The sequence below is a fragment of the Corella eumyota genome, chromosome 2 (assembly GCF_963082875.1).
Source record: "Corella eumyota chromosome 2, kaCorEumy4.1, whole genome shotgun sequence".
Classification (NCBI taxonomy): domain Eukaryota; kingdom Metazoa; phylum Chordata; class Ascidiacea; order Phlebobranchia; family Corellidae; genus Corella; species Corella eumyota.
The window spans coordinates 2,040,982-2,252,039 of record NC_137491.1 but is presented as its reverse complement, the minus strand read 5'-3'; the positions used below and the strand labels follow the sequence as shown (position 1 = coordinate 2,252,039).

At 28.3% G+C, this 211,058-nt stretch overlaps 20 protein-coding genes and 1 long non-coding RNA gene across 25 annotated transcripts in view; 14 read left to right on the top strand and 7 right to left on the bottom strand.

Moving 5' to 3' along the window:
* The window catches only part of LOC145743008 (uncharacterized), a 1,012-nt gene extending 732 nt beyond the window's left edge, over positions 1-280 (bottom strand). The window contains exon 1 of the long non-coding RNA XR_014280978.1: positions 102-280. This is a non-coding gene — a long non-coding RNA (uncharacterized LOC145743008). The remainder of the gene's footprint in view (positions 1-101) is intronic.
* Positions 281-14,169: 13,889 nt separating this feature from the next.
* On the bottom strand, positions 14,170-16,750 carry LOC145743500 (uncharacterized). The gene is made up of 8 exons (XM_082561480.1): positions 16,654-16,750; positions 16,509-16,538; positions 16,276-16,428; positions 16,036-16,191; positions 15,585-15,641; positions 15,375-15,506; positions 14,881-14,988; positions 14,170-14,518 (listed from the first exon to the last, which is right to left on the bottom strand). The coding sequence occupies exons 1-8, from the start codon at positions 16,700-16,702 to the stop codon at positions 14,397-14,399; spliced, it is 807 nt and encodes a 268-aa protein (XP_082417606.1). The 5' UTR covers positions 16,703-16,750; the 3' UTR covers positions 14,170-14,396.
* A 172-nt stretch (positions 16,751-16,922) lies between these two features.
* Positions 16,923-23,654, top strand: LOC145742961 (putative tubulin polyglutamylase ttll-15). The gene is made up of 11 exons (XM_082560808.1): positions 16,923-17,055; positions 17,804-17,951; positions 18,310-18,472; positions 19,052-19,116; positions 19,564-19,694; positions 19,930-20,083; positions 20,355-20,439; positions 21,088-21,473; positions 21,923-22,013; positions 22,665-22,778; positions 23,176-23,654. The coding sequence occupies exons 1-11, from the start codon at positions 16,959-16,961 to the stop codon at positions 23,287-23,289; spliced, it is 1,548 nt and encodes a 515-aa protein (XP_082416934.1). The 5' UTR covers positions 16,923-16,958; the 3' UTR covers positions 23,290-23,654.
* Positions 23,655-24,334: 680 nt separating this feature from the next.
* Positions 24,335-30,313, top strand: LOC145743136 (nuclear envelope integral membrane protein 1-like). The gene is made up of 11 exons (XM_082561042.1): positions 24,335-24,665; positions 25,047-25,168; positions 25,564-25,686; positions 26,146-26,290; positions 26,594-26,760; positions 27,289-27,421; positions 27,646-27,773; positions 27,875-27,984; positions 28,617-28,793; positions 29,407-29,589; positions 30,095-30,313. Coding segments are annotated over exons 1-11 (1,359 nt in total). The 5' UTR covers positions 24,335-24,595; the 3' UTR covers positions 30,096-30,313.
* Positions 30,314-30,946: 633 nt separating this feature from the next.
* On the top strand, positions 30,947-41,584 carry LOC145741558 (FHF complex subunit HOOK interacting protein 2A-like). Its single transcript, XM_082559158.1, has 14 exons — positions 30,947-31,324; positions 31,682-31,792; positions 32,289-32,425; positions 33,278-33,467; positions 34,361-34,575; positions 34,976-35,168; positions 35,690-35,896; positions 36,822-36,999; positions 37,384-37,503; positions 38,059-38,173; positions 38,469-38,608; positions 39,319-39,506; positions 39,892-40,009; positions 40,659-41,584. The coding sequence occupies exons 1-14, from the start codon at positions 31,187-31,189 to the stop codon at positions 40,826-40,828; spliced, it is 2,220 nt and encodes a 739-aa protein (XP_082415284.1). The 5' UTR covers positions 30,947-31,186; the 3' UTR covers positions 40,829-41,584.
* A 2,639-nt stretch (positions 41,585-44,223) lies between these two features.
* LOC145743399 (uncharacterized) lies at positions 44,224-47,830 on the bottom strand. The gene is made up of 3 exons (XM_082561349.1): positions 47,128-47,830; positions 45,369-45,493; positions 44,224-44,929 (listed from the first exon to the last, which is right to left on the bottom strand). The coding sequence occupies exons 1-3, from the start codon at positions 47,180-47,182 to the stop codon at positions 44,549-44,551; spliced, it is 561 nt and encodes a 186-aa protein (XP_082417475.1). The 5' UTR covers positions 47,183-47,830; the 3' UTR covers positions 44,224-44,548.
* A 4,973-nt stretch (positions 47,831-52,803) lies between these two features.
* On the top strand, positions 52,804-57,826 carry LOC145741523 (nascent polypeptide-associated complex subunit alpha-like). Its single transcript, XM_082559120.1, has 9 exons — positions 52,804-52,922; positions 53,007-53,028; positions 53,602-53,631; positions 54,421-54,569; positions 55,036-55,113; positions 55,712-55,858; positions 56,290-56,412; positions 56,808-56,930; positions 57,580-57,826. The coding sequence occupies exons 1-9, from the start codon at positions 52,881-52,883 to the stop codon at positions 57,595-57,597; spliced, it is 732 nt and encodes a 243-aa protein (XP_082415246.1). The 5' UTR covers positions 52,804-52,880; the 3' UTR covers positions 57,598-57,826.
* A 2,872-nt stretch (positions 57,827-60,698) lies between these two features.
* LOC145741244 (U3 small nucleolar RNA-associated protein 14 homolog A-like) lies at positions 60,699-63,307 on the top strand. The gene has a single exon (XM_082558797.1). It carries the CDS (start codon positions 60,699-60,701, stop codon positions 62,766-62,768), a length of 2,070 nt encoding a protein of 689 aa, XP_082414923.1. The 3' UTR covers positions 62,769-63,307.
* A 188-nt stretch (positions 63,308-63,495) lies between these two features.
* LOC145743213 (2',5'-phosphodiesterase 12-like) lies at positions 63,496-71,012 on the top strand. Its single transcript, XM_082561130.1, has 13 exons — positions 63,496-63,633; positions 64,319-64,415; positions 65,020-65,187; positions 65,666-65,853; positions 66,387-66,495; positions 67,077-67,258; positions 67,680-67,819; positions 68,247-68,406; positions 68,975-69,107; positions 69,197-69,298; positions 69,441-69,615; positions 70,129-70,292; positions 70,694-71,012. The coding sequence occupies exons 1-13, from the start codon at positions 63,503-63,505 to the stop codon at positions 70,802-70,804; spliced, it is 1,860 nt and encodes a 619-aa protein (XP_082417256.1). The 5' UTR covers positions 63,496-63,502; the 3' UTR covers positions 70,805-71,012.
* A 7,766-nt stretch (positions 71,013-78,778) lies between these two features.
* LOC145743613 (peptidyl-prolyl cis-trans isomerase FKBP10-like) lies at positions 78,779-85,967 on the top strand. The gene is made up of 12 exons (XM_082561616.1): positions 78,779-78,874; positions 79,321-79,436; positions 79,898-80,043; positions 80,507-80,589; positions 80,853-80,962; positions 81,388-81,533; positions 82,208-82,397; positions 82,775-82,920; positions 83,317-83,524; positions 84,173-84,318; positions 84,709-84,878; positions 85,480-85,967. The coding sequence occupies exons 1-12, from the start codon at positions 78,803-78,805 to the stop codon at positions 85,666-85,668; spliced, it is 1,722 nt and encodes a 573-aa protein (XP_082417742.1). The 5' UTR covers positions 78,779-78,802; the 3' UTR covers positions 85,669-85,967.
* Positions 85,704-108,075, top strand: LOC145743611 (voltage-gated inwardly rectifying potassium channel KCNH6-like). 3 transcript variants are annotated; one of them, XM_082561614.1, is made up of 23 exons: positions 85,704-85,723; positions 86,173-86,264; positions 91,506-91,606; positions 92,304-92,436; positions 92,775-92,960; positions 93,610-93,734; positions 94,286-94,456; positions 96,715-96,832; positions 98,098-98,258; positions 98,619-98,832; positions 99,469-99,663; positions 100,224-100,341; positions 100,693-100,774; positions 101,611-101,706; positions 102,350-102,503; positions 103,092-103,266; positions 103,816-103,880; positions 104,144-104,392; positions 104,835-105,029; positions 105,341-105,461; positions 105,905-106,024; positions 106,295-106,844; positions 107,099-108,075. In XM_082561614.1, the coding sequence occupies exons 4-23, from the start codon at positions 92,307-92,309 to the stop codon at positions 107,786-107,788; spliced, it is 3,915 nt and encodes a 1,304-aa protein (XP_082417740.1). In that variant the 5' UTR covers positions 85,704-85,723; positions 86,173-86,264; positions 91,506-91,606; positions 92,304-92,306; the 3' UTR covers positions 107,789-108,075. The 3 variants fall into 3 exon arrangements, with proteins under 3 accessions (XP_082417740.1, XP_082417741.1, XP_082417739.1); XM_082561615.1 differs by lacking the exon at positions 86,173-86,264 and having other exon boundaries at positions 85,713-85,723; XM_082561613.1 differs by lacking the exons at positions 85,704-85,723; positions 86,173-86,264 and adding an exon at positions 88,584-88,701.
* Positions 108,076-108,261: 186 nt separating this feature from the next.
* LOC145741239 (adenosine receptor A3-like) lies at positions 108,262-113,665 on the bottom strand. The gene is made up of 9 exons (XM_082558791.1): positions 113,564-113,665; positions 113,253-113,399; positions 112,353-112,590; positions 111,873-112,054; positions 111,099-111,190; positions 110,149-110,364; positions 109,597-109,773; positions 109,153-109,261; positions 108,262-108,639 (listed from the first exon to the last, which is right to left on the bottom strand). The coding sequence occupies exons 1-9, from the start codon at positions 113,619-113,621 to the stop codon at positions 108,434-108,436; spliced, it is 1,425 nt and encodes a 474-aa protein (XP_082414917.1). The 5' UTR covers positions 113,622-113,665; the 3' UTR covers positions 108,262-108,433.
* A 2,443-nt stretch (positions 113,666-116,108) lies between these two features.
* Positions 116,109-124,205, top strand: LOC145741320 (cytosolic beta-glucosidase-like). The gene is made up of 9 exons (XM_082558892.1): positions 116,109-116,190; positions 117,441-117,580; positions 118,240-118,415; positions 119,001-119,176; positions 119,740-119,930; positions 120,362-120,512; positions 121,264-121,398; positions 121,497-121,700; positions 123,207-124,205. The coding sequence occupies exons 1-9, from the start codon at positions 116,109-116,111 to the stop codon at positions 123,398-123,400; spliced, it is 1,449 nt and encodes a 482-aa protein (XP_082415018.1). The 3' UTR covers positions 123,401-124,205.
* LOC145741322 (uncharacterized) lies at positions 123,939-128,688 on the bottom strand. 2 transcript variants are annotated; one of them, XM_082558893.1, is made up of 7 exons: positions 128,338-128,688; positions 127,709-127,909; positions 127,547-127,632; positions 127,060-127,293; positions 125,215-125,281; positions 124,585-125,117; positions 123,939-124,504 (listed from the first exon to the last, which is right to left on the bottom strand). In XM_082558893.1, exons 1-7 carry the CDS (start codon positions 128,489-128,491, stop codon positions 124,436-124,438), a joined length of 1,344 nt encoding a protein of 447 aa, XP_082415019.1. In that variant the 5' UTR covers positions 128,492-128,688; the 3' UTR covers positions 123,939-124,435. The 2 variants fall into 2 exon arrangements, with proteins under 2 accessions (XP_082415019.1, XP_082415020.1); XM_082558894.1 differs by lacking the exon at positions 127,060-127,293 and having other exon boundaries at positions 123,940-124,504; positions 128,338-128,666.
* LOC145741323 (uncharacterized) lies at positions 125,297-126,787 on the bottom strand (the record flags this gene model as incomplete). Its single annotated transcript, XM_082558895.1, has 1 exon — positions 125,297-126,787. A coding segment is annotated over one exon (1,293 nt), but the record flags the coding sequence as incomplete, so codon positions are not given.
* A 2,971-nt stretch (positions 128,689-131,659) lies between the features above and the next one.
* LOC145742728 (neural cell adhesion molecule 1-like) lies at positions 131,660-145,801 on the top strand. 2 transcript variants are annotated; one of them, XM_082560516.1, is made up of 16 exons: positions 131,660-131,677; positions 135,362-135,475; positions 136,493-136,566; positions 137,322-137,413; positions 137,886-138,022; positions 138,427-138,541; positions 138,876-139,078; positions 139,335-139,370; positions 140,916-141,043; positions 141,599-141,731; positions 142,829-142,942; positions 143,195-143,386; positions 143,649-143,868; positions 144,564-144,679; positions 144,819-144,984; positions 145,155-145,801. In XM_082560516.1, the coding sequence occupies exons 2-16, from the start codon at positions 135,427-135,429 to the stop codon at positions 145,294-145,296; spliced, it is 1,917 nt and encodes a 638-aa protein (XP_082416642.1). In that variant the 5' UTR covers positions 131,660-131,677; positions 135,362-135,426; the 3' UTR covers positions 145,297-145,801. The 2 variants fall into 2 exon arrangements, with proteins under 2 accessions (XP_082416642.1, XP_082416643.1); XM_082560517.1 differs by lacking the exon at positions 139,335-139,370.
* Positions 145,802-146,184: 383 nt separating this feature from the next.
* On the top strand, positions 146,185-148,438 carry LOC145741155 (ubiquitin-ribosomal protein eL40 fusion protein). Its single transcript, XM_082558685.1, has 5 exons — positions 146,185-146,235; positions 146,563-146,671; positions 146,913-146,999; positions 147,623-147,725; positions 148,302-148,438. Exons 2-5 carry the CDS (start codon positions 146,569-146,571, stop codon positions 148,393-148,395), a joined length of 387 nt encoding a protein of 128 aa, XP_082414811.1. The 5' UTR covers positions 146,185-146,235; positions 146,563-146,568; the 3' UTR covers positions 148,396-148,438.
* Positions 148,439-150,356: 1,918 nt separating this feature from the next.
* LOC145743387 (uncharacterized) lies at positions 150,357-152,717 on the bottom strand. The gene is made up of 6 exons (XM_082561332.1): positions 152,552-152,717; positions 152,242-152,336; positions 151,713-151,820; positions 151,152-151,381; positions 150,788-150,854; positions 150,357-150,654 (listed from the first exon to the last, which is right to left on the bottom strand). The coding sequence occupies exons 1-6, from the start codon at positions 152,649-152,651 to the stop codon at positions 150,556-150,558; spliced, it is 699 nt and encodes a 232-aa protein (XP_082417458.1). The 5' UTR covers positions 152,652-152,717; the 3' UTR covers positions 150,357-150,555.
* Positions 152,718-153,583: 866 nt separating this feature from the next.
* LOC145743531 (uncharacterized) lies at positions 153,584-155,998 on the top strand. The gene is made up of 6 exons (XM_082561515.1): positions 153,584-153,744; positions 154,229-154,377; positions 154,752-154,884; positions 155,043-155,214; positions 155,291-155,441; positions 155,716-155,998. Exons 1-6 carry the CDS (start codon positions 153,667-153,669, stop codon positions 155,735-155,737), a joined length of 705 nt encoding a protein of 234 aa, XP_082417641.1. The 5' UTR covers positions 153,584-153,666; the 3' UTR covers positions 155,738-155,998.
* A 4,149-nt stretch (positions 155,999-160,147) lies between these two features.
* LOC145741904 (uncharacterized) lies at positions 160,148-163,049 on the top strand. The gene is made up of 6 exons (XM_082559583.1): positions 160,148-160,310; positions 160,387-160,535; positions 161,371-161,473; positions 161,843-162,038; positions 162,159-162,297; positions 162,433-163,049. Exons 1-6 carry the CDS (start codon positions 160,206-160,208, stop codon positions 162,497-162,499), a joined length of 759 nt encoding a protein of 252 aa, XP_082415709.1. The 5' UTR covers positions 160,148-160,205; the 3' UTR covers positions 162,500-163,049.
* Positions 163,050-163,752: 703 nt separating this feature from the next.
* Positions 163,753-177,459, top strand: LOC145742046 (kinase D-interacting substrate of 220 kDa B-like). The gene is made up of 20 exons (XM_082559789.1): positions 163,753-163,894; positions 164,614-164,770; positions 165,601-165,795; positions 166,146-166,244; positions 167,024-167,122; positions 167,486-167,618; positions 168,091-168,356; positions 168,564-168,761; positions 169,490-169,667; positions 170,096-170,254; positions 170,420-170,605; positions 171,394-171,541; positions 171,983-172,108; positions 172,721-173,230; positions 173,615-173,710; positions 173,810-173,866; positions 174,751-175,026; positions 175,770-176,044; positions 176,462-176,761; positions 177,037-177,459. The coding sequence occupies exons 2-20, from the start codon at positions 164,615-164,617 to the stop codon at positions 177,318-177,320; spliced, it is 3,741 nt and encodes a 1,246-aa protein (XP_082415915.1). The 5' UTR covers positions 163,753-163,894; position 164,614; the 3' UTR covers positions 177,321-177,459.
* Positions 177,460-211,058: the final 33,599 nt, after the last annotated feature.

Genomic DNA, 211,058 nt, shown 5'->3' with positions numbered 1-211,058 from the left:
AACTAAACTTTGTTAATTAACGATCAATTTTGTGCCCACCTTTGCATGTTATAAATTAATTAAAAAAGTAAGGTTTTGTTAAAAACTTGAAATATTCTTACCAACGCTACCTTTTTACAGTAATTTAATATTGGTGGAAATGTCTACTTTTTCTTGCTAGAACAATTATTCAAATGGTTTTATTTAAACCTTCCGTTTAAACTTACTAAAAGTAAAACATTATTAACAAAAATTCAATATATATTTTAGTTATACTTGTTTCTAGGTATCACATATATTATTCAATGATTTTATTTTTCAAAAAATAAATGTATCTCTTATTTTAATTGATATTGTAGTTTAACAGCTATAAACCTCACCTATTTCTATAGTTTAAAGCTTAGGCTAATTCAATTTCAAAAAACAAGATCTAAAAAAAGAAATTGTGCTTGTAACGCTCTATTGTTTTAATATAATACAAAAGATGGTGTAACTAAAAACAAAAGAGTACAGACTCGCGTTTCACTTTAAAGCTAAAGGTGCGTTTCTCACTTGTGGCAATGTGTAAGGTACTGTACCGATTATACCCAATACCTGTAAAACAAATTTGCAATTGGCACTACTAAAATATAACTTTGTTAATATTGTTGCTCATCTTATTTGTGTCTTAAGCAATTAAAAGCGCGTTAAGTTAATCTACGTTTAAAAACTGAACTGCTTTGTTATTTATATAATTTAATATTTTGCTACTTAAAATACCTGTGACATAAAAAAAAGAATTTTTTTCATTTATTATATGCACTATATTTAAAACTATACGACTTAACAATTTATTCTTAAATTAGGAATTTAATAAAAAAAATTAAAACAAAATATAATAAAAAGAAATTTGAAACAAATTAACTATATTAGCCGATTTTCTAAATAAACTTAAATAATTAAGTTTTATTGTATGTTATATTACACAAAATTAAACAATATTTAAGGTAAATATACGAGTAAAATGATCAAAATTATAATTCTTATAGTAAAGTGTAAATTTTGTTTTTATCAAATTAAAGTTTCCACTGTAGCTTTAAAAAAAACAATAATATTGTTATTTGTCCACTTTTGCTTTAAATAAATATGTAGTGGCCTGGCGTGAGGTAGTGATTAAAACACTAGGCTTAACAATATGAGATTAAAAGTTTGATCACCACTTTGATGTCGTAGCTTCTTGACTAAGGTGTTACAAACGTTACGTTATGCTTCCGAGACTAAAATATATCGTTTTATTAATAATGTCCCAAACTGCCTATAAGTCAATATAAAACTTGGTCGAGGTAACAAGTGTAACCTTATGTTAAGGGCCTAGGATCTACCCTCCGACATTGAGGATAAAGGCCTGTTAACACGACAGGGTAACGTTGCGTTAAGTACTTTACGAGTTCTAGAAATTTTTTTTAATTTTTATATAAAATATTTAATAAAAGTTTACCGCTTACGAAATCTTGCGTAAATTTTGCTCTAGCCACAAAACTTTACGAAATCTTACGTAACTTTTGCAAAATTTCGTACGTGTGAACGAGTCTGTTCATTTTAAATGGTTGCGCAAGTTTGCATTTGGTTACGTTGCGTACGCAGTGTGAACGGGCGTTAAATTGTACAAAAATGCATACATAGCCTACTAGAGTTTCTTTTATTTTTTTATTGATGCCTTAACTTGTTTTAAAAATGTAAAACTAATTTCTTTTTATGTACATTTGCCCACCATTAGTTTTCTGCATTATTTATTTTAAATCTTATTTAAAAAATGTTATAATTTTCATCGTTGTCTGCAGAACGAAGCAAGTAAATATAGGACGTTTAAATACTGGCAAAATACTAACGTATATTTGTAATATGATGTCACAAGGTTTTTTGTTTGATAGTAATTTAAATATATCTTTGAATAACAACCGATGATAAAATAATCTGCTTTACGAAATTTTGAATTCACTGGCAATTGAAATTATGTACATGGGCCACAAAGTTTGTTTTGTAAAGTTTTATTTGATTATGAATACGCGATTATAAAATTTTCTGCGGTGATTAAAGTGCAAATGGCCCGCTGTTTTGAAAAGAATCTTCGGGCCGAGGTGTCTGTGCCGAGAGGTCCACAGGCCAAAATGTCTGGATACCTATTTAAGTTATTTTCTTTTTTTATTTATATGGTTTTGATTGTGAAATTTAATTAGTTTGGTTGCATTTAACAACCTATTTTTATATATTAATTAGTAGTCCAATAGTTTGCATTTGTTGCACTAACACTAATAAAACAACAGGCAGCCAGGAAGGATGGTAACATTAATCTGTTCATACATTTATTGTAGTATGGCAAAACACTTATTTCAATTTGCAAAGCGATAAAAAATCATTTAATTGCAAGTTAAGTTTCAAGATCAGCTTAATTGATGTAATAATAAACATTTTGTTTTAAATATTAGCGCTATGCTGTAATGACTAATCAGTTTACTATAGCGATAATGAAGAATGCCAGACACTTCGGCCCCCAGACACTTCGGCCAAGACACTTCGGCCAAAATTTTTTTTTCAAAACAGCGGGGATTTGGCATTTTAATTACCGCGAGAAATTTTATTTTCGCGTAGTTATATACAGTTTTTTAGACAGTATTTGAAACAAAATAAGCAGTAAATTAATATTTTTTGTTTAATAATAATGTGCAAGAACATGTTATCTTTCTTTTGCCGTGTCAATTTTTAAATTTTACAAACTAAAACCTATAAAAAACTAATTTTGAAAGCGCGCGCTTTTAGGTGACGGAGGACAATGCATAATGATATCTCGTATTTTGCCAAATAATGCCGCCTTTCCAAACAATATTTAAAGAAAATAGAGCGTTAATTTTTTATTTTTTACACTGAGGATTATGCATAAATATGTTATCTTTCTTTTCCCGTGTCAATTTTTTAATTTTACGAACTAAAACTTATAAAAAACTTATTTTGAAAGCGCGCGCTTTTAGGTGACACAAGACGATGATGCATTATGATATCACGTGTTTTGCGAAATAGGGCCGTCTTTCTAAACGATATTTGAAGAAAATAGATCATTAATTAATCATTTTTTACACTGAGGAATGTGCATAAATATGTTATTAGTTATTGTCCGTGTTAATGTATATAAATTTATATACTAAAACACAAAGAATAAAACGTTTAAAGAGTTGCCAAAAGATTTGTCCTGCAAAAAAACGGCGGTAAGTCGGCGATGAAATTCCCGTGTATAAAGTCAGCGTAAGACCATATTTTACCGATATTCAAAATAAAATTTTGCATAAAGTACAGTATATATAAAAGTTTTTATTGGTTGTTACGTTAATAACATATGTTGGTTTTTGAAATATTTATTTTTTTAAAGATTTTTGTTTCAAAAACCTTTTTTTAAAACGAAAGAAAGATGGGTGCTTTTGGCCTGCAAAATTTTATGACTAACATATGTCATTAACGTAACAACCAATAAAAACTTTTATATATACTGTACTTTATGCAAAATTTTATTTTGAATATCGGTAAAATATGGTCTTACGCTGACTTTATACACGGGAATTTCATCGCCGACTTACCGCCGTTTTTTTGCAGGACAAATCTTTTGGCAACTCTTTAAACGTTTTATTCTTTGTGTTTTAGTATATAAATTTATATACATTAACACGGACAATAACTAATAACATATTTATGCACATTCCTCAGTGTAAAAAATGATTAATTAATGATCTATTTTCTTCAAATATCGTTTAGAAAGACGGCCCTATTTCGCAAAACACGTGATATCATAATGCATCATCGTCTTGTGTCACCTAAAAGCGCGCGCTTTCAAAATAAGTTTTTTATAAGTTTTAGTTTGTAAAATTAAAAAATTGACACGGGAAAAGAAAGATAACATATTTATGCATAATCCTCAGTGTAAAAAATAAAAAATTAACGCTCTATTTTCTTCAAATATTGTTTGGAAAGGCGGCATTAATTGGCAAAATACGAGATATCATTATGCATTGTCCTCCGTCACCTAAAAGCGCGCGCTTTCAAAATTAGTTTTTTATAGGTTTTAGTTTGTAAAATTTAAAAATTGACACGGCAAAAGAAAGATAACATGTTCTTGCACATTATTATTAAACAAAATATATTAATTTACTGCTTATTTTGTTTCAAATACTGTCTAAAAAACTGTATATAACTACGCGAAAATAAAATTTCTCGCGGTAATTAAAATGCCAAATCCCCGCTGTTTTGAAAAAAAAAATTGGGCCGAAGTGTCCGGGGGCCGAAGTGTCTGGTTACCGATAATGAATGTACAAATTGTTTTTTGTTTGTTGCAAAGCCTTCTATGTACAGGTTATGTGGCGATTTCTGGTTAAGTTAGTAATATGGTGCCCATAGGAATAGGGGTTATATGTACCCGATCAATGAATTTTAAACTTTTATTAACTGTAAATAATCATTAAAAAGTATATCATTGCAATAAATGCATATTGTTATGCATAAGGCTTTTTCAATTGTTAACAATTTCTCTCATGTTAATAGTTTTTGTTACTAAGGAAAATGTTGATTAAGCAAAAAATCTCTTATTGTCTGTAGTTTTCAATCGGCTCAAAGGAAGTGGTAGATTTAAATGGTGTCAAAATTTTCATTTTTTCAATGATATTCACCACATGATGCTTTATTTCCACATCACCTTGTCTGGCAAGCTCTGTGTCAATTTGATCTCTTATGTCGATCATCTTGGGACGAGATTTCGGATCTTGATTCCAACACTTTTGCATTTGATCTTAAAGGAATGTGACAAGTTTGCCATCTTGGGGGGAAACTGACTTTTCCAAATTTGCGATCTCTTGCAAATTTGGGCGTTTTCTCCTTTTCACCAAACCAACATGTTCTTCCCTTTCAATGTTTTCACCTTTTATCCACGAAGGCTGGCGAGCAAGAATCATGAAGAGCATCATGGCAAAGCTGTACACATCCATTGCTGTCGTAACTTTTAACCCCATGTTTTTTAATTATTCTGGAGCTGTATAGAGCCAAGTATGCTCTTCCCTTCTTTTTGCTGGGACAACACTACATTGACTAGGATCAGTAATGGTTACAAAGTTAGCCCCACCAAAATCTGAGATTTTGCATCTTCTGACCGAATCTTTTTACGGCCGAATCTTCAGGTCCCGCTCTCGATACCCTACTTTTTACATCTAATTATAAACTAGAATGATTTATTAAAAAAACTATTAAAAACAATTAATCTTATGTTTAAACATTTGTGTTCCATAAAGCCTACAGCTAATGGAAAAACTGTCTGACTGTATATTTTGCTATCAATTTTCTAATTTAATAAATTTTTGCCAGACTTATACCAAACAATACAAATAAATGTTCTTGGCTGATGTTTTAGCAGGCGATCTTGCTTTGATGATAGAAGTAATCTAGCTTTCTTCTTTTAAATCTAGTTTACACAAAGTTTTCTTCTTTATATTATAGAAAATTATATTCTAAAATCAAAAGTATTTTGTCAAATCATTTTTTATTTACAATGGTTAACATAACTAGTTGATTTTTTTTGTAATATTTTTATACGTATTTTAATTTGCAAAGCGATAAAAAATAATTTGATTACAAGTTAGATTACAAAATCAGCTTGATAGCTAGATTAATGCAACACCACATATTTTGTTAGATTAAGAGCGCCATGCTGCAATTAACAACTAATTCTTAATTAGTATCTTAAAGTGGCGAATGTCTTTTTAATCAGGTCAATAAAAAGTGTATAGATTATTTTTTTTTTGTGGCAAAGTCGCTGTTCTACTATGTACAGGTTATGCAAGGAATTCTGGTTAAGTGTGATGTTGGTAATGTGCTTCCCATTACTATAAAAATAGGGGTTAAATGTAGTCGATCATTAGATTTTAACATTTTTGCACTGTTAATATTCAACAAAAAGTATATAATTGCAATAAAAACAGACTGTTATGCATGAAGCTTTATCTACAGTTAATAGTTTCCCTCTTGTTAATAGTTCTTGTTAATAAGAAACATGTTGATAAAGCAAAAAGTCTCCGGGAATATTAAAGTCTGTAGTTTTCAATTGGCTCAAAGGAGGTGGTAGATTTAAACGGTGTCGAAATTTTTATTTCCTTGATTATGTTTAAGACATGTTGTTTTATTTCCACATCACTTTGCTGTGCAAGCTCTGTGTCAATTTGATCTCTTATGTCGATCATTTTGGGACGAGATTTTGGATATTTATTCCAACACTTTTGCATTTGATCTTGGAGGAATGTGACAAGTTTGCCATCTTGGGGGAAAACTGAGTTTTCCAAATTTGTGATCTCTTGCAAATTTGGGCGTTCTCCCCTTTTCACCGAACTAACATGTTCTTCCCTTTTAATGTTTTCACCTTTTATCCACGAAGGCCGGCGGGCAAGAATCATGAAGAGCATCATGGCAAAGCTGTACACATCCATAGCTGTTGTAACTTTTAACCCCATGTCTTCTAATCTCTCTGGAGCTGTATAGAGCCAAGTATGCTCTCCCCTTCTTTCTGCTGGGACAACACTAGATTGACCAAGATCAGTAACAGTTGCAAAGTCAGCTCCGCCGAAATCTGAGATTTTGCATCGTAGATCACTTGTAAGAAGAATATTTTCGATCTTCAAGTCTCCATGTGTCATTCTTTGATCATTTTCCTAATTGTGGAGAAAGGAAAGTCCACATGCAATGTCAAAAGCAAATTGTAGCCTTACAACTATTGGTATATTAATGGTATTTGCTTTTGTCACCATTAAAGTTTTAAGGTCACCACACTGCATGTACTCAATGATAATTCCAGTTGTTTGTGGATATGGCCCCCATTCTGTATAGCCAATGTAACTGACTATACCAGAGTGACTGGCTCGTAGACACATATCAATTTCGTGCATAATTCTTATAAAAAAATTGTTTTGTGTTATTAATTCAATAAAAATTAAGGTTATGTTTATATTATGCCTATTAAATTAACAAATTTTGAGAAAATTTGAATTTATGATTGAGAAAACTTGAATTATGATTGAATCAAATATCGAACAAGTTACATTGCTTTTTTATGTTTAATTTCGTCATTAGAGCCCGTTAATGAGATAGCTTTAATGGTAACAACTCCACAATGTTTAAGAAAACCAAGACGCACACAACCAAAACCTCCTTTTCCAAGAAAACCTTTTTCTTCAAGGTTGATTTTAATCTCATTTGAGTTGTAATACTGTAAACATATTATTTATACTTGCTTTCAGGCATTAACCAAATATATTTATATTCTAGAATAATTGAAATAACAGCAATTATAAAAGTAAAATATCACAATTGCCTTTATTAAATAAATAGATTTAAGTTACATGCATTTATTTACTTTTCGATTTTTTTGGGTAATGCCTCGAATATTGCTCTGTAATGTTTGAATTTCATCTTCAAGTTTTTTGGTTTCCTAAATAGTATTGCAATAATTTTATTTAAATAAAAAATTGAAGAATTTAACTCATTACCATAAAGTTATTACAGTTTACCTGGACTTGGTTTGTTAACTGATCTTGAGTTTGTTTTAGTTTTGATTCTGTTTGAGAATAATTTTCTTTCCATGTTTGTAGTTCGGTTGCAAGGTCTTTTTTGCTCTGTTAAAAAAATTAGGAAATGTATATACTTTTTGTTGTTATATTCAACTACATTTGTTAATAAAATGTTTTTAAATGCGCAATAGTTGTTGCTATGAAAATATTTAAATGAATGATAAATTCATGATTTACCAAATTAGTTTTTAAACAAGATTTAATAAAAAATGTTTAACTTTATTACAGTTTATTTTGTTAATATCGGCCGTTATTCAGTTAACAGGATACTATGCCTAGCCCAAATAGTAAAATTAATTTTTTTATTTTGTTTCTAATTAGTTTTTGTTAAAAAATTATTAAATTAGTTTTATACATTCTCTGTTTGTTTTAGTTGGTCTTCTTTTTGTTGTAACTTTCGAGAAATTGTTTTATTTTTTTCTGATAATTCTTCAACTTGTTTTGTCAAGTTTTCAATTGTCTAAAAGTTTTATTTGAAAATTAATTAAAACATTAAATTGTAAAAGCTTAAATGTAATGCAGACTTTTCCGAAAATGCACTTACCTGTGTTTTTTTTGTTAAGTTTCTTTGACTGATTCCTAAATTTAGTTCCAGTTCATTGCTCTTGTTTGCAACTTCTTTTAAGTCTTTTTTAAGAATTTTGTTCATCTAAATATAGTTTTAAAATGCATAAAGAACTTTTAATTGTTGTTGTTTAACCTAACATGTTTTTATTTATATTCTATAAAATTTTTGCTGTATAATTAATGAAAGAAGAGTGACCTTACAGCCTAATTTATAAAATAAATTTTGTTACATTGTTATGCTCTTTAATCAAGGATAAAATGTGTGAAAATCAACCAAAAATGTTAGACTGTATAACTAAGTTTAATACTGCGACACACTTATTTAACATACCTGCCAATTTCTTGTGTTATCTTTAATAAATTGATTTTTGGTTATTCGCACAAAGTCTTGTAAGTTCAAGTTGTCAAAAAGATCAGGGTTAAGCAATTTTTTAACAATATTTATTATTTTGTCATGTTGGGTTTCTAATTCTTCTTCATTTAAAGAATGGTTATTGCAAATCTAAATAGTTACCTAATTTTTTATAAATTTGTTAATTCTTTAAAATTGTGTTTGCCAATTAGTTAAAAAAGTTTTTAATTGCAAAAGAGCCTTCGCTGTTACCTTACAATTTTTAAAGTATAAAAAAATTAAAAAGAGATTTTGAACAATTCTTAGCTATTTACAATACTTAAATTTTTGTTATTATTTTTGAATGCCAACAACAGACTTTATATGACAAATTAAATGTTAAAAAAAGGTTAAATAAAAAAATTAACTTAGTTTTGTTAACTATACCTTTTCTACCATTTTTAAATTTGAAATTAAAAATGTATTAAAAAAATTGTTTATTTTTATTTAAGAGAGGTAATCTACCTTATCCATTTCTTCTTTGTATTTACTTTGCGCTTTAAATATTTTCTAAAAAAATTTTAGAAATAAAACATTTTGCTAAAAACAATTTTACTCTAGGATAAATTAATAATCCATAAAGAAATATAATATAACTTAAACTTTTACAATTCTTACGTTGTTGTTTTCCTTGTTGTGGGTTTCAAGTTTACAACGCAAATCCTTTATAAAATTTAAAAACCCAGTGTTCCTAGAAAGGCCAGAAGGGAGTAATTTTAGGGCTTCTTCTAATGCTTTTTGATGTTGGTTTTCAAACTCTTCTTGCTTTAAAGCCTGATCTGTACATAGCTATTAAAAAATATAAGTTTGTTATCCACATGTTTGTTCAAACAAAATTGTTTCTTAGTGATAATGTTTTAAATTTATTACCTAAATATTTGCATAAAATTTAAGTTTAAAATTGAATTTTAAATCAATACATTGATATTTGTATATTATATTTTTCTTAATTAAAAACATTTTTTTTTAAATTTTGCTTAAAGTAAGATAATTGCACATTTAAATGATACTTGCTTTTAATATGATTTCTTCATATTTGTTTTTAGCTTGACTGGTCGCCTTTAATATAATTATTGTTATTTATTAAACTACCATATTCACAATGTAATTAGAGAATAACTTACATAACAAAAAAACTAATATTTAAAAATACATCATTTTTTAATGAAGAAAATAATTGTTTAAAAATTTCTTATATAAAACACTGTGTTATGTTAAATGTACCTTTAAATTTCTTGCATTATTGTCTTGAAATTCCATTTTCTTTAATTGAACAAATTCTTGAAAGTTTTTGTTTTCAAAAAGATTAGGATGAAGCTTTTCTTTAACAATATTTATTACTTTTTCATGTTGGTTCTCAAATTCTTGTTCATTGAAAGCACGGTTTTCACATAGCTACCAATAAAATATGTTATTTCTACAAGACCAATTTTGTTATTTGTTATATTGTAATACTTATTTGTACTAACATGATTTTAAAAAGATTTTTGTTAAAATTTATGTAGCAAACAAATTACAGTTTTACCTCTTTGTTTAAATTAGAACATGTTTTGTAAATTAACAGTTTCTTAATAAAAATTTTTTTTTTTTTTTAACACAGAGTTGATTTTTTGGTGACACATTTAAGTTAGTTGACATTTTAACTAATGAAAACTACCTTTTTCATTTCTTTTTTGTATTCACTTTGTGCTTCAAGTATTTTCTTTAAACAAAAATTAAGATATTTAAATAAAAAATTACTAATTAATTATCCATAAAAATTACTTAAATTTTTTAACCTTATTGTTTTTGTCATTGGTGGTTTTATATTCTTCTTTTAAATTCTCCGTAAAATCTTTAAATTGTTGGTTATAAGTATCAAAATAAAGATATTGCTTTTCAGCTTGGAATGCTTTTTGATGTTGGTTTTCAAACTCTTCATCAGTTAAAGCTCGGTTTATACAAAACTTTTAAAAATAATTTAACATTAAATATATATCTGTTTATCCAGTGTAAATTATCATGCAATTATTTAATTTTTCGTAGTTTATGAACATATAAGAATTTCAGGGTTAACAAATAATTAAATAGTAAAATATATTACAATTGGAATACATTAAATATAGTCCTTAACAAAAACAAATTTAATTAATTTATTTTAAATTTGTAAGTTATTGATGCTCACGTTGTTCATGTTGGCATCATATTTAAATTTTGCCCTGTCTAGTGGCTAATAAAACAAAAATTAAAGTTTTTTTGTTTAGGTTTATATTGTTAATATTTATAAATTATTATTCAGTTTTTTAATTTAGATTTAAAATCTTTTTTTTTGCTTGTTATTATTTTTTTTAATAAAAAGTTTTTATAAAAAGATTAATAAATATTTATTTAGATTTGTGTTATTTATACATTGTTACCAAAATATTAAACATAGGCTTAACATTACAATATATATCATAACTTTACCACATTACAGTAATATTTTAATTAAAACAAAGCTATGTTATGTTATGTTATAAAAAATTATATAGTGAAAAAATATTTTTAAAAAAACTAAAAATTTTAACTTTAACTTTGTTTTCTTAATTTTGTTTTATACTTACTAACTGGTTGTTCTATAAACATAAAAATGTAAATCATTAAAATTACCCGTTTTAAACATGAAATTTGCTATTTAAACATTAAAATTAAATTTTAAACTGATAAACAATTTTTTTTTTAGAACAAAAAAAATTATTTTCAAATGTTAAAATAATTTTGTTTAATCCTTACAATCTGTTGTTCAAAAAACATAAAAATGTAAATTATTAAAAAATGATATAATTTAGCTTAGGAATATTAATTTAAAGAGTAATATTAAACTCTAGATTGAAAAACAAATCTTATTTTATTTATATAAAAACAATAATATTTTGAAAATGTTAAAATAACTTTGTTTAATACTTACAATCTAGTTGTTCCATAAACATAAAAATGTAAATTAATAATAAATTCAATATTTATATAACACAATTGATAATTTTTAAAAAATGATAAAATAATTTTGTTTAATACTTACAAGCTGTTGTTCCACAAACATAAAAATGTAAATTAAAAAAAACTGATATAAGTTAACTTGAAAATACTAATTTAAAAAGTAATATTAAACTCTAAATTAAAAAAATTTAATATTTATATAACACAAATGATAATTTTAAAAATGTTTAAATATTTTTTGTTTAATACTTACAAACTGTTGTTCCATGAACATAAAAACAAAAATGTAAATCATGACAACTTTAATATTTTATCTTAAAATTAGTAATTTAAACAGTTATATTTTAATTAATAATAAATTCAATATTTATATAACACAATTGATAATTTTTAAAAAATGATAAAATAATTTTGTTTAATACTTACAGCCTGTTGTTCCACAAACATAAAAATGTAAATTAAAAAAAACTGATATAAATTAACTTGAAAAAACTAATTTAAAAAGTAATATTAAACTCTAGATTAAAAAACAAATCTTATTCTATTTATATAAAAACAATAATAATTTTGAAAATGTTAAAATATTTTTGTTTAATACTTACAGCCTGTTGTCCCAAAAACATAAAAAAAATTAAAAATTGTAATAAGGGTAAACCATTAACATTTTAAAGTATTAAGTAAGTCAGTTGTATTTAATATTTAAATTAAACAAAGCTTTCTGTATTTACATAAAGTAAATAATCTTAATGCAAAAGAACTTTATATACAATTTTGTTTAGAAACAGTTATATAAACTTTGTTGTTGTTTTAAGATATTTAAAAATTAAAATTTTGGTTCTTACCCGAGATGGTCCTAAAAAATAAAGATATTACGAAATTAAATGTAAACATTTATTTTAAATTTAAATTTTAATATTTGTTCAAAACATAAAAAAACATCAACTTGAAAAGGTATTTATTAAAACAATTATTTTATTTACCTTCGTCGGACATTTTTGGTCTTCAGGTCTTGTGATATATGTGTTTCCTAAGAAAAACATTTAAACAATTTATATTTTGTAAAGTGCATGTTGTATACATATTATTATAGGTGGGCACAGTTAACCGAAAAAGTATCTTCGTAAAATGGTAATTCGTTACACAATATATTAACTTTGTTAACGTTTATAATTTAAATTAAACCAAATGTAACCGAAGTTATCGATAACCGTTGACAGTAAAATTTTATTTAAACAAACAAAAAAATGGCCTATTTAAAATAAAAAGATAAATTTAATCTTAGTTGATAATTTAACTAAAAGAACGTAAGTTTGTAAAAAGTTTTTTTTAAATGAAAAAAACTGGCCAAATAACAGCGACCCGCTAGTAGCTACAAACCTCGGTTAAAATTGCAATGTTTAAACTCGATAAACGGCCATATTAAACACATATATATCTCTATATTACCTCGAATTTACTTGTAAAATATTGAATTAACGGACTTAACGTAACGAAAGCACAAATTAACAAAAGTTAACTGGTTCGATATCGAAAAAAAGTTAAATTTTAACGAAAAATTTAAACTTCCGTAATGAACGATCAACGCATTAACAGTTTAGTGCCCACCTTTGCATATTATAAATTAATAAAAAAATTAAGGTTTTGTTATAAATTTAAAATATTCTTACCAACGTTACCTTTTTACTTTAATTTAATGTTGATGGAAGTGTGTACTTTATCTTGCTAGAACAATTATTCAAATGGTTTTATTAAAATGTTTTAAAATGTAGCAACCTTTTAAACCTACTAAAAATATATCAATATTAACAGCGATTATAACAATTTGTTAAATATTTTAGTTTCACTTGTATCTGTCCCAAATGTTAATTAATGATTTTATTTTATCCATACCTAAAGCTATTTATTTTTTAATTGCCGTTCTTATACGATAGGGCTAGTTTGTAACTTGCTTTAAATAAAAAGAACAACTATTTGATTTAATTCAAAACCGACAATTTTTTGTTTAGTATCCCGTTAACATTTTTAACAAACTAAATCCGTTTTTTCATTGATATATAACGTTACGACACATTAAACGTATGTGCATACATACTTTATGTATTTTGGCAATAACTTTGTTAACTATTAACGTTAAGTAAACTAATAAAATGTAGGTTGTCAAACAGGTATAAGTATATAGTTTAAGCTGGGTATTATACACGTCTAATGTAAAGTTTGTAATGTGTTAGTGCAAACCTTTTAAGCAAAAAATAAAATCGTTTAGTAAAAACAAAAAAAATTTCGTTAACTTTTAATATACCTTAAAATATTTTTATATGTGGATAACAACATTAAAAATTAAATAGTTTTTTTTTTAAATGACACATAAATGTTTTAAAAACGAATCTTTTTGTTGATCTACATTTCTTTTTTTTATATATCTCACCTAGCAAAAAGTTGCTTAAAAACCATCATAATGTGATTTAAATGTTTTAAATAACACATTTACTTTATTTAAATAAGCTTACCCTAAGTTAAGATAAAAAACATGAAATAAAAAAGACGAATTGTGGCTTTAACTTTTATATAACCAACAAATCAAATAAAGACAATAAACAACTTGAAGTTAAAGTTTCAGTGTTTATACTCGTAGCGCTATGTAACGCAGGTAAAAAAGACATTATTAAACAAATATTAAATCAAGCAAATAAAGGGACGTTTAATGATCTACATTTAAAAACCAAACTGTGTCGTTATCAATATTTATTTAAATATTTTGTTATAATTATTCTTCATGTAATACCGAAAATTTTTTTGTTTGATCCTGTAGCTTATCAACAAACTACTCTTGAATTGGGAACAAAATATATATTCATAAAAAATAATTTGAAAAACCCTTATATAACAACATTTAACAATAATTGAGAAAAATTCGCGATTAAAATGCTCAAAATTATAATTTTTATAAGTGAGCTATTAATCGTGTTTCCACAAGATTGAAAGTTTCCATTGCAGCCATCTTAAAAAAAACAATAATATCGTTATTGGTCCTTGTTTGCCTTAAATTAATGTAATAAATAAATATGTAGAGGCGGGTAGTGTTTAAAACACCTGGCTTTACAAAAATATAAGATCAGAAGTTTGATCCCCACTGCTTTCATGTCGTAGCGCCCTAAATTAAGGTGCTTAAAACATTATGTACCTTTTCTAAGATCAGAATTTATCGTTTTTTATACGATAATAATACCTTAAGCTGCCTAAAAGTTGACTTAAAACTGGCCAAGGTAACAAGTGTTGCCTTATGATAAGGCTTTAGAGTCGACCCTTTCACATTTAGAGTAAATTGTTTAAAAATACACGGGTAAAAATTATTCACTGTACCTGTATTACAAGAAGTGGTATACGATCTTAAGTTAAAATCTTCCAGAATTGTTTTAGAAAATATTTCAACATCGACACAATCTCTCGTAGTATGAGTAACATTGTTTTCTTTAATTTGGAAATCACAATACATAATGTACAAGGTGAAGTTAGTTTATTATAAAAAAATGGCTAACAAATTGCTTAACTTACCCGGCAGCGTGGTGTAGTGGTAAGAACACTTGCTACACCACACATGGGGTCGTGGGTTCAATCCCCACTGATCTCATGCTGTAGCGCCCTTGAGTAAGGCGCTATAAACGGTATGAACTCCTGCTGAGCCAGCAATTAATCAGCAGCATAATTTTCGGACCATTAAAATCTATAATATCCCAAACTGCCACAGGCAACTCGAGACTGGGTCGGAGTAACTGATGTTACTCTATGTTTAAGTCGCGCATTCAACTTTTCCACATCGAGGATAAAGATATATACAAAAAAAAAGAAAAACTTACCCAAGTCCATATTTACTGTTTTTATGCAATATTTCTTTTCAATTGGACATTCTTTCAAATAACTTCTATTTAATAGACAATCGTTACAGCTTTGATTTTTGTATGTCGAACAAGTAAAACATCGACGTGTAACTGAAATATAATATATATAATTTAAAAACAGACTAATGAAAGTTAAATGTTGTATATAAATGTTGTTATAGTACTTACCATTCTCGCTTTTGTTCTTTAAATTTGTAGATAATGGTTGGTTTAATTGGCACGTTTCTATAAATGTTACATACTAAAATTATTACCAGCTTATATTTAAATTAGATTTTTTTTGTATATATCATTATCCTCGATGTGGAAAAGTCGAATGCGCGACTTAAACATAGAGTAACATCAGTTACTCCGATCCAGTCTCGAGTTGCCTGTAACAGTTTGGGATATTATAAATTATAATTGCTCGAAAATTACGCTGCTGATTATAATTGCCCGATAATTACGCTGCTGTGCTGGCTCAGCAGGAATTCATACCGTTTATAGCGTCTTATTTAAGAGCGCTACAGCATGAGATGGGGATTAAACCCACGATCTCATGTGGTGTAGCAAGTGTTTTTATCACTACACCACGCTGCCAGATAATAAGCAAATTTCAAGTTTAAAGGGTTAAGCATACCTTTATAATCATTACTTTGGGTAAATTGAAATTCACATAAATCAAGATTGCATTTGTCTGTTTTACAAGTTTTAAAACAAGATTTGTTATCTCCAATACTTATTATCATTGTTGAATATAAAGATTCGCTACACCCTCTACTTATATAACGAACGTCTGAAAAGCATAAATGTACTACTGAATTATATGCAACTTACACGAATATATAACATAAAAAGTTTGCATTGATATAATAAATACCATCAAAAGTGCGCATTGTAACTGAACAAGAACTTTGTTTAGATTCACATTTTGTAAGGGGAATACTTATATTGCTGAGAGGATTGAAACAATCAGTATTTAAATTATTTGAAGCTGTTGAATTAGAGCTGCATTTATAGCAAAATAAATGATCTAAAACAAACAAAACATGTATTATTCATTTAAAAGTTTCTTTAAATTGTAAAAATAAAATATAAACGCTTAATACAAACCTGTTACATTAAATTCACTTTCTAAAGTTTCTAAAAATAAATAAAACGTAAATTTCAAGGCCTAAAAAGTGGATGTCAGCTAATATACGATAAGTTCTATTTTGTTTAATTAGTAAGTTTTTTTGTAGAGTAAACTGTATTCTACCTGAAAAAAATACTGATGTTACGATGCTGGCAAAAAATATAAAATACATAATTTCCTATCTAAAGTTATCGTACAAAATAAATACATATTCTACTGCATAGCCAGTACTAAGATTAGTTTAATCGTTGATACAATTTATCTTAAATGACCTTAGGCAGTTTGTCGAATAGCTAAAAATAAATATTCGTGACGTAAAAAAATTATTAGTCATTTTCCGTAGAATATCACAAATTAGTTATAACTTCTGTAATTGCATGGGTATCGTGTTTATTAATTATTTTGTTTTAAGAGGGAATTTTTATAAAATGAGATTAAATGTTTATTTTCATTGGTTAAAGTTCCAAGCAAGAAAAATGGGATTGCCAAGAATTCAGTTACTTTTTTATGGACTAATTTTAATAGGTGCAATATTGTTTATGTATTTTCTGACTTTTATTTACAAATTTTTTTTCATTATTTTTATTTTTTTTTATTTTGTTTTTTCGCACATTGATAAAAGAATATAATAAATATGATTTACAATTAATATTACAACAATGCGACAGGAAAAAATGACAAAATCAATTTAATGATTTTACCGGCAGCATGGTGTAGTGGTAAGAACACTTGCTACACCACACATGAGGTCGCGAGTTCAATCCCCACAGATCTCATGCTGTAGCGCCGTTGAGTAAGGCACTTATGAACGGTACAAACTCCTGCTAAGCCAATACTGAATCAGCAGTATAATTATTGGGCAATTATAATCTATAATATCCCAAACTGCTAAAGGCAACTCGAGACTGGGTCGGAGTAACTGATGTTACTCTATGTTTAAGTCGCGCATTCGACTTCCCACATCGAGGATAAAGATATATAAACAAAAAGAAAAATTTATAAATTTTTTTTCATTATTTATACTAATGTAACAACAAAGATATATTTTTATTAAGTGTTTACAGTTTTTGTTGTCAAAAAGGAAATATGCTTTAGTATTTTGCCTTATCTATTGATGCTATAACATTGCACAAGTCACTCTCAGTGGAAATTAAACTTTGAGTCATAAGACAATGATTCAGTTTCAAAAAGTTATTGGACTTTAACTTTTTCTTTAAAATTTTATTTAAATAATAAAAAAGTGCCAAAAATTTACGAAAATTGTTTTTTTTAGTTGGATTAATTATTTTGTCTAATGTCATGCACCTTAAAGAACTACACAGAGAACAACTCAAAATAGCTTCTAGTGTACAATCAATCAGTAATAATAACGAAATTATCAAATCAGGAAGAAAACCACTTTACTATTTATGGGCAAAAAGGTAAGTTTATAATTACCCTTATACAAATTATAATCAAGGTGTAGTGGTAAGAACACTTGGTTATACTATGTGAGGTCCTGGGTTTAATCCCCACTGCTATTGTGCTGTAGCACCTTTGAGTAAGGCACAATAAATTGTATGATCTTCTGCTGAACAACAGTTAATCAGCATCTTAATGATCAGGTAGTAATGATTCATAATATCCCAAACTGCCAAATGCAACTTGGGACTGGGTCAGGGTAACATAAGTTACTCTATGTTAAGGTCATGAAATCAACCTTTACACTCAGAGAAAAAAATTTTTTTTTTTATTTAACTGAAAAGTATTTTGTTTTAAAAAATTGTTAAATTATTTTAGTGCAGATAGTCCTCATATGCTTCATGTGAGGAATGTTTTTAAGGAACTTGGGTATGAGAGGTGGAATGAAAATATGAAGGAACCGTGGGATGTAATGTGGGGTTATGAATATCCCTTTTCTAAAGTTATTGGAAAACCAAACGACATAACTCAAAAACAATTGGTAATCATGTTATGCATCTTTTACATTTAAATTGTGAAAAAGGCTTAAGTAACAACAAAAACATATATATTCTAGTATGTTTCCTTATGTATTATGTGAAAAGGCTTAAGTAACAACAAAACTACAGTATAACTTGACATATATATTCTAGTATATGTTTCCTTATGTATTGTTATAATTGTCGGTAAAGTTTAAATGGACAGGTTTACATCCACAAGTTTGGGTTTTATTGTCAGTGTTGTATACTGTATGATAATAAATATATAGTTTTTGTTAGCCTAAAAAGTAGGGCAGTTTTTAACCAGATATTGTGCATGCAAATAAAAAAATGGCAAGGCTGTGGCACTAATCTATATTTTTTTTGGTCAAATTAACTAATATTTGGCCATGTAGAAGTAGGCCTTTATTTAAAGCCTTAAAAGATTAAAATCCTATTTTTAAATAATGTTAAAATTAACAAACAATGTGTCATAAATTTTTTAAATTTTTTTTTTAAAAAAAGGTTTAATTGCATATATATTTTTTTATGAAAATAATTATTGTAGACTTAAAAATTAAAAGTTATTTTCAATATTTTAGATCAATCATTTTCCTGGCTTTGGGTTTATAACTAGCAAAGTATTTTTAGCCAGATCAAAATTCAGGTAGGTTAAAGATATTGTAAAAACAAAGGTAATGTTAGTGTTTGTATCAGGAAGTTAATAAGATACTTCCTCTTATACTTATACCTAAGTTGTGTAAATTGTGTTTGTGGGACTGTTACAACATTGAATTTTAAATTTAAGTATATATATTGTGTGGTTTTATTAATATACCATAACATAACTATATTATATAGCCATGATAAATATTCTGTCTAGTTTTTAAGTATTTAACCATGTTTATAAAGCTATATTACTAGATCAATAGTTTGGGATTTCAATCTATTTTCATAGTATTGTAGAGAATGTGAATTAAACAAATAATCAAATGGGTTGCGATGTAAATTTTTAATTGGCTTAATATGTAATTGAGTTTGGCATTATATATACTTGTGAAAATTAAATAAAAAATGAATTATTTATTTTTATAAATTATTTAATAAATTTTAGGCACATTCCAACGGCGTTTAGTTTGCCCAAAGAAAAAGAAGAATTTATTAAATATGCGAATCAAAATCCAAGTAAACTTTGGGTCCAAAAGAATAATCAGCATCGTGGTATTACAATCAAATCCATGAAAGGTAAGACTAAACATTAAACATAAAAGTTTTGCAGTTTTTTAAGTGGAACAAATAGCATATTATTTTTTTGTGCATGCAGTTTATAAAATCCTGAAAACAAATAGGCCAATAAAAACATTAGAAAAAATTGAATTATTTTTATGGTTATCGAAAAAACAATTTTATATTTTTAAATTGCGTTTTAACGAAACATTTTGATTTTTTATGATATTAAAATTAATTTTTTCTCTTGTAGATATTGACCTAACTGCCTCTGATTCTTTTGTTCAAGAATTTATTAGTGATCCATTCTTAGTGGATGGTAGAAAATTTGATATTGGAATTTATACGATAATAACTTCAGTTAACCCATTAAGAATTTATGTGTTTGATGGGGAATGGCTTATAAGGTAAACCAAAATTTTATTTGTTATTTTATTCATTTTTATTAAAATTGCTTTACATTTTTGTATACTTTAATATATATGTATATATTATTTGTGTACAAAATCTCTAACCAAAATGGTTCTGGTAATAAACTATTAAAACATATTTTGGTCGAGATACAAAATTAGTTCGCAGTTTAGTAAGCAAACATTATCAATTGGTTAATAAAATAACATGCTGTAGAAAATCTTTTACTCCAAGAATAACACTAATTTAATAAAATTGTTTATTTAGGTATTGTCCTGAAGACTACAACCCATTTGATGTCCATAACACAAACAAATATGTAGTTGCTGATGATTACACCCCAACCTGGGAGGTATTGGGTTAAACTGTTATTTATTTTTTTGTATATATCTTTATCCTCGATGTGGGAAAGTCGAATGCGCGACTTAAACATAGAGTAACATCAGTTACTCCGACCCAGTCTCGAGTTGCCTGTGGCAGTTTGGGATATTATAGATTATAATTGCCCGATAATTAAGCTGCTGATTAAGTGCTGGCTGAGCAGGAGTTTATACCGTTTATAGCGCCTTACTTAAGGGTGTTGCAGCATGAGAGCAGTGGGGATTAAACCCACGACCTTGTGGTGGGGTGGCAAGTGTTCTTACCATTACACCACGCTGCCGGTTTTTGTAAAGTTAAACTTTTTAATGTTATAAGGGTTTACCTTCGGTTATGGTGTGATAGTTTAAACACTTGACTTTTCTGCAAAGTTAATTTTTGGTCAATATGTTTAATTAAATTCTAATCTGTCAAAAACATTTTAGACTTGGTTAAGATTATGGTAGATACTTTATATTAGGGTCAAAAGACGGGTTAAACTAGAATAGTTTTTGTTTACTTTTTATCTAAACCACCATAACAATTTAAACAATGACTAATTATTATTTTTTTTTGAAGGGATGAAATTTTAAACTTATTTGTTGTGTGGCCTTTAAATAAGTTAAAAATATTAATTTTTTAGATGCCTTCTTTACGAGACCTTTACCTTCGTTTACAAATGTCACATAAGAATTCGTTATTTACATTCATAAAAAAACAAAACTTTGATGCTGATAAACTACAAAGAAATGTTTACCAAGCTATAGCAGATATGATTAAACTTAAACAAACTGACATTATTAGCGCAGTATCAAAATACCCGTTTGGAACATCGTCATTTTTTGAGATGGTTCGGTTTGATTTTGTGTTAGATTCGAAACTAAATGTTTATCTTATGGAGGTAAATATGTCCCCTAACTTATCAAGTGCACATTTTACTGATAATGGGATAATGTACGAGAAAGTTGTTTTTAATACTTTAAGTTTGGCTGGAGTTGCGACAATGACTTCGAGAATCGGAAATACAAAGTAAGTTTTAATTGAAATTAATTAGTTTTGATAACTTTTAATTTTAAATTTTCTTAGTGTGATATAATAAATAGCTAATATTTTTTTTTTGTATATGTCTTTATCCTCGATGTAGGAAAGTCGAATGCGCGACTTAAACATAGAGTAACATTAGTTACTCCGACCCAGTCTCGAGTTGCCTTTGGCAGTTTGGGATATTATAGATTATAATTGCCCGATAATTATGCTGCTAATTAAGTGCTGGCCCAGTAGGAGTGTGTACCGTTTTAAGCGCCTTACTCAAGGGCGCTACAGCATGAGATCAGTGGGGACTGAACCCACGACCCCATGTGTGGTGTAGCAAGTGTTCCTACCACTACACCACGCTGCCGGGTAATTTATAAAGTTTCACTGTATCATATCTTCCAATTTCAATATCAAAAAAAATTTAACTTGCTTTTTTTGTTTAGCTTAAAAGAAAGTGATCACATGATTTGTAGTGATCGTGATATTCAAGTTTATGATGAGGAATGCCAAACTTGCACAGATTGCAAGACAGAGGTTAGTTTTTGTATAAATGTTTATTTTTGATGTTAAAAGGCCAAAACATAGGGCCTGTCTTCTGACCTAGTATTAAGTAGACTTTGGCAATTCTAGATATTTTTGTTAATTATACCAAATAAATAGCGTGGTGTAGTGGTAAAAACACTTGCTACACCACACATGAGGTCATGGGTTCAATCACCACTGATATCATGCTGTAGCGCTTTTAAGTAAGGCGCTATAAATGGTATAAACTCCTGCTGAGCCAGCACTTAATCAGCAGCATAATTACCGGGGAATAATAATCTATAATATCCCAAACTGCCACAGGCAACTCGAGACTGGGTCGGAGTAACTAATGTTACTCTATGTTTAAGTCACGCATTCGACTTTTCCACATCGAGGATAAAGATATATACAAAAAAAATAAGCTGCTGGTTGATTTATAGCTTGGCAGGAGTTTAAACTGTTAAGGCTGCTATACATAATGCGATGACATTGATGCAGTGAGAATTAAACAACTAACCTTATGTTGTTAGGCTGAGTGTTTTAACTATTTTTACCCACAACTCCCAAGGTTATTAGTTAAATGTTTTAGGTTAAAAATTTTACCCTGAAAATTAATTGTTAGGTGCATAGGAAATTTAAAAATGAAATATTTTGTTTTAGATTTGTCAGCTATGTTCTCCATGTTGGAGTGATGATATTAAGGGAATATTAAAAGCTTCATATTTTGAACATATTAACAGAATTCGTGCTAAAAGAGTTTACCCTCCACCATTGGTGAGTACTTTAACATAACTTTATTTTTAAAATTTATGTAGTGCCAAAAAGAGGCAAATATTATAAATAGGTAAAAAAGTGAGATTCGTAAAATGCTACAAATTCGTAAAATGTAAAATGCTATAAATCCATTCGTAAAATGCTATAAACGTAATATACTATCGCTAAGCAAATAACCAATCAGCAGATTCATTATCGAGCAATTTTACTCAATAAGATATTAAACAGTCAACTCCAGACTGGGTCAGGATAACAAACGCTACTCTATATTTAGGCTGTTAAGTCGACTTTTTTACATCAAGGATAAATAAATAATAAAGTGTAATACATTAAAATTAACAAAACTACAGTTGTTATCATAAAATGAATCTTAAATAATTTTTTTAATTTTTTGCAGTTGTCACAAAATCAAGCTAAAAATTTAGATTTAAGTAATTTACCTGATAAAGATAAATTACAAACTTTATGGTTTGCGGGAATGTGTAGGAAAAATATAGCATGGTGTTCTTAACATTTTTTTATTTAATTTATTCTGTATACCAAACTTTATTGTTATAATATACCTTATTCAACCTAGACAACATGTTTTTATTTTTTCACGACTTTTATTATTTAACATACATATTAATATTTACACTTAAACTAAACCAATCATTATTTTAAATCAAAAATTGTAATATTAACTTAATATTTAGCCTATTATTGATTAATTTTTTTTATTTACAATAAAATTTTATTAAATGTTTTTGCAATAATTTTTTTTAATCATTTTATAATCATTATTACACTACATCAGAAAATTTACTATTTTTGTTGTTTTTTTTGCGTTACTAGTTAATTTAACTTGTTTATATAATGCATGAAATTTGCACTAGAACCCAGGGTATTTTTGTTTTTTCCTAATACTTTATTATAAATTAAAAACATTTTAAAATGTAATTTTACTTTCTATAATGCCATGAGATTTTTGATTAATAATAATGTTTAAAACTGTGTTTTTAAATTAATTTGTATTGTTTATATTGCATAACTAAAAACTGTATTTTTCTGCACTTTCTGCTGAATTTTTATTTTATATTAAACAGATTACATACTTAGTTTAACATTTAATAAACGTTGATTATTTTAAATTTATGTATTATTTATAAAATTTTAATTTTCTTTTTTGGTTTTTGTTAGTAAGTATGTTATAAAAATATAAAAATAATTAATAGCTTCCTAGCGTTTCGGTAGTTTCTAGCTTTTCGAAAAACTTCATTTAGTTTAAAAGTTAAGGTTTTAGTTAATTTATTTTAAAGTCAAAATTTTTAAATTTTGTAATAGGTATATTTTTGTTAATTAAAAAAATTGGAAAAAACGTAATTAATTTCTTTTAATTTGGCAACTCTGTAAATAAATAACTTGCGCGAAACTCACAACAATATGAAATCAGGTTATTTATTTTTTTAATAATATTTTTAAACTAAAAATTCAGGTTGATTAAAAAGGCAAACAACTAAAGTTATAGTCTATAAATTATAATTACTCTTTTATTCCAAACTACAGTAACGAAAATTTTTCTATAAAATTGGCAAAAAATTTCTAAAGTTTACGTAAAGTGCAAAACCTAACTATTTTCTAAATATTTAAATTCTAAAAACCATCATCAGTTAATGTCTGATAGTTTCCTATGTGAAAAAGCCGTTTTAAATACAAAAAGGCAACATTTTTATTTATTTTTTAAAGAAGTTTGTTATTTAAAATGTAGCAATTTTTCTATTTATTGTATATATATTCTGTAAGATTTTTAGCCAACTTGGATCACAAACCAAGTTATTATGCAAATGGGTTTAATACTTGGAACAATATTTACTTTTTTACTTTGTCACAATGTGTTGGGATCAAGTGGTAAGTTTTAACTAATTTTTTGAAACTTTTTTTCTATATTTATTTTTTCCTAATATCTGAATGTGGGAAGGTTGACTTTACAACTTAAACATCCAGTCTGGAAAGTAGGACAGTTTTCAACGAGATCTTGTGCATGCAAGTGTAGAAAATGCGTGACCGCGCATGCAGGCGTACCACGTTTTTCGGTCAATGCACACATGATTTATGTTGGCATGTTTTACCTAAATTTGGCTTAAATATACAAGGCCTCAGTATTGCGCCAATACACGACACTGTCTATTTTACACAATTCAAAAAATGTTGTGCTGATCAGTTTAAATTTGTTTGTTTTTTTATTTTAAGCTTGTATCTTATATACTTGAATTTTGCATCAAATTGTAGGTAAATACCACAAACATATGGAAAATATAATCGAGTTAGAATGGGGTGACAACAACAATTATCAAACAGATCTTACTTCAAGTTTGCTATTTCATCTTAATCCTTCACAAAATATCGCGTTTGTAAGTAAAAAATAATGCGATAAAAAATATACTTAAGATCAAGTGCTTTCAATATTTATGACTATCTTTTTTTTTTTTTGTATATATCTTTATCCTCGATGTAGGAAATTTTAAATGTGCAACTTAAACATAGAGTAACATCAGTTACTCCGACCCAGTCTCGAGTTGCCTGTGGCAGTTTAGGATATTATAGATTATAATTGCCCGGTAATTATACTGCTGATTAAGTGCCGGCTCAGCAGGAGTTCATACTGTTTATAGCGCCTTACTCAAGGGTGCTACAGCATGATATCAGTGAGGATTGAACCGACGACCTCATGTGTGGTGTAGCAATAGTTCTTACCACTGCACCACGCTGCCGGTGTTAATACCATCCTTATGTTATTTTTTTAAAGATGTTAAGTTGTGTGGAAGTAAAAATAAATTCCAGTGATGAAGACTTTGAAATGATTTATGCTGATACTGACATTAGTTTAAATGAGGAGAATTGGTACCAAACTGCATCTGATACTTTATCAGTAAGATTTTAAAATTTTTTTTTTAGGAAATTTTAGAAGGGTTTAATTACTTTGGGTCTGGCTAATTTTACTTGTCTATTATTTCTGTTTATTATTATAATAGGTAATTAACTTTAGTTTTTGCTAACAACTTCTTTTGTTAAAGAAAAAGCTATTTTAATCGAAGTTCTACTTTTTACCACACAGGGCTACACAGACCATATGGGACAATACATTTACCACACAGAAAAAAATAAAACGCAGAAATAGTGTAGCCTATTTTTTGTAATCAGGGCAACTAGGGGGTTTTCCCAGAAAAGGGGTTATGGCGGAGGTTATGGTACTTAATTTTTAGCAAAAGACAGGAAAAACAGTCAACGTAACTTGTGTAGTCCTGTGTGGTAAATAGTCACCTCCTGTGTGGTCCAGTGTGATCTGTGTGGTAGTTAGTAGGACCCTTTTATTATTTTAATTGTTCAGAAAATGTCGCGTTGGTTTGCTGGAAAATCTGGCAATGGATCGGAAAAAGTAAAAGGATATTGCTCATCACCTTATAAGGAGTTATATATTCTTATTAAACCACGTTTAAGCGGACAAAATTTTCAAGTTGAAACCAGGATTATAAGTATAACAAAATGAATGTTATTTCTTTACTTTTTTAATGTTAATTTAATTTTTGCATAATATATACAAGTAGCTTGCCCACAAATGCTTTGCATTAAAATTGTCGTAATATGGTCACAACTCTTATTTTAAATTTTGCAACTATAATTACGTTTTTTTTTGGATTTTGTTAAAATATAAAATACTGCTTTTTATGTAATTTTGTATTTAAAAAAAAAAATATTTAGTAAAATTGTGATGTTAAGTCAGAATTGAACTCAAGATATAACATACAATTTTTAACTTAAATATAATTTTTTTTTAGTTTTTGACCTGTCATGCTGCCTTTGCTTAATATCTGGTCTTCTTTTATTTTATATGGCTGAAAAATTATCCAAATCTTCAACTTTTTATTATACAAGTGGTACTAGTGTTGGTGTTCTGGCTTCAATTCTTTTATTGGTGTTTATGTTAAGTAGAATGTTACCGAAGGTAATTTATGAAGTTAAAAATTCGTTAAAACTGTTTTTAATTTTATAATATTTTTATAATTTATCGTTTTGGTAATAAAAAAAATTTATTTTTTTTGTGTTGAAGTATTGAATTTAAATATAGTCTTAAATTTTAACATTGTCTTATTGTTTTGCAAAATTTGAAATTTAAATTAAAGCAATAACTATTTCTATGGTAATATATCCGGCAGCGTGGTGTAGTGGTAAGAACACTTGCTACACCACACATAAGGCTGTGGGTTCAATCCCCACTGATCTCATGCTGTAGCGCCCTTGAGTAATGCACGCCAGCACTTAATCAGCAGCATAATTATCGGGCAATTATAATTTGTAATATCCCAAACTGCCACAGGCAACTCAAGACTGGGTCGGAGTAACTAATGTTACTCTATGTTTAAGTCGCGCATTGACTTTCCCACATCGAGGATAAATTATATATATACAAAAAAAATATATAGCGAAAAATCTTAATATTATAAAAATTAACTTATTTTATTTTTTCATGCAGAAAAAATTAGCATATACTTTACTGTTTGGTGGTTGGACAATTTGTGCATGGATTTTAACAAAAATTTGGGGCAATTTAAGTGAGATGTTAACAGAACATTATTATTTGCTTGCTGGATATATCCTTATTTCAGGTTTGCAATTTTTGTGTTTCATTTTTTAGAAAAAAAATTTGATTTTATTCTTATTTTTGGTAAGTTGTAATGTGTTGTGTATATTTTTTTAACTCAAACTGATATATTTTTTTTTTATTTTAAATATTGTATATAAACTTTTAAAAATAAGATTACGTTTTTTTTGTTAAGGGTTTTTATTCGAAAATTAAACTTTTTTCGTAAAATTCCTAAAATTTTTTTAGGGTTCTTAAGTTTTATATTCTTATACCGATATGGGCCAGTTATTGACCCCCGATCTAATAATATTATACAATGGTCAATTCAAGTTCTATCTGTTTTACTTATATATAATGGAACACAACTGCCTAAGGTATTAGGTGTTATCATAATTACATTTAACACTTGGATGTATGTATTTGTTTATAAATTATATGATTTTTTTTACCTTTTTTGGTTGTTTTCTTTTTCTAGTTTTCTTTGACAATTATTTTTGGAATATTTATTCAACAACTGCTAACAAATTCAAAAACTAAAGAAAATTTTGGGGAAATTATTTTAACGTTAAAAAGATTTAAGCTAATGTAAGTTTTGTTTAAAAATATATTAAAATGTTGGTATACAAAAGAAAAATTAATCAGTAAAAAAAAAAATTTTTTTAAATTTAGACATTTTATTATAAACAACTAGTATATGTATTGAATTAAAAATAACTAAATTAACTTAAAAGTAGTAAATATGCATAATTAAAGCGCTCATATAATGCAGGTTATTGGCTGCATTTTAAGTGTTGTAATGTTGTTGTTTACTAATAAATAAAATTTAACGGCTAATAAAATAGTACTACAACATGTATATATGTATATATCTTTATCCTCGATGTGAGAAAGTCGAATGCGCCACTTAAACATAGAGTAACATCAGTTATTCCGACCCAGTCTCGAGTTGCCTGTGGCAGTTTGGGATATTATATAGATTAAAATTGCTCGATAATTATGCTGCTGATTAAGTGCTGGCTCAGCAGGAGTTCATACCGTTTATAGCGCCTTATTCAAGAGCGCTACAGCATGAGATCAGTGGGAATTAAACCTACGACCTCATGTGTGGTGTAGCAAGTGTTCTTACCACTACACCACGCTGCTGGTATATGTATATATATATATATATATGTAAATTATGTTTACTAAATATCAGTATAAATAGATTTTTTTTAAAGAAACAAATTATTGGGAAAATATGGAGATCCAAAACCCAGAAAATTGTTAACTGAAGATCAATATCGGATTGAAGCTGAGATTGAGACTAAAAAAGCTTTGGAAGAACTACGACAATTTTGTCAGAGTCCTAAATGTTCACCGTGGAAAACTTTGCTACGAATTGAAACACCTAAAAAGTAAAACTCAATTTTTTGTTTAATTATATTTAACTTATACTGGTTAGGAGTTTTTCTAGTGGTTTTATAAACATACAAAACCCTAAATTTAAAACTAAAGTTTTATCTTAAAGGTTTACCCAAAACTTCTGTTTAATAACAATAACCGGCAGCGTGGTGTAGTGGTAAGAACACTTGCTCTCCACACATGAGGTCGTGGGTTCAATCCCCACTGATCTCATGCTGTAGTGCCCTTGAGTAATGCGCTATAAACGTTATGAACTCCTGCTGAGCCAGCACTTAATCAGCAACATAAGTATCGGGCAATTATAATCTATAATATCCCAAACTGTCACAGGCAACTCAAGACTGGGTCGGAGTAACTGATGTTACTCTATGTTCAAGTCGCGCATTCGACTTTCCTACATCGAGGATAAAGATATATACAAAAAAAAAAACAATAATTTAAGACCAGTTAAAAGTTTACCAATGACTTAAATATGGCTTGAAACTTAAATACTTAGTTAAATTTGCATTGTTATAAGGCTAAGTTATATTTTTAAAGGTAAGTGAGGCAAATTAAATGTGAAAAAAAAAAGTTTTTCATAAATTAAATTTTTTTTTTAAATTTAAGGTTTGCCAAATTCATCGAAGGCGACCACCATCTTTCAGAAGCGGAGATGAGTTGCTATGACAACGACATGGACATTACAGTGGAGGAAATAAAAGAAGAAGACGGTTTCATATCGGATGATGAAGAAGAAGAAAGTTTTAAGTTGACAAATCTGGATGTCTCTTCAGACGAAGAAATTTACTGGTAACTCAAAATTTTGAACATACAAGTTTAGTTATATTTCACTTTTTTAACTTCTACTTATAAGAATGGAGGGGGAGTTTTCTTGGGGTTTAAACTAGAAAAGTTTGGGGGCAGTGTTTTTCCTTAATGTTAAAGTGAGTCTGTATATTTGCCCGATAATTATGCTGCTGATTAAGTACTGGCTCAGCAGGAGTTCATACCATTTATAGTGCCTTACTCAAGGGTGCTACAGCATTAGATCACTGAGGATCAAACCCAAGACCTCATGTAGTGTAGAAATTGTTCTGACCACAACCACACGCTGCCAGTTTTAATGGGGGATTCTGCTGGTAATTGCAATTGGTTAAGGGGATAAATGTAAAAGTGCATCTGTTTTTGCCTAATATCTATATAATTTTATGTCCTTTTACCAAATTTATCGAAGCCATTGACAGTTTAGTTTATAGCCTTTTCAGGAAATGATTTTAAAAATTTTTAAATAAAAATAATATTTTTTTTTTTTTAGATTTGTAAGTTGCTTGAAGTTAAATTTAAAAGTTCTGCAAATAAAAGTTTTCACTGTGTAAAACATTATCTCAAAAATCTCATATCCCGTTGAGTTTCAATTTTTTATTGTTTTTGTACCACTGACTGCCTTGTTTTTCTGTAACCCCAAAGGTTCTTTAAATGTTTTCCTTAATAAAACAATATTTGTGGTAATAAATAATAGTTCAAAGTTTTTTTAGCCAGCTCGTTAAAATAAATTTTTCTAATTTATTTATTTTTTTGGAATAAAAATAAATGTTTTTTATATGAAGCTTTTTAAACAGATTAAGGTGAGGTGGCATAAAAATATTTAAACCTAAATATACTTAATAATTTGCACCTTTAATTCGAATTAAAAACTGAATATAAAGGGTTTCAGATAAAGGGGTACAAATTTGTGGGGTTTTAGCTGTAAGGGTTCAAATGTAAGGCGTTTAAAAGTCTGACTACTATATTTAACTGCTGGTTGTTTTTCAATATTTGGGTAAAAATATATTTTTTAGTTATTCAAATAGTTTTATTTATTTAAACAATTTTAAAACCATTTTTCATAACTTTTGCCCACCCAATTTGATTTAGGACTATTTAGAGCGCCTATGAGTAATTATTTTAAAATGTATTTTTTTAAGTATTAGATAATTTTTTGACATTAAAAACACTTTTAATCTTTATAAAATATTTGTAATTGGTAAATAACCTGGAGAAGCTAATCATTAGGTGAGTCAAATTTTTAATTAAAAATTTAAAATATTATATACTTGATTTAAATAAAATTGTAAACACCTGTGATGTTTACAAATTTTTTATTTTACGCAAAAGTTTTTGTTAAGTTTTCGCGAGTTGGCATTTCTAAAAGTAGCAAACTTTTTGCCCCCAGAATTTTTTTGATTGATAAAAACAAGGCTATTCTAATACGCTTTAGTGTATGCCTTAAACATTAGATTTTTTGTCCAGTTTATGATATTTTATGCAAGTTAACAAAAAATCAGAAGGTTCTAATAATAACTGCAGCGGCTGAAAATTTAAACATCGTAAAAACTGTTTAAGTAAAGAAAAAAAGACATCATCGAATATGTTTAATAAGTTCACGACGATTATACAGCAAGCAGTTGATGCTCTAGCACCAGATACTCCCTTACATGAAGATTTTGTTTATCATTGGAAGTCAATCACGAACTTTTATATTGAAAACACAGATGACAAAACACCAGTAAGTTTTTATTCGTATAACTTGTTTTATTTAATTTTTAATTAAAGGACAAATGTTGTTTGGTTATGTTTAATTTCCTTTTTTTTTAAAAGAGTCATAACAGTTTCAAGAACCGTTAAAGTAACAAGAACAAAAATTTTTTTTTTTGTATATATATTTATCCTTGATGTGGGAAAATCGAATGCGCGACTTAAACATATGGTAACATCAGTTACTCCGACCCAGTCTCGAGTTGCCTGTAGCAGTTTGGGATATTATATACATTATAATTGCCCGATAATTATGCTGCTGATTAAGTGCTGGCTTAGCAGGTGTTTTTATTTTATTTTTATTTTATTTATTTAACCAAACTTTCAGGTGACAGACAGCAACATTCCTTCCCACTTGAAACAAATGCTTCAAATCTTGATTCAAGAGGAAGATGAAAAAGGAGGAGACACTGGACCTTGTATGGAGTATTTATTACAGGTAGAATATATGTTTTTGTACTACCTGAGTTGCCTCGTAAAATAACCTGGGTTTGGTGACCATTTTTTACTGCTATAATATATTATAAGGTATATATATATATTCTTTAAAGTCATATATTAGCGATATTTTTATATCCAAAAAATAATAAAGTTGGTGTCACTGAACACAAAAATGATTTTTTTAAACTTCAAATAATTTTCCCTACTAATTAAAATTTATAAAAAAAAAGGAAAGCCCTGTTTGTGATGAAAAAAATATGGTAACCTGGTTTTTTATGTTAATCATTTTCCAGTATTTTTGAAAAATAAATTGTAAGTACCACAGCCATTTTTTAAAGGTTTTAAAGCCATTTTGTGATTCATTGTCAACCATACTAACGTGCTATATACATCACTTAAAAAATTGTAAAACTCTGTAACATAACCCTTCAAAATGTTTAAATATGTAGCGCATGTTCTGAACTTAGTATTACTTTATGTTTTTGTGTTTTTAGCATAAAATTTTGGAAACCCTGCACACATTGGGACGAGCGGATTGTCCACCAGGAATGAAACAACAAATTTTAATCTTTTTTAAAAATTTGCTCGGAAAAATACGGCAGCCCCTTCTTCCCCATGTTAACGTTCACAGGTTAATTTACCTAAAACTTATAAGTATAGAAGTATATATATAAAATGCATAAATAAAAATTTTTATTACCTGCTTAACTTGTTTATTAAATGTTTAGAAACGAACACTTATAGTCATAAAAGTTAATAAAAGGCAAAATGACAATTTATAGCTAAGCTTATTTAGTTTAAATTTAGAAAATCAAAATGTTTTTGTCACATAATAATATTATAAAATAAAATATAATGTATTTTACTTTTATACGCAGGGTACGAATTAACGTTTAAAAAACGATTCGCTAAAATTGAGGTCACGAGTAATTATTAGGTTCAAGTCATAATCTTCGTTTTTTTGTAACACTTGACGCATTGCGTGGCATTTTTAAAATGTAACCTATTGTTAAACAATCGTTAAGAATATTTTGCACGAAAAACGAAACATATTTAATTCTTTTAAGGCTGTGTTATGCATTTAAAAAATTGCGCAACAACTCATCGATCTCGGGAGCGAAATTTACGCATTGCCAAAACATGGAAAGTTATTGTTATTAAATGCCCTATAGTAACCTACATTTCCGCAGGATTATGATGATGTAATTAAATTAGTGTGAAACCGGTTGTAAAATAGATCGTAAAAATATACACGAGAGTTTTATCACTGCATGGACCTTTTTTGGTTGATTCGCTATTTCTAATATATTTGTAAAAAAACGATTCGCCAATTTTAAAAAAACGATTCGCTTTTAGCGAATAGCGACCCGTTATTTCGTTCCCTGATACCTATTTAAAAATCATTCTTTCTTATGTTTCACAGTGCTCAGGCTAATATTAAATTCACATTAACATTTTAACAGTAGTGTTTTTTAACTTTCAGACCTGTTGCGAGGCTTGTTAAAATTTGTGGGGAAGTTCAAGCTGCTCCCACTGAGACTGAAGAAATATCATTTCTATGTACGGTGTGTGCCAGGCTAAAAAGAGAACCACATTTGGTCCATTTGTTTCTACAAGGAAGTTTGGAGAATCCCGTTGTGGGGAATGATGTAAACAAAACTAATGCAAATGAGGTATGTTGTTTTTTTTTAAATAATTAAAGGGTACTATAATAATAAATGTTAGTTACTGATTACTAAAAAATTAGGGATGGGCCAATTGAATCCGAGTCCGAGTACTTGACCCGAGTATTAAGAATATTTTAATACTCATGTTTGTTGAGCATTTTTTAGTACTCGGATGCCGAGTATAATTTGTCATTTAAGATCGTATACGATTTACTAAACATAAAAAAACACGAGGTTTGCCTTTTTCTAATAATTTATAACCTACTCGCAATTATATTACGTTATTTAAGCAACAATTGCGCAACTAATACACTTTTTACTACACTTTTTTTACTAAATTTTACGCATAATAAATTTGAGACTTAAACATTTTTGTTTGGACTTAAAATGATATTGCTATCAGCAGTAAGTTTTGCCAACGTTAAACCTTTTATAATCCATAAATACGTGTTTTTTGGCAAATTTTGCAGTTTTAAAATTATGCGGGAAAGATTCTCGTGAACAGTTATATACGTTTAAATGACGTCATAACCGAGTACTCGGACTCGGCCGAGTATCGCGACAAAATACTCGGGCTCGTCGAATCCGAGTAATTTGGATTTCAGTCCATCCCTAGTAAGTAGTTTTGCCAACGTTAAACACTTTATAATCCATAAACACGTGTTTTTTGGCAAATTATGGGGAAAGATTCTCGTGAGCAGTTATATACGTTTAAATGATGTCATAACCGAGTACTCGGCCGAGTATCGCAACAAAATACTCGGGCTCGTCGAATTCGAGTAATTTGGATTTCAGCCCATCCCTACTAAATATGTTAACTTTTTTTGTGGTTACAATACCTATAAGTAAGTTACAAATTTTATTACAAATTTTCAATTATTTTTTTAAATTCACCACAGAATTCGACAAAACTATCAACTGGAGACACCCCTACAAGCTCAAACAAAGAGAAATACGATCTTGTCGATTCATTGTTAAACTTATCGCGATCAGAAGATGGTAGGGTAGCAGTAAAAGCATGTGAAGGATTATTATTATTGGTTTCTATACCACATCCTGATGCTGCAAATGCAACTGTTAGAGGAACAAAGTTATGTCCGCTTCTGAATACAAGGTATTTATTAGTTAGATAGTAGATAATGTGAAAATTTTTGCAATTGTTACCTTGCTTTAAACAGTGTTATATTTAAATGTTTTTAGATGGACGTATGTGTAAAAAATGTTTAGTGTTTGGCTGCTATCTCATTAAAAATTTTGTTAATCCTACCTTAAAAACTGACATTTATTTAGAAATATATATATATATATATATACAGTATTTTTTTCCTAGTTAAACTAAAAGGCAGTGACCTAATTTTGTAATCACAAGTTAAATATTTGCTATCATTTTTGTCTTTTTTTGTAAAAACAAATCACTACTGAATAAACAAACAATATTTTTTTTGTGTTCAATCACTTTCAATAAAAATTTTGTACTAAAACATACAATATTTTATTTTTAAATTTTTTTTCAGGCTTATTTCTTTATTCAAACTCCTTCCCAATACCCTTGATCCCAGTGATGTAGAGTTAATAACAGCTAAATGGGGACTGGATAGTCATAGTTACTCGTGTTCTGATAGTAGAAACTTCACTGGAAAGAGAGCTCTTGTTTCTTTCTTATCATGGTTTGATTATTGTGATCAACTTGTTATGGATGCTTACCAGGTATTTTAAATCTATATTTAATAAACCTTAGTGGACAAAATACATTTAAATATATGTTCAATTCAAAAGCTTTAAAATTTAAAAAATCTGCCATTTGTGGTGTGCGGGTAAATTATTTTGAGCAAATGTTGGTTGAAGTTGCAACTGTATTACAAAAATTAAAATGTAGCCTATTTTATTTGAGTTGGTCATTTTAAAGTTGGTTATGTAGTGTAATGGATAAGTAATTAATATTCTTTGGGAAAGTACTACCTATAGAAATGTAAAACTATTATAAACAAAGCGCATTTATTATTTATAATACTTTTAATCTTGTTTAACATATTTTAAGATTGGATAGAAAAAAATTACATTACGCTTATGTGAAGTATTAAGTAAACTTACTTTGAATTTTAAAGTACAACTACATTATGCTTAACAAAATTATTGTCATAACATATATATTTTAGCTTATGTTCAAAACTATAAAGGATAGGACTACAGAAACTTCACATAAATTTATTGTGTTGTTTTTTGAACAGGATTGTGGCCAGTTTATAGCCTCATCAATCGCTCAACATTTTTTCAAAGAAGTTTTACTTGAGCCTTTATTACAAGCTGACGAACGAGCTTCCCTAACCACCACTGCTGTGTTATCTAAACTATTTGGAATGGTTCGATCTAAACATTTAATTCGGGAAATGGTCAACTTTATTGTTCCTGAAAAAAGTACGGATCAAACTAAACAGGTAAGATGGATTACTGTATTTTTTTGCCAATAATCCAACCAAATCTTAAGTTTAATGTAAGTATTTTAAATCTCAAGTTAATAAATGTTAATAATAAATGTTTATTGGTATTTTTGACTTGGACGAACGGGATTTCTGTTTCTGCTTTAAATAATTTTGTCTTGCCAACAGTAAAAATTAACTTAGTTCACATCTTTTGTATGTGTATTATGAACGTTATTTGTTGTTTAGTGAGGGGCAACCAATTGATAATATTTAAACTATACAATTTATTTATTTAATATATGTTTTCAGTAGCATGACTAATTGATTGTAGTACTTAGTTACTGTTGTTGTAGTCATGTAAAAAAAACTTTTTAGTTTTTGTAAGATTAAATTTATATAAAAACTCATTTTGTCATGACAATTTAAATTTTAATTTTTTTTAATTTTTTTACAATTGAGTTTTTTCTGGTTACTTAACAAAAAATATTTTTGATTAAAGTCATATATGAGCGCTATTTTCATACTCAAAAATTAATAAAGTTGGTGTCACTGAACTCAAAAATGATTAACTTTAAATATTTTCACTTATTTTTTAAGTTATACAACTTTAAAAAAAAAATCAAAATTAATTAAAAAAAAGGAAAGCCCTGTATGTACTAGCTTGTATACATTCACTATGCTACTTGGTATTTCTACGTTACACATAAAATATGGTAACCTGGTTTTTTATGTTAATCATTTTCCAGTATTTTTGAAAATTAAATTGTAAGTACCACAGACATTTTTTAAAGGTTTTAAAGGTATTTTGTAATTTCGCGACAAACATACTAACGTACTATATACATCACAAAATTCCAAAACTCTGTAACATAACACTTTTTTTTTTATATTTATTTTATTTTTATTTAACAGGATTTAACAGGAATTTTTTATTTAACAGGAATCTGAGCCAAATTTATTGGGAAGATTATTAGAAAGATGCGACCACTTCACTGATGAAATATCAGTCGTAACTTTGGGTTTATTTGAAACTATATTGAACAAAAAAGATCCAGTTATATTGGATCGACTCGTGTTACAATACCTTAAAGATAGAGGATATCATGCCAAAAATCCAGGTTCGAATAAAATGCAAAATATAATAATTTGGGTTTTAAAATTCTGTGTGTTTTTAACAGTATTTTAAATTCCTTATTTTTTAAACATTGCTTATTAATTTGCAAAGCCTTTAAATAAAAACAGATAAAACGCCAGTCCAACTATTTATTTTATTAAATTTCTGGCTTTAAAATTTGTTTTTTTTAATACACTGTGAATTGTTAAGTAAATTAAGATAAATTTAACAGTAATATTACTTGGCTTGTTTATATTTGAGTGTATTTATACTAGTCTTTAAATTATCTCTAAAAAATCTTCTCTAAAAATATTTGTATTCTCTATAGGTACGCAAACTAAAAAAAAAAAAATTTAAGAGAGAAAATTTAAGTTTGTTGTTCTTTTAGGTAATGTTGTGATCCAGAGTGACTCGGAAGAATTGGAATGGGATCTTGAGCCAGGTTTGGAGTCAAATACTCCCAACAGTCCAAAGAGAACAAAACATCATTCCAACTCCGAACTGCTAGGTTAGATTGTAAAAGTGTCGAAAGTTAATATTTAAATGTTATCATAAAAAATTTTAAACTTATTATTGCTTTTATCATTTAAAGCATTAGCAAAGCAGTTTTTTTTTTAGTTTTATATAAACAAAAGTTATGATTTATATTTTATCTATAAATTATAACATGGCTGCAACTTTTAACTAATATTTCCCCCCGATAATCAACGCACCACAAAAAGCAGTTTCATTTATTTTGCGGCCTTTAAAGTGGACATACCATATTTGTTTATATAAAAATATATAGCCTATATAAATCTTGTTCACCGAGCTCAATTAAAAACAGTTTTTCCTTTTTTAAGTAGTATGGTTAAGAGTTCATGGCATCAATTTATGAGCCAAAAGGTATTGGGTTCAAGATGCACCAATGCCACACTATTTGCCCTTAAGCCCGGCATTTACAGATAGCTTAAACATGTCCCAACTGCACACACCTTTCCCCCCAAAAAATACAAAACCTATCATCTTAGAGTAATATAAATTAAAAAAAAACAGAAAAAAAACAGTTTTTTAACTTTTATAGATGGTGGAGGAGATGCCAGTAATCCTCGAGTTCACATTCAAAGAACAGTGAACAAATATTTAACAGCTATGCCTGACTCAGCAAAGTCTACCCAACCTAATGATGATGACTCAGGGTAAAAAAAAACATTTGTCATATAATTAAATCCCCCTTAAATTTTGTAGGGTTTATATGCAATATGCCTGTTATTTAATTGCTAATTCTGCCCTATATATAAACATTAGTTGTAATGTAACAATTATATAATTAAAAGGAACAAGTAAATTTTATATTTTCTTGATTTTTGCACTTCATTTTTTTACTTTATATTTTGGTTGGTTACAAATTTATCATAACTCCTACTAATATATTAATCAATAGTAGCTTACGATCTCAATTTTTACTAAACCACTAACTAAAATGTCTTCCAGTTATGATGGGTATTTAAGAGAAGCCCACAGAATGTACAAGGAGGTTTGTAATACTTGTAAGTTGTTCAACTGGCCACCTTTTAACACTGATTGTATTGAATCACCTGAAAGATGCAGCCCTGTAGCTAACTATGATGAAGGTAAGTTAATGGATAAATTTTTAAACTGTTAATTTTAGAGCTTTAAAAATAGATGTCTTTTTAGATTATATGTATTTTAGTTTTATATATTTATTGGTATATTATCAAAAATAACCGGCAGCGTGGTGTAGTGGTAAGAACACTTGCTACACCACGCATGAGGTCGTGGGTTCAATCCCCATTGATCTCATGCTTTAGCGCCCTTAAGTAAGGCGCTATAAATGGTGTAAACTCCTACTAAGCCAGCACTGAATCAGCAGCATAATTCCGGGCAATTATAATCTATAATATCCCAAACTGCCACAGGCAACTCGAGACTGGGTCGGAGTAACTGATGTTACTCTGTTTAAGTCGCGCATTCGACTTTCCCACATCAAGGATAAAGATATATACAAAAAAAAAACTAAGTGCTAGTATTTAACTATTAGCTAACCATTTTTTATTCTAAATTTTGTTTAAATTATTCAAAAAATTTTAAATTGCTGTTTTTCAAGTCAAAATAATTTTAAAATTATGTGTTAAAAACAATAATTTTTCTATTTATTATTGAATATTACTTACAAATTTATATGCCTGACTACAAGTTTTTTATTAAGAATTTTCAAGTTTTAAACTTTTCATTTTATTTATTTTTAATAATGGATTACTTAAATTATTAAACAGCATACATAATTTATAAAATCACTTTTAAAACCTATACAATATTTTAGGTCCTTTTCTTCGGATGCTTTTTAATAAACTAAAGAATGTGTTGTCACAACCTTATGCAGTAAACCTAGTAGTTACTTCAATTGCATCCAAATTTACTTTATTACCCCATCCTTTATTGCACGAACTTTTGCTGGACCCCCTTACACCAATAAGACCTAAAGCTACTTCTGTATATTCAGTTATACAGGTATATATGTTAAATATGCCGTTCAGATTACAAATATTTGGTAAATTAATGTTAGAGAAAGACTAAAATGTTTCTGGGTTAGAATAGGTAAAAATTTTTTGTATAATTGTAGGGTTTTATTATAACAAATCAGGGCTTATGCTAAGACTCCGATAAGTCCAGGGCCTTTATTAAGACAACTTAATTTACTTGTAATTTAATTAGGTCAATTATATCTTAACCTAAGACTCAAACTTTTTTTAATACCATAAATATATAGCAGTAAATTTTACTTAATAAAATATGTACATTAACCATTATTTTAACATCATGTATTTATAAAAAAATACATTCCAATAAAAACCCAAACTTTAATATATATATTATTTTTTTCGTTGAAATCAAGGGTGTAGTTGAACAAGTCACTCACAGAATGTCTCATGTTACTAACTTCAAAGCTAGGTTAATGTCAGCTCGGAAAAACCTGGCAAGCAGTAGTGAGGATTCCCCTACACACCAAAAAGGTAAGGGGTTTGTTATTAAACCAATTGTGTGGTATACTGGTCAAAACATTGGTCAACAAGTCGAAAGGCTTCAGTTTTAAGTAGCACAAATGCAACACTATTTGCCCTTAAGCCCGATGTTTACATATAGCCTAAACTTTTTTTTTGTATTTATCTTTATCCTCAATGTGGGAAAGTCGAATGCGCTACTTAACCATAGAGTAACAACTTTTACTCCGACCCAGTCTCGAGTTGCCTTTGCAGTTTGGGATATTATAGATTATAATTGCCCAGTAATTATGCTGCTGATTATGTGCTGGCTCAGCAGAAGTTCATAACGTTTATAGCCTTACTCAAGGGCGCTACAGCATGAGATCAATGGGGATTAAACCCACGACCTCATGTGTGGTGTAGCAAGTGTTCTAACCACTACACCACGATGCTGGTACTTGTAACAGCACACATCAGTTTCCAATATTTTATAAAACCTATTGCTATAGGGTGAAATAGAAAGAAATAATATTTCGATTTATGTAAACATTTTACGAAATCAATTTTTTTTTTGGGGGCTTTTAATGCAAAATTGAATTGAAACTGCAGACAGCATTCATTAGGGTTTATTATATATAGATTTCTTTATAATTTTTTTCTTTATTTAATATTATTACAGGGACTGCAATGGCCCAGAACCTTAGCAGTGGGGGTGGAATATCATTAATTGGTACAAACGACGATCATCGAACATTTTTAGAGGGTTCCATCGTTTTAGAGGAATTCTGTAAAGAATTGGCCGCAATTGCTTTCGTCAAACACCATGCTATGACAATCAGAGGTCTCTAGTTATATAGGTATAAACATAAGTTACACTTTCAAATATATTTAATTTTATATTGGGTTAACTGAAGTGCTAATATAACAATGTTATGTTATGTTTGCTAGGTTTGAATAAGGGGTATTGTTTTATTATTTTAAATATATGGTTAAATTTGAAGAAAAATGCTGTAAATTTTTACTTTTTTATTTGAAAAAATTTTTTTTCACAAAAAAGGGTATATTATTTTTATAGTTTTTATAGGGAATGTACATATGAAATCCCCTACTTTTATTATATTAATAGCATCTTGATCTTAACCTTAAAACCCAAGTTTAAATAGGGTAATAAAGAGATGTTGTAGTGTTAAGCCAACATAATTTTAACATTTTTTAACATTAAACTGGAATAAAATAATATTTGTTGCCCTGTAATTTTTTGGGGGCTTAAATTAATATAAATGATCCAGTTTGTGTAATATTAAAGAAGTAGTGTTTTTAAAATACCCAATATATTTTTATTGCCAACTAGCTTTTACATTAAGCAATTTTATTCATTGTGTGCAATGCCTTATTTTCAAGTTAACGTAATACTTGTTTATTTATTTTATCTGTTTTTATATTGGGTGTCAAAGGGTTATGTATGTTTAATTGAGAAGCATAAATTTCAGGATTTTTTTGGATTGAGAATATTATTTGGCTAAAAAATTTACACTTTTTTGTTTTTGATTGGTTTAAAAATTTTGCTGGTATTTATATTTACTATATTTTAAATAAAAGTACAATATTTAATTTTTAATGTTAAATAATTAAAAAACCTTGGTTTGAAATTGTGTTTGTTAGTTAAAACTGATTTTTGGTTTCATGTTTTAAACCAAAAATACTTAATCATACCATTTTATAAAGTCAAAAGAATACATTACAAAAACTAATAAAAAACATAATTAAATCTAATAAGATTATACAATTAAACAATTAAATTACAAAAAAAACTAAATCAATTTACTTAATATGACATAAATAAACAGGTTGGCATTTATTTACTAATTTTTACAACTCAAATATTAAAATATTTTATTCCTGTTTTGCTACAACTTCTGTTAAATTTTTCAAGGTAAGTTTAATGCAATTATTTTTCTGCGTTACATTTTTCCAATCAGTAGCTTTATAATAAATCTCATTGCTCTTAAGAAAACAATTTTCAGCCTCGTTAAAAAGATTTAAATTCTGATATGCAGCACCCAAATCGTGGTAGCAAACGCCAATTACATGATATAAGAATAAATCCTTATTTGGGACTAGCGATATCGCTTCTTTGTTAACTAACACACAGTTGCTATAGTCGCCAATTATGTTATAGCAGTACCCAATGTATTTTAAACACCAGGCTTCATCAATAATTGTATTTACATTTTTGGAACACGAGGTTTGAATTATTCCGCGGATTTCGTGAAGAAGCGGAATGCCGTGTTTTTTAAACTCCGCCTCATTCGGTTTTCCCATCGACTTAGCAACGCTTTGTAAAGCGTGAGCTATTACAGATAAACGGTTATTCTTAGTCTTAGTGTCTGTGATACATTGACACAAGTTAACACCGCATCTAATTAAGGTTATAGCAGTTCGATTTTCGCTTTTTACAGCTAACTTTTCAGCTAAAATCTTAATATGGTCAAGCAGATAATAACAATCTTTTGGATCTGGTTGAATAGATGCAACTATGGCAACGAACTCACTGCAAATTTCTTTCGTTTCTTCCATTTTGTTCAATTTGATTGAACATTCCGCCATTTTGAGCATGACCTTGAGCTTTTCAACATCAGTGACCTTGTACATTACGTTGCTAAGGACTGATTTTGCCTCGGCAAATTTATTAGATTGCATAGCTGTTTCAGCAAGTTCTAGAAATCGAATTTTTGTGTTTCGCGTATTTAAAAATGATTTATTTTTAAGTATTTTTAAGTAATCTTAGGCTTATAAAATTAGTTTTTACTAGCTTATAAGAAACGTTTTATATACTTTAATCGAAAACCAACCTAATGATTGCTCAACTTCAAGATTTTTTTGTTGTTTCTTGAGAGCTTGATCAACTTTTGCAGTTTCTTTATTGGCCGATTTTGTGTTGTCATCTAACTGTAACATAATTATATTTATATATTTATTGATGTTGTATATTTTGAGTCTGTAGGTCTACTTTATTGTAGCATAGTGGTTAGGTCATCACTACATAAGAGCCTAGGTTTAATCCCCACTGCTACCATGTTATAGCGCCATTGTATAAGAAAAAGGGACCAACATTACTTAACCAAATAGATAGGCTAATAGCATTATAATATACTGTAACGTACATTAACTCTTTTTTAAATTTTACTACAATATAAAAGATGTAAATAACTTTATGCTATCTTACTTTTGATTGGTCCATTTGATCAATGACGTTTTCCAAGGTTCTATTTCGGGGGAGTCCCTCGTTTCCCGTCTTAAAAGTTTTTCGGCAACTGGGGCAGCTAAAAAAGAAGAGTTTAGGATAAACGTTTTATAAAATTTTAAGTTAAGGTAATTAGTTATTTATTGCCAGAAAGTCAAACTTACAAGCACAGCTATTATACAAAAAAAGAAACTTTTGTTATGCAGAATTAATCTTGAATTGCTTTAAACAATTTAATAACTTTTGAACAGGTTTTATTGTCTTTTAATTGCCTGCTAGTTAGTTTTTTTAATTGGTAAGTCAATATTAAATCATTTTTAAAAATATCACAACATGAAAACAAGGGGAATCGAACCCAGGACCTTTTTTGGTGATGCTTAGCCCTGCCTATAGAAAAATACAAACCTTACCTTTTTTTAGTAATAACATCGCCCGGTAATTGATCCAAACAAATCTTGCATAAATTATGTCCACATGGTAAAATTATTATCGGTTTTTTAAACGTTTCCAAGCAAATCGGACAATCCAATTCGGCCCTAATCTGTTTTTCCATATTTTAAATTCGTTTGGTTGTTTCTAACTTAAATATTTCAACAACTTTAAATCCTTTGCTTCAGTACTTTAATATTAAAACTTAAACTCTATGTTAAGATAACAATTTAGCCTTTGAATTTTATCTGTCGTAGTAGTGGTTTTATAATAATTCTAGTTTACATAAGGCTGCATGATAACTTAAACCATGTGATTTTATATATTTATATAATATGACATATGGTCACAAAATCACAAGACACACCTGTTAATGCATTGTTTAAATATTAGCATTAGCGGAGTATTACTGAATGTTGCAACCATATAGTTTATAATTAACTTTTAAACTTTTTTATTTGTTTATAGTTTTTTTTTGCAGCGATAAAAAAAGAACGGCTCAATAAAAAATTTGTATAACACTGAATTATGTAATATTTATAAATACCAAGTTTAGCATTAAAATTTTGTTTTTGATAAAATGCACTGCGAATTAAATAACATAATATTAAAATAATTCTTATACGAAAAAGCGACATAATTAGGTAGAAAACAGAGTATTTTACAATTGTTTTTTCGTTTTTGAATTGATTTTAAAATAGTTAAGTATTTGTAACCTTAAATTAACATAACTTATATCTTTAAGATACATTTTTTGTTAAAATAAAAACAACTTTGACAATGTTAAGATATTGTCCAGTTGCTTTTACACTTTGTTTAAATAAATATAACAGACTTCTAAAAAGCGTTTTAAAAGCACCAACACGGCGAATCGAACCTGGGCCCAAAAAGTCAATCTAACTCGATTCTTCTTCTTCTTGTAAGGTTGAAAGTTCGAGTTCGTTATGAGAAGGAATACATGAAACTCGGCGATTACGGTTTTGCGAGTTAGCATGGTTATTATTGTTATGTTGACCTCGGTTTTTATCAAGTTTTTGCATCGTTAACTGCTGTAGTCTTACAAGGTCTTCTTCGCTTGGTTCCCACCCGTCTTTGAGTAAATCTTCTAACGATAGAGGGGTTGTTAGGGCTGGCGCTGATTGTCGTCGAATTCGTGTTTTTTCCTGTGGCGCGGGGGTAATTATTTTGACGTTAGGTGGCGCAACATGTTGCACAGATGCTCTTCGGTTTCCGTTTGATCCGTTTACAGCAATCCGCCTTGGTCCGGTTTTTGCTTCCTTAAACAGCAAACGGAAATTACTTTTTAAAATTGTTGTACTTGTCAACTCTCTATGTTTTGAAGTTATGCAAACACATTTATTGTAAATACTTTTTAACCTATTGACCTTTTTATAAATATTTATTCTTGATGTGGAAAGAACGACTTCACAACCAAAACATAGAGTAACATTAGTTACCCCAACCTTTTTGGTGTTAACTTTGGCAATTTGAAATATTATTTATTGTGGTTTTTTAAAAATTAAACTGTTGGTTAAGTGCTGGCTTAGCAAGAGTTTACACCGTTTGTGGCACCTTACTCTAGGGCAATACAACATTACAGCAGTGGGGATCGAACACATGACGTCACGTAGTAAGGTCAAGTGTTCCGACTCGAAAACTTTTTTGTATTTTAAAAGTAGGATAAGAATGCATTTATCTTAAATATATTTTTATTACTTTGATATCACGTGGATCAGCTATTCTTTTCGGATTCTTTTTTGCATCCCGTGGATCCATTATTTTCCGCGGACCTTTCGCATTTCGAACTGATCCGTTATTTTTAGCGCTTGAGTATTGGACACCTAATAATAAAGAAATTTTTAATGTCAATTTATTAATAATAATATATTGGTTTAAAATGTGAAATGTAAAAAAATAAAACGGAAATTAATTAAAATCATCTATTTTATGCGAATTTTTGACAAATAATTTAATGAAAACGAATAATTTAACCGTCCCATTATTTTTAAGCGTTTTGTTGACATTAATTTTCAGTAATCCTGGATTCTCAATAAGCTTTAAAAAATTAAAATTAATATAAAAAGAACTGTTTGTGTAAGGTAAATAAAGTGTATATATGTCAAGTTTAAATTACGTAAACAGTATGTTGCAATATAGCTTTATATGCAAATTTAACACAAAGTTGGCAGATTTACAAGTATGCAATAATAAACATCAAAATTAATATAAAAGACTGCTTGTGTAGGGTGAATAATTTTGCATGCGAAATGCTAGATTTAATTTATTGGCATTTTGCTTAATAGCTTAACATGCAAATTTCAACTCCAACTTGACACATTAACAAGCTTGTAATAATAATAAAAATAATTTAAGGCGGTTAGGTTTATTTTTAACCCTACAACTAAACCAAGATGGTAAAATATAATATAGTGCTGTGGTTAGACCATAGTCTAATAGGCTGGCAAAGTTGGGTAAGGTTAACAAACGTTTACGAATCTCGTAAACGTTTCAAAGCGTATACATATTTGTTCAACGTGATGTTTTATGGATTTGTTTAAAATTTTATTTAGTTGACATAAGAATTTAAAATTAGCGATCGATAGGAAAAAAACAATAAAAGGCCCAACCCATACCATGTGTTATATATACTTAAAGAACAAAAACAAAGTTAATCAAATTAAACCAAGCCTTTAAAGTGGCATGTTAAACCATACTGGGTGTAACATTCATTATCTTGTCTGTTTTAATATATTTAACTTAAAGAGTATATCGACCAGCGGTATTTAAAATTGTTGAAAGTGTTCTAAGTTTTAAATGAGATCCTGTACTTATTGTACTATGTACATTGGGCCAAATAAAGTTAAATTTATGACAGTATTGGAAATTATTATAACGTTGTGCTCTAAACAAATATTTTTAACACATAGACTCTAATTAAAATTTACAAACACAATAACACCATTCATAAGATGAAAAAAAACAGTAATGATTTATAATTCACTGAAAAAACCCACGACAATTTATGCGAAAAACACGTAATTTTGTTTTGACGTAAAGTTAATATTTGATCTTTTCTGTTTTTGATATTTTTTTGTGGTTTTGAAGTAGCACTAACTAAGTTGTTTAATGGCTTACAATATTTGCTACCTGTAAGTGCGCTGTAGTTATAAATGCGAAATTAATTTTTAAATTAAAACTCACAGAAGTTGTATCAACTGGACAGGCCAAAGGTTATAAATTGAAAGTTAGGTAAACATAATTATTAAACTCATGCAATTTTTCTAAAGTTAAAAAAGCCCGGTTTGTGGATTAACTTTTTTAAATAGATTTCAAATTTAGTATTGTGATTTAAACAAGCGTACTTCATTAAATAAATCAATAATTTTAGCTTGTTTTTAGATAAGTATAAACTTTTGTATTGGCTGGTAATTTAAACACTATAGTGCTAACTAAAAATATATAAGTAATTTCTCACCATTTGATTTTCGTGAAGAATCTTCATTTGTCGAAAAACGAATTCTTTTTTCCATTTTCCTTTTCCAAAATTTCCAACTATAAAAAACCCTTATTTCTGTATTTTCTCCTATTTAATATTATTACAATATTTAGCCTTTTAATGTTAAGCTGACCAACGTAGCTTACCAGAATGGTAAAAACAATTTTTATGAGAATACCGTCATCATGTTATTTGTTTTCCGACGAAACGTTTTTTCCTAGGCCTCGTAAATACATCAATTTGAAATTAATAGATGTCCGTTACTTTATGGTTTAGCAAATAGAGCTGGTTCTGGCTGATTTAGTGGGACTAAAATAGATTTTTGCGTTCGTATTTAGGCTTTGTTTAGTTGGTGTTTTATGTTTATTATTAAATATTGTAAAAAAATGGCCAGCCTTTTTTAAATTCAATTTGTTTTTAATGCTTTACTTTATTGCTTTGCATCTAACTGAACTAAGTGATTTTAAACTTGAAACCTAGTCGTTAAATTTATCATAAAAAATTTAGTTTAATCATTTCGTTCTTGTACAAATATTTAAATTATGATAACGCAAACTTTCTTTATTTTCTGCATAACATTTTTAATTCTGCTATTTTGCAGTTCTTTCATTTTTCATACCTCCATTTTACCAATGGTTTTTCGCGCCAGAAAAATAACAAAACACAATTTTAACGAAATTTATGACCTTTTCAGGCAAACTTAATTATAAACTATAAAAGCAAAAGTTCTATGGCTATGGCTAGCTTTTTATATTAAGTGAATTTTCATCTTTGGATTAAGGTACTTAAGTACTTTAAAAAGCACCTAAAGCACATTTTTCAAGTTGACGTTTACAGGTTTTGCTAATTCTATGTTTTAAAATGAATATTTAATCAGTGGGTCATCATGAAATCTAAAAAGGACCAAGTACATAAACTGGTTTTTACCAATATTATATTTTTGCTGGGTTATTCAACATCATTTTTTATCTTTTATGTCGCCTTGTTTAACGTATGGATAACAGCAAGCAACGCTAGGCTTCAATTTAACCATGAATGTTACTTTACTTTAGTAATAACCGCTTCACTAATATATGTTCTTCCGTTGATTTTTGAGCGTTTCTTTTTGCAAGGATTTTTAAGAAAAATCTGGAGTTTGATGTGTAAATTTCAGAACTCTAGAACCGAAATGGAAAACAAATTTTTGTTAAAAACATTACTGGAAACTAGAAATGTTTATTACTTTAGTTATGTTATTCATATATTGCTTCAAATATGCGAAAATGTTACAAAATAAAAGTTTTAATGTTGAATTTTTAAGGAAATTTGCATTTTAATCGTGGCCATATTAGCATTGTTATGTAATATGACGTAACAATTTTAAATAATTTTAATAAAATTTAATTTGTCCTCGAAGTGAAGAAGTAAACAACTCATACAAATCCAGTTTTATTAAATAATTATTTATCCTACCCAAAAAATATACACATTTTTATGTTAATAAGGCTTTTATATTTAACTGTTTTAAATCCATAAAAAAATGACGAAAAAACACAAACTTACAAAAGGTTGTGAATTTTTGTTCAAAAATCGGAAATCGAAAAATTGTAGGAAATCAAATGATGCCAATAGCATGTGAAATAAAATTTACACTTTACAAAACGTAACACATTTAATATTGTTTGTTTTAAGTTAAACGTTAAAATGAAGGCTTGGGTACTAGTTCTAGTTTTTGTAATTGGTAAGTTAAATAATCAATAAAGCTAACTGAAATTTGTAAAATATAAAAACTATACTAGATGTATCAGAGTTATTGTTTAACATTTTATTAATTTGAGTAAATGTATATAGTATGTTTTGGTTACTGCCTTTTTTCGTTTTAGTATTTTTATAGAAAAATACCTTGTTTTTTTGGGAAAAAGTTTGCTATTGTGACGTGTTTGAGCTATCCATAAACGCCGAGCTCAAGGGCGAGTTATGTGACATTGGTGCGGCTCAAACTCGAAACGTTTCGGCCTCCAATGCCATAATTAATGTATCACACTGTTTTTTATGTTTACAAAACCCCTAAAATGTAATTGTTTTTCAGCAATCTACCGAACACATTGTGAAGAAGTTGAACAAGATCATGATAGGGGAGAAAGCAGCATTCCATTAACCTTTCAAATTCCACAACTGGTAATTTTGTTCAAAGTATTTTCTTTTCACCGACAGCGTGGTGTAGTGGTAAGAACACTTGCTACACCACACACGATGTCGTGGGTTTAATCCCCGCTGATCTCATGCTGTAGCGCCCTTGAGTAAGGCGCTATAAACGGTATGAACTCCTGCTGAGCCAACACTTAAATCAGCTGCAAAATTACCGGGCAATTATAATCTATAATATCCCAAACTGCCACAGCCAACTCGAGACTGGGTCGGGGCAACTAATGTTACTCTATGTTTAGGTCGCGCATTCGATCTTCCCACATCGAGGATAAAAAAAAACAACCTTACTAAGTTAAAATTTCTACTAATGATGAAGCAATTCAAGTTTTATGTAAACTAAATTTTGTTTTATTGTTGTTAATAGAGTAACTGCGATCAATGTTTAAAGCAAGTAAACAGCACTTGCCAAATGTTAGAATATCAACCATTTTATATAGAAACAACTTCAACAATGGCTTCAGCTTTATGTGAAAATATTAATGACGAAAATCTTCTGCAATATGTAAATATATTTTAGAAAATGTATTACAAGACGAAAAATTTTGCGAAAATATTTTTACCATAACATCTTATGTATAAATAGAAATAATTTTTTTTTTGATAATAACTTTTTGCAAACCAACCATTTTTTTAAGTGTACAATGTCGATGGTGACGGTCTCCCAGAAAATTATGGGGGCTGTTGTAGAAAGGGTAAGTGGGTAGTTCTTAACCTGAACAATTTTTTTGTATAAATTTATTGTTGATGTGAAAAGGCCGACGACTTCTTTCTTAAGTTGACTTTGACAGTTTTGAATATTTTTAAGCTTTGTTGCCTTAAATTTCGGCAGCGTGGTGTAGTGGTCACTCTCCTACCATACACAAGATCTTGGGTTTGATCCCTAGTGATCTCATGCTGTAGCGTCCTTGAGTAAAGCGTTATAAACGGTACGAACTCCTGCTGAGCCAGCACTCAATCAGCAGCTTAATTATTATATTTCAATCCATAATATCCCAAACTGCTAAAGGTAACTCGAGACTGGGTTGGAAAAACTAATGTTACTCTATGTTTAAGTCGCGCATTCGACTTTCCCACATCGAGGATAAAGATATATACAAAAAAAACTATTCTGTCAATTGCTTTTATTTTTTAATAAACAAACATTGTACAAAATGTTTCTAATATTGGTTCAAATTGTGATAATATTTTAAAATTATTTTAATTCAAATTTAGTTATCTCATCCTGAAATATGTTGTATCGAGTCCGGAGCGTGTGCTCCTGAATCAGCAGATGTGGAATACGACTCCCGTTTAATTGTAAGTTCAGATGTTTTTACTTTATAGATGTATAATCAAGTGCTCGTTTACTTACTTTTATCTTAAGTGTTATCAATTCGTGCAAATGTTGTCACGATAACCGCTGTAACTTTTCAATATAAAAAGCTATTTCACTTTTTTGTTTTTTGAACCAAACTCATTTTCATGTAATTTGGAATTCTTTAAATATCACACCTTAAAATTTTTAGTGTTATTAATTGAAAAAGGGTGATAAAAAACCATTTGTATCACACATTATAATAACACCGCTATAGGTCCGTTTACAAATATCTTAGTTTTAAGCGGTTGATCTTTAAGGTGGGATACAAGGCGCTTTACCGCACCGCGCCATACTTTTAAAAAAACTTACGTTTTTTGGCAGGAGGGGCTAGAGTTGGACAGCTGCAGAAACTGCACAATGGAAGCAAGTCTACATATGGAGGATATGAGTTTAGACTTTGATAAAACTTTGATGGATATTTGCTCGCGTAATCCTGCTTATACTGAAGACGGTCTGGTAATTTTTCACAACTTTAAAATTTTTTTTTTAACTCAAATGACACCGTAATAAATTTTAACTAAATGGTTTCACGATAATAAACCACATTTTTTTTAGTATATATCTTTATTCCCGATGTGGCAAAGTCGAATGCGCGACTTAAACATGGAGTATATCAGTTACCCCGACCCAGTCTTGAGTTGCCTGTGGCAGTTTGGGATATTATAGAAACTATAATTGCCCGGTAATTATGCTGTTGATTAAGTGCTTGCTCAGCAGAAGTTCATACCGTTTATAGCGCCTTACACAAGGGCGCTACAGCAGGGCAGTGGGGATTAAACCCATGACCACATGTAGTAAGTGTTCTTACCACAACACCACGCTGCCGGTTTTTGTGAATCTTAACAACCTCTGCATTAAATTTTATAGTTTGAATACTTAATAAACATTAAATTTAAATACATTTTAGTGTGAAAGCTATTTCCATGCGCAACACAACTTTATTCAGCGCCAAGTGGCTGAATGGAACTACATTACCTTTATTGAAGTAAGTAAACGTTTAAATAATTTTTAACAAGAACATAAAACTTGATTTACTTGTTCAAAAACCTATAACCTATAACATTTGGCAAATTGTTGTAAATTTTCCAAGTTTTTTTAACTTTGGTGAATACAATAACAAATTTTTTTTTAACATCATTCAATAATCATAAATTATAATAGTATTACTACATTTTAATATCTTACAACTAATTTATTACTATTTAAAACTTATCAAAAGCATGTTATAATTACTTTCAACCGTCTTTAAAATATCACCATGAAAAAATATAATTTTTTTTAAATTTCTAAAAACTTTGAAATTAAATTGTTTTAAAGAAATTTAAGGCAAAAAATCAGACTCATGTAGAAGAACAAGAAGAGGAAAGAGAAGAAATGATTGATTGTTGGACACCTCCAACCAAGGTAAAACTGACTGTTATTCTCCAAAAAATAAAATATGTAGTATTTAAGGCATTTTTTAGTAATGTTTTTTCATACGTTTAAAAACAATATTTTTTGCTAAACATTTCTATAGTTTTAAGTTTAACTAAATTTTTATGTTTCTTTTAATATAGGATGAAACCTATCTAAAAATGTGTGAATTGATGGGGTTGTGTGCTTACAATTACCAAATAACCTTCTAACTCTTTTGCTTCTAAATCAAACACATATTTGTTTATCAAAATATATCAATTAATTTTACCCTGTTAACATTTTCCTTTAAAAAAAAGATTGTTATATTGTAATAATTTCTGCATAAGTATTAAATATAATATAAATTAAACAGAAAATTGTTAAGGACAAGTTTTATTTTTTGAATAATTACTGTAAGAGGATAAACATTTTCTATAAAGGCGCCGTTTGGAAAAATAAGTTAGAAATTGCGCCACATGACGGGTAAAATTTGGAGAAGTGTAAAAAAAACGTGCGAGCAGCTGAAACTTTTTTTTAATTTTACGAATTAGTTTTTTCCTTTTTATGATTAAAATTCGAATTACTAGCTTGGCTTTATATCATAACAGTTTTCAAGAAGTATTTATTTGTAAAACTATTTGTACAAAAAAGTATTTTAGTGTATGTTAAGGCTATATTACTATATTTAAATTACCGTAAATTGTTGCGCAAATTTTTCTGAAAAATTTTTGTTTTAGGTAAATTTTTAGTCACTAGATTTAGCTTTAGTTTATTAAACTTACACAAAAATAAAATGGCAGAAGTTGCACAAGCAAAAATTGAAGAAATTACTCAGGTAATTTTTTTAAATCTGGTTTTAAAATATTAAATTTAAAAATTTAATTTTTTTTATTTAAATCATTTATTTTTTTCTATTTAGGTTGAAGAACAAAACACCGATGGTGAGATTTTAAAAGTTTTATTTAATTTTTTTATGTGTTGGGTTGTGCAAAATGTATATTCTTTTGTATATATTAATTATAAAAACCGTTTTTAAATCAACAATAAGCCAGTCTGGAAAGTAGGGCAATTTTTGACGAGATCTCGTGCGTGCAAGCGTAAAAATTGGCTTGACCGTGCGTGCACGCGTACTAAAATTTTTGGTCTACGCGTGCACCCAGGATTTATGTTAGCGTATTTACCTTCAGTTTTAAATTAACCTTTAAAGCCAGGCGTGCAAAACGCCAATTTTAAGCGTGCATTTTTTTCAACGAAAAAAATCTTGTCCTAGCACGCTGCCCTACTTTCCAGACTGGACAATAAGCTATGGTTCCTTAAAAAAAAAAAAGAATTTTGTCATAGTTCTGTTGCTGAATTTTTTGGAATATATATTTTATTTTCTACATTGTTAGTGTGTAACTGTTACTGGTGCATGTTAAACTTTTATATATAAATATATATATATAAGAAATCACTAAAAGAATTTTAAATAGCTGAATAATTGATTTTAACATTTAAAAAATTTATTTTTTTAGAAGTTGTTCCAGTAGTGGAAGCAAAAGCAGGTATATAAATATTTTTTTTAATTTTTTTTTATACATATATATCTTTATCGTCGATGTGGGAAAGTCGAATACCCTACCTAAATATAAAGTAACATCAGTTACTTCGACCCAGTCTCGAGTTGTCTGTGGCAGTTTGGGATATTATATTGTTTTTTTATAATAAGGTTTATATTAACTTTCCTTGTATAAACTGTATTATTGTGTGGGTGTTTTCTTATCCTTATATCAAGTGTTTAACAAGCTTAAAGAACATGTTTTAATTTTTTACTATCTTACATAAATCAATCTAGAAAATGGAAATTTAGCCTTTTTCTACTAACTCTGTTTTCTTTTTTTTTAATTTTTTTACAACATATTACTTTACTGATGTTAAAAATAACTTATTATTAGCCGTAAATTCCAGAATTTTTTAAATTAGGAAAAACTAAAGGACAACACTAAAGCACGGGATGCGGGATAGTGCGGGACGGTATGTAAACGTTAACAAAAATTCACGATATGCGGGACCAAGCGGAATTTATGTACTTTTTTACAGGATGATTGCTGTATTTATTTAAAGGGCTAAGGGGTAATGCAGAATTGACTTCAAAGGTCAAGAAATGATGCGAAGTTGACTATAAAATGCAAGGAAAGATTAGGGAAGGGTATAAGAGTTCCGTCCTTTTCTGCATTCAGCAATTTTTTGTTAACGTTTACATACGCCCTCAGTATTTTCTGCACCCCGCAACTTCCCGCATCCCGTATTTTAGTACTACCCAAACTAAACTTTTATTAATTTAAAATTTTTAGATTCAGCTACAGAGTCGGACAGTGATGATGAATCGATTCCTGATTTGGACGAGAATCCGGAACCAACGATCACCACAGCTGAAATTCCAGCTAACCCACAAACAACCAACTCCACTGATCCAGTCACTTCAATCCCTGGTGTAAATGAGGTTTGTTTTACTTCCAAGTGTTTAAATATATTAAAAGTTAATTAATTTTAAGTAAATAGCAGATTTTAATAAAACTTCAAAAATTTTTTTTAAATCTTAAGCATGGTATTAACTTTTTTTTAGTTTTAGCTTAACATTTTGAGTTAAATTTGTGTTAAAGATGTTTTTTCATTAACCTTTTAAATTATAAACATATACTTATTTAAAAATAAACCATTATTGTCATATATTTTTTTGTATAATGTTATCATAATCTTAGCTTGCCTTTTCTTTATTACCTAACTTATACCAATTTTGTATGATAAATTATATATAATTGATTCCCCTTTTTATGTCAGAATGACTTATTGTTAAAAAAATTCACTTTTAGTTTGATAAAAAAAAAAAAAAATAATTATAATACTGGTTTGAATAAATGTATATAATTTAGAAAAAAAAATTTGAAATTATTTTGTTGTTTTTTTAGATGTTAGAACCTGCTGCAACTGGAGATGCTGCTGGTGGAAAATCAAAACAAAGTAGAAGTGAAAAGAAAGCAAGAAAGGTAAACTTTTTTCGTTATAGTTATAAAAAGAATGTTATACTTTGTAATGTTTTAAGGTGTAAATCGAAAGCATTTTGGTAGCCTATTAAAGATGGACAAAAAAAATATATATAATTTTTTTTATTTTGCTTAATTTAAAGTTTTAGTAATTTTTAAAAAGCAATATGATATGAAGCTTGGCGGTTAATCTGTGCATGTTCAATTTATTTGCCCACAAAATAAATAAAACAGCCATTGGTGGTGCTTGGGTAAATTATCGGGGTCAAATATTGGTTAAGGGTTGTGACCATAGTCCGGTAGTGTGGCGAACCAGTCATGGTGTCGGACTACGGGCCGAAAGGTTTCGGGTTCGAGCCGCACCAACGTCACACTATTCGCCCTTGAGCCCGGCGTTTACGGATAGCTCTAAACACGTCATAACAGCACACCCTTTCCCAATAAAAAATATAAAAAACCTATCACCTTATGGTGATATGGAAAAAAAAAGTTGTGACCATATTGTGATAATAAAATACTGATAGAAGGGCGTGCTATCGACCAATATATTAAATAAAGTTTTATAGAAAAAAATTTTTCTTATTTTGTTTTACAATTTTAGGCAATGTCCAAACTTGGATTGAAACTGGTGACAGGAATCAACCGAGTGACCATCAGGAAGTCAAAGAATATTTTGTTTGTGATAACAAAACCCGATATTTACAAGAGTCCAGCTTCTGATACTTACATTGTATTTGGTGAAGCTAAGGCAAGTTATTTATAAATTTGTTGTGAATTTTTTACATAAAAAGCTAAATTTTTTTTTATATTATATATATTATTATGTATATTATTTATTAGATCCAACTTTTTAATTTTTCTTGGAAAAATTTTTTTAAAAGTGGCAAAATTGTCAAACTTTAAAATAGAAGTTTTAAAACATTTATTTTCCAAACCTCTGACTAAGAACTAAAACTTATATCTATCTATTAAATTTAAAGACTTAAATACATCAAAACCCACCCATTAAGATTTTATTTCGTAGTGCGATCTATTTAATATCTGTTTACTGTACATTTGATCTATTTGTCTCTGTATAGATACCAATAACATCTCTAAATATATACAATACTACAAACAACTTTTTTTACAAAATTATTTCACTTTTTACTTTTTTTTAACTTTTATTTGATTTTTTAGATTGAAGATCTTTCCACCCAGGCACAACTTGCAGCTGCCGAGAAGTTTAAGAACAAAACTCCAACTGCTGCTGAGTCAGCAACAACTGTTCCTGTCGTTCAAGAAGAGAGTGACGAAGAAGAGGTATAAGTTACAACTGTTGTTGTGTTTGTATGTGTTACAACCCTTGTTGTGTTTGAGGTCACAACTAAACACAACAATTTTATTGGGATCACAACCCCTTGTTGTATTGGGGTTACAACCTTTGTTGTATTTGGGAGTGGTGTTACAACGCTTGTTTTATTTGGGATCGGGGTTACAACTTTGGTTTAATTGGAATTAAACTTTATGAGATTGTGTAAAGATGAATTTTTTTAACTGGTTGAAGTATTTCTTTTCAAAATTTGTTACTTTCTACACTGATATTTTAAAAACTTCACAGCCAATAAATAATATTTTTAAGTTATTAAGTTTTTAATTATCAGCCAAGTCAACATTTTGCATGATTTAATCTTAAATGTTTTATCTTTTACTTCTAGGTGAGTGATACAGAAGTAGAAGCAAAGGATATCGAGTTGGTTGTGCAGCAGGCCGGGGTGTCCAAGAACAAAGCTATCAGAGCTCTGAAGAGTAACAACAACGACATCGTCAACGCCATCATGGTAAGTTTTATTTATTCCCAATTTTGGAGAGTTAATTGTAAGAAAAAAATTCTCAAAATCTTATATTAGTATCTTATTTTGGTCTTAGTTTAAAAGTCTTTGGGTAATATAGACATCATGATATATATTTGTCCAGTCTTTTATTTTAGTAGTTTAAGATAACAAAACTAACCAATTCTTAAAATGTTAAAGATATTGTAATTTTTTTTAATTATTTAATGCCAGTTTTATGTTGTTCAAGTAAAAGAAAATATGTAATTGCTTTTTTTTATAATTAAGCTGTAGTTATTTGCAATTAGTGGAAATCGAACTTAGATTCAAGTTTTTATTCGGATTTATAGAGCAATATATTAAATTGTAACAAAAGTTTGACAATAAATTTAAGTATTCTTTTTAAAATATGCAAAACAGGGTTTTGCATTATAATTAGTTTATTTATATATTATAAGACTAAGTGAACAATGTATATGTGTATATCCGAGTAAAGGCATTTAAAGAAAAAAAATGCAATTCTGGTGTGTGCTTACATTTTCACCCTTATGTATTAATTGCGACTATATTTTGACAAATTCAATGAAACCTACAGGACTGGTGATTGGCCTGTTGCCAATAACAAATAAACATATTACCATCTTTTTTTTGTTTACAGGAACTAACGATGAGCTAGTATGAGCTTCAAGGTTCAATTGTGTAAATATAAGTTCTTAAATTCAGATCAACCCATGATATTATTTCCAAAGTTAAAAAAATTAAGTTTTTGTGCTAGTTTCAAGCACGCTGCTATGCTTGTTAGAAGTTTGCATGTTGCAGTTTCCATAACCAGATTGTAAAAGTATTGTCAACACTAGAAGTTCTGATGTTAAATAAAAAGGATTGAATTGTGTAAAATATTGGATTTCTTGTGAACTAGGGTTAGTCGACCAAAGCGATTTAGCCAAAAATGATTTTTAGTTAGTTAAGGCTGTAGCTTAAATTATTAAGTGTGTTTTTTTTAAAAAGGTAGACCTATTCCTATTGTGTAATGTTTAATACATTTTAAAAACTTAAACTTTTGAAATGGTTTAAAATTTTTAAACGTTAATATACCCGTACAAATATTTTAACCCCTTAAATATTAGCCTTATATGTTTTTAATAAATTTGCAAAAATGCTGAATTGAAAAACATACCTAATATTCGGAAGAACAACACAAATTAACAAATCAAATAAAGATTTATTAGTTAGATTCAGTAAAAAAAACTAACTCTACTAAAAATTTTAAAATAACATATTTACAACTTTAGTTAACAGATATCGAATAATTAAACTTGGTTCCAATTTTTCGTGTCATTTGTTAAAATATCATTTAAAGATTTGTCCTCGAGTAAATCATTTTTACCAGATAAAAATTTATCCAAAAAATCAATTGAATCTAGGTTATTATTACATGCATGGTTATTCAATTCATTTTTACTTGTAAATAGAGTATCGCATAATGGACAAACTGTTGAAGTATTCTTTATTATATCAGAAGTTAATAATTTTTCATTTTCAACTTGCAAATTATTAGCTTTAATATTATTATTGATCTCTAAAGTTTGTTTAGAAATTGGTTTGTTAGACACAGAATGCTTATTTTTAAAGTGATCTTCCAATCTTTGTTTGTTCAACAATTTTTCACTGCAAACTTTACTAGTTATTTCATTTTCGGATTTCTTTACATCTATGTTGTTCTTAATTGAGGTAGAATGATAAATAGTAAAATGATTTTTTAAATCTGATAATAAATTAAAAGATTTAAAACACCGCTGACAACCATATTTATTTTGATTTTGAAATAATGATTCTGTGTTTCGTTGACGTTTTATCGACACAATATCAGAGTTTTCAGCCATTTTTCTTTTGCGACCTCGCTGGTCAAATTTCCGAAGAATTTCAATTGCAATTTGTTGATCGTTTTGATCAATTTCTTCAGGAATTTTGAGTGAATCTTCGGTTACAACTTTAACAACAATAATATCATCTGGTCCCCCCATCGTACTACATTCATGATCTTCAATTTTGTGGAATTCATTGTAGACAACATCACACATCATACAAAAATAAGGGGGCTCTAAAACATGTTTTTGAGTGTGTCTTATTAACGCCTCTTCCGAACAAGAAGTTGTTCCGCAAAATTCGCACCAATATGAGATCTTATGCTCAACATCATAATGTTTTTTGAAATGTGCTTTGTATGAAAAGCTCATGAAACAAACGGGACATTGTATTGATTTTTCGGAGCATATATTATCGGGATTATGTTCGTTTTTTAAATGTTTCTCTAAGTTGTCTGTTGTTATAAACGCAGCACTGCAGAGGTTGCATATAAAACTGCCATCTTCTTTATGCACAGTGTAATGTTCTCGTAATTTTTCACTTCTATTAAAGGTAGCATTGCAGACTTCACATTTAAAAGATCGCGTATGATAAAGCTTGTGACGATCTAATTTAGCTTTGCTAGGAAAAGGTATTTTACAAGTCTTGCAAGCAAATTTATTTAGCCGTTTTATTTGTGTTGAGTTCTTAGCATGCAGATATTTAACGTGGTTTTCTTTCTGGATTGGCATAGTTCATATAATTATTTAATTTAAAAACTAAGAAAAATTTAATCGCGTTTTATTTTTAAAAATTCGTTGCTACCAAGGCGAAATGGAGATTCGTAAAATGGTGAAAGTAAAATGCAAGATTAGAAAAGTTAGAATTAAAATGATAATCTTAAAAACATAACTTTAAATAAAAAAAAATTAATAATTACTTTAATTAGCAAAGGATAACAAAAAACATATATAAAGTGTATTTTAAAAATTGTAAATTAAAATAATTAAACATTGAGAAAAAAAGTGTATTAAAAGTAAATTAATAAAAGTTAATTTTTATTTTTTTACTTAAATATATATAATTTTTTTTGTTTAACTAACTTTAAAATTTATTTTTATAATTTAAAACAAACTTAAATCTGTTTTGATTTAGAAAGACTTATTTCTGTTACAATTCCTCTATACACACGTGCTTTTAGGGACAATCCCGAAAATTTTTATTTCCATTTGATTAAATCATTGAAATTAAAGTTATACTAGTTTAAGGTAAAAATAACATAAGAAAGCGTTTTTTTGTATGTTTTGTAACAAGTAACATTGTGCTTTTAATGATATTATCTTGTAACCAGAAAACATTTTGTTATTTTTTTTTGTATTTATCTTTATCTTCGATGTGGGAAAGGTCGAATGCGCAACTTAAACATGGAGTAATATCAGGTACTCCGACCCAGTCTCGAGTTGTCTGGGGCAGTTTGGGATATTATAGATTATAATTGCCCAATAATTATGCTGCTAATTAAGTGCTGGCTCTGCAGGAGTTTATAGCGCTTTACTCAAGGGCGCTACAGCATGAGAGCAGTGGGGATTGAACCCACGACCTCATGGTGGTGTAGCAAGTGTTCTTACCACTACACCACGCTGCCAGTATTAGTTAAATAAAGTCTGTAATCTGGTAATCAAGTAAGTAATATTGGTATTATAACGAAAATACGTTTTTATACATACAGGCAGACAGGCATAGGGTTAGATTAATGTTCACTACATTTTCAAGTCAAATGTCAAATATACTGGGTTTATAATACATTTGTCCTATTTTATGTTTCTTCTAAAGATTTACATTGTATGATTGTATGTTTTACTTAATTTTAATTTTTTATTTTTAGCCGCATTTTTGTGTAAGTAATTGTGAGTAAGAAAGAATATTATCGCAATGGAAATCCCAAAACCACCTGATGTTTCTGCTTTTGATTTGTCGGAAGATGAATCTGATCACGAAGTTGAAGAAGACGCTCATAAAAGTCTTCTAGAGAGCATCGGGATCAAAAAAGATGTAAAAACTAAAATCCGGAAGCAGAGGACCGAAGCAAGTCAAGATATTTCAGTTTTTGCTTTAAACGAAGACGATGGAAAACTTCAGTTAAACCAGTTGTTAAAAACTGTGGAGGACACTGTTTCAATTAACACTTTAAAGAAGAAATTAAATAAAATAGAGAACCAAGGAAGGCAGTTAGAGGTTCCTTTATCAAGACCAGTTGCTGAGAGAATAGAACGTAAAGTCGAATATGAAAAAGCTGCAGTTGATATTGCAAAATGGGATTTAACTGTGCAGAAAAATAGGAAAGCTGAACATATTTCATTTCCACTGAACCAAGAGCATTTAAAGGTGCAAAAAATTGATGAATTTTTAGCTCGGAGGAATAAAAATCTAACTCCACTTGAGGAAGAAATTTATGCGTTACTCGGAGGTAGCAACAAAAGTGTTGAACGTGAAGATCATGATTTGTCTCTGCTCGAAACAGAAGCAATATCAGCAATGAGTCTACATGAAGCCCGCCAGCGCCGTGCCGAATTACAGAAACATCGTGCTCTCATGTCATTTCATGAGGCCAAGAATCGAAGACTTCATAAAATTAAGAGCAAAAAGTATCATCGTATGCTAAAGAAAAAGAAAATGAAAGAAAACGTGGAGGAAAATGAAGACTCGACGAATCAAGCTCTCAAAATGAGGGCGGAAGAACGAGCAACTCTTAAACATAGGATGGGTAGTAAGTGGGCTAAAAACAGAGTCCTAATGGCAAAACATGATGAAAAAACAAAGTTTGAGTTGCAAGAACAATTACAAAAACACAGAGAGCTGGTGGAGAAGAAAGTGGAATTGGAAGATATAAATATGGATAACGAAAATTTGGAAGAAATGTCAGATGTCGGTGAAAATATAAATGATCAAATTTCTTTGCTTGAAAATATCAACAATCCTTGGTTAACCAAAATGAAAATTAATAATAACAAAAATGAAGACGACTTAGCACCAAAAACAAACAATAATTTAAATGTAATAAACGGTACTGATCAAAATATTATGGAAGAAAATAATAACATTTTATCGAAAAATAAAAGTCAAGATGCTGAAGTTGTGTCTAGACCTGATTTAAAAATGTTATCGAATTTAAATCTTGATAATAACGGGAATAATGATCTTCGGAATTGGTTGGGGATAAAAGACACAACCCCGCCTCAAACCCCTGTTTCAATCCCCATATCAAACTCCCCAGCTGTCGATAAATTCAAGGATGCGTATAAGCTTTTAAAGACAGAAGGTGAAAAGATTAGAAGAAAACAGACTGAAAATGAACCAAAAGTTGAACCCGAAGTAAGTAAAGCAGAGATTAACACAAACCCTTCTCTAGTTTTTAATCTTCCAACGCAGATATTGGAACCGATTGAAGACAGTTCAGATGACGAGCAGAAATTAACGATCGAGCAAGCATTTGCAGATGACGACGTTCTCGCTGAATTTACCCAAGAAAAAAAGAAAATCGTGCAAGAAAATGAACCAAAGGAAGTTGATTTACGTTTACCCGGGTGGGGATCATGGGGTGGGGTTGGAATTAAACCCAAGAAAAGGCGGCAAAAATTTAGATTTACTCCGATACCCCAAATTACTAGAAGTGATCGGAAATTAGGGCATGTAATAATCAACGAAAATCGTAATGTTCATATTGCTAAACACCAAGTCAACCAAATTCCCTTTCCGTTCGTCAATAAAAACCAATTTGAGCGAACAATTGCACGACCAGTTGGACCAACTTGGAATACTCCTTCTGCCGTTGAAGCTCTCACCAAACCAAAAGTGTCAACTGTTAAAGGTGCTATTATTCAACCTATGGATGCAAATGATGTGAAGTTGACTGATGTTCAAGTGGAGAAGACTAAGATAAGAATGAGGAAAAAAGAACAGAGAAAAAAGAATCGACTTTCTAAACTGAAAATTTTGTTGTAATTATGCTACATTTTACCCGTCAAAATAAAGTGGCATCAGAGATATGCTTATGGTAATTTACTTGCGCACCTCAAACTTCATTTATTTATATTTTGACGGCGTATAAATTGGACATACATCTTGTTGGAAATATATCAATAATGTAAACACCGGCTGCATGGTGTAGTGATAAGAACACTTGCTACACCACACATGAGGTCGTGGGTTCAATCCCCGCTGCTCTCATGCTGTAGCGCCCTTGAGTAAGGCGCTATAGACGGTATGAACTCCTGCTTAGCCAGCACTTAATCAGCTAAATTTTCAGGCAATTATTAATTATAATCTATATAATATCCTAAACTGCTAAAGGCAACCCAAGACTGGGACGGAGTAACTTATGTTACTCTATGTTTAAGTCGCGCATTCGACTTTTCAACATTGAGGATAAAAATATATACAAAAAAAACATACTTTACACAACAATTCAAGTTGAAGTTATGATGGACAAAGGAGATCAGAAAAAGCATTATGATATTTTTAAATTGTTTGTTAACCATAGATATTACTTTTTTATTAACCTTTTAAAAGTGTAAAATTTAAATTGAAAAAAATATTAATTTATTTTAATTTTGGGTTTTGTAAATGTAGTTATACTAATTTAAAATTTTTAAAAATGTGTTAATTCTTAATTTACAACAAGTTGAATCGACATTTAAACAATATTTTGTTTTTGGTGCAGGTTTATAGAAAAATTTATGAGTTTGTTTAAAATAATTTCTGAATTAATTAGCATCAAAAAAACTTCATGCGGTTCATTGGCTAAAAGATTGAAATTTTTGTTTTTAAAAAAATCTGATTCAAAAGGAAAACAAAACCAATTTAAAAGGTAAGAATAAAGTTCCAGTTGGTCTATTTTTATTTTTTTTTAATCTTTAAAAACCAAGTTTTACAATTATTTATTTATATTATTTTTATATATATTTATCTTCAATGTGGTAAAGATGACTTAATGTCCTAAACATTTTTTTTGTATATATCTTTATCCTCTATGTGGGAAAGTCGAATGTGCGACTTAAACATAGAGTAACATCAGTTACTCCGACCCAGTCTCGAGGTGCCTGTGGCAGTTTGGGATATTATAGATTATAATTGCCCGATAATTATACTGCTGATTAAGTGCTGGCTCAGCAGAAGTTCATACCGTTTATAGCACTTTACTCAAGGGCACTACAGCATGAGATCAGTAGGGATTAAACCGATGACTTCATTTGTGGTGTAGCAAGTGTTTTTACCACTACACCACGCTGCCGGTTACTTTGACAGATTATGAAATTATTGATCTTAATTCTTTATAGTTAATTTACCAACCTATCTTTTGCTGGCAGAAGTTTGCATTGTATATAGCTTAAACAAGGGAGCAGTGGGGACCAAACCAGTGACCTCATGTAGTAAAGTCAAGTGTTCTAACATAATTCTAAACCATGGTGTTATTTTTTTACCTGTTAATGGAATGTTTGTGTCTATTATCGTCCGTGTTCTGTTTTTTATTGTTATTTAATTACTTAATACAGAAAAAGAATTGCGATGTCAAAATCCTTAAAAGTTGAATATGAAAATGAAAGTTCTCACTTCAATGTAGAAATGGAGATAGGAGGAATAATAAGAAAGGTAAAATTGTTTGATTAAATATCCATTTGTTATTTTAAATAATACTTTAATAAATTAAGTATGGTACGGATGGAAATTTTATTTTTGTTATCTTTATTTATTCCTAATTATTTTTAAATCTCTAGTTGTTAAAAAAACGACTAGAAGTATATATTAAATGCACATTATTGCTATTTTCACTTATTGGAATAGTTTCCCGGCAGCGTGGTGTAGACCTCATGTTGTAGCGCCCTTGAGTAAGGCGCTATAAACGGTATGAGCTCCTGCTGAGCCAGCACTTAATCAGCAGCATAATTATCGGGCAATTATAATCTATAATATCCCTAACTGCTAAAGGCAACTTGAGACTGGGTCGGAGTAACTGATGTTACTCTATGTTTGAGTCGCGCATTCGACCTTACCACATTAAGGATAAAGATATATACAAAAAAAAAAAAAATTTTGATTTTTTATATACATTTACAAAAGTGACAAGAATAAAAATACATTTAACAATATTGATATGGTATTTAAGGTTATGATTTGCAATGCTAAAAATGATTTAATATGTGGTTTTCTAAGGGCTTTATGTTTAGTGAACCTGAATGTTATAAAATTTTTTTAGATGTTGCGACCTTCGGATGAACTAGTTGAGCATTTTTTCGGAAGAATTATCTCAAATTTTCAAAAACTTTCAAAAAAGAAAAACAAAAAATTAAAAACCGGAAAAGGGACTTCAATCAATCTAACTGATTCACCAACAATAGATTTATTTGATTATGCTGGAAAAAAGGTAGGCTATAAAACCAACTAAATTTTTTTTTATTATTTTATGTATATATCTTCATCCTCGATGTGGGAAGGTTGAATGCGCGACTTAAACATAACGTAACATCAGTTACTCCGACCCAGTCTCGAGTTGCCTGTGGCAGTTTGGGATATTATGGATTTTTATTGCTTGATAATTATGCTGCAATTAACCGGCAGCGTGGTGTAGTGGTAAGAACACTTGCTACACCACCATGAGGTCGTGGGTTCAATTCCCACTGATCTCATGCTGTAGCGTCGTTGAGTAAAGTGCTATAAATGGTATGAACCCCTGCTGAAACTGCCACAGGCAACTCGAGACTGGGTCGGAGTAACTTATGTTATTCTATGTTTAAGTCGCACATTCGACTTTCCCACATCGAGGATAAAGATATATACAAAAAAAATAAATTACAATCTATAAAATTAACGCTTATAACTGCTTTTTTTATGTCAAAATTTAGCTTCATACAGATATGAAATGCCTTGAAGCATTACAAATAGCTGACACACTTCTTCTGAGTGGGACAGCCTATAAAGTTGAATATAATTACCCCACAGTAACAATGTTGGAGTTAACTTCAAATCCAATGGTTGGAATTCCTTTATTTCCTAAACTGGCATTTAGCAGAGCCTCAATTCCTCATTCAAAGTAAGTAAAAACTTTTTAGTAAAAAAAATAAAGTATTTATTCGTCCTTGATGTGGAAAGGTCGACTTCACGACCTGAACATAAAGTAACGTTTGTAATCCTGACTCAGTCTTGAGTTAAGTTAGTTAATTTTAGATTTTGTGGATCTTATTGCTTGAGAATTAACCTGTTTTTTTGTATATATCTTTATCCTCGATGTGGGAAAGTCGAATGCACGACTTAAACATAGAGTAACATCAGTTACCCCAACCCAGTCTCCAGTTGCCTGTGGCAATTTAGGATATTATAGATTATAATTGCCCGATAATTATACTGCTGATTAAGTGCTGGCTCAGCAGGAGTTCATACTGTTTATAGCGCCTTACTCAAGGGCGCTACAGCATAAGATCAGTGGGGATTGAACCCACGACCTCATGTGTGGTGTAGCTAGTGTTCTTACCACTACACCGTGTTGCCGGTAATTTGCTATGTTTTCTAGCAGCATAACTGTAGTGCTCATCATATCATATTTTGCTACATTTTTTTACTTGTTAGATTTAGTTGGTTGCGAAGCAAGAAAAAAAGGACAACCGATAATCAAGATGTTGATGAATTTAAACTAAGTTTAACCGATAACGATTGGGAGTTTATATCATCAAATATGGTAAATTTATGTTTATTTATAATTAAGAACTTTAAACTTATTTTTAAGTCATGCCATAGTATGTGCAAGTGTGGTTTTTTAGTATTCTGCTATCTCATATTAAGGTTGTAAAGTCAGCTACGTTAAAGATAAAAATATCCAAAAAAAATTTTTTCTTATATTGTAAGTTAATAGGCCTATTGTTTCATTTTTTTAACTGTAATTCTGACAAAAAATTTATCATATAAAATTCTAACACCTAAAACATATACTTGGCTTTGCCTCTATTTGAATTATACTTATATAAGGGGCAGCATGGTGTAGTCTCCACTGAGCTCATGCTGTAGCACCCTTGAGTAAGTCGCTATAAACGGTATGAGTTCCCGCTGAGCCACCACTTAATCAGCAGCATAATTATTGGGCAATTATAATCTATAATATCTCAAACTGCCACAGGCAACTCGAGACTGGGTGGGAGTAACTGATGTTACTTTATGTTTTGGTCCCGCAATCGACTTTCCCACATCTAGGATAAAGATATATAGAGAAAAACAAAAAAAAAACCTAAATACAGTATTTACCAATAATCTTATTTAATAAAGGTATACACAGCATCCAATGAAGATATTGATTACTTGTTAAAAATACAAGTTCACCCAGGTAACCAGGATACCACGAAATCTAATGATTTTCATGCAATGACAGGTTTTGTTGTGGAAGGTCCGGGTGAATGTATTTTCGATGCTAGACATAAGTTTACTGAACATCAATGTGGTAATAACAGGTTAGTTTTTTTTTTGTATATATCTTTATCCTCGATGAGGGAAAGTCGAATGCGCGACTTAAACATAGAGTAACATCAGTTACTCCGACCCAGTCTCGAGTTGCCTGTGGCAGTTTGTGATATTATAGATTGTAATTGCCCGGTAATTATGCTGCTGATTAAGTGCTGGCTCAGCAGGAGTTCATACCATTTATAGCGCGTTTCTTAAGAGCGCTCCAGCATGAGATCAGTGGGGGTTGAATCCATGACCCTATGTGTGGTGTAGCAAGTATTCTTACCACTACACCACGAATATAAGGTCAATAGTAACCTTACTTATAAATTCCAGGGAGGTGATTGAATTTTTGGTGAAGTCCAATTAAATACTGTTTTGTGTTTTATTACTGACTATATTAAGATAAAAATTTTAATTTATTTTTAGTTTGCGCGTAGTATGTTACAACATTCTGGCAGATTGTTATGCTATGACAGAATTTGCAGAAAAACAACTTTTCCCGTATTGCCCAAATCATATCAGAGACATCAATTATCGAATTCAACTTATAATAAAGGAACTTAAAGGTTATTTATAGGTTATTTATAAGTAGTAATATTGTATTTGACTTTTTCATTAAATAAAATCTTATAATTTTGATTAAACAATAACTTTTCTTTTTTTGTAAAGTAATAAGAGAACACAGGTAGCGTGGTGTAGTGGTAAGAACACTTGCTACACCACCACGAGGTCGGGGGTTCAATCCCCACTGCTTTCATGCTGCAGCGCCCTTAAGTAAGGCACTATAAACGGTACAAACTCCTGCTGAGCCAGCACTTAATCAGCTGCATAATTACCAGGCAATTATAATTAAAAATATCCCAAACTACCGAAGGCAACTCGAGACTGGGTCGGAGTAACAGTTGTAACTCTATGTTTATACAAAAAATGAGAGAAAATTGCAATATGCAAAAAAAAGTGCAAACATTTAAAATATTTTTATCTCAAAATCAGGTTACCATAGCGATATAGTCTGCCTCCAGGAAGTAGATTCTTCCGTGTTTCAAGGTTATTTAGTTTCAGCAATGTCATTACAGAATTATGCCGGTGCTTTTGCTGCCAAACTAAACGTTAAAGAAGGGGTTGCACTGTTTTATAACAGGAATAAATTTAAGTAAGTTGTTATTCTTTTTAATTTTTATTTTTTTTGTATACTTTTATCCTTGATATGGGAAGGTTGACTTCATGACCGCAATAACATTTGTTAATATGACTCAGTCTTGAGTTGACGGTAACAGTTTGGGATATTATTGAATATAATTGCCCAATAATTAAGCTGATGATTAAATGTTGGCTTAGCAGGAGCTCATACCGTTTATAGCGCCTTACTCAAGGGCGCTACAGAATGAGATCAGTGGGGATTGAACCCACGACCTCATGTGTATATAGAAAACTGATTTTACAATCTAAACATAGAGTAACATCGGTTTCCTCAACCCAGTCGCGAGTTGCCTGTAGCAGTTTGGGATATTATAGATTATAATTGCTCGATAATTAAACTGCTAATCAAGTGCTGGCTCAGCAGGAGTTCATACCGTTTATTGCGCCTTACTTAAAGGGGTCTACAGCAAGGAAGCACTGGGTATTAAACCCAGGTCCTCTGGTAGTAAAGTCAAGTTTTCTAACTGTTACACTACATTACTGGTTAACTACAATTATTAATTAAAATAAATTGTTTTTAGATTAGTTTCAGTGGAAAACAAAATTCTTCAAGAAAGTTTATTTAACGATGATTTTAATGAAACTTTACGCAACAAAATTTGTAAAAGTTCAAAATTAAAAAACTTTGTCAAACATAGAAGCACTTGTGTTTTGGTAGGTTTAATTTAATTATTTTAAAGTTTAGTGAAGCCCTAACTTATTCTAATAATTTAATTTTATAACACTAATATTTCTGTCCCTAGATGGCAGTATTGGAGTGTTTAGAAAATCCAGGTGTTTATTTAATTAGTGCAAACACACATTTATATTTCCATCCAAAAGCTAGCCATCTAAGAATGATACAGGTATTTAAACTTTTTTTTTATTTCTTTTCTAGCATTATTTTTTTTTTATTTCTTTCTAGCATTATATAAGACTATGGTGTTGTTTTTATGCAAAAAGTCTGCTTTAAAAGTCTAAAGACTTTAACCATATTTATTTTTTTAGACTTCCATAATTTTAAACATTCTTCAACATACAATAAATGAAACCAAACGAACTTATCCCAGTGCAAAAATTTCTTATATGCTGTGTGGTGATCTAAACAGTCGTCCAACAAGTGGAGTGGTTGAGTTAATTGAAAAAGCTCACATACCTGCTACACATGCTGACTGGTTTTTAGGTTAGAATTTTTAAGATTAAGAAAAAAGATTTTGTTCCAAATTGACATTTATTCTCGATGTGGGAAGGCTGACTTCACGAACTAAACATAGAGTAACCGGCAGCGTGGTGTAGTGGTAAGAACACTTGCAACACCACACATGAGGTCGTGGGTTCAATCCCACCTGATCTTATGCTGTAGCGCCCTTGAGTAAGGCGCTATAAACGGTACGAACTCCTGCTGAGCCAGCACTTAATCAGCAGCATAATTACCCGGGAATTATAATCTATAATATCCCAAACTGCCACAGGCAACTCGAGACTGGGTCGGAGTATGTTAAGGTCGCGCATTCGACTTTCTCACATCGAAGATAAATGTATATACAAAAAAAAACCAGCACCTCACGTAGTAAAACACAGTGTTATGCTAACTACATCACGTAGACAGCTTGCTGAAAATAGCATATTTTGAAATATTTACAAACAAAAAACGTATTTGTTATCTATTAAAAATCACGTAAACTTTCGATTTTAGATATGGAGGCAGACTTTTACGATAAAGTAACTGATTTAAATCTAAGCCATGACTTGCAATTTTTAAATGCTTCGGGACGACCGAAATATACAAATTATGTTGAAACCTTTAACGAATGTTTGGATTATATATTTGTTGATCCGGATTTATTAAAAGTAGATAAGGTGAGGTTTTTTATTAGTTTTTTTTTTAGAAAAGATGTGAATTAAATTGTTCTAATTTTTTATAAATTTTTTTTTGTATATATCTTTACCCTCGATGTGGGAAAGTCGAATGCGCGACTTAAACATAGAGTAACATCAGTTGCTCAGACTCAGTCCCGAGTTGCCTGTGGCAGTTTGGGATATTATATAGATTATAATTGCCCGGTAATTATGCTGCTTATTAAGTGCTGGCTCAGCAGGAGTTCGTACCGTTTATAGCGCCCTACTCAAGGGCGCTACAGCATGAGATCAGTGGAGATTGAACCCACGACCTCATGGTGGTGTAGGAAGTGTTCTTACCACTACACCCCGCTGCCGGTTATTCTTAATTTAATTAATAAATTTTTTTTTTGTTTAATTAGGTTGTACCGCCCCCCGGCCATGAATTAGTTACCAAACATTTAGCTTTACCCAGTCTTATATCTCCTTCCGACCACATCGCACAAATCGTTGATTTAACTTGGAAAAATTAACTATTATGACGTCATAAATTAGTTGAAGGGTTCTAAACTCTTGTTTTTGACTTGGAGTCTGCAGTTTGATTCCAACCGACGGCGTTCGTTGTTTTTTAAAGGTTTAGCGTTCGATTCCTGCTACCGGCATTTGCGTTTTATGCTTATTTCATATTTAATTAAAATTTTGTGTTTTTTAGACTACTTTCAATTTTTTACGTTATTAAATAAAAATTTAAAACAAAATATAACCCAGCTATAATTCAATGCAAAATATTCGGGTATTCCCCTTTTCTTGTTATGTTGGTTATTATTTGATTATAGTATTTCAGTGTATCACGATTCGAATATACAAGCTCAGCTATCCACCACAAAATTACTTCTAATTTGCACGTTTTTTGCATTATTAAATATAAGGAGGTCGAATTTATTAATAATAATTCTATTACCTATTAGTCATTTATAAATATGTGATTTAAATAATGAAGACTATTTTTTTTAGTTGTTGTAATATGGTTGCCACTTTCAACTAATATTTGCCTGTGATAATTTACCCGCGCATCATAAACGGCAGTTCTTTTTATTTAAATCAGCAGCGTGATGTAGTGGTAAAAACACTTGCTACACCACTCATAAGGTCGTGGGTTCAATCCCCACTGTTTTTATACTGTAGCGCTCTTGAGTAAGGCGCTATAAACTCCTGCTGAGCCAGCACTTAATCAGCAGCATAATTATCGGGCAATTATAATCTATAATATCCCAAACTGCCACAGGCAACTCGAGACTGGGTCGGGGTGACTGATGTTACTCTATGTTTAAGTCACGCATTCGACTTTCCCACATCGAGAATAAAGATATATGAAAAAAAAATTAGTAGGGTCAATTAATTGGACTTTGACCACAAGCTTTATTATATAGTATATGGATTTATCTAAAAAACGACAATTTAATTTTATTAGAATTACCAATATTTTTTGATCTTTATCATTTTTTTGCTTTCAAAACAAGATCAAATTTCTAAAAATAGTTTTTGAAAATTGTTTGTGTTTAAAATGCCTGCACGTTTACTTCGCCTGCAATTTTATATCATCATCTATTTAAAGCATATTAACGTGTACATGTATTAAGCTTTTAGATACAGAAGATTAAGGTTCCACAACCCAAGGTTAAAAATCTTACTGTAAGAGGAAAATAAATAAACACAATTTTACGCCAAAACACGTAAGCAAATAAAATATCAGGGAACGAATTGACGTCTAAAAAATGATTCGCTAAAAATGAGGTCGCATTTTTAGAGCAATAATTAGGTCCAAGTCATAATCTTCGTTTTTTATAACACTTGATGCGTTGTGTGGCATTTTTAAAGTGTAAAGTAATGTTAAACAATGGGTAATAATTTTTCGCGACAAATTTTTGACTACTTCAAGGCTGTGTTATGTATTTAAAAAATTAAACGAACTCTAGGGTAAAATTTACGCATTGCCAAACACGGAAAGTTATTGTTATTAAATGTCTTATATAGTAACTTGCATTTACGCAGGATTATATTAATATAAATGAATTAGTGTGAAACTGGTTTAAAATAGATCGTAAAAATACACAAATATACAAAAAAGTTTTATTATTGCTTGAACTATTTCTAATATATTTGTATAAAACGTTTCGCTTTTAGCGAATAGCAACCCGTAATTCGTTCCCCGGATGTTATGTTTATTAGTTTTTAATTGGTTTTTAAATCAAAAAGCACTTACATATAATTTTTTTATAGATTATTTGTGTTTTAAAAGTCATATTTTAAATATAATACTTACTTTTATTATATTTTTTATTAGTATAAAATTTAAAAAAAAATAGTAAAATTAAACATTAACGTTCTTAATATTAATTTAAATAAATAGTTAGTTTTTTAATCTATGTAAAGTTATTGCAATCTATAAATATATTTATATATATTTACGAAGTTATAAATAGCTCAAAACAAAAATAGAAAAATGCAAAATGTAGGAGGGCTTCAAATTATATTTGTTTATCAAAATATAATCCGATAATTTAACTTAAATCCAGGCTAAGATTTTGATGGCTTTTTCGTGATCGCTTAGCGCTGGTGTGAACACGTTATTGCAAACAAAAAGTTGCTGTTCTATACGAGATAGCATCTGTTGATATTTTTTACACAGAATTTTAAAAAAAACGCGGTTTCAAAACATTTTGAAAATTTTTCGTAGTGCATTTTTGTTATGCTAATTAACCTGTTATTGGCCTTTTCTAACCTCATAATATCCCTTAGCTATTTCTAAGAATTTTGTATTTAGATCATATCAAAACCTTAATTTCAACCATTTCTTGCTTTTTGTAAATCATATTAAAACTTGTACATACAACTTAAGGCTTTTAAATTCAGTACTTAAACTATCTGATACTTAATTGTTGTTTTAATTTACTTTAAAATAATATAAAAACCATTTAGAAGGCAGAACTTTATTTTTAATAAGAAAAAAATTGGTGACGAAAAATAGTCAATTTTTTCAAAACAAAACACAATAAAAATAAATAAATAGAAACTACAAAAAAGTAAAAAAATATCAAAAAAACATCAGTTAGTTTTCAATTGTAGATACACACGAATTAGAGATAGGAATACTTATTAAAAACCTGTTGTAAAAACCCATAAATTCGCCCAAATATTCATGTAGCTGCATTAGAAATTGATAATCTCTTACAATTTCCAAATGTCGGCTCGGTAAAACTTTATTTTTGCAGATTTTACAAGGAGGGTAGGAACTTAAAGGTGCAATGATGATGTCACGACAATAAGTTTCTTTTAACTGCAAAAAAATTTAAATTAAAAAATGTTTAAAAATTCAGTTGCCTATAATTACCAAAATTTACTACACTATCAGTACGTTACTATTATCTCTATTTAAAACTCTATAAAATATTGAATAATGTAAGAATCTTATAACATTTAATTATTTTATCAATATCACTATTCTAGGGGTAACTTTTATATATTATTTGTTATGTTTAACATTCTATATATATTTAACGTACTTTAAATATGCTTTATTAGTTTTTTATTGCAGTTTCATATACTTACGTTTAGTTGAATTTTTGCCATAAACTGTTGAAACAAATGCGTGGCATCAGTTAGCATGTCAGTAGCGGTACTTTCTGCTAAGTAAGGTTCTTGTATTAAACTTGCGAATATATTTTGAAGAAAGTAGTTAAAGTCTTGGAGACCGTTTAAGTTTTCTTCGAATACTGACTGCCAGTTTTCATTATTCTAAAAAATAAAGGAACAATTTGTTAATATTTTTATAATAAGGCTAAGCTTTATTTTTTGGTTTATTTATAGATTGATTCCAGCAATATTTTTCACGTTAAAATTAGCACTACAGTGATTTGGTGCTAGTGGTAATCGAACCCAGAACCTCTTACCAATAAATACGGACTTTTTCGTTAATTATTTTTTAATTTTAAATTTATATATTAACTTATAAACGTTTGTGTAATTACCTCTGGCAACTCCATTATATTAAGTGGAAGGTTAGTTAATCTTAAGCTAGTTGAATAAGTTCGACATTCTTCTATGCTTGTGCATCGCATTCTATCCTCAATCTGTGAATTAGGAGGTTTAATTAACTATATAACCAATTTTCATCAAAGTTTTAGGTTAATAATGCCTAAAAATTTTAAATCTAAAGCTTTTTAATATATTTAATATGCATTTAAAAATGTTATTTATATTTAAATTTACTTACGTAGTTGTTTAATGCAGCACCAACAGTCGTTCTTGCTGTTCTTAATATTTCTTTAATTTCTAACGAAGAGGGGCTGGTTCTGGTCGCGTATTTATGTAAAGGGATAGCGGTACTGTACCTCAATTGTAACACAATAAATAACACCAGTACTGACGCGATATTTAGCGAGACGTTTAAAGTGTTTGCCATTTTAATTCCTTCTTGTTGAATCCGTAGTAGTAAGAAATTCTTGAATGATAATTTTCAAGCATTTTGTTGCGTTTATATAGAGTTCGAATTTATTTTTAATTTGAAGCAACGCAATGCTTTATCACCAAAAATTTTTGCCTTTTTCTTTTCTTTTGATTTGAGAACCGAATTTAAGACGTGGTAAAAACCACATACTAAAAAGTAAACAAATAGCAAGCGGTCTTAATATCGGTAATTCCATGGTAAATTTAAACACAGCATCATAATGTTGATTGGTTTGTTTATTGAACTTATCACCTAATTTCGTTCCTCAAATTCTTTACGACTATAAAAATTCCTTTTTGCGTTGCGATTTGATGAATCATAATAGTAAAGGTGACGTCACAAACAAGGAATAGACGACTAAAATCTATATACCCCGGAACTTAACGTAAAACCAACCCCCTGTATCAAGTAAATTTTTTATCCCTTACTTTCTGTTATAATTTATTACTGATTATTATTCAGCAATAAATATCGATATTTTATGACGTCATAATTATCATAATAATTACATAATAGTAGGAATCGTCACTTTTCTGTGTTTGCCGAATTAAAAATAACTTTAATGTAGTGGTTGTTACCAATTTTTGATGTCATATTTTTATTTCAAAATCGATTTTTTTGGGAGAAAATGGTCGTGGGAAATTATTTTAAGGAAAATTTCGAGTGTGGAAAATTATTTTTAAATGTTAGTTCGATACTGCAACTAATAAAACAAAACAAAAATATAGTAAGTAAATATTTTGCTAAAAATCTGTGATATTTAATGACGTAGGTTACATTGATAATTTGAGTTATATCTGAAAATTTATACAACTTGAGACTGGGTCGGGGTAATATCATGAGGTCAATAATATCTTAAACTTGTACAACTTGGGACTGGGTTGGGGGAATATTATGAGGCCAATAATATTTTAAACTTGTACAACTTGGGACTGGGTTGGGGTAATATCATGAGGTCAATAATATTTTAAACTTGTACAACTTGAGGCTGGGTTGGGATAATATCAGGAGGTCAATAATATTTTAAACTTGTACAACTTGGGACTGGGTTGGGGGAATATTATGAGGCCAATAATATTTTAAACTTGTACAACTTGGGACTGGGTTGGGGTAATATCATGAGGTCAATAATATTTTAAACTTGTACAACTTGGGGCTGGGTTGGGGTAAAATCATGGGGTAAATAATATTTTAAACTTGTACAACTTGAGACTGGGTCGGGGTAATATCACGAGGACAATAATATCTTAAACTTGTACAACTTGGGACTGGGTTGGGGGAATATTATGAGGCCAATAATATTTTAAACTTGTACAACTTGTGACTGGGTTGGGGGAATATTATGAGGCCAATAATATTTTAAACTTGTACAACTTGGGACTGGGTTAGGGTTATATTATGAGGTCAATAATATCGTGAACTTGTACAACTTAAGACTGGGTTGAGGTAATATCGTATAAGGTCAACTTATACAACTTACAAATTAGTCAATATGTTAAAACTTTATAAATGATAAAACAAAGAAGCACTCTTAATGTTAACATACCCTTAGCAGGTTTGTAAATGCTGCTGAATTTGCGTATTTTCAATTAAGTAAAATGCTGCAATTGTTTGAAACAAAATCAAGCCATTTTTTCTGACGTAAAATTATATTTGTATATTCCATTTTAATCAATATTATTGACATAATTCGTGGTCTAACACCGAGTTTAATAGTTTGTTTTAATATTACCCATACGTTATGTTCTTTAAAATGAAGGTCATACTAATTCAGTTTAACTGATTTTATAACCTAAATAAAATAGTGACGTCACGTATGGTGGTAATATTGCGTCATAAGAAAATTGGGCGGCCAATACAATGCTCTTTAAATAGTTAACGAGTGAATTAAAATCACAAAACCATTAACTACTAGTACTGGATCATATGACGCAATATAATTGATTTTAATATAAAATTTGGTTGTTTTAATGAACAAGTTTTTAATTGCTCAATAAATATTCAAGGTCAGTAAGTTATTTATATACTAAAACTGGGTTGGTTTAATTTCAAAAGGCCCATAATATCCTAAACTTGAGACCGGGTTGGGGTAATATCATAAGGTAAATAATATCCTAAACTCCTTAACTTGTACAACTTGGGACTGGGTTGGGGTAAACAAAAGCTTAAATTTTTTTAAAGTTATTTCTCTTTTTTAAGTTAAAAGTTTCAATCTAAAAAGTCACAAATCATTAAGTAAACAAAGACCAAAAACTTATTGTTATAAGCTAATTTGTTATCTTTAGATTGGGGTAACTTAACACCAATTAAACTCGCGTATCGTAGACGTAACGTTGCGTCATTACTTATTTTATATTTTTTTAAATTGATTCTCCAAACCAGAAACTAAAACAATAAATTTTATTATTTTGCCCGGACCAAGTTTTTAAGTTTTTTTCATTTTTTGATGACTTTGCGTTGCTAAGTATACAAAGTTAAGAGTTATTTATAGTTGTGTAAACTATTTTGACGCAGAAATAACAATACAGAAACTTTAAAAAGTATATTTAAATTTTTACCTAAATTTAAATTTTTTATTAGTTGTGATTTAAAAAAAATCCCCCCTATAACAAACGACTACTGTGACGTAATAGCAATCAATACGTAATCAGACGCTGAACGATTCCAAGGCCACTTTAATCAAAATCAAAATTTGTTGGTTGAATAAACATAGGTGATATTTATTTAACATTTATTCATTTTTGATATAAAAAAAACGATAAAATTTGTAACCTAAATACGTGTGTTGGTGTAGTTATTTAGGCCCAAGGTCGAACTACGGTAATTAAGCTTTTTATATACTGATATATCTTTAATACCGGCAGCGTGGTGTAGTCGTTAAAGCCTTGTTGTACTACGTGAGGTCCTGAATTTAATTTTTCTTTATTGAATGTTGTATCGTTTTTAAGTAAGGCGCTGTAAACGGTATAAACTTCTGCTGGCCCAAAAACAAATTTGCATGTTATTTATCAAGCAATTATAATTAACAAAATACTAATTTTGCAAAATCTTGAGACTGGGTCGAAGTAACAAATGTTACTCTTTGTTTAAGCCGTTGGCCTTTTTAAATGTAAGAAAGTTAACTCTACAGCCTAAACATATAATTTATAGTACCCAGTCTAAAGTTGCTTATGGTAGTTTTAAATAGCTGCATCTGGGTTTTGGTCTATCGTAAAACACAAACCCAAGGTTGTTTAAAATATTTTTATAAATTCTAACTTTTTTCGTCCTCGGTTCGATTGAAAATTGTTTAAATTTTAGCGTTTTTATTTTACAATTTAAATTTAATTTAAAACAAATAAACCAGAATCAAGTTCGTGCGAAAAAACATAAGTAAACAAAAATAAAGGCGACGCAAATTAGTCTAGAAATACTTTTTTATCTAGTTACAGTAAAATTAACCACATAAGTTAAGTAAGCTTATATTTAACTTATCATAAACCAAAAAACAAATGTTATTTTTTGCACAAATACTAGAATAAAAATATATTTAGGATATATAATAGACTTTACGCTGAGGATAAACTGTAAAATAAATAAAAACTTGTATTTTGTTTGTATCGCTTGGCTGGATAACCACGTGCGGTTTTCCAGTCGAGCCAATTTCACGCTTAAGTGCGAAATGCCGGCTTCACAATTATATGGGGCAACATTTTTATTTGGTTTCCTGGCGTTTAGTTCACAGAGAAAATTGGTAGTTAACCAGACTGCAACGTGGAACTTTTTGTGTTTAGAATAAATTTGGGTTTTTTGGGAGTTTATTCTTTAAAAATATTCACGTGAAAATGTGAGATTTTTTTAGTTTTAATTATATAATCAGCTGATCAGTTAAATGTAATTAAAATTAGATTTGTAAATAAACTTTATACCGTATTTAGATATAACAATAAAAATCTAATGATCACATAATAAAACAACTAATTTTTATCAATTTTTTAATTAATATTTTTGAAATAGATATAGTATTGTAATTGGTAATTTTAAAATGAAATTTATTTTGTGTCTTGCAAATTTTTTGATTGTTTTAAATATTGCAACACAAGAAGAATTGCAAGATGTAAGTTAACATTTTAATAAATTATGTGATATAATTATTTTTATAAACTTTTGATCTTATTTCAAAAAAATTGTATATATATTTATTTTTTTGTATATATCTTTAACCTCGATGTGGGAAAGTCGAATGCGCGATTTAAACATATAGTAACATCAGTTACTTCCACCCAGTCTCGAGTTGCCTGTGGCAGTTTGGGATATTATGGATTATAATTGCTCGATAATTATTCTGCTGATTAAGTGCTGGCTCAGCAGGAGTTCATACCGTTTATAGCGCCTTACTCAAGGGCGCTACAGCGTGAGATCAGTGGGGATTATATAAATATAAATTCTAAAAATATATAATCAAAAATTAAAGCAAATCATTTTACTTGATTATTTTAAAATTGTATATATTTATGTAATTTAAACAATATTAATAAAAAAAAAATTTTAAATCTTTTTTAGGTTGAAATAAAAGTTTTACTTTTACCGAAAAGTTGTCCTCGAAAAGTAGAAAAGGGGGATTTTGTTCGTTATCATTATTATGGGATGTTGGAAGATGGAACGTACTTTGATTCTAGGTAAGTTTTTTTTTATTGTTTATTTTAGTTATATATATAAATAAAAATATATAATTAAATCTTATTTTAATAGATAAATGTTCACATTAAGATTGTTTGGTACATTATGGTATAACAATTAAATTTAGGTTTTTAGTAAAGTTTTCCTTTTAAACTAATTTTTTTGGGTATTTTGTCTTTTTTTTGGTATTTTTTTCTTTGGTATTTTGGTATGTTTTTTGGTATTTTTTTCTTTGGTATTTTGGTATGTTTTTTGTATTTTTTTTTTTTTGGTATTTTGGTATGCTTTTCTGTATTTTTGGTTTATTTGTAACAAAAGCTTTGCCACATTTATTTTTGGGTTAATAAATAAAAGTTAAATTTGTTTTAAATATTTATCTCTTTGCTTTTTATTTTATACCATATAAATTTATATGTATTATGTATACCATTAAAATGAAAATTTTTTATTAATTTTTTAGTTATGATCGAGGAAATAGTTATGGCACCTATGTTGGTTCTGGTTGGTTGATTTCTGGGATGGATGCAGCATTGATCGGGATGTGCATCAACGAACACAGGATTGTTCGAATCCCTCCTCATTTAGCCTATGGAGAGGAAGGCACTGGTGAGTTTTTCTTGGATTACTGAAAAATTACAAAAAAAATTTTAAGAATAGGTATTTACCTAAAACCTGATATCATATGCCTGAAAATGCCATTTTGCCAGCAATGGGTTTTAGATCACTAACTTATTATTAAAAAACATTTTATGCTTGAAAATACCATTATTACCACCTGCTTAACGTTATTTTTTACAAAATATAAATTTTTTACAAAATATAAATTTTTTACAAAATATAAATTTTTTACAAAATAATATTTTTTACAAAATATAAATTTTTATTAAAAAAAAAAGTTGTATAAGCGTTTATTTAATAAAAATATGTTTGTGATAATACTGGCGGACATAAATTATATATATTCAATGTAAAAATCATTAAATACAATATTTTTAAATTCCTATGCGCGAATAAAGTTAGATAAGAAAATAGTGTAAACATTTTGTTAAAAATTGTTTTATTTAAACAGAGGATGGTGAGATTCCAGGAAACGCGACAATTTTATTTAATTTTGTTTTGTTGGATATCTGGAATGAAAATGATGACATAGAGGTACATATATAAGAATTTTTTTTGATAAAGTAGCAAAATTATTTATAAATATAAAGTTTTTATTTGTATAAAGTCATGGTTATTGCATTGTGCATTAAAGCACTGAGCATTTCATACAAGGTCTTGCATTAGAACCTTACTATTATCATGTAAAAATATACGGATATGATATTTAATAGAAATGTATTTTCCTCTGCCAAGCACAAAACAATCAAAATTTTGACATTATAACATCAAGGATAAATTTATTTTTAATCTTTTAGGTGACTTCTACTTACATACCAGAAGATTGCAGCAGGACATTAGAAGCAACAGATTACGTGAGATATCATTATAATGGAACTTTATTAAATGGAAAACCATTTCATTCCAGGTAAGTTCCATCATCAAATTTTTTCGTTAATTTTTTGAACTATTATTATTATGTTGAATTGCAAAGTCAACTATCCGGTTGTTTATTAAAATTTAAGAAAACACTGGCATTGTGTCATGGTTAGTGCTTTTGGTTTTAATAGAGAAGTTCTAGGGTTTAATCCTCACAGCTTTAAATATCACAAACTCATGCTGTTCCAAAAACCAATCATCAGAATGATTGTCAGTTACTTAAGTTCAAAAATATCTCAAACTTCCAAAATCAACTTAAGACTAAGTCAGTGTAGTAAATGTTATTCTTTGTTAAAGCTGTAAACTTGTCTTTTTGATATTAAGAGTAAAAAACACGACGAAAAAGGAATTATATTTAAATTTTAAAATTGTTTGGTTTAAAAATTTAAATTTATTTTTCAATGTTTTTTTTAGTTATGAAGAGGATTCAACCTATGATACTTATGTGGGGCAAGGCTGGGTAATTACGGGAATGGATGAGGGGTTGATTGGGGTTTGCATGGGAGAGAGAAGAACAATTATTATACCCCCACATAAAGCATATGGAGAGAAGGGTGACGGTAAGTTTAAAAAAAAATTATTAAAAATTAGTTTTTTAATTTTGATACTTTAAATCTTATTTTTTAAGAGTATAAGTAAAGAATTGGATTAGATATTTTGTGATGAAAATTGGCTTCTTATTGTTAATAATGTCACCTTAAAATAAAGACTTTAGATTAATCTTTTCCTTTATTTTGCTTTTGTTTTCCATGTTGTTTTTAATCTTAGGTATTAAATTAAGTTTTAAACCTACATTACAGCTTGTTATGGCTTAAAATGTTTAAATAAAATAAAGTTTTGACTGCCTATGTCTTAGCATAGAAGTATTAGCAATTTTTTTTTTTGTATATATCTTTATTTTTGATGTGCGAAAGTCGAATGCGCGACTTAAACATAGAGTAACATAAGTTACTCTGACCCAGTCTCAAGTTGCCTGTGGCAGTTTGGGATATTATATAAATAATAATTGCCCGATAATTATTCTGCTGATTAAGTGCTGGCTCAGCAGGAGTTCATACCGGTTATATTACCTTACTCAAAGGCGCTACAGCATGATATCAGTGGGGGTTGAACCCACGACCTCATGTGTGGTGTAGCAAGTGTTCTTACCACTACACCACGCTGCCGGCCAATTTATATTATGCTTTTACTTGAAAAAATACTCTGTTAAAATTATTACTTTAAATTATTTTAGGAAAAAATATTCCACGTTCTTCATCTATAAAGTTTGACGTAGAAATTGTTGATTTTCATAATCCAAAAGACAAACCCCAAATAACAACAACTACTGAGGTAGAAGATTGTGAGAGGAAGTTGGAAGAAAGTGATTTTGTTCGTTATCATTATTATGGGAAACTCATGGATGGAACTTTGTTTGATAGCAGGTCAATTTTGGATTTTATGTTTTAAGTTCAATTCCCACTGCTGGCATTGTTTTTTTTTCTTTTTATTGTTATTATAGCCTGTTTAACCTTTCAAATATTTTTTGTCTTTTATGGATAAAGTACTTTTTGTTTTTTATTTAAATTTTAATGCATCAATGAAGGAAAACCTTACATAAATATTAAAAACTTACATAATTATTAAATGTTTATGCAAGTTTTAATATAACAAGGCATTGTACACTTACTCCAAAAGCACCTTACTTAAAATTATATATATACAACACTAATTTTTACATCTAATTTGTGTATATACAACAGTTATATTATTTACAAATTTTAAAAAACTAATTTAATTTTTTCATAATTTAAAATTTTAGTTACCAGCGAAACAGGACTTATGACACCTACGTGGGAATGCGTAAAATTATTCCTGGAATGGAAGAGGGATTACTGGGGTCATGTATGGGTGAACATCGGACAATTATCATCCCTCCTCATCTTGCATATGGGGAGAGGGGAGTAGGTGAGTTTTTGGGTTAAATTTTTTATTTTTAATTTATAAGAAAACATATTTTTATAATAATCCTAGGTTTGATTCCCACAGCTTCTATGCTGTAATGCTCTTGTGTAAGGTGCTATAAATATGAACTACTGTGAAGCCAAAAAGCGATCGGTAGATTAATTACTGGGCAAATAAAACCATTAATACTCCAAACTCCAAAAGTCAACTTGAGATTGGGTCGGAGTAACAAATGTCATTTCAAGTTTAAGCCAAATGTTCAGCCTTTTTACATCAATAAAAAAATAGTTTTAGTAATAAAGGATATTTAAACAATTTGATCTTTTTAAAGTTAATATTTTCTATCCATGTAAGCTGTGTTTTTTTTTCATAAAACTATTATTTTATTTTATGTTTCAGCTGACAAAATACCACCAAGCGCAGTTCTACAGTTTGATATTCATGTGATTGACTTTCACAACCCAAAAGATGAGGTTGTTATAAAAACAATAGAATTACCTGAACATTGTATAACTGAGGGTCCAAAATCAAGAAAAGCTGAGAACGACAATTATTTAACTTATGATTTTGAAATTAAACTTATGGATGGCACTATAGTTGAATCTAGGTAGTTTTTACAGAGTTTTATTTTTAAAATAAAAAACCTATATTTAAATTACCAATATTTAAAATATTAAAGTTAAGTAAGTAACATACCGGCAGCGTGGTGTAGTGGTAAGAACACTTGCTACACCACATATGAGGTCGTGGGTTCAATCCCCACTGACCTTATGCTGTAGAGCCTTTGAGTAAGGTGCTATAAACGGTACGAACTTCTGCTGAGCCAGCACTTATTTAGTAGAATAATTATCGAGCAAATATAATCTATGTTATTCCAAACTGCCAAAGGCAACTTGAGACTGGGTCGGAGTAACTGATGTTACTCTATGTTTAAGTCGCGCATTTGACTTTCCTACATCGAGGATAAAGATATATATAAAAAAATAAAAATAAATATTAGAATTAGGTTTCAAATTAGTTTACTGACATCAATAATGAAATAAAAAACATAAACATGTTTGGAGTATTTTTCATCTAAAAAAGTAAACTTAAAACTTAATTATATGTTATATTAACCCTATTTAAAATAATAACTTTGGGGAACACTGGGAATCAAACCCATCACCTCATCGGGTTAATTTTTAGTACTTTTACTAAAGCTTTAAGCTGACAAATTAAAAATCAATTTATTAATAATTTTTTTTTTTTTTTGCAGTTCTGATAGGACAGGAACCTGGGGAATTTACCTGGGTAAAGGGGATGTAGTTCCAGGGGTAGATAGAGGGATGGTGGGGATGTGTGTTGGGGAGAAACGGGAACTTACCATTCCACCACATATTGCTTTTGGGGAACCTGGCCAAGGTTAGTTTTTAAAAACTTAAGGCAGCGTGGTGTAGTGGTAAGAACACTTTTTACACCACACATGAGGTCGTGGGTTCAATCCCCACTACCCTCATGTTGTAGCACCCTTAAGTAAGGCGATTTAAACGGTATAAACTTTTGCCGAGCCAGCACTTAATCAGCAGTATAATTATCAGGCAATTATAATCTATAATATCCCAAACTTCCAAAGGAGACTTGGGACTGGGTCGGAGTAACTGATGTTACTCTATGTTTAAGTCGCGCATTTGATCCTTCCACATCGAGGATAAAGATATATATAAAACCATAATGAGGGGGCTGTCAAGTTAACCTTCTTACATCAACGAAAAAAAAATAAATACAGAAAAAAAATGTTTTTTATTTTTTCAGAACCCGACATCCCAGGAAGTGCAGTGGTGATCTTCACGATCGAACTCCACAGCATCGAGGATTCTCTTCCAGATGGTTTTCAGTTCATGTGGGTGGAGCAATCTCCACCAGAGGAGGACTTGTTCAAGGAGATCGACGAAGATGCTGATGAATTTTTGAGTCTTCCAGAGGTTAGGATTTTTTTAAATTTTGGTGTATTTTTGTTAAACAGCTGTTTAATAAAGGCAGTAAGGCACTATAAGCTTCTTCAAAAGGGATCCTGGGTTTGATTACTACTACTTTCATGTCAAATCCATTTATCGGAGGTTATTTTAAGTTTTAATGTTTATTTGTGCTTAGCTTAAAAACCAATCAACTTAAAAATCAAGCAACATCACAGTGTTATTAACATGGCAAAAAAAACAATTTGGTTTGGGTTTGATTTTTTTTTGTATATATCTTTATCCTCGATGTGGGAAAGTCGAAAGCGCAACTTAAACATAAAGTAACAACAGTTACTTCGACTCAGTCTTGAGTTGCCTGTGGCAGTTTGGGGTATTATAGATTATAATTGTCCGATAATTATACTGCTATTTAAGTGCTGGCTCAGCAGGAGTTCATACCGTTTATAGTGTCTTACTCAAGGGCGCTACAGCATAGGGGAGAGTGGGAATTGAACCCAGGATCTCATGTAGTGAAGCCAAGTTTTCTGACAGCATGGTCAGACTATATTTATGCCTTAAGGTTCAAGATATTTAAAAAAATGTAAATTTAAAAACCATAAAATTTCAGTTGACGTCATTTATCCTAAACCAAGTTGAACTTGGTCATGCTCTACTGCTTCCCGGTTATCCTCGGGAGGAGGTCATCACCGACATTTTCGAAAACCTCGACAAAAACGAAAACGGAAAACTTGAAAGAGAAGAATTTACTTTAAAATACCCGGACTCCTACGGCAATAAAGTGGACGACGAGTTGTAAGGACCACAAATGGGATGCTTTTGCGAATCGTATAATGTCGCGATGACAGATTTAGGTTAGTTGTTTTAAATTTAGAATTATTTTCTTTTTGATGTTTTTTTTCGATAAAATTTTTGGGAGATTTTTAGTAGAATGTTTACACAATTATTTATAGAATATTTTGTAGATTTAAAATTTTTTTAAAACTGTGTATTTTACTTTCAGTATTATTAATAATTTTTCTATCTGTAATCAACAATTCTTGGTACATCTTTTATGCAGTATTCTTACTTTTTCTAAAATCAAATACATATTCATTATAAAGCAAAAATTGATTTATAATTATTATTATTTTTTTATTTTATAATCAAGAAATCAAATTTCAAAATAATGATGCATTTAAGATATAATTATTTTCGACTGCTTTAAATTATTAAGCGCATTAGGTTCAAGTCAAATTAAACCTAATATTGATTAAAAAAATAAAAAATTGATTTATTTTAATGATAAATTATTATTTATTAGCATCGTTTCAAAATGAGGAAATTTTTCAGAATTTTTTGAAGTTCAATTTCTCAAATTTTGTTGCAGATAGAAAAGATCTTAAAAAGCATAAGGTAACTTTTAGCTTGAGTTTTAAATAGTAATAGTTATAGATATAGTTTTCGTTATATCAAAACCATTAAAAATTGTTTTGAAATTCCAAGAATAAGGTCTGTAGGCTAAATATTTATAAATTTACAAAAAAAAATTTTCGAACAAATTATTTTTTTAAGACTTTGTTTCACCAAACCAGGGTAAAAATAATAATATTTCAGTAAATCTGACTGTTTATTAGTTTAATTGATTAATTATCGAGCGTATTTATCTAGAATATACAAATCAATTAATAATACAAAAGCTATATTTTATCATAACAGAATTGAAAAAAATAAAATATACAAAAATTTAGAAGCCTAAAATTAACAGATTTGAAAAATATTAACGTACATTATTAGTAAAATCGGCATCAGAAAACAAAAAAATGTTTAGGACTTTAGTATAGGATTTTTAAGTGTATTTAGCCAATAATTTAGGTAAAACTTATATTTATGGGTTCATATTAACGGTTAGTACTATTTCACCCAGAAAAAAATTTTAATTTATTTAATTCATGTCTATACATCCAAATAGAGTTTATTTAGCGAAACAATATAAAGTCAATTTAATCAGCTGTTCAATATATTGAGTTATTTATGGTTTTTAAGTCGTGTGTTGTGGTTGGTTTGGTTTCTATAAAACGCAGTCTTTTAAAATGTCAATTTCAAAGTCCTATTATGTCAAATACAGACGCGTAAAATACTAATTATAATCTACTAGTTACCAATATAGTCTATAGCTACAACCAGGAAACCGTTCAAAATAGTAAAAGTTAGAGTTTTGTTTTATAATTTATTCTTAATTTAAAAAGCTGATTTTGAAATTTTAGTAAATTTTTCAGCCAATTTTTGCTTGGTTTTATTTGATATGGGTCGTGGGTTTAATCCCTACTGCTCGTATGCTGTAGCGCTCTTGAGTAGGCGCTACAAACGGTATAAACTCCTGCTGAGCCACCATTTAATCAGCAGCTTAATATTCGGGCAATTATAATCTATATAAAATTTCTAGTTGCCAAATTCAATTCGAGACTGGGTCGGAGTAACTGATGTTAGTCTATGTTTAAGTCAGGCATTCGACTTTTTTACATTAAGAATAAAGATATATATAAAAAAAAAATTATATATATATATATATATATATATACATCTTGAATTTTCTACGATTCTGAATCAAATTTTGAAGGTTATTTTTAAGTAATTTATGAATATCATTAAGAAATAATAAGTGAATAAAGGTAATCAGTATTTTAAAATCAAAACACTGGGATATTTCTAATTAAAATAGACTATGTTATATTAGAAGTAGATGAAGCGCAGTATATCTTAATTAAGGTCCCTTGAGAAAAAAAAGAAAAAGGCAAAGCATAATGCATTAAGATAGAATATGAATTATATTAACATTTTTTTTGTAAAGGAAAGACTAAGGTAGTTTTAAATGAGGTATTTTTTTCATACGATTTTAATTCATGGTTTAAAAAAATGGTATGTAAAAATTTTAAAAGCAGAATATTAAAGAATTTAGAATTAGAATTTTAAAGAATTTGCATTTTTAATAAAAATTGTAAAAAAAATCGTATTTAATTATATAAAATATAAGTTTAAACTATTCTTAGAAAGTGTTACTTTATTTTACTGTTAAATTACAAAAAAGTATTCCTGAAAATATAGCTTAATTTTTTTTTTAAATATAAAAACTTTAAAAACTGAATTTAATCTTTATTTTTTAAAAATTAAAAAAAAAAAAAAATTTTTAATTCAGTTTAAAAAAACTGAATTTAGTTTTTATTTTTTTCAGTCATTTTAATTTCTAATTCTCATTTTCTAACAATACAAAACAATTAATTAGATTTATTCATCGTTATGGTCTATTTATTATTCTTTTATTTACATCAAAAACGTTGTCATTTCTACCTTTCGCCCACTGCCCTTAAAACTAGCGAGACTACAAAGTGTTGGTTGCTATAGGTACACAGTAGTTAGTAATATTTAGGTACAGATGATTTAGTTGGGTGTCTTTTTTTAGATTATTAAAGTAATAGCATACAGAAATAATGTAAGTTGTTTTTTATTTTTTAGCTTGTATTTTCAAAAAAAGAAATTACAGATATTTGCAAAGGGTATTAAAGCACTATAGCAAAAAGACAGTTTAAAAAATTGACTAATAAATTTAAAAAATTTGAATAATTGTATTTTTTCCTATTTTTTAACTTTAAAAATATCAAATTTAAGTAAAAATTACATTTTTAAATGCTGAAAAAAAAACATGAATAACTTACAGTTATATCTATATTTAAGTTTATTAATTCAGTATTTTAAATGTGGTTTTCAAATTAAAACACAATGCCGACCAGAAAAGGGTTACTCGCACCACAAAATAATTTTCTTGATGCAATATCAACAAAATTTAACGGAACGCGTAAGTAAAAAAAATTAATTTTATTGTTACAAATTATCTTCAAGTTTAAAGCACTTAATTTTTAATGCAACATTATTACACTAAAAACGTTCATTAATATATAATGATTATAAATTGCTTGCTATAAAAAACAATCAATAATTTAAGGGCCTTTAATAAAATATGGGATTTAGGTTAAAACAGTGTTTTTTTGACGTTTAACGCAGATTAGGATTAGCATAAGACCAACAAGAACTACATAGAAACGTATGTCACTTGCTAAGTACTTTAAGTTTTTTTTTTTTTTTTTATTTTGGTTTTTCGCGCATTGATAAAAGTAAATAATAAATACGATATACAATTAATATTACAACAATGCGACGGAAAAAAATGACAAAATCAATTTAATGATTTGAAACATGCCAAAAGTATTAATGTTTACATAAAGATTTTATAGTATGTTATGGCATGGTCACCTAACCCAGTATAGGGTTGGGTTTACATATTAAAAAAAGTTAATTTAGTTTGGTGACCATGTTATATTAAATTATAAAAACATGTGTAAAAATGTAAATCTATGGTGTGTTTTAAACCATTAAATTATTCGTTTTTTTTCCTTTTTTCTTATTATGATATTAATTTAATTTTTTTATATATATTACCATTACTGCTGCGTAAAAAACCTTTTTTAGTTAGGTTTATGCGCATCAGTAAAAGTAATAAAAAGAATTACAATAAAAAATACAATAATGCAAAGGAAAAAATAACAAAATTAATTTAATGATTTAAAACTTACAAGTAATTTTTATGGTTTAAAACATGCCATAAGTATAAATGTTTACATAAAGATTTTGTAGTATGTTATGGCATGGTCACTAAACCCAATGTAAATTTAAAATAATATTAGTTACTATAAAATAAAATACATTTTAAAGAAATAAACAAAAAATAAAATATAAGAATTGACGAAAAAACACATCTTGAATCTAAGTGTTTTTTTAACTAGAATGAATTTAACTTATTTTTTTCGAGTAAAAAAGTAATTTTAAAATGTGGATCAATATTTAAATTGTGCGTGTGTGTACAATAAGCTCGCCAGGTGCTGGGCGGAATTTGTAAAAACACAAAATCTGTAATGAGATTAAGACCTAGCTGCCTTGTCGCTGTTTAAAAGCCTTGCGCTACGCTTATTTCATTTCTTAAGCTGCGTGAAAATGACGTCATCTGTCACGTGGTTACTTACGCAACGTAATTAAATTACGTTACGCATTACTATTGTAAATACTAAGACATGGGTCTATTGGGATTCGAACCCGTAACCTATTGGTTCGGTAAAATTAATTTGAAGTTTTATCAATATTTTATTTGATGTTTTATTTAATATTGTATTGAACGTTTTTATTAATAATTGATTTTTTTTTTATAGATAACGATTTAAAAATAATATTTTTTATTATTTTAAAACATTTTTATACTTTAAGTGAAATTACTTTTTAAATTTTAAATAAATATAATAAATTTTTGATTAAAAAATAATTTTTTCTTATTATTTATTTATAAATGTAAAAGATTATATAAATTCTTTTATGTAATTTTTATTTAATTTTAAAAATATTTGATACCGTTTTTGATATTATTTAAAAAAAAAAAAAAAATTGAAACAATAATATAGATTTCGGATTTATTGTAAAAAAAACACAAAAAAAATATAAATCACTAAAATTATGATTTATAAATCTTAAAAAAAAAATTTTTGTCCGTATTTCGGTTACAACTCTTGTTACTGTATAGCGTGTAGGTGGGTCGCCTGAAAATAAGGGAATGGAAATTAAAGGGATGGAAAATAAAGGAACCGGAAAATGAAGGATTTTTCCGGTTCCTTCATTTTCCGTTCCTTCATTTTCCGTTTCCTTCATTTTCCGATTCCTTTATTTTCCGGTTTCTTCATTTTCCGGTTTCTTCATTTTCCGGTTTCTTCATTTTCCGGTTCCTTTATTTTCCGTTCCTTCATTTTCTGGTTCCTTCAGTTGCCGGTTCCTTCATTTTCCGTTCCTTTATTTTCCGTTCCTTCATTTTCCAGTTCCTTTATTTTCCGTTCTTTCATTTTCCGGATCCTTTATTTTCCGTTCCTTTAATTTCCGTTTCTTCAATTTCCATTTACTCAATTTCAGGCAACCCAATCCTTTCTCATACGAAAACCCCTAATTTTAATTTTTTTGTCCATATTTCGGTTATAACTCTTGTTACTATATAGCGTAGGTTTATACGGTGTTATTTCAGCATTTTAATTTGACGTATACGTCTTATTACTGAAGCCCCTCGAGTATAATTCTGTATGCCTATGGGATGTTATTATTTTTATCTTTAAGGCAAGCTTTTTGTGCCAAATTAAGATTTAATTTAATAACTTTTTGACTTTGACATGATATTGATTACGTAGTTTATTTTTGGTTATGACGTCATAGTAGAAGGGTTTAATTCAATAGCATGTGTCTTCAATTTAAAAAAATTATTTTTGGCAAAAATTTTTATATGAAAAAGTTAAATAGTTTAAAAATAAGTAAATTTTATGGTTTTAATGTTAAATTGCTTTTTCACATTTTTTTATTTGTATTTTAGACTTTTATTTAAAATATTAACTTTTTTATATTCAAAAATAAAATTAAAATTTAAAATTAAAATTACACTTTATATAAAAAATGAAAAAAAATGTTTCTATATATATTCAAAAATCTGGTTGCCCTTATTAATTAAATTTGGTTTAATTTTATTGTTTTAAATTGATGTTTAACTTCTTTATACTCACAATATATTAATTATTACAGATAGTAACTTCCTACTAGGCAGTGCACAAGTACCTGGGGTTTTCCCAATCGTTTATTGTTCGGATGGGTTTTGTGAATTAACTGGATTTCAACGAGGGCAGGTCAGTTGTTGGAATAATTTACGGTAATGGCGTGTAAAATAGTTGTGATTTTGGGTTACAAGCCTAAATTTTGGGTTCGAGCCGCCCAAAGGCTACACTATTTTTTTTATTTTTTTTTATTTTTTATTTTGGTTTTTCGCACATTGATAAAAGTAAATAATAAATACGATATACAATTAATATTACAACAATGCGACGGGAAAAAATGACAAAATCAGTTTAATGATTTAAAACATGCCAAAAGTATTAATGTTTACATAAAGATTTTAAATATTTTATGGCATGATCACCAAACCCAAACTTGCCCTTAAGACCGGCGTTAACAGATTATTTCAAATAAAATATAAAACCTATTACTTTAAAAGGGTACGGATTGCTTTACAACATGGGGTTTCTAGTCCGACCCCCACTGCTTCTATTATTAAAGTGGCCTTTAAAAAGGCTCTTTAAACAGTATAAACTCTCGCTGAGCAAAAATCAACTGGCTGATGAATTATCAGGCAATTATAATTAATAATATCCTAAACTGCAAAAAGCAACTCGAGACTGAGGGTAACAAACTCTGTGTTTAGGTCGTCAAAGTAACTTTTCAACATTAAGCATAAATAAATGCAAAAAAAACTAAACTACGATATAGATAACCAATATGTATTTTTTACTTGCTGTATGTATATATTGTTACCGTATTTATTTTTAGGTGATGCAAAACTGTTGTTCATGTGAGTTTTTATACGGGGAAAACACGAATCCTGCAGATATTGAAAATATTCGATCGACTTTACTTAATAAAACCGAGCTTAAAATTGAAATCATTATGTATAAGAAAAACGGTAAGTATAAACAGTTCTTTAAGGTCGACTTCACCACCTAAACACAGAGTCACATCAGTTACCCCGACCCAGTCTCGAGTTACCTGTGGCAGTTTGGGATATTATAGTTTATAATTGCCTGATAATTATGCTGCTGATTAAGTGCTGGCTCAGCAGGAGTTCATACCGTCTACAGCACCTTACTCAAGGGCGCTACAGCATGAGAGCAGTGGGGATCGAACCCACGACCACATGTAGAAGAGCAAGAGTTATGGCTACCACACCACCCTGCCGGTCTTACTTTAAAATAATTATACCTAATACTTGAAATACTAACCATAAAAAATACTTTTTTTTAGGTGAAGCGTTCTGGTGTTTACTCGATATCGTCCCGATCAAGAACGGTGAAAATAATGTGGTCATGTTTCTGGTATCCCATAAGGAACTACGAAGTTGTCAGCCCGCTGCAAACCAAAATAATTCAACGATTTTGAACGAGCGAATTAGCGATGAAAATATAGAAAGTGATAATGAGGTTGAATGCGGTAAGCTTAAAATAATTTTCAGAAAATTTTTTTTGGTTTATTTTTGTTGCGCAATTTGTTGTTCCGAGTTTGGTCCCCACTGTTGGCGTTTTTAGCGTTTTTTGTATCACTTTTATTTTGACTTAATAATTTACGCCAAACATAATGTTACATTATTTTTAATCAAAAAAAGTTTAAAACAGCGTTTTGCTTTCGAAAAAAATGTTTTGTAAAACTTTTATATTTTTTGTTAATTTACCTTGAACATAACTTTAGTTACTTTAATGTAAAATGGCCCCATTTCCTTTAAAGAAATCTGAGTTAGATTCTCATCCTTAAAGTCTTTCTTTATGGTTGGCAAATTATTTCTCGTAATAATAACCCTCAACTTATATTTGCTTGTTATAATTAACCCACAAACCACGAACTTTAATGTGTTTTTTTTGATTTTTAAGCCTATAATTTGGATATAAATAGATAATAAAAATCATTTTTTAGGTGAAATTCATTATATATAAACTCTAAACTAAAGGTTAAAATGAGAAGACTGTTATTTTGATTTTTTAAATATACTTACCGAAGTTTAGACTAGCATTATCTTTACAATTTTAACCCAATTTGCTTTCATATATGCGTTTTATATTTAAAACTATTTTTTTTAAACTTGTAGATCTTGCTCACGAAAAAAACTTTAAAAGTTTGGGTCATCGTAGAAGAAGTAGAGCAGTGTTATACAATTTATCTGAAACTTTGGATAAAAAACAAGACCAAGGATGCTTAAAGAAATTTACTCACGTAAGTTTACTCACGTAAGTTAGATTAAAGTAAGTTTAAATGGCTCGCTGAAAGGTGACCTTAAAAATGGAAATATAACCTAAACTTTTACTAGTCTATAGCTTGACTTACTGTCAGGATTTTAATCGTCATAATATGGTTGCCCTCAACTTTATATTTGCCCGCAATAATTTACTCGCGCGCCACAGAAGACATTTAATCTATGCCTAAAAAAGGGGCATGCATATTTATTTATCGTCTTTTTAGTTCCATTATATATAGGTTATTATGTATTGATTAATATTGGGATTTGATTATGTGATGATATTTTATAAAACCACCAATCAAAATGCAAGAATTATACTGTGTTTTAAACCATTATATTACTTTTGTTAATTTTGTTATTGTATATTTATAGTACTTATTGTTATTGTTAAAAAAAAAACAGTTTTAAACATGAAAAAAATTAAAAACCTAAAAACTTTTTTTAAATAAAATTAAACTTTTAAAAATTGTTGTTTTTTATTGAATAGTAAGTTATAGTTGTTTTTTAAACTTGTTGTAATTTTCAGCATATGTTTGGTGGTCATAAGACAGCGATGCCAGAATATAAAGTAGCCAATACTACTCCATCCCGTTTCACCATCTTACATTTTAGTTTATCGAAAACGATCTGGGATTGGGCAGTTATGTTGGTTACTATATATGTTACTGCTATCGTACCCTACTATGCTGCTTTACAGGTTAGAAAATTTGATTTACTAGTATATTTATACTTGATAAAGTAAGGTCGACGTGACAGCATAAACATAGACTAACATAAGTTACTCCGACCCATTCTCGAGTTGCCTGTGGCAGTTTGGGATATTATAGAGACTATAAGTGCCCCGTAATTATGCTGCTGATTAAGTGCTGGCTCTGCAGGAGTTCATACCGTTTATATCGCCTTACTCAAGGACGCTACAGCATGAGATCAGTGGGGATTTAACCCACGACCTCATGTGTGGTGTAGCAAGTGTTTTTTTTAAATATAGTTAACACTGTTAACAGCTAACTCAAAAATATAACAACATGCAAACAGTGGGAATTGAACCAAGGTCCTTTAACTTCAGGTTTTTAACAATTGTGTTAAATATTTTAATTCACATTTAAATTAACTTATCTTATCGTATGCGTAAACAAGAATTGCTTTATTAAGAGTTATATTAACTAAAAAAGAAATCAATTGTTTTATTGATAATTTGATTTTATGGATGATTTTGTTATTGATTTATATTTAAATTATGACGTAGATTGTATAGGAAATCTTAAGAATGAAATAACGATTTTTTGTAATTTTTTTCTTCAATATTTACGTTTATAAAATAAATTATAGTTCGTTCATTTTTAATTTTTATTTAGTTTTTCGCGCATTAATAACAGTGAATAAAAAGATATACAATAAATATAACAACAATGCGACGGGAAAAAATGCCAAAACCAATTTAATGATTTAAAACATGCCATTAAGTATTAATGTTTACATAAAGATTTCAAGTATGTTATGGCATGGTCACCAAACCCAGTTATAACGTAATTATTAAAAGTGTTTATTTTAAAACACAACTTTACATTTTATTAATTTAAAACGGTGAATAAATAAATTCTGTTCCTATTAATCGGCATTTTAATTGCTGTAATATGGTCGCAACTCTCAACTAATATTTGCCAGCGGTAATTTACCCAAGTACCACAAACGTTAGTTTATTGTTTTTGTTGGACTATAAATTGGACATATACCGTCTAATAAGTTTTTTATATGAATAAATTTTTACTAAAATCCGGTAGTGTGGCGAACCGGTCATGGCGTCGGACTACGAGCCGAAAGGTTTTGGGTTCGAGCCGCACCAACGTCACACTATTCGCCCTTGAGCCCGGCGTTCACGGATAGCTTAAAACACGTCATAACAGCACACCCTTCCCCAATAAAAATATAAAACCTATCACCTTAAGGTGATATGGAAAAAAAAAGTATTACCAATGTCTTATGATTCGCCAATTTTGTAAGGCCATTTTCAGTTTGTCTTTTTAGATGTTATAACTAAAAATATTTATTAAACAGCCAAAGATTTATTAAACCAATTTCTTAAACTTGGTTAAAAAACAACAAAAAATAAATATTAGACTGTAACTTTATCAGAGTTCCGTATAAACCAACATACTATAAACGTCTCTTATTACAACATACAAAAGCAATCAGAGTCTGAACCGCAACACATTAGGCTAAAATAATTATTGATTTTTCATTTCAAAATACCAACTACCTCCTGGCAGGCGAAATATTATTTTAAGATTGAGTCACAATTTATCCTTTTTGCTACTTATTCGGGCGTTGTATTACAATGAGTTGTGTATTTAAGCTATTATGTGATATTTGTGGGGGGTTATAGAAGTAATGTTTAATTAGGGCCACATTTTGGTTTTACTGTTGAGAAATTGTATTTTTTATTTGTTTTAAAAAGTCTTAAATTGTATAAATTTAAGTTAATAATATTGACCCAAAATTATTTAAAATTAATTTTAAGTAGTACAACTTTGAAATACTTTTTTTAACATTACAAAAGATTATGCCGAATTTAAATAGTTTAATTAATGATATTGTTAATTTTAACCTATTGTCCATGATATATGAGGTCGTGGGTTCAATCCCAACTGCTTTCATGCTGTAGCGCCCTTGAGTAAGGTGCTATAAACGGTATGAACTCCTGCTGAGCCAGCACTTAATCATCAGCATAATTATCGGGCAATTATAATCTATAATACCCCAAACTGCCACAGGCAACTCGAGACTGAGTCGGAGTAACTAATGTTACTCTATGTTTAAGTCGCACATTCGACTTTCCCCCATCGAGGATAAAGATTATACAAAAAAAAAGTTTTGGACTTTTAAAAATACAAACACTTTGTTAATTTTTGTATTTATAAACTACTAATAAACATTTAATATTTTTGTTGTTTTTAGTCTGTAGGTCACGCGAAGAACAAAACAGTTGGTTACGGGCATTTACTTCACAGAAGTGGAGCAGTTTCGATAACAACTTTTGTGTTTGATATTCTAGTGGAGATCATATTCGTTATAGGTAACTTTTTCGAATTTTTATTGGAAAAGAGTGTGCTGTTGTAATGTATATTTAAGCTATCTGTAAACACAAGGCTTAAGGGCGAATAGTGTGGTATTGGTGCGGTTCGAACCCGAAATCTATTGGTGTGTTTAAGTTATCTGTAAACACCGGGCTCAAGGACGAATAGTGTGGCATTGGTGCGGCTCGAACCAGAAACCTTTTGGTGTGTTTAAGCTATCTGTAAACACCAGGCTTAAGGGCGAATAGTGTGGCATTGGTGCGGCTCGAACCCGAAACCTTTTGGTGTGTTTAAGCTATCTGTAAACACTAGACTTAAGGGCGAATAGTGTGGCATTGGTGCGGTTCGAACCGGAAACCTTTTAGCCTGTAGTCTGCTGCTATGACTGGTAAACTACCCTAGGTCTAGGGTTTAATTCCCACCATCGGCAGATTATTTAAAAAAAATACAATTTGCAACTTTGTTTTTGGGTTTTAACAATCACAATTGGAGTAAAAAAATTGACGTATGTTTAGTATAAGTGAAGTTGTTATGTTTTTTCTTGCCTATTTTGCGCTATTTATTTATTATTTTTAAAACTTTTTTTAGTAAGCCAAAACGTAAAAGCGTAAAACTAATTAAATCAAAAATAGATCAATATTATATTAGAGTCCGGCGATGCATAAAAATAAAGAAGATTTTGTTTGTCTTCAACATTATTGACTTGACAGCTGTTCTAACTCACGTGTTCTTTTCTCTTATATGTTATTTTAAATCCTTTTTAGCTTTACAATTTGTTATTCACGTTAACTTAAAACCCTTGGGAACTAATTATTTTTAGCGATTTATTTTTAAAGTAAGTCTTTCTTCAATTCTATTTAAATCTGCGCGAATTTAGAAAATCAATAACAAGTTAGATGCTGCTACAACTATTCTGACTTGTTTTGAATTTTAAAATTTAAATTTTTTTCTTTATTTTTGTACAGTTTTAAATGTAATATACTGTATCAGTCTGTTACTCTAGTTTTAATAGCATCTATTTTTACATTTTGATTAGAACGTTCATCTATTGGTTCTGATTTTGCTGTACTATGTTATAATCATTTTTTTAGTTTTAAAATTAATAATTTCCTGTTAAAATTGTTTTTTGGGGAGTTTCGTTTTAACGACTGAACCTTCTGTCTAAGAAAAATAAGTATAAGAAAAATGATAATAAACAGTGTCTAAATAACAATATTAATGTAAGGAACAAATATAATATAATAACCTTTTTTTTATTTTTTAGATATAGCGATGACATTTCGGACAACCTATGTGAGTAAGTCGGGATGGGTGATTTTTGATGCTCGAAAAATTGCGATCAATTACCTGAAAACTTGGTTTTTAATTGACCTTATTGCGGCTTTACCCGTGGATACGATATCACATATATTTAATGTCGATTTTGTAAGTGGTATTTTTTTAATTTTAATTTTTTAAATTTTTGGTATATTTTTAACTTCGATGGGTAAAGGACGACTTTACATTCTAAACATAAAGTAACATTTGTTACCCCAACCCATTCTCAAGTTGACTTTGGCAGTTTGGGATATTATAAAATATAATTGCCCGATAATTAAGTTACCGATTAAACGCTGGCTTAGCAGAATTTTGTTACGTTTATAGCACCTTACTCAGGGGGGCTACGACATGCAAGCAGTGGGAATCGAACCTAGGATCTTATATAATGCAATGCCTATTTAAGTTTTATACCCAAAAAAAAAATTTTTTTCTACGATAAGAATTTAAATCTATGTTTATATACAGAGTACACAACCCGTTCCAATGCTTAAAATCGTCCGCCTTCTTCGCTTATTTCGACTTTACCACAAAATAGAAAGATGGTCACAATATAGTGCAGTTATTCTCATAATGTTGATGTTAATGTTTGGGTTAGTAGCGCATTGGTTCGCTTGTATTTGGTTTACTATTGGATGGACTGAATATACATCAAGGCCCCCGGGCACTGATATAGCCACAGGTCAGTATTTCTAGTGTACTAATTTGACATTATATTGTGGGGTCTTAGGTTCAATCCCCACTGCTTTTGTATTGTAGCAATATATAAATAAGTAAGGTGCTTTAAACGGTATGAATTTCTGTTAAGCCTTTCTGTTAAGCCTATAATCGGCAGTTTAATTATCGGGTAATAGTGTAATTCCATACTGGCAAAGTCAACTCGAGACTGGGTTGGAGTTACTGATGTTACTCTTTGTTTAGGTCGTTAAATTGTTTTTCCCAAATCGGGGATAAATATATACCGGTAACGTGGTGTAGTATAGTAGTCAGAACACTTGCTACACTACACGAGGTCGTGAGTTTGGTCCCCACTGCTCTCATACTGTAGTGTCTTTGAGTAAAGCGCTATAAACGGTATAAACTCCTGTTAAGTCAGCACTTAATCAGCAGTATAATTATCGGGCAATTATAATCTATAATATCCCAAACTGTCACAGGCAACTCGAGACTGGGTCGAGGTAACTGATGTTACTCTATGTTTAAGTCGCGCATTCGACTTCCCCACATCGAGGATAAACATATACAACCCTTTAAAATAATGAGCCATATTTATTTTTAATTAAACATTTCTTACAAGAACATTTTTTTATTTCTTCAGGCTGGTTATTTGAACTAAGCACTGCAATCAACAAACCGTTTTATAGCAACGGGACAGGAGGTCCTGATGCTACAAGTTCTTATATAACCTCACTTTATTTTACTTTAAGCAGTTTAACAAGTGTTGGGTTCGGAAATGTGTCAGCAAATACGAATGCTGAGAAGATTTTTTCGATCTGTATTATGACTATTGGAGGTAAATGTTTTAAAATTTTCTTTAAAGTGGCATATTGGAAAGTTTTTTTTTTTTATTTTGGTTTTTCGCACATTGATAAAAGTAAATAATAAATACGATATACAATTAATATTACAACAATGCGATGGGAAAAAATGACAAAATCAATTTAATGATTTCAAACATGCCAAAAGTATTATTGTTTACATAAGGATTTTAAGTATGTTATGGCATGGTCACCAAACCCAATATATTATACCTTTTAAATGTATCGGCAGCGTGGTGAAGTGGTAAAACACTTGCTACACCACCATGAGGTTGTGGGTTTAATCCCCACTGCTCTTATGCTGCAGCGCCCTTGAGTATGGCGCTATAAACGGTATGAACTCCTGTTGAGCCAGCACTTAATCAGCAGCGTAATTATCGGGCAATTATAATCTATATTATCCCAAACTGCCACAAGCAACTCGAGACTGGGTCGGAGTAACTGATGTTACTCTATGTTTAAGTCGCGCATTAGACCTTCCCACATCGAGGATAAAGATATATACAAAAAAATGTTGTTTTTTTTATATTCTCAGCGTTAATGCATGCTGTAGTGTTTGGTAGTGTAACAGCAATAATTCAACGAATGTATGCGAGACGTTCACAATATGATATTAAGATGAGGGATTTAAAAGATTTCATCAAAATTCACAGGTTTAAAATAAATGGTCTTTTTTAACTGGTGTTTTTATTTAAAGTGGTGTTTTGAACCTGGAAATGGTGTTTGTTTATTTTTAAAAATGGTACTTTTATTTTAAAGGTGGTGTTTTAAACCTTAAAATGGTGTTTTTTAATTCAAAAATGTTTTTTTTATTTTAAAAATAGTAATTTGTATTTTAAAAAATGGTACTTTTATTCTAAAATGGTTAAAATTGTGTTTTTTATCCCAAAGTGGTGCTTTTATTCTAAAATGGTTATTTCTATATACTAAAAATGGTGTTTTTAAATATTTAATAAAATATGTTTTTACTGTGTTTCGATATAAAATACGATATATTTTTGTAGATTATCAAAACAGGTAAAAAGAAGAATAATCGATTATTTTCAGAATACTTGGGAAGCGAATGGTGGAGTGAATCCAAATGATGTAAGGATATTTTTTTAAAGATTTTGGTTTATATTCAACTTTTTTGTGTTTTTTAAAGTTTTAGTTTTTGGCCTTTTTTAAAGACAATTTCGTCTAGTTATTTAATATTGACTTTTTTCTGTGTTTTAATTTTATTGTTTAACTTTCTTTGCAACTAGGAATATTTTAAGTTTTTAGCTATCTAATAACGGCAATTTGTCTTAAAAAATTAGTTTAATAAACTACCAATGCTTTTAAGTAACTGGTCGCTAAGATCGACCTTACGGTCAGGATTTCAATTGTTGTAATATGGTTGCAACTCTCAACTAATATTTGCTTGTGATAATTTACCCGTGGCACTACAAACAGCTGTTTTTTTTATTTTGTAAGCCTATACTTTAGACAAATTTGTCTACAATGCTTCATTTTTTATAGATTATAATTAACTTAAAACTGGGTTAGGATTCGAGTTGCACCAATGCCACACTATTCTTCCTTAAATCCGGCGTTTACGGATAGCTCAAACACACCAAAAGGTTTCGGGTCCGAACCGCACCAATGCCACACTATTCGTCCTTAAATCCGGCGTTTACGGATAGCTCAAACACGTCAAAACAGCACTTTCTCAATAAAGGAAATCTAGTTTTAAGGTGTTAGGTTTGAGTTGGAGACGCACCAATACCTTACTATTTACCATTAAGCTTAGCGTTTACAGATAGCTTAAACACGTCACAAACCTCACACCCTTACCCAATAAAAATATTAAAAACCTATCACCTTAAGGAGATATGAAAAAAACGTTAAAAAAACTGGGTTAGGGTCGCTACATTTATTCATATTTTTATGTTATATTTTAGGTAATGAAAGAGCTACCAGCAGATATTCAAGCTGACGTGGCGATGCATATCCACAAAGAAATTTTTAATATTCCTGTGTTTGCTTCAGGATCAGAAGTAAGTTTGGTTTCTTCACAGCGTATTTGTATTTTTAATATATCAAATTTAAACAATTAAAGCGTAATTTTGACCAAAATTTTGGTTTATATATTTTTCAACTTAAAAAATTGGCAGTTAAAAATACACTGATCTGTAAACCGCATGTTGGCATCATAGTTGTCATAATATATGTTATATTAAAAAAAACGGCAGCGTGATGAAGTGGTAAGAACACTTGCTACACCACCATGAGGTCGTGGGTTCAATCCCCACTGAGCTCATGCTGTAGCGCTCTTAAGTAAGGTGCTATAAACGGTATGACGTCTTGCTGAGCCAGCACTTAATCAGCAGCATAAAAATTGGACAATTATAATCTATAATATCCCAAACTGCCACAGGCAACTTGAGACTGGGTCGGAGTAACTGATGTTACTCTATGTTTAAGTCGTGCATTCGACTTTCCCACATCGAGGATAAAAATATATACAAAAAAAGCTAGTATTTGCTTGCAATAATTAAATGCGCAACACAAACGGCAGTTTTATTTATAATTCAGTATATAAAAGTCTTTTAAATGCTCCAATATATATAAAAGTCTTTTAAAATACACATTTTTATATTGAACAAATTTTATTTTAAATTAAAAAACTTAAATTTTCAGGGATTTCGAAGATGTATTTCTCTTCATACTTTTCGTCGTAAAGTCTCGCCAGGAGAGTATGTGATATATAGTGGAGAACCACTAAGGTCGGTTAATCTGGTGTGTACTGGTTCGCTGGAAGTTCTACATAACGATCTGGTTACCAGTATTTTAGGTTAGAACATTGTTGGTTAGCTTATAGCATAAATTGGTTAAATTTATTGGTTCAAATTGGTTAACAACTTTTAGTTAAAAATGGTTGAATTTAATTGGACAATTAAATAAATTTGTTGGTTAAGTTTTTGTTTAGATTGGTTAGTGTTAGTGGTCAAAATTAGTTGTTTTTTTTCAGTTAAAAATGGTTACAGGTATTGATTAAAAAAAAAGTTTAAATTGGTTAGTTTTAGTGGTCAAGTTTAAGGGGACTTTTGCTTAAAAATAACTGAATATTCTAGCCAAAAATGGTTAAATTTTCTCGAGTTGCCTGTGGCAGTTTGGGATATTATAGATTATAATTGCATATCAATTGAACTGCTGATTAAGTGCTGGCTCAGCAGGACTTCATACGGCAGGAGTTCATAAGGGCGCTACAGCATGAAAGCAGTGGGGATTGAACCCGCGACCCCATAAGTGGTGTAGCAAGTGTTCTTACCACTACACCACGCTGCCGGTTACTTTAAATTTTGTTGTTATATTTTTTAGAATCTATAAAATTATCGGTTTACTAAATAGTCTTCTTTTTTAATGTTTTTAATGAAAACAGGCAAAGGAGATTTATTCGGAGCTGACGTAGAAATATGCGAGCACAAAATCTCGACTTCAAATTACGGGGTGAGAGCTTTAACATACTGTGAACTGGAAGGAGTTACGATTGGTGGAATGCGTGACGTCATTAAATTTTATCCTCATTTCGCACCTACTGTGCTTAAAGAAATTAAGTAAGTAAAAAATGTGTTTTATATTAAATAAACTGTAAAATAATATATTTTTATACAGTAATTTTTTACCATTAACTTAAGGTTTTTGATTTTAAAAATGCTATTTTTAAATCTAGAAATGGTGTCTGAAAATGGTACTTTTATTTTAAAAAATGGTAGTTTGTGTAAAAATCAAAAAGTCATGTAATTAATTAATTTTTTTTTTTGTATATATCTTTATCCTCGATGTGGGAAAGTCAAATGCGCGACTTAAACATAGAGTAACATCAGTTCCTCCGACCCAGTCTCGAGTTGCCTGTGGCAGTTTGGGATATTATAGATTATAATTGCCCGATAATTATGCTGCTGAATAAGTGCTGGCTCAGCAGGAGTTCATACCGCTTATAACGCCTTACTCAAGGGCGCTACAGCATGAGATCAGTGGGGATTGAACCCACGACCTCATGTGTGGTGTAGCAAGTGTTCTTACCACTACACCACGCTGCCGGTTAGGTTTTTTTACAAAAGTGTAAAATTTTATTATTATTTAATTTTTTTTATGGTTTACAGAAATGAATATGCATGTAATTTACATGAAGACAGGCTGCATCAAAAGAATGCTTCACTAAGTTTAGGTAATATTAACTTTAAATTTTTTTTTTAAACTTTATTAAAATTTCAAAAAAATTTTTACAAAATTTTGTGTTTTGAAAAGCTTTTTTTTAATTAATTTTTTTTATAGTTAATAAAATTTAAAGTTTTTTTTGTTAACTTTTTTTTTTATTTTAATTAAAATCAATTTTTTTTTAATTTGTTCTTTTAAAAATGTCAAATAACTTAACTTAAATCAAATCAACAAAACTAAATCTGAATAATAAACCTCATTGTCTTATTATAGATTCTATTATGACGTCATCAAAAAGAAATTCGGTAGAAATCGATTTAAAAAACAACCACAATCTTGAAAATAATCAGCAAACAATAAAAGAAAATCGAATTCTGACCAATAATGCAGACAATTATGACTGCGTGACGTCATCATTGGAAAACAATAAAACGTCGATTGAAAATGAAATAAAGCTGCCAGAAGTTAAAATAAAAGATTTGAAAGTTAAAGACGAAAGTTCACCACTTCTATCAAATGGAGGTAAAATTTTAAATTGTTTTGTTTTGTATTTATTTGCAATATTGGTGGTTTTAAGACACTTCAGCATAGTGTAGTGGTCAGCACACTTGGCTTTACAACAAGAGGTTCTGGGTTCGATCCCCGCTGTTCTCATGCTGAAGCGCCCTTGAGTAAGGTGCTCCTTGAACTCCTGCTGAGCCAGCACTTAATCAACAGTATAGTTAATGGGCAATTATAATCTATAATATCCCAAACTGCCACAGGCAACTCGAGACTGGGTCAAGGTAACTGATGTTACTCTATGTTTAGGTGGTTAAGTCGACCTTTTCACATTAAATAAATTTCAATAAACATTACGTTAAAATTTTCCGTGCTAGAAAATATAAATAAGCACAGCCAGTCTTTTTACACCAAAATAGCTGAAAAAAAGCATTATTTTAAACAAATATATATTTTTATACAGTTTCTAAACAACTAACAACTTCAGAATCACCAACAAAAAACTCTACAACTAAACCCAATTTTTTAGATGTCGAAATGAATATTTTATCATCTGATATAAGTAGCCTACGAAGTCCAACTCATACAAAATGTTTAAAACAATTGAAGAAAGTGAATTCGTTCAATAACTTCTTCCATGCACTTAGCTCAAAATTCGGTTAGTTATTAAGTGTTTATTTTTATATTTTATGTATATTATAAAAGGTAATCATAGTCATTAAAATTTTTTTAAAAAAAAGATATACGTAACTAAATTTAGTTATTCTAGGTAAATTTATTTAATATTTAAACCTACATAAAAATTTTAAAAGTTACATTTTAATGTTTTTTTCCAATTCTAAATCGTAAAATTTCTTTTGTTAATTTTTATATTAACATTAATTTATTTATTGCACAAATTTTAATTCTAATTAACATTTATTATGAAAAAAATTTTAGTTTTGTAAAACTTAATTTATAATTAATTAGGAAGTCGGGATAAAGATTTTTTAACTGAAAACGAAGAGCAAAATATTGATAATAATTTAACTTCTTGCATTAGAAAGAGATCTCCTATGTCGTCACAAGATATTTTATTTTCTCCTGAAAGGTATTTCTATACTGTTAACTGTTTTATTTATATATGATGTCCTAAGTTTAATTCCCACTGTTGCCTTTTTTAACTTTAACTACTGTAAGGGCAATATTTTTTTGAATTTATTTATTCTCGATGTGGGAAGGTCGAATGCGCGACTTAAACATGGAGTAACATCAGTTACTCCAACCCAGTCTCGATGGCAGTTTGGGATAATATGGATTATAATTGCCCGATAATTATGCTGCTGTTTAAGTGTTAGCTCAGCAGGAGTTTATACCGTTTATGACGCATTACTCAAGGGCGCTACAGCAATAAAGCAGTAAATATCGAACCCAGAACCTCATGTAGTGAATCCAAGTCTTCTAACTACTACACAACGCGCTAGTTTTGAATATTTAAAAAGGTGCAACAAATAAAAACATATTTTTATTTAAAAATTTAAATTTATTTTTAAGAAAAGGGATAACACCGTCTGATAGCGTTATAATGAAAAGAGTGAAGTTTCAAGACGACATACTTGAGCCTTCTGATGGAAAAAAAATTAGAAGAGTATCCTTATCAGATAAAGTTGACCGGTAAACTACTCGTTACAAACTTTTATAACGCCTTTGAGTAAGGTGCTATAAACGGTATGAACTCCTGCTGAGCCAGCACTTACTCAGCAGTTTAATTACTGGGCAATTATAATTTATAATATCCCAAACTACCACAGGCAACTCGAGACTGGGTTGGAGTAACTTATTTTACTCTATGTTTAAGTCGCGCATTCGACTTTCCCACATCGAGGATAAAGATATATAAAAAAAAATCTAGATTAATATAAATTTAATTTCTTATTTTTTTAGAGAGAAAGTCGTATACAGTATTGGTGATAGAAGGCACAGCGAAAGCCCAATGCTGACATTAGACGACATTAAAATCGATGACTTTTCGCAATTTCCTAAAATTCAAAACGAAAAAACAATCTCACCACAACTAGTAAAACAAGATAGTTTAGAAATTCATAAAAACAAAAAGGATTACTTTAGCGGGGATTCGAACCGAGGACTTTCGAACACAAATTCGTTGTTAACAAACGGTCATTCGCCGGTGAAAAACGAACAATTATTAAAATCGAATCGGCGCAGAAAACGAACGCGCAGAAAATCAAACTCGCCAAACGGTTTGAATTTTTCGCGCGCTCGCTTTCGGATCGAAGATCGAGAATCACTTTCCGACTCCACAGCGCACTCTAGCCGTAAGTTGAATTCGTGGAATAATTCTTGTTTAAGCGGAGGGGAGCTTTCTGATAGTGTTTTCACACATGAAAATCGGAGAAGTTTAAGAAGTCGAAGTGTTGAAAGAAATAGACAATATGAAGTATTAATGCGACAACTGCATGATCTTAATGCTAAGGTTAGTGACTTTTAAGTTATTTCCCATTTTCAGTTAACTAGTTTTTTATTTTTATTTATTTTTGATAAGGAAAGGCCAACTTTACAACTTAAACATAGAGTAACATTTGTTACCTCAACCCAGTCTTGAGTTTGCCAAATAATTATGCTGCTGATTAAGTTCTGATTCAACAGGAGTTTATACCGTTTATAGCGCCTTTCTCAAAACACTACAAAAAAAATTGACTTTAGATAATTTAAATTTTACATTTAAAGGTTTCTTTGTTTGGAGCCGAAATCCAGAATCTTTCAGGACAAATTCGAGCCTTGGTGAGCGAGGGAATCTCACCTTCGAATAGTTTATGTGAAAACACTTCTTCTAATTCTTTATCTGACTCTGTAGCTTTGTCTCAAGAAACCTTGCCAAGCGAATCTTTTCAATCCCAGGAAAATCTCAAAATTTCCGCGGCAAATGAATCATCATTTTCCCGCAGACATCGTTGTAATTCCCCGTACCCCCATAGAAATAAAATTTCACCCAAACATAATTTTTTAAACCCCGAAAAATCTGAAAACGCGATTTCACCTACTATGACGTCACAACTTATTCCGACGTACACTCTTACTAACCCAACAGGCGAAGACGATGACGTCATAATCGATATGGAAATGGAACGCGCAATAACAAAGGGCCATTGTGTAAACACCCTCCAAGAAAAAACCCCTATTGTGAGACAGAGCGACAACGTTTTAAATTCGCGGAAAAACTCCGAGAAAATTTCCGGAGAAAATCGGAATCTTTCCGCGAATTTTTTCATGCCGATTTCTTCCGCCATAACACCCACTCAGTATACAGATAGTAAAATAGAATTAAGTTTACCAGTGAACGGAATAGGTCGGGGAAATGAGAGTGGGTATATAAGCAATAGTCCAACATTTTATGAAAAGCACGACATAATTTTTTAACCGAAAAAAACCCTAAAATTTCAGTAAACTGTGATATCAGTATACTTTTCGTTTAAAAATAAAATTAGAGATCTTATATATTTTGAAAAGCTATATGTAACCGGCAGCGTGGTGTAGTGGTAAGAACACTTGCTACATCACACATGAAGTCGTGGGTTCAATTCCCACTGATCTCATGCTGTAGCGCCCTTAAGTAAGGCGCTATAAACGGTATGAACTCCTGCTGAGCCAGCACTTAATCAGCAGCATAATTACCGGGCAATTATAGTCTCTATAATATCCCAATTTCCAACAGATAACTCGAGACTGGGTCGGAGTAACTTATGTTACTCTATGTTTAAGTCGCGGATTCGATTTTCCCACATCGAGGATAAAAATATATAAAAAAAAATTATCTACTAGTTTTTGTGTATTTAAGAGTTTTATTTATTAAAAAAAAGCGGCAAGAAAAGGTAAAATACAAAATGCACGACAATACATAAAAACAGATAAATTTTACACATTTTAATATTAAACTAAAAACAAGGTAATTTTTCCTAAATTTAAGCAACATTTTTACTTTAAAAACTTGTACAAAAAAAAGCTAAGACAGTTATACAAAATAAGTTTTACTAAAAATGCTAATCAGCTAAAATATATAAAAGTTCAAATTTCTATAACTTCTTGTTCAACATTTTGTTGATGAACTTCAATGACCAGATCTTTATTCGGTTGGTTATCAAAGTTATATTGTTGTTCATCGGTTTTATTAACAGCATTATTCGGGGATTCGTATCGCCAATTGATAACATTCATAACTGCTCCGATGAAAATTTGAGATACATTTCGGCGAGAACTTTTTTGCTTTTTAGCTAAAAATATTAACTTTATCTTATTTAAAGTAATATGAAAACACCGAATAAAAAGTTTGAGGTATAAGGGTCGTTTAAGTATTACATCGTAACTATCTGTTAGGTAAATTATTATGACACCATGATGCTTAATTATGACGTCATGGTGTGATACAGTGTTATGACGTCATGATAAAGCGTCTTTTACAAAATTTTAGCAATTTAGCTTGTTAATTAAATGACTAATTTACATATCAGAGGATATAAGATGTTAAACTAGTTTAGGTACATGATAGAGTGATGATATCTACTGTCAAACCTAATAATTTGGTGACTATAAAATTTAGTATAGGCTAAAATGAATAATATATCGAATTAATGCAATTTTGGATTGAGTCAGTTTAAATTTTGTTAATATAGTTAATGTGAAAAAACTGCGTTATTTTTTAAGAAAAATGAAACCTGCAACTTTGCAAATTTTTTAGACAAAAATCAAAAAAGTAGAAAATTTTTATGTTTTAAAATTTGTTTTACTTTCTACGTCGACGCTGATATCACGTGACTCGGTGACGTTTCTTGAAAATTCTTCTCCGCTCGGGAAAGCTGTGCTTGATACAACTTGACTACATTCTGTTGGTTTTCCCTAAAAAAATTAACAAGTTTTATATTTTGATACTTACATCTAAAAATTTAGAAAAAAAATAGATAAAGCTAAAGGTTGATTTACTATAAAAACTTTTTTAAATTAACAAGTTTTAGTGTTTTTAACTAAGGCGAAGTAATTTAGAGTTAACATTTTTAACATTTTTTTTATGAATTATTTTTTTAATAATGCCTAAATTTAAAATTTAAAATATTTAAAAAAAAATTTAACATTTTGTATTCTTTTTACTGTTTAACTTTTAACTCTTAAATTATTTTGTATTTAAACTCAATTTTCAACATTTGGCTTTAAAATTAGGCATTCTTAATACATACCAAAGTTGACTTTGATTTTGTAAATTGTTTAATTTTTTTGCTCCAACTGCTTTTGTTTGTTTCGTTGGCCATCGAAGACACTTTAGTTTTGAAGCAAGGACACAAATATAATCTCATTCTGGGTATACGGGCAGCATATATGATCGGGTTAAGTACAGAGTTGATAATTGTGGGAAACTAAAAATCAAAGTTTTTTAGAGTTTAGTAAAAAAAAAATGTTTTAAATTTAAAAAAAAAATGAGTTGTTTGGTTGAAAAATTTAACTACTGTTTTTCTATGTTGTAACAACGCGGAAAAAGGACCACTTGTACTTAATTTTTCTTTTAGCTTTAAAAGCAGTTGGCAGATTTTTAGCCAGGCGATATGATCAGGTTAATGTTATTCTAAACTATCAAAGAAAAAACTTTAATAATGTATCGAAGTACCTTACGTTAGTTATATTAGGAAAGCTACACAACTTGTGAAATCAACTCTCTCACAACTTAAGAATCTAATATTAAATCTACTAAAATGATGTATATATGTATAGCATTAAAAAAATCAAAAACTTACCAAAATTCCTTGTATGATATTCTTATCAAGTTTAAATCGATTTCCCAATGCATATTCGACTGCATATAATATAATTAGAGGAACCCAACAGCAGAAAAATACTGCGACTACAATTCCTAATGTCCTGGCTAACCTATATTCTCTCTTCATACGACTGGATTTTCCTTTATGAGAACGCCTTGTAAGGCTGTCTACTCGTTTAGATTGTTGGTGGACCTATAAGATGAAACACGTTGTTTTTAAATATATTATGACGTCATTTTTTATTTAAAGTATGTTATTGAAATATAGGTATGTATGAAAAGGTAGGAGTTAAATAGTTTTTGCAACATAATTACAGATAAACTGGCAGCGTGGTGTAGTGGTAAGAACAATTGCTACACCACACATGAGGTCGTGGGTTCAATCCCCACTGATCTCATGCTGTAGCGCCCTTAAGTAAGGCGCTATAAACGGTATGAGCTCCTGCTGAGCCAGCACTTATTAATTATCGGGCAATTATAATCTATAATATTCCAAACTGCCACAGGCAACTCGAGACTGGGTCGGAGTAACTGATGTTACTCTATGTTTAAGTCGCGCATTCGACTTTTCCACATCGAGGATAAAGATATATACAAAAAAAAAACAAAAAAAAAGATTTTAGAATATTATATTTGATAAACCTATATGTAAGATAGTATATGATAAAACACCTGGTTTTAGATAAATTATTTCGTCATTTTTTGGCGCAAATTTTTTTTTAATATGATATAGAAATATAAACTTATAGAAAAATATTGGACTCAAATTGCATATTCGCAAAATATTTAAAATTAAAGAATATTTTAGTTATTAGCTGATGTGCTATTATTTAGAATGCAGGATTTAAATAATTTTAAGGTAAAATAACTAAGGCATGGCATTAAAAAGTAATTACTTTTTTAAAATTAAATAAAAGGACAAATTACCTTCCAAAATAAGCATCCATACACTGCACAAATCGAAGTCAACATAAACAAAAAATAAAATACGAGACCGAACAACAAACTTCTCGTGAATCCTAAAAATAAAAAATAAAATTTTTAACGTCTAGAAAAATCCCAAACTGTACTACCATTACATGTTGTGCTTTTTTGTGTATATTACCAATAGCAAACAAGTAAAAGATTAATTGTATAAAGGTATAGTACGTGTATAAACAAAATTTTTATTACTACGTTAGCTTAAAATATCGGATTTACGTTTATTACCTAATAAAAAATATAACAAATTTTTTTGGCTAATAACGTATAAAAAAAATAATTTTGCTTTACAGGTTATATTTTTTCGTTTTATTACATAATTTTTAGTTATGTTTAGTTAGTAATGTATTTGGCATGTTAATATGCTTATGTAATTACTGTTATTAATCCAAACTAGATTTATAAAAACACTCTGTACAACAGTTTGGTATTATAATAGTGTAGTTGGTGCTGTAGTTGTCAAAACACTTGACTCTAATACATGAAGCCCGGGGTTCGATCGCCACTGCTCTCATGCTGTAGCGCCCTCAAGTAAGGCGCTATAAACGTATAAACTCCTGCTGAGCCAGCACTTAATCAGCAGCTTAATTATCAAAAAATTATATTCTATAATATCCCAAACTGCTATAGTTTTTTTGTTAAGGCTGTAAAAATAACTATGATACATTAAGGATAAATAAATATAGGTTTAAAAAAAGTTAAAATTGTTATTCACAAAACCTGTTATAATGACCGAACATTTTTCGTGTGCACAAATTAGAAATTTGCCCTCGACACATTCGCAGAGTTTAGCACAAGATCCAACCCCAGCAAAATAAATTGGCAACACTGGAATTGAACCAATTAACCAACTGAGTCCAATCAATATTTTTACATTTCGTTTTTTCATTATTTTTCGATATCTAAAAAACGTAATTGAAGTTTTAAAGTTAAGATCAATTTAATTAACTTGTAATTATAGGATAGGTTTTTAAACATAGTTTTGTAAGTTATACTTTTTAGCTGATTTTTAATGTTGTAAAGTCAAATGTCAAAAAAATTTTAGCTAAAAAAGCATTTTTTGTTTTTGCAGTACCATTTTTTTTATAATTATATTAAAATATACAAAACTAATTATTTTTATTGCTTTATTAAAGAATTATAAAATAGGGGTACAGCGGGAATCGAACCTACAACCCTTACACATTCAACACATCTAACCTTGCATTGTATGCTATGAAAAGTAGCCTATCCAGTGCTATGATCAATAAGAAGTTAACAGAAGCGTTGAAACAGACGCTCGTAGTGGCAGTAATATAAACCCAAGATGAGGCAGTATATTGAAATCCTCCGATTGTTATAATACAGAACATTAAAAGGACTATACTTAGCATAATGTCAGTTACGGAGAGACTGGCTATAAACACAAAGGCAGGCTTGCGGTACGTTTTCTTAGGCCCTGTGGTAAATAATAAAAAAAAATTGAAAACTTGGTTTGATAATGTAATAACTTAAGTCTAAAATATTGGCAGTTATATTTAATTATTGGTTCTTAAAAATGTTAAAGATTTAAAGTTTTAAGATGCGAGAACATTAAAGTTAACAAAAATATTATATTATTTTTTTTGTATATATCTTTATCCTTGATGTGTCAAGGTCGACTTTACGACCTAAATATAGAGTTACATCAGTTACTTTGACCCAGTCTCAAATTGCCTGTAGCAGTTTGGGATGTTATAGATTATAATTGCCCAATTATGCTGCTGATTAAGTGCTTGCTCAGCAGGAGTTCATACCGTTTATAGCGACTTACTCAAGGGCGCTGCAGCACGAGATCACTGGGGATTGAACCTACAACCTTATGTGTGGTGTAACAAGTGTTTTTACCAATACACCACGCTGCCGGTTATCGCAATTATAAAATGATAATAATCAAACATTGGACACACAGTAGTTATAAAGCTAGATTGAAGGTATATTTAGTTTTTAAAAATTTAAAAACAGTTAAAATAATTTAAAAACAGTTAAAATATAATAAAATTTAAAAACAGTTAAAATATAATAAAAAATTTATATAACGTATTATATAAACAAATAGTGAGAAAACGGTCTAAATCTTACCTTTAAGTAAGGCAAAAATAACTACACTATTTAGTATAAAAATAACAATCGCTAGCATGAACTGCATTGCTACACTATAAGCTGTCCGGTCAAAATTATAACAGATGTTCTTTAATAAACTTGCATTTGAAATCGAATTGTTAAGATCTAAAAAATGGTATTTTTAAAACATTATTATTTTATATTTTTTAGGCGTTTTTTGCCTATAATATAGAGTTAGAATATTCGAATAACTTTTAATAATTTTTTTTCACATTTTTGTATTAAAAATTGTGTTATATGTTATTTAAAGCAAAATTGTATGTAATAACCTTGGGCAGTTGTTGAAAATGTTGTTGTATTTTCATTCGGTAAATTGTTAAAATCCATTTTATAAAATTTTTATTAAAAAATTTACAAATTTTAAACTAGGCTAAAAAAAACCTAAAAAAAAACCTTTTTTAATATTTAAAACTTGACTAAATAGCCTTAAAAATGCCTAAAAATTTAATCTTTTAATTTACAAACCATAAATTAATTTTTACTAGTAATTTGTTCTAATTACTAATTAATACCAAATTTTGTTTATGAAATATTTTACGTTAACAATGTTCTTATATCACTCTTAAGGTACGTTAATTATTTTGTCATTTCCTCTTTATTTGTCATCACAACAAATATGACGTCATAGTGGATTGCTGCAAGGTAATGCATGTTGATGATCAGAAAAAACGTTTGTTAATAAAATTTCAAAATGACAAAAATTATTATTTAAGCTTAAAATATAATTTAAAATTTTTGTAATTTATTTATTTATATTTATATTCTTATTTGTATTTTTAAATCATAAATATCTTAGAATAATAATTAAATTAAAAAAATTACAGTAGAATTTATTAATATAATATGCAAAAAATAAATGATTTAATTTGCTTTTTGTATATCTTTGGTTAGGTTAAATTATTTAAAAATATGTTTTATTTTTAAATTTATTTTTCTTAAAGTTATAATGCGTTGTTGTAAATTTTGTTTTGTTATAATTTCCACTATTTATAATGACGTAAAATTACGCTTCTAATATTTCTACAAAATGTGTTATTTTAAAAAAAATTTCAAAATTGTAACGAAGGCTTTTGTAAAATAGACTTAATTTGTAAAATACAGACTGTAAGATATTAGTAAAAACACACTTTTAGACGCGTCTATAAACTGTTTACTATATTTACTAAATTTACTAATTTGACACCTGTTTACTTAATTAAAAAAACATTTTAATTAATCTGTCTGGAGAAATTTGATAGCAAAAAATTGATGGTACCTAGACATGTCTAAAAACTTTTTTAAAATATTTGTTTTCTTTTCTTAAAATTGTTTACTAAAACAAAAACCACCTAATTTGTGGAAATTGACAAGAAAAAATTTAGATAAATTGTTTAAGGAAACAAACGTCTGAAGGAAAGGAAAGATGAACATTAGTTAATATGTGTGTAAACATCAGACACTACTAACTGTTGCCCATTTATGGGTATTTATTTGATACAAAATCGTCTAAAAAACCTAAGACTACATCCTTAAAAGACTTAATTTCCCGAAAATATTTTAAATAAACAAAAATGTATTAAACAAATGGTTTTGGAATTTTTGCAAAGTCTAGATCTAAAATTAATTATTTTTAACGTTTTTAATATTATTTTATACAGTGATTTATTAAACTTGATTTTTTTTATTCGCCTTCCTTTTTTTGGCAACTTTGCTATGTAATTCACATTTTAGCTGTTTGGGGTAATTCCCCTTTTTCTTATCATTTGACTTTTTTTGAGTTCAAAGAATTTTTTTCGAACTTTGAGCTTATTGCAGAAATTAAAATTTTTATTGAAGAGAAAGGTCGTCCTTGGAATTGATTTAGAGCAATGTAAGTGGGCCAGACAGACAGTCCAAGGCTATGGGGCAAAGTAAATAGGCTATCTAAAAAAATTGTAACAGCAAAAAATAATTGCAAAACTTTTTTCGTAATATTGCAAGCACAGAAACCAGTCTGGAAAGTAGGGCAGTTTTCGACGAGATCTCGTGCGTGCAAGCGTAAAAAAATGCGTGACCGCGCGTGCACGCGTACTAAAATTTTCGGTTTAGGCGTGCACGAGTGATTTATGTTAGCGTGTTTTAGGCGTCAGTACTGCGCGTGCACATTTTTTTGAGAAACCAGGCGTGCAAAACGCTAATTCCAAGCGTGCATTTTTTTTAATGAAAAAAATCTCGTGCGTGCACAGTGCCCTACTTTCCTGACTGGCATAGAAATACGTAAATATTACAAAAATATCTTTACATCATTGTAAGTGTAGGGCAATGAAGTTCACCTAATAATAAAAGTTTTGGAATTAACAATTAAATATTTTATTAGAAAATTAGGATGAATTTTTATAAACAAAATTTTGTATAGGCAGATAGAAAATTCCTTTATACTAACAGCGTGGTGCAGTAGTCTAAACACTTGCAAGACCACATGAGGTCGTGGGTTTGATCCCCATTGGTCCAATGCCATAGTACTGTTAAGTAAGGTGCTACAAATAGTAAAAAACTTATGCTGAGTCAGCACTTAATCAGCAGCGTAATTATCAGGCAATTATAATCTATAATATCCCAAACTGCCACAGGCAACTAACTAATGTTACTCTGTGTTTAGGTCGCTAAATCGACATCGAGAATAAAGATATAAAAACAAGATTAATTGATTATAATTAGTAATAATCTTTTTTAGTGTTGTGCTGTATATTTATATCCAATTAAACTACTATTTTTTCCTGTATTTAAATTATTATTATTATTCATATATATTCGTTTGTAATTTTTAGTTAAAATTGTTTTAAATTGAAGTTAAAAATGGCAGAAGAAAAATCAATTTCTGGCCATTTTAAAGATGGTTTTATGTGGGGAACAGCAACTGCTTCGTATCAAATTGAAGGTAATTAATTTAGTTTGGTTTAAATTTTGTTAAACTCGGTAACCTTGGTTAAATTTTTCTTAAAAAATAACCAAACCACTAAAGTAAAATTTTCCATTTTTTATTAAAATTGTAAAAATAATGAATCATGTATGGTCCCTTAAAATTTTAGGTTTGTAAAAGTAATTAGATGTGAGAATCATTAGGTAACAAAAACAATATTTAATAATTACTATGATTATAAAATAATAATAAATATTAGATATATATACATTGATTATTAACTTTGGGTTTACATAACAAATTAAAGTCTACACATAAATAATTTTAAAAAAGGTTTAAGTAAAAGAATTGGCGATAACTGTAAATGAAAATAAGTTAATTCGGACCCTAAACTTCACATCATTTCAACAGTTAATTTTATTTATTGTTTCTAGAATTAAGAATCATTTTTGGTTTTATCCGGCAGCGTGGTGTAGTGGTAAGAACATTTGCTACACCGCACATGAGATCGTGGGTTCAATCTCCACTGATCTTATGCTGTAGTGCCCTTGAGTAAGGCACTATAAACGGTATGAACTCCTGCTGAGCCAGCACTTAATCAGCAGTATAATTATCGGGGAATTATAATCTATAATATCCCAAACTGCCACAGGCAACTCGAGACTGGGTCGGAGTAACTGATGTTACTCTATGATTAAGTCGACCTTTCCACATCGAGTATAAAAATATATATATAAGAAATAAGTATACATCAGGCTTATAAATTTAAAAATGCAATTTCAAAAAATTTTCTTTTATATTAATAAGTAACTAGACAATTTTTATGACATTTCCTGAATTAACATTTTGTTTGCACATGCTGTCCTTGATAAAATTTACAAAGTTGATTTTATTAATTACCCTTACACAGCAAACAAACTCATTTACTTTTCTTTACTTAAAACCTGGTTTGTTTTATAATTTATGTGTTGTATAATTTTGTGGTATGCTAATACTGGTTTGCTGTTTAACATATTTTCCAATTTTACTTGGATTTTTGAAAAAAAACTTAAGAAAAAATGACTTTTGCATATTTTTGGTAACTTTAGAATAAACTTTATCATTATTTTTTAACTAATTTTTCATCACTAAACTTTTACTAAATTTAAAAAAAGTATGTTATTTATTTAAAGTATAACTTAACAATGTTTTGTAAAATTTTTATCTAGTTAAATAAAAATTTAAAAAAATCAAAAAAAAATCAAAAAAATATTTTAATATATTTTTAGGGGCCTGGAACCATGGAGATAAAGGGGTGAATGTATGGGACACCCACACCCATACCCCCGATATTATTGAAGATGGGTCTAACGGGGATATTGCTTGCGACTCTTTTAACAAATATAAGGTTGATGTTGACATGATTAAGGTAAGGTTATTATTTCTTGCAATTTATGTTTTTTATTTATTTTAAGTTTTTTTTGTATTTATATTTTTAATTTTAATGTGGGAAGGTTGACTTTACAGGTTAAACATAGAGTAACATTAGTTGCCTCGACCCAGTCTTTAATTGCCTTTGGCAGTTTAGAATGTGATTGATTATAAATACCTGATTATTTACTAAAAAAACATGGAAGCAGTGGGTATTGAACTAAGGAGCTCATGTAGTGTATCTGAGTGTTCTAACCACTACACAATGTCATCCTACCATTTTTTAATTAATGACTTGATATATATTGGTCTTTATCGTACTTTAAATTGGTATTGGTAAGACGGGGAATGAACCTCTATTTTATTATATTACAAGAAGTCATAAAAAGTATGCAATATCGTTAATGTACAGTTACCAGCTTTTGTAAAAAAAAAACTTAGTAATATACGGTTTTTGCTATGTTCATGTAGTCAAAGTTCAACTATTAAATATCCGGATAATTGTGTTAGTCATTAAACTTTATTCCCTTAAAAATTTAGTAAAATAATAGATATATATAGCCCATATTTTTTTCAATATTTATATTTATTTTTTTAATTAAAACAATTTACGTGTCTTTGAGATTTTGGCCAAAAAAAATTGTTTTTTGAATTTAGAAATTAAATTTGAGTCATTATCGATTTTCGTTATCATGGTCAAGATTATTACCACAAGGTGATGCTAGTGCTCCCTCCAAAGTCGGGGTTGAATATTACAACAATCTTATTAATACTTTGTTGGAGAATAACGTGAAACCTTGCGTGACTTTATATCATTGGGATCTTCCTCAATGGTGGGTTCTTGAGAAAAATTGTAATTTTGGTTTTAAAAGGATTGTACTTGTAAAAAAAAGTTAATTAAATTTTGTTTAAATTTTTTTTTTAAATTCAAAAAAATTAAAAGGGAATTTAGAAGTGTAAAAATAAAAATAATTGAATTAGGAAAAAAATGGAAAAATCTAAGTTTTAATATAAAAAGAATGGTTTGATTTTGACTTAAAAAAATTTTCAAAATCATTTTTTTTATTAAAGTTTAATAATTGTTTTATTGTTATTATTTTAGACAAAATCAAATAGTTTTTAGTAAATATTTGTGTCTTAAAATTTAGACAAAAAAAGTAACCGAACAAAAATGTTAAGTATTGGTGAAAAATGTTAAATAAATTAAAAAAAAAAAAAAAAAAAAATAAAAACAATTAGTATATCAATTTTAATATAAAAAAAATAGGTTTAAGATGATTTTTAAGTGCTAAATTTAATACAATTTTTTTAATACAACCTGTTGTCCTGAAATTTTGTAAAAATTAATAGAAATAACCTAAAAAAATCATTTTTTTATCTATAGTTTAGAGACTTTAAAATTTAAAAACTTTTTTTAGTTTGCAAGATAAAGGTGGTTGGCAGTCTGATGACATCATAGAAAAATTTACGGAATATGCCGGATTCTGTTTTAAAACATTCGGAGATCGTGTTAAGTTATGGATCACGATCAACGAACCTCATGTTAATTGTGTTTTTGGGTTTGGAATGGGAAATCATGCTCCTGGAATTAAAGGTAAATGTTAGCAATTTTTTTCTTTTTTAATTTATTTTTATTTACTTTTGTATCGCCTCAAGGTAATAGTTTTAAATTTTTCGGGACGAAGTGTGCTGTTGCGACAGGTTTAAGCTATCTGTGAATGCCAAACTACCGGCAGCGTGATGTAGTGGTAAAAACACTTGTTACACCACACATAAGGTTGTGGGTTCAATCCCCACTGATCTTATGCTGTAGCGCCCTTGAGTAAGGCGCTATAAACGGTATGAACTCCTGCTGAACCAGCACTTAATCAGCAGCATAATTATTGGTCAATTATAATCTACAATATCCTAAACTGCCACAGGCAACTTGAGACTGGGTCGGAGTAACTTATGTTATTCTACGTTTAAGTCGCGCATTCGACTTTTCCACATCGAGGATAAAGATATACAAAAAAAAAACTGTTAACTTAAAGATTAAGAAGTAACCAAAATTTAATAAAAAAAGTAAACAAAAAATCAAAATTTTAATATTTTTTTTATCTTTAAATATCACATAAGTTAGCTTAACTTTTAACCTTAATTTTCTGTATTAAACAGATCCATTAAATGCATGCTACCAAGTCTCCCGTACAATGTTATTATCTCATGCTGGTGCATACAGATTATATGATGAGGAATACAGATCTGAACAACAAGGAATGATCTCAATTACTTTAAACAGTGATTGGAGTGAACCAGAAGATCCCAACAACCCTGAGCATGTTAAGGCTGCAAATACTTATCTACAGGTTGGTATTTGATGTAAAAAAAAAGGACTTTTAAAAAAATGAAAAATTGATATTTTTTATACATACCGGCAGTGTGGTGTAGTGATGACAACACTTGGTTTCAGTATTTAAGGTCCTGGGTTTAATTCCCACTGCTCTTATGCTGTAGCGCCCTTGAGTAAGGCGCTATAAATGGTTTGAACTCCTGCTGAGCCAGCACTTAATCACCAGTATAAATATCGGGAAAATTTAATCTATAATATCCTAAACTGCCACGGGCAACTTGAAACTGGGTCAGGGTAACTGATGTTACTCTGTGTTTAGGTCGTAAAGTCGACTTTTCCCATCGAAAATAAATGAGTATAAAAAAAAACAATTTTGGATTTATTTTATTTTAGGGGGCTTAATCTATTTTTACAACTTAGAAATATTTAAAATAATGATTTTTGCAGTTTACTTTGGGTTGGTTTGCTCATCCTGTTTTCATAGATGGGGATTACCCTCCAGAAATGAAGAAAAAGGTTGCTGAATACAGTAAAGAAATGGGCCTGGAAAAATCAAGACTACCCACCATTACCGAGAAGGAAAAAGCAAAAATTAAAGGTACAACAAAATTAAAATCCCTTTTTAAATAAAAATATGGCTTTTGTAATATGGATGCCCCCCCCCCCTTTTTTTGTATATTTCTTTATTCTCGATGTGGGAAGGTAGGTTGAATGCGCGACTTAAACATAGAATAACTTTTGTTACCCTGACCCAGTCTTGGCTTTGACAGTTTAGGATATTATTGATCAAATTACCCGATAATAAATCTGCTGATCAGTTTTTGGCTTAGCAAGATCCTATGCCATTTGCAGTGTCTTACTCAAAGGCACAACAGCATGGAAGCAGTGGGGGTCGAACCTATATGACATGGTGGTAGTCAAATCAAACTACTAAAAAAGGCTTATGAATTAGACACCGTTAACTAGAGTTCTATTTTGTTTATATTACTTTAATTTTAGACCGACAGCGTGGTGTAGTGGTAAGAACACTTGCTACACCGTGGTTTTTTTTTGCTACACCGTGGGAGGTCGTGGCTTCAGTCCCCACTGATCTCATGCTGTAGTGCCCTTGAGTAAGGCGCTATATACGGTATGAACTCCTGCTGAGCCAACATTTAATTAGCAGTATAATTATCGGTATATAATCTTTAAAAAACAATTATAATCTATAATATCCCAAACTGCCACGGGCACCTCGAGACTGGGTCGGGGTAACTGATGTTACTCTAGGTTTAAGTCGCGCATTCGACTTTTCCACATTGAGGATAAAGATATAAACAAAAAAAAATTTAACAAACATTTAATTTTAGGTTCCTTCGATTTCTTTGGTTTAAATCACTACACAACCAGACTTGCAGCCCCACTCACCAAAGATACAATGGACAAGATCTTACATCCTGATGTAAGGATATATATTTATGTTAACCCAGAATGGGAGAGAGCTGGTAAGGAAATTTTTTTTAAAATATTTCAGATGTTTAAAAAATTTTTTTTTTAAGTTTTTAAAATTTTTTTTTTGAAACATTTTTGAATTTAAATTCAGGATCAGAGTGGTTGTTCATGGTGCCTTGGGGTTTACGAAAATTATTAAACTTTATTAAAAATAATTACGGCAACCCTAAAATAATCATCACCGAGAACGGATGCTCAACAAAACACACTCCAAAAGATCCGGGGGATCCTAAAAATCTGGAGGATGAGCAAAGATGTCGGTATATTAACTCTTATATTGGTGAAGCATATAAAGGTAAAATATTTAATAAATTTGAGGTTTAAATTTTGCTTTATTTAGTTTTTTTTTTGTATATATATATTTATCCTCGATGTGGGAAAGTCGAATGCGCGACTTAAACATAGAGTAACATCAGTTACTCCGACCCAGTCTCGAGTTGCCTGTGGCAGTTTGGGATATTATAGATTATAATTGCCTGATAATTATACTGCTGATCAAGTGCTGGCTTAGCAGGTGTTTATACCGTTTATAGCGCCTTACTCAAGGGCGCTACAGCATGAGATCAGTGGGGATTGAACCCACGATCTCATGTGTGGTGTACCAAGTGTTCTTACCACTATACCACGCTGCCGGTGTTGGGTATTGCTTAAAAAAGGAAATTGTTATAAAAGGAATAAGTATTTGATTTTAAAAATCGATTCATATTTATAAAACAAATTTGTTATCCAGTATATATTATAACAAATTTGTTTTTGAAGTGAAAAAGTCAAATTATGGTTCAAACACATAGAATCCCATCTGTAACTTTGACCCAATCTCAAGTTCACTTAATTAGTTTTTGTCTGTTGATTAGTTTTTGGCTTGCAAGAGTTTGTACTGTTTAAAATTCCTTTTTAAAGGTGCCCTAGTATGTAAGCATTGGTGAACAAACCCATGATTGCATGTGGTTTTTATATTTATAATAAAAGGTTAATTCGGCAGAACAAACATATAGCAATAATTAACCTAGGTTCAATGAACCAGCGTTTAAATTAAATTAAAAAAGTTATCCTATCTTTGTACAAATAGAATTGTTGTATGCTCAATGCACAAATAATGTTGCCATTTGATTAAGTTGTTTGTTTTAAATCTAAATTTAGAATTTAATATTTATTTTTGTGATTTTTTGAGTACTTTTTAATCCTTATCAGCAACCATATGTTACAAGTGGTTATAATAATTGAATAATTAGCACTTAATGCATTTTTGTGGTAAAAAAAATTCTAGATAGCAGAGTATGTATATATAATTTATAAATTAATCATTAAAATGGTGTCCTTTTTTAAATTGTTCTTTAAATTTTTTTTTATATAGATCTTTATCCTCGATGTGGGAAAGTCGAATGCGCGACTTAAACATAGAGTAACAACTGTTACTCCGACCCAGTCTCGAGTTGCTTGTGGCAGTTTGGGATATTATAGATTATAATTGCCCGGTAATTATGCTGCTGCTTAAGTGCTGGCTCAGCAGGATTACAGCATGAGATCAGTGGGGATTAAACCCTCAACTTTATGTGTGGTGTAGCAAGTGTTCTTACCACTACACCACGCTACCGGTTGAAATATGAAACCGTAGTTAAAAGGGAAAAATATAAGGGTTTTGTATTAAAGAATAATATAAGTAAGTTCACCATTGATTAGGACTTTATTTAAAACTTAACTTTAATATTTTTTTTTATACAAACTTATAGCTATCAATATTTATTTTTTGTAAAAACCCTTTTTGAATTTGACCCCCTAACAATAACTTAAACCATTACAGCTTACAAAGAAGATGGTGTAGACTTATGTGGTTATTTCTTGTGGTCATTAATGGACAACTTTGAATGGCAAGCTGGTTACACTGAAAGATTCGGGCTCCACCATGTGGACTTTGATGATCCGGAACGAACCAGGACACCAAGAGAATCCGCAAAAGTTTATGCCGCGATTGCCAAAGGAAATGGTTTTAAATAAAAAGTGAATTTGAAGTGGGTAATTTATACTTTATTATTTTGTACTAATTTTTATCACCTCATTTAGATATTAGAACTTACAATGCTGTTTCAATTGCCTTAAGACATTAATTATTATAGATTGGTATTATATTCATTCTAAATATTACAAATATCTATATAAATTATAATATTGAAATCAGATATAAGCCATATTTTGGTTATTAGGAACTCTTGTACTTTTTGGTCTTTCATCAAAATTTTTTACATTAAAGTCCGCTCAATTTTTTTTGTACTTTACAGTTTTCGCTAATACTTTCTCGTACTTTATGGTTCTTGTTAATTCTCTCTCGTACTTTACGGTCCTTGCTAATTCTCTCTCATACTTTTTGGTCCATGCTAATTCTTACTTGTACTTTACGGAAATTATTTGGAAGACCATAAGTACAAGTGATCCAAATGTCGTTTTAATTAATTATCTTACCAGTGTTTTAATTTATCTATTTTTTACTTAGATCTAATTAAGTATCCAATTAGTTTGTCGTGTTTTTGTAAAAACATGTGATTTAAATTTCTGTTCTAGGGTTGTTTTGTATTTTATTTCATATTAACTTGGATTTTTTAATTAAACAATGCACTTTTAATTTCATATTTAGGTTAAAAAATTCCTCATTTTAAAAATACCTATGCACTTTAAAAAACATAAATTCCTCCATTAGCCATTTAGACGTAAAATTATTCGATTTAAAAAATTTAATTCGTTGTAATTAAAAATATTGGTGTTTTAATTTTAGATTAAATTATTTGTGGTTTAAACTTACATATAATAAAACACCAAATTTGAAATTATAAAGAACATAATAAATTGGATAAAAAAAAATTGAAATTATATAAAAGTAGTGCAGCTATGATCTTGAGTAAAAGAATTTTTTGTTAAAAATAATTTAAATTTTAAAATTGGTATTTTTTGGTAAAAACTCGATTTGTTTTCGAGTTAGGTGTTGGTTTATTTTGGTTAGCAAATGGTTAATGGTAAAGAAATGGTTATGAGCTTGGTTTATTCTTCTGGTGCGTTAACTTGTTCTGGTTCCACTTTTTCATCTGGTTTCACTTCACTGGTCTCAACCTATAAAAAATGGTGTTTTTTGTTATAAAGATTTTCTGTAAACATTAATATGTTTAAGTTGTATTTTAATGCACCATTACTTGTTCGGGTTCTTGTTCAGCTGCTGGTTTAGTTTCTGGTTCAGCTGCTGGTTCTGGTTCAGCTTCTGCTGTTGGTTCAGCTGTTGGTTCTGCTGCTGGTTCTGCAGTTTGTTCTGCTGCTGGTTCTGCAGTTTGTTCTGCTGCTGGTTCTGCAGTTTGTTCTGCTGCTGGTTCTGCAGTTTGTTCTGCTGCTGGTTCAGCATCTGGTTCTGCTGTTGGTTCTGCTGCTAGTTCAGCAGCTGGTTCTGCAGCTGGTTCTACTGCTGGTTCTGCAGCTGGTTCTGCCGCTGGTTCTGCTGCTGGTTCTGCAGTTGGTTCTGCTGCTGGTTCAGCAGCTGGTTCCGCTGCTGGTTCTGCTGCTGGTTCAGCAGCTGGTTCTGCAGTTTGTTCTGCTGCTGGTTCTGCTGCTGGTTCGGCTGCTGGTTCGGCTGCTGGTTCAGCAGCTGGTTCGGCTGCTGGTTCTGCTGCTGGTTCTGCAGTTTGTTCTGCTGCTGGTTCGGGTGCTGGTTCAGTTGCTGGTTCAGCCACTGGTTCTGTGACATTAATAATAAAATAAGGTTAGTAAAAACATTATTATTTAAAACTAAAATTAAAAAAGGTAAACAAACTTATTGTCTAAACTAATTTTACCTTCTTGTGCTACTTCAGTTTGTTCAGAAGTTTCGGGAACCACTTCTTCTGCTGGTTTCGCTGATTTCTAAAAAAAACAATATTTAAAATGGTTTGTATTCTGGTTCGAGTTATAGTTTTTACAATATTTAATTTATATGAGTATATATTTAGTTATTAGCTAAAAGAAATTTTTTTTTAACCTTTTTTTCTAAAATCTAATGGAGTATAAAGTTTTATGAGCTAGCTAAAATCTAATTCTTGTATTACTGAGACCCCTAAACTAACCTGAACTATTATTCTAGATATTACTTTTATTTGAATCTACCTCTATAATTGCCTCTTCTGCTAAAACATAATCGGATTCTACAATTTCAGTTGCTAAGGCATAATCTGAAACAACATCCTCATCCAATTGTGATGACATCATTTCTTCTATAACAGCACTTGTTTGTTCTTCAGCAGTTGTTTCCGTAAAAATTTCTTCCTGAAAGGGTGCTGGTGATTCTTCTACGGTTGTGACCAATTCAGCGATTATTTCTTCCTCAACTGGTGCAGCAAACTCTTCAGCTAGTGCCTCTACTGGTGCAACAGCTTCTTCAGCTGGTGCCTCCACCGGTGCAACCATTTCTTCAACTGGTGGAACAGCTTCTTCAGGTGGTGCCTCTACTGGTGCAACCATTTCTTCAACTGGTGCAACAGCTTCTTTAACTGGTGCAGCAACTTCTTCAGCTATGGCCTCTACCGGTGCAACCATTTCTTCAACTGGTGCAACAGCTTCTTCGGGTGGTGCCTCTACTGGTGCAACCATTTCTTCAATTGGTGCAACAGCTTCTTCAGCCAGAGCCTCCACTGGTGCAACCATTTCTTCAACTGGTGCAGCAACTTCTTCAGCTATGGCCTCTACTGGTGCCACCATTTCTTCAAGTGGTGCTGTAAACACTTCTGCTGGTGCAACAATTTCTTCAACTGGTGCAACAGCTTCTTCAGCTGGTGCCTCTACCGGTGCAACCATTTCTTCATCTGGTGCAACAGTTTCTTCGGGTGGTGCCTCTACTGGTGCAACCATTTCTTCAGTTGGTGCAGCTACTTCTTCAGCTGGTGCTTTTAGGGGTACAGATATTTCTTCTGCTGGTGCAACAATTTCTTCAGCTGGTGCCTCTACTGGTGCATAAATTTCTTCAGCTGGTGCATCAATATCTTCAGCTGGTGCCTTTTCTGGTGCAACAATTTCTTCTGGTGGTGCCTCTACTGGTGCAACAATATCTTCAGCTGGTGCCACTACTGGTGCAACAGTTTCTTCAGCTGGTACCTCAACTGGTTCTGCCTGCTTAATTTCTACAGCTGGTTCTTGTAACGAATCCTCTACAAAACCTTCATCAACGTTAGTTGGATCTGTCGCTAAAACTGCTTCAGTATTAACTGCATTTGTAGAGGCTATTGTACTACCAAAACTACTCGAACTTGAACCATATTCGACTGAAGTTTGGGCTCTTGAAACTACCTCACCTGTCAGTAAAACTGCTGGATCATCGGTTTTGTTCAGTTCCTGTAATAATTGTAAGGTTTTTAGTAGGAGTTTAATGTTCTTAGATTAATTTAGTAAGTTATTAACAGTCCTAATATTAAATGTTATTTGGTGTTAAATATTAATCAACTTCATAACAACCAGCACTTCAAATTTAGTAAAAAAGTCACAAAAACACTTTAATATATTAGGTTATAACTTACAAACTACAGACATCGTGTTAGTAAATAAGGTTGTATTAAAGGGTCCTAAAATATGATTTTGGTTACATTTTATGTGCGTAAAATGTGGTGTGATTTGTCAATTTAAAATGACCTCTGACATAGGATTATATATACCTGTGGCATGCCTTCAACTGGCATATCTTCCGTTGCAACAACTGGCTCGGCTTCATAACCCCGACCTATTATAGCCAAAGTTTCGGTCTGGGAAGTTTCAGGCGCTTCTTGTGTTTCAGCTACTGTTTCTGTTATATTTTCTTCCTCGCCAGCTTCAACTAAGGCATCGATTAAAGCATCGTTGGCGAAGGTTTCTTGTTTTAGGTCGCTACTAGATGAGACTTCACTTGTGCTCTGTAAATTCAAGTTAGTAAAAATCACACGAAAAAGCAAACGAAAAATGGCCAGAAATTGTTACCATACGTTAACGCTAACACAAGAAGTGTAAAAAACACTCAAAAAGCTTTTTTTTAAGCAGCAAAAAATCGAAAAAAATGCAACCGAAACCATTAAAAACCTCACGACTCTCCAAAATTAAACTCTTAATTACTAAGAACAACCAACAACTTTAGGTTTAATTAAAAAGTTTAAATATCAATTTATTTACCGCTGCATCTTTCGATGATTTTCTAACTTTATATCCTTTAAAACTAGCTTGGATTAAGGTGGCTGCTTTCTCAACTTCGGGGTCATCTAAATCAATGTTATTTGGTTAAAATAATGGCTAGAAGTTTACTCAAGTTATAATTTAAAAAGTTTCCATCTTTACCCAAGTCTGGCATTTCTTCTTCTTCTGCTTGTTGTGGTGCTGGCTCTGACGCGGGTTCTGCTGGCTCCGACACGGGTTCTGCTGGCTGTGACGTAAGCTCTTCTGCTGGTTGTGACGTAGAATCGGGTAAAACATCTTCTTGTTGGTCTTTCGGAGTCTCGACAATTCGTTCGGATACCATGTAAGCGTCAGCATAACCCTCTAAAAAGGTTATGTTTTTTGTAATTTTATGTTTTGTAGAGTTATTTGTAATTTTATTAGTGTTTTTAAATGTAGGGTCAATGCCCTTAATTTAAAAGTGTCTTATTAAGGGTTAAGGGCCATAGTTATTAGTGTTTTTTTGAACTGCTGCGAAAATCAATTTATACACCGATCACAAAAATGCGTTTTTTTTATTCTATTCAGTAATCATTTTTGGACGTTTTTTCTCTTAAAAACCTAGAACTTAACGATATTATTATTTAACCCCGAAAAGTTAGCACATAGTACAATATACAATATACTATATGCTAATAGCGCAATATGCTAATAATGCTAATAACATAGTACAATATACTATATGCTAATAACGTTTGAAAATTGGGAAAAAATGTGTGTAAAAATGTAAGGTTTTGATTCTTATAACTTACGTTCTCTTCTCTCTAGCATTCGACTAAAATAGGCGGCCGCAAATCGTGGAATATTTTTGGGTTGTTCGCGAAGAATTTCACGCGACAAATTTTCAAGTAATTGTTTAAATCCATTTGGAACCTGAAGTTTTACTGCCCCGTATCTCACCGACATTTCTTCGTAATCGACACTGTTAATTAATTTAAAACTAAAAATATAAAAACTGCAAAAAAAAGGTGTTAGATATAGTGTATAAAATTAGCGTCAATTATATCAATTTTTTTGTAAAAAAATATGTTTAGTAAAGGTAACGCTTTAGACCGGCAGCGTGGTGTAGTGGTAAGAACACTTGCTACACCACACATGAGGTCGTGGGTTCAATCTCCACTGATCTCATGCTTTAGCGCCCGTGAGTAAGGCCCTATAAACGGTACGAACTCCCGCTGAGTCAGCACTTGATCAGCAGCATAATTATCGGACAATTATAATCTATAATATCGCAAACTGCCACAGGTAACTCGAGACTCTGAGTAACTAATGTTACTCTATGTTTAAGTCGCGCATTCGACTTTCCCACATTAAGGATAAAGATATATAAAAAAAGTAGTTCTAAATTGTATAACAAGTTGTTTTTTTTTTAAATGAACAAAAAGTTAAGTAATTCAACTTTTTAATATATCTAGCGACTCAAACTGTTTCAAAAATCTACAAATTTGTTTCTTAATTTAATTTGCTATTATAAATTATAAAAACAGGCAATTAAACAAGCTTTTTAATCTTCTAAAAAGTGACTAAAATACCTTTTTTATTATCTAAATAAGATATATTTAGTCATTGTTAAAATTAGATTTAATTTTAGTTATTTTCTAGTAGAAGCTTCTAAAAATAACTTGTATTGCTAAGTTTAAATTGAATTATTTTCTGTTACTTTATAAGACTTCTACTACACAACGTAATGTACTAAAATAAAACTCAGTGCTGCTATAGAAATCACCGATAAACAATTCCATTGTAATTTAATATCAAGTCGGGACAAGATTTATTTTCGTAGCAACGTCGCACTGTAGCGACATGAAGTGTTTATTTCGTAATACTACTTGATTAGTTGAATTGGTTTTATTTATTTAGTATAAGGAATATATAATGTTCAAGAACTTAGTAAAATTTAAGAAGAGTTAGATAAATATATGGCCTAGTTTTTCATTTACACACTACAAACTTGCTTAACAAAATCAACAACATTTTTTTCAAGTGTTTAGTTGGTTTCTAACACTTTACCAAGTTAACAACTGCTTAAAAATATATCTTTGTACTTTTTAATAAGCATACACATAAAATAGGTAACCCAAACAGGTCGCTAGTGTTTATAAACGTTTAATAAAATACTTACACTGCCCTGTTTCTTCTTCTCCTTCTTCTACGAGGTGTTGTTTCTCGAGTGGCAGTCATTGTGCTTCCTACGTTTGGGGATTCGCCTGACATTTTATTTGATTTTAAGAAGCTTTTCTTAACTTTACCGGTAAAATTATTGAGTTTATTTAATTTTTTTGACTTCCTTAGTTAGGGACGTGCACTTTTTATTAACAGACAGCCCTAAAATACCTAAAAACTAACCTAAAATTACACGAAATTGAACTACAAGTCATTTAGTTGGTGACAATTTTTTTAATTTTTTTGTGAATTAACTTTTTTAATTATTAAGTCAAAGTTTATTGAATTGTTGTTAAACAAGGTATATTGTTCCTTTAATTGTTAAGTAATCAATAGGCTTTAAAATTGTTTAACTTTTTTTTATTATGTTTTTTGTATAAATAAATTAAAGAAAATATTATGCTTTAAAAAAATTGATAAAAAAATGGCTTTAAATCGTCCTCGAGTTGACACAACTAATGTTGCTGGTACCAGTGTTGTACTTGGAAATGATAGGGTTAGATCTTATTTCTGTATTATCTTTTAGTTTTTTTATTTTAGGCTAAAAAAAGTTTGTATAAATAGGAGAGTATTAAAAGTTCTAATTGCTAACCTATTGTTACATTTTTCAAATTAAAATTGTTATATTTATTATAAACTTTTAGTTAGTAAAGTAGTTTAACTAATATCTGCTGCAACTTACAATTTACAATTATTTTGAAGGGCCTGAATACGACTTCTTATTACGATAGTTTCGGCTTTGGAAGTTGCAATAAATTAATTGGAGCTAAGACTGGTTTAGAACTAACACCGCCGTCTGAGGTAAAACTGCTACAATAAGCATTTGTAATTAAGCATAGATGTGTAAAATTTTGCTGTTTAAATAAATATTTTGGTCAAAAAATAATGTATGCCCGATTTAAATAAACTTGACATTGGTGAAATAATCTGGCAACACTTAACACGTGTTTTTTGTTTTTATTTGTTTACAAAAGTAGTAAAAAATGCTTAAAATGAATTTAAGGTAAAGTTTAAAATTTAAGTTTATAGCTAAAATAAAAGTATTTATATAAGTTGCTTACTGTTAAAATACAGTAACAATAATTGACTTTCAAAGATAAAGTTCAAAGATTTATTATTTTGTACGTGTATTAACGATTCTAAATAGTTAAAATACTAACTTTTAAGTTTAATTTTAACTTTATATTTTAATTATGTCAGATTTTTCATCGAACCGAGAAAAAATTTCCGAAAAGTATAGCTCAAGCTTCTTTCGGGGAAAAATCCCCTAAACTGACACTCGACGCTTACCAACGCCGTATTAGGGAGTTAAAGAACAATATGGTAATAAAGTTAGTTCGTTTTTAGTAAAACTTATTAAAAACTAATAGACCTGGCACGATAATTTGACTAACTTAACGTAATCCTCGATTTGGGAGGTTCGACTTCACGACCCAAACATAGAGTAACATCAGTTACCCTGACCCAGTCTTGAGTGGCCTTTGGCAGTTTTGGATATTATAGAATATAATTGTCCGATAATTATAAGCTGCTGATTAAGTGTTGGCTAAGCAGGAATTTATACCATTTATAGCGCCTTACTTAAGGGCGCTACTGCATAAGAGCAACGGGAATCTAACGCAGGACCTTGTGTAGCGACTTAACTGCCTAAACAAGAGTAACATTTGTTGTCCTCATTAACTCCCAAGCGAACTTTAGCAAGATTTGTAATTTAGCAAATGGTTTTAAATTTTTAAATCTTTTACGTTTAAGAATATTCACTCTGTAAACGCGGTGCCAATTGGTCCCCAACCCTTAAACTATCATCGTGAGCGACCAACGGAAACATCACAAATGAAAACTGATTATATCGACCGTCATCATATTCTTAAAAGATGGGTCGATATACAGACCTCGAATTTTACTAAACTTCCAACTGTAAAACAACAGGTAAAAAAATTGCTTTTTATTAGTTACGTTAAAGTGATAGGTTAATATTATTGTTTTTTATTTATCTAAATATAAAGGAGTTTAGTAGGCGATATATGTATGTCCAAATGTAGGTCTACAAAATATATAAAACTGCGGTTTGAGATGCGCGGTAAATTAATATTTATTTGCAAATTGCCACCATGAGAATTAAATGCCGAACGTAGAGCTATCAACTAGTAAGTTAATAATTTTGCATTACCGTTAAGTTTACATTATGCAAAATTTATATTTTTTTAAAACGTTTTTAAAAACTGTTTTCGCGTTAAATTTTAAAGTTTAAAACACTGGAATACGTAATTCAAACACTGTAAACTACTACAGACAGTCAGGCTAGCCAATAAACTAAAACAAACACTTATTAAACTACAATTTAAATTAATTATTAGCATATAAGAAATTATGGTATTAACTTATTTGTTATTTTTAGAGCAGTTCTTCTTTTAGGTAGCTTAAAAATTAACAGAATTGCAGTTATAAAACTTACAAATTTAGAGTTAGTATATTTTACTATGTTTTAGAGTAATAAACCTATGCGAGGCCAGACAGAAGCAACATCCCAGTTCCAGTGGCCTAAAAGAGATTCAAATTTAATTTACCAAGTCCGCTTCTGCAAAAACTACCTTCGCTAAAACGAAAATATTATTTTAACGTTCTGCAAATTTTAGGCATTTATCATTAAGTAAAAACTCATTAAAAAAAATTAGCAAAAAATGCGTTTTTATTTTTAGTAGAAAAATGTGTAAAAATTATTATTTAATTTTAAATAAATTAATAATTTGTACACTTTATGATAGTATAATATTTTTTTATAGCTACACAATTATAATAGCGTTTAAAACATTAATAATGATTGTTTTTTTTAGTTTTGAAACTACGTCATTTATTTTTTTTTAAATTTACAAGTGGCTGCATATCCAGTTGTTGTGCGTGTGCGTAAACAAATATGACGTAATTTACGTTTGTCCTCAAATAAATTTTGTGTATTTTAGATAAATCATGTTTAAATTTAAACCACTTTTAAAGATAGTAAAAACTTATTAATTTTTTTATTGTTTAATTATTAATATCCCACCAAAATAAAATTCAAAAATAAACTGCATTTTTTAAACGAAAATTAAGAAAGATGTATTTAAAATATACACCGAAAATCCTAATTTAAAAACGTTATGTATATTGAAATTACTAATAAAATTTTAAGTTATATTGTAGATTTTATAACCTTTATACTTTAAAAATCAATAAAATCATCAAACTAGATTATAAAGTATATTCAACTAAGTCAGTACGTATTAAAACAAAGTTGTTTTCAACTATATAGTCGCCTGGCTTAGCTATGAAGTACACTTAAGTAGAGTTTAGTGTTTTGAAGTAGTGCATTGAAAATTTGAGTTAGATTGTGCGGGTGTATTTCAGTAAGGTAAAAAACAGTGTTGAGATGATGGCGTTTACAGAATTCGTGAATTACGAAGGGTTATATGGGTTTTATATGGAAAAACAGCATTAGTCTTTTTTCTTTATGATATGACGTTAAATAAAATGAAAAAGTTCCATATTTTTTTAGCAGAAAAATGTTTTTTAAGATTTATTTTTTTTAAATCAGTTTTTTTTTATAAAAATGAGTTTTTACTTTTAGCTCTTTATAAAAGATATAAGATAAAGTTGAATTTCAAAAAATACCTAAAAACTTTACAATTATTTGTATTTTTTATCATCATTTTAAAGTTTGCATTATTTTAAATTTATTTTACAATTTAAATAAAATAAAATATCTTTTATATCTATGAAAAAATGGCGACCGAAATTTCCAACTTCTAACATAAAGTACATTAGCGCAAAAATAAACTTAATTAAAAGATTATGAACCGAATACATCTTTTAAACTAACAGATTAGTAAAGACTTAATAAAGTTGAGTTTAAAAAGTGGCGCAGAGTTAAAACAATAAAAGCTTATATAATCAGGTGTTTAAATCCTGATTTGTCTATTAACTAAATAGCTAACAGCAAGCTTTTACTGTTTTGCTGCCCCAATTAGATGTTATCACTTGCAGTTTTGAACAATACCGCGCAGCTTGTGTTATTATTTGCCTCACAGTTTTACATAAATCGCACATGTTGTGATATAATATATTGTGCTATTAAAAAATTTAAATTAAAAATAATTTTGTAGGCCTATTGTTAAGTGTGTGTAAATATGCATTGGTTAGCAATTGGTGAAAAAAATAGGATTTTAATTAAAAAGAATCTAAGTTTTTAGCGCATATTTTTTGTAGTGCCAAAATTCTGTACTTATAATATTTTTTTTGTATATATCTTTATTCTCGATGTGGAAAAGTCGAATGCGCGACCTAAACATAGAATAACATCAGTTACTCCGACCCAGTCTCAAGTTGCAAAGTAAAAAATATACCAAAAATGTTTGTATAATTTACAATAAAAAGTAAAAATTAAATAGCTTAAAGATTTCTATATTTACCAATAATATTTATTTAATAATTATGTCAAAAACATATAGGGATTTAAATTTCGCGCGTGCGCTTTTAGAATTAATTTTTATGGCATTTTTTTAATGATTTAACCTCAATTCAAAGATCATTATCTAACGAAAAAAAATACAATAAAATAAACGTCAAATAATTAACCTAGTTTAAAGAATTGTAATTCTATATCTTGTTTACTGAATTCACTGCTTTTTCGATTGCGAATATTTAAAAATTTTGGCAATGGTTTAAATCGCATTGCATTATTAAAAATTTAAATTAGTGGAATTTGTACATTTTTAAATTATTAATTTAATATGTTCTTAATAGATTTAAGTAAATTATTTATCAGTAAAATTGGTCTTAAATTTTTTAATTTGGAATGCCATACAGATAAATAATCAAAGGCGTTTATTAACATAATAAAACATCTAATATACTTAAAATTGTTTTTAATATTTGCAAACTATTTGTAAATGCGTTAAACTATTTTTGTATTCCATTTAAATTTGGATTTTTAAATTTTTTTATTTTGAATTTACTTCAAATCGCGCGCAAAAAATCGATTTATAAAAATCGTTTATTGACCACTTCACCTATATAACTCGTTTTGTACCAAACTGGTCAATAGGTGACTCAATGACGTCACATCCCACGTGACTGTACGTCATAATGGCGCGCAAAGTGAATTTAGGTCGCTCGCTGGGCAGATGACGTAATAAGAAAAAGGGAAAATTGAAGATTTTGGTTTTAGTGGTTTATGTTTTCATTTAAACAACAGGGGTTCTCTTCTGGGTTGTCTTTTAGTCTTCAGGAAAAATTAGAGTTTAGTTGTAGTGCAAAATTACTGACTGCTTTTGAATATTTCTTTAGAATTTAAAGAAAATTATTACGATAAAAAATAATTCAAAGTTGCGCAAAAAATGGAGTTATATATTTAATTTTTAGATTTTAAATTATTAAGGGTCAACATTTAAGGGTTGAGGGGGTCAAAGCGTTAAGGGAGTCAACATTTGTAAATGGCTAAAAGTTGCTATTTTTTTAAATATTTTGCAATATCGGTTTTAATGTATTGGATGAAATATATAAATTAAATCACATAATAATATAAACTACTAATCAAAATTTGCTTTTCACGATTTTTTTAATCATTATTATATTTAGGATTTTTAGTGTGTTTTAAGTTTAAAATTATTCTTTGAAGTTCGACAAATTTGGAAATCAAGAAAATGAATTTGAAAATTATAATTCCATTTTTGTTCGTTTCAATTTTGCAAGGTAGGAAATATTATCTAAAAAAATGTTTTAAATATTTTGTAATTTAAGTCAAAAATTTTCAACTGGTGATCTAATTATGATTTTATTTAAAAATTTAATCTGTTAATACAGATATTAAAATGTATTTTTATTTGTTTAAATCTAATTGTAATTGATTAATTCGTACGATCTGACGTTCATAATCAGATTATATTTCCATCAGATTTAGATATCAATAGATTAAATATAATTTTATTAATTTTTTATTAAAGAGTTCTCAAAAATTATAAAAATTTTAAACTTGCAATTACAAGATGGTAAATATGTAAAACAATTTTTAGGCAAAATATATAATTAACAAAATATTATTGGCACATTATATACTATAAAATAAACGTCAATTATATTTAATATAAATATTTTTTGCATTTTTCGGTATTACTAATATAATATACATTTTTTTTAGAAATAAATATACCATTAACAGAAATCAAATTAAAAGTATTACGAAATTTAAAAAATTAAATTCACAATTTATTAACAAACAAAAAATACATTTTTAAAAGCGAAAAAACTGGACACTCAATTTAATAATTTCAACCAACACATTTTAATAAATTTTACATTTAAAATAATCGAGTTAAAATCCCGCTGTTTTTAAAACAACGGGACACCATACCCAAATCTGTGGGAAAAAACCTTAAATTGATTTTCCGATATATTATTGCGTTATTTCTCTATTTAAGAACGCGAAAAATATATTACCGAAATCGCATTATCAGACATAACTATCACTCAGTGACATAAATCTGTCAGATAACTCGTTTGTCAATAGTAGAAAATTTTTAATTTTAAGATACATTTTTTTATAATAGCCACACTGCTTTTAAATTATAACATCACTAAAATCTATATTGCCTATATCAATATATTACGTATATATCTACCTATACATGCTTAACTTTTGTAAGGAATATACGGTGTATTTTCAAAATTAATTTTAATTTTACAATTTTCTTATTTTCTGTTATTTTTCAGCTAACGGCCAGCAACCTATTAAGGCAGGACTTTCGGGCAAAGTTGTTTTACCTTGCAATATCAACGTCACAGAGGTAATTATTTCGTCTAATTTATTATTTTTTACTAGGATGACATTTTGTTACCTCGACCCAGTCTTAAGTAGCCTTTAGTTTAAAATATTATAAAAACTGTTGGCCGATAATTAATCTGCAGATTGGTTTTGAGGTTTACAGGGGTTTGTATCGTTCATAGCAGGGCTACGACCAGTGGGGATCGAACCTATAACGTTTTGCTTAACAGCAGATTATATCTAAAACCATTTAAAACTGTAAAATGTATAGTCCAACAATATTGGTTAAATTAAAGTATTGAAAAAGTTATCATAGGAGCTGTAGGCTTTAGTTTCCACTTCTAAACACAGTTTAAAATGTACAGGTCCAAAAAACAAATAAAATTGCAAACTGCCACATATTAGGACTAAAGTTGGCGCAGTATTACTTGTAATTATAGCCTACTATTAAAAAAAATACGGTTTAACTATACACACAATAGTAATTTTAAAAACTTAACGACAAAATTTGTTTGTATAAGATTTCTATTAATTAAACTAACGCACCGTTATTAAGTATATACAAGATAGCGTTAAAAGCTTTTGTAGCCTCTTAAGCAAAACTGTTTACTTTAAAAGGTAAATTGGGTTTATAAATTTATGCAACCGTTACTCATAGCCCTATTAGTGGTTTAAGTAAAATGACACTTGCAGTTCCAATCAAAACACTCGGTTAGTGCCTAAATAAACGTAGCCAGTTCAACCGTTCGCAGGCTAACGACTGTTTTTGTTTTTCAGGGCGAGTTTGTATTTTCGTTGTTATGGAAACATGATGCAAATGACGTCGCCATCAAAGGAGGGGACATGACAATTTATCATGGAAATTATAAGTAAGTTATAACAGTTATTGATTTGATATCAAGTACGATAATCCGTTTAGTACAATTTAGTTACATATTGTAAAATGATTGTTTTTTTTGACGGAATTGAATATATTTGTTGTAAAATTTAATGTAATCAGCAGCTAAATGATCTGGCAATTATAATCAATAATATCCTAAACTACCAAAGGGGCCTCGAGACTGGGCCGGGGAAACTGATGTTACTCTATGTTTAAGTCGCACATTCGACTTTCCCACATCGAGGATAAAGATATATACTAAAAAAAAAACTTAATCAGCAGCTTAATTATTTGGCAATTATAATCGATATTATCCTAAACTGCCGAAGGCAACTCAAGACTGGGTCGGGGTAACTAATGTTACTCTATGTTTGGGTTGTTCAACCTTTCCACATCGAGGATAAATTTATACACAAAAAATTTTAAATATTTTTTTTATATTTCTACTTAATATGTTACAGAGGTCGAACTGAAATTAATGCAACGAATTACGAATTAACTTTGGGCGACCTAGAATTCTCTGACAGCGGTGTTTACGTTTGTACACTAACTACCAGCAAAGCATCGACGCCAAGAGTCAGTAACTTAGTTGTGCTAGGTGAGTAAACACTTTGCGTAAATACTTTCTTCTATTAAGAAGCGCTTTTGTTGTTTATTTATATTGAAGACGAATTGGTTTAAACAAATACACTCTTAATACATTTGTTAAAATAACTGCATCTACAAATGAATGCTTTTTAGTTAATATATATAACTAAAAAAGTAAATTTTTGTAAAATTGACTCAAAGTTGTTTCTGGTTTAGAAGCAATTTACATAAGTTTAAGTTTACTAAATTATATGTTTTAAAAATGTTACTTTTTGAGATATATTAACTACTAAACGGCATTCCTTTCTACGTATAGTTATTTCCCAAAAGTTATATAAAGAATTGGTATTTTTATTCAGACCTATTTGTGTGTAAATTTTATGTATTTATATTTAATAAAAATGTATTTTGTAGCCACCCCAACAGTCAAAGCCTTTTCCATTGAAACTATTGATGACGGAAGAAACGACCCTTTAACATTAGCTGAATGCACTGCCCAAGGAGCGAGTAAAGACTTTCAAATGTCGTGGTAAGAACTTTTTCTATATTTCTATTTTATTTTTAGTAACGTTTTCACAATTTGTTAAAAAACAGTTTTTTTTTTTTTAAAAGTCGGTCTTGGATTTATTTATACGCCGGCCTAATTCGCAGTATTAAATCCGTTGTAATAACTCAAAGAAACAACAGCAATTATACGGCAATAGGGGGTTGGTAATGCAAATATGTAAAACTTTATGATGTCTATGTATCGATTCCCGCTACATGCCTATTTCAACATTTTTATATTACGTTAAATAATAGTTGTCAAGAGATGGCTTAAAATCGTTTAAAGGGTGACTGAATTTTTCTTAATTTCTTTAAAGGGTGACTGAACTCGGAGATCAAGTTATACCGGACAGTTTTAAAGTCGAAACATTGACTAACAACGTCACTGGTCTTTACGATGCCATTCTACCACTTACGATCCAACCTGACGCAAGGAGAAACAACAACAGGAAGTTTACATGCGTGGTGATTGATGCACTTGGAAATACAATAACTTCTGATACTTATCTTAAAGTTACAGGTTTGTTAATGCTTTATACAATTTATAAGGGGTGTTAATAGTAAGAAAAATACCATTTTTAGTCGTAAATGCTATTAGAATAGTTATGACTGGTAATAGACTGCTGGTTGTAATAGTATTGGTTTGTAGTACTGGTTGTAATATGGTCTTTTTATAGTGGTAGGCTTAGGGTGATATTTTTAGATTAACACAAGTAATTATTGGTTAAATGGTGTTAGTTTTTTACTTTACTAACCCCACATTTAACTTGCTTTAGTACCAACTACCGTACCGCAGACAACGACCATGCAGGGTAAGAATACCTTTTACTAATATACTTATTAACATACCATAACGTTAGGTTTAGTTAGTAACAAATTTGCGCAAAAAAATTTAAAAAATTTAAAAATTTAAAAAATAATAAAAAAATTGCGCAATAAAACGCAATAAAATTTGTATTATTTAATGTAATATTTAATAGCGTATTTTAATAAAAACCATAATCTAAATCAGCAAAATAAATACCAATTTTAAGTCTGAAAAACAATATTTAATTTAAAATATCACATCAATAATATTTTCAGTTACGCTAGATTTTTGAAAAAAGTTTTGTGCCCTAAAGTTTTTTTTACTTATTATATTTGATCGCGTACTATATCACCAACTAAAGCTAAAGCAATACAAATTTAACTGATTTTAGGAAAAAAATGCCAAAAATTTTGTAAATGTTTTTTTACGTATTATTAAAAGATAAACTACAAGATAACACAATTATCCATAAAAATTTTTTGCTAGATTTTTAATTTTTTTTAAATTTTTTATTTAAATTGTTTTATTAAAAAATGTTTAATAAATTTAAATATTTATATTTACACATATTTTAAATGACATAATAATATGACTTAATTATAACGACTATTTGGTAATGACGTTTTCAAATTTTCAATATTTGATTTTTCCAATACGCAAGACAATAAAATTTAAGTTAACGATTAGGGATTAGTTTTAATTCTTATTTGGCCTAATTTATTCACGCGCAAATAATTGATCTTTTATCACGTGGCGCGCTAGACAATGCTCCTTTGTTGTTAACAATTGGAATTATTTTGTAGTTAATTGCGCGGACTGCGTGACCTAATAATGAACTCCATTGTTCTGTAACAATAGACTTGGCTTAAGTTTTACTTGAATTAAAAAATTTCTACTATGTTTTTGAACTACACTAATTAGTCAATTTTGCTAAAAATTAAGGAGTTATTTAATTTCTCAAAATTTTTAATTTAAAAAAATAACAATAGAATTTAAAAAAAGTAAAAAAAAAACGTTTTATTTTATTAAAAAATGCACAAACACATGTAACTCATTTTTACAAATACTAAAACAAAATTACTTTTTAGTTTATTTAGCATTAAAATCATAATATCACTTTTTTGTATATATCTTTATCCTCGATGTGGGAAAGTCGAATGCGCGACTTAAACATAGAGTAACATCAGTTACTCCAACCTAGTCCTGAGTTGCCTGTTGCAGTTTGGGATATTATAGGTTATAATTGCCCGATAATTACGCTGCTGATTAAGTGCTGGCTAAGTAGGAGTTCATACTGTTTATAGCGCATTACTCAAGGGCGCTACAGCATGAGATTAGTGGGGATGGAACCCACGACCTCATGTGTGGTGTACCAAGTGTTGTTACCACTACACCACGCTGCCGGTTAACTTGCACAGTTATCATAAAGTAGTTTTGTAGACAATGTTTTAATTGAAACATTATTTGTTCAATTATTCAAAAAATATTTAATAAAACTTTTAAAATATCATTTATTCTCGATATTAATTCTTTATGTTTTTTGTTTTAGCTTTTCCATCTATTGTAGGCTTCCCTGACAATTCTCAAACTATGAAAATTGGTGAAACTAAAATATTTGAATGTGAAGGAACAGGGGTCCCTAGTCCTGAAGTGGTTTGGATTAATAACAATCAACAGGTTTGGAAAATATTTTATATTTAATGAAATTTTATAGAACAACTTTTGTACCCCAAATTTTTTTATAAAATATTTGCCATTTTTGTGAATTACTCCGTTTTTTTATTATATTTTTTTATTTATTTTTTTTATTATTTTTAAACAATATATGTAATCTATTGTAAATCAAACCTTTTGAAAAGTAAATCATAAAATAAATGTAATTTGCAATCAACGATTACATTTTTAAAAGTGTTTTATAAAAACATTTTTGTATATAAATGTTGCTGGTTTTAAACTTTTTAAAAGTATTTGTTTATTTGTAAATTATTTTACTTTTTTTTAAATTGTGCAATTTATTTAAACAAAGCTTCTTTAAAAGTTAATCAAAGAATTAAAATCTATATAGTTGCTTACAATAAACGAAATATTAATAACGTTTTAGCTTATTATAATATAAATTGATGTTACTCTATGTTTAAGTCGCGCATTCGACTTTCCCACATCAAGGATAAATTTATATATGCAAAAAAAAAAAAAATTTTAACCAAAATTTAAACGATTTTCTTATACTAGGTCGTTGCAACTGGCGTAGGTTCAGGTATTCTAGCAATCGAATCTGTAACTTATAACAACGCTGGAACATATACATGTAACATAAGAAACATAGAAGGCCAAACGGAGAAATCTTTTACTCTTTCTGTTCAAGGTAAATCAATTTTTTTTGTTTATTTTAAGAAACAATAGTTATTTAAGTTATTAATAATCCGTCCTAAAGTCGGGATTTTAAATTGTTGTAACATGGTAGCAACTTTCAACTTATATTTATTTGAGCACCACATTCAGCAGTTTTGTTTTAATTGTTTTTGAAGGTCTATAAATTAAACATACATATCATTTTACAGTTAACATCTCTGTTAACAAATTAATATTCTAAAAAAAAGTGTGGCGAACTGGGAGTGTGGCGAACCGGCCATGGCGTCGGACTACGAGCCGAAAGGTTTCGGGTTCGAGCCGCACCAAAATCACACTATTCGCCCTTGAGCCTGGCGTTTACGGATAGCTCAAAACACGTCATAACAGCACACTCTTTCCCAATAAAAATATAAAACCTATCACCTTAAGGTGATATGGAAAAAAATAATAATAATATTCTAGAAGAAACTACTAACAGCAAGTTTTAATAATTTTTTTTAGCGAAAAAAATAACTTAAAATAAGAAATTGTTATACATTTAAAATACTGAATTCAAAGAATAACTGATTAGGTTTTAAGTTTTTGGTTGTCTTGGTTACAGCATTGGATGGCATTGTTGTTCCCCTTTAAGTTTGAACGAGGGCAGACATTTAACTGAAGTGTTTAAGTTTTAAGAACACTTAACATTGAAGTACATTTGGTTGTTGAAAGTTTTAAATTGATGACGTAATTTCTTGGCTAATGTAAAATTTAAAAATCATCACTTATGGATAGTATTAAAATTAATATTAAAATGTTACATTTTTTTATTATTTATGTTTTTTCAAATCACTTTCTTTACTATTAATGTTATTTAATCATCTTTTAAGGATAGGGCCCTTTCAATTACATTTTATATATATTCAGACTGCTTAAATATGCTTTTTAAATTGAGTATTTTATATTTAAAAATATGTTAATGTGTATAAAAATATAAAGAAATGCGTGAAGCATATTTATAACTGTTTATAGTTCTCTTTGTCATTTTTTACACAGAAATTTTTAAAAAAATTTCAAAAAATTTTAAATCAGAAATATACACAGATAATTAAAACCTTTTATATTTTTCAGGCCCTCCCACGATTAGCAACACTGCTTCAGAAAATAAATCAGAAACAGTTTTTATCAAGCAAGGATGGGAGACTGTGAACTTGGCTTGTGAAGCTACTGGCAATCCAGCACCTGGTAAAACTTTAACTTTTATTTTTAGTTAAACAAAAGTATTTTAAAAAGGCCCAAAAATGTTTGTATATTTGTTTAATATTTAGTTGACCTGCTTATCATATTTAAAGTAAGGTTATAGTTATAAAATATTTTTAATATAAGCTATTTTTTTGGATTTATATTAAGTTTTTACATTTTTAAATCTAATTTTAACATGCAATTTTTTTTCTATTTGGTGCCTATTTTATTTAAAAATATAACTTTTATTTCAAGATTTTATTTGGATTGTTGAAAACGTGAACGACACAGAATTAATGATTAAAGAAGAAATCACAAAAGCTGAAGACCTCACAATTTCATCTGTTAATATTAGCTCCAAACATTTTGATGGGCAAGAGAAAAAAGTTAAATGTGTTGCTACGAATACTTTGGGAGATTCAGAGAAAGAATATCTTGTCAAGTTCCGTAAGTATTCGACTTTTTACTAATAATTACTTATACTTTCAACCGTCTGTTATTCAATGTCTTATAGTTACACTTACACCTCTTAAAAGAATGATATTTTAATGTAAAAAATGATCTAACTTTGTACAATTTCAGGGCGTTTATTGTTTAGAATTAAACCGTTATTTTACATAGTGTTTTACAATTACCCTAAATGTTAAGGGTAGCATCTGCAAATTGATATTTATACCTATTTTTTAATCGTTTTAAATTTGTTTTTTAGCTGTTATGGAAAATGTAAACACCGGAATGATAGTTGGCGTTGTCATAGCAATCATGATCATCTTAGTCATCGTATTTTTGATTGTGTTTTTCGCTCTAACGAGAAGAAGTAAGTCGTCTGATGTCACAAGTCCCACTGAAGCAGAAAAAGGTTGCACCATTTGTCCAACTGGATGTTTTACGGTATCACCATGTGTTGGAAATGACAACGACAAACCAATGTAATTTTGCTTTTAATTGTAAAACTTTAAAAAATTAGGGACAAAATTTAAAAACAATTCTTAACGCGGTAACGACCTTTTGTGATAATTTTTAAGGATTAGTCAAAGCCGGCAGCGTGGTGTAGTTGTAAGAACAATTGCTACACCACACATTAGGTCGTGTGTTCAATCCCCCCTGATCTTATGCTGTAGCGCCCTTGAGTAAGGCGGTATAAACGGTATGAACTCCTGCTGAGCCAGCACTTAATCAGCAGCATAATTATCGGGCAATTATATTTTATAATATCCCAAACTGCCACAGGCAACTCGAGACTGGGTCGGAGTAACTGATGATACTCTATGTTTAAGTCGCGCATTCGACTTTTCCACATCGAGGATAAAGATATATACAAAAAAAAAATTTCTGCCTCATTTTGCATTTAAACTGTTGTGATATAGGATTATATGCAACAAATCCTTGCTAAAGGTAACTTATGCACCACAAACAGCAGTTTTCTTTATTTAAAATGCCAATGTTATTGATGTATATTTTTTTATTGGATTAGAATGTGTTTTTGTGGGTGTTGCAACTTCTGAAAGCAACAGATTTAAAAAACGAATAGAATACATATCAAATAAATATATCATTAAAATTCTGTTAGGCCATGGGCCATGTTATATGTAACGGGTCTTAACTCTACTTATTTATTTTGTAGCAGCCAAAATGACGAAGTTGATCAAGTCAAGGAAGTAAAAGAAGACGGAACATCAGAGGAGAAACAAAAACTCACCGATGCCGAAGAACAACCTGCTGAACAGGATAAATCTGCAAGTAAGTTAAAGTTTTTCACATTAATTCAAGTTTTATTTATTGTTTTGAAATAAAATTGTAGCAAACTCAAATTTAAATTATTGAAAACGTTTTTAATTTTAAATTAACAAATTTTTATTTAATCTCTTTTAATTTTCAGGCGAGACATCTGAAGAAGAAGAGAAAAAGGAAGAAGGGGAAGAAGACAAGGAAGAAGAAAAGGCAAAAAGTGAAAAGAAAAACAAACTCAAGATACGCTTCAGTAGTCAGTGTTGTCGTGGAAACAAAGAAGAATTAAAAGATGAGGAAGAGGAAAATGAAGAAAAGTAAATATTTTTAAAAATTTCGCAATTCTTTTGACAAAATTAACGGAATTCTCTATTTAAATAATAACTTTCTAATCAAACAACTTGTACCACTATGCACAGATAAAAAATGATTGTTTTTGTAGTTTTTTTATTCAAGCATAAGTTATAAAATTGTTGCTTTTTTCTAGGGAAAAAACACCAGAAGTTGAGGAAGTAAAATCTGAAGAAACAGGAGAGAAAAAGACGAATCCGGAAAAAGTTGAAAATTCTGATAAAGACTCTGGAAAAGGCGACACTTTAGAAAAAGTTGCAGATAAAGTGTCTACCTGATTCAGTAAAACTTTTATTCGAAGAAAAAACTAGTTTTTAAAAAAAATTGAGCAAGGGCTGGAACTTTATAAATCTTTTGATTTAATTTTAAGATTTTGGTTTTGTTTTTCTAAAATAAAGTGTATGTTTTGACTTTTATATCAATTAAAGAAAATATTTTACCTGATTTTAGCTTTTTTTTAAACTTTTGGAAGGAATTAAGTAAGGTTACCATACTCCAATGCTGTTAGCTCTGTATATTTGTAAATATTTTTATGTGTTTTAGTTTGTTTTTAGTGATGGGCTTGTAACGCAATTTTTTAAGACCAAATTTGTAAAGTTTTTGTTTGTATTAATGCTTAGTTGCCTATTCGCGTGTGCTGCTGAACATCATTAGCTTAAAAATGCTTTATTTTGTAGATTTTTAATTGGTAATTTTGAATTTGTTATGGTGTATTGAACCAGTGTTTTCAATATCAGCAGACTTGTTTCGTGTTTTTGAAGCTTAATAAACCAAAACTTGTACATCTTATATTGTTCATAAGGTATTTTAACTTAAAACTTTATTGCAAAACCCAAAAAGTCTGTTAAGTTGAAATGGTAAGGCGTTTTTTTAGCCGTTAGTATATAAGTAAATACGATTTAATTAGTAAAAAGTAAGATAAACTAAAATGTATTCCTTGTGATATAGGTTTAACATATTTTTTAAATACATTCAGCTTCCTTATAATAAAAATTTAATAACTTAAATAGAAATAAGGTGTTTTAGGCAGTTTAACAGTTGTGACATATATTATGTAAACAAATAACTTTAAAAATAAGCCTGAAACGACAGTTTTTTTTCTGAGGATAAAGTGATACAAATAATTTACTCAATGTGAGTGAAAATAAGCGTCGCACGGGTTCCACTTTTTTGCCACCATCTTTTTAATAAACGTGGTAGAAAAACGCGTTCCAAAGGTAAGATTTTATGTTTTTGTTCAAATTAAAAGTATTTGAAGGCCTACAGATGTTTAATTATGAAAAATAAATTAAGTTTGGTTTCTGTTTTAATTAATCGATGTAATTTGGGGTTTTTAGTAAGTTTTAGAATGTTATTTAATCGGTTTCTTAAATAAACATTTTTTTGTGGTGATCAGAATAATGTTAAAGAACTATGTTGATTTTCGAACTATTTAATTTAAAAAACTACAATCCGACAGTAAATTACAGTCAGATTGACATATTTAATCATTCTAAATCAATGAAGAGGATCTAAATATCTAAAATTATATAACTTTTTTTTAGGTCAAAATGCAGATCTTTGTAAAAACATTGACGGGCAAGACCATTACTTTGGAGGTTGAATCTTCTGATTCTATCGAGAATGTAAAAGCAAAAATCCAGGATAAAGAAGGTAAGATTCAAAAATTGAAACTTTTGTAGTGTTGTTGTTGTTGTTATTCGCATGATTTCGAATGTTGTGCAACAGTCTATTTTTCATTTTTAAAATTTTAACACGGTTTTATATGTAGAGCTTTAGTTTTTTAATTTGTAACTTAATATATATCTAAAACTGTTTTATTAATGTTTTTTTCAATTTTATATTTGTTAGTTTAGTGAATGGTTTGTAATTATTGAATTTTTTATATTTTTAGGAATTCCACCTGACCAACAACGTCTTATTTTTGCCGGCAAACAATTGGAAGATGGACGAACTTTGAGTGATTACAACATTCAGAAAGGTTTGTGCTAGTTTTTTAATTGTCAAATAGTCTTTATCTTACCTTTAGTTGTTTAATACAAAGTTTTACAAACCGAAAATACTAAGTTTTGCAAAAACCAATTTTTAAAAAAAAGTTTTTAAGCATTTTTGTTTACATAAATAGGCCAGATGCGGATCTAGGTTCTGAAAACAGGGTGGACATTATGGTGCGAAAATTTTTGTGTGTTGTCCACCCTATTTTTATAATTTACCTTTGCTACCACGTAGTTTTTCGTTATAGCAGCAGTCATTTTTAACGAGACAAACAACGACCCTGTAGTTAATAATATAAATGCGATGCGCTTTTGTGCAAAAAATATCGACATCGTACCACCAGCAACTACTTGCCATTTAAACTAAGCCCCCTGTCTTTATTAATACTATATATATTAAGCATATACAATTTAAATTTAATTTTGTATATATATATCATCATGTCATTTCTTTTTAAAAATTGTTGTTAACTGTGGTGGTGCTTACGACAATTGTTTAGAATTGTTTTAATATTAATTCTGAACAATTTTACTATTCAAAAAGCATATAGCGAACAATTGTATTGACGGTACTAATTTTTAAATAATATAATTTTTAATATTTGATTAGAATCCACTTTACATTTGGTGTTGAGACTTCGAGGTGGAGTTATTGAACCAAGTTTAAGAATTCTCGCTCAGAAATACAACTGCGATAAAATGATCTGTCGAAAGTAAGTAAAAATTTGAGTGGAAAAATTTAATATTATCGGGTATATGTGTCGGTATGTTGTGTGTTATGTATCAATAATATTTTGAATTTAGGTTTTATGTCATTTTTTTTAACGTGTCTTGTATGTTTATAAATTTAAATTCCAGTTTTTGGTTAAGATTTTTTTGTTATTTAAATATTTTGTTTTTTTTTTTTTAACCATCTGGTTAAATATTTGAAATGATTAATACCACACCAAAGTGTTTAAGCATAAGGAAAGATAATTACAATTTTTTATGTAAGGCTGATAATGGCTGTAGGTTATTACTCATTTTTAATTTTTTTTGTGAATTTTAATTTTCGAAGACGACTGCATGTCTTAAATCTAGAATAACATGACCCAATTCTAAGTTGACTTTTTCTGTTTGTGATTTTTTAACTAAAAATGCCCCAAAAGTTAATTTGCCGAATGGTATCGGACTTTGCTGGAGTTTGCACGGTTCATTTTTTTCGTAAAAAGGCTGTGTCAATGGAAATAATCCTATAAGGTATAAATATTAAAAATCTTAAGAGGATAAACTTTTTTATTTAATTTAAGATGCTACGCTCGACTTCACTCACGAGCAACCAATTGTAGAAAGAAGAAATGTGGACGAACAAATCATTTGCGTCCCAAGAAGAAGCTGAAGTAATCTAAAAGCTTTGAATACAAATCAAATAAAATATTAAATTCTGGTTTAGTTTGATTTAGTTTATTAGCAGTTTTGCAGATAAGTATAGTGATAAAGTCTTTGTTGATGGCTTTGTGAGGTCCAAATGTTTGTTGTTTTCTGTGAATTTTTTTGGTTCGGTTTACTCAATTGTGTTAAGTTTCGATTTTAACACTTTTTGGTCAAATTTTAAACTGAATGGTAGGTTGACCAACAATCTAATAAAAAGCTCTACTGGCGTTTGTAGCGGAAATTGCTATCAATGTGCTTTTTACCGGATTCTATTTTTATTGCTCTGTCAAAAAATCTGTATTGAAGGGCATTAATTTTTGGATTCTCGGTAAAAAAGGTAGTCTAAAAGCCCAATAATCTACGAATTAATAAGTTTGAAACCACCTTACCCTTAAATTATTTGGGTTGGCAGTGCTTCGTGCCTTTTTTTCTACTGGTCGTTGCTCCTTAATGATTCTGATAGCAGTGCAGAATACTTAAGAAGTTAAAATTTAATAAGGAACTGTTTTACAAAATTTACCACGCAGCGTGGTGTAGTGGTAAAAACACTTGCTACACCACCATGAGGTCGTGGGTTTAATCCCCACTGATCTCATGCTGTAGCGCCCTTAAGTAAGGCGCTATAAACGGTATGAACTCTTGCTGAGCCACCACTTAATCAGCAGTATAATTACCAGGCAATTATAATCTATAATATCCCAAACTGCCACAGGCAACTCAAGACTGGGTCGGAGTAACTGATGTTACTCTATGTTTAAGTCGCGCATTCGACTTTCCCACATCGAGGATAAAGATATATACAAAACAATCGGTTACGATCCTTGACAATTCGTTACTTAGATGTTGCCATTAAACATTGTATTAGTGGTAAATTGACTGGGAGCAATGTTTTTGCCTGTCAATCATTGACATTTACATTATGAACATTACGATTTTTCATAGAAATCTAACACTTGTTTACTAAACAAATAAAATAGTCAACTCTTATTTACTAACTTCAATTTAACAGAAGTTTTCTTCAAAGTCAGTTATCTTTAAAAACACTTAACGTTAAAACAACTAAACATGGCAACCTACAAAAATATTAAAAAAAATATAAATTTAAATACGGCTTAAATGTAAGTATAAAAACAATTTATTTAGCTGCAAATAGTAAAGTTTCGTTACATAAGTAATCCTGAAAAAAAATACTGTATTTAATTTTTTTAAATAAAACTATTATTAAAAAAATATATACGGAGTTATTTATAAAGTTTATTGGCCATGTTTTATTTTCAAATATTAAATCTTTAACGTAGCCTAAAATTGCATTTAGGTCTACAACAATTTTATTATCTTACCACTTGCACACATTAGCAGCATTTTAAGTTTGGGTCACTACACTATATAGGCCTACTAACATAACTGAAAATATATTTGTAGCCTTCTAGTTGAAAAAAAACATTTTTTAATAAAGTGTATTTGAGATAAAGGATAGGCGCGTATTTAAAAACATCTAAATGTAGAACCAGTTAAAGTTTTTTATTTGTTTAAATTTTTTTTAACAAATTTTTTTGAATTTTATAATTAAAACAAAATTTGAAATTACATTTTTTGCTTGTCAGTAAATCCATTGTTATAATTCCCATCGTCACAGACGATATAACTTGCATTAAAACTACTTAACAGTCTTCCTAACTGCGTAACTAAACCCCATTAAAATTTGATATTACCCCCTTTTGTTTGGTCCCCGTATTTTAATACCCCCACTTTGCGAATGTATTGTCTGTTTTGGTAACAATCTAATCGATTGATATCCCTTGTGACGTCATAGATGGTCTTGTAGGAAATTGGACAACTACATTTTTGCATGTCTTTTAATTTGCTTCGAAATTTTTTGCAAAACTTGTTAAAAATTTTAATAAAAACTTTTTTTTAAGCTATAAGGTGTTATAGTGCATTTAAATATAGATTACTTGATTTTTAAGCATTTTAATAACATTTTTTTGCCTAAAAATTGTGTTTTTTTAAAGTTATTTACAAATAATAATATAGGATAAATATGAGATAATATACGTCACAAAAATTAAATAAAAAAACCCAAAAACATTAGAATATATTTTAAATACCAATTTATGATTATATGTTTTTTTAAATGTAGTTATAATTAGTTTGATTCGTAAAATAAACATTATTTTTAACATTTTCTTGGCTAGAATATTGTAAATTGTTAGAGTGTTCGTCAGTGCCCTAAAAATCAAGAAAAAATCAAGTTTTAGATGTTATTGCAATTTAATAATTTACTTTTATATATTTTCAAGTTAATTTTTTTTTGTAAAAATAATTAGAAGTATATAAAATATTTAAATTTGTTGTAGATTACCTGTAGGCCTACTGGTTCCTCGGTAAAATGTTGCTGTTTTAATCTCTCTTTGCGTTTTTCAGTTAGTCTAAAATAAATTAAAATATGACTTAACAAATTTTAGGCTTAATACATTAAAAAAAAACGAATTAAAAATTTAAATACCTTTTTTTTTATATTTTGTTTTTTTCGCACATTGATAAAAGTAAATAATAATTACGATATACAATTAATATTACAACAATGCGACGGGAAAAAATGACAAAATCAATTTAATTTGTCCGTTTTAATTTTTAGATATTAACAAATTGTCGAAATTTTTTTATTTTACTAATTATGTCAGATAAACATTTTTAAAATTCAAATCTTTTTTTTAAAAATTTACCTCTCCGAAAAAATCGAAAATCTTGCAACGTTTCGAGGCTGTAAATCGGACAGCGGAAAGAAGGGGCATTCGGTGACCGACTGGCGGGAATGTGAGTGCATATTTCCCGTCAAACACAACCCAATGTCCGGTACCCCACCAGTAGCCTCTAATAACACTTCTAACTGATGAATGTAATCAATTGCTCCTTGTAATGTGTCAACTTTGCTCGGTTTACGATTTGGAGGAACCTTTAATATTTATCATGTAAGTATGCTTATACTGTAGTATGCTATACCGGTCATGGCATCGAGCCGAAAGGTTTCGGGTTCGAGCCGCATTAATGCCACACTTTTTGCCCTTAAGCTTGGCGTTTACGGATAGCTCAAAACACGTCATAACAGTACTCCCCCCTTTCCAATAAAATTACAAAAACCTGTCCCCTTAAAGTAACATAAAAAAAATTATAAATTATAGTGTTACCAAATCCACAAAACTGTTTTTTTTTATTGTGACATTTCATTGTTTTCTCTGCTATGTCACTCTGCTATGGCTTAGAAAATATTTCAATTTTAAACTTACCGTTGGAATAATTCGTCTTAGTTTTGCGAACCCCGAATTAAGGTTCCGAACTCGAAGTCTTTCCCTTGCGTTTGCTTCTCTACGTCGTGATACCCCTTCTATTATTACCTAATAATTAAATAAAACGTTAATTGTATACAGTTTGTTTTAGTATAACATTGTAAAAAATAGGCAAGTGTTATAAAAGTCAAAATTATTAATATTTAGCCAAAAAAATAAAATTGTTTTTGTTTTAACAGTCTTTGACGCTTTAGTAGTGTGGTATTCTACTGGTCATCGACGAATTAAAGCTCTTTACGTCTTAAGTTCGATTCCAACTAGTTACATTTTTTTGCATTTTAAGGCCTTTTAAACGCTTTACCAAAGTTGCATAAGAGCCTTTAAAACGTTATAAGGCCTTTAAAACGCTTTACCAAAGTTGCATAAGAGTAAACTTTACTTGTTTTAAGAAAAACAATTTGCTATGTAAAATTAAACATTTAAAGTTTTAGAACATTAAAAAAACGAAAATTAAATAATTAATACTAACTTCTGGTTGATATTGAAACGATTTTTCATAAACATTCGAATAATTCGATTTTGAGTAAGAATCAAAACTGGTTTGATCACAAAAAGATGTCATCTCTAGAAATAATAAAATTTATTATTAATCCTTAAAACTTTTAATTAAAAAAATTTAATCTAATGTTTTGTTATTTCTCTACGGCTAATAATGTTTTTAATTTACAACGAAAATTGTAACCGGTTAAGTTTTTTGCCCAAACTATAGCATTGATTTACTGTTTAGTTTATTATAATTCACTAGGCAATTTTTTTACAACAAAAACATTGTTTCCAACCTCGCTCATTATTCTCCCACAATTTCGATTTTCTGCGATTTTCAAACTTTTTTGTAGAATCTAAAATCTTGGTTTCAAAATATGATTTCTCTTCTAGCATTTTGTTAACATTTTAAGTAAAAAAAAATTTTTTCTTAACTTTTAAATAAACATTTTTAAATTAGTTATTTATACTGAGTTTAGTAACTGAGCTTTGTTATAGAATAAATCACGGTTTTTATTTGGAAAAATAAAATAATTTAAAAGAATAACCTTTTTCTTTTTTTTAAGTAGCTCATTTTTACTGAGCTTAGAGCCCTATCTTGTGGCCGGTTAAATTTAAAAGAAATATAAAAAAGGCGTTTTGTTGTAGAGAGTTAATTTGAAAAAAAAAATATTCAAATTTTTTTTTAAATAAATGATGCCACTTAGCTATAAGGACTAAGTATTAAAAGTATTATTTTAATAAACCAAATATAGGTATTGTCTCTTGTGTTACATATAAACAAAACAATTCTGTTTTATAAGCAGACAGCAACGTCGAAGTTTTATATATTATTACAACACATAACACGGTACAAAAGATAGTGGTATCAAAAGACAAAAGATAGTTAAGTAACAATGACTGTATACCTTGTTTTAAATGTTTAAATGATATTTTAGTTCGGTTAATGTATTGGATTTAAAAGTATTTTAAATTATTTTTATTTTTGTTTAATGTATATTAGGCCAGAATTTTTTTCACGTAATTAGAAAAAACAACTTTTAACACTATAAAAGTTATTTCAACGTTTTGACAATATTTGTTTAATCTTACTACAAAAGCTATTCAGAAATATTCTTTTTATATATTTGCTTGTTTTTGTCAAGTTTGATATTGTTAAAGATAACAGATGTTAGTTGTCAAGTTTAGGCGTTATGTTGTTTGGTGTATTTGATATGTTAAACATAAATTATATCTTAGTCGTTAGATTTTGTTTAACTTCTATTAGATAGTAAACCATAAATTAGGTTTTTCTGTCGGTTACTTAACTATTTATTTTTTAGAAATTATATTATATTTGTTGGAAATTTTAAGAAATTATAGGTTTATGTGATAATATACAAGAAAGTGTACATTTCAGACTTTCAAAACGATGAACTTCAAATATGAAATTCTATTTGGAATTGCATTTTTTTTCTTTCTTCCGACAACACAGGCCAACCTAAAACGGGTAAACATTTTATCCTTAAGTTTACAATAAATATAAAAAGAGTTTTAATATAATTAATATGTTGTGTTGGAAATTTATGAGTTATGAAAGCACATTATCACATAAGATTATTTTGATTTCTAAGGCTTAAAATAATAGCATTAGGTAGATTAACTTACAAAAAACAATACATCTTCACATTTTTTTTAAATGTAGTAACTTTTTAAATATATTAATAATGTGTGTTAGATATCAGGTTTGAATTTTAAATCATTGACTGTTATAGGGTTTCTTTCACCTTAAAAACCAACCACAAAAACTATTAAAATAAACAATGTTTGCTTTTGTTATTTTAATAAAAAACAAACTAAGAATTATATATAAGAATTGTTTATCATATTTAAAAGATATTGTTTATTTAAAAAGAAATCAATGACGATATAAAATATACAAAATATTAATTATTGATTTTTAGTTTTTACATTTCTAACGTTTATTGTTTTAGTGTTTGGTGAACACTAAGAATGGGGTAATTCCAACTCAATGTGGAGAATACGAATATTACAACCCCGTTACTCAAGTTTGTGTTCCTTGCTTTAAAGGGTACAAAAACATAGGTCCTAACTGCAACTATCGATGCTTTATCAGAATAGTGTAAGGAATAGTTTTTACATTGTGCAGATTTTGTTTTTCTACGGTTTGAAAGATATTTTAAGTGATGAAAGTGTTTTCTTTGTGGTTGCATCGTTTGCACTTAGAGTGTTGCAATATTCGGTAAATTTCTGTGGTATATATAAAACCTGTGTTATGACACATAGGGTAAAGCAGTCTGCTCTTGATTTAATAAATTACAACAATCTTGTGCGTTTTTTTAAAATATTTTTAACACTTTTATTAACTAAATAATGTTTTATTTATTTTGTCGAATTATAATTGCTTAATTCAATAGAATTTTAATAAAAAGCTATTAAATATTATACTTAGTTTCTTTTATCTGCATTTACCAAAATAATTTACTATATATTTAGATCACCAGCCCCAACTTTATCAGAAAATGATAAAGTTTCAACTACATTAAAAGCTTATAAGGTTAGCGCAGAGACAAGCGGTACAAATCCAACTTTTACAACTTCGCCTGAACCTTTACCCACCGAAAAACAGGTTTTTTTTTTCTTTAGATTACTATAAAATTAGTTTTTACTATTTACATCATAAAGTTAAAATTTTCAAGTTATTTATTTCTTATTAATGTACATGTGTTAACTGTACTTATAAAATAGTTAAGTTGTTTAAAATAACAGAAACTTGTTTTTTTTTAGATGACCGCAACCCAAGTTAAAACACAAGATTCAATAACAAGACCTACAACTTTAGAGCCTATCATTGATTTTGATTTTACTAAATGTAAAACACGACCAAAGAAAACCAAAACTAAATTAAAAGCAGTACAAAAGAAAACTAAAACGAAGAACACCTCTTCGATGACTTTAGGTTGCTTTAAAATGCCTAGAAGTTGTTTTTATGTGCTTTTATTTACTTAACACCGTTTTTTATTCTTCTAAACAAGGTACATTGATTGCCATTATAGTGATAGGTCTGAGTGCTTTTGGTTGCATTGTAAAATTACAGCGCCATCTTGGAAGGCTATTTATCGAGAACTTAGACAATGCACCATTGGAACGACCCAACGACAACATACGCGTACAGCATTGGCTTGAGTAAGTAAAGCAAAAATAAAAGAAAAACAATAAAATTAAACAGGGTAGAAAATTTGGAAATTGGTATTTACCTAACCCACCAAAAAGGCTAAAAAGAGTTATAACTTAATCTATTCAAAGTTTTTTTTTTTTTTTTTTTATTATTTGCATTTTCCTTTTTAAAATTTAATTAATTTGTCATAGTCATAAAAAAATGTTATTTTATTATATTTCGTCGTTCAAATTTAATGTATTTTTATAACTATAAACTTAATCTATTTAACTTTAACTACAGTCGTGGTGTACGGAGAAGATAAAAACCCTTATGGTGTACGGAGAAGATAAATTGAATAAAAAGGAAAATGATTATAATCAATTACTAAAAATTATAATTTTATGCATGGGTTGTAATATTCATATCGTTAAAAATAAATATTCAAGGTTGTAGGTCAAAGTATTTACTTTAAACGAGTTATAACAAACACAAATTTAATTTAAAACGTAATTTTAATGATTTTAAATAATTTTAAAATTGTTTTTGATAATGGTAAAATTATAAAAGCAAAATATCTATTTTTGGCTTTTAATAAACTAACATGAATTAAAATGTTTTAACAGTTTTTCTATTGACCGCTAGATACCGATAAAGGGTAAGCTTTTTGATTTGGAAACACGCTTTAAAATCTCTATATGTAAACCAGCACGTTTTATTAAATTTTTTATTCAAGCATGTAGCTACCTTAGACAGTTAAAGACAGACATAGAAAAAATTTAGTAGAAACGGCAGAATTTTATTGTTGAAGGCAAAATAATATTGTTTTTTTATATTAGTAAATCAGAAATATTAGTGTAATAATGTATATAACTTAATTTAAATATATAGGCATAGACTTGTAATGTAAATTGGACGTAATATTCAAGTAATACTAAAGTGGTGTAAATACTAGCAATGTAAATATGATTTATAAACCTTTTTGTTTGGCGGCCATAAACTTACAGTCTACAAATATCTTAAATTCTAATTTTGGAGATAATTAAATAAATATTTTAAAAATGGTTCATTTAAAACATTTGTAATCTTTAAATTAGAAAAATTTTTTAGTATTGAAAAAATAAATGTTGCAACATATTGATTCGTAATAGTAATATTATTGAAAAAGACCGTTTATTAATCTTTAGTAATCATTAAATTCAAACAAAGAAATTAGATAGTTTTAGGTGTATAGTTACAACAACAGTATATATTATTTGTGACTGGTTATATTACTTATTGAAACAAAGGTCTTTGTAATCTAACACAATCAATTTAATGACATATAAAAAAAGATTTACAGCAGAATAAATTACGAAACAATATTATTTTTGATGTAATAATGTAAAGTTAAAAATTAGCACATAAAAAGTATCATAACATACCTAACATATTTCTATCAAGTGTAAAATAATCTCCTGTTACCTTCACGCACCAGCGACAACGAAGCAAATTGATGACTCATGCTCACGGGGTAACTCACAGCACGGGGTAAATCGAGAAAATTCGGTAAACTTCTTCTCTTATGACGTCATAATTTTTCGCTCAATAGGAATATTTCTTGGTCAATTTTGTCATTCTCGTTTTGTTGGTGTTTATTACTGGTAAATTTTTTTGTTTTATTACTGGTAAAATTTAATTATAGTTTAATTGTTAATTTTGTTTACAAAAGTGAGGTTAAATAAAGACATTTTATTTAGTCTGTTAGTGTAGTTTTTAGGCTAGGGTATAAATTAATTAAAGTTCAATTATTGTGAGTCTGTTAATTAATTGAAACAAAGGTTGTTAAAATTAATTTTTTGTAAACATGTTGTATTTAAAGTCAAAACATTATTTAATTACAAAATTTAATTTTGATTCCGAATTATATAATTTATTTTATGAAGATGCAATTTACCTGTTATAATTCTGCTATAACAGATAGTTTTTGTAGATGTAGAATTTATTTTGTTTAATAAATCATTAATTCAACGGTGATTTAAAAGCAGTAAAATAAAAATTATTTTTAAAAATTTATACTTTAGTTAGAATTTGTAGATTAGCAGTTGTTTTAAGCCTTATTAGTTTTGTTGTATACTTATTTGTTTACCAAGTGTCATAAAAGGAAAACAAACAAGTTAGCTTGTATAGAAAATCTTATGTCTACATAGAAATATTAAATATTTGTGCAACTACACCTAAGTAAATTACTTTTTATTTAAAGTGATGCTTAATTGTAAGCAGGTTTTAAAATTTTTTATTAAAATGAGATAGTAAAAGGGCGTGAAAATTACGAATTATTTTTCCATACCAGATTCCAAACCAGATTGAAATCAATCCCGTATCAGCTAAGGTATTACGACCTGGTATTTTAAATTTATAAAGCATAACAGAAGGGTCCAAAGTCTCGTGCTTGTGTGTAGAAAACGAGTTAAGTTTATGAATCATGGAATAACAAAGGACGAATTTTTTTTCTCCTCACATATTTAAGTAAGCGTTAAGGCATGCGCTATGTAAACTACATCAGTATAGAACAAACATAACCGGCTTATTAAGTGTTATTAGATTAAATCAGAGCTAAACTGGTTTTATGCCAAGAATAGTGGTTACAATTATGACTTTTTTGTGCTTTTATCTTACTGGCGGAAATGCGATATTTAATATTGCGTCATCAGACCCACAACAATTCAAGTCAAATAAGGTTTTAAAACAAATAAAGTTTCAAATTAGTTTTAGTGTCGTGTCCATAGTGGGAACACTACAATGTTTTAGCACTAAAAACATTTTAAATAAAGACATTTTTTCAGGCTAGGGTATGCCCTAATTAGGGTTTAATAAATTTTATTTTATTCAAAAATTTTAATCAATAACCAAGTTAAGTTTTATATAAAATCTAACTAGAAATTTTAATATCGATATGTTAGTAGCGGTTAGTTTAAACCTTTGTCGTTTTTTTGTTCTACTTATTTGGTCAATTTAGTTAATTGAAACACATTTTGTGAACTGATTTTTTTAAACCAAGTGTTAATTGTCAAATGAGAACAAAATGTTAAATTGTGACAATATAGCATTTTTGTAACTTTACATTAATAAACATTGCGTGATTTATTGCCATTTAGGCTTTAAGTTACCTTCAAGGTAGTTGCTTAGGCAAATTTACCAGTAAACTTTACTGCGTAGTTTTGTGATATTTTGATTTAAAATCACTTGCAATATGTAATTTATGGCAAATTCAATAGCGATATGTCGTATAGTTCTAGCGTTCAATTTAGAATAGCTCTTTTGGTATTAATTAGCTTTGCAGTGGCAGAGGGCAGGCCAAAAATATTTATATATATTATTCAAATGTAATTTCTAAAAAGTTAAAGGTATTTTAAAAAAATAATGTTTTAAATTTATTTTAGTGTAGAGTCTGTAGTATTGCCGAAGTAAAACAAAAAAGTAGTTCAGTTAAAAATTAAAGGCCTCTTCACACGACAAGGTAACGTTGCGTTACGTAACTTTACGAGTTTTGGGGATTAACAAATACAAAATATTTAATAAAAGTATACCGCTTACGAAATCTTGCGTAAATTTCGCTTCAGCCACAAAACTTTACGTAACTTTCGCAAAATTTCGTACGTGTGAACGACTCTGTTCATTTTAAATGGCTGCGCAATTTTGTATTACGTTACGTTACGTTGCGTACGCCGGGTGAACGGGCCTTATGACTATAAAAGGAATTGCTGGATGACCGGAGTGTGTTTTTATGACGTCATACTTCGAACAGCAAACGGATCCAGGCTTGTCTCAGGCATGCATTTTAAAATGATTTATCTAGTTTTAAAAAGTTGTTAAATTTCGACATATTAACTAAATAAAAATTTGGCGTTTTTTTAGTTTAGTATTAGAAAAAATTTAATTTATTTTTTAATTTTTAAATTAAGCTTCTATATCTATCAAACTTTATAATACCCATTTATTGCAACAATGGCCATGTTATATAAATACAAAGGCAGATAGCAAAGGGGACGGTATTTTTTTTTTGTTTAAATATTGATTTATGGTTTTAAATGAAATAAGGTAAAGTTTAAATGAAGAAAAAAATCAGCTTAAACGTTAATTGAATTGTGTGGTTAAGGTTATTTAAAAAATAATTTTATTGTTTTAATTTGTAGACATCAGATCTTGGCATGAGTTTGTTTAATAACGGTCAACAAATTTATTAGTTGTAATTTTTTAAAGCGTATTTAGTTATCGGAAAATCGGAAAAAATGACGTAACAGTCCGATTGAATCAGTTGTACTACTTGTGTTTATATATAAATACATTGGGTTAAGTAAAGTAAGTCGCGCGTTAAGTTATGCAAGTGTGTAAATGTGCGTAAGACTCGCGTAAGACTCTCGTAAGACTCTGAATTTAGTATTTCTTTTGCACGTTTAACTTTACTTAAACATTTTTGATATAAAGTAAAAAAAAACGGTTTAAATCTTTACTCACAATATGTAAGTGTAAATTAAATATTTTAATATTTCTAGAATAGTTTTTTAAATATTTCTAGAAAGGTTAAATTCAATTATTTGTAGAAAGGTAGATTTAAAAACATTTTAATATATAAAATAAACATACTGCAAATTGGGGGAGGCTGTAGCTTGAAAAATGTTTATTGTTTCATAATATAAAACTACTTAATATTAATATGTTAGTAATACTTAACTAATATTTGACTGTATAATAATATGTTTATTTTTATTTAGGTTTAAATTGTTTTACTAAAATTTTAAATAAATAAAATTATGAAAAAAACAAAGTTCGGTATGTCGTATTGTTCAAGCGTTCTATGGAATATTTTTTTTTTGGTATTAATTAGGTTTGCAGTGGCAGAGGACGACCCAAAACTGGTAATTATATTATTCAAATGTAATTTCTAAAAAGCTAAAGGTATTCTAAACAAATAATGTTTTAAATTTGTTTTAGTGCCGGGTTCATAGTGGGAACACTACTGAGTTAACTTTTTGTGGTGAGTTTGAATATTTAGACTCTGACACTGTTAAATGTCAACCGTGCCCTTCTGGGTACAAGAACATTGGACAAAACTGTGAAAGCCGGTGTTTAATCAAAATCTAGTAAGTTTAAGTTATTATCCCACTTTTATTTCTAGTTATTATCCCACCCTATAGTCGAGATTTTAATTGTCCTACTATAGTTACAACTTTCAACTTACATTTGCCTGCGTATCACAAATAATAGTTTTATTTATTTTAAATGGTTATAACTTTATATATATGCTTACATACAATATATCGTCCACTTAGCCTTATCATTTTTTTTCAGATTAATTTGTGTATTTACACATTGGATAAATATTCCTGAATTATAACTCATTTCTAAACCTTATTAAAATTTAAAAACATAATTAAAAATATATTAACAGTTTATTCTAAAGTCTTAACCTTACTTAATGTATCATAATTTATTTAATTTAGTTAGCATAAACCGATCTTATTTCTTCAAATAGTATGCTATAGTTTGTTTTATGATTTTCACTGCCTTTATATGTGAGAGGCAGGCAATTTAAACACAATATGAAAGTTTTAGATAACATAAGATCATATTTAACTTTCTTAAAAAGTTATTTAAAATTGCCAAAGTCGACGTAAATTTTAAAGATAGTCTTTTAAATGACTGGGTATTTAACAATCGACTTAACGTAGAATCAGATTTGGCATAGGTATGTGCTTTAAAGCATGCGTAAATTATCAAACTACAAAACATACATGCGTTAAATAGCAAACTACAAAACATTCGTAAAGAATAAACTATCACGTTGTACAAACAAAGCATTGTTCAAACAAATAGTAGATCTACAAACGTTAACATACTAATAACAGTTTAAAAATAATATTATCCACTTTTTAATAATTTAAAATTTACATTTTTGTTAACAAAATTATTTTTTAGTTCATCTTTGCCCGAAGTTGACGAAGACGAAGGTAATGAAGTTGACGGTAAAAATCCAACTAACACATCCACTTCGACTGTTGCTTTTTCTACAGAAAACCAAGTAATTTTTTTAAATACTGTTTGTGGTGTGTATCTCATATAACCTTGACTTGGTGTGAAAAACTTTTTTGCATCGAAACATAGGTTAATTTACAAATATTCGAAAAAACTTTATTTTGTACTAGAATATCAGCCTTTTTAAGATTAAGTGCGGCATTGTTTTTAAACAAAAGTATCTCGGTTACCTCGTTTATATCATTAAATTTTAGAGATAATGTATAAGTCATTTTACTTTTTTGTAAATAAGGTTTATGTCGATGCAAAAATGTGGTGTATGTCTTCCCAATGCAGTGTATGTGATTTGTACCTAACAAGTCTTATGTAATGTTACCATGGATAGTATACAACTAATTTTAAATTTGGTTTAAAGGTTATACCAACTAAAGTTGTTGTACAAGATCCCCCGAAAATTAACTTGACAACCCCGACGCCCAAATCTATTAAGCCACCGGATAATGCGGAGGATGTCAACTCCACCAAGGTAGAGAAGGTGACCGAAAAACCCGAAACCCCGCCCACTGTTGTTGATATTCCGACAACTGGCAATGAGTCTGTTAACGAAAGAGGTGAAACTTAAACAGCATTTTACCGGTTTAATCTTCTTCTTAAAAGCCTTACTATTAATCTTTTATGATTACTCTAATAACTAGATTTTAGTAAAATGGTAAACAATATCCTTTTTTTAGAGAGCAAATCTACTTGGCTCATTGTAGGATGGACAATTGCAGGGTTTCTTTTATTTGTTGTTATCTGTATTTGTGTAAATTATCTTATACGGCATCGACGAAAATATATTTCCATTAAGCAACAAGATCCAACGGTGAGGTAAGTGTTAAACCGGTACGCACCTACTATCATGAAAACCGAAGTTATTTTTTTTAAGTTTGCTATATTGCTATAGTTTTATAAACATTATAATAATGTCAATGTTTTAAATAACTGCAATAATTGTTTTAACAGCTTTTTAAGCGTCAGCATGGAGGAAGAAGTGGAAGAAGAAGAAGTTTTTCTTCCCCCATTAATTTAAAAAAACCGTTTTTTTGCACAAAAATTTACTTTTTGAAGTTGGTAATTTTAAAAGATCTTTAAATATTGTTTTGTGTAGCTAAACGAATTAAGAAAAGCAACTGTGAGGGTTGTTGCGCGTACTGATTTAATAAAATAGATTTGTTTTGTTGACTGCATGTTTCAAATTTCACTAAAATATCTTATTACCTATTTTTAGACTTTCTTTTTAAAAAAAATTACCTTACTGAATTTTTTTATATCTGTGTACTGTGAAATTGTTTTACTATTTTTAAAATCTTAAATTAAACAGCGTTAAAAATGTTGACCTAACAGTTGGGGTGAACTTGTGCTGTGGTTAAAAATGTTAAAAGTTAAAACGTGTTGCATCATTTTAGTAACTATGTCAATATCTTTATCATTGTCAATATTTACTTAGTGAAAAGGATTTGTGTCAAACATTGCTTAGCATAGTTTTTTATTTGTTTATTACCTGTTTATTGCTTTGTAGGTAGATAAAATATTTTCTACACCTGTTATTGCACAATAACAATAAACATTTTTTTAACCAAGGAGTCTATGTAAATTAAATTTCCTAATAATCGATGTATTACTTGGCTACAGTATTCCAATATTTAAAAAAATAATAAGACTGGATCAGGGTAACAAATGTTACTGCACGAGGCCGTTTATTCCACATAAAGAGTAATACACACATATATATGAATAGGCTAATAGTTTTTCGTAGCTTGTGCTAATAAACATAACGCTAATAATAGATATTTTGTCTGACTTAAACTTAGAGAATTAAATAAAAAAAAAAGGTTAAAAATTCAGTTTTTTAAGAAGGCTGTGATACGGCCAAAAACAATTTTACGGCTTAACAAAAAAATAATTTTTTACAGAAAGAGGCGTAAGTATTTTTTTTGTATATATCTTTATCCTCGATGTGGGAATATCAAAAACGCGACTTAAACATAGAGTAACACCAGTTACACCAACCCAGTCTCGAGTTGCTTGTGGCAGTTTTGGATATTATAGATTATAATTGCCCGATAATTATGCTGCTGATTAAGTGCTGGCTCAGCAGGAGTTTATACCGTTTATAGCGCCTTACTCAAGGGCGCTACAGCATGAGATTAGTGGGGATTGAACCCACGACCTCATGTGTTGTGTAGCAAGTGTTCTTACCACTACACCACGTTGCCGGCATTTTCACAAGTCTATGGCAATAAGATCCGCTACATGGTAGCAAAGCGCAATTGTTTTGTTTTCGTGATCAGCTGATAACAAAGTTTTAAATTATTTAAAAGAACCTTAAACTGATTCAATAATTTATGACTTTTTAATCATGAAATGAAATAAGCAAGTTGGAAATACAAAAGCTTAAAATTTGTAAAGAAGTCTAACTAAACAGGTAAACTTTTAAATTGTTTTTTTTTAGTATATATGTCAGGTTAGACAGTTAGACAGTTCCAAATCAAATTTGTTTTATTGCCACACTTTTAAATGTTAAATTCATGTTTTTATCTGCCAAATATTATTTTAACTCATCAGGGTTTGTACTTTATATATAAAGGTTAAACTTTTGGCTGGGAGCTTTTATCTATATATTTTTTTAAAATTTATTTATTCTCGATGCGGGAACGACTTCATGATCTAAGCATAGACTGATTGAGTAACATCAGTAAACTGTTGCAGTTTAGAGTTGCATTTAGCAGTTGCTCTTGATGTGGGAAAGTCGAATGTGCGACTTAAACATAAAAGAACAACTGTTACCTCGTCCCAGTCTCGAGTTGCCTGTGGCAGTTAGGGATATTATAGATTATAATTGCCCGATAATTATTCTGCTGATTAAGCGCTGGCTCAGCAGGAGTTCATACTGTTTATAGCGCCTTACTCAAAGGCGATACAGCATGAGGGCAATAAGGGTCAAACCCAGGATCTCATATAGTAAAATCAAGTGTTCTGATTACTACACAATGCAGCTAACTGCCAAACACAACTTAGAACTGGGTTGACATAACAAATATTACTTCATGTTTAGAGCATAAATTCAACTTTTGCACACCAAGGATAATAAGTATACGTAGTTATTCATATATTATGTACTTTATGTAACTTTTTTTCTTGTAGGATGGCAGGTGATAGTGACCAAGTGATTCAAATGCAAGATATTAATCTTGACAGCAAAATACCTTTACTTCACAACTTAATATCAAGTGGGGGGAACACCCAGCTAATTAAAGAAACTGTCATCAAACATCCACATATCCTTGAACATAGAAATGAAGTAAAATTATCATTTTTTTTTGACTTTTTCTTAGTGTAAAAATTGTGTAAAAAAAGTTTTAATGCAAATTTTAATGCAAAAACCGGCAGCAGGGTGTAGTGGTAAAAACACTTGCTACACCACACATGAGGTTGTGGGTTCAATCCCCACTGCTCTCATGCTGTAGCACCGTTGAGTTAGGCGCCATAAACAGTATGAACTCCTGCTGAGCCAGCACTTAATCAGCAGCATAATTACTGGGAAATTTAATTTGTAATATCCCAAACTGCCACAGGCAACTCAAGACTGGGTCGGAGTAACTGATGCTCTATGTTTAAGTCGCGCATTCGACTTTCCCGCATCGAGGATAAAGATATATACAGAAAAAAAATGTTGTTTAAAGCACCTTACTTAAGAAAACTACAATACGAAAGCAGTTTGAATCAAACAGAGAACGTTGTGTAATGTTTTTTTATGCACAGCAAAATTTATTAATAATATTAAGGCAAGCAAAAGTATAACTTAAGTTAACATATTTAGGGTTTTTATATATCCCTGCTATTACCTTATGCAGTGTTTTGTTTATTTTTAAGCTATCAGGCTGAGTTAAGTCCCTCCAAAATGTTAATAAAAAGCAAGGGTGTATGTTAGGTTAACATATTATATATATATAGTTTTTGAATGCTATTGCGTATTAGTAAGTAATTTATAGGTTTTTGCAATTTATGCAATAAATTTGATTTAATATTCTAAAAAATTCATTAAATTTAAATTAAAACATAATTTTTGTTTTTTTTAATCTGATCTTAGCTATTAATTACTTTTTTTTTATTTTATTTTTAAAATTTTAGATGAATCAAACTTTATTACATGAAGCTAGCGAAGTGGGTGACGTTGACCTTGTGACCTTTTTATTGGGAGTCGGTAGTTATGAGGGGGCCCGTGACAATAATGAGTTCACCCCGTTGATCACTGGGGCACGACAAGGTCACCTGAATGTCGTTAAAGTAATTTGTAACAAGAAAAATATCGAACAAACTGATGTGGTGGGATTTTAATTTTTTTATTTAATTTTAAATAATTTTTATGTAAGTGATCCTTTCATACACTAGTCATATTAAGTTACAACCCCTGTTTTGGCCATGTCAAGTTACAACCCCTGTTTTGGTCATATTAAGTTATAATTCCTATTTTTTTTATATTAAGTTACAACCCCTATTTTGGTCATATCAAGTTACAAACCCCTGTTTTGGTCATATTAAGTTATAATTCCCTATTTTTTTCATAGCAAGTTACAACCCCTATTTTGGTCATATCAAGTTACAAACCCCGTTTTGTTTTGTATACTTCTACATTTTCTACATTAAAATTAATTAAATTTGTTTATCAAATTTAGAATGGCTGGTCAGCTTTAATGTGGGCATGTTATAAGGGAAATTTCGACACCGCAAGTTATTTAACTTCACAAGGAGCGGATATTAACCTTGTTGTTGCGGTGAGTTTTGACTGATTTGTGACCCTAAACAAGAATTGTGATTGTTAATAGGGTTGCTTTAAACTTTTCCTGTAACAATTTCTATAATACTATAACTTTTTTATGTTAAAAATTATAAATATATCAATTTTATGGCATAAACTTTTATTAAATTTTGTTACACCAACCTAGCCTTAAATTGCCTGTACCATTTTTGTTATCAGGACATGGTATTGCCTATTTATTATTTATAAACCTGCCAATGGCTGCAATTTAAATCAAATCCAAGACCTTTAAACATCATATACATAAAGCTTTAACCCAGCACCTTATATTATTATTGGTTAAAATTAGAAATCTATTACTTAAATTTTACTTGTCAGAATATGGCCTCTTGGTCGAAATATACCGGCAGCATGGTGTAATGGTAAGAACACTTGCTACACCACCATGAGGTCGTGGGTTTAATTTCCACTGCTCTCATGCTGTAGCGCTCTTAAGTAAGGCGTTATAGACGGTACGAACTCCTGCTGAGCCAGCACTTAATCAGCAGTATAATTATCGGGCAATTATAATCTATAATATCCCAAACTGCCACAGGCAACTCAAGACTGGGTCGGAGTAACAGTTGTTACTCTATGTTTAAGTCACGCATTCGACTTTCCCACATTGAGGATAAAGATATATACAAAAAAATATATATTTATATGAATAAATTGTCCACTAAGCTCGGTTGTTTATAGATTTATTGGTAATATTTAAACATTTTAATTGTTAAACTGTCAATTTTTATGATTTAGTACAACATGACTTGTTTGTTGTGGGCAGCTGGGAGAGGCTTTACTGAAATTGTTAAACTTTTGTGTTTAAAGAAAGCTAAAGTCAACCACGTTGATAAGGTATATAATATATATATACTTAAAATTTTAAAAAACTGGCAGCGTGGTGTAGTGGTCAGAACACTTGGCTTTGCTACATGTGGTCCTTGGTTCGATCCCTACTGCTCTTATGCTGTAGCACCTTTGAGTAAGGCGCTTTAAACGGCATAAACTCCTGCTGAGCCAGCACTTAATAAGCAGTATAATTATCGGGCAATTATAATCTATAATATCCCAAACTGGCAACGGCAAATGTTACTCTACGTTTAGTTGGTGAAGTCGACCTTCTTACATCGAGGATAAATAAATATATATTTAAAAAAAATGTAGATAAAATTTATATATTTTTATTTATGACCACTAAAATGTTAATTTAATTTTTAGTTTGGCAACTCTGCACTTATATGGGCATCTAGAAGGGGGTATCATGAAATAATTTCGATTTTAATAGCAAGTAATGCTGATCCCAACATAGTCGGTGCTAACGGGTGTAACGCTCTGATTAACTGTATTAAAGGTTAGTAAAAAACGGCAGAACACTTGCTAGACTACGTGATGTGGTGGGTTCAGTCCCCACTGCTCCCATGCTGTAGCGCCCTTAAGTAAGGCTTTATAAACGGTGTGAACTCCTGCTGAGCCAGCACTTAATCAGCTGCTTAATTATTGAAAAAATTTGATTTATAATATCTAAATCACAAAAGACTGGGTCGGAGTAACTGATGTTAACTTTATGTTTTGGTCGTCAAATCAACCTTCCACATTGAGGTTAAGGATATACAAAAAATTTTTTTTTTTAATATGCAGATTTGAGATGGTTTTCAAATATACAATATTTGATATTTTATGTTTAATTGGATTTTAATATAATTCTATTTTATTTCAAGCAGTTTTCAAGATTCTATTTTAAAATTACTTTTTTTGCCAATCTAAAGTTTTTTCACGTTTTAAAAAAAATTTTAATTTTTTTGGTAAAACTTTATTTTTTTTAGGTTTTCACGGAGAAAGTGTCGACTCTCTTCTTGCAGCACCGAACATCAACGTAAACCTACTTGATCGCGATGGTCACACCCCGCTGATGTTTGCCTCGAAACTTGGTTGTGATGTCATAATCACCCAACTACTGGAACGTGGAGCTTACCTTAACTCTACAGACAACCATGGTGACACTGCCCTCATCAAAGCGGTAAAACATGGACACTTGGGGGCAGTAAAGATCTTATTAGCAAGATATGCTGATGTAGATATAAGAAACAAGGTATTCATTAAAAACAAGTTGATTTAAATTGTTGTAATATGGTTGCAACTCTTAACTAATATTTGCGATAATTTACCTGCGAACCACAAACGGTATTTTTAAAATTTTTTTTACTTTAAATACTCACATCATTAACCAAGTCTTATCATATGTAAACCAAAACTTTATTTGTTTATTAAATTTTTAAAAATGTTTGTTTTTTAAAAGGAAAACAATTCTGCTCTTCATATTTCTTGTGAGCTTTCCAATATTGCCATGGTGACAGAGTTACTCACGTGTGACCCCAAGTTAGAGTCGATGAACCATATAGGGGAAACCCCCCTGTTGATAGGGGTAAAACATGGTTGCATTGAAGTTTGTAGGTTGTTAATTGAGAAGGGGGCAAATGTAGCAGCTTCGGATATTGTGAGTGGGATTTTTTTAATTGTTGTTTTTTGGTCATTTTTCTGATTTTTAAAAGACTATGTAGGTGCAGTCGTTAAAAACATTGGGCATCATTACATGAGGTACTGGGTTTGATTCCCACTTTGAGTTTTATTTTTAAAGGAAATTGTTTTTTATATTTATATATGTTTGATTCAATAGTTTACTTTTGGCACAGTCTGATATATTTTTGGATATTGTTTGCTGTGTTTATTTTACTTCGAATGATTTTAAACTAAAAATGACATAAAGTTCTTCATGTAGTAATGCCCAATGTTTTAACCAATGTACTAGACTACTTGCTTAATAAAAATGGTTAATTTTATTTTTGATCTTTATTAATTTTTTTTTGTTTGTTTATCACTATTGAAGTTCGGTATTGAACCAGACAAAAATTAAAAAAACCCAAAGTGGTTGTGAAGTAAAGTGGTAAAAATCTAATAAGTTTTTTATGTAATAGTCACCCATGCTTTACTATTGCAAAGATTGCTTTTTAAAAATTTTATAACGAATTCCTTTTAAAATTCATTTTTAAAAATTTTTATAATTTAAAATAAAAACATAAAGCAAAAAATCCAGCACTTTATATAATAACGCCAAATGGTTTTGCCATTGCACTACCTTAAATACTATAACTAATTCGTATTCTTTTCTATTCAATTTTTTTTTAATTTTTTTGTTATTTTTAAAAAAAATTTTTTTTTTTTTAGAATAAAAATACAAGCCTTCACTTTGCGATGAAATCCCAGAACTTCAAGTTAGTTGAAATGTTACTTTGCTCACCCAAGAATGTTCGGTTGTTATACCAAACTAACACTAGTGGGCAGTCTCCGTACACGATCGACGAGAAAAATGGAAGAGTTGTTTTAACTCATCTTTATGGTTCAAGTGAGTACAGCTTTATTTTTGTAAAATAAACAATTTTTTACGTTTTTTATAAATTTGCGTTTTTTAGTTATTTAACGTCTTGATATTGGATTTAATTTTTTTTTTTTGTTAGTTTTTAAAATTATTTGTTTATTATTCTCTATGTACAGGTTATTTTATTGCGAAATTTTAATATAGAGACTATATTAGTATTTTTAGAACATGTCTATATTTTTTTTAAATTTATGTTAACATAGACACTATTTTTTTCTTTTTTATAAATTTGTGTTTTTTTTAAAAAATTTTTTTCAATTAATTTATTCTTTTTTGCAAAGTTTTAAACACCAATTTTCTTATTTTTCATAAACAAATTTTACATTTTTTGCCCACTTTTTTATAGGCAGATTAAATATCAATATTTTTTTTTAATATTTGGATTGTTTTTATAGAGTTACTGACAACGAATCGAATCCATGATCACAGATTTGAAAGATGTAGTGGTGCGGTTGCTGCTATGATATCAGAACCAACGTTCGAGACACCATTCTGTGTTGGGCTTTATTCTAAATGGGAGGATAGCGTTAATTCTATTGTGGCCGAAGTTAAAAGTAAGTTTTATTAAAATTTGTTTTTTTTAAATTAAATTTTAAATTTTTTAAATAAAATTTTAAATTTTTAAATTAAATTTTAACATTTTTTTATATATTTAAAAAAAAATTTTTCAATTTAAAAAAAAAAAAATTTTTTCAACCTTTTAAAATTTTTTTCTTTAGAATATGTTTCATATTTTGCAACCCCTCCCAGCGCACCCCCCCATAAAATATCCTGGATGGTAATTCTAATCATTTGTTTATCTTCCATTTTTATCGGAACATTTTGTGCGTTTATTGCGCATGAACGAACAGTTGCTGGTGTTGTTTCTTCGTTTTCTTTGTTTTCAATTTCTCTATTTTTTATGGGTAAGTTTGCTGTTGATTTTTTATTCAATGTTGTTAAAACAAGTCAATAGCCTGTCCTGCGGTTGGACTTTTGTAATATAGTCACAACTCTGAACTAACATTTGTCTACGATAATTTACCCAAGCTTTCTATAGGTCTATAAATTAAACATTTATAAACATACATAACATCCAATAAGCTACATTATACAGATTGTGCCCAGTTAATTTAAACTTTGTCCAGTAGTATGGTAAACCGGTCAAGGCGTCGGACTACGAACTAAAAGGTTTCGGGTTCGAGCCACACCAATGCCACACTATTCACCCTTAAGCCCGGCGTTTACAGATAGCTTCAACACACCAAAAGGTTTCGGGTTTGAGTCGCACTAATGCCACACTATTCACCCTTAAGCCTGGCGTTTACTGATAGCTTAAACACACCAAAAGGTTTCGAGTTCGAGTCGCACTAATGCCACACTATTCGCCCTTGAGTCCGGCATTTACAGTTAGCTCAAACACACAAAAAAGTTTCGGGTTCGAGCTGCACCAATGCCAAACTATTCGCCCTTGAGCCCGGCGTTTACAGTTAGCTCAAACACACAAAAAAGTTTCGGGTTCGAGCCGCACCAATGCCACACTATTCACCCTTAAGCCCGGCGTTTACAGATAGCTTAAACACACCAAAAGGTTTTAGCACACCCTTACCCGATAAAAATATCAAAAAGTTATTCTCTTAAGGGGATATTTGCTGTATAAAATATATCTACAATAGGCTAAGGGTAAAAATTTACGTAAGTATTTTTTATTTAGTTTTTATTCATGTTGGTGCTAAATCAAATAAGTGGAATTGGTCAAAATCATGGAAAAAAATGTTGGAAAAAAAAGAAGAAAATTTAGAAAGTTTTTTTAAACTTATTTTTCTTCAACATTTTAATCATAATAACAACAAAAGAGTAAGGTAATATTTTTAGTTTATTTTTTATTCTGTTGTTTTATGTTTAAATTAGAAATAGACTAAAATCTTTATTTTGTTTTTACTAGCATTGTGGTGTAGTGTTTTGAACACTTAGCTTTAGTTAATAGGGTCCTGGGTTCAATCCCCACTGATCTCACGCTGTAGCGCCCTTGAGTAAGGCGCTATAAACGGTATGAACTCCTGCTGAGCCAGCACTTAATCAGCAGCTTAAATATTGGGCAATTATAATCTGTTATATCCCAAACTGCTTAAAGGAACTCGAGACTGGGCCAGAGTCTAGTTCTCTTATTTTCTTCTCAAAATAGTAAATTTTAACTATGTAAACCTAATTTTGTTATCACAGGCTAAACAAAGCCTAATTTTTTAGTTTTTATTGTTAAAATTTTAATTCTATCTTATTATTTCTGTTTTATTTTTTTTTAGATTTGTTTTTGCTGATTGTTTTGAGATTGAAAACATGAAAAAAGAAACAATTTTACGAGAAATAGTCAAACAAACTGCTGAGTCGTTAGAGAAACAATTTGGGTGGTTTCTTTTCAGGGTTGCCAGGTAAATAAAAAAAAATTAAAGTTCCAGGGTTTCCAAACAAAAATTTTTATAAGATAACATCAGTTACCTCAACCAAGTCTTTAGTTGACATTGTTAGTTTGGGATATTATTGATTATAATTTAAACCGGCAGCGTGTTGTAGTGGTAAGAACACTTGCTACACCACACATGAGATTGTGGGTTCAATCCCCACTGATCTCATGCTGTATCGCCCTTGAGTAAGGCGCTATAAACGGTATGAACTCCTGCTGAGCCAGCACTTAATCAGCAGCATAATTATCCGGCAATTATAATCTATAATATCTCAAACTACCACATGCAACTCGAGACTGGGTCGGAGTAACTGATGTTACTCTATGTTTAAGTCGCGCATTTGACTTTCCCACATCGAGGATAAAGGTATATACAAAAAAAAATTGACTAATAGTAATTGAGCCCAGCAGGAGTTTATACCATTTATAGTGGGGTGAAAGAACCCAGGACCTCATGTAATGTAGAAAGTGTTCTGACTACTACACCACGCTGCCGGTAAATTAAACAATTGTATAAACTAATTCTATTACTTAAATTTCTCAAATACAAAAAAATTCATAATATATTGTGTACTTTCAGAGTTTTTAAAATCAACGAAACCGAAAACTCAAAATGGAAATTTCGCTCAATTTGTTGCATTCCAACTGTCCTGTTCTTTATCCTCTTTATCATCAACACAATGGCCATTGTTCTAATTCTACTCTCCGCATATGGCCCTTCACCTTTGACCTCTGACCTTATGACCTTTAACATTATATTAGTAACCTTGGGGAGCATCAATGGTGCCATTGTCATAGCAACCACTCCACTTATTACTCAACTCGTGATATCACTCAATGGCACCACTCACGCTCACGATACAATTTCACTCAAAAACGAAGTAACAGCTCAAATTAATGCACTCAAGTTAATTGACTCGATAAACTCCACTCAGACTCGACTTTGTGTTGTTTTGAACTCACTTGATGCAAGTTTTACTCAAATTTTGCTTAACTCAATTAAAACAGTGTTGTCAGTTAATTCTGTGATAACAATTATTTGTATTGATCATGTGGCTGTGCAGGAAAAAGTTGGAAACACTACAGTCAGGTAAACATTAACATTTTGTATTTTTGGCCAATTTTTTTATGATAAAAGCTCCAAAAAATTGTTTGTCAGTTTAAAGTATTTTTATTATTGTATTTTTTTTACATTTATTTATCCTCGATGTGGAAAAGTCGAATGCGCGACCTAAACATAGAGTAACAACAGTTGCTCCAACCCAATCTTAAGTTGCTTTTGGCAGTTTGGAATATTATAGATTATAATTGTTACTCAAGGGTGATACATCATTAAAAAAAAATTTAAACCCAGGACCCCAAGTTGAGCAAAAACCTGTATAATAATAAATAAAAGAATTATCCCAAAAGTTTTTATAATGTAAATATTTGAATATAAACTAAGGTTAAAAATCCAATAATTATATTGTTGCAGCATTGAAGATTTTTCATATAATGAAAGTGGAATCGGTCAAAATATTGTCCAGTTGCCTATTTTTGTTTCAACAATTCAACAGAGAAAAAAGAAAAAGTAAATTTCTTTTAAAACTTTAACAATTTATTTTGCCTTTTTTTGTTTAAAATAATATTTTCTTTATAATATAAACAATGGTTGATTGTGATGTCATAGGGTTGGGGTGAGAAGATGTGAAAGTGAAACTAGTGGAGAAGATTACGATCAAGAACGGTAAAATTTTAAATTTTGGGTATAATTTTACAGTTAGTGACACCAAAAATACTTGTACAAGTTTTGTTTTTTTTGTTTTTGTTTCCATATAACCTTAAGGTGATTTTTCCATATAACCTTAAGGTGTCCGGGTCGAACCCGAAACTTTCCGGCTCGTAGTCCGACGCCATAACCGATTCACCACACTACCGGACAAAAAATAACAAAGCTCAGTGGGCAATATATATGTGTGTATATCCTATTTCTAGCCTTTCAAAAATAAAAACTATCAGTTGTGGTGTGCAGGTAAATTATCATGGCCAAAAATTGGTTAAGGGTTACAACCGGCAGCGTGGTGTAGTAGTGGTAAGAACACTTGCTACACTACCATGAGGTCGTGGGTTCAATCTCCACTGATCTTATGCTGTAGCGCCCTTGAGTAAGACGCTATAAACGGTATGAACTTCTGCTGAGCCAATATCAGCAGAATAATTATCGGGCAATTATAATCTATAACATCCCAATCTGCCACAGGCAACAGGCAACTTGAGCCTGGGTCGGAGTAACTGATGTTACTCTATGTTTAAGTCGCGCATTCGACTTTTCCACATCGAGGATAAAGATATATACAAAAAAAAAAACTATTACGACAATTTTAATACCAACTGCGGAACTAACACTTTTGCTAATTCTTTATTATAAACCAACACTATTGGACTAATATGTTAAAATGTAGTTATTTAAAGCTTGGATAAAATTATGTATGTTCATAGTATTTTAATAAAAATAACACCATTATAAGACAATAGCAAATGATTAATTTACAATAAAATAAATTGGTCAAAAAAATTATGAAAAATTAAAAATTGTCAAAAATAAAATAAAAAAATTGTTTATATTTTTAGAACCAACGAAAATACAAGTCCATTCAGTTTAATAAAGTGGCTCTCAAGTTGTTCTTGTTATCAATTAATCACCAACCATTCAATAAGAAGAATAGACAGTGTTATGACACTAACGGCTCATATGTTGAGGGCAGATAATGTGGAATTTACCTGGAGGAATGTATCGACTTGGGTTGTTATGACTGACTTGTGGCCGTACAAAACAACTTGTTTAATTTCTTATTGTGAGAAGGAACAAATTGCTGAGAATAAATCACTGAAATCTGTTTATTTTGAGTAAGTTTTTTTTCAATTTTTTACAGTTAAGTTAGTACTTTAATTTAATTTTTACCAAAATTTATATTTTTTTTGTATTATTTTTAAGAACAATCTTTTCAATAGCCTGCCCTAGAGTCGAAATTATAATTGTCATAATTAACCAGAGTTTTTTACTTAAATTTGTCACAATAATTTACCTACACACCACAAACGACAGTTTTATTTATTTTATAGACTCTAAAATTACACATACACCCATATTTATATTGCTAACATCATATATAGATTGATAATTATTTTGTTACATATCTTTTTTTTTTTTGTATATATCTTTATCCCCGATGTGAGAAAGTCGAATGCGCGACTTAAACATAGAGTAACAACTGTTACTCCGACCCAGTCTCGAGTTGCCTGTGGCAGTTTGGGATATTATAGATTATAATTGCCCAATAATTATGCTGCTGATTAAGTGCTGGCTCAGCAGGAGTTCGTGCCGTTTATAGCGCCTTACTCAAGGGTGCTACAGCATGAGAGCAGTGGGGATTGAACCTACGACCCCATGTGTGGTGTAGCAAGTGTTCTTACCACTACACCATGTTGCCGGTCTTTTTAATTGTAAAACATACATGTAAAACATTTTCTTCTTAAAGTTTAATTTTTGTTTGTGTAACCATTCTAAAGCTCCAGTTAACCAGTTGCTAGTACTCTACCAGTATAAGTTATGTATAATTTTTTATGAACGATCAAATATTTTATTCTAGAATTTGCAACCGATTATCCTCTCACCAATTATTTGACTCGGCCGATCAGGAAAGTTTTCAAGGATTTCTCACTTCCTCTCATTGTGACCTCACAGTTCACAACCTTTTCACCTTCGGACATTACACCATGTCCCTTGACCCCAAGCTTAAACACTTTGTCCCCAATTTTAAGCAGGGGAACTCGAATTATAGTTTATCTTCGAATTTGTCTGACGATGTGTCGGTTTTTGATTGGTCGATTGAAGATGTTTGTTACAGACTAAAAGCTTTGCCAGGTTGGAAAACTTTAATTTTTTTGAACAATTTTTTTTCAATTATTTATCTTGATGTAGGAAGGTCAACTTTGTGACCTAAACATAGAGTAACATCAGTTACTCCAATCCAGTCTCAGGTTGCCTTTGGCAGTTTGGGATATCATTGATCATATTTGCCTGATAATTAAGCTGCTAATTAAGTGCAGGCCCAGCTAGAGTTTATACTGTTTATAGCACCTTACTTAAGGGCACAACTGCATTAGGGCAGTGGGGATTGACCAAGACCTTGTTCAGTAAAACCAAGTGTTCTGACCACTACACCCTGCTGCTGTTTGTGTTAAAGAATTTTATTAATTAAAAAATTTTATTAAATTGTTTATGTGCAATTTTAATTTCAAGTATAAAGTATGATAATTAAATTGCTTTATAAATTTCTAGGTTTAAATATGTGTAACTTGCCTCGCTACGAGAACTTCATCCGAAAAAGTAACTTCCACGGTTTAGCTCTTGTTTCGTGCGATATTTCTGAGTTAAAAAAAGAAATTGGGGCTGCGTTCGGAGATTGGTGTCTCATTAAAAAGTTTGTCCTCGAGTCAAAAGGTTTCGTTAAAGGCGCTCGATCGGCGATGACATCACAACTAGGTTCACCTATGATGTCACAGAATGGGTTTGTGAGGTCACAAGTTAACTCATCAATGATGTCACAATTGGACAGTGATTCGCGATTTGATGAATTTGGTATAAACCTTATTTTTAATTAAAAAATATATTTCTTTAAAAAAAATATACGATATACATTTGTTTATGTTTGTAAGTCTAATTTATGGGCCTGCAAAAATATAAAATCTACCATTTGCCGCGCGTGGGTGAATAAATGCGGCTTGCGGGTAAATATTAGTTGAGAGTTGCAACCAAATTACGAAATTGAAAATGCCTTTTGTTGCACAACTAACTATTTTTTCGAATATTATAAAGCAAATTTGTTTTGTGAATATTTTTATTTAACCTTTTAGTTTTATCGGAGGAGGGAAACCACCCTCTATTATCAGGGTTGCCAAGAAATGAACAATACGCTTACAATCAAGCTTTTAAGGAATATTTACAACTTAACCCCAACGCTGTGTCCTCTAAAATGACCTTTGACCCAGTGACCCCAAACTTGAACCTTGATCGAATGACCCCTAAGAATAACAATGAGAGACAATGTAAATTAATGACTGATAACAATGGAAACAATGGAGTTTTGGACAATGAGGTTCTACCATTACTTAATGGTGATATTAATGCTAATGCATAAGTAAAAAATAAAACATAAAAGTTTCAAAAATGCTAATTTTTTATAAATACGATTCTTAAATCTTGATGTTAAATATATAAAAATTTTAGGTTTAAGATTTTTATGTTTTTATGTGATGGTTTAAAATATAGTTTTTTGAATTGTATAACTTTTTAAGGGTGCTATTTAATAGCATTAAAAGGCATTAGCAAATGCATAAGTAAAACAAAACAAAGTTTATTTTAAATTGCGAAGTTTTCTATAAATACGTTATATCTTGGTTTTGAATAATCATGCCTAAATATTTAAGTTTTTATTTTTATATATAAGTTTGTAAGTTAGAAATCATTTTTTAGTATATATTTTTTTAAATTGCGCTAAGATTCTATTTTATCTATAACCATGTGTTTCAAATTAAGATATTAAAATTAATTTTTTTAATTATGTTTGATTAAAAATACAAAGTATGCTAATTTCTAGTTTTACTTATGTTAAAATTAGAATTAAAATGTTTTTGCATGTTTTTAAAGGGTGCTTTATGAGTTATACATTGTGAAATTATTTTCGTAAACTTTTCAATATTGTAATTTTTCAATATTTAAAATATTTTTTTTTAGTGCATTATCTTTTTGTATTTATATTTTTTAAAGTTTTTAATGTAATTTTTTTTATTATTTAATTTGTAAGACCAACCTTTGTTTTAACGTTTAAATTATATGTAAACAATCATTTTTTTATTTTAAATTAAATATTAATTTAAAAAATCAATTTGTTATAATAAAATATTTAATAATAATCAAATTTATTTAAATGTTGTTTATGGTGTTTTATCATTGTCAACAAATTTGTTGTTAATAAATATTTAATATTGTGACGCTATTTTATTTTCACATAAAAAGTTATACATTAACATACAAAAGAAACAAGTGCATAATATTTCAAATATAAATTGATTTTAGTTTAATTTAAAAGAAAACTAAAAAATTGCGCTTGCCGGGATTCGACCATACGGGCTTTTACGTTTTCTTTTACGTTTTCTCTCAACGCTTTTTTTTGTTAAACAGAGTTAAAATAAGCGAAATGTTAGATTTAAAACGTAAATGTTTTTAGAGCCCAACATAATATCGAAATCAAAGATTTCGAACCATAATTATTGAAGTGTAACAATACAACTAATATTCTCTTTAATAAGTATTAGCCAACCCCACGCAGAAATGCAAGGATTGAAAGACAACACACTTTAAATGTTTCTAAATTGTAAGGTTAGTATACCATAAAATAATTCTCAAAAACAAAAAATTTTTTACTATTTTTTTATCTTGTGTAATCGAACCCAAGGAGACTGCTTACTAGTCTATAGCGTTACGCGTTAAGCCAACTTGACGGAATTAATGTAATATTACGCGGCAAATACTAATTACAAAGATAGTATTATTTTTTGTCATAGGCTAGTATACGAATTTCTCCCCCCAAAAAAACTTATTTTTAATCGAATTTGGTAAAAACAACAAGGCCTATAGCCTTGTAGAAAATTAGCTTATTTAAAAAACAATTATATTTTTTTTTATATTTGATAATTTCTGTTTTACATAAATTTTTTTAAAATTCTTTATCTACTCTATTAGTTTAAAATTTTTAAAGTTTTTGGTAATTTTTTTGGCAAATATTAAATGGTAAATACATAAAGTCAAAATTTTTTTCAAAAAATCACAATTTTTAAATTGAATTTTATTTATACCAATTAAAACGCATTGACCTAATTAGTGTATTTATAAAAAACCAATGCTATTGCATATAAATTTAAAAAAAAAAAATTTAAATCGAAAAATAATTGTTCTATTAGAACCGCACAGGTCCAATTAACGTCTTTACAAAATATTTTTTGAAAATATTAATATTCATAAAAGTTATGAAACTTTTATTAAAATTTTATGAAATCTCAAAACCGAAAATTTAATATTTTATTAGACGTACATTGGGCTAACTAACATTCAAGATAAAACATTTCGCAAAAATTTTCGGTAGAACAAAAGTTAGAGCTAATTTTTATTTTGGGTTTAATTAGGTCACGTGATATTTTTGGCCAATGATATTGCATATAAATTTTTTTAAAAAAATTTAAAATTTTAAATCATAAAATAATTGCTTCGTGAAAACTGCACAGGTCCAATTAACGTGTTTACAAAATATTTTTCGAAAATATTAATATTCATAAAAGTTATGACACTTTTATTAAAAATTTATGAAATCTCAAAACTTAAAATTTTATATTTAAGTAGACGCGCATTGACGTAACTAACATTCAAGATAAAACATTTTGCAAAAATTTTCATTAGAACAAAAGTTAGAGCTAATTTTTATTTTGGGTTTAATTAGAGGTCACGTGATATTTTTGGTCAATGATATTGCATATGAATTTAAAAAAAAATAAAAAATTTTAAATCAAAAAAGAATTGCTTTGTAAGAACTGCACAGGTCCAATTAACGTGTTTACAAAATATTTTTCGAAAATATTAATATTCATAAAAGTTATGACACTTTTATTAAAAATTTATGAAATCTCAAAACCTAAAATTTTATATTTAAGTAGACGTGCATTGACGTAACTTACATTCAAGATAAAACATTTTGCAAAAATTTGCATTAGAACAAAAGATAGAGATAATTTTTATTTTGGGTTTAATCAGGTCACGTGATATTTTTGGCCAATGATATTGCATATAAATTTTTTTTAAAAAATAAAAAATTTTAAATCAAAAAATAATTGTTCTGTTAGAATTGCACGGGTCCAATTAACGTGTTTACCAAATATTTTTCGAAAATATTAATATTCATAAAAGTTATGACACTTTTATTAAAAATTTATAAAATCTCAAAACCTAAAATTTTATATTTAAGTAGAATTGCATTGACGTAACTAACATTCAAGATAAAACATTTTGCAAAAATTTTCATTAAAACAAAAGTTAGAGCTAATTTATTTTGGGTTTAATTAGGTCACGTGATATTTTTGGCCAATGATATTGGATATAAATTAAAAAAAATAAATAAAAAATTTTAAATCAAAAATAATTGCTCTGTTAGAATTGCACGGGTCCAATTAACGTGTTTACCAAATATTTTTTGAAAATATTAATATTCATAAAAGTTACGACACTTTTATTAAAATTTTATAAAATATCAGAACTTAAAGTTTTATATTTTATTATACGTACATTGGCCTAACTAACATTCAAGATAAAACATTTCGCAATAATTTTTATTAAAACAAAAGTTAGAGCTAATTTTTTTGGGTTTAATTAGGTCACGTGATATTTTTGGCCAATGATATTGCATTTGAATTTTTTTAAAAAATAAAAAATTTTAAATCAAAAAATAATTGCTCTGTTAGAATTGCACAGGTCCAATTAACGTGTTTACCAAATATTTTTTGAAAATATTAATATTCATAAAAGTTATGACACTTTTATTAAAATTTTATGAAATCTCAAAACCTAAAATTTTATATTTTATTAAACGTACATTGACTTAACTAACATTCAAGATAAAACATTTCGCAAAAATTTTCGGTAGAACAAAAGATAGAGATAATTTTTATTTTGGGTTTAATTTGGTCACGTGATATTTTTGGCCAATGATATTGCATATAAATTTAAAAAAAAAAATAAAAAATTTTAAATCAAAAAATAATTGCTCTGTTAGAATTGCACATGTCCAATTAACTTGTTTAACAAATATTTTTTGAAAATATTAATATTCATAAAAGTTATGACACTTTTATTAAAATTTTATAAAATCTCAAAACCTAAAATTTTATATTTTATTAGACGTACATTGGCCTAACTAACATTCAAGATAAAACATTTCGCAAAAATTTTCATTAGAACAAAAGTTAGAGCTAATTTTTATTTTGGTTTTAATTAGGTCATGTGATATTTTTGGCCAATGATATTGCATATAAATTTAAAAAAAAATAAAAAATTTTAAATCAAAAAATAATTGCTCTGTTAGAATTGCACAGGTCCAATTAACTTGTTTACCAAATATTTTTTGAAAATATTAATATTCATAAAAGTTATGACACTTTTATTAAAAATTTATGAAATCTCAAAACCAAAAATTTTATATTTAAGTAGACGCGCATTGACGTAACTAACATTCAAGATAAAACATTTCGCAAAAATTTTCATTAGAACAAAAGTTAGAGCTAATTTATTTTGGGTTTAATTAGGTCACGTGATATTTTTGGCCAATGATATTGGATATAAATTAAAAAAAATAAATAAAAAATTTTAAATCAAAAATAATTGCTCTGTTAGAATTGCACGGGTCCAATTAACGTGTTTACCAAATATTTTTTGAAAATATTAATATTCATAAAAGTTACGACACTTTTATTAAAATTTTATAAAATATCAGAACCTAAAGTTTTATATTTTATTATACGTACATTGGCCTAACTAACATTCAAGATAAAACATTTTGCAATAATTTTTATTAAAACAAAAGTTAGAGCTAATTTTTTTGGGTTTAATTAGGTCACGTGATATTTTTGGCCAATGATATTGCATTTGAATTTTTTTAAAAAATAAAAAATTTTAAATCAAAAAATACTTCTTCTGTTAGAACCGCACAGGTCCAATTAACGTGTTCACAAAATATTTTTTTTAAATATTAATATTCATAAAAGTTATGACACTTTTATTAAAAATTTATCAAATCTCAAAACCTAAAATTTTATATTTAAGTAGACGTGCATTGACGTAACTTACATTCAAAATAAAACATTTTGCAAAAATTTTCATTAGAACAAAAGTTAGAGCTAATTTATTTTGGGTTTAATTAGGTCACGTGATATTTTTGGCCAATGATATTGCATATAAATTTTTTAAAAAAAATAAAAAATTTTAAATCAAAAAATAATTGCTTCGTGAAAACTGCACAGGTCCAATTAACGTGTTCACAAAATATTTTTCGAAAATATTAATATTCATAAAAGTTATGACACTTTTATTAAAATTTTATAAAATCTCAAAACCTAAAATTTTATATTTTATTAGACGTACATTGGCCTAACTAACATTCAAGATAAAACGTTTCGCAAAAATTTTCATTAGAACAAAAGTTAGAGCTAATTTTTATTTTGGTTTTAATTAGGTCATGTGATATTTTTGGCCAATGATATTGCATATAAATTTAAAAAAAAATAAAAAATTTTAAATCAAAAAATAATTGCTCTGTTAGAATTGCACAGGTCCAATTAACTTGTTTACCAAATATTTTTTGAAAATATTAATATTCATAAAAGTTATGACACTTTTATTAAAATTTTATGAAATCTCAAAACCTAAAATTTTATATTTTATTAGACGTACATTGGCCTAACTAACATTCAAGATAAAACGTTTTGCAAAAATTTTCGGTAGAACAAAAGTTAGAGCTAATTTTTATTTTGGTTTTAATTAGGTCACGTGATATTTTTGGCCAATGATATTGCATATGAATTTAAAAAAAAAAAATAAAAAATTTTAAATCAAAAAATAATTGCTTCGTGAGAACTGCACAGGTCTAATTAACGTGTTCACAAAATATTTTTCGAAAATATTAATATTCATAAAAGTCATGACACTTTTATTAAAAATTTATGAAATCTCAAAACCGAAAATTTTATATTTCAGTAGACGCGCATTGACGTAACTAACATTCAAGATAAAACATTTCGCAAAAATTTTCATTAGAACAAAAGTTAGAGCTAATTTTTTGGGGGTTTAATTAGGTCACGTGATATTTTTGGCCAATGATATTGAATATAAATTTAAAAAAAAAAATAAAAAATTTTAAATCAAAAAATACTTCCCCTGTTAGAACCGCACAGGTCCAATTAACGTGTTCACAAAATATTTTTTTTAAATATTAATATTCATAAAAGTTATGACACTTTTATTAAAAATTTATCAAATCTCAAAACCTAAAATTTTATATTTAAGTAGACGTGCATTGACGTAACTTACATTCAAAATAAAACATTTTGCAAAAATTTTCATTAGAACAAAAGTTAGAGCTAATTTATTTTGGGTTTAATTAGGTCACGTGATATTTTTGGCCAATGATATTGCATATAAATTTTTTTTAAAAAATAAAAAATTTTAAATCAAAAAATAATTGTTCTGTTAGAATTGCACGGGTCCAATTAACGTGTTTACCAAATATTTTTCGAAAATATTAATATTCATAAAAGTTATGACACTTTTATTAAAAATTTATAAAATCTCAAAACCTAAAATTTTATATTTAAGTAGAATTGCATTGACGTAACTAACATTCAAGATAAAACATTTTGCAAAAATTTTCATTAAAACAAAAGTTAGAGCTAATTTATTTTGGGTTTAATTAGGTCACGTGATATTTTTGGCCAATGATATTGGATATAAATTAAAAAAAATAAATAAAAAATTTTAAATCAAAAATAATTGCTCTGTTAGAATTGCACGGGTCCAATTAACGTGTTTACCAAATATTTTTTGAAAATATTAATATTCATAAAAGTTACGACACTTTTATTAAAATTTTATAAAATATCAGAACCTAAAGTTTTATATTTTATTATACGTACATTGGCCTAACTAACATTCAAGATAAAACATTTCGCAATAATTTTTATTAAAACAAAAGTTAGAGCTAATTTTTTTGGGTTTAATTAGGTCACGTGATATTTTTGGCCAATGATATTGCATTTGAATTTTTTTAAAAAATAAAAAATTTTAAATCAAAAAATAATTGCTCTGTTAGAATTGCACAGGTCCAATTAACGTGTTTACCAAATATTTTTTGAAAATATTAATATTCATAAAAGTTATGACACTTTTATTAAAATTTTATGAAATCTCAAAACCTAAAATTTTATATTTTATTAAACGTACATTGACTTAACTAACATTCAAGATAAAACATTTCGCAAAAATTTTCGGTAGAACAAAAGATAGAGATAATTTTTATTTTGGGTTTAATTTGGTCACGTGATATTTTTGGCCAATGATATTGCATATAAATTTAAAAAAAAAAATAAAAAATTTTAAATCAAAAAATAATTGCTCTGTTAGAATTGCACATGTCCAATTAACTTGTTTAACAAATATTTTTTGAAAATATTAATATTCATAAAAGTTATGACACTTTTATTAAAATTTTATAAAATCTCAAAACCTAAAATTTTATATTTTATTAGACGTACATTGGCCTAACTAACATTCAAGATAAAACGTTTCGCAAAAATTTTCATTAGAACAAAAGTTAGAGCTAATTTTTATTTTGGTTTTAATTAGGTCATGTGATATTTTTGGCCAATGATATTGCATATAAATTTAAAAAAAAATAAAAAATTTTAAATCAAAAAATAATTGCTCTGTTAGAATTGCACAGGTCCAATTAACTTGTTTACCAAATATTTTTTGAAAATATTAATATTCATAAAAGTTATGACACTTTTATTAAAATTTTATGAAATCTCAAAACCTAAAATTTTATATTTTATTAGACGTACATTGGCCTAACTAACATTCAAGATAAAACGTTTTGCAAAAATTTTCGGTAGAACAAAAGTTAGAGCTAATTTATTTTGGGTTTAATTAGGTCACGTGATATTTTTGGCCAATGATATTGGATATAAATTAAAAAAAATAAATAAAAAATTTTAAATCAAAAATAATTGCTCTGTTAGAATTGCACGGGTCCAATTAACGTGTTTACCAAATATTTTTTGAAAATATTAATATTCATAAAAGTTACGACACTTTTATTAAAATTTTATAAAATATCAGAACCTAAAGTTTTATATTTTATTATACGTACATTGGCCTAACTAACATTCAAGATAAAACATTTTGCAATAATTTTTATTAAAACAAAAGTTAGAGCTAATTTTTTTGGGTTTAATTAGGTCACGTGATATTTTTGGCCAATGATATTGCATTTGAATTTTTTTAAAAAATAAAAAATTTTAAATCAAAAAATACTTCTTCTGTTAGAACCGCACAGGTCCAATTAACGTGTTCACAAAATATTTTTTTTAAATATTAATATTCATAAAAGTTATGACACTTTTATTAAAAATTTATCAAATCTCAAAACCTAAAATTTTATATTTAAGTAGACGTGCATTGACGTAACTTACATTCAAAATAAAACATTTTGCAAAAATTTTCATTAGAACAAAAGTTAGAGCTAATTTATTTTGGGTTTAATTAGGTCACGTGATATTTTTGGCCAATGATATTGCATATAAATTTTTTAAAAAAAATAAAAAATTTTAAATCAAAAAATAATTGCTTCGTGAAAACTGCACAGGTCCAATTAACGTGTTCACAAAATATTTTTCGAAAATATTAATATTCCTAAAAGTTATGACACTTTTATTAAAATTTTATAAAATCTCAAAACCTAAAATTTTATATTTAAGTAGACGTGCATTGACGTAACTAACATTCAAGATAAAACGTTTCGCAAAAATTTTCATTAGAACAAAAGTTAGAGCTAATTTTTATTTTGGTTTTAATTAGGTCATGTGATATTTTTGGCCAATGATATTGCATATAAATTTAAAAAAAAATAAAAAATTTTAAATCAAAAAATAATTGCTCTGTTAGAATTGCACAGGTCCAATTAACTTGTTTACCAAATATTTTTTGAAAATATTAATATTCATAAAAGTTATGACACTTTTATTAAAATTTTATGAAATCTCAAAACCTAAAATTTTATATTTTATTAGACGTACATTGGCCTAACTAACATTCAAGATAAAACGTTTTGCAAAAATTTTCGGTAGAACAAAAGTTAGAGCTAATTTTTATTTTGGTTTTAATTAGGTCACGTGATATTTTTGGCCAATGATATTGCATATGAATTTTAAAAAAAAAAATAAAAAATTTTAAATCAAAAAATAATTGCTTCGTGAGAACTGCACAGGTCTAATTAACGTGTTCACAAAATATTTTTTGAAAATATTAATATTCATAAAAGTCATGACACTTTTATTAAAAATTTATGAAATCTCAAAACCGAAAATTTTATATTTCAGTAGACGCGCATTGACGTAACTAACATTCAAGATAAAACATTTCGCAAAAATTTTCATTAGAACAAAAGTTAGAGCTAATTTTTTGGGGGTTTAATTAGGTCACGTGATATTTTTGGCCAATGATATTGAATATAAATTTAAAAAATGAAATAAAAAATTTTAAATCAAAAAATACTTCCTCTGTTAGAACCGCACAGGTCCAATTAACGTGTTCACAAAATATTTTTTTTAAATATTAATATTCATAAAAGTTATGACACTTTTATTAAAAATTTATCAAATCTCAAAACCTAAAATTTTATATTTAAGTAGACGTGCATTGACGTAACTTACATTCAAAATAAAACATTTTGCAAAAATTTTCATTAGAACAAAAGTTAGAGCTAATTTATTTTGGGTTTAATTAGGTCACGTGATATTTTTGGCCAATGATATTGCATATAAATTTTTTTTAAAAAATAAAAAATTTTAAATCAAAAAATAATTGTTCTGTTAGAATTGCACGGGTCCAATTAACGTGTTTACCAAATATTTTTCGAAAATATTAATATTCATAAAAGTTATGACACTTTTATTAAAAATTTATAAAATCTCAAAACCTAAAATTTTATATTTAAGTAGAATTGCATTGACGTAACTAACATTCAAGATAAAACATTTTGCAAAAATTTTCATTAAAACAAAAGTTAGAGCTAATTTATTTTGGGTTTAATTAGGTCACGTGATATTTTTGGCCAATGATATTGGATATAAATTAAAAAAAATAAATAAAAAATTTTAAATCAAAAATAATTGCTCTGTTAGAATTGCACGGGTCCAATTAACGTGTTTACCAAATATTTTTTGAAAATATTAATATTCATAAAAGTTACGACACTTTTATTAAAATTTTATAAAATATCAGAACCTAAAGTTTTATATTTTATTATACGTACATTGGCCTAACTAACATTCAAGATAAAACATTTCGCAATAATTTTTATTAAAACAAAAGTTAAAGCTAATTTTTTTGGGTTTAATTAGGTCACGTGATATTTTTGGCCAATGATATTGCATTTGAATTTTTTTAAAAAATAAAAAATTTTAAATCAAAAAATAATTGCTCTGTTAGAATTGCACAGGTCCAATTAACGTGTTTACCAAATATTTTTTGAAAATATTAATATTCATAAAAGTTATGACACTTTTATTAAAATTTTATGAAATCTCAAAACCTAAAATTTTATATTTTATTAAACGTACATTGACTTAACTAACATTCAAGATAAAACATTTCGCAAAAATTTTCGGTAGAACAAAAGATAGAGATAATTTTTATTTTGGGTTTAATTTGGTCACGTGATATTTTTGGCCAATGATATTGCATATAAATTTAAAAAAAAAAATAAAAAATTTTAAATCAAAAAATAATTGCTCTGTTAGAATTGCACATGTCCAATTAACTTGTTTAACAAATATTTTTTGAAAATATTAATATTCATAAAAGTTATGACACTTTTATTAAAATTTTATAAAATCTCAAAACCTAAAATTTTATATTTTATTAGACGTACATTGGCCTAACTAACATTCAAGATAAAACGTTTCGCAAAAATTTTCATTAGAACAAAAGTTAGAGCTAATTTTTATTTTGGTTTTAATTAGGTCATGTGATATTTTTGGCCAATGATATTGCATATAAATTTAAAAAAAAATAAAAAATTTTAAATCAAAAAATAATTGCTCTGTTAGAATTGCACAGGTCCAATTAACTTGTTTACCAAATATTTTTTGAAAATATTAATATTCATAAAAGTTATGACACTTTTATTAAAATTTTATGAAATCTCAAAACCTAAAATTTTATATTTTATTAGACGTACATTGGCCTAACTAACATTCAAGATAAAACGTTTTGCAAAAATTTTCGGTAGAACAAAAGTTAGAGCTAATTTTTATTTTGGTTTTAATTAGGTCACGTGATATTTTTGGCCAATGATATTGCATATGAATTTAAAAAAAAAAAATAAAAAATTTTAAATCAAAAAATAATTGCTTCGTGAGAACTGCACAGGTCTAATTAACGTGTTCACAAAATATTTTTCGAAAATATTAATATTCATAAAAGTCATGACACTTTTATTAAAAATTTATGAAATCTCAAAACCGAAAATTTTATATTTCAGTAGACGCGCATTGACGTAACTAACATTCAAGATAAAACATTTCGCAAAAATTTTTATTAGAACAAAAGTTAGAGCTAATTTTTTGGGGGTTTAATTAGGTCACGTGATATTTTTGGCCAATGATATTGAATATAAATTTAAAAAAATAAATAAAAAATTTTAAATCAAAAAATACTTCCCCTGTTAGAACCGCACAGGTCCAATTAACGTGTTCACAAAATATTTTTTTTAAATATTAATATTCATAAAAGTTATGACACTTTTATTAAAAATTTATCAAATCTCAAAACCTAAAATTTTATATTTAAGTAGACGTGCATTGACGTAACTTACATTCAAAATAAAACATTTTGCAAAAATTTTCATTAGAACAAAAGTTAGAGCTAATTTATTTTGGGTTTAATTAGGTCACGTGATATTTTTGGCCAATGATATTGCATATAAATTTTTTTTAAAAAATAAAAAATTTTAAATCAAAAAATAATTGTTCTGTTAGAATTGCACGGGTCCAATTAACGTGTTTACCAAATATTTTTCGAAAATATTAATATTCATAAAAGTTATGACACTTTTATTAAAAATTTATAAAATCTCAAAACCTAAAATTTTATATTTAAGTAGAATTGCATTGACGTAACTAACATTCAAGATAAAACATTTTGCAAAAATTTTCATTAAAACAAAAGTTAGAGCTAATTTATTTTGGGTTTAATTAGGTCACGTGATATTTTTGGCCAATGATATTGGATATAAATTAAAAAAAATAAATAAAAAATTTTAAATCAAAAATAATTGCTCTGTTAGAATTGCACGGGTCCAATTAACGTGTTTACCAAATATTTTTTGAAAATATTAATATTCATAAAAGTTACGACACTTTTATTAAAATTTTATAAAATATCAGAACCTAAAGTTTTATATTTTATTATACGTACATTGGCCTAACTAACATTCAAGATAAAACATTTCGCAATAATTTTTATTAAAACAAAAGTTAGAGCTAATTTTTTTGGGTTTAATTAGGTCACGTGATATTTTTGGCCAATGATATTGCATTTGAATTTTTTTAAAAAATAAAAAATTTTAAATCAAAAAATAATTGCTCTGTTAGAATTGCACAGGTCCAATTAACGTGTTTACCAAATATTTTTTGAAAATATTAATATTCATAAAAGTTATGACACTTTTATTAAAATTTTATGAAATCTCAAAACCTAAAATTTTATATTTTATTAAACGTACATTGACTTAACTAACATTCAAGATAAAACATTTCGCAAAAATTTTCGGTAGAACAAAAGATAGAGATAATTTTTATTTTGGGTTTAATTTGGTCACGTGATATTTTTGGCCAATGATATTGCATATAAATTTAAAAAAAAAAATAAAAAATTTTAAATCAAAAAATAATTGCTCTGTTAGAATTGCACATGTCCAATTAACTTGTTTAACAAATATTTTTTGAAAATATTAATATTCATAAAAGTTATGACACTTTTATTAAAATTTTATAAAATCTCAAAACCTAAAATTTTATATTTTATTAGACGTACATTGGCCTAACTAACATTCAAGATAAAACGTTTCGCAAAAATTTTCATTAGAACAAAAGTTAGAGCTAATTTTTATTTTGGTTTTAATTAGGTCATGTGATATTTTTGGCCAATGATATTGCATATAAATTTAAAAAAAAATAAAAAATTTTAAATCAAAAAATAATTGCTCTGTTAGAATTGCACAGGTCCAATTAACTTGTTTACCAAATATTTTTTGAAAATATTAATATTCATAAAAGTTATGACACTTTTATTAAAATTTTATGAAATCTCAAAACCTAAAATTTTATATTTTATTAGACGTACATTGGCCTAACTAACATTCAAGATAAAACGTTTTGCAAAAATTTTCGGTAGAACAAAAGTTAGAGCTAATTTTTATTTTGGTTTTAATTAGGTCACGTGATATTTTTGGCCAATGATATTGCATATGAATTTAAAAAAAAAAAATAAAAAATTTTAAATCAAAAAATAATTGCTTCGTGAGAACTGCACAGGTCTAATTAACGTGTTCACAAAATATTTTTCGAAAATATTAATATTCATAAAAGTCATGACACTTTTATTAAAAATTTATGAAATCTCAAAACCGAAAATTTTATATTTCAGTAGACGCGCATTGACGTAACTAACATTCAAGATAAAACATTTCGCAAAAATTTTCATTAGAACAAAAGTTAGAGCTAATTTTTTGGGGGTTTAATTAGGTCACGTGATATTTTTGGCCAATGATATTGAATATAAATTTAAAAAAAAAAATAAAAAATTTTAAATCAAAAAATACTTCCCCTGTTAGAACCGCACAGGTCCAATGAACGTGTTCACAAAATATTTTTTTTAAATATTAATATTCATAAAAGTTATGACACTTTTATTAAAAATTTATCAAATCTCAAAACCTAAAATTTTATATTTAAGTAGACGTGCATTGACGTAACTTACATTCAAAATAAAACATTTTGCAAAAATTTTCATTAGAACAAAAGTTAGAGCTAATTTATTTTGGGTTTAATTAGGTCACGTGATATTTTTGGCCAATGATATTGCATATAAATTTTTTTTAAAAAATAAAAAATTTTAAATCAAAAAATAATTGTTCTGTTAGAATTGCACGGGTCCAATTAACGTGTTTACCAAATATTTTTCGAAAATATTAATATTCATAAAAGTTATGACACTTTTATTAAAAATTTATAAAATCTCAAAACCTAAAATTTTATATTTAAGTAGAATTGCATTGACGTAACTAACATTCAAGATAAAACATTTTGCAAAAATTTTCATTAAAACAAAAGTTAGAGCTAATTTATTTTGGGTTTAATTAGGTCACGTGATATTTTTGGCCAATGATATTGGATATAAATTAAAAAAAATAAATAAAAAATTTTAAATCAAAAATAATTGCTCTGTTAGAATTGCACGGGTCCAATTAACTTACTTACCAAATATTTTTCGAAAATATTAATATTCATAAAAGTTATGACACTTTTATTAAAAATTTATAAAATCTCAAAACCTAAAATTTTATATTTAAGTAGAATTGCATTGACGTAACTAACATTCAAAATAAAACATTTTGCAAAAATTTTCATTAGAACAAAAGTTAGAGCTAATTTATTTTGGGTTTAATTAGGTCACGTGATATTTTTGGCCAATGATATTGCATATAAATTTTTTAAAAAAAATAAAAAATTTTAAATCAAAAAATACTTCCTCTGTTAGAACCGCACAGGTCCAATTAACGTGTTCACAAAATATTTTTTTTAAATATTAATATTCATAAAAGTTATGACACTTTTATTAAAAATTTATCAAATCTCAAAACCTAAAATTTTATATTTAAGTAGACGTGCATTGACGTAACTTACATTCAAAATAAAACATTTTGCAAAAATTTTCATTAGAACAAAAGTTAGAGCTAATTTATTTTGGGTTTAATTAGGTCACGTGATATTTTTGGCCAATGATATTGCATATAAATTTTTTAAAAAAAAATAAAAAATTTTAAATCAAAAAATAATTGCTTCGTGAAAACTGCACAGGTCCAATTAACGTGTTCACAAAATATTTTTCGAAAATATTAATATTCATAAAAGTTATGACACTTTTATTAAAATTTTATAAAATCTCAAAACCTAAAATTTTATATTTAAGTAGACGTGCATTGACGTAACTAACATTCAAGATAAAACGTTTCGCAAAAATTTTCATTAGAACAAAAGTTAGAACTAATTTTTATTTTGGTTTAAATTAGGTCATGTGATATTTTTGGCCAATGATATTGCATATAAATTTAAAAAAAAAAATAAAAAATTTTAAATCAAAAAATAATTGCTCTGTTAGAATTCCACAGGTCCAATTAACGTGTTTACCAAATATTTTTTGAAAATATTAATATTCATAAAAGTTATGACACTTTTATTAAAATTTTATAAAATCTCAAAACCTAAAATTTTATATTTTATTAGACGTACATTGGCCTAACTAACATTCAAGATAAAACGTTTCGCAAAAATTTTCATTAGAACAAAAGTTAGAGCTAATTTTTATTTTGGTTTTAATTAGGTCATGTGATATTTTTGGCCAATGATATTGCATATAAATTTAAAAAAAAATAAAAAATTTTAAATCAAAAAATAATTGCTCTGTTAGAATTGCACAGGTCCAATTAACTTGTTTACCAAATATTTTTTGAAAATATTAATATTCATAAAAGTTATGACACTTTTATTAAAATTTTATGAAATCTCAAAACCTAAAATTTTATATTTTATTAGACGTACATTGGCCTAACTAACATTCAAGATAAAACGTTTTGCAAAAATTTTCGGTAGAACAAAAGTTAGAGCTAATTTTTATTTTGGTTTTAATTAGGTCACGTGATATTTTTGACCAATGATATTGCATATGAATTTAAAAAAAATAAATAAAAAATTTTAAATCAAAAAATAATTGCTTCGTGAGAACTGCACAGGTCTAATTAACGTGTTCACAAAATATTTTTCGAAAATATTAATATTCATAAAAGTTATGACACTTTTATTAAAAATTTATGAAATCTCAAAACCAAAAATTTTATATTTAAGTAGACGCGCATTGACGTAACTAACATTCAAGATAAAACATTTCGCAAAAATTTTCATTAGAACAAAAGTTAGAGCTAATTTATTTTGGGTTTAATTAGGTCACGTGATATTTTTGGCCAATGATATTGGATATAAATTAAAAAAAATAAATAAAAAATTTTAAATCAAAAATAATTGCTTTGTTAGAATTGCACGGGTCCAATTAACGTGTTTACCAAATATTTTTTGAAAATATTAATATTCATAAAAGTTACGACACTTTTATTAAAATTTTATAAAATATCAGAACCTAAAGTTTTATATTTTATTATACGTACATTGGCCTAACTAACATTCAAGATAAAACATTTCGCAATAATTTTTATTAAAACAAAAGTTAGAGCTAATTTTTTTGGGTTTAATTAGGTCACGTGATATTTTTGGCCAATGATATTGCATTTGAATTTTTTTAAAAAATAAAAAATTTTAAATCAAAAAATAATTGCTCTGTTAGAATTGCCCAGGTCCAATTAACGTGTTTACCAAATATTTTTTGAAAATATTAATATTCATAAAAGTTATGACACTTTTATTAAAATTTTATGAAATCTCAAAACCTAAAATTTTATATTTTATTAGACGTACATTGGCCTAACTAACATTCAAGATAAAACGTTTTGCAAAAATTTTCGGTAGAACAAAAGATAGAGATAATTTTTATTTTGGGTTTAATTTGGTCACGTGATATTTTTGGCCAATGATATTGCATATAAATTTAAAAAAAAAAATAAAAAATTTTAAATCAAAAAATAATTGCTCTGTTAGAATTGCACATGTCCAATTAACTTGTTTAACAAATATTTTTTGAAAATATTAATATTCATAAAAGTTATGACACTTTTATTAAAATTTTATAAAATCTCAAAACCTAAAATTTTATATTTTATTAGACGTACATTGGCCTAACTAACATTCAAGATAAAACGTTTCGCAAAAATTTTCATTAGAACAAAAGTTAGAGCTAATTTTTATTTTGGGTTTAATTAGGTCATATGATATTTTTGGCCAATGATATTGCATATAAATTTAAAAAAAAATAAAAAATTTTAAATCAAAAAATAATTGCTCTGTTAGAATTGCACGGGTCCAATTAACTTGTTTACCAAATATTTTTTGAAAATATTAATATTCATAAAAGTTATGACACTTTTATTAAAATTTAATGAAATCTCAAAACCTAAAATTTTATATTTATTAGACGTACATTGGCCTAACTAACATTCAAGATAAAACATTTTGCAAAAATTTTTGGTAGAACAAAAGTTAGAGCTAATTTTTATTTTGGTTTTAATTAGGTCACGTGATATTTTTGGCCAATGATATTGCATATGAATTTAAAAAAAAAAAATAAAAAATTTTAAATCAAAAAATAATTGCTTCGTGAGAACTGCACAGGTCTAATTAACGTGTTCACAAAATATTTTTCGAAAATATTAATATTCATAAAAGTCATGACACTTTTATTAAAAATTTATGAAATCTCAAAACCGAAAATTTTATATTTAAGTAGACGCGCATTGACGTAACTAACATTCAAGATAAAACATTTCGCAAAAATTTTCATTAGAACAAAAGTTAGAGCTAATTTTTTGGGGGTTTAATTAGGTCACGTGATATTTTTGGCCAATGATATTGAATATAAATTTAAAAAAAAAAATAAAAAATTTTAAATCAAAAAATACTTCCTCTGTTAGAACCGCACAGGTCCAATTAACGTGTTCACAAAATATTTTTTTTAAATATTAATATTCATAAAAGTTATGACACTTTTATTAAAAATTTATCAAATCTCAAAACCTAAAATTTTATATTTAAGTAGACGTGCATTGACGTAACTTACATTCAAAATAAAACATTTTGCAAAAATTTTCATTAGAACAAAAGTTAGAGCTAATTTATTTTGGGTTTAATTAGGTCACGTGATATTTTTGGCCAATGATATTGCATATAAATTTTTTAAAAAAAATAAAAAATTTTAAATTAAAAAATAATTGCTTCGTGAAAACTGCACAGGTCCAATTAACGTGTTCACAAAATATTTTTCGAAAATATTAATATTCATAAAAGTTATGACACTTTTATTAAAATTTTATAAAATCTCAAAACCTAAAATTTTATATTTAAGTAGACGTGCATTGACGTAACTAACATTCAAGATAAAACTTTTCGCAAAAATTTTCATTAGAACAAAAGTTAGAGCTAATTTTTATTTTGGTTTTAATTAGGTCATGTGATATTTTTGGCCAATGATATTGCATATAAATTTTAAAAAAAAAATAAAAAATTTTAAATCAAAAAATAATTGCTCTGTTAGAATTGCACAGGTCCAATTAACTTGTTTACCAAATATTTTTTGAAAATATTAATATTCATAAAAGTTATGACACTTTTATTAAAATTTTATAAAATCTCAAAACCTAAAATTTTATATTTTATTAGACGTACATTGGCCTAACTAACATTCAAGATAAAACGTTTCGCAAAAATTTTCATTAGAACAAAAGTTAGAGCTAATTTTTATTTTGGTTTTAATTAGGTCATGTGATATTTTTGGCCAATGATATTGCATATAAATTTAAAAAAAAATAAAAAATTTTAAATCAAAAAATAATTGCTCTGTTAGAATTGCACAGGTCCAATTAACTTGTTTACCAAATATTTTTTGAAAATATTAATATTCATAAAAGTTATGACACTTTTATTAAAATTTTATGAAATCTCAAAACCTAAAATTTTATATTTTATTAGACGTACATTGGCCTAACTAACATTCAAGATAAAACGTTTTGCAAAAATTTTCGGTAGAACAAAAGTTAGAGCTAATTTTTATTTTGGTTTTAATTAGGTCACGTGATATTTTTGACCAATGATATTGCATATGAATTTAAAAAAAATAAATAAAAAATTTTAAATCAAAAAATAATTGCTTCGTGAGAACTGCACAGGTCTAATTAACGTGTTCACAAAATATTTTTCGAAAATATTAATATTCATAAAAGTTATGACACTTTTATTAAAAATTTATGAAATCTCAAAACCAAAAATTTTATATTTAAGTAGACGCGCATTGACGTAACTAACATTCAAGATAAAACATTTCGCAAAAATTTTCATTAGAACAAAAGTTAGAGCTAATTTATTTTGGGTTTAATTAGGTCACGTGATATTTTTGGCCAATGATATTGGATATAAATTAAAAAAAATAAATAAAAAATTTTAAATCAAAAATAATTGCTTTGTTAGAATTGCACGGGTCCAATTAACGTGTTTACCAAATATTTTTTGAAAATATTAATATTCATAAAAGTTACGACACTTTTATTAAAATTTTATAAAATATCAGAACCTAAAGTTTTATATTTTATTATACGTACATTGGCCTAACTAACATTCAAGATAAAACATTTCGCAATAATTTTTATTAAAACAAAAGTTAGAGCTAATTTTTTTGGGTTTAATTAGGTCACGTGATATTTTTGGCCAATGATATTGCATTTGAATTTTTTTAAAAAATAAAAAATTTTAAATCAAAAAATAATTGCTCTGTTAGAATTGCCCAGGTCCAATTAACGTGTTTACCAAATATTTTTTGAAAATATTAATATTCATAAAAGTTATGACACTTTTATTAAAATTTTATGAAATCTCAAAACCTAAAATTTTATATTTTATTAGACGTACATTGGCCTAACTAACATTCAAGATAAAACGTTTTGCAAAAATTTTCGGTAGAACAAAAGATAGAGATAATTTTTATTTTGGGTTTAATTTGGTCACGTGATATTTTTGGCCAATGATATTGCATATAAATTTAAAAAAAAAAATAAAAAATTTTAAATCAAAAAATAATTGCTCTGTTAGAATTGCACATGTCCAATTAACTTGTTTAACAAATATTTTTTGAAAATATTAATATTCATAAAAGTTATGACACTTTTATTAAAATTTTATAAAATCTCAAAACCTAAAATTTTATATTTTATTAGACGTACATTGGCCTAACTAACATTCAAGATAAAACGTTTCGCAAAAATTTTCATTAGAACAAAAGTTAGAGCTAATTTTTATTTTGGGTTTAATTAGGTCATATGATATTTTTGGCCAATGATATTGCATATAAATTTAAAAAAAAATAAAAAATTTTAAATCAAAAAATAATTGCTCTGTTAGAATTGCACGGGTCCAATTAACTTGTTTACCAAATATTTTTTGAAAATATTAATATTCATAAAAGTTATGACACTTTTATTAAAATTTAATGAAATCTCAAAACCTAAAATTTTATATTTATTAGACGTACATTGGCCTAACTAACATTCAAGATAAAACATTTTGCAAAAATTTTTGGTAGAACAAAAGTTAGAGCTAATTTTTATTTTGGTTTTAATTAGGTCACGTGATATTTTTGGCCAATGATATTGCATATGAATTTAAAAAAAAAAAATAAAAAATTTTAAATCAAAAAATAATTGCTTCGTGAGAACTGCACAGGTCTAATTAACGTGTTCACAAAATATTTTTCGAAAATATTAATATTCATAAAAGTCATGACACTTTTATTAAAAATTTATGAAATCTCAAAACCGAAAATTTTATATTTAAGTAGACGCGCATTGACGTAACTAACATTCAAGATAAAACATTTCGCAAAAATTTTCATTAGAACAAAAGTTAGAGCTAATTTTTTGGGGGTTTAATTAGGTCACGTGATATTTTTGGCCAATGATATTGAATATAAATTTAAAAAAAAAAATAAAAAATTTTAAATCAAAAAATACTTCCTCTGTTAGAACCGCACAGGTCCAATTAACGTGTTCACAAAATATTTTTTTTAAATATTAATATTCATAAAAGTTATGACACTTTTATTAAAAATTTATCAAATCTCAAAACCTAAAATTTTATATTTAAGTAGACGTGCATTGACGTAACTTACATTCAAAATAAAACATTTTGCAAAAATTTTCATTAGAACAAAAGTTAGAGCTAATTTATTTTGGGTTTAATTAGGTCACGTGATATTTTTGGCCAATGATATTGCATATAAATTTTTTAAAAAAAATAAAAAATTTTAAATTAAAAAATAATTGCTTCGTGAAAACTGCACAGGTCCAATTAACGTGTTCACAAAATATTTTTCGAAAATATTAATATTCATAAAAGTTATGACACTTTTATTAAAATTTTATAAAATCTCAAAACCTAAAATTTTATATTTAAGTAGACGTGCATTGACGTAACTAACATTCAAGATAAAACTTTTCGCAAAAATTTTCATTAGAACAAAAGTTAGAGCTAATTTTTATTTTGGTTTTAATTAGGTCATGTGATATTTTTGGCCAATGATATTGCATATAAATTTTAAAAAAAAAATAAAAAATTTTAAATCAAAAAATAATTGCTCTGTTAGAATTGCACAGGTCCAATTAACTTGTTTACCAAATATTTTTTGAAAATATTAATATTCATAAAAGTTATGACACTTTTATTAAAATTTTATGAAATCTCAAAACCTAAAATTTTATATTTTATTAGACGTACATTGGCCTAACTAACATTCAAGATAAAACGTTTTGCAAAAATTTTCGGTAGAACAAAAGTTAGAGCTAATTTTTATTTTGGTTTTAATTAGGTCACGTGATATTTTTGACCAATGATATTGCATATGAATTTAAAAAAAATAAATAAAAAATTTTAAATCAAAAAATAATTGCTTCGTGAGAACTGCACAGGTCTAATTAACGTGTTCACAAAATATTTTTCGAAAATATTAATATTCATAAAAGTTATGACACTTTTATTAAAAATTTATGAAATCTCAAAACCGAAAATTTTATATTTAAGTAGACGCGCATTGACGTAACTAACATTCAAGATAAAACATTTTGCAAAAATTTTCATTGGAACAAAAGTTAGAGCTAATTTTTAATTTGGGTTTTAATTAGGTCACGTGATATTTTTGGCCAATGATATTGCATATAAATTTAAAAAAAAAATAAAAAATTTTAAATAAAAAAATAATTGCTCTGTTAGAATTTCACAGGTCCAATTAACGTGTTTACCAAATATTTTTTGAAAATATTAATATTCATAAAAGTTATGACACTTTTATTAAAATTTTATGAAATCTCAAAACCTAAAATTTTATATTTTATTAGACGTACATTGACCTAACTAACATTCAAGATAAAACATTTCGCAAAAATTTTCGGTAGAACAAAAGATAGAGATAATTTTTATTTTTGGGTTTAATTAGGTCACGTGATATTTTTGGCCAATGATATTGCATATAAATTAAAAAAAAAAATAAAAAATTTTAAATCAAAAAATAATTGCTTCGTGAGAACTGCACATGTATAATTAACGTGTTCACAAAATATTTTTTGAAAATATTAATATTCATAAAAGTTATGACACTTTTATTAAAAATTTATGAAATCTCAAAACCAAAAATTTTATATTTAGGTAGACGCGCATTGACGTAACTAACATTCAAGATAAAACAATTCGCAAAAATTTTCATTAGAACAAAAGTTAGAGCTAATTTTTTTTGGGTTTAATTAGGTCACGTGATAATTTTGGCCAATGATATTGAATATAAATTTAAAAAAAAAAATAAAAAATTTTAAATCAAAAAATACTTCCTCTGTTAGAACCGCACAGGTCCAATTAACGTGTTTACAAAATATTTTTTGAAAATATTAATATTCATCAAAGTTATGACACTTTTATTAAAATTTTATAAAATCTCAAAACCTAAAATTTTATATTTTATTAGACGTACATTGGCCTAACTAACATTCAAGATAAAACATTTCGCAAAAATTTTCGGTAGAACAAAAGTTAGAGCTAATTTTTATTTTGGGTTTAATTAGGTCACGTGATATTTTTGGCCAATGATCTTGCATATGAATTTAAAAAAAAAAATAAAAAATTTTAAATCAAAAAATATTGGCTTCGTGAGAACTGCACAGTTCCAATTAACGTGTTCACAAAATATTTTTCGAAAATATTAATATTCATAAAAGTTATGACCTTTTTATTAAAAATTTTTGAAATCTCAAAACCTAAAATTTTATATTTAAGTAGACGCGCATTGACGTAACTAACATTTAAGATAAAACATTTTGCAAAAATTTTCATTAGAACAAAAGTTAGAGCTAATTTTTTTTGGGTTTAATTAGGTCACGTGATATTTTTGGCTAATGATATTGCATATAAATTTTTTAAAAAAAGTAAAAAATTTTAAATCAAAAAATAATTGCTCTGTTAGAATTGCACAGGTCCAATTAACGTGTTTACCAAATATTTTTTTAAAATATTAATATTCATAAAAGTTATGACACTTTTATTAAAATTTCATGAAATCTCAAAACCTAAAATTTTATATTTAAGTAGACGTACATTGACCTAACTAACATTCAAGATATAACATTTCGCAAAAATTTTCGGTAGAACAAAAGATAGAGATAATTTTTATTTTGGGTTTAATTAGGTCACGTGATATTTTTGGCCAATGATATTGGATATAAATTAAAAAAAATAAAAAATTTTAAATCAAAAAATAATTGCTCTGTTAGAATTGCACAGGTCCAATTAACGTGTTTACCAAATATATTTTGAAAATATTAATATTCATAAAAGTTATGACACTTATATTAAAATTTTATAAAATTTCAAAACCTAAAATTTTATATTTTATTAGACGTACATTGGCCTAACTAACATTCAAGATAAAACATTTTGCAAAAATTTTCGGTAGAACAAAAATTAGAGCTAATTTTTATTTTGGTTTTTATTAGGTCACGTGATATTTTTGGCCAATGATATTGCATATGAATTAAAAAAAAAAAATAAAAAATTTTAAATCAAAATATAATTGCTTAGTTAGAACTGCACAGATCCAATTAACGTGTTCACAAAATATTGTTTGAAAATATTAATATTCATAAAAGTTATGACACTTTTATTAAAAATTTATGAAATCTCAAAACCTTAAATTTTATATTTAAGTAGACGCGCATTGACGTAACTAACATTCAAGATAAAACATTTCGCAAAAATTTTCGATAGAAAAAAAGATAGAGATAATTTTTATTTTGGGTTTAATTAGGTCACGTGATATTTTTGGCCAATGATATTGCATATAAATTAAAAAAAAAATAAAAAATTTTAAATCAAAAAATAATTGCTCTGTTAGAATTACACAGGTCCAATTAACGTGTTTACCAAATATTTTTTGAAAATATTAATATTCATAAAAGTTATGACACTTTTATTAAAAATTTTATGAAATCTCAAAACCTAAAATTTTATATTTTATTAGACGTACATTGGCCTATCTAACATTCAAAATAAAACATTTTGCAAACATTTTCGGTAGAAAAAAAAATAAAGATAATTTTTATTTTGGGTTTAATTAGGTCACGTGATATTTTTGGCCAATGATATTGCATATAAATTAAAAAAAAAAATAAAAAATTTTAAATCAAAAAATAATTGCTCTGTTAGAATTGCACAGGTCCAATTAACGTGTTTACCAAATATATTTTGAAAATATTAATATTCATAAAAGTTATGACACTTTTATTAAAATTTTATAAAATTTGAAAACCTAAAATTTTATATTTTATTAGACGTACATTGGCCTAACTAACATTCAAGATAAAATATTTTGCAAAAATTTTCGGTAGAACAAAAGTTAGAGCTAATTTTTATTTTGGTTTTAATTAGGTCACATGATATTTTTGGTCAATGATATTGCATATGAATTTAAAAAAAAAATAAAAAAATTTTAAATCCAAAAATAATTGCTTCGTGAGAACTGCACAGGTCCAATTAACGTGTTCACAAAATATTCTTCGAAAATATTAATATTCATAAAAGTTATGACACTTTTATTAAAAATTTATGAAATCTCAAAACCTAAAATTTTATATTTAAGTGGACCCGCATTGACGTAACTAACATTTAAAATAAAACATTTTGCAAAAATTTTCATTAGAACAAAAATTAGAGCTAATTTTTTGGGGGTTTAATTAGGTCACGTGATATTTTTGGCCAATGATATTGCATATAAATTTTTTTTAAAAAATATAAATTTTTAAATTAAAAAATAATTGCTCTGTGAGAACGGCACAGGTCCATATAACGTGTTCACAAAATATTTTTTGAAAATATTAATATTCATAAAAGTTATGACACTTTTATTAAAATTTTATGAAATCTCAAAACCTAAAATTTTATATTTTATTAGACGTACATTGGCCTAACTAACATTCAAGATAAAACATTTCGCAAAAATTTTCGGTAGAACAAAAGTTAGAGCTAATTTTTATTTTGGGTTTAATTAGGTCACGTGATATTTTTGGCCTATGATATTGCATATAAATTTTTTGAAAAAAATAATAAAATTTAAATTGAAAAATAATTGCTTCGTGAGAACTGCACAGGTCCAATTAACGTGTTCACAAAATATTTTTTGAAAATATTAATATTCATAAAAGTTATGACCCTTTTATTAAAAATTTATGAAATCTCAAAACCTAAAATTTTATATTTTATTAGACGCGCATTGACGTAACTAATATTCAAGATAAAACATTTTGCATAAATTTTCATTAGAACAAAAGTTAGAGCTAATTTATTTTGGGTTTAATTAGGTCACGTGATATTTTTGGCCAATGATATTGCATATAAATTTTTTTTAAAAAATATAAATTTTTAAATTAAAAAATAATTGCTCTGTGAGAACGGCACAGGTCCATATAACGTGTTCACAAAATATTTTTTGAAAATATTAATATTCATAAAAGTTATGACACTTTTATTAAAAATTTATGAAATCTCAAAACCTAAAATTTTATATTTAAGTAGACGCGCATTGGCGTAACTAACATTCAAGATAAAACATTTTGCAAAAATTTTTATTAGAACAAAAGTTAGAGCTAATTTTTATTTTGGTTTTAATTAGGTCACGTGATATTTTTGACCTGTGATATTGCATATAAATTTTTTTTAAAAGTTATGACACTTTTATTAAAATTTTATGAAATCTCAAAACTTAAAATTTTATATTTTATTAGACGTATATTGGCCTAATTAACATTCAAGATAAAACATTTTGCAATATTTTCGGTAGAACAAAAGTTAGAGCTAATTTTTATTTTTGGTTTAATTTGGTCACGTGATATTTTTGGCCAATGATATTGCATTTGAATTTAAAAAAAAAAAATAAAAAATTTTAAATCAAAAAATAATTGCTTCGTAAGAACTGCACAGGTCCAATTAACGTGTTCACAAAATATTTTTCGAAAATATTAATTTTAATAAAAGTTATGAAACTTTTATTGAAATGTTATGAAATCTCAAAACCTAAAATTTTATATTTTATTAGACGCGCATTGACGTAACTAACATTCAAGATAAAACATTTCGCAAAAATTTTTGGTAGAACAAAAGTTAGAGCTAATTTTTTTGGTGGTTTAATTAGGTCACGTGATATTTTTGGCCAATGATATTGCATATAATTTTTTTTAAAAAATAAAAAATTTTAAATCAAAAAATAATTGCTTTGTTAGAATTGCACAGGTCCAATTAACGTGTTCACCAAATATTTTTTGAAAATATTAATATTCATAAAAGTTATGACACTTTTATTAAAATTTTATGAAATCTCAAAACCTAAAATTTTATATTTTATTAGACGTACATTGGGCTAACTAACATTCAAGATAAAAATTTTCGCAAAAATTTTCAGTAAAACAAAAGTTTGAGCTAATTTTTATTTTTTATATTATTAGGTTGGGCTATGTTATATGGCTTTTCAATTAATTATATTTTTGTTTAATTTACAAAATGAGTTGGAAATATGATATTGGAATATTGTAATCGCAATATTGCCACTTTTAACCTTTTAATTTTATTGAAACAAAATTAAAAACTATAATCTTTAGGCTTAATATTGATGTTAATTATAAAATCTTTTTTTTTTTATTTTAATTTTTTTTTTTAATAATGTAGTTGTAAATTATTTATTTTTGTTAACTTAAAATTAAAGAATAATAATAATCTTTTTAATTTGATTAATAGCATATGTAATACCAACAAAAAAAAATTCAAAAAATATTTTTTATTTGTTTATTATTTTTAAATCCTTGATTGTTTGTTTATTATTTTTAAATCCTTGATTAAAAATTTGACGAAATATGCAGATAATATTTATAACAAAGAACCAGATTAAAAAGTAAATTTTTTTTATTGTTTATTAAATATGATTTATGATTTTAGGTTACTAATATTATGATATACCTTATAGCAAATTTTTAATCTTTAAAATCGATCTTTAATTTTTGATAAAAAAACTAACCAAAATCGGAATCAAACCTGAAAATTAAGATTTGTGAACGGACACCTCACCACCAGGCTATCGAAGTTGTATTCAAAAAAGTACAATTTTGTATATACATCAAATAGCGAGTAAAATAATACAAAAAAAAAACGAAACGAAAAAAATACTTTTAAATATATATACAACTTTAAATATTTAATTTTAAGGTACGTTGTTCAACGTTTATTTATAAAAAGAATGATAGCAATAGTTTTCTGCAATTTGATAACAAACCTGAACATAAATAAAAAGACAATGTCATGGATCTAAATACAAAATATAAAAACACTGTAACTTTTGTTTTAATGCGTTTTGTCGTGAATTTTTTTATCTTGCATATTAATTAGACTAATGGGGTTATAATAAAATATATGAATCATAACTTTTTAAAATGTAAAGTATATTTTAAATTATTTTAAAAATTTGATCTTTAGCCTACTGCGCTTCTTTTAATAAAGTTAATTTTTGATTTAAAATCTTTATTTTTTTTGACTCAGTTTTTATTTAAAATAATTTGGTTAATGACTTTACATAGTCACGTGGGTAAGCGTTAATAAGATTAGTGAAGGTAGGTAACGAAAATGCAAAATTTTAATGGTTTGTAGAATTTAACAATTCCAATAGTAGTGACATAATTGTTTTGTTTATTATTACATTTTTTAACCTATTTTAAAAATATGTTATTTGGTCCTCGGCGGTTTTTACAGTAAGGCCAGTTCAAAAGGTATTTTATCATTTACCGATTACATGAATACCTGTTTAAATAATAATGTTGATTGGTGCTTCAAAAAGGTAATAATCGTTTGCAAAATAGTTAACATAAGTATAGTGTAAAGATATTTATTCGAAACATATAAGTGTTTATATTCAAGTTTTTTTTAAAGTATTAAAATTTACACAAAAATCAAATAATGTAAACCTTGCCTTTAAAAATACAGAGTTTTTAAAGTGAAAATTTAGTCATTTTAATATGAAGGTCAACTTGGCTTCTAAAGACATATAATATATTAATTCTGCACAAAAAAAAATAGTTTAACATAAGATTTATAATGTACTAAAGACGTTATTTTAAAATATAAAACTCATTGTAAACCAGAAATATATTTTTCTATTTTTATTATTTTTATTTCTTTGTATACCAACAAAACTAAAAGTAATTTAAACCTATTTAATAAAAATCTAATCAAACTTTTAACTTAAAAAACAAGGTTTCTTGCTTTAAACGCTCTGTTGCAAACGAAGGGTTTGATAAAAAATCAAAACAAACCAAACCACGTGACTTTGTTTACAGTTTAAGGCAATGTTGAGTTTACGTCGACTTTTGTGGTTGCGTAGTGTAATGCCCTTTAAATTATTAACTTTAAACGAGTTTTTATTTTTTCTGTTTTAACGTTTTTAAATCTAAGATTTTAAACCGTATTGTTATCGTCCATTTTTTATTTTTAACATTTTATCGAAAAATAGGTAACTGTCCGATTAATTATGGTTCGAAATCTTAGATTTCGAAACATATTGTTATTGTCATTATATTTATTATTATTATGGTTCGAAATCTTAGATTTCGAAACATATTGTTATTGTCATTATATTTATTATTGTTTTTATTCTTATTTGACAAATTTTGAAAGACGATAACTTTTGTTCTTTAAAAGTAAAAGTTCTAAATTTTTAGTATGTTTGTTATTATCCCAACGAATCGCAAACCTCCTATTTACGACATTTAAATGTCACTAATTACTAATTAATATATTTTATTATTAAAATTTAAAGATTAAATTTTCTGAAATTTTAATATATTGTTGGTATTATTATTTTGTATGTTGCTATTTAAAATGAAGATTTAACTCTAGCTAAATATCATTTAATCATTATTTTAGTTTTTTTATAAAATAACGAATCAGTGTGAGTTTAACGCTTGAATAATTTAATAGCGTTCTGGTCGCCGTCAAAAATCGTCCTTTTCGCTGTCCATTAAAGTAAAATATATTGGTTAAAAATTTAAGTAAAATGTTAAAGTATAAGTAGAAAATGTGTAAAATTTTTTTTTTAATTGTTTTGTTATTATTATATTTTAATACTCGTTTGATTACCAAAAATTAAGAACGGTATTTTGCTTTTAAATTTAGTTTATTTTTATATTACAATATCAATGAATGCGTGTTCGTTTGTTAAAATTAGGTTTAAATTTAAAAAAGTTAATATTTAAATTCATAATTTATTTAATAAACCTACTAAATAAATTATATTTATAAAAAAGAATCAAACGATTTCGAACCATATTTTATTTATCAAATAAATCTAGTTATTATTATGGTTCGAAATCTTAGATTTCGAAACATATTGTTATTGTCATTATATTTATTATTATGGTTCGAAATCTTAGATTTCGAAACATATTGTTATTGTCATTATATTTATTATTGTTTTTATTCTTATTTGACAAATTTTGAAAGACGATAACTTTTGTTCTTTAAAAGTAAAAGTTCTAAATTTTTAGTATGTTTGTTATAATCCCAACGAATCGCAAACCTCCTATTTACGACATTTAAATGTCACTAATTACTAATTAATATATTTTATTATTAAAATTTAAAGATTAAATTTTCTGAAATTTTAATATGTTGTTGGTATTATTATTTTGTATGTTGCTATTTAAAATGAAGATTTAACTCTAGCTAAATATCATTTAATCATTATTTTAGTTTTTTATAAAATAACGAATCAGTGTGAGTTTAACGCTTGAATAATTTAATAGCTTTCTGGTCGCCGTCAAAAATCGTCCTTTTCGCTGTCCATTAAAGTAAAATATATTGGTTGAAAATTTAAGTAAAATGTTAAAGTATAAGTAGAAAATGTGTAAAATTTTTTTTTTAATTGTTTTGTTATTATTATATTTTAATACTCGTTTGATTACCAAAAATTAAGAACGGTATTTTGCTTTTAAATTTAGTTTACTTTTATATTACAATATCAATGAATGCGTGTTCGTTTGTTAAAATTAGGTTTAAATTTAAAAAAGTTCATATTTAAATTTATAATTTAATTAATAAACCTACTAATTAAATTATATTTATAAAAAAGAATCAAACGATTTCGAACCATATTTTATTTATCAAATAAATCTAGTTGTTTTTATTCTTATTTGACAAATTTTGAAAGACGATAACTTTTGTTCTTTAAAAGTAAAAGTTCTAAATTTTTAGTATGTTTGTTATTATCCCAACGAATCGCAAACCTCCTATTTACGACATTTAAATGTCACTAATTACTAATTAATATATTTTATTATTAAAATTTAAAGATTAAATTTTCTGAAATTTTAATATGTTGTTGGTATTATTATTTTGTATGTTGCTATTTAAAATGAAGATTTAACTCTAGCTAAATATCATTTAATCATTATTTTAGTTTTTTATAAAATAACGAATCAGTGTGAGTTTAACGCTTGAATAATTTAATAGCGTTCTGGTCGCCGTCAAAAATCGTCCTTTTCGCTGTCCATTAAAGTAAAATATATTGGTTGAAAATTTAAGTAAAATGTTAAAGTATAAGTAGAAAATGTGTAAAAATTTTTTTTTAATTGTTTTGTTATTATTATATTTTAATACTCGTTATTATTATTATTGTTTTTATTCTTATTTGACGAATTTTGAAAGACGATAACTTTTGTTCTTTAAAACTAAAAGTTCTAAATTTTTAGTATGTTTGTTATTATCCCAACGAATCGCAAACCTCCTATTAACGACATTTATTTATTACTAATTACTAATTAATATATTTTATTATTAAAATTTAAAGATTAAATTTGCTGAAATTTTAATATGTTGTTGGTATTATTATTTTGTATGTTGCTATTTAAAATGAAGATTTAACTCTAGTTGTTTTTATTCTTATTTGACAAATTTTGAAAGACGATAACTTTTGTTCTTTAAAACTAAAAGTTCTAAATTTTTAGTATGTTTGTTATTATCCCAACGAATCGCAAACCTCCTATTAACGACATTTAAATGTCACTAATTACTAATTAATATATTTTATTATTAAAATTTAAAGATTAAATTTGCTGAAATTTTAATATGTTGTTGGTATTATTATTTTGTATGTTGCTATTTAAAATGAAGATTTAACTCTAGCTAAATATCGTTTAATCATTATTTTAGTTTTTTTATAAAATAACGAATCAGTCTGAGTTTAACGCTTGAATAATTTAATAGCGTTCTGGTCGCCGTCAAAAATCGTCCTTTTCGCTGTCCATTAAAGTAAAAAATATTGGTTGAAAATTTAAGTAAAATGTTAAAATATAAGTAAACAATGTGTAAAATTTTCGTTTTAATTGTTTTGTTATTATTATATTTTAATACTTGTTTGATTACTAAAAAATTAAGATCGGTATTTTGCTTTTAAATTTAGTTTACTTTTATATTACAATATCAATGAGTGCGTGTTCGCTTGTTAAAATTAGGTTTAAATATAAAAAAGTTCATATTTAAATTTATAATTTAATTAATAAACCTACTAAATAAATTATATTTATAAAAAAAATCAAACAATTTCGAACCATATTTTATTTATCAAATAAATCTAGTTGTTTTTATTCTTATTTGACGAATTTTGAAAGACGATAACTTTTGTTCTTTAAAACTAAAAGTTCTGAATTTTTAGTATGTTTGTTATTATCCCAACGAATCGCAAACCTCCTATTAACGACATTTAATTATCACTAATTACTAATTAATATATTTTATTATTAAAATTTAAAGATTAAATTTGCTGAAATTTTAATATGTTGTTGGTATTATTATTTTGTATGTTGCTATTTAAAATGAAGATTTAACTCTAGCTAAATATCGTTTAATCATTATTTTTGTTTTTTATAAAATAATGAATCAGTGTGAGTTTAACGCTTGAATAATTTAATAGCGTTCTGGTCGCCGTCAAAAATCGTCCTTTTCGCTGTCCATTAAAGTAAAAAATATTGGTTGAAAATTTAAGTAAAATGTTAAAATATAAGTAAAAAATGTGTAAAATTTTTGTTTTAATTGTTTTGTTATTATTATATTTTAATACTTGTTTGATTACTAAAAAATTAAGATCGGTATTTTGCTTTTAAATTTAGTTTACTTTTATATTACAATATCAATAAGTGCGTGTTCGCTTGTTAAAATTAGGTTTAAATATACAAAAGTTTATATTTAAATTTATAATTTAATTAATAAACCTACTAAATAAATTATATTTATAAAAAAGAATCAAATAATTTCGAACCATATTTTATTTATCAAATAAATCTAGTTAAATCTATTGAAATCCCGGTTCAAAGTTGTTATTATTTTAAATTACCCAACTAAACTATTTTTCTGTATTGCAACTAGGAAAAAATATAGTTTTGTTCTTTAAATTTTCTAATTGCGTGACATCATTTTAAAAAATTTTTAGTGCCTGGTAGTTACTATTAAAAAAGTAAAATGTAAATAATGGTGAAGGCAGAAGTAATTTATATCAACGATTGTTATATTAAAATACGGTAATGACTTCATTTTTTATGTATTTATATCTATAAACTCTGGTTCGTTGGTAATAAGCCATTGCACCACGTCAAGGTCAACCAGAAAGCAACAGGTTATTTTACCCAATAGGAAGGCAAACGATGAGATTTTAAAGGTACCTTGGAAAGGTAAGACACCTAAAAAATCTCAACCAAAAGCCTTTAATTTAGTAATCAGCCAATTTTTTTTCCAAACCCCAATTTAAACTAAGTTCGAGGGTGCGCGCGACTAATTTTTAATGCTCGGTATAGTTTGAAACTGTTTTTGATCTTACGGTACTAAACCGTTTAAGTAAATTAGGCTAATTTTAAGCTAAAAGATAAAGAGTCCAAGAGTACAGCATGGGAGAAGCTGTAAAAGGCTGTAAAAAATATAATTAGGTGTTGGTTTATAGCCTGTAAATATATATAATTAGAACCTGTAAAAGCCTCTAAAAAAAAAGATGGCAACTGACCATATTTGTGTTTTTAACTTACCATGTATATTTGGTTCCAGTTCTTCTTTCACCAGAACGAAAGAAGAAAACTATACCGAGCAAACTGACAACTAATTATCCTTCCTATCGTTAAACTTTAGACAATGTTAATAACTTTGTGGTTTACCCAACTCCAGCAAAGTTACAACATTTTTTTAAAAACTAGACTGCTTTAAATTTTAACATCGCGATTTTAGTTTTTGTTTTTAGTTTTTGTCCTAATACAAATACAATAAAGAAATGGGAGAAGAGAAAAATATTTTGGTTTTAGGTTCTAAGTTTTAAACAAGTTAACAATAATCTTAAATTATCACATATTAACCAAATACTAAATAATTATTCGATAGAATTAGCTAAATTTTTAATTTTTAAAGGTCTCGAGTTGTTTTATAATACAAAATTAAAATTATTTTTTTTAACTTGAAAC

What these genes read in the sequence shown, in the direction of transcription:
- LOC145743500 (XM_082561480.1), bottom strand. Translation starts at nt 16,702, where the DNA reads ATGTATTTTATATTTTTTGCCAGCATCGTAACATCAGTATTTTTTTCA. An exon ending in TACAATGCGCACTTTTGATG is followed by an intron (nt 16,192 to 16,275) that starts GTATTTATTATA and finishes TATGCTTTTCAG; the next exon opens with ACGTTCGTTATATAAGTAGA. An exon ending in TACCACTTCTTGTAATACAG is followed by an intron (nt 14,519 to 14,880) that starts GTACAGTGAATA and finishes GTTTTTTTTAAG; the next exon opens with ATGGCTGCAATGGAAACTTT.
- LOC145742961 (XM_082560808.1), top strand. Translation starts at nt 16,959, where the DNA reads ATGAGATTAAATGTTTATTTTCATTGGTTAAAGTTCCAAGCAAGAAAA. An exon ending in ACATAACTCAAAAACAATTG is followed by an intron (nt 18,473 to 19,051) that starts GTAATCATGTTA and finishes TCAATATTTTAG; the next exon opens with ATCAATCATTTTCCTGGCTT. An exon ending in GCACAGATTGCAAGACAGAG is followed by an intron (nt 22,014 to 22,664) that starts GTTAGTTTTTGT and finishes ATTTTGTTTTAG; the next exon opens with ATTTGTCAGCTATGTTCTCC.
- LOC145743136 (XM_082561042.1), top strand. Translation starts at nt 24,596, where the DNA reads ATGCAAATGGGTTTAATACTTGGAACAATATTTACTTTTTTACTTTGT. An exon ending in CTGCATCTGATACTTTATCA is followed by an intron (nt 25,687 to 26,145) that starts GTAAGATTTTAA and finishes TTAATTGTTCAG; the next exon opens with AAAATGTCGCGTTGGTTTGC. An exon ending in TAAGTAGAATGTTACCGAAG is followed by an intron (nt 26,761 to 27,288) that starts GTAATTTATGAA and finishes TTTTTCATGCAG; the next exon opens with AAAAAATTAGCATATACTTT.
- LOC145741558 (XM_082559158.1), top strand. Translation starts at nt 31,187, where the DNA reads ATGTTTAATAAGTTCACGACGATTATACAGCAAGCAGTTGATGCTCTA. An exon ending in ACAAAACTAATGCAAATGAG is followed by an intron (nt 33,468 to 34,360) that starts GTATGTTGTTTT and finishes AATTCACCACAG; the next exon opens with AATTCGACAAAACTATCAAC. An exon ending in TTGTTATGGATGCTTACCAG is followed by an intron (nt 35,169 to 35,689) that starts GTATTTTAAATC and finishes TTTTTTGAACAG; the next exon opens with GATTGTGGCCAGTTTATAGC.
- LOC145743399 (XM_082561349.1), bottom strand. Translation starts at nt 47,182, where the DNA reads ATGGAAAAAAGAATTCGTTTTTCGACAAATGAAGATTCTTCACGAAAA. An exon ending in TTCTTCACGAAAATCAAATG is followed by an intron (nt 45,494 to 47,127) that starts GTGAGAAATTAC and finishes CTTTATTATTAG; the next exon opens with GTGTCCAATACTCAAGCGCT. An exon ending in CTGATCCACGTGATATCAAA is followed by an intron (nt 44,930 to 45,368) that starts GTAATAAAAATA and finishes TTGCTGTTTAAG; the next exon opens with GAAGCAAAAACCGGACCAAG.
- LOC145741523 (XM_082559120.1), top strand. Translation starts at nt 52,881, where the DNA reads ATGGCAGAAGTTGCACAAGCAAAAATTGAAGAAATTACTCAG. An exon ending in AGTAGTGGAAGCAAAAGCAG is followed by an intron (nt 53,632 to 54,420) that starts GTATATAAATAT and finishes TAAAATTTTTAG; the next exon opens with ATTCAGCTACAGAGTCGGAC. An exon ending in TTGTATTTGGTGAAGCTAAG is followed by an intron (nt 55,859 to 56,289) that starts GCAAGTTATTTA and finishes TTGATTTTTTAG; the next exon opens with ATTGAAGATCTTTCCACCCA.
- LOC145741244 (XM_082558797.1), top strand. Translation starts at nt 60,699, where the DNA reads ATGGAAATCCCAAAACCACCTGATGTTTCTGCTTTTGATTTGTCGGAA.
- LOC145743213 (XM_082561130.1), top strand. Translation starts at nt 63,503, where the DNA reads ATGAGTTTGTTTAAAATAATTTCTGAATTAATTAGCATCAAAAAAACT. An exon ending in TAGGAGGAATAATAAGAAAG is followed by an intron (nt 64,416 to 65,019) that starts GTAAAATTGTTT and finishes AAATTTTTTTAG; the next exon opens with ATGTTGCGACCTTCGGATGA. An exon ending in CATCAATGTGGTAATAACAG is followed by an intron (nt 67,259 to 67,679) that starts GTTAGTTTTTTT and finishes ATTTATTTTTAG; the next exon opens with TTTGCGCGTAGTATGTTACA.
- LOC145743613 (XM_082561616.1), top strand. Translation starts at nt 78,803, where the DNA reads ATGAAATTTATTTTGTGTCTTGCAAATTTTTTGATTGTTTTAAATATT. An exon ending in CTATGGAGAGGAAGGCACTG is followed by an intron (nt 80,044 to 80,506) that starts GTGAGTTTTTCT and finishes TTATTTAAACAG; the next exon opens with AGGATGGTGAGATTCCAGGA. An exon ending in GGCACTATAGTTGAATCTAG is followed by an intron (nt 83,525 to 84,172) that starts GTAGTTTTTACA and finishes TTTTTTTTGCAG; the next exon opens with TTCTGATAGGACAGGAACCT.
- LOC145743611 (XM_082561613.1), top strand. Translation starts at nt 88,626, where the DNA reads ATGCCGACCAGAAAAGGGTTACTCGCACCACAAAATAATTTTCTTGAT. An exon ending in ACTGTGCTTAAAGAAATTAA is followed by an intron (nt 103,267 to 103,815) that starts GTAAGTAAAAAA and finishes TATGGTTTACAG; the next exon opens with AAATGAATATGCATGTAATT. An exon ending in GAATGCTTCACTAAGTTTAG is followed by an intron (nt 103,881 to 104,143) that starts GTAATATTAACT and finishes GTCTTATTATAG; the next exon opens with ATTCTATTATGACGTCATCA.
- LOC145741239 (XM_082558791.1), bottom strand. Translation starts at nt 113,621, where the DNA reads ATGGATTTTAACAATTTACCGAATGAAAATACAACAACATTTTCAACA. An exon ending in TTCATAGCATACAATGCAAG is followed by an intron (nt 112,055 to 112,352) that starts GTTAGATGTGTT and finishes TACGTTTTTTAG; the next exon opens with ATATCGAAAAATAATGAAAA. An exon ending in ATGGATGCTTATTTTGGAAG is followed by an intron (nt 110,365 to 111,098) that starts GTAATTTGTCCT and finishes TTCATCTTATAG; the next exon opens with GTCCACCAACAATCTAAACG.
- LOC145741320 (XM_082558892.1), top strand. Translation starts at nt 116,109, where the DNA reads ATGGCAGAAGAAAAATCAATTTCTGGCCATTTTAAAGATGGTTTTATG. An exon ending in TGCTTCGTATCAAATTGAAG is followed by an intron (nt 116,191 to 117,440) that starts GTAATTAATTTA and finishes ATATATTTTTAG; the next exon opens with GGGCCTGGAACCATGGAGAT. An exon ending in CCCAGAATGGGAGAGAGCTG is followed by an intron (nt 121,399 to 121,496) that starts GTAAGGAAATTT and finishes ATTTAAATTCAG; the next exon opens with GATCAGAGTGGTTGTTCATG.
- LOC145741322 (XM_082558893.1), bottom strand. Translation starts at nt 128,491, where the DNA reads ATGTCGGTGAGATACGGGGCAGTAAAACTTCAGGTTCCAAATGGATTT. An exon ending in AGAAGAAATGCCAGACTTGG is followed by an intron (nt 127,633 to 127,708) that starts GTAAAGATGGAA and finishes ACATTGATTTAG; the next exon opens with ATGACCCCGAAGTTGAGAAA. An exon ending in AATCATCGAAAGATGCAGCG is followed by an intron (nt 127,294 to 127,546) that starts GTAAATAAATTG and finishes TTGAATTTACAG; the next exon opens with AGCACAAGTGAAGTCTCATC.
- LOC145742728 (XM_082560516.1), top strand. Translation starts at nt 135,427, where the DNA reads ATGAATTTGAAAATTATAATTCCATTTTTGTTCGTTTCAATTTTGCAA. An exon ending in GCAGACAACGACCATGCAGG is followed by an intron (nt 139,371 to 140,915) that starts GTAAGAATACCT and finishes TTTTTGTTTTAG; the next exon opens with CTTTTCCATCTATTGTAGGC. An exon ending in AGAATATCTTGTCAAGTTCC is followed by an intron (nt 143,387 to 143,648) that starts GTAAGTATTCGA and finishes TTTGTTTTTTAG; the next exon opens with CTGTTATGGAAAATGTAAAC.
- LOC145741155 (XM_082558685.1), top strand. Translation starts at nt 146,569, where the DNA reads ATGCAGATCTTTGTAAAAACATTGACGGGCAAGACCATTACTTTGGAG. An exon ending in AAAAATCCAGGATAAAGAAG is followed by an intron (nt 146,672 to 146,912) that starts GTAAGATTCAAA and finishes TTATATTTTTAG; the next exon opens with GAATTCCACCTGACCAACAA. An exon ending in TGATTACAACATTCAGAAAG is followed by an intron (nt 147,000 to 147,622) that starts GTTTGTGCTAGT and finishes ATATTTGATTAG; the next exon opens with AATCCACTTTACATTTGGTG.
- LOC145743387 (XM_082561332.1), bottom strand. Translation starts at nt 152,651, where the DNA reads ATGCTAGAAGAGAAATCATATTTTGAAACCAAGATTTTAGATTCTACA. An exon ending in TAAGACGAATTATTCCAACG is followed by an intron (nt 151,382 to 151,712) that starts GTAAGTTTAAAA and finishes TAAATATTAAAG; the next exon opens with GTTCCTCCAAATCGTAAACC. An exon ending in AGGAACCAGTAGGCCTACAG is followed by an intron (nt 150,655 to 150,787) that starts GTAATCTACAAC and finishes CTTGATTTTTAG; the next exon opens with GGCACTGACGAACACTCTAA.
- LOC145743531 (XM_082561515.1), top strand. Translation starts at nt 153,667, where the DNA reads ATGAACTTCAAATATGAAATTCTATTTGGAATTGCATTTTTTTTCTTT. An exon ending in CACAGGCCAACCTAAAACGG is followed by an intron (nt 153,745 to 154,228) that starts GTAAACATTTTA and finishes TTATTGTTTTAG; the next exon opens with TGTTTGGTGAACACTAAGAA. An exon ending in CGATGCTTTATCAGAATAGT is followed by an intron (nt 154,378 to 154,751) that starts GTAAGGAATAGT and finishes CTATATATTTAG; the next exon opens with ATCACCAGCCCCAACTTTAT.
- LOC145741904 (XM_082559583.1), top strand. Translation starts at nt 160,206, where the DNA reads ATGAAAAAAACAAAGTTCGGTATGTCGTATTGTTCAAGCGTTCTATGG. An exon ending in CGGTGTTTAATCAAAATCTA is followed by an intron (nt 160,536 to 161,370) that starts GTAAGTTTAAGT and finishes ATTATTTTTTAG; the next exon opens with TTCATCTTTGCCCGAAGTTG. An exon ending in CTTTTTCTACAGAAAACCAA is followed by an intron (nt 161,474 to 161,842) that starts GTAATTTTTTTA and finishes TTTGGTTTAAAG; the next exon opens with GTTATACCAACTAAAGTTGT.
- LOC145742046 (XM_082559789.1), top strand. Translation starts at nt 164,615, where the DNA reads ATGGCAGGTGATAGTGACCAAGTGATTCAAATGCAAGATATTAATCTT. An exon ending in ATATCGAACAAACTGATGTG is followed by an intron (nt 165,796 to 166,145) that starts GTGGGATTTTAA and finishes TATCAAATTTAG; the next exon opens with AATGGCTGGTCAGCTTTAAT. An exon ending in GTTGGAAACACTACAGTCAG is followed by an intron (nt 173,231 to 173,614) that starts GTAAACATTAAC and finishes ATATTGTTGCAG; the next exon opens with CATTGAAGATTTTTCATATA.